Below are 261,599 nucleotides of genomic sequence, written 5' to 3' on the forward strand. Positions count from 1 at the left end.
GAAGAGAGATCTTACGGCTCTCAGGCCTCAGCCGCCTCCATGACCCGCGGGGAAGGACACAGACTGGACCCCGGGTGTCCGCGATCAGCAGTCCCCTGGAGCAGGCGACTTTGGACTTTGCCGGGTCCTGGGAGGGAGATCAGCCTGAGGAGGGGCCGGGGGTGGGGGATCCCAGTCGCTGTGGTTCCTGAGAGCCGCTCACTGCTTCCGGAGAAGGGCACACGGTGCTCCCGGAACATTCCAGAATATTCCTGCCTTGTGCTGTCCTTGTCCCTGCTCAACATTCCCGGGGCCCGGCCGTCGCCTGGAAGCCCGTCAAGCGTTTGGGGGGGGGTCTCGGGAGCACCTCGAGGTGGGAACAGACCCGTCCACGCATCCCCAAACTGCAGGGGCTTCTGCTTCTGGGGCCAGTCGCCGGGAGGTGAGCTCTCCCCCTGCCGACAGTCCTGGGTCCGGAGCTCCGGCCGCGGTGGGGGGGGACACCCCGCGGGGCAGCCGCCCCACCCGGGCACGGGCCACGTCCGGGTTGTGACCCTGGGCGCCCGTGGCAGGGACTGGGGGCCCAGGGGTGCTGCTCGGCCCCCCGCCCCGCGCCCGGGACGCCCCCAGCCTCCAATGCCAGCTGGGCCGAGGCCAGAAGCCCTGTGGGGGGGCGCGGAGCCCAAGGGAAGGGCGGGGAGCAAGGCGGGTGGGGGCCCCAGAGGCACGTAAGGCTGGGGGCGCCCCTCCGCTGTCCTACCCGGGCCAGGGGAGCCAGTGGCCACGCGGGCTGCATGCCTGGGAGTGGGAATGTCCATCACGCGGGCCCCCCTCCATCCCCCAAAGCCGGTCACTCACCCAGTCGGTGACCCGGGGACCCCGTCTCCCCGCGCTCGGCCTGACTGGGAGAAGACCTCGGCCGGAGACCGAATCCGGGTCCGCCGGGGGCCTCTGGGGATGTTCCCCCCCTTGGATGTCACTGACAGGCTTCTGGGGCGTGGGGGCCGGAAAGCTTTTCCTCTACCCTCTTAGGTTCTATGCCAGGGACCTGTCGATTAAACTAATGAAAGACATTTTCCTAGGAGCCTGTACACTTTTATTTATTTTTGATTTTATGCACTCGGGCCTCAGAGAGAAGCGAATGGGCAGAGGGAACCGCGATCTGGGAGCCCGATCAGCGCCGTGGGGGGCAGGCCACGGACGGGAGAGCAGGTGACTCAGGAGCCATCAGTGGGCCCTCAGGAGAACGGACGGGCCATATGACAGTTGGTGACAAAGTCTATTTGGCAGCGGGGCCAGCTCTTCTCCGAGAGGAGACATTGGTCCCCGGAAGGGATCTATGACCACTGAGGTCTTTGGGGCAGATGAGGGATTTCAGGACCTCAGACGCTCTCGGCTCAAAGGGATTCTCACACCAAAGTGGCATATGTTGGGGGTAGCGTGCCTCGATCCCCCTCAGCGGCTCCCCCTACATTTTTTGCTGACCTTTGTTCCCCACCCCCACCCCATGTCAGGCATCTTTGGTGTGAATGATATCCCAGCTCCCAGAGTCGGGGCGGGGGTGGGGGGGTGCGATGACACCCCAAGCTGCCCTCTGCCGGCAGGGGAGTCTCCGGAACCAAGCCGAGATCCGGGCTTGGGCTGTGTGCGCAGCGCCCTCTAGGGAGCGGTTCAAGGCCCCCCACCCCGGGCCGGATGATCCAGCGCCTTCCCGGGGACTGGCTGCGAGGGACCCCACAGGCGCTGGGGGGGAGCGGGGGGGGGGGGGGGGGGGGGGCAACCTGCAGAAAGAGCCCAAGGAGGACACAACAGGCTGTGGTCGCCCCCTGTCACCCCTGGGCCGGGTGTCCTCAACTTTCTGCTTTCACAGCTAATCTCTGCGTCTTCTAAAGGACACCAGACCCATGGAAAATGTTGCATTTTATTGTCTGCTGAACTTTTTTTCTTTTTTGAATTTTATGTATTTATTCATGAGACACACAGAGAGAGGCAGAGACCCAGGCAGAGGGAGCAGCAGGCTCCCGGCGGGGAGCCCGATGCGGGACTCGATCCCTGGACCCCGGGGTCACAACCTGACCCCGGGCAGACGCTCAACTGCTGAGCTGCCCAGTGGCCCCTAAAATTCGTTTTAAATTTAGTGGTTAAAAAAAGATTAGTATTTAAAAAAAAATGCTTCCAAATAAATAAATAAATAAATAAATAAAAATGCTTCCAGTTTATAGTACAATAGACAATATGACGTATTAAAGTGAACATTTGGGATCCCTGGGTGGCTCAGTGGTTTAGCGCCTGCCTTTGGCTCGGGGCGTCATCCTGGAGTCCCAGGATTGAGTCCCGCATCAGGCTCCCAGCATGGAGCCTGCTTCTCCCTCTGCCTGTGTCTCTGCCTCCCTCTCTCTCTCTCTCTCTCTATGTCTATCATGAATGAATAAATAAATAAAATCTTTTAAAAAAAAGTGAACATTTATTTCTTGCATTTCAGAATATTTCTTTTTGTATTGCTAACAGAAATACATCTCAGAAATACAGGTATATGTATATATTTATATATAATATATATATTTTTTTAATTTTTTACTTATGATAGTCACACAGAGAGAGAGAGAGAGAGAGAGAGAGGCAGAGACACAGGCAGAGGGAGAAGCAGGCTCCATGCACTGGGAGCCCGACGTGGGATTCGATCCCGGGTCTCCAGGATCGCGCCCTGGGCCAAAGGCAGGCTCCAAACCGCTGCGCCACCCAGGGATCCCAGGTATATATATTTTTAAACTGCAATAAGGCAGTTACAAACATGCGACTTTGTGGATCAAGCATTATCTATTTTATCTTTTTATATTATTGTTTTAAAGATTTTATTTTTAAGTCCTCTCTACCCTCAGCACGGGGCTCAAAGTCATGACCTCCAGATCAGGAGTTGCCCGCTCCACCGACTGAGCCCGCCCAGGGCCCCTTGGGTCACCTACTTTAATCCCTGCAAAGATTTGCATTTTGGCACCAAAGCTGGAATGGCTAATGCATTTGGAATTCCCTCTACTTGCTCTAATAAAAACTCTACCAGGGGCGCCGGGCTGGCTCAGACAGTGGAGCGTGTGACTCTTGATCTCAGGGTGGTGAGTTTGAGCCCCACCTTGAGCATAGAAATTGCTACAAATGGAATCTTAAAAAAAAAAAAAAAAAAAAGCCAGTGGGTGAACTATTATTCCAAAGAATGTAAAATAAAGTGTGATTGTGGCTTTATAGCCAAAATTTGTTATAATCTAACCGACTTGTCTGTTTTTTTTTTTTTTTTTTTATGCCCAATGTGGGGCTCAGCTCATGACCCCGGGACCAAGAGTCGAACGCCTGACTGATGTCTTTTGTTTTTTTTTTTTTTTTTTTTTTTTGTATTTAAAGATTTTATTTATTCATGAGAGACACAGAGAGAGAAAGAGAGAGGCAGAGACACAGGCAGAGGGAGAAGCAGGCTCCATGCAGGGAGCCCGACATGGGACTCAATCCCGGGACCCCAGGACTACTCCCCGGGCCAAAGGCAGCACCAAATCACCGAGCCACCCAGGCTGCCCATGTCTTTTGAAACATCATTTGTGAAAAGATTTTTATTGGGAAATGAAATGCATTTTCAGAAAAACATGAAAGAATGCAAATAGATCATTTAACAAGTTTTCTCCTCAGGATGCCTGGGTGGCTCAGCAGTTGAGCATCTGCCTTCAGCCCAGGCCGTGATCCTAGGGTCCCGGAGTCAAGTCCCACTACGGGCTCCCTGCATGGAGGCTGCTTCTCCCTCGGCCTGTGTCTCTGCCTCTCTTTCTCTGTCTCTCTGTCTATCATAAATAAATAAATAAATCTTTAAAGAAAAAAAAGAAAATATCTGGAGAACCATGAGAGTGCAAATATGTGATTCCACACACATATAAGTCCCTTGTGTGACTTTTCAGCTACTGCTTCCTTACACAGGTTAGGTTAGCTGAGTGTTGAGAAGGTGAACAAGATCAGAACATGAAAAATGTCTCTTGTTTTCTCATCAAAGGGATGCCCAAGGATTAGCAGGAGGAGCTTTCTGGTTCCTGTGTCCGCAGAACAGCCAAAGCCCCAGGATCGCTAACGCTGGGGAGGAGGCCAGCGCCGCCGGCAAATCTGCGACCCTCTCTGGCGCCGTCATTCCTATTACTGGAGGCCGTGGTGAGCGCCGGTGGCCGCTTTTGACAAAACTGGCCAGACAGGTGTCCTTTGGGTTAAAAACATCAAAACCCACAGCAGTTTATATTTCTCTGCATGTCATTTTGAGCACTTACTGTATTGTTCCAGACAACTTCCAGAAGCTGACCCTGTAGTTCCTGGTTCAGGGCTGAGCAAGGACACACAGAACACAGAACAATAAACAAGACTAAGAGAATAATCGTGTTTAAAAAAAAAAAATGCACTGCACTGCAGTGACCAGGCCAAGCACCCAGAGGCTGGAAATCAGCCCGGAAAACAAAGGCCCGGCCGCCAATCCAGTCAGCAGCAGCCGGAGCAACGCGTGCAGCAGGTGCAGCGCGCAGGCAGTCCTTGGAGCCCACGAGGCCCCCACGCACCATCGTGGGGCCTGTGGTTCCCGCAGACTCAGGTCAACCCGACTCCGGCGGAGGCTCGGGGACAGCCTCCTTGTCCTTGCCTTTGGGGCCTGGGGTGGGCCCCAGCCGTGCACCCTGCGCCCTGCGCGGCTCCAAACGCCCTGGGCCCTGCGGCAGCCGCTGCTGGAGCGCGAGCCCAAGCCCCAAAACATGGAAAACGATTTGATTTTTTTCCCTCGTCAGCATTTGATTTAGGAGATTTCCAAACATACAGCCAAGTTTAAGTAATTTTGCAGCGAACACCATCCCTAGAACCTGTGCGTCTGTCACTTCACACGGCAGAAGGGACCTTGCAGATGGATTAGGTCAAGGACCCTGAATGAGGGTGACCCTGGATTCCCCAGAGGGCCCAGTCACCTGACAAGGGTCCTTATAAAAGCGGCAGGAGGGTCAGAGTTGGAGGAGACGCCGCAAGAGAAGCAGAGGCCAGGATGAGGCGACCGCAAAGGGCAGGAACGGGATCGCCCGGGAGCCCGCGAGGGGCAGGCGGTACTGGGAGCACCGCGGTGTGCGCGCCGAGCCAGTCGGGGGGGGGGGGGGGGGCGTCTCTCTCTCTCTCTGTGTGTCTGTCATGAATAAATAAATAATCTTTTAAAAAAATAATTTAAAAAAAGATTTTATTCATTTATTCATGAGAGACGCAGATGCAGAGAGATACACCCAGAGAGAGGCAGAGACCCAGGCAGAGGGAGAAGCGGGCTCCATGCAGGGAGTCTGATGCAGGCCTGGATCCCGGGACTCTAAGACCATGCCCTGGGCCGAAGGCAGGCGCTAAACCACTGAGCCACCCCGGGATCCCCAGCCAGGTGTCTTTGGAGGAGGGTCTGCACGTGTTTCCGGCCCTTTGGTCTCCACAGCAATTACTCAAATCTGCCCCGGAAGCTGGGAAGCGGGCATGGACGACATGCAAACGAATGGGCCTAGCTGTGTGCCAATAAAACCTTATTTACAACAACAAGTGGGGGGCTGGGTGTAGCACACAGGCAGGCCATATTTGCTGAGGACATCCTTTTTTATTTTAAAGATTTTATTTATTTATCCATGAGAAACACAGGCAGGGGCAGAAGCCGGTTTCCTGTGGGGAGCCCGACGTGTGACTCGATCCCATGACCCTGGGGTCACGCCCTGAGCCGAAGCCAGACGCTAAACCGCTGAGCCCCCCGGGAGTCCTGGGACACCTGTTGTATTGTTAGAGACAAATCGGAAATAGCAATATGAACTCACACTCTTCAGAATCGGTCATGTCCAACTGATCACTTAAGTAGCCGTTAAGCAGTTTTGCACCAAATATCAGTGCACAGGAACTGAAGAGGTGTCCCCAGTACCCAGTATCCACAGTCACGGATGCTCCTCTCTGCCCCAGGGAACGTGGGCTCTCTGGAGAATAGTTGGTTTTGCATCTTGAGGCCAGGAGGGCGCACTGTGGGCGTGGACCGTCATTGTGAGGAGGCAGGGGTGCTTCTCCACGTCCTGGGGGATGGTGAAGGCCACACGGGAGCCCGCACAGAGGTATCCTTCATCAATAATGATTATAACTAATTAAAACTACCTGAGTCTGAATGCCATGAATCCAAAATTATCTTTAAAAGGCAAGAACAAAATAAAATAAAATAAAAGGCAAGAACAAAGTTTATACTGTATCCAGGCCTGATTCATTCCGATGAACCAGTTTTTAGCATCCCCACATAAAAAGTCTGGGATTTTCTTATCCCATGAGATAGATTCAGGGTGATCCCAACTATATAAAAAGATTCTATGGGAGTCCCCGGGTGCCTCACTGGTTTAGCACCTGCCTTCAGCCCAGGGAGTAACCCTGGGGTCCCGGGATCGAGCCCTGCATTGGGCTCCCTGCAAAGAGCCTTCTTCTCCCTCTGCCTGTGTCTCTGCCTCTCTCTGTGTCTCTCATGAATAAATAAATAAAATATTAAAAAAAAATCTACTGTTTGTAAAAAACAAATGAGGAACAAAAGGCCAATAAAGAAATACACTAAAGCATTAACACTAGTTATTTTCGGAGAGTTAGACCACAGGTGATTGTCATATTCTTTTTTGCATTTTTCTGGTATTTCCAAGATTTCCTCCTTTATTTTTCGTACATTACTTTTAAAAGATTTATTTATTTATTTATTAATGAGAGACACAGAGAGGGCAGCCTCGGGGGTGCAGTGGTTTAGCGCCGCCTGCAGCCCAGGGTGTGATCCTGGAGACCTGGGATCGGGTCCTGAGTATGGCTGCCTGCATTGAGCCTGCTTCTCCCTCTGCCTGTCTCTGCCCCCCTCTCTCTCTCTGTATCTCTCATAAATAAGTAAATTTTAAAGAATCCTTAAAAAAAAATGAGAGACACAGAGAGAGAGAGAGACTTGGGGTTGTCATGAGAAGTGAGGGACAGTGCAAAATTAAACCGTGGAGCCCTTTGTTCCAAAATTATTACCCATGTCAAGATTGTGACAGCAGAGCCTGAAGTCAAGTGCCGGGCCCTGGATGAGCCCTTGGACGGCGCCCAGTGACGCTGGCTGCAGGTGGGATCCACAACAGGGGGGCCCATTCCAGGTCTGCTTTGGGGGTGAAGAGCTGATCAGGGGGTTTGGATCGAGACTGGACACCGAGGTGGGATGCCTCGCCTGGGGCTGCCCTGGGTGTCATTGGGCCGTGCACCCCTGCCCCCAACAAAAATCCCTTCTCCGTGGGAGTGAGCAGGCCTGAGCCCGCGGGTGTGTGTGTGTGTGTGTGTGTGTGTGTGTCTCCCAGACACTTATCAGGTGCTAAGTCGTCGCAGATGTTGTGGGAGCATGTCCTGGAGTCCTGTGTGCAGGTAAGGGACCCGGAGAGCCTCAGCCCACCTGCGGGGATGACCTGTCTACACAGGGGTCGCCGGCCTGTGGCTCCAGACCCCAAGACGCTCTTCCTGACTCCGGGTCGGGTCGCAGCCCCTCCTCCAGGAACCCCTCCGCCTGGCTGCCGCCCTCCCCCCGCCCCGGGTTTCTGCTCCCCCGCCTCCCGAGGCCCCTGCTGGGGCACCCGGCACTCCGGCCCTGCGCGGGCCCGCGGGCTGCCACCGGCCGCTCCGCCCAGCGGCACCGGCCCCAGGGCTCGCTTGCTCCGCTCCTCCCCGGCCCCCGCGCCCCTGGCCCCGCCCCCGCGCACCTAGCCCCGCCCCCCGCGTAGTTGGCCCCGCCCCGTCCGCTCCCCTGGCCCCGCCCCGGCCCCGCCCATCGCCCCGCCCCGCGGCCGCCGCACCGACAAGATGGCGGCGGGTGGGAGCGGCGGGCGCGCGTCGTGCCCGCCGGGGGTCGGCCCGGGCGCGGGGGGCGGCCCGGGGCCCAGCGCCAACGCCGCCGCGGCCCCCGGCAACGCGGCCGCCGCCGCCGCCCCGGCCCCCGCCGCCCCCGGGCCGCCCCCCGCGCCTGTGCCGGGGCCGGGGCCGGGGCCGGGGCCGGGGCCGGGGTCGGGGCCGGGCGCGCAGGCCGCGGCGGGCGGGGAGCGGGCGGCCGAGGAGCCGGGGGCGGCGGCGCTGCTGCGCGAGCCCGTCTACAACTGGCAGGCCACCAAGCCCACGCTGAAGGAGCGCTTCGCCTTCCTCTTCAACAACGAGGTGCTCTGCGACGTGCACTTCCTGGTGGGCAAGGGGCTCGGCGCGCAGCGCATCCCGGCGCACAGGTGGGCCCCCGCCGCCCGGCCCCGCCCCGCCCCGCAGGCCCCCGCCCCCGCCCCCGCCCCCGCCCGCTGACCCCCGGGCCCCCCGCAGGCCCCCGACTGGCGACGCCCCGCCCGCCGCCCAGCCCATGCTCTCCGGCACCGCCACCCACCCGCTGCCCCGTGACCCGCACCGGGGGCCCATCCTCTCCTCCGCGGGGTGACGCTCAGTGCCCGAGCCCTGACCCCCAGCCCCGGGGCCTCTCCGGCTGGCCCAGGCCCCGTCCCCAGGCCGCGGGGGGGGGGGGCTGCTGTCAGACCTGGTCACTCGGTGTCCCCCACTGTCCTCCCCGCTGCCCTCCAGGGAGCTGGGGGTGGGGCCGGCTGCCGGGGCTGCACGGGGAGGGCCTGGGGCTGCCCCTGGCCTGGAGGTCCACAGCCTCCCTGCCCTCCCGACATGTGGCCTTTATTTCACCTGCGCCGTTTGAGATTTTTCTTTCTGGCTTTTTCTTGGTTATTTATGTGTAACTGGATCTAGATTCCTGTCCGCAGAAGGTTCCAGGCCTGTGGCTGGGTCCCCAGGACCTCCCGCGGCCCCTCCCTCCCCTGTGTGTGTGTCCGTGCACGCTCGCCCTCCTCGCCCTCCCGCGATGCCCACACGGGCCTCACGCGCACCCAGGCCTGCAGTAGGGGGGCTGGTCCGTGTGCCGCCTCACCCCCCACTTCCTCCCTCATGCCCGCTCGGCTCCTAAATACTGCTCAGCCCCAGTCTGGCCTTAAAGGCTGTTCCCCTTCTCCACCAGTCTTGAGGGGACACATGGAAACATGATATGCGTCCGGCGAGGCTGCATGAGCTCCGGTGCCTGTGACCCGAGCCCCTGGGGGATGGAGCCGGAAACGGTGGGCGGTGGGTGGGCAGTGGGCGCAGCCAGAAACCCCACAGGGAGCTGGAGAGGGGACCTCAGGGTTCCTTCTTCAGGGGAGCGAGCCTCCCCACCCCCCCCCACCCCCCCACCCCCCCCACCCCCCGCGCCTGTAACCTCAGGACATGTACTCGACTGTGTGCCTATTGGTGAAGTAGGATGAGGGAGGTGGATGTGGGGACCCCAGGGAAAGGGGGGGCGGGTGTGGAGTGGCTGGGAGCGAGCACTCTGCCCATGAGGTCAGCAGGCATATTTGGTGAGATTTTCTGGGAGCAGGAGGGGGATACAGGCCCCAGCAGGGGATGATGGGGATCCATACCCAGAGCAGGGTGGGGGGCAGGGGCTGGAGACCAGAGGAGCTGGGCCCACAGGAGCCAGGGGCACGAGCGCCAGAGGGACAGCATCCGCCCTGAAGGGGAGAGCGGCCGCAGGTGGAGCCCGCAGGCGCCTGGGGGGCGGTAGGAGCAGCAGCAGGGGGGGTTCAGGCTCCCCTGAGGGGGGCGGCGGCAGTGGCCCCCGACCCAGGCTCCAGCATCCTGGGGTGGCCGGCAGTGGCAAGGACACCTGGAGGGCGGAGACCCCTGGCCACGAGCAGGCCTCGGCCCTGTGTCCAGGTCTGTGGCAGGCGGGACCCAGCGGTGGGACAGGGGTGGGGCTTAGGAATGATCCAGACGAGCCTCCCCGCAGGTGGGGTCTGGGATGAGGCCCCCCTGGGCGCCGGGTGGGGGCTCCACCTGACATTCGCCTGCAGACTGGCCCACCCGCGGACCCGTGCTTCTCAGGCCCCCGCGGCTCCGTGCCCAAGCCTGGCTCCCCGGGAGTGCCTTGCGGGTCCCTGCAGCGCCGATTGTCCCCCGGGCCCTCGCTGCCCACGTGTGCGTGACGTCAGCGGGTCCAGGTCCGGTGGACGGCCCGCTCCTGTCCCGTTGCCCCGGCATGATGCCGCACTCCAGCCTCGACTGACAGAAGGTTCTAGTTCTTTTTGTTTTCAGCCTTTGGGTTGTTATTTTGTACCCAGTGGTGAAATGTTACCTGCGGGGATGAGGCAGTGACCCTGGGCTTCCCGTGCCTCAGTTTCCCTGCCTGTGAGCCAGGGCTGACCACTCAGATGCCTCCACCCCAGGACCTCGGACTTGGTGACCCAGCCAGTGGTTATCAGCTGGGCCGGGATGAGCTTGAATACAGGGGGGCACCCGCTCCAGGGCTGACGTTAGCGGCCCGGAGGCCGTGGTGGGAGCAGCAGTGGCTGCATCCGGCGGGGGGACAGGGGCTCGGAGCCCCGCTGGTGCAGGGGTGCTCTCCGCCCGGACCCCCCCTCCCCCCCGCTCCTCAGGGCTGGATCTGGGGACTTGCTGGTAGAGAAGTGAGCGGGAAGCGGCGGACGGTAACGCGATGGTGGGGAAGGCGGACGTACCCCTTAGCCGGGGCTCGAGGTCAACCTGAGTGTCATGTCAGGTGGCTTCAGGGGCCCCTGGTGGGACGGGACCTCAGGGCACCTGGCCTCCGTGTGTTCTTGCCCCAACCCATAACCCCAGGGTAGTGGGTTCAGGATTCACTGGTGGCCCCACAGACGTGTGTCCCTGTCCGCATCCCTGAAACCATGAGCATGACCTGATTTGGAGAAAGGATCTTGCAGAGGTGATTAAGGGAAGGGTCTGGAGACGAGCTCATCTGGGTTATCCGGTGGGTTCTAAACCCAGTGACACGTGTCCTCCTAAGAGGCACAGGGGAGAAGCCCCGTGGTGAGCATGGGGCAGACACTGGGGTGCCGTGGCCGCTCGCCAGGAGCCCCGGGCCCGGAGCTAGAAGGGGCAGGGAGGACCCTCGGGGGGGCCCTGCCCACGTCCATCTGGGACTTGTGCTCCGGGACTGGGAGGGGGTGAAATGCTGTTGTCTCGGGCCGCTCAGCCGTCCCGGGAAACCGAAATACCCAGACCGAAGAGCACCCGACAAACCCACATCGGGGACTTGCAGCAGGACACCTGGCCAGGTGGCTGTCAAGGTCACAAGAAGCCCGGAAAGGTGACTCACGCTAGAGGCACCTGAGGAGGTGATCGGATGTCATGTGGGACCCCAGGTGGCGTCCCGGGGTGGAGGGAGGTGACATGGGCACCCCCGCTGAGGCTGACCCCAGAAGGCAGAGCGAACTGCAGGGCAGGCCCTCCCGTGGGGGCCCAGGGCCAGGGTTGGGTGGGCGTGGCCGGGCTCACAGTGGCTCGGGCGCTGGGTGCAAGCTGGTGGGGGGACAGGGCGCTGGGCCCTCCCAGAGGCTGTGCTTGGCCTCCCCCCTGTACTTGGTCCCCCCTTTGGCTCTGAGCCCCCGTCATGGTGCGCAGGGCCGGGAGGAGGCCCCGCGTGCGGCCGGTGCCCCGGGAGGAGCTCTCGGCCTGACCCGGCTGCGGCGTGCACGTGTGGGCGGCTCCGAGGACGGCCTGAGCGCCCCCGGGGGCAGCACTCCTGGGTGAGGGGTCCCTGGGCCGGAGCCGCCCACGGCCGGTTCACTCGCGGGCCGCTCCACCCGGGTCTCGTTTCACTGATTGCTCCCGCAGGATCGGAGCCTGCTCCGATGTTGTCAGGACCGCTGAGGCCCGTCCCCAGTTGTGCTTTGTCCCGACTTCGGGCTGGTCCCGGTCGCCCACGGGCATCGTCGCCCCCGCCCCACCTGCGCCCGGACGGCGCGCACAGCCTCCGGCCGCTTACTTCGTGGTGCCCAGCGGGCCGCAGGGGCCGTGCGCACGGCAGGGACCCAGCACGGCCGCGTGTGCAAATAAACCTTTATTTGCAGAAACAGTGTCCGGCGGTCGTCCGGCCCCCAGGCAGGCGGGGCCCGTGGCCTGGGGAGTCAGCGTGTCAAGTGCTGAAGGAATTTCCTGGGGCGATGGGCCCGGGGTACCAGGCTGGGGAGAGCGGGGTGCGGGGTGGGAGTGGGAGCGCTCTCCGTTTGTTCAGGGCATTTTCTCGTGTTCCTAGGATGGTTTTGCACGTTTATAGCTGAGTTTTGCTCACTTCTTTTTTTTCCTTTTTGTGAATGACGTTCATCGTATTTCCAGGTTCTTGCGGGGAAGCTGAGTGGTTCCGACCTGTTTACGTCTGTCTCATGTGAACGATTTCTGTGTGAACCCTTGTTCGTGTTCACGGCCGTTCAGTGGGTTCTGTGGTCTGGCGCCGTCCGGTAGACTTTTCTATGATCCTAGGAAGGTTCTAGGTTTACGCCATCCTGTGCTAGCTGCACGTGGCGACTTAAGATATAGCTGTCACAACTGAGGAGTTGTACTTTTAAATTAATTAATTTTGAAAGATATTATTTATTTATTCATGAGAGACCCAGAGAGAGGCGGAGACACAGGCACAGGGAGAAGCAGGCTCCATGCAGGGAGCCTGACGCGGGACTCGATCCCGGGACCCGATCCCAGGACCTGGGGTCACGCCCTGGGCTGAAGGCAGGCTCTCCACCGCAGAGCCCCCTGGGCGTCCACTCCCCTAACCTAATTTAATCTTAAGTTGGATTTATTTTTTAATTTTTTAAAAATTTTATTTATTTATGATAGTCACAGAGAGAGAGAGAGGCAGAGACCCAGGCAGAGGGAGAAGCAGGCTCCATGCTGGGAGCCCGATGCGGGACTCGATCCCAGGACTCCAGGATCGCGCCCTGGGCCAAAGGCAGGCACCAAACCGCTGCGCCACTCAGGGATCCCTTAATTTGGATTTAAATGGCCTGTGTGTCCAGGAGCAACCACGTTGGACGGCGCAGCCCTAGAATTTCAGCATTGGGAAACCAGGTCCCGTGCAGCTGGTTCCCCTTCCTCCCTCCCGTTTCTGCCTCCTGGGCTCCCCCTCCTCCCCGGGGGGCAGGAGCCCCTGTGCTTTCCCAGACAGGTGTGGCCCGGGTGCTGGTGTGCTCCCTGCTGGCTCAGTGTCCGTGGAGCGGGGTGCAGGGAGCCACCAGGCCCTTTCTGCAGAGTGGCCTGTTGGCCTGACCGTGTCCACGCAGAAGGCGGCCAGGGCAGTGTCAGTGTGGCCGCGCCCCCAGAGCTCGCCTCCTGCGTGCTCGCCGCCGGCCCGACCCGCCGTCCGTTCTCCAGTTCTGCTGACTTTAGGAATTTCACGTAATCAGAGTGCGGTCATCTTCGGTCTGGCTTCTTTATGGCTTTGGAGATGCATCCACGCGGTGTGCGTATCCGTACGTTCGGCCCTTGAGCGACGCGGGTGGGTGGAGGCGCCTCTCCCGCAGCCAGAAGTCCGGGTGTCGCGTTCCAGGCCTCGGAGCTCACCCGCCGGCCGCCTGGGGTGGACGGGGAGCCTGGGGCAACGCGGACCGTGGATTAACACGGGTCCATCTGCGTCCCGGATCGTGTGCTGCGTCCGTGGAACGGAGGGCATCGTCAGGACGAGCGGGCCGGCGCTGCCCTCGCGGAGGAGCACCCGCGCCCTGAAGCCCGCGCGCTCAAGGGCCGGCCAAGCCCGGCTCCTTTTCCTTCATGTTTTAATTTAGCTCCGTCTCCGTGGGGGGGACGATCCCAGGCAGGCTCCCCGCCGGGCTGCTCCGCCCTCCCGTCTCCGGGGCGAGTCTGCCCAGGTCGCTGTGACTTCTGAACTGGGGGCTTCCCTTTGGGGAGAGGTTCCCGGGGCCCGCCGTCCTGTGCTGCTGTGTGTCCCCGCCTCTCCGTGTGGCGCGTTGGCGCCCGCGGCCCCGAGGATGCCATCCGGGCGTCCGAGCCGTGTGTCTTCGCCACGGAAGACCGCCTTGCAAACCCTTCACGTCCGTGGGCTCCCCGTGCCCCCGGGCCCTGGCTCGCGGCTTCCTTCTGCCCGTGGGTTGGGCCTGCCCCGCGTTGTCTGGCCCCTGGGCCGGGAGCCCCCCCTCCGTCTGCCTCGGGCGTCTGGGGACGCGGCTGCCGGGCTGTGACCGTCCCTGGTGCTGGCGCCCTCCGACCGCCTCGTCCCGCCCTCGGGCCTGTTGGGCTCGCCTGTGACCCTCCCCAGGGCTCAGCTGGGGGAGGACAGTCCCGGTCACGGTGGCTTTCGTGTCGTCACTGCCTCCGCGTCTGGTCGCCAAATTCTAGAGGGAGGCGCCGTCCCTTCTCCCTTGTCCCCACTCGCTAATGACGTGCTGGTCCATCCTCACGGCCTCCGGGCTCTGCCTCACCATCTGTCTTACCGCGCGGCGCCCCGGATGTGGGCGCCCCAGATGTGGCCGCGGGGAGCGCTCGGCCTTGGCGCCGCGTCCTACAGCGCGGTCCTGCCCTGCGGTCCTGCCCCGGGCCTCGGCCTCCCCGGCGCGTTGCTGTGGTCGAGGGCGCGGGGCTTCCCTGGCCCCCAGGCACACAGACCGGCCCGGCCGCCGCCCCTCGGGGCTCCCTCTCCCCGCCTCGTTCAGGTGGCTCGTCATTGCTCTGCTCTTATTTCAAGTTTTTAAATCCGGGTGAAATATTCGTGACATGAGATTCACCGCCGTAACCGTCTCTGAGCGCACAGCTCGGGGCACGGAGCGCGCTCACCCCACCGCGCAGAACCTTCCATCTCCCCACACGGAGCCCCCGCCCCTGGCTCCCGCCACCTCCTGTCTCTGTGGACGGGCCTCCTCTGGGGACCTTCTGGGAGTGGGGTCCTGCGGGAGGCGTCCTTCTGGTCTGGGTCCCCTCCCTGAGCCCGGTGTCCTCGGGGTCCGTCCACGTGGGGCAGGTTTCGGGGTCCCTTCCTCCCCGGGGCTGGGTCACATCCCGGGTGTGGACGGACCGCTCTGCTCCCATGGATGGACACCCGGTGCTGCCTCTTTTGGCCACGGGGACACCAGCTCCGAACACAGACGTGCCCTGGGTGTGAAACCTCTGAGTCACGCGGGGCTGGTGTGTGGCCATCAGAGGAGCCGCGGCCACACCAGGGTCCTGCTGTCTCTGCATCTGTGTCACCTTGTCATGGTCTCTGGGTGTCTTCTGGGCCGCCGTTGGCAGGCTGAGCTGGCGTCTCCCCGGGGCACCTGCATCTGGGAGGAGGGACCGTGACCCTGGGGGCTGAGGCAGGGGTGAGCAGAGGGCCGGGGGGCGGGGGGGTAGTGGTATGGGGCCGACCTGCGGCCCGTGCGGTGGCCTGTCCAGGGCCCTGGGACAGCGTCAGGCGGGGGGTGCACCCCCCCAGGTGCGGGCAGCGGCCTCTCCTGCAGGCGATCAAGGTGCTTGTTTAAATCTGGAAAGAAAGGAACAGGAAGGCACCTATTTAGGATGGATGGTGGGATGGATGGCCTGTGGGAGGGCAGAGGGGCTGGGCCGCCCCAGTGAGTGCCGGGTGGGGGGGGTAGGAGGGAGGAGGAGGCCAGGGTGGAGAGCAAGGAGGCCCCGGGTCGCAGGTGACACTGCCTCCCGGGCTCCGGGGGGGCCCTTGCTGGCCTCACTCCTGGGAGCTGCGTGTCCCCGGGCGGTGGGCTCATCCCCTGGTGTCTGCGCCTGTGTCCCGAGGCCCCTCTTACGAGGACGCGGGCATGGGGTCGGCCCCCGTAGGACGGGAACCAGTCACACGGACAGAGACTGTTTCCAGGTGAGGCCCTCCTGCGGCTTTCCGGTGGACGTGACTTTGGGGGAGGCCGTTCGCCCCGGTGTCCTTGGTTCCCATCGGGCCGTCTCGGGTCTGGTCTCGGGTCTGGTCCTTGGCCCGGTCAAGCCCTGCGCGCCCTGCGGCCCCCTCGGGGCTGGGAGATGCGCCCGGGGGGAGGAGATGGTGGGGGCTGGGGCAGGGCGGAGGCCTCCAGCCGGGGTCGCGGGAGCCTCGGGCAGGCTGCTCCGAGCCCTGCGTGTGTCGGGGTGGGGACCCCGGGCGGGTGTGATGCGGGGCCCGTGGACCTGGGTCCGGCCCTCGTGGGCGTCCGAGGTGGGGGGGCAGCGCCAGCCTGGGCTGGGTCAGGAGGCCCCCGACCCCCCAGCCCCAGGCAGGGGTCCAGCGGGGTGCCTCACGGCTTGTCCTCACCCACGGGGCACCCGTCCTCGAGTGGAGAGGACATGGCCGGTGGGGCCCACGTGGTCACCTCGCGGCCACCACCTCGTAACGCTGCCCTGGGCTCCTGCCCTTCCCTGGGCCCCCGCCCGCCCGGGGCCCTGCCAAGCCTTCCCCGACCCCCCCCAGGCCGTGCCCTTGACCGGGTCTGCCCCCTGGGCGAAGGCGGGATGGGCGCTGCGGGGGCACGGGGGGGGGCGTGGGGTGGGGATTGCACGTGTCCGCCCGCCCCTCGCCACCTTCCTTCTGGAAGCATCTGCCAGCAGTGCTCGCGGCCGGTGTGTGCTCTGTGCTGGGCCCGGCGCCCCAGACTCGGGGCCGGGAACCGGCGGGCGCGCGGAGGGTCACCAGGCTCCTCTCTGACGCCAGGTTCGTGCTGGCCGTGGGCAGTGCCGTGTTCGACGCCATGTTCAACGGGGGAATGGCCACCACGTCCACGGAGATCGAGCTGCCCGACGTGGAGCCGGCCGCCTTCCTGGCGCTGCTCAAGTAAGACTTTCTAGATCTTTCACCGTGGGGTGGGCGGGGCAGCCTGTCGCTGTCAGAAAGTAGCCGGAGGTAAGGAGACCCCCAGGGACAGGCCCGAGCCCCGGCCCCGCGGGATCTCCAGAGCCGCCTGTGCAGCGGTGGGGGGGTGCCCTGGAGGCCCCGCCCCACCGTCACGTGTGTGTATCTCGACGTGTGCTGCACACGCGTACGGTTCGCCCTTTGGCGGTGTGCTCCGCGCTGGTCTGCACTGCGTCCCCAGGGTTGGCGTCTCTCTGCGCCTGCTACCGCCACCTCCCGTCACCCCCCAGCCCCCGGCCCCCCGGCGCCCCTCCCCATCCTGGACGGGTCACACCCGTGGACTCACACCCCGTGGGGCCTCCTGTGTCTGGTCCCTCCAAGAGCGTTGGGAGCGCAGGCGAGTCCCCGTTCTCACCCTGTCGTCAGCAGGGGCTTTGGAAGAAGTGAGGTCACCTCCACCTCCAGGTTTTCCTTCTTGAGCCTCAGCAGCATTCCCTCCCGGGGTTAGTGGAAGAGCAGCGGGCGGGGGCCTGGCTGTCCCCAGGGGCTGTCCCCACTCCGCGGGGCGCGGGCTCCAGCTTCCAGAAATGCCGAGTGTAAAGGGCGTGGGGACTGACAGTCTGCCCCACGCAGGTAAAACATCTTTTGAAACGCAGAGTTTTTTTCTCTCATGATTATAAAGATGACGTAGGCTCGCAGAGGGAGAGGAAGGAAGGAAGGAAGGAAAAAATAAAGGAGAGAGGGGAGCTGGCCCCATCCGCCGTGCCCACGCGGGAGGCCTGCCTGTGCGTCTGGGGCGGCCGCCCTCTGCCCTGTGCCCTCCTCCCTCCCGCCGTCACGGCTCACTGATGGGCAGCATTGTATTCTGGTTGGTTCCATCTGTGGATGCCCCTTAATCCTTGACGCTGTCTGGTGTGGTCAGTCCTGTGTGCCACTCCCATCTCCCTGATGACAGCAGTTTGGGGAACAGTCTCATGGGTTTGTCGTCCCGTAGCTCCTCAGGTTGCCTACACCTGGGGCACGTGACTCCGTCTCCACCACTCACCCTGCCGCTGCCATCGTGAAAGCAGCCACGAGGATTTGTAAACGGTGGGGGAGGCCATGTGCCAATAAAACTTTATTTACAAAACAGGTGACAAAACCATGATGAGCTATCACTTCGTACCCACCAGGGCATCTGTGATGAAAAACAAAAGGAAGAGAACAAGGATCAGTGAGGGGTGGGGGTTGGGGCCCTTGTGCACGCGGCCGGGGGGACGTGAGACGGGCCGCCTCTGCGGAAGAGTCGAGGGCCCTCAGGAGGCTTGCACGTAGGTCACGTGGGACCCAGCAATTCCACTCCTGGATATCTTTTTTTTTTTTTTTTAAGATTTTATTGGGACACCTGGGGGGCTCAGCAGTTGAGCATCTGCCTTCGGCCCAGGGTGTGACCCCGGGGTCCCGGGATCGAGTCCCACATCCGGCTCCTCGCAGGGACCTGCTTCTCCCTCTGCCTGTGTCTCTGCCTCTCTCTGTGTCTCTCAGGAATAAATACATGAAATCTCCGAGGCGGGACTCAATCCCAGGACCCCGGGGTCACATCCTGAGGCCAAGGCAGATGCTTAACCACTGAGCCACCCAGGTGTCCCCACTCCTGCAGCTCTAGGAGAGTCCTAAAAGCAGGGGCTTGCACACCTGTGTGCACAGTAGCATGATCCACACAGGGGGACACAATTCAAGTGTCCATGCACAGATGAAGGCTAAGCACCACGTGTCCGTCCACACGTTAGAATGTTAACACGGACGGACCTCAAGGACACCTGGGCTCAGGGAGGGGACCCAGACCCAGAAGGACACCTCCCGCAGGACCCCACTCCCAGGAGGTCCCCAGGAGGAGGCCCGTCCACAGAGACAGGAGGTGGTGGTGGGAGCCGGGGAGTCAGTGCTTCCTGGGGACGGGGTCTCCGTGTGGGGAGATGGAAGGTTCTGGAGACGGTGGTGGGGGTGTGCAGGGTGGGGTGAGTGTGCTTCGTGCCCTGAGCTGTGCCCCTACAGGGGGCTACGGTAGTATAATTCACGCTGTGTACATTTTTTTAAGGTTTTATTTAAGTGATTTGTGTCCCCGATGTGGGGCTTGCACTCGTGACCCCGAGATGACACGCTGCATGCTCTTCTGACTGAGCCAGCCAGACGCCCCCATATTGTGTGTATTTTATTGCCATTTTAAAAATAAATAAAAGAGATGTTCATTAAAAAACACAGACAGGTGACAGGTTACAATTTGCCGAAACCCTGGCTTCCACTGAACTGCGGCGGGCTGCCGGTCTCCGGCCACAGCCTCCCTCTGGCTCCCCGGGGTTCGGGTCCCTACTGCTGAGCTGCCCCCCCAGGGTCGATGCTGTCCCAGCTGGTGTGTGAGGGGCTCCGTCCTGGCGCCCGTGCTGGCCGTCCTGGTCACAGGTGTCCCTGCTGCACTGCTGACCTCGGGGTTGGGGCCTGGGCGCTGTGGGGTTTTGAGCAGCCTCCCCGGTCACCTCGGGTCTGGGGTCTCCCTGACCCTACAGGATTATAGCTGCTGACGTGTGGGGCTGTGTTTGGCTTCTGGCACATTCTCCGGGGGACGGGGGACCCCGGACATGGGCACACCCTTCCAGGCTTTGCTCCTGCGGCTCCTTCATTCTGCATTCCCGCTGGCTTCGTACGAGGGATCTGATTCCTCCACCACCTTGTTTTTAAAAAATTTACCCCACTGTCCTGCTTCAAGTCCGGAGGTGGCGCTGGTCATGTGTCCAGGACCTGACTCAGGCTGGCGTTTCTGGTCCTGTGACGTCCAGGCCCAGGGGTGCGGAGAGCTCCGGGGATCCCAGGGCAGAGGCCTCCAGAGGGGCCGGTGGCCTTGGGCACTGGGGTCCTGGCCTGGGGGCGTCCCGCCGGGAAGGAAGCGGGCCTGCTGGATAGACCCGTGTCCTGGTGGCCGGTGGGTGGGGTCGCCGCCGGCTGGTCTGGCAGATAAGGGTCTTTGCCAGGTCCTATCTGCGGGGCACAGCGACAGGTGCCGGTTCTGGAAGGCTCCGGCTGGGCCGGGGGGCGGGGGCTGGAGCGGCGCCTGCCAGCTGCGTCCGCTGGTCCTAGTGTCCTGTCCCCTTAGGTTTCTCTACTCGGATGAGGTTCAGATCGGACCCGAGACCGTCATGACCACGCTGTACACCGCCAAGAAGTACGCGGTGCCCGCGCTCGAGGCCCACTGCGTGGAGTTCCTGAAGAAGAACCTCCGGGCTGACAACGCGTTCATGCTGCTCACGCAGGTGCGGGCAGGGGGGGGGGTCCGGGGGGGATTAGGGGTGCGCGGGGCGGGGGGAGGCAGGAGTTCGGGAGGTTGTGGGGCGCGGGTGCACGGGGGTGGGGGACACGAGGCCGGCTGAGGATGCGCGTGTGCAGGGCAAGGACACAGGTGCGTGGGCTCCGGCGAGGGGGGGGATGAGGGGGCGCAGGGCGGGGGCGGAGGGGGCAGGTAGGGACGCGGTGCGCAGGGCTACGTGAGGAAGCAGAGGAAGCAGAGGAAGCGGGTGTGCGGGCGCTTCAGGGCGCGATGCTGTGAGAACGCAGGTGCGGGGGGGGGGGGGGGGGCGAGGAGGGACCCAGAGACCAGAGGCAAGCGGGGCAGGTGAGGATGCTGGGACCGTGCAAAATGTGGGGGGCGGGGACGGGAGCCAGCGAGGCCCCCGAGGGGGGTGGGGGGTTTGGGGAGTGGGTCTCCGTTTAACATCCCTTAGATTCTGCAGCGGAGCGCCTGCCCCCGCGGCGCGCTGACCCGGGCCTTCCAGCAGGCGCCTGGTTTCCCGCAGGCGTTTGGAGGCCCCTCTTCAGGGTCCCGGGTGGGAGAAAGGGTTTTCTCATTTCATCATTCGGTTCCTTTGAGGTCGCTTTCAGGCCCCGTGGCGCCGGGGGTTGGGGTGGGGTTGGCGAGGCCTCGGGGGCACAGGCGGGCAGGGGACAGGCCCGCCGGGGCAGGGGGGCTGTCCCGGGGCGGCCCCCGCACTGTCTCCAGACGCGTGGGTCGTCCGGTCGTCCAGGTTGCTCTGCGGCGCTGAGCCAGGCCTGTCGGGAGGCCCGGAGCTGCCCCGGCAGCCAGGCCGGGGGTGGACGTGAGCGGCCGTAGGGTTGTGCTGGGCAGGAGCTGGAATCTTCCCCGCCGCCCCGCCCGCCCCCCATCCTGTGCGCAGGTTCCCGATGGAGCCGTCTCCGGCGGTCAGGGCTGCACTGCGTCCTGTCCCCGGGCTTCCTGCCCCCTGGGGCCTGTCCTGTCGGCCTCGGCCGGTCCCGGGGCTGCTCAGTCTGGGCACCGTGGCCCCCGCGGGACTTGAACTCCATGGCAGGTTTGAGCCAGAGGGCGTCTGGGGCCCCCGCCCGGGCAGCGTGTTGACGTGCTCCCCCTCGCCAGGCACGACTCTTCGACGAACCGCAGCTGGCCAGCCTGTGCCTGGAAAACATCGACAAGAACACCGCCGACGCCATCACTGCCGAGGGCTTCACGGACATCGACCTGGGTGAGGCCCCGGGGCAGGTCTGGGCGGGGGGTGGCGCCCGCCGAGGGCGCGCGGGGCGCTGAGGTGTCCCCTCCCGCAGACACGCTGGTGGCCGTGCTGGAGCGGGACACCCTGGGCATTCGCGAGGTGCGCCTGTTCAGCGCCGTCGTGCGCTGGTCTGAGGCCGAGTGCCAGCGGCAGCAGCTGCCCGTGACGCCCGAGAACAAGCGCAAGGTGCTGGGCAAGGCGCTCGCCCTCATCCGCTTCCCGCTCATGACCATCGAGGAGTTTGCCGCAGGTAACGGTCAGGGGGCGGGGGCCGCTCGGCAGGAGCACGGCCCCCGGGGGCCCCAGGTGTGACTCGGTCACGGCGCTCCGGCGGCCGCCCGAGCCAGCTGCGGGACACAGGTGTGCCCGTTTGCCGAGGACGCGCCCGCCGCGCTCACGTGGACGGCTGGCAGCCCGTCGGTGTGAACACAGAACAGCCCACCGCCGCCCCCGATGGGCGTCTGGGTTTCCTCCCCTCCACGTCTCGAGTGTCCCTGTGTGTGCGCCCACTGAGGGCCCCATCTCGGGTTTGCGTCCTGGGGACGGGCCTGCAAGGGGTGGGAGGGGGCTGGCGAGGGGGTGCCCGGCCGGGCTTCCTGCCCCGTGTGGACGCAGTGCTGGCAGCGGTGCCTGACTTGGAGCCGTCCCCCACCCGGGGCTGGAGGGTCCGGGACGAGGCCCCGTGTCAGCCTGGTGGCCGGTGCAGACCTAGGGTCTCGTGTCTCCGTGCGCCCCGCTTCCCTGCTCGGCGTTGCCAGATTTAGCAACGACGGTAACTAGCTGTTTAGCGCGAGGATCTGCCGTGTGGGACGCACTGACCCTGCAGACGAGTCCTCTGACCTGAAGCTCAGGCTTCCAGGTCCCGCGTCGTAGCTGGCCTCCGCACATCACGTCAGCGTGGGGGCAGAGCTGCGTCCGTTCCGGGATCTCCCGTGCACCTAACACTTAGCGAGGCCGTGTGTGGGCCAGGCCCCGGCTGTACGCGGTGACCTCGGTGGCCTCGGTGGCCTGGTTGTTGGGGGCGGGGCGCTGTCCTGGGCCGGGAGCAGCGTTGTGAAGAGGTGGCCCCAGATACGGCTCAGAGGGCCCGAGGGCACCAGGGTGCCGGAGACAGAGCTGCCCTGTCCCATCCCAACACCCCTGGGAGCCCTGCGGGGCCCCCGTCTCCAGCCTGGCTTGCACCCCAAAACCGCTCTCGGGGGTCCGCCTGCCCACCTGGCTGCCGAGCCCCCGGGGCCCCAAGCGCTACAGGTGCCGTCCGCTCGCCCTTGGCGTGGGGCCTGTCCTGTAAGGCCCCCAGGCCGCAGCGTCCCCCTGCTCTGCCCAGGTCCCCGGGAATGGCACTGCGTGTGTCCTCGGGGCCGGGCTGGGCCTTCTGGGCCTGTGCTCCGCGGAGGGCGCCCACGGGGCCTTGGCCCTCGTCACTCGGCCCGTCTTAGAGGCGCCCCTGCTGCTGTGTCCCGCTGGAAACACGACACTAGAGAAGCTCGCAGACTCCGCCGAGGCCGCGCTCCCGTGTACTTTCCTCCTGCATTTCCGATGCAGAGATTAAAAAGAACCATGGTTACCGCGCTGCGTTCCACGTTGTATCTTCCTTGCTCTCCGTGGGGCTGGCCCCTGGCCCGGCCGCCGTGTCCGCGCGCGGTGCTGTCACCAGCCTGCAGACCCGCTCCCCGGACCCCCTCGGCCCCGGCCCGTCTCGGGGAGCCCGGACGGGGCGGCCGGTGCTGAGCCGGGCTGGCGCTTGCTGGGGGCCCCGCGTCTCCGCGTGCGCGGCCGCCCCGCCGGCGCCGACCTCCGCCCCCTGTGCCCGCAGGGCCCGCGCAGTCGGGCATCCTCGTGGACCGCGAGGTGGTCAGCCTCTTCCTGCACTTCACCGTCAACCCCAAGCCGCGCGTCGACTTCATCGACCGGCCGCGCTGCTGCCTCCGCGGGAAGGAGTGCAGCATCAACCGCTTCCAGCAGGTGGAGAGCCGCTGGGGCTACAGCGGCACCAGCGACCGCATCAGGTGGGCCGGCGCGCCGGTGGGGGCCGTGGGGCCGCGGGGCCGGCCGCGGCTCAGCGCCCCCTCTGTCCGCCGCCCAGGTTCTCGGTCAACAAGCGCATCTTCGTGGTTGGCTTTGGGCTCTACGGCTCCATCCACGGGCCCACGGACTACCAAGTGAACATCCAGGTGCGCGCCCCCCCGCCCCCCCCGCGGGCCTCCGTGGGGTCGGGGGCTGGTGAGCAGCGCCTGCTCCCCCCACAGATCATCCACACGGACAGCAACACCGTCCTGGGCCAGAACGACACGGGCTTCAGCTGTGACGGCTCCGCCAGCACCTTCCGCGTCATGTTCAAGGAGCCGGTGGAGGTGCTGCCCAACGTCAACTACACGGCCTGCGCCACGCTCAAGGTGCCCACCCCGACCCCAGAGCCTAGCGGGCCGCCGACGCCAGCTCTGCTGCCTCCTGGGGCCACGGGGGGCGGGGGGCCCTGGGAGGGGCTGTGCGGCTCGCCGCCGCTGGGGCCCTGGTGCCTGACCGCAGGACCCCCCACCAGGGCCCAGACTCCCACTACGGCACCAAGGGCCTGCGCAAGGTGACGCACGAGTCCCCCACGACGGGGGCCAAGACGTGCTTCACGTTCTGCTACGCGGCCGGAAACAACAACGGCACGTCCGTGGAGGACGGCCAGATCCCCGAGGTCATCTTCTACACCTAGGCCACCCGGCCCGAAGCCACCTGATGCAAGTAGGCCGCCCCCACCCACGCCGCGCCCCCGCGGTCCCCATGCTGTGTGCGCTCCCCGCCGCGGTCCCGGGCGTCAGGAGAGGGTCTCTGCTCCGTGCGGCGAGCCTGGCCGCCTGCTGAGGAGCCGGCAGGGGCTGCGAGGCGGTCCCTCAGGACTCGGGGGGCAGGGCTGGCCTGGACCCGGCCCGAGCTGAGGGTCCGCGGGGCCCCTGGGGAGGCAGTGCTGCCCGCCGCCCGCCTGGCCACAGGATTGATCGATTCCGCGTCACGTTCTCTCACCGCACACGGCAATGCACCCTGGATTCCCATTCCCTGGTAGGCGGGCTGTGGGGGCGCCCCTAGTGCGTTTGCTTGGGGTCTCGTGTTCTGGTCCATTCAGTGGGGACGCTGAGGCCACGCTGACCCTGGCCCCCGGCACACTGGCCGAAGCCCCCCAACCCCGAGGTCCCGCAGGCTGGCTTTGTGCCAGGCCCAGGCCCACCCGGTGGGCCCCGTGAGCCGCGGGCGTGGACCTCAGGCCCTGTCTGCCCGGCTGGGCAGTGCCGGGGGTCAGCCACGGTGGCCAGGTCCCCGCCTGCCCCCTGTACATACTGCAGCCCTGCCCCACCCGGCCTCTGAGTGAGCACTGTGGCCAGAGGTGCTGGAGGGCGCAGCCCCTCCCCCGTCCCCCCACCCGTGTTTCCACCCCAGTGATCCTCCTGGAAACTCCTCCCCAAAGCCATGGAAGGTGTGCCCTCCTCACACCATACCCTCAAAGGATTTTTTTAAATAAAGGAAAGAAACATAACCACCCTGAGTGCTTTTTCCTGTCGGAGGCAATAGGGCAGGACCGTGGCAGCTGAGACCTGGCTCTTCGCTCTGCAGCCGTTTCTCCCACCTTAAGATTGGGGGGCCCAGGAAGGGCCTGTGACTTCCGCCTGGGTCTAGAATCCGGCTCCTGACAGACGTCCCAGCCTCGGGGCACCCAGAGCCCTTGGGGGCTCTCCCCATGCCCTGTCCTCTGCACAAACTTCTGGTCTGCCCATCACACCCCTGCTGTCCAGCAAGGGGGGCCCCCAGGGAAGGCTCTGCTGCAGCGCGCCGCACCCACACCTTGCTGGCTCTGCCCTCTGGCCCTGGGACCGCGCCTGGCACACAGGAGCTCCCTAGGCTGTGCCTGTGCAACGAGGGTAACCTGACCCAGGCCCCCCACCTGGCTCCGCCCTGCGCGTCAGGGAGTTCCTGACAACAGGCATAGAACAGGGCCTGACAGCTAAAAATCTACCCAAATGAATAAAGACATCAATCAGCACATTTAAAAATCTCAATGACCCAAAGTGAGATAAATTTAAAAATATTTTTAGAAATTAGGGCAGCCCGGGTGGCTCAGGGTTTAGCGCCTGCCTTCAGCCCAGGCCATGATCCTGGAGACCCAGGATCGAGTCCCGCATCGGGCTCCCTGCATGGAGCCTGCTTCCCCCTCTGCCTGTGTCTCTGCTCCTCTCTCTCTGTCTCTTATGAATAAATAAAACCTTTAAAACAGTATTTTTAGAAATTAAAAAATAAAAATTCACATATGCTCAAACTGCTAAGAAATGGGAAAAAATCTGAAAAACAGGAGAGGAGCACCTGGATGGCTCAGTTGGTTAAGCATCCTGGTTTCAGCTCTGGCCATGATCTTGGGGTCATGAGATCGAGTCCTGCGTTGGGGTCTCCACTCAGTGTGGAGCCTGCTGGAGACTCTCCCCCTCTGCCCCTCCCCTAACTGGTTAGTGTACACGCTCTTTCTCGCTCGAAATAAATAAATTTCTTAAAAAAAAAAAAAACTACACCACACTACAATTCTGTGCCCTTCAAAAATGAAAATAAATGCAATGGAAGTTAAAAAACACCAAGACAGGACCAAAACACCACGTCAGCTGTTACACACAGATCTAAACACCCCAATTAAAAGACTGTCATACTGGATACAAAACCAAAACAAAACTACTTCCTAATTATAAGAGTCTCATTTTAATTACAAAGAAACAGAAAAACTGAAGATAAAAGATGGTAAGTTTCACTACACAAACACTACCCTTATGAGAAAGTCGGTGGGCCGGCGTCTGTATCCGGCAAAGGCGACTTTATTTTTTTAATATTTTATTTATTCATTTATGATGGACATGGGGGGGGGGGGGAGACAGAGGCGGAAGGAGAAGCAGGCTCCATGCTGGTAGCCCGAGGTGGGACTTGATCCCGGGGCTCCAGGATCACGCCCCAGGCCAAAGGCAGGCGCTAAACCGCTGAGCCACCCGGGGATCCCCCAAAGGCGACTTTAAAGCAGTGAGTGCCACTGGAGGTTAAGGACGACATCTCACAGCCATGAGCGGTTCTATTTGACAGGAAGAAGAACAGCCCTAAGCGTGTGCACCGTAGCATGGGTTTGAAATACCTAAATCCAGGGATGCTGGGGTGGCTCAGTGGTTGAGCATCTGCCTAGGGCTCAGGGCGTGACCCTTGGGGTCCTGGGATCGAGTCCCGCATCGGGCTCCCTGCATCAAGCCTGCTTCTCCCTCTGCCTGTGTTTCTGTCTCTCTCTGTGTCTCATGAACAAATAAAATCTTAAAAAACTAAAAAATATCTAAATCCAGAGTGAGCAGAACAGAACAGAGAAAGCTCTACTCCTAGTTGGGAATGAACAGCATCACAGCTCTCTCAACGAAAAAGATTTTGCCTGATCAGCATCTATAGAATGCTACGCGCCGGTGGCAGTGGAGTCAAGCTGGAAATAAACCAGGAAGATAAAAAGAAGCAAGTTTACATGAACGTAGGCTAAAAAAACCTCTGATTATATTGTACCCAAATTGTAGGAAACTGTTAAAGCAGAACTGGGGAGCGCAGCCCAGGGGGCTCAGCGGTTTAGCACTGCCTTCAGCCCAGGGCATGATCCTGGGGTTCTGCGATCGAGTCCCACATCGGGCTCCCTGCATGGAGCCTGCTTCTCCCTCTGCCTGTGTCTCTGCCTCTCTCTCTCTCATGAATGAATAAATTAAAAAAAAATTTTTAAAAAGCAGAACTGGGGAAATTTATATTTTATGCATAGATTAGAAAAGAAGAAAGCTTTAAAATCAAAGGCCCTAAGTTTACATCTTAAGAAACTAGAACAGAAACAGCAAATTCAATTCCCAAAATGGGGAAAAAAAATGAAACCGAAAATGAAGGAGAAAACAAACGAAATTCAAAACAAACCATTAACTGCTTCCCTGATGGAATCCCAGCAAATGAACAAAGAGCAAAAACCGGTGACGTCAAGACTGAAAAGTGGACAGCACTACAGACCCTGCAGATACCGAGGACACAGAGGGGTTCTGGTTGGAGTATAGACAATCACGGCGGACCCTAACTTTAGCTGGTTAAAAAAAGACAGATCCACTGCAGAAATCACGCGTAGGTAGAGCCACTACTGCGAGCAGTCAGTCCTGGAGGTTCCCCAAAGAATTTAAAGTAGAAATACGTAATGAAGCAAATCCAGCTCTCGATGTACAACCAAAGGAAATGGAGTTGGGATCCCAAACATCTGCACTCCGATGTTCAGTGTGTCATTACTAACAAGACGCGGAAATGAAGTGTCATGGATGGATGGATGAAGAAAATGTGGTATGTAGTGTGATTAGTCACCTTTTATTTTTAATTTTTTAAAAAATATTTTATTTATTCATTCATGAGAGACACACAGAGAGAAGCACAGACACAGGCAGAGGGAGAAGCAGGCTCCCTGCAGGGAGCCCGACGTAGCACTCGATCCCAGAATCCTGGGATCATGCCCTGGGCCGAAGGCAGACGCTCAACCACTGAGCCACCCAGGCATCCCAGTCACCGTTTTTTTGTTTTTTTTTTTAAAGAAAAGCCCTGAAAAAAAAAAAAGAGAAAAGAAAAGCCCTGCCATTTGCAACAACATGCGTGACATTACACACAGAGACAAATGCTGTGTCATCTCTTAGATGTAGAATCTAAAACTAAAAGTGAATTCACAGAACCAGGGAGCACACTGGTGGCCAGGGGTGGGGGAGGAAATGGGCAGGGTGTACAGGTTCTGGGGGTGCACTGCACAGCCTGGCACCTATAATTAGCACAGCCCACGAACCTGAGAGCTGCTAAGGGGTGACCTGTGTTTTCACCGTATGCACACACGGTCAACTCTGAGTTGATGGGTGTGTTCATCACCCTAGCAGTGGGGGGTCTATGTCCTTCGTGTGCATGACCACAACTGAACATCCCAAATGGAAACAAAAAAAAAAAATTAAATATATAATTGTAAACATATCAAAGGGATGTGAATGTTGAGAAATCGAGAGAGGCTGGGCTTTAGGTGAGGAGCCCCTGACAGGTGAGCAGAGGCCAGCAAGTGCTCCGCAGGAGCGGATGGGGCTGGGCCAAAAGAAAGCCGGCTGGGGCTGATGCCCGTGTGGGTTGGCGGAATGAACCACAATCTGGAGCAGCTCAAAAAAAATGACAGGTTTTCTCCTATAGGATTGTGCTTCACGCTTGGCTGGTGATGCAGGGTGGGTGGGGGTGGAAAGGCAGAGTGAAATCTGTGGTCTCTCCGTGCGTGGAAGTCCGACTCCTGCTAGAACTCGGGGCTGGCAATGAAAACAAGGCAGCTTAAGACATGAATAAAGTTGAAGACGTGAAGGAGAGGCGAACTAAAGCTCACGTGGAGACCCAGCCTGGCCAGTGGGCCCACGTCCCTCATCCAGGCCGGCAGAACAGGAAGGAGTGTCCTCTCGCTGGGGCAAGTGTGCCTGGTTTTCGATGTTCAGACACAACGTCTGTGATGCAAAAACAATTCTGAAAAGGGAAGTCGGAAAATGTAACCTACAATCAAGAAGAAAAGAGCCAACAGGAGCAGACCTACGGGGGCCGCAGATGTCGAAATCAGAAGTCAAGGGCAAGTCACTGCTATACATGTGTCAACCAGCACAGAAGTCATGGGGCAGAGGGGCGAAGAGATGGAGGGTTTCAACAGAGAAATCAAATCTGCAAACACAAGTGTGAACTCTAGAACAGAAAAATATCCGAAAAGAATAGACTGGATAGTTTAAGAGCACAGAAAGCACAACAAAAAAGACGAGTAAATCCAAAGGCAGCAAAAATACCCGAATTAAAAGGAGAGGGGGGAAAAGACAAAGAAAAAATATTAAATAAAACCCCCAGAGTATCAGAGACCTTCGGGTCAGGTAACATGGTCCTACAGATCGGTAACTGGAGCCCTGGGGGGCGGGCGGGAGAGCAGCTCGGGAAACCCTCTTGCCGAGCTAACAGAGGAAATCGTCCAAAGCTGATGGAAGACACCAACCCACAGATCTACGGAGCTCCGCGAATGCCCTAGAGGCTAAGTACAAAGAAAACCACATGTCATAGCCCAAGAACTTACAGAGCCTTACAAGCCGCCAGACAAAAAGGTACGGGACTTCGAAGGGAACAAGGGTGACAACTCACCTCACATCAGAATCAACTGAATGACGTCTTTAAAACGCTGGAGGGGAAAAAAACAAAAAGCCCACCCCACAGAAAATGAATCCACCTGCGAAACTAGAATTCCATTCCCGACAAAACACCCGTTAATGCAGGCAAATTATTCTCAGGCAGCCCCAAGTTGTGAGACTTCGTGGCGCGAAACGCCAGGCTACAAAAAAGACATCCCAGGGGGTCCCTTCAGGCTGAAAGGAGAGGGGCCGAGACGGAATCCCCAGTAGCAAGAAGCCTCGAGGGCGCTGTGGAGTAGGACACGATCACGTGTGTATATAGAACACGCACGCATCCAAGTGTATCCAACCATTATATGAAACAAATATAACAGGGAACTGTGGGCTTATAACATTTGTCAGAAATAAAACAAATGGCAAAAATAGCACAAAAGTGGGGTCAGTGGAGAACAGGAAATATCTGTGTGCACGCCAACACGCATCCGCACGTCTCTATTTTTGCATTTGTCCATCTGCTTCTATATTGGGAGCCACCGTCCGAGCTGACCCCTCTGGCTCTAAGCCCACCCCCAGGGCTCACGCTGGTCTCCTCTCAGGCTTGGGCTTCCGGTGGGTTATCTGTGCTGCTTCCTTTCCACCTTGGGCGCAGGTGCTCACCTGCAATCACGGCCCGTCCATTCCCCAGGCGAGCCTGCGCGGGGCTGCCGCTGGACGCCGGCTCTCTGAGGCCCGGACAGGAAGGCCCGGCGGCACGTGGACCCGCGGCTCACGCCCACTCTATACGGAGCTTTTCCAAAGGCTGCTCGGTCGGCACCTGGCGCCGTGTGTGGGTTTGGGAAGTCTCGGGGCTGAATCCCGTCGCCCTGGCAAATTACCTTCTTTCTGCCGCAGTCCCCAAGAGCTGCTGTCGTCTTCAGAACTGAATCGTGTTACTAGGAGATGCCTTGTAGGTGGCGGTCCTCAACATTTCCAAGGTGGCCATTCAGTGTGGAGGTTAGGATTTTTCCTCTATCTGGAAAGTTCTCTCCAACAGTGGCTTTAAACATTGGCTCCTTCAAAGGCTCTGCTAGCGTGCTGCTCCTCCATGGCCTGCCGTCTGCGCCTCTGCCTTCCTCCCACCCACTCTCTCTTCTTGTCCTGCTCCCGTGTCCTTTCATAACCTTCCTTGGAGTCCTGGGCACCCTGCAGGTTCTCCCCCCATGTAGGGGGTGGAAATCGTTTTCCCCCTACACTGCCTTCCTGAATTCAAGCTGTTACCACTTCCGGTTTTTGCCCATTTCTGTGTTTAGTTTTTGAATTTCTGATCAAGATGCGTTTCACAAATTTCTCGGATTGCTGCTGGGAGCAAGTCTTACCGTCTTCTTCAGCTACCAAGCTACCTACCCGGGGAGGCTAGGTTTCCACTGGTCAAGCTCCTTTCTCTGTCGCGTGCAGGGCCACGTTCTGGTTTTGCTAGGCATTCACATCCCTTTGCTTCTGGCCACATCACGCCAAGACCCCTTACAAGGGCACTGATCCACCACGGGACCCCCGCCCCACCAACATGACCTCACAGAAGCCTCAGTCTCACAAAGACCCTGTCCCTCACACTGTCCCTCACACTAATCCCACTGGGGTTAGGGTCAACGTGGGAGCGTTGGGGGAACACATGCAGTCCGAGGCAGCTACCAAGGAGATCACTTTTCCTCTGTGCTGCATTCAAGGCAACTCGTGAGGCTGTGCCGGGGCTCCCCACTGTCAGGTGCACTGGAGACCCAAGCATCCAGCTGCAGCTGCCCCCCGTTTCTCCTGGAAGAACAAACCATTTCGTTACAGTTTCAAATGTGCTTGTGTACAGCCAGGCCCAAGGGGACCTGTCTCTTACCTGTCTGTCCTCTCTCACCTGGACTAGGTCAACAGCCGTGCCCCAGCCCCCAAACACAACCAAACCCAGCTCCGACACCAGAGTCCTCGCTTCTCTTGTTCTGACCACTTCTCCTGAGCGTCACCCCCCGAGCCTGCCCCTCCCAGGGACGTAAGCATCTGCGCTGCTGCTGCTTCAGCCAAGCCTCTCGGAAATACCGGACACCACACTCAGGAGTGCTTTCATTTTCCTTTATTTTTTTTAAAAAAGCCCCTAAACTCTATGGCTTCCAGGAAGCGTCAGAGAAACCGAAGTGCCATTTCTGTACACCGTGTAAAGCAAGACCTAGACACACACACCGCTGCCAGGCCGTCCCCAGCTGCTCCACCCCGAGTGGCAGCACAGGCCCTCCGGAGGGCCCGAGAGGACCGCACTCCCACCAGGGCTGCCCAGCCCCGGACACACCTGCGGGGCTGGGACAGGGCTTTAAGGCGCTTGTCTCCTGCTGCTCAGCCGGCAGCGTGGAGCACGGACACGACAAGCCCACGAACACCCGGGCACAGACCATGGCTCGAGTGGCCAAGAGGTGGCCGCCCCCGGGGCCCCGGGCCCTGGACACGGCTCCACGAGCAGGTGTGGCAGGAAACCCTGCGGGCTGTGCCCGCTGGCCCAGGCTTTGGTGCAGCATTTTGGTTGGGGGGCCGCCCCCACCCCCGCCTTCCCCTGTGGTGCGGGGAGGCCCAGGGCAGGCTCGCCCCCGGCAGCAACGCCCATAGCGTCCCCTCGAGAAAACGGCCTTTGGATCGAGGGAGACAAGCTGGACTTTATGAGACTAACGGGACGGGCTGGCCGGCACGGGCAGCCCACTACTCACTTCAGCAGGCGGGCGGGAGGGGCGCAGGGCAGGGTGGCCACTGTGTTTCTCTTCTCCTTGTTTCAAATAGTTAATGCTCTTGGAGGGGAGGACTAGACACAGGTGTAGAAATTTCGGCCAAAGTCTCATGTGAAGGACGTGACCCCAAGTGGGGGGCGGGCGGCTGAGGCCGGCCCTGCAGTCTGCGTCCTGGCTGTAGGCCACGCGGCAGGGGCCAGGCTCGCCCCGGGGGCTGCGGCAGAAGGGTTCAGGGCGCCACCGCCCCAGGGTCACTTGTGGCGCTGCACTGCTTTTCTCTTCCTCCTCTTGAAGAAACAGCAGCATCTGCACGGGGGGAGTGAGGGGACAGACATGAGAGCGCTGGGTGCAGAGGGGGCCCGAGGGGTCCCCGCGCCCAGCAGCCGCCCGGGCCCTTACTTGGTGTCATCGGCCACCTCCACCTCTGCGGGCGCTGTGATGGGGGCGTTGGAGTGGCCGGCAGTGGGGTCGTCCGCATTCAGCTCCCCGTTGGTGGAGTTCAGCGCCTGGGTTTGTGGGGAGGGCAGCAGGGGAGTCAGAGGGGCCCTGCCCCACCCCCCACACTGTCGGGGTCCTTGGACCGGCCCCTCACCTGGTTTTTGCTGTGTAGCTGGGCTTTGTCCCGAGGCTGAGGCTGCGAGGGCAGGTCGGTGTGGACCGTGCCGATGGGTGTCGGCTGCGGGAGGGGGGGCAGGACGCAGCGCTGAGGCCGGGCAGCCTACTCCCACCCCCCGCATCCTGGGGCCCCACCCCTTCAGGAAGCAGGGCTCTGGGGGCACGGGGACCCCCACGTACCAGGGGCTTTCCCGCCCAGTCGTACTCATAGTCGAACACGAAGCCGCTGCGGTCAAAGAGGTCGGTAAAGAGCTTGCGCAGGTAGTCGTAGTCCGGCTTCTCGAAGAAGTCCAGGCGCCGCACGTAGCGTAGGTACGTAGCCATCTCCTCTGTGGGGAGCAGGCGGGCGTGCAGGGGTCAGTGGGGCCCGGGGGTGGTGGGGGCCGGGTGGGGCGGGGGGGCCGCGGGGGCAGGGGGCGCCCCTCACGCCTCACCTGGGAAGCTCTCGCAGAGCACCTCAATGGGCGTGGCCCGCTTGGTGTCCCCGATCTTCTGGTAGCGCTCCTTGAGCGTGTCGGCCTGTGGGGAGGGTGGTCAGCAGATCGCGACCCGAGGGCTCTCCCCCCGCCCCCCCGGCCCTGCGCCCACCTTGAGCCCCTGCCAGGGCAGGCTGCCACGCAGGAAGTACATGAACATGTGGCCCAGCGCCTCCAGGTCGTCGCGGCGGCTCTGCTCTGCGGGGGGAGAGCAGGTCAGCGCGGCCCCCGCGCCCCCCCGCCCGGCCCGCGCGCGGCTCACCCTTGCCCAGGTGCGTGTTGATGCTCATGTAGCGCGCCGTGCCCGTCAGGCTCTTGTGCTCCCGGTACGGGATGTGCTTCTTGGTCTCGGGGTCGATGTACTCCTTGGCCAGGCCGAAGTCGATGATGTGGATGGCGTGCTGCCGCTTGGTGCCCGGGCGCCCCACCAGGAAGTTCTCGGGCTTCACGTCGCGGTAGATGAGGCTCTTGGTGTGCACGTACTCCATGCGCGTGATCTGCGGGGGTGGGGTGCTCAGGGCTGCCCGCCCGCCCCCGGCCGTACCCCTCCTCAGCGCAGCCCCCTCCCCCGCCCGGCGCCCCAGCCCGCACCAGCTGGATGGCGATCATGAGCACCGTCTTGAGCGTGAACGTGCGGTCACACAGGTCAAACAGGTCCTCCAGGCTCGGCCCGAGCAGCTCCAGCACCATGGCGTTGTACTTCCCGCACGGGCCGAAGTAGTAGACCTGAGGGACGCCCTCTGTGGGGGCAACACACAGACTCGTGTGGGGCCTGCGTGGTGCCCCCTGCCCGCCCCCGCCGCTCCCCCGCCGCGCGGGGCCCGGTACCTGCGGCGCTGAGCTGCTTGTAGAAGCGGTACTCCAGGTGCAGCTGGGGCGCCCGGGACTTGATGGGCTCCTGGTAGGGCGGGGGGACACGCGGTCAGGTGCCCAGGTGCACACACCCCTCCTCCCGCGAGCCACCCCCGCCCCGCCCGCACTCACCAGTTTAATAGCTACGTATTCATTTGTATAGAGATTCTTCCCTGTGGGAGAGAGGAGGAGAGGAGGAGAGGGGGAGAGGGGGAGAGGGGGAGAGAGGGGGAAGGGGGGGGAGAGAGGCGTCACAGGGCAGGGCCCCCGCAGGGCGGACCCCGCACGGCCCACCCCTCCGGGCCCACGGCCTGGGAGGACAGAGAATGCTCCGAGGGCCCCTGCCCCGCTGCGGGTGACCCGATGTGCCCGCCCGCCAGCCCTCTCCTCCCCCCACCAACCCAGGCCCGCCCACTCAAGGGGGCTGCTCCCAACTGCTCTCTAGGGGATCCTTCCCGCCAGCACACCAACTTGCTCCAATTTCTAAAAAAACAAAGAGAACAGAGATCCATGGTGACCCTGAGGCCCCTCTTGGGCTCCCAGGGCAGAGAACCCAGGTGGGCCGTGTTCCCGCCCCTAGGCCACCTGACCTGCAGCAGACCCTCCTGGCTCCCCGATATCCCCCACTTCTCTCCTTTCCTCACTACTCTTCACTGGGCCTGCCAGGAACTCTGCACTCCAGCAGCTGCTCTGCCATCTAGGCAGGACCTGTAGGTGACGCGGCAGCGGCCCCAGAGCCGTCCACGCCCCCACTCCCACGGGCTCATCTCCTCCGCCAGCCCACCAGCGGACCCGGGCCCTGTGGAGCAAGGCCCCTGCCAAGAAGCCGCAAGGAGAGGTGGTCCAGGTCACGCCTTGCGGAGGACTCCCCCAGGGTGCTCTGCTCCTGGCCATCAGCTCAGAAGAGGGAACAGGCCCCAGGTCCCTGCCCCCTGCTGGAAACCGCGGTCAGTGAGACCCTGCCCAGTGGCAGCTGGTAGGCTTCCCGGGCAACAGAGCTCGCCTGGGCCAGGAGTGTTTGCCTCCCAGGTTAGAAACAGCCTGGGCCAGGTCCAGCCAAGCCCCTCACTGACCACCAGGACCTCCAGGAGCCTACACGGAGCCAACAGGCCCAACCTCACAGAACTGCAACAGCAGGAGTTCCAGAACCTGCCGAAGTCCAGATTTCACGTGCTAGAGCCCCTAAGGCTGGCAGTGTCACAGACGGGACTTCCGGCCAGACGGCCCAGCCCCGCGGCTTAGGGCTTCCGTGAGGCACCCACCTGGCTTTGAGTGGAGTGACCTGCTGCATAACGGAGGGGCTGCCCTAGCCCCTCAGGCCTAAAGGCCCGCCCCCGGCCCCAGCCCCCTTGGGAATTACTGTGCACAGCACCCTGGTTCCCCACACCACCATCTAGTAGTGCGGCTCCGTCCAGCGCCCTCCTGTCCTAGCCCTTGGACTGCCCTCCTGGGACCCTAAGGGCCACGGACACGGCCCCACGCGATATACCTGGTCCTCAAGGACGCCACACTGTCATGGACCTGCTGCGCCGTCTGTCCCCTTGTCCTTGAGTAGGATCTTTGCAGGAAGAGGCCTCGGCTTACCCTCCCCGACACGGTGCAGCTCCACAGTCTGAGGGACCTTCACACTTGGGTCGTTCCTGCCCCCATGTGGCGGTGGAGACCCCCCGCGTACCACCTCACAGGCCAAGGCCACGGCTCCGCACACCTGACAGCCCATCCCGGCCACTGCCCCGTCCCGGGAGTGCTCCGAGGCATCTGTGCCGCTGGGGCCCCCGCCCGCAGAGAGGTCCCCGCAAGCCTGCAGGAGAGCCTGGGGCGGGGGCACTGAGCACTAAGCACCCCTAGCTGTGAGGCACAAGCTAATTACCCTCACGGATGTTTTTAGTTTTCGATGGAGAGAACTTGCACATCCTTTGTTAGATTTACTGTACAGGCCCTGGCAGGTTTGGGCATGCTTACAACTGATATTGTTTTTACATTTTTCTTTTCCAACCATTTGTTGCTCAAATTGAAAAATTCATTTCTGACTGTGTCTTGCGAGGTGGCTGCAGCTGCTGTGTGCACCGGTCATGCCCTCCGGGATGAGCCCTGCTCAATTCTCTCCAGGTGTGCTTTGTCTTTCCCCCACTTCCCTGCACAGTCTGGAAGGGGCGGGCAGAGGCCCCCCCCCCCTTCCCACAGACTCACTCGGTTAGACAACTGAGAGGCTTTTCATGAACACTCATTAGCAGGGAAAGAAAACTTGAAGCCCTGCTTCCTTGATTTTGATTTTATTTTATTTTGTTTTTTTTTTTCTTGATTTTTATTTAAAAAAAAAAGGTTTTGCCTCTTATGTTTTTCCTTCCCCATCTTATTATGAAAGTTTCAAATGCAAAAAAAAGTAGAAAACCCATGCAGGGAAGACCCACATCCTCACCACCTCGATGACATCATTAACGATCTGCTCTTTGTCCCGCAACGTATCTGTGCACCCGTCACCCACTCATCTCCCTTATTTTCAATAAAATAAGTGCATTTCAAAGATGCAAACACCAGCACCCCATCCCCTCAATATTCCACCCAATTAAGACCAAGGATTAAGGTCAGTATGGACTCACAGCTCTTGTTTTCTCTGGGGGGAGGGGGGACATTTACCTGTGAAACACACACACACACACCTCAGCTGTCACATCTGATGAGCTCTGGCAAATGGGCGATGCTGTACATTGCAGCTCTGTACCCAGACAGAAAACGTGGCCACCACACGCCCCTTCCCGGCCTGCCTCCACCTTCACCTCCTGAGAGGCAGCCACCAAGATGGAATCATCCAGCATGTCTGCTCCTTCCCGGCTCCTTTCACATGACGCGGTGCATCTGAGATTTCTCCATGTTGCAGTTTGCCCACCACGGGGACGCGGTCCGGCTGGCTGACCCGGTCACCCTGGGGGACACTGGGTTGTTCCCAGTGTTTTTTTACAAGCACAGCTGAAGGGAACGTGAGCATACGGGACTTCCTATGGGCACTCGGGGTCACTCTGCCAGCAAGGTTGCTGGCTGTGCTGCAAATGTGGCGTGTAACTCATGTGGCTGCCTCCACTCGTGGCTGAGGAGGTGGAGGGCCTTCTGTGCTCCCTGGCTGTTCATCTGTCTGCTTTTGTAAAGTCTCTCTTCGTATCTCTTGCCTATTTTTACTTTGTTTTTTTTTAAGTACTTTCTACAGCCAACATGGGGCTCGAACTCACGACCCCAGGACCAAGAGTCTCACGCTCCTCTGATGGAGCCCGCCGGGTGCCCGTCTCGTGCCTATTTTTAATCGGAGTGTCTATCTTATTATTGAGTGTGTGTCCACTTGTCCCAGATACCAGAGCTGTGTCAAGTGCTGCTCTGTAAGCACCGGCTCGCCTATCCGTGCTCTTAACAATGTGTTCTCATAAAAGAATTTTTTTTTTTAAGATTTGTTTTATTTATTTCAAAAAAAGAGAGGAAACAAGGAGAGGAAGGAGGAGAGAAGCCTCTCTGCAGACTCCCCGCCAAGAGCAGAACCCAATGTGGGGCTCGATCCCACGACCTATGAGATCACAACCTGAGTTGAAACCGAGGGTCAGATGCTCAATCAACTGAGCCACCCAGGAGCCCCTCATAAAAAGAGGTCTTAAACTCTGATGATGCCTAATGGCTCCCTAATGGTAACTGATAATTGTACTGTGTCTTGAAGAAACTTTTGTGTTTGACTGCTCATGGGAGTTCTGGGAGAGCCAGAGTCCTTGAAGCCCAGAGAGAGTCTAAGGTGAGCGTGTCTAAGTGCCCACACATGCCTCAAGTCTGGTGGAGTTCAGGGGCTCGGGGCTCGGAGGGCCTCCCAATGTTAGCAGTTTTACCTCTGCCTGTACAAGAAGAGCTCCCAAGGGACTACGAACAGAAGATTCTAGGGCCACAGCCATCCAGGTTGGAGATCTCCCTGAACTCCCGACACCTGGCTGAGAACGCGGGACAGGGGTGACTCCAGCCCTCAAGTCAGGTCTGTTCTCTGCTGCCCTGATGGAGCTGACAACCAGCCCCTGACGATGTCAAGATGAGTCTCCAGAACAGAGCATAATGCAAACGTTCCACATGAGGCCCCCAGAGTTTCCAACATTTTACAGAATGGTACCAGATGTGTGCAAAAGGAGGCAAATGAGACAGTAACAAGGAAAAACAAAGTCAAAAAAGGTGTCAAAGACTGAGCCTGTAAAATAGTCACAAGGACGTGTGAGGATGTCAAGGACAAGATGGGCACAATGGACGAGCAGACGGGAAACCTCAGGAAACAGGGGAGTCAAGTGAAATGAGAAACACCATGTATAAAAAATGAAAAATTCACCCGGACGGCTCCAACAATAGACTGACACACCAGAAAACAAGAAGAGCAAACTTACAAAAGATCATAAACTAACCAGACTGAGGCAAAGGAACAACAAAAAAGGCTAAAAGGAAACTCAGAAGAAGCTTGAGGAACCTGCAGAAGAGCATCAAACACGTCACGTGTGTAATCGAGCAGGAGTATGCAATGGAGACAGAGATTAAGGCAGGAAAAAATGTGAAGAAATAATGATTAAAGTTTTTCCAATTTAGTGAAAAAGTATCATACAGATCTGTGAAGCTCAACTGGTCCCAAGCAGGACAAACAGAGACAAATCCACCTTAAACACCACAGAATCAAAATCTGAAACCAAAGATAAAAAGAGAAACTTTGAAAGGCCAGACACGGGGATCCCTGGGTGGCGCAGGGGTTTGGCGCCTGCCTTTGGCCGAGGGCGCGATCCTGGAGACCCGGGATCGAATCCCACATTGGGCTCCCGGTGCATGGAGCCTGCTTCTCCCTCTGCCTGTGTCTCTGCCTCTCTCTCTCTCTCTCTCTCTCTCTCTCTCTATCATAAATAAATAAATAAATAAAATTAAAAAAAAAAAAAAAAAAAAAAGGCCAGACACAGACACACGATACACAGGATGCTCGACATGAGCCACCACCAGGGAAACGCAAATGAAAATCCCTTGACACCTGTGAGCACGCTCCACCCGGAAAAGCCCAGCAGCCCCAGATGTTGACGGGACATGGGCTGTCCAGGACTCTTGTCTGCCGCCTGCAGGGGCTTAGAAATCAGTCTGGCAGTTTCTCAGCAACACACACCTCCTCTGTGACCCGCTGCCTTAACAGAGACATTTGTACGCAAGATGTGGAGAGGGACGTGCAGGGCAGCGCATTCACAATACGGTGAAAACCTACAGTCAAATGTCCCTGGGCAGAACAGATGAAGCAAACGGGGGGCAGCCCTAGGGATGGACAGACCAACAAACAGCAAGCCACCACCTACACACGCAACAACAGGGACACTCACAAATGTGCTGCGCAAAAGCCAGGCAGGAGGGAACACGTAGCTCAACTTTTAAAAATGTTTTAAGCCAAAAGCTGCTGCACCCCACGGCCCCAACACACCCTCTCATTTGTCCATGCAGACCTGCTGCGTGCAGGCTGCTGATCCTGACACCCCCAGGCTGCCAGTCAGGACCGGGCCTGTGTGTGTGCGGCCGCGCACATCCTAACGGGGCAACAGGGTGGGTCAGCTGCAGAACTGCCACTAGGTGGCCGGCAGCGCTGGACCCGTCTGCCCCGTGCTCTGGGGAGGGCGCCGATCCCTCCTGTGAATTCGGCAGTCTCGGTGACTGACCAGACGCATCTGCTGCTCGAGCCCAGCACCTGCCCTCATGGCCCCCTCCAGGCAGCACAGAGCTTGGAATCCCAGCTCTTAACGGTTTGTTAGCTCAGAAACCCCAATCCCAGGACTTCCTGAAGGAAGCCGAGACAGACCGTGAGATCCCACGGGCCAAGCCCAATCCTGGCAGCCTCTGCAGTGGCTGAGGTGTGGCTCAGGCTCAGGACGGGGACCTCAACCCAGCCACAGGACCACTAGCTGAGGCACACACCAGTGGGGCCGGCCACTGGACAGGGCGCAGGCTTTGCTGCATTTCCTGACAGCTAAGTGCTTGGCAGGAGCTAAGCTTGCATTTCACCCTCCAAATGCACCCTGGAGCCATCAGACAGAAACTTCCATGTGGGTCTCCCCTGCATGGGCAGGGGGCAAAGGGCATGCAGATCCTCCACAAAACTGTTCCTCAGAAACACAGGGTGAGGCAGGGGGTGCACCTCTGGTACAATCTCCCCCGTGGGGAACAGAGACGCACACTTACCTGAATTCCCAGTCCCACAATCTGGAAGCCATCTGGGAGTGGTGGCCACAGCCCCACTGGGCGGCCTCCCCCTCCCCATGTCCCGGAATATAAGCAAGGGGGCTCACCTAGCCGGAGCTCCCCGAAGTTGCCACAGCCTATCTTCTTCCCGACCCGGAAGTTGGGTCCCACCATCAGGACCCCTGAGCTGGTCCCCGAGCTCCGGACGCCATGGCTGGTCCGGCCGCCGGCCTTGGACATCCTCCGACCCTCCTCCGACTCCCCTTTCCCTCCTTTCTTGTCAAAATCCATAAGTTTGTGGTACCCTGGCCTCTCCACGGTGACTCTGCTGCCGTGCAAATCCCGGGTCTGTGCAGACCTGAGGTTGCGGGCGGCTCTTCAGGGCTAGTACACCATGGCGGCCCAGCGGGCTTCCTGCTAGTGAGACGTGGGCGCTTGCCAGGGCCCGGCCGTAGCGCTCATCTCGGTGGCCTTGGGGTCGCATGCAGGGGGAGGACACATTCTGTTGACAGGTCCCGCCGCCTCAAATCTCGTGGCTCCCAGCTGGCGGAGAAACAAAGGCACAGGTTAGAAGGCCACACCTGCCCACAACGCAGCCCCAGATCAGCAGGGGGACCCACGGGCGACACGTTGGGCAGCCAGGTGGCATTCTGAAAAGATCTTTGAAGGCACAAGTGCGACCCATGACATTCTGGGGAACTGGGGGGAGGGGGACCCAGGCCCTTGTGAATCCCCATGTTAAGGTGGTGTGGGAGGTGCTTGGTTGAGGGCCCCCACCCCATGACCCAAGGACCGCTCCACTGGCAGAGGGGACGGCTAGTCCAGTGATGGAGGCCCCAGAACCCTGAGGCCAGCTGTGTAGCCCCGAGTCTGGCTGCAGAGACACAGGAGCCAAGGCAGCTTCTCAGCAGAACAGAAAGCGCCTGAGCTGGGAGACGGGCCCTCACCACCGACTTCCAGGCCTCTGGGCTGCCCCGGCTGCCCCCATGGTCCACCACCCCCATGCTGCCCAGGGGATGCCAGGTCCCTGGGTCTAATTCCTGGAATCTGTGACCTGCGGTCAGGCGAGGCTGGAGAGGCCCTTGACCCCGACAAGGCTTCACTTGGTCAGCAGCTGCCAAGGGAAGTCAGGTGAGCTCCAAGGTTGACAGAGCCGCCAAGCTGGGCACAGGCTGTGCCTGCCACTGGGGTGGGACCAGCCTGGGCCCCCCTGGGTATCAAGCTAGGGCCGTGGAGGGCTTGTAGAAGGACGGGCAGGCACTGAGCAGCCCCCAGGGTGCAGGGAAGAAGGGGCCAGCCACCCAAGCTGGGCGGGGAGAGGGTCAGGTGCCACAGAAACCATCCCGGGTCTGCCCTTGGCCCCGGCCTCCAGCCCCCCGTGTCCCCACTCCATCCCTGTGGCTTCTGGTTGCCAGCCAGCCAGACCAGGCCTCTCCGCCACGCTTCCTCCTCCAACCCCCACCAACTGCTCCATCAAAGCCAAAGGATCTCCTCAAAGAGAAACCACCGACATGCCCCTGTATGCGCGCCTCACCAAACCCGTCCTTTATGTGTGAGGGCCCCCGGGTGGCTCAGTGGGCTGAGCACGGACTCCTGGGCTCAGCTCAGGTCATGATCCTAGGGTCGGGAGACGGAGCCTGCTTGAGATTCTCTCTCCCTCTCTCCCTCCATCTTTTCCCTCTTTTCGAAAAACTTTTAAAGATTTTATTTATTTATTTATTCCTGAGAGACACAGAGTGAGGCGGAGACACAGGCAGAGGAAGAAACAGCCTCCATGCGCGGAGCCCGACGTGGGACTCGATCCCGGGACCCAGGGTCACGTCCTGGCCAAAGGCAGACGTTCAACCACTGAGCCTCCCTGGGGTCCACCACTTCGTTAAAATTAACTGACTGAGTGACTAAATCTGAGCGCGGAGCCAGAGGCCTGGAGGAGGGGTTCTGTCTAGAAGCTGCCCAGCTCCCGCCTGTCCCCATCCCTGCCCAGTGCTCAATGCCTGCCGACACCCTGCAAAGGCCACGCACGCCCTCAGTGTCTGCAAATGATCAACAGGACACGGGTGACAGAAAACAGCACCGTGGGCACCCAGAGGCTCACCCGGGGGCGGGCGAATTCCTTCTCTCGGCATCACGACACTCACTGAGGTGGTGAGCAGGGCTGGCAGCCCAGGGAAGCCCCCGAGGGCAGCGGCTCCCCGGCCCCCAGCCCCGCTGCCAGATGTCCCAGGGAGGCAGGGACAGGGTCACTACCCCCCCTGAGGCCCCCACTGACCAGGTCAGGACCACGAGTCCTGGGAGTAGCTGGCTCTGAACCTCCTGCCCAGGCCGGTGCCCACGGAGAGGCCGTGGCCAGAGGCACACACGCACACACACGCGCACACACGCACTCACACACGGGTGCGCAGCCCCAGCCCCCAGCAAGCTGTGCCTGCCCGGGAGGCCCGGTGGGGCCCTCGCCCAACCCCACCCCCCACCACAGAAGGACCCCAGGCTTGTAGTCAGGAAGGAGCAAGGCCCTGGGGGGTGAGGACGGCGGTGGGCCTGTGGTCAGGATGGGGCAAACACAAAGAAGGGGGTTTGCAGGGACTCCAACCTCCCCGGTCCCAGTGGTGCCCAGCCCCCACCCCGGGCACACCTAGAACATGCGAAGGGATGGGGTCTTGGGGACTGGCTGGGCCCCCCAGGAGGGAACAGGTGCGTCTGGGACCCACGAGCCTGCCCTCTTCGCGCTGCGCAGGCCTGGAAACCCTGCAGAGCCCCCCGGAGAGCCCCTGCGGCTCCACCTGAGGGTGCCCACCCGGGGCGCTCACAGCCTCGAGCTCACCGTCGAGCCCTGCACCCGGGCGCACCGTGCGGGCGGCGGAGCCACGCTCCAAGAAAGGCCGGGGGCGCGCTCTCCTGGGAGGGTGGGCACCGCGAGCCGCTTCCCGGGCCTCACCGCTACTCGTGTCACGAGCCACGACTCCCGCATCACAGGGCTCCGCGCTCTTCAGCCCGAGTTACCCAGCCAGCGCCGACACTCCCCGGCGTCCCACCACCGCAGAGGGAATCCCGGCCCCACAGGCCCCCTCCCGTCCGCGTCACACCCGGGAACTCACACCCCGTGGGGCCTCCCGTGTCTGGCTCCCCCTGAGCGTGTAGGCTCGGGGTCTGTCCCGGGGCAGGGTGGGGCGCCTCATTCCTGCGAGGCTGGGGGACGCTCGCGTGCTTGGTGGACCGTGTGTCCATCTGTGGTGTGGAGAGGGGAGCGTCTGTGCACACCGGTGCCCACGCTCCCGTGTGGACGCGTGCGGTTTCTCTTCGCACACCGGGAGACCAGCTACTGGCTCCCGGGAAAATTCTTCCGTGACCATCCGAGGAGCTGCAAGCCGCTCTCACGAGCGGTTGCACGATTTTCTGGAGGCCCCCACGCCACGTAGGAGGGCGCGAGTGCTCCTCGTGCTCCGGCCCGGGGGTTGTGCTCCCGGTCTGCATTTCCCCGGTCACCTTTTCTTTCTAGGCCCGCGTCTCCTTCCCCAGTGGAGACAAAGGGGTCCACGCCTGCTGACTTGAGAGGGGCTGTGGCTGAAGTGCAATGGCAGGAACAAGGAACCGCGGAGGGCACGGCGGGAAGCTGCCCGTGGAAGGCTCCCCCGCCACGGGGCCGGGGCCCAGGGCCACAGGCTGGCACGCACACACCCGGGACGGTCATTGGCTGGGACAGGATCTCTGCAAAATCCACCGGTGTTCGCGCCGCAAAGGCGGAACCCTGACACCGGGCCTCAGCTGCCGGGAAGCCAGTCCCCACGCCCAAGCCGCACGCCCTCGCACACGCGGCACGGACCCCTGTTCCCCGGGAAGTCCTCCAGGTTCCAGGAAGGGTCGCCAGAACCCACCTACTATCCCGCTGACGATGCCGAGACGTGGTTTCAATCAGCCTCTCTTTCGGGTCAGGAGCACGAGCACGCGCGAGCACACGCACACGGCACATGGACACCCGCGACCGGGCGCCCCCACATGCCCAGAACACCGAGGCCCGTCACTGTCCTCCAGGCAGAAAACCCACAGGAATTTCTTTTTTTTTTTTTTAATTTATTTATGATAGTCACACGGGGGGGGGGGGGGGGGGGCAGAGACACAGGCAGAGGGAGAAGCAGGCTCCATGAACCCGGAGCCCGACGTGGGATTCGATCCCGGGTCTCCAGGATCGCGCCCTAGGCCAAAAGCAGGCGCTTAACCGCTGCGCCACCCAGGGATCCCCCCACAGGAATTTCAAAGATGTAAAGACACGCTGCGGGGCACGGAATATTCTGGCATCTCGTCACCTCCACCGTCCTGACGAGGGGTGCTCCCCGCAGAGGCGCGTGGCGAAGCCAGCAGCAGGACGCCCTCGGAGCCATCACCCAGGGGACGCGCACACAGCGGGCCGGCCGGGCACGGTGTCCACGCACACCCAGCGCGGGGCTCCTGCTGGGGCCAGGCCCTGGGAAGACCCACCTGGAGCGGAGCCGGGGAGGCCGGGCTGCGGAACCGGTCCCGCTCGGCCCCGAGGCTCACGGAGGAGGCCCTCTGGGGGCCTGCACACCCCTGCACCCCCACCCCACCCCTCCGGGGAGGCCCCTCCTCGTCCTCGGGCCCCACAGATGCGCGGGGGCACCGTCTCCACGTCCACAGGCCTCAGGACACAAACCCCTCCCGGGCCTGCGGAGCTGACGTCCGAGGCCCAGGAAGCCAGGAGACCCGTGCGTCTGTGGGCGGTTCTCAGGGTCCCCCCGAGAGGTGCGTCTTCTCCCCACAGCCGGCTCCCAGGGTCTGACAGTACTCTCCTCCCCAGACACCTTCTTGCTCCCGCCTTCGAGAACCCCAACCATGGTGACGCCACGCTGGGGGCCTAGGGCCACTCTCCACGCACCCTGCACCAACCCTCCACCGGCGCTTACAGAGGACGACTCCATGTCCCGCTGCTCGCAGGCTGCCCCTGCGTGAGCCTCGCCGTCCAGAGGGGGCCCCCAGCAGCCCAGGCAAGCAACCAGGCACGACGCCGAAGGGATGCTCGTGCACACACTGCCCCACCTCAGGCCCCTGGACCCACAGTGACCCCCCCACTGCAGCTCACCCAAGCCTCATGCTGGCCCGGGGCTGGCTGACATCTGCCCCCATCGGTGCCCTTACAACAGGGCAGGTGTACGGTCACCGCCTGCAGGGACAGCAGGCACCATGGTGGCAGGTGAGAAGCCCTTCCCGGGAAATCCCCGAGGACACCACCCTATTCAGCCCCACAAAAATCAGCTGCCACCCCCCAACCAGGAGGCAGCACAGACTTGCAAATGTGGAAGGTGGGCAAACCCGACATGCCCTGGGGGGCACCCCACCCAGCATGGGCCACACAGGGGCATTGTGGGTCCTGTCCTGGGACATTCTGAAAGCCGGGGGGGACCCACAGGGAACCGAGGACAGGGCAGCAGAGGGTGAGACAGAACCCGGACCAGAGCCTAATAATAATAATGCTCATGTGGGACCCAGGAGCGGGCAGGTGCCCAGCCGGGCATACCTGGGTTGAGGCCGGGTAACCTGAGACCTCAGGGCAGCGGAAGTGTCTGCCGTTAGCCCTGGCCTAGGCCCAGGTGCCAGAGCTAAAAATAATTATCCTGGGGAAAGGGGCCTCTTGTCCCTCATTCAAGTCTAAAATAAACCCCGTCTCAACCCAACACGGCCCCCATTCCTGGCACGGGGCAGGCCCCTCGGGTGAGGGCTCCACTCAGGCCCCCGTGGCCAACCGAAATTCCACAGGGATGGTCCCCAGCCCGCCGCCTGCCCCCCGTGAGGACCACTGGCCAGCGCCCGGGCAGCCCCCGTGTCCACACGGAACAGGTCTTGCAGAGACTGCTCTAGGTCGGGGCCGTGCTCCTCTGCGAGCACCCACCTCAGGTGAGTTACCTGCCGTGGTTTTTCGGGGGTCCTCCATCTTGTCAGGGCCAGGGGCCAGCTCCCCTGGTGGAGGCCCCAAGAACCCCCTTCTCTGACCTGTCCATTCAGTGATGTCACAGTCCCTGGCTGACATCACCAGCACAGCCCCAGCCCAGAGCCGGGGCGAGTCTGGGAGCAGAGGCAGGCAGGCAGCCTCCCTCCAGGAGGGTGGGCCTCCGAAGCTGCCCGGCCCCGGGCGCCGACTCAGAGGACCCACCTCACAGCAGATCCAGGCTGTGCCCCGTCGGGCACCTCCCGGCCATGCACATCCCTGGTCTGCGCCCGAGCCCTCCTCCGTCCCACGGGGACTTGATGTGTAGGCAAGGCCTCCTCCCCAGGATTCACCTGGCCCACGGCCACAAGTACCCCTGGCGCCCTGTCCTGGTGTCTACACAGCACTCCCCAAAGGCGACTGGACCCCGGAGGCACGGCCGGCCTTGTCACAGCCAAGAAGTCGGAAGTCACCTGCAAGGTCATGTTGGGACGGAGGCGGAAGCGGCCCCCGAATGGCAGGCCCCCCGTGATGAGGCCAGCGTTGACGTGCAACAAGCAGAAGTGGGTCATAAGTCACGGAGTTACAGATGAAGGACCCCAGCCCCAAAGACACTGGGGGGAGAGCACACCCCCACCGGCAGGGGCTGCCAGGTAACCAGCGGGGATGACACCGGGGAGGAGAGTCACTGGTGGGTGCCAAGCACAGGCCACTTCTCAGTGACCTGGAGGGAAAGGCCGCTGTCCAGGGTGAGTGTACGCCCAGTGGCCCTGAGGCCACACTGAGGGTGGGGACATCCCGGCCAAGGCCACAGCGTGGGAAGACGGGGCCCTCCTGCCACGGCGGGTGCAGGATGGTGGACTGGGGGCATCACGGCTCTGTGAGGGGCACAGGCACGGCTGACAGCCCACCAGATGCTGACGGAGCCGTGCCCACGCGGCCCAGGGCCCTGAGAGCCTGGGAATGCTCGCCTTGCAACCCTTGGACAGACCTGGATTTTCTCAGAACAAATCACGTCATAAAAGAAAGGCAAGGTCCCAATAACAAGCCCGCGCCAAGGCCACGCACCCGGCACGCAGCGGGAGAGGACACCTGGGACTGGCTTTGAGATGTTGCCTCCTAGAGCAGGGCCGCACCCTGAGGCCCCGGGAAGCTGCTCTCGGCCAGGTGGGCTTGGGGATCTCCGTGGGAGCGCTGAGCGGGATCGGGGCAGACAAGCAGGGGGCCCGCAGGTCCTGCCGGGGGGCTGGGAGGGACCCGAGGGCCTTCCCTGCTGGGACGGGGGGTCCAAGCGTGGGCCGTGGGCCGACGGCTTACACGAGACCCTGGACCACTGGAGGCAGGAGCGTGGCTCAGGCTCACAGAGCCCCAGCACACCGGGCACACAGCCCATGCGGGGTGTCTGGCCCGAGAGTCACCACTCACGTCCACGGAAGGGGGGAACTGGGTGTGTGCCGGGGGCTCGGCAGCTGCCCTGCCCGGGACAGATTGGGCCAGGCCATCCTCCCAGGGTGCTGGCCTCTGCCCCGACCCCCCACGGCCACCCAGAAAAGCCCTCCACACCTTACCACAGAACTAACTGCCTGTCAAGGGGGCAGGGGTGTCCCAGCCCCATGTGACAGGCCCCGGGGACCCCTCTCCTGGCCTGTCCAGGCCCATCCTACAGGCAGGCTGGCCCAATGTAACCACCACGATGATGCACCGCAGCAGGCCTGTGTGGACAGCTGTGTCCCCTAAAAGGCACGTCCTATGTCCTGGAAATGTGACCCTACATGACCCAGACAAGGGTCCTCATGAGGAGAGGGCCCAGGTGCACGGAAGTGCAGGCCACGGAGGCAGCCGCAGCCAAGGGGCAGGATGGACCCTTCTCGCAGCCTGCAGAGGGAGTGCGGCCCGGCCACATCCTAATCCTGGACTTCTAGGTGCCCGACCAGCACCCCCAGCCAGGAGACCGGGGCCAGCATCCACAGGGAGGAGCCGCGAGGCAGCAGGGACCCCGACGGGGCAGCACGAGCAGGACTCTTCCCTCAGAGCTGTCATGGGATGAGCCCAGCCTGGGAATGTCCCGCAGGACCCAGAGGACAGAGGTGCCGTAAGGGGTCCTGGGCAGAGGGGGATGTGGGCACTGCGGGGACCTCTGGTCAATAATGACATATTACCTGCCTGGCGCAGGTAACACTGCTCCAAAATAAAGGGTACTTAAAAAAACCCAAACGTCCAGCTCTCCTCTAGTAGCCTCCTCCCTGCTCCCCTCAATCGAGCCCATGCCGTCCCGCCACTCTGCTCCACACAGTGGAATGCCAGGCATTCTCCCACCTCTGGACCTTTGCACATGCTCTCCGCCTGCCGGGATGCCCCTCCCTCGAGTACAGACACGCGCGGCTTACTCAATGTGGCTCCAGGTCCTTACTCAACACCACACAGCTCGGCTGCCCTCCTGGCCCCCCGTGCACCTCGGCCACCACGCTGGCCACAGCACCTGCACACAAACAGGAGGTCCTCAAAGATACCACGGCCTTTTTGTACAGGGCACCTGCTTGCTGATTGGTGAACAAATGAAATAAAGCAACGGATCAAAGAGAAATGGGTAAAGCCACGGAGGAAATACAAATGGCCTAACAGGTGGTCACTGCTCAACCTCCCCCCTCGTCCCCCAGGGCAGGCCGCATGCAGCTGCCTCCGGAAGGCACGGGCCCACTTAAGCGGGACTCTCCCAGCAGCACAGTCCAGCGGGCACGTTCTGTCCCCCTCGTGACTCTCAGGGACACCATCCCCCGACGGCCAACCTCCCACCCAGCTCCCCATCTGAGCCTCTCCTGGGCCTTCCCATGGGGTCCCTTCCAGATTTCCCCACACGGAGCGCTCTGGCCACCGCGGTCCAGGGCAGAGGAAGGAGCTTCGATTTTTAGGGGCACAGCCTGGCGGAGTGTACTCTCCCTGCCGCGGAGACCACGGCCACTCCTGAGGGGAAAGTGGGTCCCAAGCACGTGGCCAGGTCCCACTGACCAGCATGCTCGTGTTTCAGGGATCGGAGAGGGTCTCACCGAGGTGTGAACCGTGCCTACCTGTTGGCTTCTAGTGACTTCTCAAAAACGTTCTTTAGTGCTTTGCCGTAATGTTTGTTCGTTTTATTCCATGTGTGGCTTTTTGGCCAACTAAAAACACCACTAACAGGGCCGCTGAGTGGCCCAGTGGGTTAAGCATCTACCTTCAGCTCAGGTCACGATCTCAGGGCCCGGGACCGCACTGGGCTCCCTGCTCAGCGGGGAGTCTGCTTCTCCCCCTCTCCGCCCCTCCCGCTGGTGTGCGCACAGACGCTCTCACTAAATAAGTAAATAAACAGAAATAAGAAGGCACAGCGAGGGGATCCCTGGGTGGCGCAGCGGTTTAGCGCCTGCCTTTGGCCCAGGGCACGATCCTGGAGACCCGGGATCGAATCCCACGTCGGGCTCCCGGTGCATGGAGCCTGTTTCTCCCTCTGCCTGTGTCTCTGCCTCTCTCTCTCTCACTGTGTGCCTATCATAAATAAATAAAATTTAAAAAAAAAAAAAAAAAAAGAAGGCACAGCGAGTGGCGCTGGGAGCGACGGCTACAGATCGAAGTCAGACCCGCAAGCCAGCCCACTGCCCAGGCCACACGTCCTGCCCCTGGGCCTGCGCTGGCCTAGCTTCCGGGAGACGCGGCCTGTGAGGGCTTCAGAGGAAGCCCCCCAGGCGCCCCGAAATGCTAACGGCGATGTGGGACCTCAGGAAGTAAGAGGTGCGGGAGCCGTCAGGCCAGCCGCGAGAGGGGGGAGCTGCCCCGCCGCTGCCAGGGAGCCCGGCGACCCCAACCCGCGAGCCCCAGCCCCTCTCAGAGGCCCCGGGGAGGATGCCCTGGCCCCGAGCTCGCACAGCACGCCCGGGCACTCGCTGTCCACGTCCCACACGGGGCTCGGGCTTCGGGAGGCTCACGGGAGCCGCCCTCCCCACGCCAGGGCCCAGTGGGGTCAGTTAGGGACCTGGAGAAACCCCAGAGCTGCCCAGCCCTTGCCTCCAGCCACCCATGTGGCAGAGCAGCCCCCAACTTTGGTCCCCGAGCTCAGCCCAGGATGGAGGAGCCCCTGGTGCCCCGAAGGCTACCTCAGAGTTCATAGGCAGCACTGCTGAAAATCCAGATTCCCAGAGCACCCCGAGTCGCTGATGCAGGGGGCTGGAGTGGGGCCCGGGAGCCGTCCCTTAATCCTGGAGGTTCCACTCCACAGGCCTGCCAGCCACCCCCCCAGCCCAAAACAGCCCTGGCACCAGCACCCAGACACAGCAGATAAAGATGCCACACGACCGACAACGAGCTTCCGACAAGCCACGGGGACCTCTGAGCATGAGGACGGCCCCGCGCCACACGGGACTTACTCGTTCGAAGCCACTGCTGGCTGGCTGCCGGAGACTAAGGTCCTTGGGCGAAGCAGAAATGACAAGCCTCCCAGAAGACCCACTGGCCACAAGGGTGCTGTGTTCTACTCAAGTCTGTGTACTTCTTAAAACAAGCATTTCAGGGCATCTGGGGGGCTTGGCGGTTAGGCATCTGCCTTCGGCTCAGGGCGTGACCCCGGGGTCCCGGGATAGAGTCCTGCATCGGGCTCCCTGCAGGGAGCCTGCTGCTCCCTCTACCTGTGTCTCTGCTTCTGTCTCTCTCAAGAGTAAGTAAATAAAATCTTAAAAAAAAAAAAAAATCAAGCATTTCCAATGAAAACTTAGCTTTCAAATGGAAGTGAACCACGAGTGTCAAATATACGCCCAAGAATGAAATAACGAAGCTTCTCACCAGCAATCTCTTAAACCCATTACGTGTTTAGGGCAGCCCGGGTGGCTCAGCGGTTTAGCGCCTGCCTTCAGCACAGGGCGTGATCCTGGAGACCCGGGATCGAGTCCCACATCGGGCTCCCTGCATGGAGCCTGCTTCTCCTTCTGCCTGTGTGTCTGCCTCTCGTTCTGTATCTCATGAATAAATAAGATAAAATAAAAAAACCCATTACACGTTTAAATGATCCGAGATACACGGACTGAAAATTAATTTCGCCTGTTGCTCTCTGGCCCAGGCCACGGGTGCCTGTGCCTCAGAAACCCTCATCACCCACAAGCCGAGGACCACAGAGAACACCTCCGAAGGGGAAGCCAAGGCCCGAGGGTGGGAGGCACCCAGCAGAGCCTGGCCGAGGGCCGCGAGCTGCACTGGGGCCGGCTGAGCTGAGCCCCCACATCTGCAGGAAAACCGTGGAGTGCCCGCTGTGGCTCTCTGCTCTCCCCAAACCAGGGAAGATGATCTCCTAAAGTGGCTCCCCCTCCCACCTGGCAGCAGAGGAGCTCCACCTGGAGCAAAAGCCAGAAAGCCCTGGGCAGCAGGTGTTAACCACCCACCCCCCCCGCCCCCCGCCCCGCCGCCTGCCGGCCGGGACAAAACTAAAAAAGAGCAAGACACAGCGGAGCAGCAGGGAGGCCCGGCCATCCTCCACTCCGTGCGTGTGGGGGCCGTGGCCGTGGAGCCACAGTGCAGCACAGGCCACCTCACTGACGGCTGCTGGGAGGACTGGCCCCAGAGCCCTCTCCCGCTGGCTTCCTCCAACTTCCAGCTCCAGGATGCAAGCGAGGGCTGCACTGCACAGGCCCCAGGCCCCATGAGCCATGGACGCGCAGCCACATGCTCAGGGAGGCCCCTCTCAGCTCCAGCTCCCTGCGGCAGCTGCAGGTTGGCAGCAAATCTCCAGGGCGGGGCTCCCACCCAGGGCCATCCTGCCCCCAGGAACAGTGGGCGACACCTGGGGACATCTGCGGCTGTCACGACTGGAGTGCTCCTGGCACTGAGTGGGTGGGGCCAGGAAAGCTGCTCAGCGCCCAGGAGCCCCCCCAGAGTGATTCAACCCCGATGTCAGCAGTGCCAGAAGAAAGAGAGCGGGGACAGAAAGTGTCCTCAGCATAAATTTCCAACAGGCCCATCAGGACAGCTTACGGAAAAAGGCAGCCCACGCATGGGGGCCAGCAGACTCAGAGGGGGAGCAGTGCGCAGGTCGTGCTCACAGCTCCCACCACCCCCTACTGGTGTGAAAGTAGAGGCAGAAGGGAAGGCGCTAGCAGGACAGACAGGTGCACACAGGTGTGCCAGAGGGTCCCGGGAGCTGTCAGCACCACCCTGCCCTCCCCGCACCCCCCCCCCCCCCCCCGCCCGTTAGGATCAGCTCCTGGCCCCACTTTCACATGCTGGACTACTAGGGAGGTTGACAGTGTGTGTTGTGAGACCCAGCACAGCCTCAGGCATGGGTGGTAAAGGTTCTGTAAAGACGTCCGTATCCAGGCACAGCCCCGGAATTACACCCAAGACCATTTCTAAAAGCAGTGACGGGATCCCTGGGGGGCTCAGCGGTTGGCGCCTGCCTTGGGCCCAGGGCGTGATCCTGGAGTCCCGCGTTCAAGTTCTGCATCGAGCTCCCTGCATGGAGCCTGCTTCTCCCTCTGCCTGTGTCTCTGCTTCTTGCTCTCTCTGTCTCATGAATAAATAAATAAAATCTTTTTTTTTTTTTTAAAGAGGGGCGCCTGGGGCGCTCAGTCAGTGAAGCATCTGCCTTGGCTCAGCTCATGAGCTCAAGGTCCTGGGATCGAGCCCTGCATCAGGTTCCCTACTCAGTGGAGAGTCTGCTTCTCTCTCAGTCCCTCATAGGGATCCCTGGGTGGCTCAGCGGTTTAGTGTCTCCCTTCGGCCCAGGGCGTGATCCTGGGATCGAGTCCCACGTCGGGCTCCCTGCATGGAGCCTGCTTCTCCCTCTGCCTGGGTCTCTGCCTCTCTCTCTTTTTATGTCTCTCATGAATAAATAAAATCTTAAAAAATAATAAAAATAAAAAAATAAAACCACTGAGAGAGCCCTCGGGTGTCTGGGTCCTGATGAGCCACACCTATCTCTCCCAGAAGCCCGTAGCCTTTCTGGAAGTCTCTGATTTTTCTAATCCCTGAGCAAACAGGTGAACCTGGGGAGCTAAAATGCCCCCAGGCCCAGTGCTGGGAAGCCTGTGGAGGCACCGCCCCACCGAGGGGTGCTGCCTGGAGCTCCCACAGCCACAGGCCGGCCGAAGGGCTCCGCCGGGCCCAATCCCTGCCTGTGCGGCCAAGGCTTGCTCCTCGGGGTGGCCACCCTGCTTACTCAGAGCCCACTGGCCCTGTCCCGGGACCACAGCATGCAGAGACCACAATGACAGGCACAGCCACGTGTAGAGGGGAACTGCAACCCTTGCTTGGGGAGGCTGTGTGCTGGACAGAAACACTGCCCTCAACCCCATGTCCACAGAGGGGAGTCACCTGGTCTCTAAGATGGGGGACTCAGTCCAGACCCCAAACCAGATGAGGTACCGCCTCACTTTGGAAGGTGGAGATTTCCCGGTAACTGAAGTTTATTTTTTTTTAAAGATTTATTTATTGGGCAGCCCCAGTGGCGCAGCGGTTTAGCGCCGCCTTCAGCCCAGGGCGTGATCCTGGAGACCCTGGATCGAGTCCCACGTCAGGCTCTCTGCGTGGTGCCTGCTTCTCCCTCTGCCTGTGTTTCTGCGTCTCTCTATATATATATATAAATAAATAAATAATCTTTAAAAAAAAAAAAGATTTATTTATTTATTTATCATGGACACAGAGAGACAAAGAGAGACAGAGACACAGGCAGAGAGAGAAGCAGGCTCCATGCCGGGAGCCCAATGCGGGACTTGATCCCGGGTCTCCAGGATCGCGCCCTGGGCCAAAGGCAGGCGCTAAACCTCTGAGCCACCCAGGGATCCCCCTGAAGTTTACCTTTTTTTTTTTTTTTTTTTTTTTTTTTTTGAAGTTTACCTTTAAATACAATTTTCTCAAAACTCTAAGATGAAAGCAAGTAACAACCTATTAAGTCCAGTTCTACCTCTGAAACAGAGAATGCCTACCCCAGGGCCACCTTGGATCCTGCCGTGGCCTAGGATGGCCCAGGACCCACCAGGAGCTACCCGGTTCTGGAAGGACACTTTGACCAGTGTGAAAAACGCCGGCACCTTGTCCATCCGCCAAGAACGCTCTGCAGGACTCGCGCTTCTCAGGGAAGCTGCTGATGCGTGAGAAGCCCTGTCCTGCAAGGGACTGATGTCCCCTGGGTTGGCTCCTCTGTGCCCACCAGCTGTAGCAAGGAGTCCCTGCCCCCACCCGCACACGCCCTGCCCATGCTGTGCCCATGCTGGTGCTCACAGCCACCCTCCACGGCAACACGGCTCTCTGGAACCTCAGTAGAGACAACCCAAGAGCCGGCTTTGCATCCCAGGTCTGGAGTGTTAGTCTGACTTCCGACACACGCCAAAGGGAACTTACAGGAATAAAGCTGTTTTGTAGCCTGACGTTTAACGTTGCTGAGCTCCCAGAAGTGAGGCCTCCAGCTGCCCTGTGAGGGTGAGCAGAGCCTGCCGGAGGCCCGCTAGGGCAGGGGACCCCAGACAGGGTCTGGACAGGGGCGGTGGGACAGCAGCGCCCACAACCATGGCTGGTTCTTGTGTGCAGAAGACTCGTGGCTTCCGAGCAAGGCAAAGATGTGCTATCACTTACCACCCTGCGACAGCGCCTCCCACCCGGTGGTGGACCCCCACGCCACAGGGGCCCTGCGTGAGCATGGCCTGGACCAGAAGCTTCTGGGGAAGACCAGGCAAGAGGGAGATGGGGAGGACAGATGAAAGCTCGCAACCAGCAGGAGACCCAGAAACTCCCGCCACACCTACTTCTGCTTGAGCCAGTCCCGGCTGCCCTGTCAGGGCCAGGCCTCTGTGATCAGCAGGTCATTCAGCAGGTCACTTGGGACCCTGCCTCCTTACCCACATAATGGGGACTTGGGAGGCCACCCAGCAGGGCCCCCCATAGGGGAAAGGGGCAGACTTAAAGCCACCCAAGGTGGGGGCCGTCCAAACCAAGCAGGCCTTGGCTCGGTGGTCTGCCTCTCCAAAAGCCCACTGAGTGCACGCGGAGACACCACCTGTGGGAACACGACCAGCGAGTGCCAGAGCTCTTCCCAGCATGCCCTGCTGCCTAGCTTGACACAGCAGGGCATCCATCAGGAGTAAGAGGGACCACTGGACACGGACGTGGACCACAACCCCAACTAGTGTGCCCACGATCCTCCGCACGGCCTGTCTCACCATCAAAGGTGGCCGGTACACCCACACTGACCTGCCCAAGGCCACCAGAGGCCTAACACTGGTGGCCCCCAGCACCCAGTGCCCCACGGTCCCACCTCTCCTGCTCCTTCCCCAGCCCTCTGCCCACCTGACCTTTGGCCCTGATGGACCTCGAGCTCCTCCTAGGAGGACACAGGGCCCCAGCAGCTCACCCCTGGGTTTTCAGGGCCCACCTGGGAAGAACCTACCAAGACAGAGACCTAACCCCACCACAACGAGGACGAGGGACCCTGCTGCCTGTGAGGCGGCCTGGGAAGGAGGAAACACCACAGAGTCAACTATAGGGCAAGGGGTTACTGGCATCTCGGGGTTAAAATGCCATTGTCCTATAGTACACCTTCTCAGGAACCAAGCCAGAGGGGCCCCAGGCCTGTCCCAGTAAATCGCCATGGACACAAGTGACCCCGCGGGTGTCTGCAATGCTTACAGGCTGGCATGCTGGCTTCCCCAGACCTGAGATGAGCAGATACCAAGGCGTTCAACTTCAAAAACAAAACAAAACAAAAAAACCCTCATCTACTTCCTCTTGCAACCCAGAAGTAATTACCATGTAATTAGAAGGAGAAGAAGGAAAATCAACTGGAACCAGAACCAGCAGTTCAAAGAGGTCTGCCTTCACAGGGGCTGTCACCAGAGCAGACACGCCCAAAGCCAGGTAACGAGACACTCATCCCCAACCCACTTGATAGAAACGAGAAGTAACCAAGATCAGACACGAAGGTCCGAGCACCAACTTGAGGCAGAAAAGCAAGACCTGTGCCTTGAGCCCTGCAGAGCCCCTGGGGTTTTGCCCACCCTGGGGGGGGGGGGGACAGGCGTTTGCCGTGGGCTCCTCCCAGACCTCCCTCCCCACCCGAGCACGCAGCACACTCAGCAGCACACTCAGCGGGCCCAGGGGGCCTGCCCCCCCGCCCCCCAGCACAAGCACTCCCCCACTTTCAGCTTCTCTGAGGCAGGGCCCCAAACACCACAGGGTGGGGGGAGCCCGTGTGCACTCCCGCCAGTCCCCACCCATGGGCCTGCCCTCTGCCTGCAGAGCCCGGTGGTCCCTTTCTTGGGGCACAATTTGATGGAGGCTCAAGCGAAAAACAAACCACCAGCGAGACCGCAAACTTCCCCCTTTGAAACCCGTGGGCCTGGCTTCCAATCTGTTCTCACACAGCCCGTCTTGCTGGGGGACCAGATCAAGGCCCCGCGGACACTGCCCCACCGTACTGGAGCCTTTGTGCTCCCACTCATCCCTCGCACCCACCAGCCAAAGGGGCCTGCGGGGCCGGGGACGCCCACTGAGCGTGGCCATGTCCTGCGGGGCGAGGACCCACGGGGCTGCAGACGCATGGGATGGAGCCCCAGCGAGTGGGCGGCGGCGGACACCCACCAGGTCCGAAGCACCGGCCAGGCAGGGTCCTCCGTGCAGGGGCGAGGACAAGGTGCTGCGGCCTCCCAAGGCCAAGGGCCCCAAGCCTACCTGGGACGACGGCCCACGGGCCTGGAGGAGCTTCCCAGAGGGAGCTGGGGCGCCGGGGGGCACGGAGGTCAGCGTGGCCGCCGCCCGGGGCGCCCAGACATCGCACCCCCTCCCCGATCCAAAGTGTTTCCGGAAAACAAAACCGGTGGCGCGGGCGGAAGGGGGCGGGCACAGGCGCACCGAGGCCGCCGCTCCGCGCAGGGCCTGCAACAGGTCACCCCGCCGGGCCTCCCGCCGGCCCCGAGCGCCCGGAGCCCGGCACGGCAGGCTGGGGCAGGGTCCGGGCACGCGGGGGGGCCCTGGGCTGAGCGCGGGCGGCAGGCGCGGGACGAGCGGCGCGGGCAGCTCGCGGGGGCCTCGGGCCGGGGGCGGGGGCGGGGGCGGGGGCGTCGGCGGGGCTGGGAGCCGCGGGCCCGAGGCTGCGGGAGGGGACCCGGGGCGGAGGACGAGGCTGAGGCGGCGGCGCCCGGGACGTGGGCGTCGGGGTCCGGGGCCCGGGGCGCGGCGCGGCGGGCGCGTGGCCGGGGCGGGCGCGTGGCCGGGGCGGGGGCGGCGGCGGCGGCGGCGGGGGCGGCGCGCGTCCTTACCTCGGGGCCTCCGCCGTGGCCGTGGCCGTGGCTCCGCGGCCGGCCGGGCAGCGCGGCCCGGGCTCCCTCAGCAGCGCGGCGCGGGCCCCCGCTCCGGGCCCCGCTCGCGCCGCGGCTCCGGCTCCAGCGCCCGCTCGGGCCCCCGCTCCCGCTGCCGCTCCCGCGCCGCCGCCGCCGCCGGCCTCCGCATGTTGGCGCGGGCCGTCCCCGCCGCGCGGGCGCCCGGCTCGCCCCGGTCTCGCAGCGTCGCTCGCGGCCCGCGCTCACGCCCCGGCGTCGGGGGAGGGCGCGCGCCCACTGCGCAGCCGCGGTCGGCCCGGGGCGCACGGCGCCTCGGCGCGGGGCGGGGCTTGGCGGCCGCGGACGCCGCCGCACGACGGTCGCCGCGCTTTGCGGCCGCTCCGGGACGGCCGGGCCGCGGCCCGCGGGGGGTGTCCGGAGGCGCGCGACCCGCGCGGGGGAGGGCGGGGGGCGGGGGCCGGAGGGGGGTGGGACCCGCGAGTGCGGGGACCGAGCCGGGCCGCGTCCGCCCTCCCGGGGGCGGGGCTCCCGCCGCTCGCCCGGGCCCGCCCGCCGTTGCCATGGCGACGCGTGGCCGGCCGCCCCGCCGCGCTTCTGTGACGTCACGGTCTCGCCACCTGACGTCACGGCCGGGCGGTGGCGCGGCGCGGGGCGGGGCCGCGGGGAGGGGCGGGGCCGCGGGGAGGGGCGGGGCGGGGCGGGGAGCCCGCGGGGGCGCTGCTGCCTCCGAGGGCGGACGCGGGTACCCGGGTCGGGCCTCCCGGGAGCCGAGCCCTGCGGGGGCAGGAGGCCGGGTCCGGATGCTGGGGCCCCGGCTCTGACGGCCGCCCTGCTGCTGGTCCAGCCCGGCCTCTCCGAGCTGAGAAGGCCCCGCGGGCCAAGCATCCCCCGTGGGGGCCGAGGGCGCGCCCCAGTGAGGACTGCCCGAGCCGGCCGCCCGCACCGCTGACCCCGGGCCAGCGGCCTTGACCTCACTGCCCACTGCGCGACCCACTGGCCCTCCTCCCACCCGGCTGCCTTCTCCCCACTCGGGGGCCACTCTTGACACTAGTCCCCTCGTCCCGCGCCGACCTCCCTGAAATACAGTCGTTTCACCACCGCCCTTTGCCTGCGGGTGCCGCCCGCAGCCAGTGCCCGAGCCTGGCCTGTGGGACTCGGGGGCGCCAGGTGCTCTGCGGCCCTGTGCCCCTGCGACCTTAGGGCTCGTCCTGCCCCATCGTGCCCCGGTCCCTGCAAAGGCACCACCTCCAAAGCCCAAGGCACATCCCCAGGTGTCCTCTCTCACGGCACCCTGGCCCTCTCCAACCTGAGCCTCCCATGGAGTCAGCCTCCTCCAAAGTACAAGCTCTTGACAGCTGCTCTGGGAGCTGACTGGGGATGACTGGGAAAGAGGAGGGGGGAGAGGGCTGGGAGGGAGGGGAGGAGAGGGGAGGGGAGGGGGGAGAGGGCTGGGAGGGAGGGGAGGGGAGGGGAGGGGTGGGGGGAGGGGAGGGGAGGGGGGAGGGGAGGGGCAATCCACTTGTTCACCAGCTATGCCAGGCCAGGGACTGCATCTGCTCAGCTCCCCCGTGTGTCTGCCCCCGAGGCACTCAGTCTCTGTGTGATCACTGTGTGGTGAATGAATGAATGAATGAATGAATGAATGAATGAATGAACGAATGAACAAACGAACAAATTTCACAGTCCTCCCAGATCCTGGAGAAGTCGGGGTTTTATTTCGTCCTACCTCCTGGGCCAAGTGTCCTCTTGTCTCGCTCCTTAGGGAAATCCGCTGAGGCGCCCGACGCCCAGGGGCCAGGGGCCTGCCGGCCTCTCCTCTGGGGGGCCTCGAGGTGTACACGCGAGCTGCAGCCTCGCCCCCACAGAAAGCAGCAGGGCCAGGCCGCGGAAAGAACATGGAACGTGAGGCCAGGGCTGGGGGGCCGTGGAAGGCCGTGGGACCGCGGGCGGGTGGCTGGCCCTCTCTGGTCTCTGTCTCATGAACTCACGGTTAGTGGCTGGGCCCGCGTGGCGCAGGTGAACGCGCTCTCTCTGACATCACCCGCGAGTCTGAAACAGCAGACGGGCTTCTGTGCTTCCTCCTTTCGGGCCCACTTTGAACGTAGCCCGCATGCGCCTGCCTCCTGTCAGCGTTGGTCGTGGGGACCCCGTCTGGAAAGCGGCTGTGGTAAAGGGCCCCGCGGGGGCTCTGGGTGCAGCAAGATCATCATTAAGGGGCTGGGGGGGCAGCCCAGGTGGCTCGGCGGTTTGGCACCACCTTCAGCCAGGGCGTGATTCTGGGGACTCGGGATCGAGTCCCATGTCGGGCTCCCTGCCTGGGGCCTGCTTCTCCCTCTGCCTGGGTCTCTGCCTCTCTCTGTCTCTCTCTCTCTCTGTCTCTCATGAATAAATAAATAAAATATTTTTTAAAAAGGGGGCCGAGCGGGGACTCCACTGCTCTCCCCACCCCGACCTAGGAAAGGCCAACAAAATCCCAGCCAACCCATAAACCCCAAACAGCTGTGGGTTTCAGGGAGGAGATGGGCGGGAAGCGCCCCCGAGTCCCCTTACCCCTAGGGGAGGCAGGCCCATCTCCCGGGAGAGACCCCAGGTCAGAGCAGGGCTGCCCCCTGGTGCCCCACGCCAGCCCACCGGCACACGCAGGCACCCCGGTTCACTTTGTGCAACTGGGGTCCTGGTCCGCGCAGCCAGGCCTCCCCTCGGGGGAGCGGGGACGCAGACACTCCCATCTTTGAAGTGGAGGCTGAGGTTTAGGACGCAGCGACTTGCCCGGGGTCCCCTGGCTTCTAAATCTGCAATGCTGCATCTCCCACTGCTGAGGGGGGGCATCCCTGCGTCAGGGGCTGCAATGGGAGATGTCGCCTGGTGCCACAGACAAGTCAGAGTTGTGTCCCTCTCTGGGTGGTGTGAGCTCTGGAGGGGAAACAGAAGACGCGGGGTGGGGGGTGGGGGGTTGTAGCCCGGAGCGGAAACCAGCAGTTTCATCCTCTGGGAACAGGGCTGTACCTTGTGACCAGGTGACACCCCCCCCAGCCACCTCTGATTGGCCCAGAGCAAGGTCCTCCTCGCGGTTGCTGAGCAGGTGTCTGCTTGTGTCAGTGTGACCCAGATAGGGGTCTTTCGCTCTCGCATGGCTCCTCGGGCCCCGAGACACACAGGAGGCGAACAAGGGCCCGGTGCACGCAGGCCACCTGGGCCCCTCTGTGGCTAAAAGCCTGGAAGTCTCAGCAAGCCTGAGCAGGGGACATGCAGTGAGCCACCTGTCACCAGAGATGCCAGGTGAGGAGCTCCTTCACCCCACACCCAGGGGCCCAAGGCTGGGGTGAGGTAGAGAGCTGAGTAGTGTCGCCCCCAAAACTCACATATACCCGGAACCTCAACACCGGAGCTTATTTGGAAATAGGGTCTTTGCAGACGTGTTTTTTATTCTTTTTTTTCTTAATATTTTATTTATTCAGGAGAGACACACAGAGAGAGGCAGAGACACAGGCAGAGGGAGAAGCAGGCTCCGTGCGGGGAGCCCAACGTGGACTCGAACCCAGGACCCCGGGGTCACGCCCTGGGCCCAAGGCAGACGCTCAACCGCTGAGCCCCCGGGCGTCCCTGCAGCCGTGTTAGACCTCAGACGAGGTCGCGCGGGGTCAGGGTGGGCCATGACTCCACGGCTGGTGTCGTTGGAAGACGACGGCACACAGGGGCGCCTGGGCGGCTCAGTCAGTGAAGCGTCCGACCCGGTTTCAGCTCAGGTTGTGATCTCGGAGTCCTGCGTCCGAGCCCCGCGTGGGGCTCTGCCCTCAGCATGGGGTCAGCTGGAGATTGTCACCCTCTGCGTCCCTCTGCTCGTGCCCCTCGCTCCTGTGAGCTCTCCCCTAAGTAAACAAACAACACGCCCGCACAGGCACCCACGCGGAGGGCAGAGCTCGGCCACAGGCCCCGGGATGCCCGGAGGCCCCGGGAGCCGGGAGCAGCAGGACAGACCCTCCCCTGGGGCCTGCCGAGGGAGCACGGCCCCGCCACAGCCAGATGTCAGGCTGCGGGCTCCAGAATGTAGGAGGATGAGTGGCCTCGGGGCACCCCGCTCGCGGTTCTTGCACACGGCGTCCGAGGACTCCCGGAGATGCGCACCCGTCACGGGTTGAACTGTGATCCCCGAAGAGACCTGTGGAAATTGCAGCCCCTGGTGCGTGTCGGAGAACGAGGTGTTGCCGGCCCTATTCCTGCAGGGGGGAGAACCCGTCCCAGGCCTCCCAGCCTCACAGGGGGATGTGGGGGTCACCGGCGCCCCCGGCATTCTGGGGCCTGCAAGAGCATCGCCCCCGTCTCGGCCCCATCTTCACGGGGCTTCCCCCGGCCTGACCCGGTCCACGTGTTCCAGTCTGTCACGTTGGATGAGGCCTCACTTGACCTTGAAAAATGTCTCCTTTGGTGACCCTATTTCCAGAGAAGGTGCCCTCGTGGGGCCCTGGGGGCTAGGACCCGAAAGGATCAACGGAGGTGAACGCAGTTCACTGGTCACACAGCACGCACGCAGGTGTGCGCCCACCCGGGGCACAGTCACGGCCCTCCAGCCCCCCATGGGGCCGGCAGCCTGACACCCAGTCCCCGCGCGTTCCACAGGGTCCCAGGGGGCTGCGGCCACCTGCAGGGGGGACCCGCTCGCTCTCGCCTCCCTAGACTCCTGCCCTCTTGCCCCCAATCTTCCCGTGGGGCCAAGACGGGTCATGACAGCGAAGTCCACGCAGCCGCCACGGGAGAACCCGGCCGCCCTCTCTGCAAAAATGAAAACAATGCCACTCATCTCTTTTCTTAAAAAAGTTATTTTTTTAATGTTGAAGTGTAGCGAACACATCCTTAGATGACGTTAACACGTTTGTGGATGTCGTCTTACGTTCTACGCCACTGTTAGCATTGTTAGGCGCGCAGGGAGGCCCCGCCCGGGCCTTGCAGGGCGGTCAGGCCCCGCGGACTGACGCCCGCCCCAGCCCCACCATCCCGCGGTGGCCGTTCCCACCCGGATCCCAGGCTCTGCCCTCCAGAAGGTGGGAGGGGAGACCCCTGCGGCTTACGACCCCGTGGTTCCTGGACGCGGCCGCCCACGCACACTTCTCACTTGGGCCTCAGTCTCTCAACTCCAGCCACATCCTGCGTCCTGACAGGTCACCCGGAGGCCGAGGCAGCCCACAGCCCTTCCTCCCTCCAGGCCTGGGTGCTGCTCCTCTTCCTGCTGTCACCAACGCCGCCTCCCCGCCCATCCCAGGGACAGGCCTGCCAGGTGTGGTGCAGCCCCCGGGCACAGCAGGCCCCTGCCCCTCGTTCCACTCCCCTCGCCTCTGCTGGGTGCCTTCCTGGGGCGGCCTCGACCCTGACCCCCGGGGGGGGCATCACCCCTGTCTCTGCAGGGCTTCCTCCGGCCTGTCTGCATCCACGTGTCCCTTTATAAGGATGCCCGTCATCACTCTGGGACCCCTCTGCTCCAGTGGGACCTCACCCCAACTAAGTACCCCTGCAGCGACCCCGACCCAAACACAGTCCTGGCCTGAGGTCTGGTGTCAGGACGTCCACACGTGCACCTGTGGGGAGGGGAACACACCACCAGCCACGCCACGCGCTCGGGCTGGGCCTGGTCCTCTTCGTTTCCGAACTGTGGACTAAGACTCACGCCCTCCCTCCCGTGTCCATGTGGAGTGTCTGCTCCGCCACCAACAGGGCCCCTCCAGCTGGGCTGCTGAGACCTTCCTGTTTCTACTCCGGCCACCTCTACTGTTACTTTTCCTTCATGGCAAGGGATGCTGGTTTCTCGTTTTCTGCACTTCCTTTTTCAAATTAAAACAGTGAAACGTTGAAAAAAAACAAGACAAAAACTAGTTGTTTTAAAAGAAAAGCACAAAAGAAACGCACCGTGGTGGATTGTGGACACGGCTGAGAGCAAGGCAGTGTGAGGGCAGGGGCGGCTGGGGGGCCAGGCCCACTGCAGGGCGCGTGGGCAGGGGTCGGGCCACGGGGGCGACATGCATGCAGGCGCCACTCACAGCCCCGCAGAGGCTCCGAGATGCAAAAGGACTGGAGTGTTTATTTCCAGGATCGGGTCCGCCCCACCACGGAGTAACCAAGGTGCCCGGGGCCGCGGGGGCTCAGGGTGAGTGTGGGTGAACGTGCGGGCGAATGTGCGGGCGGGGGGCCTCCCACACCTGCTCCATGGCCCTGCAGCCGGGTGGCGTCAGTGCTGGGGCCGCACACCAGGGGACTGGGGATGTGAAGGGACACCCGGGAGACCCAGGGCTCGGGGCTCCCATCCAGGAGGCTGCGACCTGCGGGGGCCGTGGCCACCCTTGGACGCCACACGGTGTTCAGTGCAAGTAGCCAAAGCAAGCGTGGCCGCAGTCGTGCCCGGGCTTCTGGCGAGGCCGGCGTTAGGCGTGGCAGTGTGACGGGGACGGCCAGCCAGGAGCCGGGGGCAGCGTTCAGGGCCCTGGGAAGCCCGGCCAGCAAGGGCTCGGGCCACCAGGTGTCCCCCGCCCGTCCACTCACAGGGCGCTGCCGAGGTGGCCGGGGACACTCCGGTCCTTCTGGCGTCTTGCTTAGGTTCCTCGTTAAGGCACAGATTTGTCACATCTTCGTTCCTTCTACAAAGCCATTCTCTGGAGAAACTCAGGCTCCTGCTTCGTGCAGCTCGAGCAACAGTGGGGTCAGAGGCTCCGAGGCGCGGCTGGGCCGTGGAGGCGCAGTCACACCCACTCTGCAGGTGCCACTGGTGTCCCCCGGTTTGCACCCCGCGGTCTGCACAGCAGGGAGAGCCCAGCGGCCCCGTCCTCCCCATGGGACCCGCCCCAGTGCTGGGATCTCCACAGAGGTCCACTCGAAGTTCCCAGGAGGAGAGCCGCTGCAGGTGGGCAGGCTGGAGGCAGGCTGGCCAACGGCCCTGCACAGTGGCCACGGAACCCAGAGCACGTGGGGCGGACAGACAGATGGACAGGGGCTCAGATCATGGTGCCCCGGCAGCTAAATGCCTCTGGCTGACCCCGTAGGCTGTTCACAAGGGCCCTCTAGCCCCAGGTGGGCAGACACACAGGAGGAGGAGGTCATGAGGGACCCAGCCAAGACCCCATCGCCCACAGGGACAGGAACAGGGGGAGAAGGCCCGAGGGCCACACCCCGGGACAGAACACGCGGGTGGACACGAGGCCAGTCGTCCTCAGAGCCATCAGCTCTGGAAGGCAGGCAGCTGGCCTGCTGCCACCTTCTCCCTGGGGAGGCCTTTGTCGGCCCTCAGATGGCCCGGGCAGGAGAGGGTGTGGATAGCATGACGACCGAACGTGACGTGTGGCAGGGGCATCCTCCTGCCAGGCAGCAGAGGCTGGACGGTTTCTGGGCGGCGCTTGCGAGGACCTCCCTCCCGAAGGTGAGATGAACACAAACACGGGTCCCCAAGTGCTCCTGGGCTCTGCTGCCCTGGCTGGGGGAGGAGAGGATGGCGACGGGGGCAGGTGGGCAGGCCGTGGGGCCACGCAGCCCCCCCTACGGCCACTGGCTGCCAGAAGCCGGGTAGCTGGGCACGGTGGGGTACTCGGGCAGGCTATTCCCTGAGAAGTTGTTGTACTGAGCCTCTCTGGACGGTGGGTTCCGCCAAACGCCCGTGTTCCACTCGGTCTGTGCCTTCTGGAAGCTTCCGCCCGCCCCCCGGTAGATCCTGTGTACCTGGAGGGGCAGAGGATGGGGAGGCAGAGAAAGAGGAAGACAAATTGAGCCAGAGTGCGTGTTGGGGAGGCCTCCTCAGGTTTGAGGCAGGGCCTCAGATGATTTACAGAAGCAAGAGAAACACCTCAGAGGACACGTTGGAAAACGCCCAGACGCTGCCAACAGGGCGGACGCGGGAGGCCCCACCCTCATCTATGGCCACGGTCCCCACTGCTGACCTGTGTGGCCACCGCCCGCCTGACGCTCCCGCCCTGCACCCCGCGCGTGGTCGTCTCCTGGGCAGAGAGCGCCGGGGGAACCGACTGCCCCCTGCACCTGGGGGCCACAGGCCAGTGCCGGAGATTCTAGAAAACTCAGCAAGTGAAAAACGGCCTTTAACTCAACACTCCTGATGACCAGCGAGGCTGCACACGGTCCCCGTGGCTCCACAGAGTCTTTCTTCTCCCGCGCGACTACTTAGGAAGTCTCCGTGTCTGCCCTTCCTCGGGGGGGGGGGGGGGGGGGGGGCGGTGGTGGGCACGAGCGCTGGCACAGCTCGTGTTGGGGGAACTGAGCGTGTCCTGTGGGTCACCCGGGGGAGGACCCTGGGAGCTCGAGCCTGGTGTCCCCGCCCCACCCCCAGGCCTCCGCCCTGAGCTCGTGGGCTTCACGTCCTCTCCGTGTAAGGCAGGGCCGCGGGGCTGACCGTGTGCTGAGCCCGCGGGGCTGACGTCCCGCACCTGGGGCCGGTCCCGGGGTCCACTCTCTGTTTTCAAAGCACACACCCTACTTGAATCCGCAAACCTTCCTACCACCCTAGGGTTTCAGGGCGCGTCTGTTCTCTAACTTAGAATGCTTGCCGCTCAACGGAAGTCCCTGTTGCAAAGAGCCGGCCCCTGCGCGGACTTCACCCCGGAGCTGTGTTTAGACTCACTCCCCCATGTCTCCGCGCACACGCGTGGTTAATGCCGGCCCCCGCCCCGCCCTCCGGCTGTCTACACAGCTGAAAGCATCACGGACGCACATGCAGGGGGAGTGGACGCTTCCATCTTCCCAGACCGCCAGGTGCAGTGGGGAGAAAGCCCATGTGAGCCAGGAAACGTGCTCTAACAGCCAGACTGTTGTGGCAAAAAGGCTAGAGACACTCGAGTCACGGCCGACCACACAGCCCGTGTGGGGGCACAGCGCTGGATCGATGCCCGCGTCCCCTCCCTTGCCCGTGGGGACCCCAGGCACGTCCACGGTGTCCACCTCCAGGGGGGCTCATGGCCACGCACCAGCTTCTCACGACGGCTGGACGAGCATTCCTGCTGCTGCCGTCTCCAAGCACCCAGAGCGGTGCCACCCACGGGAACTTTCTATGACAGGGGAGCCGGCCTACCAGCCCCACGCAGCCGGCAAGGATGTGAGTGGAGGCGGGTGCCCAGTGTAACTGCCCATGGTAGCAGGTGTCCAGCGGCGGGCCCAGCCGGGCAGCACAGAGCACACCCTGGGACACGCACGTCCTCGGGGCCGGGGCCGGGGTGCCCTCTAAGGCAGGTGTGCTCAGCAGCGGCCCACGCTACACGCTTCCCCGAGCCCGCCTTGTACAGATGAGCTCGTTCCCATTCGGTCTCTTGCTCCTGAAACGCGGATGAGACCAGCCCCCAGAACTTGGGAGGATCAGGTGACAGGCTGCCTGCGAACAGGCTAGAAGTCGCAGGATGCAGAGGACTCACCTTCACGATCACAATGGCCATCATGGCAGCGGACACGGAGAACAGGATGGCTGGAAAGATCATGACCACGGCGGCCCCGACGCTGGTCTGGAAGAACCCGATTGCTGACAGCCAACCACTGCAAGGGCCGAGAAAGAGCGTGGGTGCCAGCCCGGGTGCCAGCCGAGGGCCAGCACGTTCATATGCAAAGTGCTCCGACAAACGGACAAGAAAAAAATAAACCAGCAGCAGAAAACCAGCATTTCGTACGAAGACTTGCAGGGGCCAGTGAATACACAAAGCTCAAACCCAGCAATGAGGAAGAACGGGGGCCTAGGGGGCTCGGGGCTCCCCAGGAGCATCTGCCTTCCGCCCAGGGCGTGACCCCGGGGTCCCGGGATCGAGTCCCGCCTCGGGCTCCCTGCATTGAGCCTGCTTCTCCCTCTGCCTGTGTGTCTCTCATGAATACATAAAACCTTTAAAAGATGAAAGAACAGGGATCCCTGGGTGGCGCAGCGGTTTGGCGCCTGCCTTTGGCCCAGGGCGCGATCCTGGAGACCCGGGATCGAATCCCACATCGGGCTCCCGGTGCATGGAGCCTGCTTCTCCCTCTGTCTGTGTCTCTGCCTCTCTCTCTCTCTCTGTGTGTGACTATCATAAATAAATAAAAAAAAAATTAAAAAAAAAAAAAGATGAAAGAACAGGGTCTCCACGTTCCACTGTCACACAGGCGAGCACAGCACGTGTGAGGGGCCGAGAGCAGCCCTGCGCTGGCGGGCGTGTGCCCCTCCCGGTCAGGAGCAGTGGCCGTTACCTACAAAACCGCCAGGTGCTCATTTCTTGCTCCCAGGCCGCCTCCTCCTGAGAACGAACGCCGCAGGATCACACGTAACCACGAGCACGTTCACCGGCTGGAGACCACACGGACATGCAGCGTGCCGCGGCCCCTCAGGGGACCGCTGACGTGGTGTCGGGGAAGCGACCGGGGGGGGGGGGGGGGTCGGCACGGCAAGGCCCTGCGACACCACACTCGGGCCAACACCCACACTTGCCTCTTACAGCGAGAGATGGGGAGCAACCCTGCTGGAGATTTTTTTTTTTAATTTTTATTTATTTATGATAGTTACACACAGAGAGAGAGAGGCAGAGACACAGGCCGAGGGAGAAGCAGGCTCCATGCACCGGGAGCCCGACATGGGATTCGATCCCGGGTCTCCGGGATCGCGCCCTGGGCCAAAGGCAGGCGCTAAACCGCTGCACCACCCAGGGTTCCCTATTTATTCATTTATTTTTAAGATTTTATTTATTTATTAGAGACACAGGGAGAGGGAGAAGCAGGCTCCATGCAGGGAGCCGACGTGGGACTCGATCCCGGGTCTCCAGGATCACGCCCTGGGCTGAGGGCGGCGCTAAACTGCTGAGCCACCCGGGCTGCCCTGGAGATTTTATTTTTCTGGACGGATAACCCCCCCCCCCCCACACACACACACACGGCTGGAGCCTCAGGGACGGAGAAGCACGTAAAGCGACCAGGAAACGGACGCTGGCTCGCTACCTTTAACTTAACCATGCGCCGTGTTCGGGCTTCACCGCAGTCCCCTGGAGTCCCCGTGTCCCACTGGTCACACGCGCACTTGCCCCTGCAGCCCCCGCTCCCAGGAGCGTCACCCCCGAGGAGCCGAAGGCTGCATCCAGCCACCCCCAGCACCCACGAGGCAGGGCCCCGCCCCTCTGGAGGCTGCCCGTGCTGGTCTGCGAGCTGCTCGAGCCTCCGGGACCAGCGCGACTGGCGTGCAGTCAGCACACGTGGGTTCCCCGCAGGCACGTTCAGGAGACCACGCACCACGCTCTGAACGAGGCAGGCTGCGTGGCCCCGTCATCCACGTGCACAACATAGGGGCAACCAGAGGAGCCCCTGGGCCCCAGGCTCACACTGTGCTGGCCGCTGGGGACACACCTGCTGCCCGTCCCCACTCAGCCCGGGGCAGCTGGAAGAGCTGCTGGGAGGGAGCCTTAGCCGGGCCAGGAGAGTGTGTGCGAGCCCGGTGGGGAAGCAGGTGCAAGCAACGGGAGCACCTGCAGGCAGGGCCGGGCTGGGGGAACAGGTGCGGGCAGAGGTGGGCGGCTGGAGGGCTCAGGCGGGGGCTGGGTGGTCAGAGGCTCCTGGGAGGGGAGGAAGCGCTGGCTCTGCTGGGGAGCGTCACTCTCGGGACTACTATCCTCCCAAAAGGTCTGGGGCACTGAGAAGAGGGGCCGAGCGGGCAGGGGCCCTGGCCTGAGGTTTGAGGTCTCTGGGGAGAGTGCATGCACCCACAGGCAGGGGTGGGGGCTGGGGAGCCTGCTCCATAGCACCAGCCTCCCAGCAGGACCAGGACCGAGAAGAGTGTCCTTCACCACCCAGCATGACCACACTCAGGCTCTAGGGATGACCAACCGGCCTCCGTCAGCTACAGCTGCCTGAGTGACCGGGCTTGCTGCGTACCAGCCGTGTCACCAAGAGGCCAAGGCATCAGCAGTGGGGAGCAAGGAGGATGGAGAGAGACCTGGAGATGGAGGGCAGGGGTGAGGAGGGGGTGGGTTTGCCAGGTGCTCCCCTGAGCTGCTCAGGCAGGAGCCTGCGGGCTGGAACCACACAGAGGACAACGGGGTATGTGAAAGGGCAGCGCAGACACGGGATGTGGGGAGTCCAGCAACCCCCAGGTCAGCACAGCTGTTGCATCACCAAGCAATCCCACAGCCGGGCGCACACTCAAGATGCGGACATACGTGTCACAGCTGCCCTGCTGATGGGAGCAACACCTATAGATACCCCAAAGCCTACTGGCAAGTGGACAGAAGCACACAGTGTGTCCCCTGCACACGGGCACGTCCCTGGGCCACATGAGCAGGAGCGAGGCACCCACATGCCACCCCTGGGACAGACACCCAGCCCCCAACATTCGAGGAGGGCCCACAGGGTGTGAGTCCATGTGTGTGACACGTCCAGGATGGGCTCGTCCATGCACGGGGAGGGGGCTCAGGGGCGGGGGGGACTGGGCAGGGGTGTGTATGACGGCTGATGGGGGTAGATCGTTCTGGTGGGGACAGAACATTCCTGAATTAAACAAAAGTAATGTCTGCACGACCTTCGGGATGTACTAAGACCACTGAACTGTTCACTTCAGAAGAGGGACTATCTGGGGCACCTGGGGGACTCTGTTAGTGAGGCATCTGCCTTCTGCTCAGGCCATCGTGATCCCGGGGTCCTGGGATCGAGTCCTGCACTGGGCTCCCTGCTCAGGGGAGGGCCTGCTTCTCCCTCAGACTGTCCCTTTCGCTCGTGCTTGCACGCGCTCCCTCTCTCAAATAAGTAAACCAATGAATCTTTAAGAGAAATAAAACCAAGGAGTGAACTTCTGGTCTGTGGTACACATCTCACTAAAACCATTATCCTAAAAACTGACCTGCGGGAAAGCACAGGACCATGAAACCTCCTCCTTCAGTAAACCCACTGGAAAGGAGGGCGGAGCGCAAAGACTGGCGAGAGCTTCAGAGAGAATCCAACGCACAGAGGCACGCACGCCCACCTGGGGTCGCATCTGGACAAACTACTAAAGCAAGCACCTGTCCTGTGTGCACCTTCCTGAAAACCGGGGCACCCCACCCCAGGCTCACCCCAGGCCCCAGAGCCTCCTGTTCTCTGCCCCTCCCTCCAGGGTCCTGCCCTCGAGGCTCAAGGAGCAATCAGAGCATTTGCTGGAGGGTCAGGAGGAGGGGTGGAGGCAGCTCAGTGGTCCATCCTGCTGGAAGAACTGGACACGCTCCAAGTAAGCAGGTCTTGGTGGGCACAGATGCCTGGCGCGCAGACCCAAGAGCCCCAAAGAAAGGGGGTGCCAGAGCGTACCTTAGCCTCTACCAAGAAACCCTCTTTCAGCTTCCCCTGCTCCTTCGGGGAGATGGTTCCACCTCTCTCAACCTCTGGCAGGTAATGAAGAAGAAAATGCACCTGCTGCTCCCGGAGGGATTGTCCGCAGGCTGCACAACTGAGTATCATCGTAAACCACTCAAAAAAGATCACTTCAAAGCAAATTATAATTTTATAACTTTTTAAAAAGCTCTTTAAAACTTGAAGTAGGCCCCATGCCCAACGTGGGGCTGGAACTCATGGCCTCAGTGAGATGAAGAGTTGCATGCTCCCCCCGCTGACCAGCCAGGTGCCCCTGAAGAACCCACTTAAAAAGCCAGAATTTAAGCAAGCGGAGAGTACCAAGGGATGGAGCTCGGGTTCTCGGGTGTGATGCAGCATCACAGACTCATAGATACACATACAAACGTAGGATTCTTTCCTGTGTCTGGAAGGTTCTCTCCCTTTACGGGCTCACAGGGAAGCATTTACGGAGTGGATGCACATCTGGAGTGTGTGGGGAGTGACAGGGCCTCAGGACTCGGGGCTGGCTGGGTGCCAGGGATGGCACACGGGCCCCCGAGAGCATCCCCTCAGAGGATGAGCCTGTGCCCCAGGAAGAAGGCCGAGGACAGGGACCAGGCACAGCAGCTGCCGTCTATGCAGCCCCGGGAAGGGGGCCTGGAGCCCAGCAGCCCCCAGGATCCGGGAGGGCGGGAGACTCGGGCCTGGGCTTCCAAAAAGATGTGGTCTGGCAGAGCAGCACCCTGGGGGCCACCCCCTGCACCGGCTCCCTGCGCTGGACCCCCTGCGCCGGACCCCCTGCACCGGCCTGGGCGGCCCTGGGGCGGGGAGGAATCTCATCCAACCACGGGAACAAGCCAGAGCCGGAAGGGGCCGCCCCCACGCTGCCCCACCCCGCCCCCAGCGACAGACTGGGAGCACGGGGAGCCTGTGCGCGACCAGATGGGCCTGGAGCCGCCACCGCAGGGTCTCTGTCCTTGGGTCCTCCTCCTTTCTCAGAACCGGAAGACACTTTGGAGCAGCTCTCTGCCCAAGCTCACCAGCCGGGTGGTCATCTGTCCCCTGCCCCATGTGGCCCGCACTCAGGCAGGGAAGGGAAACTCTGGAAGTCCCCTTTCTACGGGCCTTCGTGCCTGCCCAGGGTGGAAACCAGGGTGGGGGGGCACTGAGCACGAGCGCTGGCACGGAGGGCCCGAGACCCCTCCCCAGACGCCCTCTGCCACGTCTGGAACTGGACGCCCAGCTCCCGCCACCTCGCAGGCTGAGCCGTCTGTGCAGACACGGGGTTCGTGCTGAGCACCTGCTGCCCTCCTGAGCCTGGGGTCCCGGCCGAGCCGGGCAGAGGGCCCCCCGAGACCGACCCCCGCAGAGAAGCTGGGCGCGGGTCTCTGCCAGCCCCGAGACCACACCTCACACACATACTCATGGCTCGTGTTGGGGGAACTGAGCGTGTCCTGCGGGTCACCCGGGGGAGGACCCTGGGAGCTCGAACCTGGCGGCCCCACCCCGCCCCCCAGGCCTCCGCCCTGAACTCGTGTGCTTCACGTCCTCTCCGCGTAAGGCCGAGCCATGGGGCTGAGTGTGTGCTGAGCCCCGGGCCCCCGGCACGTCCCGCACCTGGGATCCCAAAACAGCCCCTCCCTGGCTCTCCAGACCCAGATGTGGGAGGGCATCAACCGAGAAGAACCCCAACACCGAGGGTCCACACAGAGCTCATCTGCTCACCAGGAAGACTTGGGGGAGGCTCTTCTGGAAACAATCCCAGATTAGAGCAGAAGGTGACTCCTAGATCTTTAAGGGATCAAAAGACACAGGAGCAGGTGGACGACAGGAAGGAGCTGAGGAGCAGGCTCGGGAAGCCATCAAAACCCCACAAGATGCCAACTGAGAGGCCACACAGGGCCCACCTGAGCACACACAGAGGACTCCGCACCAAAGCAGGGCACCCTCAGACAGCCTCAGGTGTCACCCATGGGACACGACGCCAACGACGACCTGCAGCCAGCCAGGAGCCCTGCAAGCACCCACATCCTCATCCTGGGACCTGGGAGGTATCTCCTCCCGCAGCAGAGGGAACCTCGTTCAAGACCCCAGGGTGGGGATGACTCTGGGTTCCCAGGGGGTCCCCTCGAGAGGAAGGCAGGGGAGGGCAGCCTCAGACGGGCAGACCCCATGCTGGTGGCGAGGGTGGAGGAGGGGCCGCAGGCCGGGGCGGGGGCATCTCTGGAAGGTGAGGGACAGGAGGAGCTCTCCCTGGGTCCCCAGGGGGACCAGCCCTGCCCACACCCAAGTTTTAGCTTCATGAAGGTCACATCAGATTCCTGAGCCCGGAAGCAGGAAATAAGTCTGCTTGTTGTAACTTGTGACGACAGCCACGCCACTGGGTACAACACCTTCAACACAGATAAGACTGGCTCGCTGTCCACAGGGGGGTCACTGTCCTGGGGAGGCCTCCCGCTGTCCGCTGACCGCTCCTCCCGGACACACCGCAGGGGCACACCTCCCAGCCTCCTGGGGGCCCGTGAGCACGTCCCAGGCAGGACCCAGCCCCAGCCCTGCCCGCGCCGCCCTGAGTGCTCAGAGGCCAGGGCAGCACACGCCCCGCGTCTCACGCCCCGCGTCTCACGCCCCAGGCGGCTCGGGCTCTTCCCGCCCCACAGCGAACACGCGGCACGCCCGGGCTCCGCGGCCTGGCTCACCATGCGCCCCATCCCGAGAAGCCGATCGCCTGGATGACGGTCAGGACAAACTGCGCTCCGAAGATGAAGAAGAACGCCATGAAGTTGAAGGAGCTGTCGGCTCTGGAGAGGAGAGGGGACGGCCGTCACCGCCGCCCTCGCACACGGCAGGGCCCGCGGGGGTCTGCGCCCTCCCCAGCAGCACCCCATGTGCGCTCGGACGGGGCCTGGGCTCTGCGGGGCCGAGATGCTGGAAACCCGCTGCACCCTGACACGCTCCCGGTTGCAGAGGGACCAGAGCGATCTCAGTACGAGCGGCTGACGCTCCCGTGGTTGCGGGGGGTTAACCGGGGAGAAGGTGCGTCGGCAGACCGAGGACGCTCTGCACACTCCCGGAGGACGGGGACCGCTCCTCTGCCCCGGCGGCCTCCAGCTCACTGAAGGACGACAGGGCCCTGGAGGTGGAGGCGGGAAGGGGCAGGGCAGCTCCCAGGCAGTCCGCACACCCCTGTGTTCCTGCTGAGGCGGCCTGAGCCGGCCCGGGGCCCGGAGAACAGCCCCTCCCGGCCTCCGCACACACGCGCGTTTCCAGCTCTCGTCAAGGAAGGCCCCTCAGGGACGCTTCCCACGGACTCAGAGCCTGGGACTCGGACCACGTAGGGGCAAGCACGGCAGCTCCGGAGCAATGGGCTCAGGGCGGCCAGTGTCCACAGAAGCCACGGGCTGCCAACAACCCAGGGTGGGTACACGCAGCGTGTCCACCACACACGGGAGCATCGCTTGACCGGGAATAGGAGTGAGGAGCCCAGGACGCTCAGGGAGGGAACCAGACACAGGAAGCCCCACGGGGTGCGAGTCCACGTGTGCGACATGTCCAGGACGGGCTCATCCACGAATGGGGAGGGGGATCGGGGGGGCCGGGAGAGGGGGAGTGACAGCTGATGGGGACGGGGTTGCCTCAGCGGGGAGAGAAATGTTCTGGAACTACACGGAAGTGATAGCTCCACGACGCCGTGAAAGCACCGAACACTGAAACGGGAAGTCAGCTAACACGTGAAGCGTCCCTCAGTTTAGTCACCAGAAGGCAACACAGGCCACAGCTGGCTGCAGTCTGCGGACCCGGGGTAGAAGCCGTCCCGCAAGCAGGACGGGAGAAAGGTTCCTGTACCCGCGCCAGGCGACAGGCTCGTGTCCTGAGCACAAGGTCAGGCGTCCTGGCTCGCCCCGGAGCACCAGCCGCTCCCCGAGGCCCCGCAGACGCACAGCCCCGCGCCGACTCACCGGAAGGCCTTGTACGCGGGCCGGAACCAGCACACGTAGCCACAGGGAGAGAAGAGCAGCAGCCAGACCAAGGCCAGGCCAAAGTTGGCTCCCGAGCCGCCGCCGATCCACCAGGCCAGGCAGGCAATGAGGTTGACCCCCAGGGTGGCACAGTAGACTGGGGAGGGGGGCGAGGAGGGTGAGGGGGCGCCGGGCAGCGGGCCAGGACCCCCCACCCACGGAGAGCTGGGCCGCGGCTCTGGTCAGCACGAACGTCTCGGGGCCGGGGGGCTCAGGGGACATCACTTGGTTAGAAAGGCAAGGTTGGGCCCAAAATTTGGGTTCACGGGGGCCGGGGCCGCTCCGCGGTCTGGGCTGTCCCGGGCTGGGGTCAGAGACGGGAGGCCCCGCCCGCCCCGCCCGCGGGCTCACACAGCCACAGCCGGTAGATCCTCTTCACCAGGAGCTGGTGCTCGATGGGTATCTCGTCGGAGAAGTTCTGGTAGAAGCAGGGCTTCAGGGGGATGAACTTGGGCAGCGGCGGGAAGTTGTTCTCCTTTTCTGCAGGGACAGAAAACACCAGGAACGAGACCAGGCGGGGGGCCTCAGCGACAGCCCCAAACGCGTCCCTCCCCAGAACCTGTGGACGCGTCACCTCCCGCAGCACATGGGACCTCGTCCAAGGCCCCGCGGTGGGGGTGACCCTGGGTTCCCGGCATCCTCACCAGCTCCTCCCGAGAGGGGGGGAGCCCCAGAGACGGACAGGCCCCGTGCTGCTGGCAGTGAGGACGGAGGAGGGGCCGCGGGCCGGGAGGGGGCGCCTCTGGACGGGACAAGGCTGGAGGGGTCTCCCTGGGGCCCCGGGGGGGCGGAACCAGCCGTGCCCGCACCTGGGTTTGAGGACCCCTGACTTCACAACATGGAATGATAAACGTGGTTTAAATTTTTTTTTGTAATTTATTTATGATAGTCACAGAGAGAGAGAGAGAGGGGCAGAGACACAGGCCGAGGGAGAAGCAGGCTCCATGCACCGGGAGCCCGATGTGGGATTCGATCCCGGGACTCCAGGATCGCGCCCTGGGCCAAAGGCAGGCGCCAAACCGCTGCGCCACCCAGGGATCCCATAAACGTGGTTTAAATCATGACACTGTGCTGACTCCTAAGAACAGGCAGGGAGGCCACGTAGACTCGCGGCAGCGCCCAGACACCGTTAAGTCCGCCTCCAGGGAAGGTTCCGCACTCTGGGCGCACGACCTTCCTGGGGCAGCTCTAAGGCACGGCCACCAACCACAGAGATTTATTCTCTCCCCGTCCCGGAGCCCAGAAGTCTGAGGTCGAGGTGTGGCGGGGCCGCGCGTCCTCTGGGGCTCCAGCGGAGGGTCCTTCCTGCCTCTCCCAGCTCCTGGGGCCTGGGGGACCCTCGGCCTGTGGCCGCCTCGCTCTGGTGCCTGCCTCGGTGACACGAGGCCACCTCCCCTGTGCGTCTAAGAATACCTATCACTGGGTCCTAGGCTCCACTGTGGCCTCCAGTCTACTAGTCACACACGCGACTCTGCTTCCAACTAAGACCCCGTTTCACAGGCCCAGGGGTCGGGACTGGAGACCTGCTTCGGCCTGTAACACAGTCACTGGTCAGCGCCGCCCCTCAGCCTTTCAACATCACCCTGTGGCTGGGCACGTCTCAGGAGCACCTCGGGGGCTCATTCATGAACAAAAGCAGCCAGCCATTGGGATCCCTGGGTGGCGCAGCGGTTTGGCGCCCGCCTTTGGCCCAGGGCGCGATCCTGGAGACCCGGGATCGAATCCCACGTCGGGCTCCCGGTGCATGGAGCCTGCTTCTCTCTCTGCCTCTCTCTCTCCATGTCTATCATAAATAAATAAATCTTTAAAAAAAATAAATAAATAAAAAAGCAGCCAGCCATGGCCTTGAGGGGCTGCCCTTCTGGCCGGGGGAGAGCGACAATCCCAGTGAATGAGTGTGTGTGCAGACGCTGCGGCGGGCGGGGGCTGACAGGGATGTGTGTGCTGGGGTGCTGGCTGGCTGCCCTCTAAGAGGAGAGGCAGGGTGCCCGGGTGGCTCGGGTGGGTAAGCACCGGACTTTCCATCTCAGCTCAGGTCTCGATCTCACAGTCGTGAGGTTGTGAGACTGAGCCCTGCACTGGGGCTCCGTGCCGGGTGTGCCGCCTACTTAAAAGATTAAGGCAGGGACGCTCGGGTGGCTCAGCAGTTGAGCGTCTGCCTTCAGCCCAGTGGGTGATCCTGGGGTCCTGGGATGGAGTCCGCACTGGGCTCCCTGCAGGGAGCCTGCTCCTCCTCCTCTGCCTGTGACTCTGCCTCTCATAAGTAAATAAATGAAATACTTAAAAAAGCACATACATACAAGACAGTAGCCAAATTAGGCCTCGCTGAAAAAGATGGTCTTTGAATAAAGACTCCAGAAAGTGAAGGAGAGCCCAGTGGGTTCTGGGGGAGGGCGGCGGTGAGAATGCCAGCTGACCGAGAGTGGGCCGGAGGGGTGGCCAGATGGACACAGACCTCCCCTTACTGACCCCGGAGAGGCCTCAGGCATTTACCAAGTGACACAGGAAGCCACGGCCTGTCCCGAGCGTGAGCAAAGAGGGGCTTCGATCCCACCTGAGCCTCTGCAGTCAGACGTGGGAGCAGGGCCTCCCCACACGGAATCACAGTCCACGCCCCGGTCACTGGCTCCCGTCCAAGGTCCCGACAGGGATCCCACCTGGCCACCAGCACCCCCTCCAGGGCCCACGTCATTTTACCTGCAGCCTCCACCCCATTCTGAGCAGTACGAGGCGGGCAAACCTGAGAGTGAGTGGTGCCTGACGCGTGTAGGTGTGAACCCAGATGCCCAAACCTCACACCCTACGGAAGTCCACGACCAGATGGGCCTGAGGCAGAAGGCCTGGCCGTGGAACCTGGCACTGCCCCGTCATCTGGCTCAGAACTAGGAAGCGACCCGACACCCCTCGTGGGGAGAGTGGTGTGCGCCCCCGGGGAGGAGCAGGGCATTAGGGCCCGACCACCAGGGGACACTCCCAGGGGAACCGAGAAGCCGGGTCCCCTGCTGCAAGGCCTCTGGGCGAGACTCACCAGACATTTCCGCTTGACAGCTGGGCGGGGCAGAAGGCTGCAGCCACCTGGAGGGGAGACAGCCACAGTCAGGAGGTCCCCAAGGCCGCTGCGGGGCCCCGATACCACAGCCACAGTCCTCACCTCCAGGCCACCCCCGGAGGTGTGTGTGCTCTGCTCCCAAGCCATCGCCACCTGCCCCCAGCCCCGGGCAGCTCCTGTGCCAGCAGGAGAGCCTCAGGCTGTTGCCCCCTCACACGCTGGGCCACAACCAAAATCCTCCGGGGACCCCCCCACCTCCTCGTCCCACTCCTTGGCCTCCCCCACGGCCCCAGGCTTCCTGTCTATCCCTGAGCGGCTCTGAGCACGTCCTCAGGGCCACAGAGAGCTGGACCCCGCGCGCCGCTGCTGCGAGACGTTACCCGAGTCCGCGGTCTGCGGCGCTGCCCTGCCAGCCTCACGGAGCTCAGGACCTCGCCACAGCCCAAGCGAAGCCCCTGGGGACGCGCCTGGCTCCCAGTGGCCCTTCCCACACGGAACCAGGTGAGCGGCTGTCACCGAGCGGCCCCGGACAGCCGGCTGCCACCAACGCGCGCGGCTGCGGGGAATTTGCTGGTTCCCTGTGGGTGGACGTTGCCATCTCCAGGACGGAAGCCAGAGTCACGAGGCAACGCCCAGCACCCACCGGGCCCCACGGCACCCCAGCACGGGCACTGGTGGGGGCCGGGGCCGGGTCCCTGGAGGTGGGCACCCGACAAGAACTGCAGGCCTCTTTCCCGCACTTGTCTACGTGACGAGGTTCCAATGGCAGAGTTCCCAGGGTCCACACCACCCTCAGGAGACCCTCGGCGGCTGCACGCCCGGTGGGCTCACGGCCCCGCCCCGCACCCATGGCTGGAGCAGACCCCAGGGCTTCTAGGGGAGGCTCAGAGCAGAGATGAGCTGGGCCACGGACAGACAGACATACCTGGGTTCTGGCGCTGAGGCCTAGCAGACCCTGGCCCGCCCCGTGGGGTCCCCCTGCCAGCCGTGAAGGGCGGGAGGTAGGACGACCGGAAGGAGGCTTTCAGTGAGTGGAGGCCAGGCTGGCAGGCTACACACTAGTGTAAACAGCCTTGGCCGGCCACACCCTTGAGGCCTAGGACACGGCAGGGAGGTGCCGCGGGGGGCTGCGCTCCTCCCCCCGTGCTCAGAGCTCCACTTCCCTATATGAGACCCAAATCTTGAAGTAGCAGTCACCCCGACCCACGTACCCTCGGCCACCATGGCCCCCTGCCTCTGCCAACAGACACCAACCTGGTTTGGGGTTGTTTATTTTCACAAGCAGGGCCGTTTTCCGACACCTGGGACAAAGGGGACACCGTCCCAGGGGACCCTTGGGCTCGGGCCTGAAGGTGGTTGGAGCAAGGAAGAGCACGTGCCCAGGTTCCGGGCCAGGCTGGACCCGCGCTAAGCTCAGGCCCAGGGACGAGCTCAGTCTGGGCACAAATGCATCCCCACACACCAGTGGGAACGGCATGGGGTCTGGCTTCAGGGAGGGAGACGCAAGTTGTCCCTAAAACTGCCCAACAGGACCACAGCCGCTGGGCGGCAACGAGACAGGCAAAGGCCTGCGGGTGCAGTCTGACAGGAGGCCGAGCCGTCGGAGCAGAGCAAGGTCCGGAAGCCCGCGGGCCCCGCTGTCTACGCGCCAGGGTCCAGGCGGCGGCACTGGGCCTCCAGGACACCACGGAACACCTGGAAGCGGTGGTTGAGGTCAGGCCGCGCGTGGATGCGGAAGCGGGTCCCCAGGGCACCGTCGGGCGAGGGTGCCCCGTAGAAAACGCGCTGCACCCGGGAGTGTACCAGGGCCATGGCGCACATGGCACAGGGCTCGCGGGTGATGTAGAGGTCGTAGCCCGTGCACACATAAGGGACGCTGTCGTCATGCATGTCCCCATCCTCGTCCAGCTTGCGCACGGAGCCCACCCGGACGCTCTGGGGAGTAACGGCTGGGACGAAGGAGCAGGCGGGGTAGGGGCCGAGGTCATAGGCGCCGCGGCCCTGGCCCTGGGCCACCAGGTCAATGCACACCATGGTGGCGTGCAGCAGGGGGCTGGCCGCGTTGCTGCAGTCGTGACCCGTGGCCAGCACTCGGCCTGAGGACGGGTCCACCACCACGGCCCCCACCGCCCTCAGGCCCCTGGCAGCCGCCTGCCGAGCGGCCCACACGGCCTGCTCCATGTGGCCCTGCATCGCTGTCCGCTCCTGCGCCGAGAAGAGCCGCCCGGCCAAGGCACGTGTCACCTGCCGATCCTCGTGGAAGGATGTGGGCCAGTGGGCCCGCGCCTCCTCAAACTGGCCTCTGGTCAGGGGCGGCCGGGCAGGCACAGGCACCAGGAAGGGCTGGCCCAGGCCCCGAGGGTCCACGGCCGGCTGCGGGAGCAGCTCGGCGAGCGACCTGGTGCCCGCGGCCGGCCCCGCCAGGCACAGCAGCATCTCTAGCGCATGCGGGCGGCTGGCATCGCGGCTCGGCCGCACCCTCTTGAGGTGAGGCTGGGCGGGCAGCGGGTGGACGGCCGACACCTCCTTGAGGAGGCGCGAGGTCTGGCGCTTGTCGAGGACGGGTGCGGCGTAGGCCAGCACCAGCTCCACGTCCTGGGACTGCTGCTCGGACAGGACCGGGAGGGCTTGCCAGCGCTCGGGCTCCTGCTCGGGGCTCCCGGTCTTCTCGTCCCCACGCTGCTCCACGGGGCCCGGGGCGGGGTCCATCCTTGGCACGGCTCCGACTGTGGGAGATAGAGATCGGAGCAGAGCATCATCCGTCAGCGCAGGAGGCGGGGAAGCCGCAGGAGTCCGTCCCAGGTCCGGCCCAGGTCCCGGAGCACGGCGGCTGAAGGCTCCTCCGAGAGCTCCGCCCACACACAATGCAGCCCTGGCCACGCTCGGGCTCACATCCTCCCAACTCCGGGTCGGCACAGCTTAAACCGTCATCGACAGTCCCGTGTCCCTTTGACACGAACCACCAGTGAACACGCGCCCTGGGTGGCGGAGACTTAGCGAGAAAAAGAACGGGAATCGTCTCCGTAATCGTCTTCACGTTGGCCTCGGGCTCAGGTGATCACGCTCCGTGTTTTAGCTTAAACAGACGCGTTAGTAACTTCACCTGTTCCTTTGAGCAGTTTTTGGAACCGGGGCTGCCAGGACACTTAATGTTACGCACGACCCTCGCATCTTGACCCTGTGGGTCGGGACCGGCTCAGATAACGTCAGGCCTCAATGACCCGCCATCTCGACCTGATGCTGGAGGACCCAAGGTGCCACCGTGCACCCAGAGCACGCGGCCCGCCGGCATCCTGGAGTGGACGGGCCCCCATCTGACAACCGTGGGCTTCTACCTCTTGCGACACGTCTCCCAGCACACGCATCAGCTGCACAGAACCCCCCGTATTTGTCAGCCAGACTTGCTGGAGGATGACCTGCCCGTGACATCCTGGCCCACCACGCTACGTCCCGAGCTCACGACGCAAGTCTGGCAAATGTGCAGAACCAGGGGTGCTGGTGGCAGCTCCGAGGAGTGGAACGTGTACAGGGCCCCCCAGCACTTGCAGCACTTCCCACGGAGGGAAGGTCCGCGGCGCCGACTCCGCACCGACCCCCAGCACACACCACGCCCAGCACCCCGCAGCCCACACAGGCCACGACAGCTCCTCATCTGTACGGCAAGACACAGAGTCTTGCTTGTTCCTCTCAAAGTACGGCTGTCTCGTTAGAACAGGTGGCAAGCAAAGGAGCCTGCCACTGGGACGCTGTGGGCTCTGGTGCCAGCTCCCGGGCAGGATGGGTGGAAACCACAGCAGTCACCGTCTGACCAGTGGCTGCTCCAGTCCATGCCCAGGTATGTGCCCGGGAGCACCGGGAACACGCGTCCAAGGCAACCTGCGCACGCGTGTTCATAGCACAGGATTCACAGCGCCGGAAGGTGGGCATGGCCCGTGTCCTTCAGTGGAGAGGCGGATACACGCAACGTGTCCATCCACACACCGGCACAGTACTCAGCCACAAACGGGGGTAAGCCCCCCTCCATGCCGCCCCATGGATGGACCCCAGCTCATGACGCTCAGGAACCAGACACCGGAGGCCCCACAGGATGGGAGCCCACAGGTGTGACACGTCCAGGACGGGCTCGCCCATGCATGGGCAGGGGGCTCGGGGGTGATGGGGAATGACTACTTTGGAGCGGGTGGAATGTTCTGGAATAATACCACGATGACAACTTGTGATGACCCCACAAATATCCTAAAAACCACAGATACGTCTGTTTTAAATGGTCGAACTTCCCCTTGGCGAGGCTGCTGAAGAAAGCGGGCGGGGTGGGACATGGGCAGCTGCCCGGTCAGCAGACGCGCACACGAGGCCTGGCCGACAGCTGCCCGGGCTGCAGCGGCCACGCGTCCTCCCAGCGACCCAGGAGGGAGCTCGGGGAACGAACCCTTCCTACACGCCCCGGCGAGGCTCTGAGGGCTGGAAGGGCTTCGGGGGCCGCGAGGCAGGAAGGCAGAGTCGGGACTGACCAGGCACAGGCCCTGCGCCCCGGGGAGGGGGGGAGGCGGGCGAAGAAAGCAGCAGCGTCCAGAGTCGGTGACCTGCTGAGCCCCGGCCCCGCTGCACACGTCGGCGCACACGTGCTCACGCCCAGGAGCGGGCTCCAGGCACCCGGCTGCCCCCTCGGCCGCCCTCCAAGCCTCTGCTGCTCCTGCCCAGTGCGGCCCGGCCCGGGCATCTCCGCGGCTGCTCACAAGCACTTAGTTCACGGTCGGTGCCCGGCCTCCAGCGGCAGGCCCCAGGCGGGGGTCCGGTGCACGGGCAGCCCCACGGACACCGGTCGCTACAGCCCCCCACGGCACCCCACCGCCATCGGGGGTGCCCTGGAACTGCCCACGACCCCCGGCAGGCCTGGCGGGCGGACTCGGGCTCTGCAGGCAGCCCCCGTGGGGCTCCGGCCTGCGGCTGCTCCAGCCCTGCAGGAGGCAGGCAGGCCAGAAGCTGGGCCCCGGGGTCACCCACCCCAGGGACGGCGGCGCGAGGGACCCCACAGTCTCGGGGGCGGGCAGTCCCGGAGGGCTCCTCGGAGGCGGTGTGCCCCGTCGCTTACACGGACCACGCGGCCTCCTGCGCTTGGAAGTTCCAGAACGTGGGGGCACGCGGGGTGCGGGGGACCCCTCTGCCGGGGGGCGGGGGGGAGGCCCCGACCACTCACGCCTTCAGCAATCTCTACGACGCCTGCAGGGCGGGGACACCAGTAAACCGGCGGCGCGGCGGCGGGGGCGGCGGGGGGCGGGCCGGGATGACCCCGGGCGCGCGCGCGGGGGGAGGGGCCGAGGGCGCCGCGGGCGCACGGGGTCTCCACCGCCGGCCGCAGGGGCGCGCGCACGCGCACACGGGCGCGGGGAGCGGCGGCCCTCGGTCCGGCCGCCCCGCGCGCACGCGCACACGCGCCGATGCCCCCGGCTGCCTCCTCGCCCCCGGCGCGGCCGGCGTCCCCGCCGGCCGAGAATCCACCCCCACCCCCGCCCAAGCCGCCACCCCGACTTGCCGTCCGTGGAGCCCGGGCCGCGAGAACCGAGCCCCCGGGAGCCCCGCGCTTACCTGAAGCGCCACACGCGAGCGCTGCGCCTGCCAAGTCCTAGCAACCGACCGCCTGCCCCGCCTCCGCCCGCGCCGCGGGGCACGACGGGAGCGTAGTTCCAGGGGCGGGGTCGGCGCGGGACCAGGGGCGGGGCTGGGACTACAATCCCCACAAGGCTGCGCGCCGGGCCGCGAAGCGCCGCCCCTCCCCCGAGCGCCGCTCCCGAGACCCGCTGGAGCGCGGGGGAGCGCGGAGTTGAGGGTTCGAGACCCCGCTCGGCGGCGGCGGGGAAAAGAGGACCCTGGGCGCCGTTCGGGAAATCAGACTAGGGAGACTGAAGCAGAGGCGCACACGGCACCCACTGCAGCGCGCCCCGAGCCCAGCTAGCTGCTGCCACGTGGCTCCACCGAGGCCGTCCGCAGAGAGCCGGGGGCTCAGGTTCTCCTAAGGGTCTCGGACTGGGCGATTCTTGGCTTCAGTTTTCCTGACTGTACAGTAGCCGGAGAGGACCTCCTGACACTGCCGGGCAATGCATGGTAATTTGATGAGCAGCTCCAGTTATTCATTGGAGTCCAACAGGTTTGACCCAGCGGTTCTCAGCCAGGGTCAGGGGGACGGTGCGGGAGGTCAGGCACATTTGTGGTGGTTGTGATGGGGGGCGGTGCACTTGGCATCAAATGGCATCAAAACCTGCAGGCCGGGGATGTCACTCGACACCCTGCGGTGCACAGGACGCCCCCAGCCCAACCAGCCCCCAGTGTCCGCACGTGCACAGGTTGGAAGACCCCGATCTAACCCCATTGCTGAGTGTGGAGGAGAATTCAGATCCACAGGAGCCCTGATAGGGTAATTTTAATTTTTCCATTTCCTCCCTGTTTCCTTCCTGCAAGAACCAAGGAATTTCCCCCGAGAAGATGGGTTAAATGTCTATCCCGGGAGGGGGCGGCGGGAGGGAGCCGCTGGCGGGGTGAAGGGATCCTCCTGGTGATCCTGCTGCCACCAGGCTCCTCACCCCTGCAGGGCCCTAAGAATCCATCCCTGTGTGTTTCTCGTAGTTTGCAAAGCATCGCCTCATGCCACCATTTATGCCCTAAAACAACACTCCAGGAAACAAATTTGTTCGCAGCTGGTCACTTTCCTTTTTCTCTTCCAAACAAAAAGTCAGATCAATGTGTGCTTTCATTTTCTATTTCACACATCTCTCCAATCCTGGATGTGCCACTCAAGTTAGCCTAGAGCCCCTATTTGGTTGCCTTTTTTTTTTTTTTTTTAATTTTCATGATGTTTGGCATGTTGTCAAAAGCAAAGACTAGATTTTCTGCAAATGAAAAATGAATCTCCTCAATGTATTTTTATGCCTGTTTTTTTTTTTTTTAAGTTAGCTTTATGCCCAACATGGGCTCAGACTCACGACCCCAAGATCAAGGAGTCACATGCTCCACCAACCGAACCAGCCAGGTGCCCCTTTTTCTGCGTGTTTTTATTTTTATTTATTTTTTTAAAGATTTTATTTATTTATTCATAGACACAGAAACAGAGGCAGAGACATAGGCAGAGGGAGAAGCAGGCTCCACTCCACGCAGGGAGCCTGATGTGGGACTCGATCCCAGGTCTCTAGGATCACACCCCAGGCTGCAGGCAGCACCAAACCGCTGCGCCACCGGGGCTGCCCTTCTGCCTGTTTTTAAACTCTCGATATACAAAAAGACATAGAAGTAGGAATATAAAGTGGTGCAGCCACCATGGGAAACAGTATGGCAGTTCTTCGAAAATAATTACTCTAGGACCCAAAGACTGCCCTCCTAGGTATGTACACAAGAGAGTTGAAAGCAGGGACCCAAACAGATTCTGGCCCAGCCATGTTCACAGCAGCATTACCCACAATAGACAAAGGGTGGGAGTTAAAGTATCAACGGGTGAATGGGCCCTCCATATACTGGAATGCGACCCAGCCTCAAGAAGGAAGGGACCAGACCCCAACACCTGCCCCCACGTGGACAGACCCCGAGGACACCGGGCTCAGGGAGGGAACCCAGACCCAGAAGGACACGTCCTGCAGGACCCCACTCCCAGGAGGTCCCTAGAGGAGGCCCGTCCACAGAGACAGAGAGGAGGTGGTGGGAGCCAGGGGGGGCGAGGAAGAGGAGGAGTAACTGGGAACAGGTACGGGATTTCCTTCTGGTGACAAACATGTCCCACAATTAGATGGGGTTGATGGTTATGCAACATTGTGCATTCATTCACACCAATGAAGGGTGTTCTCTAAAACAGTTAATTTTATGTTATATGAAATTTGCCTCAAAAAAATGTAAAAAGGAAAATAATGTAAAAAGGGGATCCCTGGGGGGGCTCAGCGGTTTAGCACCTGCCTTCGGCCCAGCGCATGACCCTGGAGTTCCGGTGGAGTCCCACATCGGGCTCCCTGCATGGAGCCTGCTTCTCCCTCTGCCCTTGTCTCTGCCTCTCTCTGTGTGTGTCTCTCATGAATAAATAAGTAAAATAATAAATAAATAAATTTTAAAATTAAAAAATAGTAAAAACACACAGGAAGAAAAGATCTTTGCCTTCCGGTGTCCTGTCTGCGTGCCACCTTCATCTCCTTGTAGGACAGGAATGGACCAGTTCTCTGAAAATACTCTCTCTGCAACCAGACAGAGGTTGGCTGGCCCCCAACCCACCTGTCTGCCCTGTGAGGCCCCCTCCTCCAGGGACGCTGCTGTCAGGCTGTCCAAGCAGACACATGACCTATAAAATGCATCCCTGGGCAGCCAGGGTGGCTCAGCGGTTGAGCATCTGCCTTCGGCCCCGGGCATCGTCCTGGGGTCCTGGGATCGAGTCCCGCATTGGGTTCCCTGCAGGGAGCCTGCTTCTCCCTCTGCCTCTCTCTGTGTCTCTCATGAATACATAAATAAAATTTAAAAAATAATAAAAATAAATAAAATGCACCCCTGCATTAGTGCAAAGAACTCCACTCTAGCGAAGAAAACCAAAGGAGACCTCCCCCACCCCAAATCTTTCTAACAAAAGTCAGCACGGAGTCCAGGAGGGGAAGGCAGTGTGGTCGAGTGAGCAGGGCCAGGCAGTGACAGTAGCCCAGAGCTGGAACCACCCCAAGTGAACGGGTAAGCACATTCAACACTGGTGCTGGATCAGTTAGAGGGGAGGAAACCACCTGTGCCTTTGTTTCCAGGACGTGGAGTGGGGTAGGAACGGAAGTGGATGGGCATCTCCTCTGTGGGAGCCCCACACGTGCTGGGGCCCTGTGAGAGTGGTGCTTTGCCTGCTGGGCACCGAGCTCCTCTTCTGGACATGGCAACCCAGTTCTTGTGTCCATATAGTTCCCAGGACTGCACTGCCACCTTAGCCCACCTTAGCCCATGAATCAGAGCATTTACCTCCCCTACCCCTGCCCCCAGCCTCACTGATTGGTTCAGAAATGGACTTGTGACTCAGTGGGACCCATGAGAGTCAGCCTTGGGATTTTGTTTGGAATGTAAGTGGAGTCCTTCTCATCGTGCTCTAGGGTTAACCCCTGGAGCTTCCAAGAGTGATTTTTACTACCCAATAGTGGAGCTTGTCTGAAAATTAAGTCCAAACAGAAGAGAGCAGATCCCAAAGAGAGAGAGGGGTCCCGGGCCTTAATAACATTGTTTAAAGCACCTGGATCTAGCCCTGCCTGAATCAGGAAGTCCTTGGGCTGTCCTGTGATTCATTCTGTTTGCTGTGTTTTTTTATGACTTAAGCTAACGGGAGTTATGATTTCGCCCTTTATGAACCAAGAGCTTCAATCAATAGGGTCGCTTCTGTTTTGACATTGCTCATCATTTCACACCTTTCACAAGTCACATGATCCTCACGACAGTGTTGGGTTAGTAGGTTAGTAGTGTCCAGAACCAACAGGTAGGAAAAAGCTTGGCATTCATTCCCCAACTGTAAGTTGAGTAGCAGCAGAAAGCGCCCCGGAGTGTCCCGTGCCCCGGGGTCAGCTGCTCCAGGCCACAAGCTCTTCCATTTCCACGGGGCCGTCACCAAGTGACTCCCCCTGGGGAGGAGGAGGACGTCCCTGCAAGCCTGCCCCCACCTCCACGGGGCTGGGGGGACAAGCTGCGCTCCTCCCAACCACTTTGTTTATCTGCTCGCCATCCTGTTGACGTCTGAGGTTGCTCCGCCAGGTGTTTCCCACGCTGTGGGGATCCTCAGGCCCCTCTTCCTGGAAATGTGGGGGTGGGGGCGGGGTGGGGCGGGGGCACTTCCTCCAAGGCCCCGGGAAGGCCGCCCAAAGCCAGCAGAGCGGCGACGCCGGCTCCCTGGAGGTTGTCGCCGCCTTACTGCCCCGGCAGGTGTCTCAGGTGTCTCGGGAGCCAGCCTGGCCGGCTTAGGCAGGCGGCGAGCGCGCCTCGGCCCTGGGACCCTGGGACCAGGGCGCACACACCACTGGTCACGTGCCAACCATCTGTCACTTCCCCGGGCCAGAAAACGGTAGTTTCTGAAAAACAAACTGAGCTGTCCTCGGGTTCTAGAACCCAGCCTCTTCGCTCACATCTCTTCAACCCTCACTTTGCACAGAATTCATAACCGAGCCGGCTCTCTCCCTTCCCAGGCCTCCGCGCCGAGACTCCCAACCATTAGTAATGTTGCCTGCGTGCTCGTTTGCACCCCGGCAGGGTTCAAAGCATTGACATGATCTTATTTGTCCTCAGGACAATCGTAAGTAGCAGAGCAGCAAGTATCCTCATTTTATTTTATCTTATTTTTTTAATGATTTATTTATTTATTCATGACAGACACACACGCAGGGAGGCAGAGGGAGAAGCAGGCTCCACGCAGGGAGCCCGACGTGGGACTCGATCCCGGGTCCCCAGGATCACGCCCTGGCCGGAAGCCAGGTGCTAAACCCTTGAGCCACCCAGGGATCCCCCAAGTATCCTCATTTTAAAGATAAGGAAACATTGTATCCACCATCCTTTCCATCATTTTACCCTTAGGGGTAGGTTTATGCTGTGCTTTCCCCCACTCACCCCCCAAGTCAGGGTTTGCTTGTGTCCAGGTGCCCTGTCCAAACAGGGCCTGAGGGCCACAGCCTCGAAATGACCTCTCCACGTCCCAGGGGGCACACAGTCCCAACGGACCTGGCCATGTGGGACTGGGGTGTGGGGAGGAGCCCCGTTTCTTTCTTTTTTTTTTTTTTAAGATTTTATTTATTTATTCATGAGAGACACACAGAGAGAGAGAGGCAGAGACACAGGCAGAGGGAGAAGCAGGCTCCATGCAGGGAACCGGACGTGGGACTCGATCCCAGGTCTCCAGGATCACGCCCTGAGCTGAAGGCGGCGCTAAACTGCTGCGCCACCCGGGCTGCCCAGGAGCCCCATTTCGAATAGTCCTTATCCTGCCCTGCCCTACCCTTTTATTTTAGTCTTCCCAGCACTTATTATTTATGTATCCAGAATGTCTGCTCCACCAGAGATGGCAGTTCCGTTCCCTGTGGTGTCCACATTAGCCAGCCCAGTGCAAGTGCTCAGTATAGGCGACCAGCTAATGTTAAATAATAATAACAATAATAATATAGCTAATGTTAAAATAATAACAATATTATTATTGTTATTATTTTAACAAGACAGATGGGATCGCCCACACATCCCTTGAGGCGCCCTGTGCACCCTACCCAACCGCTAAGGATCAAGCAGGCACTGTCGTCACTTACTTACCAAAGGCAGCAGGTCCCAATCCCTGGCTTCAGGCCTGATCAGCAGGTGCAGTGATTTGGGTGCTTCCCAAAACATCTACATCCACAGCCTTGCTGTGCCCTCCCCCACCATCTGAGGGACCCAGCACCTGCTCCAGGACACTCAGTGAAGCAGGGGTGGCTTGTGGGTAGTGGGCCTCAGAGCGGGACCCCCCCTATTCAGCAGCACCACTACAATATACACTCCTTTCAAAATGCAGATTCTTGGGCCCCACCCCAGACCTGCTGAATCAGAAACTCTGGGCTGGTCCCCAGCCATCTGTGTTTCAACAGGCCTCCCCTGGGGCCTCCAGTACCCCTCTCAACTCGGAGAGCCAGGCCCCTTGCTCTCTCACATTTGCAATGTCTCGAGATGTCTCTGGTCTGATGTCATGACCCGGGGCGCTCCTGGCACAGAGTGAGTGGGGGCCAGGGATGCTGCTGACCCCCTACAGAGCCTGGGATGCCCCCAGAGAGTCACCTGCCCTTAGTGTCAGCAGGGCCAAGGACGACACACCCTGCATTCATTATTTGAAAAAAATATTGAGTCTGACCCCTGCTCATACTGGACCTCAGAGTAAACCTCCAGGGGTCAGAGGATTCAAACCCGGGCAACCCCAGCATCTGTGAGTCACCCCCATTCAGGGTGTGTCATTAAGTGTGTGCAGCATCCCAGGACCTCAGGGGTCAGATGGTCACAGAGGGCAGTCTCCTGGGGGTCAGGGGAACCTCCTGACACAGGTGGTCCCACCTGGGGGACATTCTGCTCCCCGGGGGGCATTGGTGATGTCTGGGGACATTTTTGGTTGTTTCAAGCCCAGCGGGTGCTCCTGGCGTGGAGTGGGTGGGGGCCAGGGATGCTGCCCAATACCCCAGAGCGCTCAGGACACCCCACAACCGAGAATCATCCACCCCAAGTGTCAGTGGTGCCTGAGACATCCTGCCCAGGAGCCAAGCGGGTACACTAGCCGTGGTCAGGAGCCCTGGACAAACGCCTTGGGGCCTGAGCCTCAGTTTCCCCACCTGTAAGTTGAGATGACAGGACCTATTCGCCTTCAGTTGTTGCAAAGACAGGGACGAGCGCGGCCCAGGAGACACCCAACCCCTGGGCCTGGGGTGGGGAGATCGATCTGGCGGCAGACCCCGCCCCGAAAACGGAGGCCCTTCTCCGACGCGGCGATGTCTACCTGGGGAAATAAGGGCCCTTCTGCAGGACAAGAGGCCCTGCGTCAGGGGCCGGAGGAACCCCGGCGTCCTCCGGGCCCCCCGCTCCGTCCTCTAGGTGCCGCCGCCGCCGCCGGGGGCCCCCGGAGCCGCGGGGAGGCACCTGCGGCACGTCCCGCCCCAGGTCGGGAAGAGCAATTTCTATTGGCTACGGCGCAGCGACGGCGAGCTCCGATTGGCCGAGAGGAGCGTAGCTGCGAGAGATGGGCGGGCGGGGGCGGAGCCTCCGGGGCGGGGCGGGGCGGGGCCGGGGGCAGTGCCCCGCCCCCACCGGGGGGCCCGCAGGTTGGCGCGTCGGCTCGTCCTCCTCCGCCCCCTTTCCCTTTTTCAGATGGAGACACTGAGTCTCTGCTAATTGCCTTTATTCAAATTGTTATTTCCAATACCGTGGGGGTGGGGGTGGGGGTGGTTTTCTTGCACTACTTTTGATTTTTAAATATATTTCAATGAAATAGTATTTATCCCTACACTGAAGTGTTTGTTGTTTCTTGGGGTATTTAGATGTTTTTTTTTTGTTTGTTTGTTTTTGTTTTTTGCCTGTCGTGAATTTTGGGTCCAACGTGAGCACCTCGCTCTCTTGATGCAAGTCCCAGCTCTACACGAAAGAACCTGGGCAAGTGAGCTGGGGCGGTCCATGGTGTTGGGCCTCCGATCTAACCATCAAGGAATGGAGAGGGCCATGATCTGCCTCCCTTGACCTTACATTCATTCATTCATTCATGCCTTACATTAAAAAATCAAGCCACCTGGGTGGCACTGACAATGAAGCATCTGCCTTTGGCTCAGGTCATGATCCCAGGGTCCTGAGATCAAGCTCTACCTAGGGCTCTCCCCTTGGGGTGGGGGTTCTGCTTCTCCCTGTTCCTTTGCCCCTACTTGTGCTCTCTCTGTCTCTCTCTGTCTCTCTGTCTCGAAAATCAAGTCCTCTAAAAAAAAATAGAAATTGAGGACTTGGGGATCCGTGGGTGGCTCAGAGGTTTAGTGCCTGCCTTTGGTCCAGGGCATGATCCCAAAGTCCTGGGATGGAGTCCCGCGTCGGGCTCCCAGCATGGAGCCTGCTTCTCCCTCTGCCTGTGTCTCTGCCTCTCTCTCCTCTTTCTGTGACTATCATGAATAAATAAATAAAAAATCTTAAAAAAAAAAAAAGAAATTGAGGACTCAATCAGCCAAAATTGTCAATTTTTGTAACATCTATATAGGGCTAGAATTCACATATGAGGCAATTCACTCACTTAGAGCATACGGTTCAATGTTTTTTTGTATATTCATAGAGCCGTGCATCCATGACCACAAACTATTTTAGAACATCTTAATCATCCCCGAAGGAAACCTCATAGGCCTTAGCAGTCACTCCCCCACAAGCCCCTGGCACCCACTATGGATTTGCTTACTCTATTTCGTGTGAGTGGGTCACACAGCGTTTGTCCCTTGGCGTCTCCTTCCTCTTTCACTGAGGGTGATGATTTCAAGCTTCACCCACACAGCGTGGGTGCCAGCACTTCACTCCTGTTTACAGCCGAATAATATTCCAAGCAATGGGCCGCATTTGCTTTCCCTTCGTCACACACTGGATGTTTGGGTTATTTCCACATTTGGCGATTATAAGTGATGCTGCTTTGAACACGTGTGCACAGGTGTGCATGGGGACAAATGCTTTCATTCGCCAGATCCCATGGTAAATCAACGTGTCACCTTAGGTGGAGCTGCAGCCTGTTTCCCAGGGCGGCTGCACCCCCCCCCAGGGGTGCAGGCTCTGACTTTTCCCTGCGCTCCCCACATTGGTTATCGCCTGTCTTTTTAAGGTAGCTGCCTGAGCAGGTGTGAAGTACCATCTCACGGTGGTGTGGTTTCCCTGATGGCTCAAGATGTTGAGGTGACCATAATTGTTGGATTATGTTCTACTATGTCAGAGCCTTTCCTGGGAACACAGACTCGATCTTTACCCCGCAGATCGGGGCACCGGAAGGAGGCAGATGACAGCCAAATAAAGCAGACCAAGGGGGAGATTCCGCTCATGGAGTGAGTGCTCTTCAGAGGCTTGGAGCCAAGTGTGGCCTTCACAGGGACTGAACGGCTAAGGTGAATGAAGTAGCCAGGGAGGGGTTCTCCAGGGGGTGACACCTGCCCCCAGCCCCGAGCAGTGACATGATCTCTGTGGGGACAGCATTCCAAGCAGAGGGAGCGGCCAGCGCCGGGGGTCCTGGGGCAGCCTCTGGCCAGTGTGTTCAAGACAGGCACGAGATCCCGCGGGTTGAAGTGTGGTGAACACGGGGGCTCACGGAGGAGAAGCCAAGGGAGCCAGAGAGGGCTGCCACTTTGTATAGCCATTGGGCAGTTTATTTTCTTTTTTAAAAAGATTTGTTTATTTGCGGGACACCTGGGTGGCTCAGTGGTTTAGCCTTCAGCCCAGGGCATGATCCTGGAGTCCCAGGATCGAGTCCCGCATCGGGCTCCCTGCGTGGAGCCTGCTTCTCCCTCTGCCTATAGGTCTTTACCTCTGTGTGTGTGTGTGTGTGTCTCTCATGAGTGAATAAATAAAACGTTAAAAAAAAAAGGTGATTAAGTTAAAATGAGATCACGAAGATGTCCTTGATCCAGTGTGACTGCTGTCCTCACAAGAAGAGGAGATCATCTGGAGGGTATTATGCTGAGTGAAGTAAGTCAATCAGAGAAGGACAAACATTATATGTTCTCATTCATTTGGGGAATATAAATAATAGTGAAAGGGAATATAAGGGAAGGGAGAAGAAATGTGTGGGAAATATCAGAAAGGGAGACAGAACGTAAAGACTGCTAACTCTGGGAAACGAACTAGGGGTGTTGGAAGGGGAGGAGGGCGGGGGGTGGGAGTGAATGGGTGACGGGCACTGGGGGTTATTCTGTATGTTAGTAAATTGAACACCAATAAAAAATAAATTAAAAAAAAAAAAGAAGAGGAGATCAGGACAGAGACACGTACTCCTGCGAGGACACAGGGAGATGACAGTGTTGACAAACCCTGGAAGAACCGGCTAACACCCTGATCTCAGACCTCCTGCCTTTAGCGGGGAGTAGGGGGGGGGCTTGTCATTTAGGCCGAACCCCTGTTCCGTGTCACCGTGCTATGGCAGCCCCAGCAAACTCATACAGCGCCCAATAAAATGAGCACGTATGGCCAGGAAAAGACTTGTATGAACATGCATAGCAGCTTTATTCATAATAACCCCAAACTGGAAACAACCCAAGGGTCCACCTGCCGGGGAATGGGTCGAGAAATTGTGCTGCGTCTGCACAACGGAATACTATGCAGCAGTGGAAAGGTGCACACCTGCTACGGACTCGGGCCCGGCGAGCAGTGGAGGAGCACGCCCTGGGGTTCCGTCCACGGGAAGAGCAAAACCAAGTGAAACAAATTAATGGTGAGGGAAGTCAAGCTGTGGTACTGCTGGGAGGGGAGAGCCAGGCCCAGGGAGGGAGGGATGCTCTGACTCCATCCCAGGACCCCGGGATCACGCCCTGAGCCGAAGGCAGCCGCTCCACCGCTGAGCCCCCCAGGTCCCCCTATAAGCAACTTTTTTTTTTTAAGATTTTATTTATTCATGAGAAACACAGAGAGAGGCAGAGACACAGGTTCCATGCGGGGAACCCAATGTGGGACTCGATCCCTGATCTCCAGGATCACACCCTGGACCGAAGGCGGCGCTAAACCGCTGAGCCACCTGGGCTGCCCTATAAGCAACTTTTTAACAAGGTTTTCTTTTTGAAAACCCTTATACCTACCCCTGGCCCCACCCATGCATGGCCTTCCCCATTATCAACGTCCCTCACCAGAGTGGGACATGTGACAAGGACAAACCTACACTGCCCATCATCATCACCCGAAGCCCACAGTTGACACTAGGGTCACTCTTTGTGTTGTAGCTTCTGTGGTTTTGGCCATGCGTGTGAGGACGTGGACCCACCATCACGGTATCACACAGACCTGTTCCCTGCCAGAAAATTCTGCTCCCCGTTCCCCCTGCCCCCCACACCCCACAAGCACGGATCTTCATTGGCCTCCGCAGCTTCACTCCCCCTGAGCGGGGGTGGGGGGTGGGGGTGTCAGATGTTCACACCCTGCAGTGAATGAGTGGGATTTGCATTTTTAACTATTATTTTTGGGTACGTCTGGATGCCATTAGGATACGACTTGGTTAGCCTGGGAAGAGCAGGTGCCCCCTCCGCCTGAGCCCTGGAGCTGGGCCCGCCCGGACCCTGTCAGCTGCAGGTGGCAGATAGGAACGCTCAGCCTCCGCAGCTGCAGGGGCCAATTCCTCATAAGAAATCCGTCTGTCCCTCCGTCTGTTTACCCGTCCTCCTGTCTTAGGTGTCCTGTGGTCCTGTTGCTCCAAGAGCCCGAGGGACACCAGCCCCAGGTGCGCCTCCCAGCACTTGTCTTTCTGCTTCTAAGCCCCACTGCTGCGGTGGGGCAGGAGGGAGGAGGGCGGGGGGGGGGGGGGGGGTGGCGGAGGGGCAGGAGGGGCAGGAGGGGCGGGTGGGCTAGGGGCAAGCAGAGGGCTGGGGCTCCAGGCTCCCTCCCCAGGTCCTCCCTGCCCCCCTACCCCATCAGCTGGGCCAGTGGTGCTATTTTCATGTCAAGTGCCCCCCACTTCCTTCCTCAGGCTCTCAGGAGCCCACTTCCTGACTGCGTCTCACTCTCTCCGCTCAGGGTGGGGTCCAGACAGACTGGCAAGTTCTCAGCAACCCCAGTGCCCTGGACCCTGAACTTGGCGTTTCCCTGTCCATTCCGTGAACCGCGAGTGGCCATGCAATTTACAGATCCCAGTTTAAATGGAAAATACGCAAATACGGCGCCCCTTGTTCAAAAATTATTAGGAATTCAGGACGACTGCCCCCCACCCCCAGCAATAAACCATGGGAGGGGCTCTTTGGAGCCTGAGGCTCTGGGTGACTGCACAGGTCTCATCCCCGAAGCCCGTGCTATCCCCAACCCTTATGGCTTCATAAACTTGCATTTATCTATTTTATTGTGGTAAAGTACACATCACATAAAATTTACCACTTAGTTGTTTCTAAGCACACAGCTCAGAGCACGAAGCACACTCACCCCGCCGTGCATCCCCCCCACCGTCTCCAGAACCTTCCATCTCTCCACAGGGACCACCCCCCTCCCCCCTCCCCGGCTCCCACCACCTCCTCTCTGTCTCTGTGGACGGGCCTCCTCTGGGGACGTCCTGGGAGTGGGGTCCTGCAGGAGGTGTCCTTCTGGGTCTGGGTCCCCTCCCTGAGCCCGGCGTTCTCAGGGTCTGTCCACGTGGGGGCAGGTGTCGGGCCCCTTTTGTAGCAGGTGCACCTGTTAATTAAACATTAATTTTAGGTCTTCCTGAAGCCACTTGGTTTTATTTCAGCCTCTGCATGATCCTGACAGAAGCACATCCTCTGCCAAACAAGCCCCAGACGAACTCAGAAGACACATCAAAGGGTAAAGGAAGAAAACAGTCGCCGACAATCTCACCCGCCCTGCGCTGCTGCCCATTCTCACCGTGGCGTGTTTTGCTCACAGGGGGACCCCCGGGTCCTTCATTTCCTGGACGCAGCAGTGTAGACCCTTTCATTAGAATCCTCTGCTTCGGGATCCCTGGGTGGCTCAGCGGTTTAGCGCCGCCTTCCACCCAGGGTGTGATCCTGGAGTCCCGGGATGGAGTCCCACATCGGGCTCCCTGCACGGAGCCTGCTTCTCCCTCTGCCTGGGTCTCTGCCTCTCTCTCTCTGTGTGTCTCTAATGAATAAATAAATAAAATCTTAAAAAAAGAAAAAAAGAATCCTCTGCTTCCAGGAACCTTCCCTGCAGGTCCCTGCCCATGAGCATGAAATGCCCCAGATGCTGGCTGTAGCCAGAACCAACCGAAGTGTCCATCAAGAGGGAATGGAGTCTGTAAGTGATGGGCCAGCCTGGGGGTTCCGTGAGAGGATTACCACTGGGCCCATGCAGAAGTGAGCACCTGTGCAGTGTTTGTTAAAAGCTGCTGTGTGTTTAAACATCTTTAAAAGGTGGGGGGACTTCTTTGCACCTGTTCACAGGTGCACACAGATGCATGGATTTCTCAGCATAGAAACAGGAGCAACTGGGAATCATGGCTGCCTTGGGATGGGCTCTTCCATTTCCTGGGGAACAGGACTGGAAGCAGGTTATGCACTCTTTCAGACCCTTTGAATTTTGAGCCACGCAAGTATATTTCCTATAAAAACAGAAATAAAAGTAACAAACAAACAGGGGCGCCTGGCCAGCTCAGTCTGTAGAATGTGTGACTCTTGATCTTGGGGTCATGAGTTCGAGCCCCACATTGAGTATAGAGATAACTTAAAACAAAAGAAAACAAAACCCAAGGTCTTTAAAAAAAAAAAAAAAAGATAAGCAAACAAACAGGAACCAAAACCCAAAGGGCCTTGTACTGGTCTCCTACCACCGGGCTGTGTTTTGTTTTTTGTCAAGAGTCTCTTTATTTGGTCTCCTGTTGAGGATCATGCACCGAATCGAAGGCAGACATTCAACCGCTGAGCCACCCAGGCGTCCCTAAAGAAGTGAATTAAAAAAAAAATATATATATATATATATTTATCTGAGAGAGAGGGCAGAGTGAGGGAGAACACAAAGGGGGGAGGGGCAGAGGGAGAAAGCTCCCCGCTGAGCAGGGAGCCTGAGGATCCTAAGGCTCCATCCCAGGATCCCAGGATCATGACCTAAGTTGAAGGCAGACACTTAACCAACTGAGCCACCCAGGTGCCCCTAAAAAACTGAATTTTAAATTTTATTTGCTCTTAATCAATTCATTTAAATTTAAGTAGCCATGCGGGCCTTATGGTTTCCATAATGGACAACACATGGCTAAAATTCACTGCTCCAAGGTGGGAGCATCTTTAAGACTGTTGACTCCCCAGGCATGTTATCTTGCACTGAGGCTGAGTGTCTCAAGTCAGGGGAGGGAGAAGAATAGGGTCAGGACCACCTGGGATCATGGAGCCACCATCCACCATCACAAAAGCTGTCCTGTGGTTTGGGGAATCATCCTCATCCCATGTGTCATGCATACAGCCATTTGTCAGACGTCATGGGGGCTGTTTGTGAACATGGTGGATGAAAGCCTGGGTCCCAGCCCTAAGGAGCTCATGGGACATGGGGAAGACAGATGATAAACAAGGAAACAACCCCATACAATGATTAGAGATGGAGAGTCCTATGATGGCAATAAATAGGGTGATGGGATGGGGGTGCATGTGGCAGGGACTCTGGCTGGGGATGGTCGTGAGGTGGGGCTCTCTGAGGAGGTGATGTTTGAGCAGGGGCCTGACAAGAGAAGGCGCTGGCCGTTGGGGCTATCTGGAGACAGGGCACTGCAAACTGGAGGTGTGGCGGGTGCAAAGGCCCTAGTTGGGAGGCCACCATGGATGGGGCGGAGAAAGCAAGGGGAGAAGGAGTAGGAAACATGGGCCAGTGGCTGGACCCCCCCAGGACCTTTGGAAAGGGAGGAAAATGCAAGTGATTGTCCTGAAACATTGGGAGTTTCACAGTAGTGCTTTTATCTTGGTAGAGTTCGCTCTGGTCAGTGCGGGGAGCTCAGTGTGGGCAGGGCGGACGGCACCTGGGTGGGGAGCGAGCCTCATCCCCAACCTCCTGGGCCTTGGGCCTACCCCCCCCCCCCCCCCCGTTTCACTGGTATCTGCCAGTGTTCCCCTGGGGGCAGAGCGGGTACCGCCCCAAGGGTGACAGCTGGAGGGGAAGGAGGGCTGGGAAAGGAGCTTGTGGACAGGCCTCTTCCTGCTCAAAATCAAAAAAGTCACCAGGAAATCAAGGACACTGGCAGGAGGCTGTCATGGTTGTGACCTTTGGAGCTCAGAAGCACTTCAGCTAACACTGGGAGCTTTGAGGGACTCAGCTGGGCAGAGGGGCTCTGGAGCACCCCCCTGGGCAGCCCCTGGGGAAGGAAGCTGGGGGAGGGAGTAGGAGGAAACCACCGGGAAACCACCCCTGGGCAGCCTCCACTCCGGAGCCCAGGACCTCTCCTGGCCCCTGCCATTGGAGGGACTGGGGCCCTGGGGCAGGGCTGTCTGGGAAACCCAGAGCTTCAGGCTTATCTCTGTAAATAAAACTGAAGATCAGAGTCCCCAGGGCAGGAGAGGGGGCAGGGGCCGCTGGCAAGGGGTGGGAGCAGTTCTGAACTGGAAAAGCCTTGCTGGGTGGAGGCCTGGAAGGACAAGGCTGTCCAACTATTTCCAGGCTGGGCCCTGTGTCCTCTGCAGACTCTCTGCCCGTCACCTCTTCTGAAGGCCTGTCCTGACCACCGTCCCAACAGAGGATCATCGGCAAATTTCTGCTCAAGTCCCATTGGGCTGCCAACCCTCATCCTTATCTGTCTCCTGTTCCTTCCTTCTGTGATCAGCTCCCTCCCTGCAGTGGGAGCTGAGAGAGAGAGAGAGAGACAGAGGAGAAGGGTGAGCAGTGTGGGGCACTCCCCAAAGGCACAAAACGTAAGTAAGGGACACCGAAAAGCTCAGCTGCAAAGATTCATAGAATTTTAATGCAACATTTAAAAAGCTGAGATGGGGATCCCTGGGTGGCGCAGCGGTTTGGCGCCTGCCTTTGGCCCAGGGCGTGATCCTGGAGACCCGGGATCGAATCCCACATCGGGCTTCCGGTGCATGGAGCCTGCTTCTTCCTCTGCCTGTGTCTCTGCCTCTCTCTCTCTGTGACTATCATTAAAAATAAATAAATAAATAAATAAAATAAAAAATAAAAAAAAATAAATAAAAAAAAATAAAAAGCTGAGATGAATGCAAAATCATCCACGATGAACAGCATAACAAGATTTTGAAAAAGGTAGGATCCGACCCTGCTCTGCTATGACCTTGCCTCACTCTCATCACCCTGTCAGCACCCCCCCTCCCCGTTCCAGTAAAATTTTGTTTTTTTGATGGTGCATTAACATTTTTATCCGGATGACTGAGTTTTGCGGCGCCTCTGTAAATTCCGCTTCCGAAGCGAGTGCCCCACTCGCCTCCCCCAAGCTCTGGCCCCGGAATGAGCGGAAGAACGAATGAATGGCCGTGTCTCTGCGGAAAACCAGGGCTGAGACCCGGAGCTCGGGCCCGCTCACCTCGCCACGCCCACCACGGCAACAGGCCCCGCCCACCCCCGCTACGCCCCGCCCCGCCAGAGATTCGGCTCCTCCCCCAAGCCCGGCTCCGCCAACCACAGCCAGGCCCCGCCCACCGTGCCCCAGGCCCCGCCCACAACCCCGCCCCGGGGCCCCGGACGCACGCCGCGCCAGCGCCTGTCCGCAGCCCTCGGCCCCCGCGCGCGTCTCGCGTCACTTCCGGGGCGGCGGCGGGATCGAGGCTCGTTTCCGCCCGTGGGGGTGCGGCGGCGGCGGCGGCGGCGCAGGAGGCCGGGCCGGGGCGCCGAGGGACCGACGGACGCACGGGCGGGCGGCCGGGAGCCATGGAGCGCGGCCCCGGGGCCGGGGGGCGCGGGCCGCGGCGGTGAGTGCCGAGCAGGGGCGAGCGCGGCGGCGCGGGGCGCCCTCGCTGCCGCCCGCGGCCGTTTGGGGAGCTGGGCCCGCCCCCGAGGCCGGGACGCCCCCGAGACCCCGCACCCCCGGGAGGCCGCGTCCGGGCTGTAGGGCCCCGCGGGGCAGCGTGCCGACCCCGCAGAGCCCCGTCCCCGCTCCTCTGGGCTCCCCGGCGTGGGGCGGGCGCCCACCCTGCTGGGGACGCGGCCCCCGGACTCTGCCCACCCCCGGAGCACCCGCCTCCCCGCCCCAGCGCGACACCCGGACCCGCCGCAGCGTCCCCTGGCCGAGCCCTGCTTCCTGAACGTCTCCCGGACGCCTCTGCCCCTTCGCGGGCGCCCTGCGGCCGCCTGGGACCCAGGGACGCCCGGGCGGGGGGGTCCCCCATGTCCGCGCCCGCTGCATCTCCAGGTTACAGCGGGGGACGTGCCGCAGCCCCTGACCCGTGGTGTGCATGCTCGGCCCAGGACTCCTCCAGCATGGAGTCCAGACTCCGCAGCAGGGCGCTGGGGCGCCGCCTGACCCACCCCTGGCGCCCTCTGGGACCCCTGTGTCCGCCCAAACGGGAGACCTGTAGTTCCTGGAACCCGCCGTCACCCCTGCGGTTTTGCTCTGCCCTGACCCCTGACCTCTGTCCCCCGGACACTTTGCACGTTTCAGACTGCAACTTCTTCAGGCGGCTTTCCCACCTGGACTGGCTGGGTGAGGTGCTGTCACAGTCCTTCGTATTTAGGTCATCCTAGAGTATTGCAGTTGCTTGCTTTCTCCTTGGTCCTGAGAACACCAGCAGCCTTCATGGGGCCTGACCGGGGTGGGGGTGGTGGTGGCGGCGGGAGTGTCCAGGGTGCGGGTGTGGACGCCACCACGGGGGCTCCGGGTGCCAGGGGTTTGTGTCCAGCGAGTGAAGCAGTGGGGTGTGCACGGCCCCGTCCGAGGCCCCGCTCTCAAGGCTCCCTCAGTGACGCTCCCAGATGACACGCAGGAGGTCCCAGGTGTGTGTGGCCCGAGGAAAGGCTGTCCTCCTTCCCTGTCAACGTGGCGAACTCTAGCTTCCCTCTTTTCTCTTTACTTCCTGTCATTTGCTCCGTTGTTCCGCCCGCGTTTATTGAGCAAGAGCAGACAGAGCTGTCCTGCCCTCATGGAGTTTCTCTTTGGTTGCCGTGGGGGTAGGAGGTGGTTAAACAGGTAAAGGCAAGCTGTGGTGAGTGCTGTGGAGACGGACGTGGAAGTGTCAGCATGGGGTGTTTCGACCTGGTTTGGGAGGCCTTTCCGGGGCGCTGGAAGGGAGATCCAAAGGGTGGACAGGACGGGGCAAGGGCCATCTGGTGAGATTGGGGGAGGGGGTCCCTGGCAGGGCTCTGGCTTGTCCGGGGAGAGCAAGGGGGTGGGGTACGTGGTGAGTGAGGCTGCAGGGGTTGACCTTTGGCAGGCTGTGGCAAGGGTCCAGTTTCTAGCCTGACAGTAGTGGGAGGCCAGGGGCATCCAGAAGAAAGGTAGTCTGCTAGGGTTTGTGCTGAGACGAGTGTGGCTGCAGGGGAGAGTGGGGGTGGGGGTGGGCAGCACAGAGCTAGGCGAGAAGTGGTATGGATCAGGTGCTGGTGGGGGAAGACGCATCAGACCCCCATGGAGGGAGGAGTCCTGGATGACATCTGTGTTTCCGGCTTGGGCAGTAGGGCTTGTCCACCTGGGTGTGCCCCTTCACTTCCCTGGGGCTGGGGGGCTCCTACCTGCCCCCTTGGCTCTCAGCCTGGCCTTCGTCCGGAAACCAGTCTTCACCGAGCTGTGCAAACTCCAGCCCCTCTAAGCCTCCCTGGCACCAGCGCAGGGTTCCTGTTTGGGTCTGGGTCTCGGAGAGTATGTTGAAGCAGCCTGGGCTTGGTTGACTGACGCTTGGGGTCCGATAATTATGTTTTGGGCAAAGGGAGGGCATCCTGTGCCCTGTAGAGTGTCCCATCAGCACCGCCCATTCAGTGCCAGGAGCATCCCTCCCCATTTGTCACAACTGAAAATGTCCCCGCATGTCGGCAAGTGTCCTGGGGGACAAACTCTCCTGCCTCTGAGAACGGGGCCGATAGACCCCGTCCTCTGGAAACTACCTGCGGGTACGGTGCGCAGCCCGCCTGGGGTTCAGGGATGCCTTGGCTTTCACACTCCCTCCTACTCCCCCCGGATGCCCTGAATCTGGGCAGATGCTGGCTGTGGCCCCTCTCCAGCCCTCAGTGGCACACGGCGGGTCCACCGGAGCAGGTGTGTCCCCGGGCCTCAGCCTGCTGTGTGCGCGGACTGTGTGGCCGTGGCCCAGAGCTGCCTGCGCCAAGGTGCTCCGCGGCTGAAACGGAGCTGTGAGTGTGTCTCCCCCGTCCCAGCCTGTAAGGAAGAGCCTCCTAAGTTAAGTGCTTAGGTCTTTCCCAAACCTGGGGTTTCGTTCAGAGCCTGCGTTGGCAGCTCCGTGGGGGATGGTAGCTGCCCTAGCGCTTTAGCTGTAGCCTGACTTCCTGGGCGCGTCTCGGAGCCACGCCCCCGTCCACTACCTGGCCCGGCTTACTCCCAGGTCGGTGAGGAGCCGGGTAGGTGAGGAGCCGGAGGGCACAGAGCCCGAGTCGGGGGAGCGGGCGCAGGAGCTCCTCAGGCGCCAGGCCCCCTCCCCCAGCCTGGCCCCAAGCACAGGGGAGAGCCATTGTCCCGCGCAGCACAGCCTGCCTTCCAAGCCTCTAGATGTATCCTGCTTTTGTTACCAGAGCCTTTGTTTGTTGTATGTCCCCTGCCTCTGGACGCTGCAGCGCTGGCCCCCGGGAGCGCGCGCTCAGGTCCCTCCAGGCAGCAGTCTGTCCTGGCCTTGGCTGCTCTGTGGCCCCTGGGGGTGGCAGATGAATCCTAGACAGATGGCATGGAGATGGGCTGGGGGGAGAGTCTGGGCCAGCCGTGTGGACAGGGGCCTGGGGAGGGTGACAGGGTATGTGTGGGCACAGAGCAGGGGGCTGTGTGGGGGATTGCTGGGGTGAGCCAGGGGTCTCATCGCCCAGCACAGCCTGCAGGCCGAGGCTGGGCTGACAGGTGGCAGACGTGGCAAGAGTTGGTGACCGCACGCCGAGGGAGGGTGCAGCAGGTGCTGGTCTGGTAGCTTTGGGTCCACCCACAGAGGGACCCATCCTGTGGATGACGAACTGGGCCCACAGGTCCATGGGGTGGAGGGGGAGCAGTTCGGGCAAGAGTGGACTGGGCCGTGAGGAGGGCCAAGAGACCTCCCCGTGGAACCCGAGGGAACCCCACCTCTCGCTCTTCCCCTGCAGGGTTTCCCTCTGCACGACGTGGAGATGCAAGGCTGCGAGGCTCCCGAGGGCTCGGCTTGGACCACGATGGGGCTGGGCTGCGGCCTCCTAAGGGGGCTCCTGTCTGGGGCGGTGGCTGGGGGTTGCCCTCCCCCCTGCCCGCGTCTCAGAGCACCCCCACCCCTCCCCTGCCAAGCGAGGCCCACCCTGGGGCCTGGCGCCCGCCATGAACGGCCTGTCAGTGAGCGAGCTCTGCTGCCTTTTCTGCTGCCCACCCTGCCCCGGCCGCATTGCTGCCAAGCTCGCCTTCCTGCCGCCGGAGCCTACCTACTCGCTGGTGCCGGAGCCCGAGCCGGGGCCTGGTGGAGCTGGGGCTGCCCCTTCGGGGACCCTGCGGGCCTCTGCTGGCACCCCCGGGCGCTGGAAGCTGCACCTGATGGAGCGTGCTGATTTCCAGTACAGCCAGCGTGAGCTGGACACCATCGAGGTCTTCCTGACCAAGAGCAGCCGGGGCAACCGCATCTCCTGCATGTACGTGCGCTGTGTGCCCGGCGCCAGGTGAGCCCACGGAACCGGGGCAGGACCCAGACGCGCGTGGAGGGGTAGATGGACCTAGTCAGGGTGGGGGGTGCCCGGTACGGGACATGCTCCATGCTCGGGCCTTTCGTTTCCTGCCAGAGGCAGCTCCCAGATGGCCAGGGCCCGGGTGAAGGCCCATCTGGCGGCGCAGGCACCCTGGGGGTTCTTGCCAAAGAGGGTGGCTGATGAGATTCTCCAAGAGCAGGCCCCACTCCACCCATGGCCCCGTGGGACCGCCCCAGGCCCCTCATGCCGGTGCCCTTCCAGACGCAGCCCCGTCACACGGATGAGTGCCAAGGCTCAGGGAGGCCGATCGCAGTGGCCGTCACCCCTGCCTGCTGAGGTGCGGCCCGCTTCAGGGTCTCCGCACTCACCTGCCCTGGGAAGGGCTTCTGGGTGCTGGGTGCTCAGTGAGGCCTCGCCATTCGCTTTGGGACCAGGGCACCCGAGGCCTGGCAGGTGGCTCGGGCCAAGTCTGACTCCTCATTAACAGGGTGTCCTTGGGGCTCTCCCTTAAGCACCAGAGCAGGAAAGAGGTGGGGCCTTCTAGGTGTTTCTGCCTTTAGACCAGACAGGGTTCTGACTCCACATCTGAGTACAAAGGGCAAGTTTTTGCCTTTTAGCGAGGCTGGGGCCCAGGGGTGCTGGAGGAAGAAGCCACTTGGAGTCCATTGGCCAGGATCCAGCCTGTCGGTGTGACCTGGGGCGGGTCCTGATCTGCCAGCAGCCTTGCAGGGCAGAAACGAGTGCCAGGGTTGGGGTCTGTAGGAGTGGGAAGAGACGCTGCGAACAGGGATTGGTCTTATTGTGGGGTAAGGGTGGGTGCTGGCTATCAAGAGGAGAAGCCGCTGTCTCATTCTCTGGAAGGTTCCAAGCAGCAGGCATACGTGTGTGCCATCCTTGAGCTCTCAGAGTCCCTCTAAAAGGAGTGATTCCAGAGGACAGCCATGGCCCAGAGGGAACGAACGTGGCGGTCACTGAGCTTGCTGAGCTCACACTGTGGGTCCACCCTGCGCTGAGACCCTGCCCAGTGGTCCCAGGGTTCCCTTCCTCTCACAGAGGGGACATCTAAGGTTCTGCTGCTGTCCCCTGCCCAAGACCTCACAGCCAGGAGGGAGTCTCCCTCATTAATATTCTTGTCTGTGGTGGTTGGGGGCCCAGGGGGTGTCCTATCCCCATGCTTTCTGACCTGTCCTCCCTCCGTCCCTGCCCCAGGTACACGGTTCTCTTCTCCCACGGCAACGCGGTGGACCTGGGCCAGATGAGCAGCTTCTACATTGGCCTGGGCACGCGCATCAACTGCAACATCTTCTCCTACGACTACTCTGGCTACGGCGTCAGCTCTGGCAAGCCCTCTGAGAAGAACCTCTATGCTGACATCGATGCTGCCTGGCAGGCGCTGCGTACCAGGTGGGCTTTATGTTGGGGTGGGGGTGAAGGCAAGGGGGCAAGGGGGAAGCCTAGGCTACGTCTGGGTGGGGCAGGCACCTCTCCCCTCCTGGGAACCCCTTGCCTGGCAGGGCTGTGGATGGGCCGGGGCTGTCCCTAGGGGAGTAAAGGTTCTGTCTGGAGGTGGGTGGTTGGAGGATGCGGACTGTGTAAAAAGACTCTGAGAGTCTCGGCAGCGAGGGAGCATTTGGTGTGCACGGTAGAGTGGGGCTGCTTTGTCATAGTCTCAGAGCTGGCCTGCGAGGCATGAGTAGCCACTCACTGTGGTCTCCTCTTGAGGTAGGGCTCCTTTGGGCCCTGGAGGATTCTGGAAGGTTCTAGAGGGCTCTGTCAGGAAGCTTGGTGTCTAGCACAGCCTTGGGGCCAGTGGGAGGCTAGGAGCAGAGGCTAGGTCCTCTTTGGGTTAGGGTCCCCAGGACATACCTGTGTGCTTGCCTTAGGGCCACCAGGGTCTGGGCCCACCTCCCTCCCTGGAGCCCCCATCATGCTCCTCATCCAGTTCCTGGGCAGCCCCCTCCCCACCTTATTGCTTATTCACTGAAGCGTACTAACTTGGCGTCTGAGCCCAGAGAATCCTTTGGAAGGAGGCCACCCTGACTCTGACCCTCCTGGAAGTAGTGGGGCCCTGCCCACTGCCTCCTTGGGGCTGCCCCATCTCAGCCCTGCCTGGCTGACCTGCCCCACCCGTGCCTATAGGGACCAAAGTCAGCTTCCCCTGGGGATGTGGGGACCCTGGTTGCCCAAGTGATGCACCAGGCAGTCCCTGCTGCAGGCCCCAGGAGTGGGGTCCCCTGGCACCACCCTGGCACTGGGGACCCATCCTGGGCGGCACGGTGCAGGTACGTGCTGCTCTTGGCTTCCTCAGCCCTTCCTTTTTTTTTTTTAAAGATTTTATTTATTTATTCATGAGAAGCAGAGAGACAGAAAGGCAGAGACACAAGCAGAGGGAGAAGCAGGCTCCATGCAGGGAGCCCAATGGGGGACTCGATCCCTATCCCGGGACTCCAGGATCCCGCCCTGGGCTGAAGGCAGCGCTAAACTGCTGAGCCTGAGCCCCCCACCCCCCCCCCGGGGCATCCCTAGCCCTTCCTGCTGTTCCTGCTGGCTGGGGGTGGCTGGCAGACTGGCACCCCACTCTAGGGTAAGGGGTCTGAGCTCTGTCCATCCAACCATCTGTCCTGCTGCCCACGCTGTGTTCCAGAGACCTGATCCCTTAGGGAAGATCAGTGGGAGGGCAGGAGGCAGGAGGCTTGGGCCCAAGTGGTGACCAGGGGCTGGGGAGGTCTGGGGAAGGATTGCCATGTGGTACCTATTGTGTTTTTCCAGTCGGAGATGTCCAGGTGTTAGGGCTGGACTGGTGCTCGGTGCCATGGTGGCTGCCCTGGTCCAGGGAGCAGGCTGAGGAGTGGCCAGGGTGGTAGACCAAGGCCAGGTGGTGTCCCTGAAGCCCCAGGCCAGGCAGTTGTTAATCTGGAGTGCTGCCAGGACAGAGACAGGTGTGGGTGGCCCCTCGGTAGACAGGGAGGTGGAATCTTGCCGCCTGGGTAGGCTGTACAGGTGAGATGCAGGAGGGTGTCCTCTTGGTGTATCAGGGTCCAGGTTTGTGGGAGGAGAATCATGGAGGCCTCTTCCGTGGGGAAGGTGGCTAGAGGGTCCCCATGCAGATGGGATTGGGCGGTTGGAGGCTGTGAAGCTGGCTTGGGGCTGGATCAACTGTGCTGGGGGTAGGGTGGGGTGCTAGGGGAGGTGTGGGGGGACGTAGATGGTGAGGGAAAGGGCTAGGGCCTGGATGTGGGAGTTGGTGTCGAGGAGGCAGTTCAGGACATGGCCACCATGTAGAGAAGGTGCCCAAGGAGGAGGTGGCGTCCACCCTGCAGGAGCCCGCATTCCTGCTCACCTGTGTTGTACTAAGCGCTTACCTGGGCATGCCAGACACCGAGGGGCTGCAAACTGGCTGATCAGATCGGGGACACAGCTACCGTGGTTTCCCATGGCCAAGGGGATGGGTGAGGGACAACTGGAGGAAGACAAGCCCCCTGTGTGTGGTACCAGGAGCTGGGTGTGTCCCTGGTCAAGTGTGTGTAGGGGACCGGGGGGGGGGGGGGGGCCTCAGGGCCTGCCCTGCCCCCCAGAAGCCTGACCATGGTCTTGGGGCCCTCAGCAGGGCCATTGCATGTGTGATCCACGTTGGTACTGTTGGTGAAACAGGGTTAGGGCCAGGTGGGGCTGCAGCTGGTGCAGCTGTCTGCACATCTGCCCAGGCCCTGCCTCCCTACTGAGCCGACTTGTGAGTTGTTGGGGGACAGGGGTGGGGAGTAGGGAGGATTGTCTCTGGACTCCACCCTGCTGCCTGGAGGCAGTGCAGGGATGGTGGGGGACTGCCCTAGGAGGGCAGGGGGTAGGAGGGGTGTGTGCGCAGCTTGCCATGGCTGCTGCTGGCTGTGGCTGATCCTGCTTCACTGCCAGGTACGGCATCAGCCCGGACAGCATCGTCCTGTATGGGCAGAGCATCGGCACGGTGCCCACCGTGGACCTGGCCTCTCGCTATGAGTGCGCTGCCGTGGTGCTGCACTCTCCGCTCACCTCAGGCATGCGCGTTGCCTTCCCTGACACCAAGAAGACCTACTGCTTCGATGCGTTCCCCAAGTGAGAGAGGGGTGTATGGGGGCGGGGGCGGGAGGTCAGGGGCGGGGCTTCAGCAGGGCGGGGCGCTGCTCTGAGCCTTGCCGTGCCCTGCCCTACAGCATCGAGAAGGTGTCCAAGATCACGTCACCGGTGCTCATCATCCACGGCACGGAGGACGAAGTCATCGACTTCTCCCACGGGCTGGCGCTCTATGAGCGCTGCCCCAAGGCCGTGGAGCCGCTGTGGGTGGAGGGCGCCGGGCACAACGACATCGAGCTCTACAGCCAGTACTTGGAGCGCCTGCGCCGCTTCATCTCCCAGGAGCTGCCCAGCCAGCGCGCCTAGCCTAGCCCTGAGCCGTGCCGGGACTTCAGCAATAAGGCGGCGCCTGGACCTCGCCCCCGCCCCGCCCCGGGGCTGCATGTGAACCCCCCGGGCACCCCAGTCCTCCGAGGCAGCTGGAGGGTAGGGGGTCGGGACCTGCCCCAGCCCAGGGGCCGTGGACGATGTACAGGCGCGGAGCTATGCTCTCCTTTCCTTTTGGAAGCAAAAAGAAGGAAAAACGTGAAAACGAATTAAAGATTTAAAATTTTAGGGTTCCTCTCCCTTTTGTGGCTCATGCACACTCTCCCAGGGCACAGCGAGTTGGATGAAGAGGCTGGGCTTCACTCTCAAACTCCCAGGACCCTTTGGCAGAAATGAAGAGGTCAAGTCACTGTCCCTGTGGCAGAGGAGATGGGGTCAGGGCCCCATTCGGAGTACACCTGGAGACTACTGGTAGTGTGGGTGGTGATGGAGCGGTAGGCAGCATTCAGACCCAGGACCCTCGCCTGCCTGGTGCCATGTGCGTCCTGGCGGGGGGATGGGGGTGGGGTGGGGGGTGGGCTCCCTCTGCTCTGGGGTGGCCAGGGCCCCTTCCCCTCCCGCGTGGTAGGCAAGGATGCTGAGGTCTGGGTGGCGCAGTGCGTGCCGTGTGGTTGCCAGGCTGCCCTAGCTGCCCCTCCTGACCCCCCGCCTCCCGGCACAGGAGCCAAGAGAGCCCACCCTGGACCAGACAGGTTCAGGGGCCCAGCGGGGCCTCCCCAGGAAAGGGGGCTGGGGCTGGGATTCGGGGAGCGCCGAGGGAGTCACCCGACAGCGTGTCCTCCGGGGATGCCGTTGAAGACAGGGCTGAGCCGGGGTCTCCCTGGACTTCCCCCAGCCCCCGGGGAGCCCTCTGCGCCGCTCCAGGGTGAGAAGTGGCCTGTCCTCCGAGGCGACTCTGCGTGTGTTGCGGCAGCAGGCGGTGGCCAGGCGGACACCCAGAGGGGCCGCTTCCACCCGCCCCGCCCCAGGCTTCCTGGGGGCCGCGGCCCCCTTAAGAGGGGGCGGGGCTTCGCCCTGGGGGCGGGGTCGCCGCCGAGGGGGCGCGGCCAGGGCGGAAGCGGAAGTGGCGGGCTCCGCGCGCCGCGGCGGCTGAGGCGACCGACCCGACCCGGGAGGAGGTGGCGGCCGCGGCGGTAAGTGGCGGCGGCTCGGACCCCGCAGCCCGGCCCGCGTGCCCCTGCGCGCCTCGGCCTCCCGTGGGGCGGCGTGGCCGGGGCGTGCGGCCGCTCTCGGGCCCGGGGCGCCGCCTGCTCGACGGGGCCTCGCCCGCCCCCTCCGAGCCCCACGGGCCGGTCCCGGCAATGGGCGGCGCCGCGGGCCCGAGTGGGGCCGGGAAGTGAACTCGCCGGAGAGGGGGCCGTGGGCCCCGCGCTCCTCTGCCCTCCGCCACAGGGCCTTTGCACAGCTTGGCTTGGCGGCCGACGCGCCGACGGGGCCCTGTGCTGGTGTTTCTCGGCTGCTCTGCCTCCAGCCCCGCCCCTTGCCGCAGAGCGTGTCGTCTTGGCCCCACCAGACCCCAAGCCCCCGAGATCAAGCGCTCCGCAGGCGCACGACGTTGAAAACACCTGGTTTAGAATCGGAACAAACATGTTTTCAGACGCACAGAGCAAGACCTGGCGCGTCGGGTGAACACCTGGCATCCCCGCCAGCCCGACCCCAGGGCGCCCGGCCCGGGCAGTCCTCACCTGTCCCGTGTGCGCGGGGACCTCCGGAGTGTGCACGCGGCGTGGCAGTGGCGCCTTCTCGCCGCGCAGGTGCGGGCCCGGGTCCTGATTGCCGGGCCGTCTCCTGTCGGTGGGAAGTCAGGTTCTTTCCAGCGTTTTTGTAGCACGCGATGCCCCGCGGACGATCCTCGCACAGGGACAGCCTTGTCCCCTCGACGCCCAAGGACACACAAGGAGGAATATTCCCGGACACCGAATTCTTCAGTGCAGGGCTGCTAGGTCAAAGGGCCCTTTCCCCAGGTCCCTAGCACAGGTCCTAGCCTCGAGCCCGCCCGACGAGGAGGGGCCCATGTCCCCCAGCCCCGACGCTTGATTTTGCAGACCCGGCAGGCGTGAAATAATATTTCATTGTAGCTTTGCTCGAGTTTCCTACAAGTGAAATCGAACACATCAGTAGTTTTGTCGGATTTATCTCTACATCGGTTATTTTTGCCACTCATATAACCCTTTCGAGACGGGGCAAGTCTGTATTTGCTGTAAACACGCACAGGTTTAAAAGCCATTTGCCATTCGTATTCTTCAGCCGTTTTTCCATTGAGTTGTTGGGAGTTATTGTTTTCTAGGAGCGCTTGACATATTAAGGAAATTAGCCCAATTCCCGTTAAAGGCGTTTTCCCTCCTACCCCTGGATCTATAATTTGGTTTTTGACTTGGACTGTGTTTTTTTCCCTTTGGTCTCTAAGAAAGTCATATTATTTCTGCTAAGCGTTTAAGATCATTATTAGTCACTATTAGTTTTTTCTTTTTTTTTTTTTTTTTCACTTACGGCTTTCTGCATTTTGTGTCACGCTCAGAAATATTTTCTCTATTTCAAGACTATAAAAACATTTGATGTATTTTTCTGGGAACGTAATGGTTTCTTTTTAAAATATATATTTAAAGGTTTGGTCTAAATCTGGAAAGTGCTTCTGGGAAGCAGTGCGGAGGGAACCCAAGCTGCTTTTCTTCCCAAATCGGTTGCCCCCCGACGACCCCATTTCCCTTTCCCTTTGCTGACGCACTGTCTTTAGCACCTGCTGGGCTCCCGAGTGCGAGTGCGTGTGACTCCGTGTTGTCCCGGCCCGCCGGAAGTCCACTGCCTTCTTTCCTGACCCTGCTCAGACCCCACCTCCCCTCGTTAAAGTCGGGAATGTTGTCCCCTCAGAACCCACAGCTGACGGGTCGCATGTCATCCTAGTTTCACACGACACTGCGTGACAGAGGATTCTGAAAGCTCCAGTACTTGTCCCTCCCCTGCCCCTGGGGGGTCACCCGGGCTGGGGCTGCCGTGTCCATAGTGCCCACCCATTGCACGTAAGGGATAAACTAAGGCCAGCAGCTGCGGCCTGTGGGGCCCGGGTCTGGGGCTCACCCTCAGCCTCTGGGGTGGGGGTCGGGCCACACGGGAGCCGTGACGGGGGAAGCCAGTGGTACGTTCCAGGATGCGCCCCCCTTCCTCTCTGCTTGGTATGGCCCATGGGCCAGGCTGCCTGGGAGAAGGGCCAACTTTCGGTTCTCCATTTTGTGGATTTTCCACAACACATGTGTTCACACCCGGCAGCAGCATTGTCCTGCTGCCCAGCAGGCGCCTGAGCACACGCACCGGGCAGGGCGCCCCCGGCTCCCGGACGCCTGATCCGGCTCAGCGGAGACCAGGCCCCCAAGGCCCCGAAGCACCCGGAGACCTGGGGGGGACACAGCCTGCGTGGGGGAGACACGTGCACCTGCCTCAGCCCCGCCTGGCCCCTCCGAGGGTCAGGTCTGGACCATGTGGACGCTACCCCCCCGGGGCCCGGGAGCCCACACTGGACGTCCCCAGGCTCCCCAGCCCCCCAGAGCCAGGCCGTCCACGCGCCTCTCCCTGCCCCTGACGACCCCGCTTCCCCCATCGCCCCGGCCCCCTGGGCTGGTGGGACCCACTCCACGGTCTGTGCCCGTGTCCACCTGAACTACAGGGCCCCGATGTTCCGGAGGGGCCAGACGTGAGACGGGGCCTCTGGTGGGAGCCTCCCCTGAGAGGCCCTGGGCACCCTGATCCAAGGCCCGGGTGCTCCCCCAGGGCCGGGTAACGGGGTGCGGAACCGACCTGGGGGCTGTGGGGCTTGGCAGGTGGGGGTGCCAGCCCAGCATCAGGATCCCCTCCCCTTACATCTCCGAGCTCCCGTCTCAAGCACAATCTCCATGATGACATGGGGCCCCAGGGCTTGCTGTCCCCATGGTCCCCACTTAACAAGAGGGGTCCTGGGCTCCCATGGTGCTCACACCACCTCTGGACACGGCTGTGCCCTGCGGGACCGCGAGCTCTGTGCTGCCAGACCCCCGTGCCTGGCACCAGGCCGAACGCAGACCGAGCCACGTGAGTGCGCGCAGCAGTGCTGGTGAGGCCTGGGGGCTCGGGGCCTGGCTGCCGTCACTCGGCTCAGAGGGGCTGTGCCTGGGGCCACCCCCGGCCCGCACCTCCCCACCCCGTGAGAGGAGATGGGTGGAAGGAAGGTCTTGCTCTCCCTCCGCAGGTCAGGTGGCCACCAGGGGAGCAGGCCTGCCAGACGCTCTGCACCCCGGTTCTCCCACAGCCCCGACCTCCCACCCTAGTAACTGTCCTCGGGTGTCTTCCTTCTTCCCATTAGAAACAGTTGCCACAAGGGGCGCCCGAGTGGGTGGGTCCATGAGGCGCTGGCCTTCAGCCAGGTCGTGACCCCACAGGGTCCTCAGATGGAACCCCAAGTGTCGGGCTCCCTGCTCCGCAGGCAATCAGCTGCTGCCTCTGCCTGGCTTTCCCCCTGCTTGTGTGCACACCCCACCCCCCCGGGCTTTCCTTGTCAAATAAATAAAATAAAAAAACAAAACCCTGCAACAATATACAGACACGCTTGATCCTCTTGGAGTATTTTTGGGGTTCCTTCTTAGGAGTGGAATCAGTGGGTCACAAGGCACAACACTGACAGTTTGACAGGACAGGGGGGTTAAAAAAAAAACCTCCGAGGTGCCTCCAAAGCGAGCTAACACCTCAGCGCAGCTCTTACCACTAAATAGGACCAACCCCTGTGGTCCTCAGAGAGACAAACCACTCTTCAGGTTTGTTTTAAACATTTATTTATTTATTTTTTAAGTAGGCTCCACACCCAGCACGGAGCCCGACGTGGGGCTCGATCTCACGACCCCGGGATCAGATCAAGTCCTGAGCTGAGATCAAGGATCAGACACTCCTCCCACTGAGCCACCCAGGCAGCCGCCTTCATGTTTGCTTTAAAATTTTTATCTTGCGGGTGCCCAGTCGGCTCAGTCCAGGGAGCGTGTGACTCTTGATCTCAGGGTTGTGAGTGCAAGTCCCGCATTGGGCACAGGGATTATTTAAAATTAACATTTTCATCTTGCAGTACTTTGGGGTTTACAGGAAAGAGTCCAGAGTCCAGCCACGTTCACTCACTGCCCTTCTGGTCAACTTCGTGTCAGAAGCAAGAAACGCCAGGTTCCTCATGTGCATCCAGGTTAAGTGCACCCCAGCCCCTCATCCAATCACCTGGGCTCTTCCACGAATGTCCTTCTCTGTCCCAACAGCCCGCGCACATGTCACCATTTTATCTCCTTAGTCTCTCAAAATCTAGGTCACTTGTTCAGTTATTCCGTGTTTTTCATGACCTTGACAGTTTTGGGGAGTGGTCAGATATCCTGTAAGATGTCCCCTACCCCGGCGGAGCTAGACAGGGGTTATGGGTGTTGGGGAAGAATGTGGAGTTGAGCTGAGTCTCGTTGTCACCTGCCATCAAGGGTCCCTGATGCTCCCCCGTGTCACCCTAAGGTTGACCTTGGTCTTGACCACTGGGCTAAGGTGGGGTCAGCTGGGCCTCCCCCTGGCTGCTCTGTTGTTTGTTTTTGTTTAATATTTTATTTGTTTATTCCCAAAAGACACAGAAAGGCAGAGACACAGGCAGAGGGAGAAGCAGGCTCCCTGCAGGGAGCCCGATGCGGGACCCAATCTCCTTGACCCGGGATCACACCCTGAGCCAAAGGCAGATGCCCAACCCCTGAGCTCCCCAGGTGCCCCTACTGCTCTGTTCTTTGGAAGCGAGTCCCTGAGTCCAACTTACATTTAAGGCGGGGGGAGATTTATTTAGAAAATAATTTTTCATATAGAAAAGCCTAGAAATGGACACATGGCCTGTAATTACACTGCTTTGAATCTGCTGGTATTTAAAGAGAACAAAAGGTGTGGAGGGCGTTGCCTGGGTGGCTTAGTCCATTAAGCCTCCTACTGCATCTCCACTCAGCTCTCGATCTCAGGGTCCTGAGTTCAAACCCTGCGTTGGGCTTCGTGCTGGGTATGGAGCCTACTTTTAAAAATTAAAAAAAAAAGGGCAGCCCGGGTGGCTCAGTGGTTTAGCGCCTGCTGTTGGCTCAGGGCGTGATCCTGGGGTCCTGGGATTGAGTCCCACATCGGGCTCCCTGCATGGAGCCTGCTTCTCCCTCTGCCTGTGTCTCTGCCTCTCTCTCTCTCTCTGTGTTTCTCATAAATAAATAAAATCTTTTATTTTTTTTATTTTTTTTAAAGATTTTATTTATTTACTCATTAGAGACACACACACAGAGTGTCCTGGCCAGAAGTAGGACTTGATCCCGGGACCCCAGGATCACGCCCTGGGCCAAAGGCAGGTGCTAAACCGCTGAGCCACCCAGGGATCCCCCAATAAATAAAATCTTTTAAAAAAAATTAAAAAAAGGAATAAAATACGCATGGATTCAAAAAAGAGTTGAACGGCAAAGAAAATATTATTAAAAGTACTAAAACAAAAAGTAAAAGTCTTTACTGTCTTAAGACAGGGCTAGCCCGGCGAGTTTACAGGCACACGCATGTTCACATACGTTCACATACATATACACACGCTGCAGCCTGGCTTCTGACCCTGCCCCGTGTGGGGCACCTTCCCTGTGGGCACAGAGGCTGGGGCATCCCTGGGCCACCGGTACCTCCACTCACCTGTGCGTTCCCTCCGTAGCCAGCCACTGCCCCTGCTCTGCCCTGACCTTGCAGCTGGGTGAGTGCCCCCTGACCTCGCCGGTGCCACCAGGGCAGGTTAGGGGCGGGAAGAAGGGATTGGCTTCGGTGGGGGGGCCCCCTGCGTACTTTCCTCAGACCCTCTGCTGCCTCAGCTCTGGCTTCTACCAGCCCTGGTCCCTTGAAGCGTCTTGGCGGGAACAGAGTAACACAGCAGGGCAGAGCGTGGAGTCCGAGTGGGTGGGGATCTTGGGGCACCAGGGCTGTTACACACGCTGGCTGCCCGGGGTGCTGCCCAGGGTGCGAGCGCACGGGCCCTGGCTGGAGCATGGGCCCCCGACGGGGACTGCTGCCTGCAGAGGGGCCGGCATGGCCCACACGTCTGAGATCCTGGTTATCGCCGGAGTGAAGCCTTGTCCCAGGCCACACAGCCTGCCGGGGACGCCCAGGCCCGCAGCCCTGACCTGTCTCCACACCCACGGGTGGGAAGGCACCGCCTCAGCCATCACCTCACTTCCCGCAGCCCTCTGCCCGCTTGCTGGAGGTTCCTTGCGCTTCAGCTCCCAGTGGGGCTGCCCCCAGCCCCTTCCTGCGCCCACCGGGGCCCTGTCCTGACTCCCCGCTGCCCTGCCCTACGCCTTGGCCCCTGCGTGCACAGTAAACATCCCTGGAAGGGAACGAATGGGTCCTGGCCTCCTTCCTGTCTCGCTGCTTGCCCCGCGCCTGGTGCCTGGTGCGGGCTGTGGGCAGGGGGAGCCTTTGCTGCGTGGACTGGGCAGGGGTGCTGGGGTGCTGGGGACTGGCCCCGGCGGCTCACCTAGGCCTTCAAAGGCACAGGGGGTGCCCCCCACCCCAGGCCGGCAGGAAGGACGACTACCAGCGCCCACCTAGGAAGCCCACCGCCTGGAAAAAGGGACCGGCCTGCCAAAGAGGCTGTTCCTGCTCTGGGCAGCCTCTAGACACTGCGGGTCTCCTCCGCTCAGCCACGTGCGGGGCGGGGGGGGGGGGCACGCGGGGGAAAGCCGGGGATGGGGGCGGGGGGGGGGGCGCGCGGGGCAGAGCCGGCCGGGAGTCCGGGATGGGGCCAGGGTCCCGGCGCCGTCCGCAGGCACGCAGAGGCAGCTCCGCTCCCGCTCCCCTCCCGGGAGGCCGCCCGCCACCGCCCGGCCCCCACCGGCGGCCTAGGAAGGGGCGGGGCCGCGGTCGCCGCGGAGAGGGCCACTCTGTCGTCCCACTTCCGCGTGACCCCCGCCCCCCACGGCGGGCTTGGCCGCCCCGGCCGTCGGCGCCCTCGCCACTGAACCACCCGGCCCGGACGTCCCCAGGGCCTCCCGAGTCCAGGCGGCGGGGCGCGATGTCCCCAGCGCCGGGTCCTGGGCAGGGCCGGAAGGCTCCGCCTCGCCGAGGCGCCCCGACCCCACCCGCTCCTCGCCCCGACCCCCGGGCCCCGCTCCGCCTCCGGCCGACACCGGCCCCCCCTACTCCTCGGGGGGTGCGCACAAATGACCCCCAAGGGGGCGCAGGAAGAGGAACGAGCGCAGGTTCTCCGGCGCCGGCTGGGCGGGGCGCCCCAGTCCTCTCGGGCCCAGCCGCGGGCTCCGGGGAGGCGCACGGGGCTCCCGCAGACGGGGGCGAGGGGGCGAGGGGGCAAGGGGCGCGCGGCCAGGCAGGGCCCGGGGCCGGGGAGAGGAGAGGGGGAAGGGTCGCGCACGTGGCCGGGGGGCGGGGCTGGCCGCTTCCGCACCCCCACCCGGCCACGTGGGGCGCGGAGCCCTCCCCCATCCAGAGCGGGGGCGCGCCCCGGGCCAGGGTGGAAGCGTCCGGGGAAGGGGCGGGCTCCCGCCGGCCGCGCGCCCTGGCGTGGGGTGGGCGCGCCCGCGAGGGGGCGGGGCGGCGCCGAGAAGGGAGGGCCGCGCCGGGAGGGCGGGAGGGGCGTGCCGGGAGGGGCGGGGCGCGCCCGGGAGGGAGGGGCGCACCGGGCACGGGCGGAGCTTGCCGGCGTGGGGAGGGGGTGCTCCGAGGAGCCCACGGGGGCGCGCGCCGCAGGCCCCAAAGGCGGGGTCTCGGGCTGGGGGCCCCGCGTGGGGAGGGCGCGCTCCGGGAAGCAGGCGGGGACGCGCTCCGGGCGGAGTGGGCGCGACGGGGGCGGCTCCTGCGGCCCAGATCCCGCCCCCGGCGGCCGCGCGCGGCGGGCAGGGCGGCGGAGGGCGCGCCGGGCGGGGGGCGTGGCCGTGCGCCCCGAGGGGGCGTCCTCCGGGCGGGGCGGGCCGCGGCCGCCCCCGCGGGCTCCGGTGCGTCAGGGCGCGTCAGGCGGGGCGGGGCGGGCCGAGCGCGGGCGGCGGCGGCGGCGGCGCGCGCCGGCCTCCTCCTCCTCCTCCTCCTCCTCCTCCTCCGCCTCCCGCACTCGAGCAGCCGCCGCCGGCCGGACGGGCACCGCTCCCGCCGCCTCCTCTCTGCCCGCTCGCCCGCGCCGCGCGCCCTTGCCCGGCATGTCGGCGGCCGTGGCGTGCGTGGATTACTTCGCTGCCGACGTGCTCATGGCCATCTCCTCGGGCGCCGTGGTGCACCGCGGGCGGCCGGGCCCCGAGGGCGCGGGCCCCGCCGCCGGCTTGGAGGTGCGCGCGCCGCGCCGCGAGGCCGCCCCGCCCGGGCCCCCGGGCCCGCCGCCGCCGCCCCCCGCCGCCTCCGGCCCGGGCCCCGCCGCCGCCGCCGCCGCCGCCGCCGCGCCCCACCTGCTGGCCGCCAGCATCCTGGCCGACCTGCGCAGCGGGCCCGGCGCCGCCCCGGGGGGCGCCTCGCCCGCCTCCTCGTCCTCGGCCGCCTCGTCCCCGTCCTCTGGCCGCGCCCCCGGCGCCGCGCCCGCCGCCGCCAAGAGCCACCGCTGCCCCTTCCCGGGCTGCGCCAAGGCGTACTACAAGTCCTCGCACCTCAAGTCGCACCTGCGGACGCACACAGGTGAGCCCCGGCGCCCCGGCCCGCGCGCGCGGCCCCCCGCGCCCCGCCCCCTCCGGGACCCCCAAACTGCGTGGCGCGTGGGGGGCGGGGAGGGGGGCGCGCCCGGGCCGCCGCCGCGCCGCCGGGAGGGCGGGGCCTCGGTGGGTGGGGCGCGCGCAGGGGGCGTGGCGGCCACGCGGTCGGGCGGCGCGCGGTTGGCGGGCGGAACGGTGGGGCCGCGGGGCGCGCGGCGCGGCGAGGTCGGTGGGCGGCCCCGGGGCGCCGGGCCGTCCCCTCCCCCGCGGCCCCGTTTCTCTCTTCTGTCCTGGCGCGTTCGTGTCTGCGGAGGGGACACCGCGGCGGGGGCGCGCAGCTCGCGGGTTGCGCCGTCTCCCGGCCCCTGCCTCGGTTTCCCCGTCTGTGGAGCGGGGGAGGAGCCGCGAGGCCGCCTCCGGGGTGGCAGCGAGGATCCGCCCCGGCAGGCAGCAGAGCGCCTGGAGCGGGGGCCGGGCTGGGGGCGCTCCCCGCGGTTCTTGTTTTTAATAAGGCGGGGGGCGGGGCTGGGAGTGCGCGCCGGGGCGGGGTGGGGGGCGGCCTCCAGGGAGTCAGGTCCTCGCGGTAGGTGGCAGGGAGGATTCAGCGACCCTTGTCATCCTCCTTGTCCTCCTGCGGGTGCCCCATCGTGCACCCTGAGGGTTTGGGTGGGGGCTCGGGGAAGGTGGGCCTCGGTGCCTGGCCAGGGCGCGAGGATTGAGGGGGGTCCTGCCCTCCGGGAAGGGCAGGGGAGCAGGGGTGGGCGTCTGGGCACGGGCTGGGAGGATGCACTCGGGTTCCAGCTCTGCCGCTTCCAGGCCCGTGACCAACTGCGGGCCTCAGTGTTTTCATCTGTGTAAAGGGTGCGTGGGCTCTGCCTTCCGAGGGTGGCTGCGGGGGTCGTGAGCAGCCCTGGTGCTGTGGATGCTCCAGCTGTATAGAGGGTTCAAGAAAGCAGGCTGGCCCTAGGGTGTGGTGGGGACGCAGCCTGGGCAGCCCCAGGCCCCTTGCACGGCCTCCCATGCCAGGCAGGCAACCTCGGGCTGCGCGCCTGTCTCCTGGGCTACCCTCATCCCTGTCCACGGGGCCTAGATGCTCTGCCCCACTTGTGGACACACGAGAGGGCAGCACAGCCAGGGCCGACGTGGGGTGGCATCACCGTGTCCTCCTGGAGCCCCCGTCTTCCCTGAGCCGCAGTGAGGTGTGTGTGTCTGTGGGAAGGATGTCTGGAGTCCCTGAGATGGGGGGGGCTCTCTCTGGGGCTCGGGGGAGATATTCCTTCCTGGGAGGGGGGGCACTGGGGTCTGAGCAGGGCCCCGCTGGCCCGTCTGAGTGCAGGGGTGCCGCGGTGGGAGGCTGGCCGGAGAGGGACCGCAACCCTCCTGTCGTCCCGCATCTGTCCTGTCACCAGTCCTCGCTAGTTGTCGGATGGTGAGCCACCCACCCGACCCCCCCCCCCCCCCCCCCGGTGTCATGATTTGTTTTTCCCTCTTCTGGGTCCTGTCCAAGTTTCTGGTGGGCAGAAGGGGGCGGCCAGGCCACCTCCCAGCTCGAATCCCGGGAGGCGTTTCTGCAGGGTGTCCCTGAATCCTGCGGACCCTTGTGGGTCCAGCAGTGGGGGCGCCTCTCTCCACGTTGCCGCTCATGTTTGTTTTTTTTTTTTTTTTTTTTTAAAGATTTATTTATTTATCATAGACAGAGAGAGAGAGAGGCAGAGACACAGGAGGAGGGAGAAGCAGGCTCCATGCCGGGAGCCTGACGTGGGACTCGATCCCGGGACTCCAGGATCGCGCCCCGGGCCAAAGGCAGGCGCTAAACCGCTGGGCCACCCAGGGATCCCCAGCCGCTCATGTTTTAAATGAGGAATTGAGGTTCTTCAGCCGGGCCGGGGGTGTCCGGGGGGGCGCCATCCCTGCTGGGTCCCTAGTCCCCGGGGAGCCGTGGCTCTGGGGTCCTGTGTGTGAGCCCCCTTTGTGCTGTGGCGGGGGAACCCAGAGGGCGCAGCTCCCGGCCGGCTGCTGCCAGGGAGGTTGGAAGTCCTGACGTGGGCGCCCTGGGCGCTCTTTCCCGAGGGTTCCAGGCACCCGTGTTCTTGAGACCGTGCGCTCAGCGTCTCCGCCACCCCCAGGGCTATGAGGCCTAAAGGCCCTTTTCGGCGTTTTTGGTCCTGGTAGAGGGGACGGTGCCCTTCTGCCCGGCTGGGCGCCACGTCCCAAGGCCAGCGTGGTGCAGCCCACTGCCAGGGACGGGCCTGGCGACAGATTGATGAGGAACGGTGACCTGAGGTCAGCTGGGTCACCCGCAGAGGGCCCTGGGGAGAGCGCCCTGCCTTCCCTTCTTGCCTGAGGACCCCTCTTTGTGAAGGGAACCTGTCCAGCCTCGCCCCGTTCTACAGAGGAGCAGACCGAGGCGTGGAGCAGAGCCTGGCCAGAGCCGAGTGTGGCACCCCGTGTCCCCGCTCCGTGTGGCACCGGGGGGGTGGTGAGGCCGGGTGGGCCATGGGCCCTTCGGCGGGGCCACCAGCTGCAGGGGCAGGGCTGCCGTGTGGTCCCCCAGGTCTGGCCTGCAGCCCCAGTGTGGAGCTCTCCTATGCGGGGTGGGGCGGGACTTTAGAAGCTTCAGGAAAAGTTGACGCTGTAGCTATGGAGACGGAGAGAGGAGAGATGGGGCGGGGGCGGAGGAGAGGCTGCCTGTCTACTCCCTGCTCTCCCAACCTCCACATCCCTGTCCTGCCCTGGAGCCCCCGCCGGTGCCAGTGCTGGTGCCGAGCAGGCGGCAAGCCGTGTGCCTCCCGGGGTCTCAGGCTCCTTCCAGGCCCGAGGGAGCTCGGATGTGGACGTGGAGCTTCTAGGCCAAGGTCTGATCCCCAGGGCCCAGCCTTCTCTGCGGGCGTCCAGGCACGTGGGGGCTTCAGCAGCATCGCTGGCCACACCCACTCGGTGCAGAAACCTCCCCAGTTGTGACAGTGACAAGTGCCCCCTGAGGGAGTTGCAGGCTCACTGCCAGGCGAGACCCCCGGTTTTCCTCTAAAACCTTGTCTTCTGAAGTTTGAGGACCATTAGGTGAGCACGTAGTGTGTGCAGGGTACTGTGGGGACAAGGCAGCCCTTGGGCCCCAGGGCTGGGCCTACGGAAGGAGGTGACAACAGCAGGGATGGAGAAGAGGCCTCTCCTGGTGATGCCGAGGGGTCCTGTGGGGCGGGAAGGGGTGTGTCCCGGGACAGGGGACTGTATGTACCCTGGCTGCAGGGGCTGGTGGTAAGGGCCCTGGGGCCTGAGTTTTGAGGATGAGGTGTGAGGTGGGGAGGGTCAGAGCAGGTGAAGGGTTCCATTTAATCCCAGGGCAGGGTGGAGGGTGGGCAGGAAGGCAGGCCCGGCTTTGCAGAGGAAAATCCGTTTATGGAGCAGGGATTAGGGTCCCTGGAGAGGAGTTGAGGAGGGCAGGCTGTCGGCCTGGGAGGGAGAGGGTGGGCCAGCCCACAGACTTGGGTGCAAGGAAGAAGCCCCAGGGCACGGAGGGTGGGAGGCGGCCTGGGCAAACCCTAGTGTTTCTGAGCAGCCTGAGAGGGGCAAGGCGGCAGCGGCAGTGTTCTTGGCTGAAGAGAGCCCCAGGGGAGAGGCAGATGGGGAAACTGAGGCCCAATGGGGCGATAGCCACAGCCCTCCGAGGGCTGAGTGGGCAGCAGACCCTCCCCTCCTGCCCCCGGCAGCGCAGGGAGCTCCTTTAGGGACAGGTGGGCCCAGGGCACTGGTGGCCTGGAGGGGGGGCAGGGAAGGGCAGTGCCAGGCCTGGGGGGTGGGAGTGGCCTGTGAGCTCCACCTAACCTCCAGCAGGCAGAGTGCAGCTGGAACTGGGGAGTGGGGGAGGGCCCCCAACATTGTGGGGGGCGATAACCACCCCCCACCCAGGCTCCCTGATAAAGCTGGCCCAGATGGCCTGGAAGCTGGCGGATGATACCAGTGCGAGGAGCTGGCTTCCCTGGGCGTGAGGGGGGTGGGGGGTGGGGGGCGGCCTTTAACCGCGGCCCCGGGCTGTTCCAGGGCAGCAGGTCTCCTGTCACACGTGCTGGGGGGCGGGGAGGGGGCTGTGGCAGTCGTCACCCCTCACCGCAGGCTCGGCGAGCCCCTGTGCCAGACGCCAGTCTGGGTGGGCGGCGGGCCGAGGCAGTGTGGGCCTTGGAGGGGACGGGCTGCAGGGGCCGGGCTTCTGAAGAATCGGAGGGGACAGCAGCTCATGGGGTGGGGGGAGCAAGATGATGGACGACCGTTAGCTGCTGCTGCGGCCGGACTCTGCCCGGAGACCCCGGGGGTGCCCATGGCATGTGCGGCCTGTGCCGCCAGGTGAGGGGGCGGGTACCTAGGAGAGGCCACGCACAAGGTCAGAGAAGCTGAGAAAGGAGACAGTGGGGTGCAGCACCTGGGGTGGGAGAGGAGGTGCTGGGGAGAGGGATGGTGGTGGGGCTGCCGAGAAGCCCAGGGACGGTGAGGGGACCCAGGTAATCCTTTTGGCTTTGATCTCGGCTCAGGGAGTCGCCCTGGGAGGTTTTGGGGCACAGCACACGCTGGGTGGCTCAGCCACAGCTGACGGCCACTGCGTGAGTCCGGGCGAGAGGGCCGGAGTCCCAAGCTGCCGTGGGGGCTGGCGGTGGCGGGAAGGGGCTACTGGTGGGGTTCGCTGCCAGGGACCATGCAGGCCAAGACCAGGGCTTCAGGTGGGCCAGGAGGTGCCCGCCTCAGGTTGCCATGGCAACAGCACAGGGATTGAAAGGAGAAGGTGGGGGAGGTGGAAAGCCCTGGGTGTGCGGGGGAGGGGGCAGGCCGGGGCCAGGGGCTGGCTCCGGGCTGCAGCATCAGACTCCTGGTCTCAGAGTGACGAGTTCCGGCCCGCGGTGGGCGTGGGGAGGACTTCGGGCACCTGAGCACCTGCGGGTGGACCGTGCCCTGCTCTTCGGATCTCCGCAGCTTTCCAGCCTGTCCGCTGCACCCCTCAACTGCTCCTTGGGCGTTCTCGGGACTCCTCGGGCCTCTTCCTGGAGCCCCTGGCGCTCCCTGCCCTCCGCAGCAGCCTCCCCGTGCTCCTCGGGCCACCTGGTAGGGGGCATTCGTGGAGGTCAGCTGCGGTCACATGTTCCTCTGTCCCCGTCAGGATGACCTCAGGAGGTCGCGGGGAAGGCTGGCTGTCCAGCCAGGCTGGAGGGCCCGCACCCCGGGGCGGCCAAGCGGTCCTGGCCCAGGTGGCTCCCTCGTGTTACCCGCATCAGGTCCCCAGGACCTCTTGGCCTGTATGTCTCGGAGCCTGCTTGGCACCGCGGTGACGCCAGCTGCCCCCCGGGTCACCCCAGCCCAGCCCGAGTCAAAAGGTCACGTCCTCGGCTGTGGCCTCTGAGCCTACTGGGCGCCCCCCACCGTGGGAGGGGAGGCGGGTGTCCGCGGGCTGGGCCTGCACCGGGGCCACCCACGTGCGCACGTGAGCTCCCGGGAGGGCGTGGGGCGGGGCCGGGAGTCGCCCCCCCAGCGGAGGGGCCACGTGAGCCAGCCGGCCGCTGTCCCCGGGCTACGTGCGGCAGCTGTGTTCCGGCGCCGCGTGCGCCCGCTCCTGCAGCTCCTGCAACCTGCTGGCGGCGGAGGGGAGGAGGGGCGGCGGGGGAGGGAGCCCGCGGCCCTGCCGGTCCCCTGCGCCCTGCAAGATGGCGACAGCGCCCGCCACCGCCGCGACCCGGGCCGCCAGCCGGGCCCTTCCCTGGACCTGTCCCCCGCCCCCAGGATTGTTCCAGGGAAGGCGCGCGCTCCCGAGGTCTGGCGCACAGTCGTGTGAGCGCCCCTGCCCCCTCCCCCCGCAGGTGACACTGGCACACGGGTCACAGCCTCCTGGCAGGGCGCCCGCAGGGGGGCACTGGCGGCCGGGAGCCCCGCTCCTGCCGTGGTGCTGGGGGTGCTGGGGGTGGCGGCAGCAGGGAGGGGCAGGGAGCGCTCGGTGCAGCTCTTCCCTGGGCCCTGGGGGGCAGGAGCGCCCTGCCTCTCCCGCCCGTCACCGCGGGGCAGCCCCTTAGCTTTCGAGCAGGGGTGTCACTGCGTCACCCTGGGGGTCCAGGCCCCGCCCCCGCGGCGCTGTCCTGCCTGCCAGGCCTGGTTACCTCTAGGCCCCCCTGGGGCCTGTGTGTGTGGGGGGGGCCTTGCTCAGGTCCCAGGCGGAGCACCCCTCTGGGAACGCTCCCAGGGTCGCCCTGAGTCCCCACAGCGCCCAGCGCGGCCCAGTGTGTAACCCGCGGGTGCCCAGCCTGAGCGCGTGGCTGCCCCGGAGTCCGCCCGCTGCCTTTGTCCTGCCCCGTCCAGTGTCACCAAGGGTGTTGCACGGGGCGGTGGGCGCCGCGACTCTCGGGGCCACGTTCTGCCCACCCCCCCACCACACCCCCTCCCAACTCCTGGGTGAAGGGCGGCTGGGGAGTCCAGGGTCCCAGGGGTGCAAGCTGCGGGATCCTCGCGGCCTCTGGTCCTGGGCCCTGGGGGGGGCCCTCGGTGCACCCAGCCTGAAGGTGGGCCCTGGGCGCCCCCGGGTCCGCCGGGAAGGTGCTGACAGCGCTCGCTGGGTCGGGCTGAACCCTTTGGGGCCCAGACGGGGGGGGGGGCGGAGGGGGGGAAGCAGTGGGGGGACAGACACTCGGGGCTGGCGGAGGCAGCTCGGGGCAGGATGGGCGAGGCCGGCCTGGGAGGTGGGAGGGGTCTGCGGAGGAAGTCGCTGGGTGAAGGCCCGCCCCGCCCGCCCGCCCCTCCCCGCTGTCTGTTCCGTGGGGGCGGGGTGAGGCCGGTGGCGCCGTGCAGGCCCTCCCCTTCCTGGCCCCGCTGTGACATGCCGGGGACAGCCTCTGCCGGGGTCTTGTGTCCTTTTCCCCCACCCCCGCGCCGGTCTGTGGGGCTGCAGGTGGCCCCGGGGCCCTTCACGTGTCCCTGCAGCTGTAGAGGGGCCCAAGGGTCCGTGGGCGGATCCGGCGTGGGAATCTGCCCAGACACCCCCCTCCACCCGCCCTTGCACCGAGGTGGTCATTTTCACAAAGAGAGGGTTGCTGGGGTGGCGAACCCCCAGAGTCTCCTGCATGCCCCGCGGGACAGCGGGGGTGGGGACAGCAGGACCCATTTGCATGGGGAGAAGCCCCGCTGAGCGGCACCTGTGCCCTGGGAGGGGGGCGCCCGCTCGCCGTGGGCTTCCTGCAGGTTCCGAGGCGGCAGGGGGCAGGGCCGCTCGTAGGGGCTTTTCTTTGCACAGTGACACGTTTTCAGTTCTCGCCCAGAGCGCAGCCCCCAGCACGGGGGTGGGGGGGGGGGACAATGCCCAGGACCCCAGGGATCTGCCGAGACCGCCGTGCGCTGACGGCTCCTGTCTGTCTGTCTGTCTCCCCTCTCTCTGCCCAGGCGAACGGCCCTTTGCCTGCGACTGGCCGGGCTGCGACAAGAAGTTCGCGCGCTCCGACGAGCTGGCGCGCCACCACCGGACCCACACCGGCGAGAAGCGCTTCCCCTGCCCGCTCTGCTCCAAGCGCTTCACCCGCAGCGACCACCTGACCAAGCACGCGCGCCGCCACCCCGGCTTCCGGCCCGACCTGCTCCGCCGCCCCGGCGCCCGCAGCACCTCGCCCAGCGACTCGCTGCCCTGCAGCCTGGCCGGCAGCCCCGCACCCAGCCCCGCGCCCAGCCCCGCGCCCTCCGGCCTGTAGGGCCCTGGCCCAGCCCTCCCTGCCGCACCCCTGCTGGGCCTGGGCCCCGAGCACCAGCAAAACGCCCGCTGGCCACAGCCAGGGGCCGGCCACGGCGCACTGGACCGCAGGTGGCCCGGGAGGGGGGCGCCGGTCTGTAAATAGCCGTGTTGGATAACTCTTCCTCTGTGTTAACCAGGAACCCCGGGGCGGCCAGCAGGCGCTCCCCTCCCCCCGCCGCCACCGCCCAGCCTCGGAGAGGGTGGGTGTGGGGGGGTGCGGCCCAGGAGGGGTGCACCTAAGCAGTGCTCAGACTTGGCCCCCTAGCCCCCCTCTCCAGGTAGGGACGACGTGTTCAAAGAGCCATAGGTGAACCAGGGGTCACCGCGGCCCCCCACCCCCACCCCACTGAAAGCCATTGGAGATGTTCAGGGATCCGGGGTGTGGCTCCGGCCGCCCCCATCCGGGTACTCAATCTCAGGTGTCCACAGGTTCTCCCCTGCCACCCAGCTCCCCGGCAGGGGGCGGGAGGGCAGCTGGGAGGCAGGGAGGGGGGGAGGCAGGAGGGTCCAGGTTTTGCTCCTAAGACAGGGGTAGGGAGGGGGAGAGACGGGTTCTTCCAAAGAGCATGTGACTCACACGGAGGGGAGGTGGATACCGGGCTGCGCTGCAGCAAATGCCTACTTATTTATTTTCCTCTGTCTCTGCTGGTAGGAGGGGGCGTCAGCGAGCGGCCCCCGTGGGTGGGTGGATGTGAGTGTGAGTGAGGCCCGCTCCTGGCAGGGCACAGTCCCCAACTTTGGCCTTCCACAGCATCGCGTGACAATCAGTCCCTCCGTTGGGACCAGGACAGCCATCGAGCATCAGGCGCCCCTTCCCGGCAGGTGGAGGCCCGGGGCCGGCTCCATCCTGCCACCAGCCCTTCTTCCTGGCGGGTGCCCCTGGACGGAGGTCGAGGGCCTGCCTGCAGGGCAGGAAGCGCGAGGGCTGACCCCTGAACCCCGTGGGATAGCTCGTTTTTTTGGACCGGGTAAAATATTTTTTCAGGCCCCAATCCCTTTCTTGATCTGGGCCCCGTGGGTGGTCCGTTGTCCTCAGGGGGTGTGGGTGTTGGGGGAAGGTCTGCGGGACCTGAACGGGGTGTGCAGGGGTGAGCCCCGTGGCCTCTCCTGGGGTCTTCCCGCTGTGGCTCTGGTTGTATTTCACTCTGGACAGGGACTGAGGACCCCCCGCCCTAGAAGGGGGAGGACCCCTCCCCGTCCCTGGGCTGTGTCCTGCTCTTGGCTGCTGGAGCTTTGTGGTCCCGACGCGGGTTCCAGGACCTTTCTGTCTCCCCTTTGAGGGCTGGTGGCGTTGGTGTAGACTGGACCCGGCCTGGCAGGATCCAGGGATGGGTGCCTGGGGTCCTGGGGAGGGGGCCAGGGAAGGCCCCCGTTTTGCAGCAGCGCTGGGAAGGGTCTCGTTGGCCAGTCTTGGGGGGGGGATCCTTGCCCGGCGGGCCCGTCTGTGCCCACACCTTCCTTCCCAGCGCCCGGCGAGATGCCTTAGTCTGCGGGGGCAGGCTGGGGTCCCCTTTCCCCCTGTGTCTTATGGACGTCCTCTGGATCGTCCCATCCCTGGCTGGTGCCTCTCACAGAAGGGGGACCGTGGGTCCGGGGGCCCAGGAGGCTGAGGACGCGTCCAGGGGCCTGGAGAGACCCGTGCCCCTCCTCCCCCAAGGAGCTCGGGGCCACTGGGACCTGGTTGCAGCCTCTGAGCTGTGGCATCGAGAGGGGGGAGGGGGAGGGGCTCCCAGGGACTCGTGCTTTCAGGTGACCCCCCCCCCCCTGCCTGGCCTCTTCCTTGTATTTAATTAAACCCTTTTTTAAACCCGACTCTGGTGTCTGCTGGTGTCTGCGTCGTTTTTGCCTCCTCTGCCTGGAGTCCCTGTGGCCCGGGTCACCGGCCCCCTCCTGGGGACGCGCGTAGCCCCCGCGGCCCTAAGGCCCCGCGGGAGGGGGCTGCCGCCCCGCGCCACCCACGCCCTCGCAGCTGCGCCCCCTCCCGCTCGTTACCCGGCAACCGCGGTGACACTGCGCCCGCCCCCTCCCGCACCCCGCCCCCGCCCGAGCTGGGGAGCCGCGCCTCCCCAGGGCCTGGGACCCCGCCCTCCGCCTGTCCCTGGAGGGGGCTGCACGGGGGGGGGGGGGGGGGCGGTGACCGCAGGGGGCCCACAGGCCGGCAGGGCCCTCGCCCCTGCTCCGGAGGCCGCCCAGTCGCACCCCCTAACCCGTGCTTCACTTCTCCCCCTTTGCGCCCCGCAGGCCCGCGGACATTGCTCCTCGGGCCCCTGTCCTACTGGCCCCCTCCCTCTCCAGCTGCCTTTTCCGCCCCTTGGGGAGAGTCCCTGGAATTCGGGGCGCACGCACGCAGCCCCCCCTCCCGCCTCTCGGACACGGTCCCACGGGCTCCGAACAGCCCGAGGGGGTCCCCTCCTACCGTCTGGGCGCTCCCCGGTCACGCGGCCTCGGGACCCCTGACTCTCCCGGGTCCCCCCAACCGCGGGCTCCGGCCCCCCTAGCAGGCGCACACCTCCGGTGGTGCCCACGACACCCGCGAGGCCTCACCGTCGGCTCCAGGCTGCCACTGGCACCTCCGCCCTACCAGGCGCGCAGGCCCAAATCCTTGGGGTCACCCGACCTTGACCCCGGCTGGCCCCCCACAGCCATTCCTCCTGTACGTCTCCCCAATCGGCCCACTTGCACCCCGTCCTGCACCGCCGCTCTGCCCACCCGGGCCGGGCAGTGTCCTCCCCCTGGTCCCTCTGGGCGCGCGTCCCCGCCGTCCCCGCCCAGTCCGCTCTTCCCGCGGCGGCCACCGGGGGGCGCCCTTCAGGTCCCGCCCCCCTCCCCTACCGCCTGCCTGGGGGAAAGCCCGGGGCCCACCAGGGTCCCCGAGGCCCTGTGCGGCCTGCCCCCATCCCCCGCCCTGCACTCCTCCTCTCCCACGTGCTCTCTCTGCTCCAGCCACGCGGATCTCCTCTCTGTTCCTCCACCACGCAGCCCCGGTGCTGCCCCAGGGCCTTTGCACAGGCTGTGCCGCTGCCTGGGCTGCCCTCCCCCTCTTGACCTTCTTCAGAACTGCTCATATCGCACCCTCCCTGCCCAGACTGCTAGGTGGGCCGCCTCTTCTCAGTCTATGCCCTGTACCGGACACTCTCCTCCCCAGCACTGGGGTCACGCTACCTCAGGCATTTCCAGCTGTCTGCCTCCGCGGCCTAGAGCCACCTCCACCAGGGTGGGGATCTTTCCCTGGTTCGCCCACGTTTCCAGCAGCGGGTCTGGCACGTGTGGGTACTCGGTGAGTATTTGCCCCGTGGATGGCCACGGCCAGGGAGCATGGATGGAGACTAGGTGGGCTCGCAGGGGCACCTGGCTTCGCCCCACACGCCCCGGGGCCTGCCTCCCTGCCGCCGGTGTTGATGGGTGTTGGGGGACCCCTGTGTGGGGGCCCAAGGCAATCAACCGCCGGTGGCCCCAGGGGCCAACTGTTCACAGAACGGCTGGGACTTGCCTTGTTTATGCGACATCTCCCCGGGTCTTAAACCTGGGCGACCAACAAATCTGCGTCGTTTGAAAAACTCGTTCTCAAAAAAAAAAAACTCCTGGTGCCCAGACACACACTGAAAACACACGCACGCACGTCCGCAGCTGCACAATGCCTGGAGGTGTGACAGCTCAGGTGCCCTTCGACAGATGAACGGACACGCAGGACGTGGGCCATGTTCCCATGGGCACGTCCCCGGCCTCCAAGCAGGAGCGAGGCCCCCACACGCCCCAGGGACGGACCCCAAGTTCCCGATGCTCAGGGAGGGCACCAGACACAGGAGGCCCCATGGGGTGGGAGTCCACGTGTGTGACACGTCCAGGACGGGCTCGTCCACGCACGGGGAAGGGGCTGGGGGGTGATGGAGCAGTGACCACTGATGGGGACGGGGTTTCTTTTTGGTTTCAAAATATTCTGGAATGACATAGAGGTGACAGTTGCGCAGAATAGCGAATGTACCAAATGCCGCTGAATTTTCACTTCTAGAATGGTTACCTTTGGAGGCGCAAGGCTGGCTCGGAGCACGTGACGCCTGATCTCAGGGCCGTGAGTTCATGCCGCACAGGGGCTGTAGAGATTACTTAAAAATAAAATCTTTTAGGGGATCCCCGGGTGGCGCAGTGGTTTGGTGCCTGCCTTTGGTCCAGGGCGTGATCCTGGAGTCCCAGGATCGAATCCCGCATTGGGCTCCCAGCATGGAGCCTGCTTCTCCCTCTGCCTGTGTCTCTGCCTCTCTCTCTCTCTCTCTCTCTCTCTCTCTCTCTCTCTCCCTCTCTAGGTCTATCATGAATAAATAAATAAAATATTTAAAAAAATAATAAAGTAATTAATTTTGTTAATGTGAACTTCCTCTAAATAAAACAAAGGAACAATCCACTGAGTGGAATAAAGCCCGGGGGGACCCTGCCTTCCATCCGCCTCTGCCTGCGGTTCTTGTTGTCCCCACCAGAGTCTAAGCCCAGGGGGCATGTGTCACATGCAGTCCTCTGCATCCCCCTTAGAGTAGAGGCCATGCTCATTGCATCACAGTCATTGACCCATTTTACAGAGACGCGTCGTAGCCCCCGTGTCCGGCTGGGTGCCGACCCTGAGGTCCCGGGTCGGTGAGTGCACCGCTGGCAGGTGAGAATGAAATCCCCACGTGGTCGAAAGCGGGGCCTGCGGGGCTGTGGGGTGCCGGTGCGCGTCCCGGGGAGCCAGGGGAGTGTCGCGGGAAGAAATCCACCTGCGTCCTTCACTGCGACCCGTGTGGCTCCCCACGCCCTCCTGCCTCGGACAAGGACCTTCACGCAGTCACAGCCCCAAGCTCTCCTGCCTGGGTGCCTGTGCAAGAGAGTCCTAGGCAGGGGGGCCTGGGGGACTCATTTGGTTGAGCCTTAGTCCCAGGTCATAATCCCGGGGTCCTGGGTCGAGCCCCACGTCGGGCACCCTGCTCAGGGGGGAGCCTGCTTCTCCGTCTGCCTCTGCTGCTCCCCCTCAGCTCAGGCTCTGTCTTGCGCTTTCTCTCTACTAACTAAATAAAATCTTTAAACAAAAGAAAGTCTCATGCCTAGAACCCCCCCACAACCCCCCCACACCCCCCGCAATACTGCACGCAGCCTTCCACTGTCAACACTCACTGCATTGCAAACCAGGGACTCTTGCTGATAGGCCCGTCGAGGCAAGAGGTCTCTGCCCCAGGGCTCACTGGCTAGCCAGAAGACATTTTTGTTTTTTGTTTTTGTTTTGTTTTGTTTTGTTTTTGTTAAAGATTTCATTTATTTATTCATGAGAGACACATGGAGAGGCAGAGACACAGGCAGAGGGAGAAGCAGGCTCCATGCAGGGAGCCCGACGTGGGACTCGGTCCAGGGTCTCCAGGATCACGCCCTGGGCTGAAGGCAGCGCTAAACCGCTGAGCCTCCCAGGGGTCCCCAGAAGACAGATTTTGGACAAAAAATTAGATTGTGTCCTCTGGAGCAGTCATCTCTGACCCTCTCCATCCCACCTGCCCTCCATCACTGTACCGCTTAGTTATTTTGTAATTGTGGTAAAAATACGTCACATAAAATGTTCATTGTAACCGTCTCTGAGGGCAGTTCAGGGCACGGAGCACTCACCCCGCCGTGCACCCCCCACCCACCCCCATCTCCAGAACCTTCCATCTCCCCACACGGAGGCCCCTTCCCAGGAAGCACTGACACCCCGCCCCCAGCTCCCACCACCTCCTCTCTGTCTCTGTGGACGGGCCTCTTCTGGGGACCTCCTGGGAGTGGGGTCCTGCAGGAGGCGTCCTTCTGGTTCTGGGTCCCCTCCCTGAGCCCGATGTCCTTGGGGTCCGTCCACGTGGGGACAGGTGTCCGGGCCCCTTCCTTTCTTCTTCGGTGAATAGTAACAGTCCATTAGCTGGATCTACATTCTGTGCATCCAGTCACCCGTTGATAGATACGGCTGTTCCCCCTCCTTGGCTACTGTGAATCCTGCTGCTGTGAACAGGGGTGTGCACATAACTCTTCGGGACCCTGCTTTCCATGCTCTCCAATATGCACCCAGAAGTGGGATTGCTGTGTCATATGGTAGTTCTAGCTTTGGACTTTTTGAGGACCCTCCATCCTGTGTTGCAGACTGGCTGCAGCATTTTGTAATCCCACCATCAAGCAATGGGTCAGTCTCAAAAAATTTTTAAGTAAATGCTATGGCCAACCCGGGGCTCGAACTCACCATCCTGAGATCAAGAGTCACAGGGCCCGTGGACTGAGCCCACCTGACACCCCATTTTCAATATTTCGTTAGGATGTTGGCCTTCCCCACCAGGCTGTGAGCCTGCCCTCGGCCCACCTTGTCCCTGGTTTGTCTGTTTCAAGGGAGCATCTAGGGCAGAGGCTCACATACAGCAAGCACTCGGTTTCTTGTGAGCAAATGAGTGAGAGCAGGATTCCTGTGGGCGTGCCGGTGGGCGTGAATGTAGGTGTGCACGTGGGAGCCCAGGGGGGCGTGAATGTAGGCGTGCACGTGGGAGCCCAGGTGGGTGTGAATGGAGGTGTGCACGTGGGAGCCCAGTTGGACGTGAATGTAGGCGTGCACGTGGGAGCCCAGGTGGGCATGCAGGTGGGCATGAATGTAGGCGTGCACGTGGGAGCCCAGGTGGGCGTGAATGGAGGTGTGCACGTGGGAGCCCAGGTGGGCGTGAATGTAGGCGTGCACGTGGGAGCCCAGGTGGGCGTGAATGGAGGCGTGCACGTGGGAGCTCAGGTGGATGTGAATGTAGGCGTGCATGTGGGAGCCCAGGTGGGCGTGAATGGAGGCGTACACGTGGGAGCTCAGGTGGATGTAAATGTAGGCGTGCACGTGGGAGCCCAGGTGGATGTGAATGTTTGCGTGCACGTGGGAGCCCAGGTGGGCGTGCAGGTGGGCGTGAATGGAGGCGTGCACGTGGGAGCCCAGGTGGGCGTGAATGGAGGCGTGCACGTGGGAGCCCAGGTGGGCGTGCAGGTGGGCATGAATGTAGGCGTGCACGTGGGAGCCCAGGTGGGCGTGAATGTAGGCGTGCACGTGAGAGCCCAGGTGGGCGTGAATGGAGGCATGCATGTGGGAGCTCAGGTGGATGTGAATGTAGGCGTGCATGTGGGAGCCCAGGTGGGCGTGAATGGAGGCGTACACGTGGGAGCCCAGGTGGGCGTGCAGGTGGGCGTGAATGTAGGCGTGCAGGTGGGAACCCAGGTGGACATGAATGTAGGCGTGCACGTGGGAGCCCAGGTGGGCGTGAATGTAGGCGTGCACGTGAGAGCCCAGGTGGGCGTGAATGGAGGCATGCATGTGGGAGCTCAGGTGGATGTAAATGTAGGCGTGCACGTGGGAGCCCAGGTGGGCGTGAATGTAGGCGTGCACGTGGGAGCCCAGGTGGGCGTGAATGGAGGCGTGCACGTGGGAGCCCAGGTGGGCGTGCAGGTGGGCGTGCACGTGGGAGCCCAGGTGGGCGTGCAGGTGGGCGTGAATGTAGGCGTGCAGGTGGGAACCCAGGTGGACATGAATGTAGGCGTGCACGTGGGAGCCCAGGTGGGCGTGAATGTAGGCGTGCACGTGGGAGCCCAGGTGGGCGTGAATGGAGGCGTGCACGTGGGAGCCCAGGTGGGCGTGCAGGTGGGCGTGCACGTAGGAGCCCAGGTGGGCGTGCAGGTGGGCGTGAATGTAGGCGTGCAGGTGGGAACCCAGGTGGACATGAATGTAGGCGTGCACGTGGGAGCCCAGGTGGGCGTGAATGGAGGCGTGCACGTGGGAGCCCAGGTGGGCGTGAATGGAGGCGTGCACGTGGGAGCCCAGGTGGGCGTGCAGGTGGGCGTGCACGTAGGAGCCCAGGTGGGCGTGCAGGTGGGCGTGAATGTAGGCGTGCAGGTGGGAACCCAGGTGGACATGAATGTAGGCGTGCACGTGGGAGCCCAGGTGGGCGTGAATGTAGGCGTGCACGTGGGAGCCCAGGTGGGCGTGCAGGGGGCGTGCAGGTGGGAGGCACGACGCCCTCCCTGACAGCCAACTGTACAGCAGGGCCGGGGTGGGATTTGGGGGGAACTCAGGGAGATGCGTCCGCAGGACTCGCCTCCTCCAGCAGGGGGCACTTCAGGGCAGCACTAATAAAACGCAAATTAGAAGCAAGTGAATGACAGCTGGGTCCTGAGGGAGTTTTTTTTTTTTTTCTTTCTGGTCAGGCGCGCGGTGGACAGCCCCGGCGCCGTCGGGGCCTCGGGCCGAAGATGGCTGTGCGGCCGCCTCGGAGGGCCGGGCGGCGGCGCCGGCGAAGCTCCCGGAGGCCGCGCGCGGCCCCCATCCCCGCTCCCGCGGCCGCCTGTCCCGGCCCAGGGGTGCGCGACGCGCCTCGGTCCCTCGCGGGCCCGCGTTCCCGGGCAGGCGCGCCGCGGGCAGCCGCTCCCGAGGTCCCTTGCGGCGGCGTCCCGGGGGCCTGCGGGGGCCTCGGAGCAAGATGGCGGCGGCGGGGTCCGTGAGGCGCGGGCGGCGGCGACCGCGGCGCCAGTGAGCGGCCCGGGGGCCCGGGCGGCTCCGGGCCGGGGTCCGGCTTCGGGACGGACCATGCTACGCTCCACCGGCTTCTTCCGGGCCATCGACTGCCCCTACTGGGCTGGGGCGCCCGGGGGGCCCTGCCGGCGGCCCTACTGCCACTTCCGGCACCGCGGGGCCCGGGGCCCCGGCGCGCTGGTCGGCGGCGGAGCGGCGCCCCCCGCAGCAGGTAACGCCCGAGCCGGCTCGGCTCCCCGGCCCCGGCCTGGACTCCACGGCCGCGGCCTTCCCGGCGCCGCCGCCTCGGCCCAGCCGCCTCCCCACGCGCTGGCGGGCGTCGTCTCCGCGGCCGGGACCGCCCCCCCCCCCCGGGAGCCGAGCCCGGGGCCGGCGCGGGGTGTCGGGAGCCTCGGTGCCCCTGGGCGCACGGCGTGAACGGCGGGCGGGGAGCCGTCCTGGGCCGTCGCGAGGGCGCAGGCACTAACGCAGGCCGAACGGCGAGCGCGGCCGGACTCCGGCGCCCCCCGCCCCCCGCCCCCCGCGGCGGCCGCTGCCGTGTCCGGCGGGCGTAGGAGCACCTGCTGCGAGTCGACGCGGCTGGACCGGGAGGCGGCCGCAGCCGAGCGGCTGGGCGGGCGGGGCGCGGGCTTCCAGGCCTCCCTGGGTTTGCGCAGAGGACGTTGGTGGACTGCGCGTCGTCCCTTCGCGCCGGCTGTCACCGTCATGGCACTTTGCGGAAGGCCGGGGGTGCGGTGGGCTCCTTGGAGGAGGTGTGACGGGGAGGATTAAGTGCTGCCATGCCCCTCCCTTCTGGGGGAGGCTCGTGCTCCCTCGGGTGACCTCTGCCCTCCAGGACCACTTCCCCTTTCCCTCGGACCCAGACCTCCTCATCCTGTCTCAGCTTCGAATTTTCTCCCCAAAAAAGCGATCATCGTCTCAGGACCTTCTTCCTTAGGGGAGTGCGACGGCTAGCCTCAACCCAGAGGCCTGTTGCCCCGTGTGGTCAGGAAAAGAAAAGTAGGATTTTCTAATCTCACGGGAATATGCTCGGCCCCCTGGCACCTGCAGCTGTCTGCAGCCAGCCCGATGGGAGCAGTCCCTCCCTGTCTGCCTCTGCAGCTGTGCGGGGGGCCGGGGCCTTGAGAGCTGCGTGAGCGACGGGTGTGGCCCCTGGGGAACCTGGTGTCGGGGAGAAAGGACACGTGTGCCCGCTGGTGCCTGGACGCCGGATCATGGTACTCCCGGCTCCGGTGCGGGCCAGGGAGGGCGGGGAGTCGGCGCCCAGCTCTCCCGCTGAAGCGCAGTTTATTTACCGCCTGGTGGTGTATGTAGCGCTTTGCAGAGAGCCCCCTGATTTCTGGGGTCCTCTCGGTGAGTCCAAAGAGGGCAGGACCACACCCTTAGGCCTCTGACACGGTGACTCGGCCCCAAGTTCACATGTTGCCTTCCAGCCTCCCAAACTCTGGGGTGTTGATTTCTCGCCTCATGCGTTCTTCCCACGGTAAGTCACATTTTACATTTCTTCCGGCCTCACAGATGGCCAGTTTGTTTCCCGAAGGATCATTTTGGGGAACCTGTTTAGTGATGTGGTCCTGTCTGCCCCGCTTGCCGTGGGGGAAAAATGCAGCCGCCTACCCATCTGCGTGTTCCTTTTGCAGGAAAGGAAAGGAAGGGGGTCTGCTTTCTGGTAGAACCCTGCGTCCCCCTGCAGAGGGGCAGGGTCAGTTCCCAGCTCAGCCTGTTTCTTGCTGGGGAGCCTCTCTGTTTCCTTCTCTGTGGCATGCTCACAGGGTCGCTGCCCTCTTGGGAGGCCAGGGGAGCGGGTGTGCCTCGTCCTTTCCCTCCCTTTCTGATTCCCCTGCTCCAGATTTTGACAGGCCCCGTTTCCTCTCAGCTGGAAGAGGCTGCAGCAGTCCAGATGTGCAGGCCCAAGCAGAGGTGCTCTGGCAAGGGTGGGCTGGGCCCGGTTTGCTTGAACTCATTTTTAAGCAACAAAGTTGCTAAAGTGCTGGGTGGGAGCTGCCTGCAGGTGGGCTGTGGGGGTCCCTGTGAGGCCCAGCACCTCCAGTCTTGGGCCAGTGGGCACCTGAGCCTTGCAGTGGAGTCTGAGGCCAGTGAGGGGGCTGGGCCGGGATCCTGTCCCTTCCAGCCCTGCCCCCAGCCCACTCCATGTGGGCTTCAGGCTATCCAGTCTCGTGCGTGGTATTGTCCAGTTGGCAGCACACCCTTGGGTAGGCTCTAGGACTCTCAATGGTAGGGATGATTGTCCCCATTTTACAGATGAGCACACTGAGGCCCAGAGATGGGGAGCCACTCTCCTGTGTGTGCATGGCTGGTAAGTGGGGGATGGGATTGAGTCTGGGCAGTCAGGCCCTTGCCCCACTCACCTCTTCCTTCCAGTGCCAGCTGCTGAGCACCTATGAGTCCCACACACACCCCAGCACCCCGTGTGTGTCAGCCCATGCTCTGCCCTGGGGCTGGCTGGGAACAGTGAGACCTGGGAAAGAGAGCAGTAGGACGTGAGCGCTGAAACTTGAGGACAGGGGTGGTCATGACTACGTGGTGGGGGCAGCCCCCCCTCCCTGGGCCTCTTATTAGGCAATGGTTGGGGGGAGCTTATGGTCTGGAGAGCAAGCCTTGTTTCTCAGGGAAGCTCCGAGCCCGGAAGGTCAGGCAGAGAGGGGGATGGAGCCAGAGAACTAAGGCTTCGAGCAGAGGGTGGAATTTCTTTCCTCTGTGAGCTGGCTTGGAGCAGGAGGGGTACAGCCACAGTAACAGGCAGTCCCCGGGGCATGGCTGCGCCTGAGCAGATCCGCAGGCCACGCTGCCCCTCAGCTGCTCCCTCCTCTGGCAGGGTGCCAGCGGGTTTCATGTGGGGGCGACTTCTCACTGTCACGTGATGATTTCTTCAGAGATGCAGTGGAAGTGTGCTCTCCTGCATCCGGCACTTTCTCAGCGCCAGTGAATGCTGGGGAGATTTCTCTCCCCTGATACCAAGAGAGAACGGATCCTGAGAGGACCTCAGCAGCCAGCAGCGTTGCCTGTTGTGCCTGGAGGCCCGGCGGGGGGTTGCAAGGAACCTGGAGTGTCTTTGCTAGCCGGTGGGCAGCGTGGCCTTGAGTTCGGCCCACTGGGGCCTCCTGCTTAGTCTGGGGTGGGAACTCTGAAGCTGCTCGGAGGAGCAGTGGGAACTGGACATTGGGGCCAGGCCTGCTCTGGGTGGGCAGCATCCCTGGCCCTCGCCTGCTCAATGCCAGGAGCACCCCCAGTTGTGGCGCCCCCTACCCTGGTTGCGATGATGACAGATGTCCCTAGGCATCGCCTGGCGTCTCTTGGTCACAGGCTGTTTCTTGCTGAGGCCCCTTTACTTTCTTTTCAAGCGTTACCCCCCCCCCCCCCCCCCGCCCTGCTTCCCCAGGAAGCCACAGTCCCCAGGGACCCAGCTGTGCAGGCTCCCAGAGGAGAAGCCTGCAGCACCGTCGGTGCTTCCATTGTCTTGTAGCTCTTGGCTTTCGTAAGGATGGGATTAGAGGCGAGGTGCTGGGGTGTTCAAAGCGCTGAATTCACCGCTTACCGCGGGCTGCGTCACAGTTGTGGTTTTGGGCAGAGTCCCAGCCGGTGAGGCCCACCCGTTGCTTCTGTTCATAGCGCTTTTCTTCAGGGCTTAGAGTAACGTTCATTTTTTTTTTTTTTTTTTTATTTATGATAGTCACAGAGAGAGAGAGAGAGAGAGAGAGGCAGAGACACAGGCAGAGGGAGAAGCAGGCTCCATGCCGGGAGCCCGATGTGGGATTCGATCCCGGGTCTCCAGGATCGCGCCCTGGGCCAAAGGCAAGCGCCAAACCGCTGCGCCACCCAGGGATCCCTTAAAACGTTGGACGATACTGAAAAGTCAGAAGAAACGTGTTTTGTAAATCGCCCCGAGTCCTGCCCCTGCCAGCTTGCTGTGCTCCCTCCCCGCCTTCGATAGAAGAGGCTTTGTGCCCTTTGTAGTCGTGATCCTGTGCACTGATTAAGTTGGATTCTGTTTTCTGAGGCCAGAGGCCATCCTGGGACTGTACCTCCCGGGTTCCCACACCTGGCCGCCTCTCTGGATGGCCTGGGAGCCTTAAAAAAAAAAAAAAAAAAAAAAAAAGCCTTCTTGCCCTGATCTAGGCTTGAGCCACACACGTGTTGCTGTGTCTGCCCAGAAAGCTGCTTTTGTTATTTTAATTATTATTTTAAGATTTTTATTTATTTATCCGTGTGAGATAGAGAGGCAGAGCCACAGGCAGAGGGAGAAGCAGGCTCCCTGTGGGGAGCCCGACGTGGGACTCGATCCTGGGTCTCCCGGATCTTACTCTGTGCTGAAGGCGGCGCTAAACCGCTGAGCCACCCGGGCTGCCCTGCTTTTGTCATTTGAAAGTGTATCTGCTTAGTGTTAGCAGAGCCTTGGGTCTCTCCCTGCAAACCTGCCCCCAGGAGTGGCGCCTGGGGAAGTGTGTGGTTGTCAGTTCAGTGGTGCCCCTGGGGTTGGGCGGAGGCAGGGATGCTGCTCAGCCCCCTGCAGTGCCCAGAGTGCCCCTTTCCCAACACACGCAGGTTTGTCCAGCCCTGAACTGAGATGGAGGAACCTGATGAGCACCCAGCTCCTGGGGCAGCTGAGAGGAGCTTGGGAGACCTGTGCCCCCCAAGTTCTCCAGAGGAGAGGTGCGAGCACCATGGCTGCCTTTCAGCCCTCGCAGGTGGAGGGCAGCCCCAAATGCAGGCATCCGGCTCCGGCTCCCTCTCCGTTGTGCAAAGAGCCTGTCTTGGGGGAGGGGTTGGCCTGGCCTCCAGCTGCGGGTGGTGGCTCCTGTGCCTCACTTAGCCTTCTGTAAAACGGGTGATGACCTGGGCTCTCAGGGACAGTGTCGTGGGAATGCTCTCCTGCGTCGTCGTCCCCACCCACCCCTTGTGCACTCAGGGCCCCCTTTCAGGGTCACACTGGGTGCCACTGAGGTGGGCGCGTGGGATTGTCTCAGCTCTCTGCCTGCGTGTGCAGCGGGGCGGCCGGCTGGTGTGGTCTCATTCACACCCGAGAGTCGGATGCTAAGAGGGAAGCGAAGACGGGGAAGGAGGTGCTCGGGTCCCTGGGGCCCCAGTGACCCGGGAGCCATCTGGGGCCTGCAGGGCGTGGGGGGGGGTGGTGTCTGCCTGCTTGCTCTCCCCCTCCCCGATCGCAGCCTTCCTCAGACTTTCTGCCGTGGTTGGCCAGTGTCTTTTTAGGAAGCAGGTGTGTGCTTGCCATTTGAGGGCCTTTGGTCTGGCGGCTTCCCCAGGTACTGAAGTTTTCTGGAAACAGCCGCGTGAGCACCTGGCCACAGCAGGCTGGGTGGGGGGCAGGCAGGAGGGAAAGCCCGGAGCACTTCCGGGGGAAACTGCACGCCCGCTTGTGCTTTAGTTTACTGGACAAAAACAGGGTGGGAGGCTGCTGGGGGGCCCAGAACCTGGGTGCTCTGTGGTGGGGCTTGGGCCCGACACGTGCTTACACACAGGGGTACCTGGGCTTCGGGGTCTTCTGCAAAATTGGGAGCTAGCCCTGGGACCCTCCTAGGGCTCTTCTGGATGCGTCTGAATTCAGTACCTACCTGTGGGCTGGGGTCCAGGGCAGAGCAGTTGGCATAGGGGTTGCGGGGACATCAGGTAGGTTTCCCCAAATAAATGGTTACTGAGCTGGGCTTTGAAGGATGAGTAGAAGTTTGCCTCATGGCTGGAAGCAGAGGTGGTAGTGGGGGGATGGTAATCCAGGATTGGGGCAGGGATGCAGCTCAGTGGAAGGCCCGAATGTTCTCTTGCGTGGTTTGGAGGGATGGAGTGGAAGGGCACTTGCTCCCCAGCATTGCTGCCGCCCCCAGTGGGTCCAGCAGGGGTCACTGTTGTCACACTGACTCCCAGTCGTCCTGGAGCTTGTTGCTGCTGCTGCTGCTGCTGTCTGGCCACTCAGCCCCGGAAGACGGAAATAGGGGGCTGTGCGCGGAGCCGCTGGATCTCCTGTGTGGCTGCTGGGGGCCAACTGTCCTGTGGGACCGTGTCCTCCAGTCACCACAGGGGCCTGTGTCGCGGGAGTGCATGCACTCAAGGCATGGAGGGCCCGTGACCCTCGGCCAGTATTTCTTTTACTCCCTCCCTCCGTCCACAAAGCTTTGCAGACATTTGTGCCGGCCAGCTCACCGGAGGCGGAGGTGTAGACAGGAGCCAGGTGGTCAGCATGTCGAGCTCCGGGACAGCAGGGGACACGGAGGGCACATCTGGGCAGCACTGGGACTGCATTCACTCCAGGCACATCCTGGTCATGCTTGTCCCTCGGGGCCAGATCCGTCCCTACCCAGTTGGTCACACATCACAGTTGTTTGTCCTGAGAGACGTGTGTCCGATTCTCTATAGCCGAGTGGCCCAGAGAGCCCTCAAAGAGCAGGAATGTGGGTACTATTCCAGGAGGCAGGACCCGAAAGCCCTGGGGCCTCCTCCCCAGGCGCCACTGTTACAGCATTGTGCTGGGTACCTAGGGAAGAGCACAGGCCTGCCTGAGCCGCTTAGTCCTCCCAGTTCTGCAGGGAGGATCTTGGAGGGCTGCCTGGAGGAGTCGCTGAGGTAGAGGCCATCAGGCTCTGGGCAGGAAGCTGGTTCCAAGTATGAAGGAGAGGAGGGGGCTGGCCCACCTGGAAAGCCTACCCTCACCACTCTTCCCCGTCACCTACCTGTGTGGTCAAATAATAAAAGGCACTGATGCTCATGTGTTACTTTGGTGTGTGGGCTCTTTCCTGGGGGACACAGCTAGCTGCCCCCATGTCTTGACTCCATGTTCCAGGAAGAGGATGCTGCAGTGTTATTGGGCCTCCCGCTGGCCGGGGCACCTCCCAGGAGCCTGTGGTGTGGAGGAAGGTGACCCCCAGGATAGCCACTGGCCACCCGTGTTTGGGGAGTTGGAAGCGTCCCAGGACCGGAGTGAGAGAATCCGTAAAATGTTCTGTTTGGGGACCGTGAAAGCAATTTTGTGCCCCCCACAGCCCATGGGGCATAACCAGCCCAGTTATGAGGGCAGCAGAGAGCAGGCCCCCCCCGGGAGGCCCATGTGGCCGCCGCAGCCGGTCCCTCTGGCATTCTTCTGCGTTTTCTTTTTTTTTTTTTTTCTTCTTTGTTTCATGCTCTTCTGTGTCTTCCTGGGTTTCCTTTGGTTTTTATCCTGCCCCGCATGCTTCCCTGCATGTTTGCAGCATAGCTGAGCCCCCGGTGTGTTTACGATGGCAAGCAGGCTGTGTGCCGGGCGGTAGCTGCTTCCAGGGCACTCTTGTCCTGGTCCTCCCGGGATCAAGCCTCGGGAGGGGCAGCCCCATAGCGGGGTGGCCAGTGATGCCCAGAGGGAGCCGAGCTGGGGGATGGTCTCAGGCCTGGCAGGGGCCCTCTTTCTTTCCCTGGGAACCCTGGCCTTGTCCTTGCTTGGGGGGTGGGCTTTAGAGCTGAGGGCAGCGAGGGGAGGTTGTCCGGTGTCCTCAGACTGTCCTGGAGGTGAAGGTGGACCTCAGGCTCTGCTCCCCGAGGCACAGCCCAGCCCCATTGTCAGGCACGTAGCATGTGTCTCCCCGTGTGCACCTACATCCATTGGCTGTCGCCGTTCTCTTCCTATGGGTCCTGCGTGCCCCAGGACTCTCCCCTCTGCTCCAGAATGGGTGAATGGCCAGGTACTTTCATCCTGGGCTTCAGGCTCCTGCCCTGTCGAGTGGGGCACTTGGATGTCCAGGTGTAAGGGCGTCCTACCCAGGGGAGACTTTGGGCCTGGACAGAAGGAAGGTCCTCAGGAATAGAGCCTTTGGGCCTGGAGGGAAGTAGTGACGCTCCTAGTGCCTCTGAGGACTTGGGGAGTGGCCAGAAGAGCCCAAAGTGAGGGGTGGGTGCTTGGGTGCTTGGACCCTCTGAGCCCCAGTTGGCCACCTACCCTGCATTCCAGCCAAGCCAGGGCTGGCTGTGAGCCAGTGCCCTACCTACCAGTGTGGTCTTATGGGTACGTCCTCCCACCACCACCACCTTGTAAGGCCTCTGCCTCCTACGCAGCTCCCGGAGCCTGGGTGGGTTTAGTCTCTCCACTGATGAGCCCTTGTGTCCTGCTTATCTCGAGTGCTGGAGGGACTGACTCCTCCCTGTGTCCCTGACACCCCCATGCAGGGTCAGCAGGCTACGGCCGCCGCCACCGGGGTTGGAAGACCGTCCCACTAATGTTTTATCAGCACGAAGCCGGGGTGGGACCACTGTGCAGTGTGTGCTTATCGGCTTTGGACCTTGGGCAGAGTGGTGGGAGGGCTGGGGCGACAGCCAGCCCTTAGGAAGGCAGAGATGGTCGTTGGCAGCACCAGGTCTCCCTTCCAGGTGGGAGAGGACCTAGGCTCTGGGGTCAGCCCTCTCACCAGCTGGGTGAAACTTAGGGAGCGGCCTGGCTGGCCAAGACTTGGCCTTCTTATCCGTGGAATGGGCTGAGGGGCTGACGATGTGAGGGGAAGCCTGAGTGGCTCCTGAGGTTCACGGTGGGGCTCACAGACCCGCCCCAGTGGGGCCTCTGTGCTTGGCCGTCGTTAGTTCCACGTGCCTTTACGGGAGGGTGTGTAGTGTTGTCTGGAGGTGGGGTGCGGTGGGAGCAGGGGCACAGAGCCACGGATGAGGCCCAGGCCCGGGGGTTTCCCGGCAGAGGTAAGGTTGGGAGGGATTTGAGGCGGCTACACCACTGCCCCGTCTGTTGCTCACTCAGCCCCGTGTGGTCTCCACTGTGACCCTTGCCCCAGCCTTGTGTGAGTTTTTGCACTCAGGGATCTGCAGCCTTGGAAAGCGGGGGTTGGCCTTTCCTTGTGGGGTCGGGGTGCTGGCGTCCCCCTTTGCTGGAAGCCTGTCCCGGGAGCGAATGGTCAGAGAGTCGGGACACAGGAACCAGGGAAGGGCAGCTCTCTCCTTGGGCAGGGCCTGGGGGGTGTGGGGCCTCTGTGGGCACGGAAGCAAGGCTGGGCCTAGGTGTGCTGGGGGTGGGCAGTGGGTGTGGGAAGAGGGGTTCGTGATTTCTTTCTCAGCCTAATTAATCTTGTTTACCAAACGCATGCTTACCAGGTGCAAACCCCCAAAGGAACCGCCCCTTGGCTTCCATCCAGATTAATTCTGCGATAATTAGGAGATGCCTTCCAAGGTGCCCCATGGCCCTTCCCAACCTCTGTGGCTGCCACCCGCCCAGAGCCCTCCAGTGGGCTCTGTCAGGTGGGTGGGCACGGCCCGTGGGCACCTGCAGCTCGTAAACCAACTGAGTCCTGACAGGCTCCCCACGGTCCCGGCCCTTGGAAGCAGGGTGGGGCAGGGGGCTAGAGGCCACGAGGGTCCCCCTCCCAGAAGCCTCAGGTAACCTAGCTCTGGGCTCCGTGTGCTCACTTTAAGCCACAGGTTTGTAGCAGCTCCTGGCAGCTATGCTCGAAGCTTCTTGACCTGTCTGGAGCCCCTTAGGCTGCTGATGAAGTCTTACAGGACCTGAGGCCCCAGTGGGGCAGGGTTTTGACCTTCTTAGGCACACCGAGGGCAGTTTCTTTTGCCTTATGGTGGGGGAGGCAGCCTCCAGCTGGGGCTGAAAATGCCCCATGTTGGCAGGCTCGGGAATGCTCTTATCAGGGGCTGGGTGCTTGGACTGGGCTCAGCCAAGAGCTGCACCCCCTTCAGGGTCTGAGCCACTGGGACCCCGAGTGCAGTTGCCCCTTCCCATCTGAGAGGCCAGGCTGCCAGGAGGCTAGAGGAGGTGGAGCAGGTGTGATTGCCTTTATAATGTCAGTACAGGCTCCAGGGTAGGAAGACAGGCCTACCTCAGGTCCCCTCCCCTGAGGGCCCCTCTTTTGTAGGCCCTCCTCCTTCCCTCCCTTGGGGTCCCCCCTAAGCACAGATGCACTTGGGGGAGAACCCTTCTTTTCAAAGTGTGAAGTGGCCTGAGGTCTGAACTTGGACCTCATCACTCTGAAACGGCTGAGGGGCTCCTGGTGATGTGCATACTGTTTGTGGCCCTTCTGCCCAGTGATGGACCCTCCGTTCATCCCAAACAGCCCCTGGGGGAGGGGGATCCCCGCTAGGCAGGCTGCACTCTCGTCCCCACAGCAGGGGCAGGAATCTTAGCCACAGGAGGGAGGATGGGGAATGAGCTGGGCTGGATTGGAGGCCCCCTGAGAACTGCCAACCCAGCCCCTCGCTGGGTGTGGGCCCCTCCTCCTTGCTGGCAGCCCAGACTTCCGAGGGGAAGGCATTGGCTCCTCTCTGTTCACTCCGGCGGACTTGGCCCAGAGTGGGCCTCCCATCCGTGCATTTGGACTGGTGATGGGTCAGCGTGGGCTGGGACGATGGCCTTCCATCTGGCTGGTCCCTCCACCTCTGAGCAGCGGTGGCCACGCATCCTGCCCCAAGTGAGGGGAAATGACCACTCCCCAGTGCCCCACTCGGTGGTGGTGGGTGATGGACCGGCCTCCCTCTCTCTGACCCATGGTCCTGGCTCGTCCTCGGTGGTCAGAAGTGAAGCTACGTGCTTCTTTCTTCTAAGTATAATCTAAACCTGGGTTCCAGGGTAAAAGCCAAACAACATGCCCACAATGATCCCCTTCCCTCCCTGGGGCCCCAGGCCCAGCCACTGTGCCCTACAAAGCTCCCTGTGGTGAAGGCTGGCGCCCAGCCGTGCCGGTTTCTTTCCACGGCTTTCCCGCTCCGTGGTGCTGGAGTTTCCTGGGGCTGCCGTAGCTCGTCACGTTGGACGGGGGGCCTTAAATCAAGACTCCTTCTCGGACAGTTCTGCAGGGTGGAGGTCCAGGATAGGTCCCCCTGGGCTCCCTGCAGGTGCGGGCAGGGCGTGAGATCTAGGGAGGTTTTCTCTTGAGACGCTTCAGAGTGACCTCTGGTGAGACCTAAAAAGTTATTTGAGTATATAGTTGATACACGAAGTTATGTTACTTTCAGGTGTACAACTTAGTGCTTCAAAAATGTCATTATGTCACTTTATAAAATGTGTTGTTAAATTTTTTTTTTTTTTTTGGATGCAAACACACGAGGGTTTATTTACAAGCTCGAAACTGGGTCCAAGTATACCCGACGCAGCGGAGCAGGGACTTGGACTCCTGTGTTGTTAAATTTTAGATAGGATTTTTTTTTTAATGTATTTTTTTATTTTTTTTTTAAATTTTTTTTATTTATTTATGATAGTCACAGAGAGAGAGAGAGAGGCAGAGACATAGGCAGAGGGAGAAGCAGGCTCCATGCACCGGGAGCCCGATGTGGGATTCGATCCCGGGTCTCCAGGATCGCGCCCTGGGCCAAAGGCAGGCGCCAAACCGCTGTGCCACCCAGGGATCCCTAGATAGGATTTCTAATGATGAACTCGTTCAATTCTGGAATGTTTGAACATGGTGTTTTGAGTATGGCATGTTATCCTTTTCTTGGAATGTTGGGCTTCTTTTGCTTATGTTTTATTTAAAGTGTCCATAGGTCTGTCCATAAGTGAGAGTCTTCTGGGAGTTTTGTGCAGACATTGGTGACATGGGTGCTGGGCTCATGGCATAAGCCCTGGAAGATGGTACATAACCGGAGTCATCTATCCCACCGTCGCTGCTAGGGGTGGGGACCCTTCAGGTTGATATGAACATTAAAAGGACGGGGTCCTGGGACGCCTGGGTGGCTCAGTGGTTGGGCACCTGCCTTTGGCCCAGGTCGTGATCCTGGGATCCAGGATCGAGTCCTGCATCGGGCTCCCTGTGAGGAGCCTGCTTCTCCTTCTGCCTGTGTTTCTGTCTCTCTCTCTGTGTCTCTGTGTCTCCGTGTCTCTCGTGAATAAATAAATCTTTAAAAACAAAAAAATAAAAGGACAAGATCCTGAGCTTGAGCTCCACGGTGGGAGTAAAGATTACTTAAAAAAAAAAAAAATTAAGAAGTTATGAGGACATCAGCTTTGCTCTCCACCCCACTTGGTGTTTTCAGAGTGGAATTTGAACGTACAATGTTTTCTTCTTCTTTACACCGTGAGACCCTTAGCAGATAACATCCTGCCTCACCTTTTTCCTTAAAAGTGTTGTCGGGCTCCCTAGCGGTGGTGGGCTTCCACTTTCTCCTGGCATATGCACAGCCCCATGGACTTCACTGCAGGGAGGCAGGGAGCGTGTTTGTGGGACAGAGCCCTACAGGTGACACCTCTGCGGCGGCCCTCTGCTCCCCTCCCACCCAAGCCTTGACCCAGGGAAAGCTTTGGATGTACCCCCCCCCCCCCCCCCGCCAGCCCCACTGTGTCTGTGCCCTGCCAGGCTGGCAGGCCCTCTCTGCACACCCGCCCAGCTCCTGTCTGCAGGAAGTAGCGTGCTACGGCTTCCCTGAGGGCTGGGCCCACGGGGAATCCCATTCTGGCCCCAGCTCCTGGATTTCACTTGTCCAGCCGGTGAAATGTCCCTCCTCCATCGTGCCAGTGCCACGACCTGCACCGCGAGCTGTGCTGTGCCAGGAGGTGTGCAGGCCAAACGGCCATGGCTCTGGGGCCCAGTTGTGCTTCCTCAGCCTGCCTGGCAGCCTGCGTGGGCTGGGGCCTGTGCGGGCAGAGAGGGGGAGCCCACTGTGGAAAACTTCACCTTCTGGCATAGCCTCCCTGGGGCTTTGCTGGAGGCCCAGCCCCCCATTGATTCTGGTTCTCTGTGGGTTCTGAGCTTCGGGCCTCGGGGCTGACGCCCAGGTCGGGGGTGGCCAACTTGTCGCTGTTTAGGGGCCCGCTCACCACTCTTCTCTCCTGCTTCCCGTTTCAGGGCTCGGTTATGATCCGTACAACCCCGAGCTGCCCAAGCCCCCCGTGCAGAGGGAGAATGGAGCCCTGGGCAGAGGGGACGAGCCCCGCTCGGACATCCTGGAGCTGGAGCTGGTCAATCAGGCCATCGAGGCCGTGCGCTCTGAGGTGGAGCTTGAGCAGCGGCGGTACCAGGAGCTCCTGGAGACGACCCGTGAGCACAGCTCAGCCGAAGCCCCCGCCGTGGCACCCCGAGACCCCACCGCTTGTTCCGCCACTGGCCTGGATGAGGACGCCTTCCCGCTGTCCTTCGATTACAACCCTGGCGGCCGCCCCGGCCTGTCGAGCCCTGATGCCAGCTACCAGCCCACCCCTCTGGCCACTGCTGCCGAGGCAGGCAGCAAGTACTCGCTGGCCTCCCTGGATCGGGCACAGGGCCATGGTGGGGGGGGTGGCAGTGCCCTGGAGTACGTCCCCAAGGCTGTGAGCCAGCCCCAGCGATATGGCCGCCCCATCCCCAGCAGCAAGTACGTGTTGGATGACTCCAAGCCGTCCACAGACCTGGAGTATGACCCTCTGTCCAACTTCTCTGCCCGGCTGCTCAGCAGAGCCAGTTCTAAGGATGACAGGGCCCCCAAGAGGCCCAGGGGCTCCCGAGGCAGCGAACCCTACACGCCTGCCCTCAAGAAGCCCTGCGACCCCTTCGCCGGCTGCGACGCCAGGTTCTCAGACTCAGATGATGATGCCGCCACGGCTCCAGTGGACGGGCCCATCACCACCAGCCCCCCCAGGGCCCAGTTGGGCACCGAGACCAAGGCCCCTGGGCAGCCCGGCTCCAGGGAGGGCCAGGACACTGAGGAAGGTGGCCTGCGGGAGACCAAGGAGATGGCAGTGCAGTACGACGTGGAGGACCTCGGGCAGCCCCCCAAGGCTCCTGCTGGGGCGCCTGTGGCCAAGCCCAGCTCGCCCGCCAAGGCCACCCGGGAGCCTGGTGGCCCCAAGCAGGGAAGACCCAAGAAGAAGAAAAGTGGGGCACTGCCTGTCACCACCCATAAGGACAGCGCCCGGAAGAAGGACAAGGGCAGAGACGGAGAGCACGGGAGGCCGGCCGGGAAGCCCGGGGCAGACCGGAGGGGCCCGCAGGCCGGCAGCCCCCGGCATAGGGCTGAGCAGCCCGAAGGGACCAAGAAAAAGCCATCTTCGGCCACCCCAGTGGCCAGCTCAGGGAAAAGCCGGCCTGACCGCGGGGGTGCCCACCAGCTGCCAGTCAGGACGGGTGGGAAGACCCCATCTGGGAAGCTGGCCGAGCGGAAGGCCCGCTCGCTGGACGAGGGTGCCTCCCGGGATGCCCCTAAGCTGCAGAAGCGGGCCCTGAGCCACGCAGACCTCTTCGGGGACGAGAGCGAAGACGAGGGCCCCGGGCCCACAGCACCCCCCGCCCCGCCCCGCCTCAGCTCCGACTCGGACTCTGACTCTGACTCCGACTCCGACAGCAGCCTGGGCAGCTCAGTGGCTCAGGGGCCCCGGAAGCGCCTCAAGGCCCCTCCGCCTGCCCAGCCCGCCCCCACCCCCGCCCCCGCCTCACCCTCCTCCTCCTCCTCCTCCTCTGAGGCCAGTGAGAGTGTGGACTACTCGGCTCTGGAAAAGGAGGTTGACTTCGACTCCGACCCCATGGAGGAGTGTCTGCGCATCTTCAATGAGTCCACCAGCGTCAAGACAGAGGACAGGGGCCGGCTAGCCCGGCAGGTGAGCCCCCTGCCCAGGGCCTGTGGCTTCTGTGGGGGTGCTCCCCTCCTGCGGTCAGGAGCCCTTGGGGGCTGCATGCTGTGTGCCATCCCCCCTCCCACCCTTGTCCACTGCCAGGACCCTGAGGCCCACCCAGCAGGGTCCCGCAGTGGTGTTCTGAGCTCTGCAGAGATCAGGCAAAGTCGTGCGGCGCGTCTCCCACCTCTCCCCCTTCTCTCTCTCCTCCCTCCTCCACCCCCCCACACCCACTGTCCAGTGCCCCCATGTCGGCCACCAGAGGGAGCTTGTGTTCGACAGAGCCTGCCGTGCTGGTCCCTGCTCTGAAACCCACATCTCATGTGAGGGTCGCAAGGTCCTGCCTGGGGTGCTCTGTCCTTTACTGCCCTGCTCCATTCACAGACCTTTGAGGTGTGGCCGGTCAGATCTCTGCACCCTGTTCTCCCATTCTGCGTTTCTGAGCTGCCCCATGTGAGCGGGTGAGGGAGAGGAGCCCGAGGCAGTGGTCTGGGCATGAGACCATGTTGCCCTCGGGGCTGGGGTGTGTCTGCAGGAGATGCAGGGGGTCCTGTCTCCTCACCTGCGAGCGTGCGGGGTGCGCCCCCTGGCTGGAGTTGAGGGTCCCACATCATCTCTTTCAAGACCTGGGAGCCCCTTCCTTGAGTGCATTCCTGCCTTTCCACCTCACCGCATCTAGGCTCTCGGTGGTTGGTGGTTGGAGCAGCCCAGAGGAGCCCGAGACGGGTGTGGGAGGAGAGGCCAGAGGGAGGGAGCCTCGTTGAGGGTTGGATGTTTTTCAGCCCCCTAAGGAAGACAAGAACGAAGACAAGGGGCATTCTGCTCTGACCACTCTGTTCCCTGGGCAGAAGAGGAGAATTTCTCATCTCTCCAAGCAAGGCAAGGAGGTCAGTCTGCCTTTGGGTCCCCAGGGGAGGCTGGCAGGGCAGGGAAGGCCCCCGTCTGCAGAATCAGATCCCTGTGTCCCTCTGCCCATGAGCACACGTACACCCAGCACTCCTGTGTCCTGGCACTGAAGTGTGTGGAGCCCACCTCCGGTCTTCGGGCTGTGCTCCCTGCTGGGGGAAAGCGGGGCACAGAGCAGGGAGGGCCCCCTAAGGGACGGGCCCAGCACTGGCTGTGAGGTGTGCTGTGTGGTTGCAGGCACAGTCCCAACCTTTCTGAGCCCTGGTTTCCACCCTGAAGACAGGAGCAGATGTTGGTGGCTGAGGCGAGCGAGCATAGGGGAAGGCATAGGGAAGACGGGCAGAGGGCGGGCTCCTGGCCAAGCACCTGGGAGCTCTGCTTGATCCAATCGCCAGACCCCTCCCCTGGTGAGGCTGGAGGCTGGATGTGATTGAATCAAGCGTGATTGGATTGACGTGCCAATCCAATCAGGGGGCCCAAGGATTCCCACCCACGTAGTGGCTGTGCCTATATCAGGGCCAAGGGCACGGCCTGAGCATTCTGAAGGCAGCAGCCAAGAGAGCAGGACCACGGAGGTGCCCTGGGACAGCCAGGCAACATGAGTTTGAGGTCTAACCTGCCGAGCTCGGTTCCTGCCAGGGTATCCAGGAACTCAGAGGAGGGCGCCAGGGCAGCCCACTCCACCGCGGCTCCGGCGCCCCTGCCCTCCTGCCTGCTCTGTCAGCCTTCGGGCCTACGTGGTCTGCTCTGGGTGCCCCCCACATACGACCCCAGCCTGGAATTTGTCATCACTCAGGCAGACCCGGTGAGGAAAGGCCCAGCACCCCCTGCCCGGCCTCCCACTGCCCAGGAGGTGTGCTATCGGCGGGCCCAGCAGGCCCAGAGGGACTCAGCCACCTGGCTCCAGGCTGCCCAGCAGCCAACAGAGAAGCCATCCTCCATCCACATCTCAGCTCCTGGTGAGAAGAGGAGGATCGCCCATGTCCCCAACCCCCGCTTGGCTGCAGGTGAGTCCCAGGGCACAGGGGCTCGGGAGTGACAGGAGGGACCCCAGGCCGGGCTCCGCTTCTGCCAGCAATGGTGGCCTGGCCGGGCCCTTAGTGTGCTTGTCTGTGACATGGGGATAAAGGTCTCTCCGACAGTTAGCAGGAGGCCAAGTCGGGCCTGGTGCAGTGCCCAGCGGCTCTGGGCCTTTCCTGGCTTTGGTGCTGGGAGTGGGCGGCTGGCTGAGAGTCTGGGGATGTCTTCCTGTCTTCCTCCCATCCCTTGTCTGTCTGGCAGACCCAGAGCCTCCCTCAGAGGCCCTGACCCAGAAGCCTCCCTGTGACTCTCTCTGTCCCTGGTCTTTGTGTCCTTGCCTCCCCCGGGCTCCTGGGGTATTGGAGGCGGGTGGCCTGGTGGGGGCCGGTCTGAGTGTGGGCACCGGGCTCTAGACAGTGATGCCAGGAACAGGGAGCTGGCCTCCGGGTGGTGTGTGGGGACAGGCACCAGGCTCCTGCCCAAAGCTGGTGTCAGGGAGGCTTTCAGCTCATCGGGAGGGGCTTGGGCTAGATCATGATGCCCTACTGCTCTGAGGGGCACCTTCCCCCACTAGGGAAGCCGGGTCATGCCTCTGCTGTCTGACAGGTGAGTCTCTAAGGCAGCCGCCTCTGGAAGCGAGGAGATGTTGGCCGGGGGGGGGGGGGGGGGGGGGGGGGGGGGAGCTTGTTCACATGTAGAGTCAGCCTCACTTGGAGAGGTCCCTGCCTCCTTATCGGCTCCCAGGGGCCTCCCTTGCTGTTGGTTTAAACACTCCCTTGAGTAACCGGGGCCTGCGTGTGGCCCGACAAGGCTGTCCCACAAATGCAGGCATCCGCAGCCACTCCCCCACCCCCCTTTTCCCTGGTGCCAAGAACCTTCTTCAGGATAAGCTGTCTGCGATCTGACCTTCCCCTCCCTGGAGCTCCTGCCTTAGAACTCAATGGCGAGAGGTGTTGGCTGAGGGGCTTTAGCAGCGGCCAAGGGAAAAGGGCCCTGAACCGTGTGGATCCTTGGACACGGCTCTCACAAACCCACAGCTTCTGCCTGCAATCGGGTCTCGCGGGTCGTCGATGGCCTGGGGCAACCCTGGCACACTGCTCGCTGTGCCCAAGGCGGGTGGCGTCAGCCGCAGGTGGTCCAGTATCCATAGGCACTGTGGCGGCCTCCCCAAGCGAGGGGGACTCACCTGAGGTCTGGGCAGTCCCGTCCGAAGCTCATACTGGCTTTCCTTTCCACGTGTGCCCCGAGTGCTGTGTGGAAAGTGTCTGAATGAATCTAAAAGGTGTCTCTCCTTACTGAAAAGCTCACGTGTCTGCCCCATCAGCAGAGGCTGCCCCGGTGTGGGCTAAGCCGCGCCAGCCTGCGTGCCGTCGTCCTCCCGGGAGGCCGGGGTCGGGGCCCTCTGCTCTCCATCTGTTCGCCTTCTTTGGGCAGGGTGGGGCCCAGGCGCGGGGCCGGCCAGAAGCCCCAAGCTCAAGCAGGCGTGCGCCCCCCCACCGCCTCCCCTAGTCCCCTTCGCCTGCCCCGGAGCCCTCGGAAACGGCCCCACAGGCGGGCACCCTCCTCCCTGGGGGGCGGGAGACTGTTTGGTTTGTGACCTCATCAAAGGGAACACAGGCAGCAGCAGGCAGGCCGGCTGGTCACAATGACCGGGCCGGGGGGCATCCTATACCCTCTGGTCCTCAGCCCAGGAGCCAGGGCCTTTTCCTCCCTCCTGCGTCAATGCCTCGGAGTTGGGGGCCGGAACATGTGGCAAAGGCTCCACATGTGCCCTGCCACTCGCCGGACCACCCCGGCGGCAACGTTGCCTGAGCCGGCCTCCGGAGCCCCATTTGTGTTTTCCCCTTCTCGATGGACTTGCCCGAAAGCAGATAGAGCCTAATGTCATTCCATAGCCCGTGCCCCCCAGCCCAGCCCTTCCCCCTGTGCTCCGAGATGCACGTCCTGCTGACGCTCAATGACCGCGGCTGCTTGGTGCTCTGCAGCTCAGTGATGGGCGTGCTCTCCTCCTGCACTCACGTGCCCTGTGCCCCACCAGCCCCCACAGGTGCCAAGAGGACCCTCGCCGCCAGCAGCAGCCAGCCTCCCAATGGCCCCGAGCCAGGCAGCCAGCCCCTGAAGGCCCGCACGTTGTCAGGCATGGCGTCCAAGACCACCACCACCGTCACCCCCAAGCGCGTTGCCCACAGCCCATCTTTACAGGTGAGCATCCCCCTCCCTGCGGCTCGCTGGCACCCTCCCCGCTCCCTCCACTCTTCTGTTCATTAAGGAATACATCCCTGGGGCAGTGTCTGTTCGGAGAGAGCAGAGGGCACAGGTGCCACGTACGCCACCCTGCCTGCCCTCGGTTCCCCGCTGGTCGACACCGCTGTGCTGGTCTGTTGGCCCCGATGCGCCAGTAGCAGCCCTCACGGGCACCGAAGCCCAGAGTTTCCAGCGGGGTCCGCCCTGTGTGTGCCGTAGCCTGTGTGTTCTGAGAAATGCATCAGAAGACCGGGCAGGGCTGTGCCACCTCCGATGGCTCTGTGTCATCCCTAGAGTTTAAAGAAGCCCATTATTCCGAAAGAGTTTGGGGGCAAAGTCCCCACGGTCATCCGCCAGCGGTATCTGAACTTGTTCATTGAGGAATGCCTCAAGTTCAGCTCTTCAAACCAGGAAGCCATAGAGAAGGTGCGTGACCCTGGCGGGTGGCTGCTGGTCAGCTGAGGGGGCCACGGCTGGCCCAAGTTCGGGGGTGGCCAGGCCCGGGGCCCCCAGGCTGAGCAGTGTGCCGTCCTCAGGCGCTGAACGAGGAGAAGGTGGCCTATGACCGCAGTCCCAGCAAGAACATCTACTTGAACGTCGCTGTGAACACCCTCAAGAAGCTGCGGGGCCTGGTCCCCAGCTCCGTGCCTGGTCTCAACAGTAAGTCAGGCTAGGAGGGGTGGCCGGGGCGTTAATGTCTGGAAGAGTCGGGTTTGTGCCTCTAGCAGGGGGGGCCCAGGGCTGCGCTGGTGGCTGGGGACCACTCTCCCCCAGGCCGTGGGGCCCTGGCCAGCCGGCTTTCTGCCGCTCGGAGCGCGGGGAGGCTCTCAGACAAAAAGGTGGGTGCTGGCTCCTGGTCGGCGGGCTTCCATGGAAGGTGGCGTCCGCCCCACACCCTCACTCCTGCATCTTCTCGCTCTTCACTGCCCTCCTTAGCGAGCTTGCTCTCCCGAGCCGGGGGCCGCCTGCTAATGGGGAGGCCTCTTCAAAGGCGAAGCTCACCCGGCCTGCTGCGTGCATTCAGCTCCGGGAGGACGCGTCATTACTGCCTCTTGAAGGCACATTAAGCCGCCAGTGCGCACACTTCCCTGCTCTCCTGCTCCCGCCTCGGCCCCCACAGCTCCTCCTGGGAGGCTTCCACAGTGCCCCTGGAAGGCCCCTTGATCTACGTGCCCTGGGGCTTCTGGCAACCAGCAGCCAGTCCCTAAAGAGTTTAGGCGGGGGCAGTCTCGCCTGTCTGACAGGGTGGTGAGGAGCTGGCCGGGGGACAGGTCACCACGGAGGGTGGGAGTGCACTCGGGAGGGACGAAGGAGTCTGAGCATGGCTTACCGTCCCCCCACTTCCAGAAACCAGCGGCCGGAGGGTCGTGTCCCATGAGATGGTGCTGGGGGGCAAGTTGGCCACCAAAACCAGCTTCTCGCTCAGCCGCCCGAGCAGCCCCCGGGTGGAAGATCTGAAAGGTGAGCCTGGTCCCTGCAGCCGTCCAGCCAGGCCCTCCCCCTGCTTAGCCGTCCGTGGCCTTGCTGCGGGCTTACTACGTGCCCGGTTGTCCCCAGGGGCCGCCCTGTACGGCCGCCTCAAGGAGTACCTGCTCACGGAGGACCAGCTCAAGGAGAACGGGTACCCCTTCCCACACCCCGAGCGGCCAGGAGGCGCCGTCATCTTCACGGCTGAGGAGAAGAAGCCCAAGGACTGTGAGTGGACTGTGCCCCCCTGCTTGCGGAGGGCCGTCTGGGCAGGGGGAGTGTGCCGTGAGCCGGGGCGCACCCCAGGGTGGGGGTTCAGGGCCTGATGCTCCCGCGCCGCCCCACAGCCTCCTGCAGAATCTGCTGCCGGTGTGGCAGTGAGTACCTCGTGTCCGCGTCGGGCCGCTGTGTGCGCGAGGAGGAGTGCTACTACCACTGGGGGCGGCTCCGCCGGAACCGAGGTGAGCCCTCTCTGCAGACACCACACCCCACAACCTCCCCGCCGACTCCTGGTCAGGCTGAGGCTGTCCCTTTGCACCAACACTGGTCAGTTTTCTTTCTGCGTGTCCTCTCCCTTCCTGAGCCGTGTCCCAGTGTGGATGGTGGCGAGGCCCCCCACAACCCCCAGCCCCCACGCACCCTGGCTCCCACCCTCAGCACCCCACGTGGTGTGCTCCCTCTTGCAGGCCGCCTGCTGCCCACTGGTGGGTGTGCCAGGGTCCCCCCCCATCCCCAAGACACATGTGTCCTTGCTGCCACACCGGGGGAGGGCCCCTCCTCCGGGGTCCCGAATCCTCATTCCCTCAGGGGCCCTGGTGCCCCCCAGGAGAGGAGGAGAGGAGGCTGTAGATGCCCGCCTCACAGGGGCCACCCCTCCTCTGCTGAGAAGCCCCTGCCCCAGCACATCAGGTGCCACGATTGTGCGCGGGAGGCGTGGGACTGGGCTGCTGGGGGCCGGGCCCTGACCTCCTCCTCCCTTTCAGTGGCTGGCGGCTGGGAGACTCAGTACACGTGCTGCTCGGCTGCCATCGGCTCCACTGGCTGTCAGGTCGCCAAGGTAGGTCTCTGGGGCCCTGCTCCCCCACCTGGGGAGCACCCCCGGCCTGGCTGGAAACGAGGTGCAGCCTGGGCCAGAGCCCACATCCCCCTTTCCTGTCCTTTGATCCGTGTGCCTCTGACGGTGGCCTTAGGAACAGTGGGGCGTCCCCCAGAAACCACCCGCCCCCCGCCCGCCAGCCTCACGGGCCTTCACCGCTCTGCTCGCAGCAACACGTGCAGGACGGCCGGAAGGAAAACCTCGAAGGCTTTGTGAAGACTTTCGATAAAGAACTTTCAGAAGACGCCCACCCGGGGATTTACGCCCTTGACTGTGAAATGGTGAGTTGAGCACCGTGTGCACTCAATGGCGGCCAGGCACCTGCACCTGCAGCTTGGAGCCGGCGTGGGTCTCAGGATAGAGCAGGTGAGGGGAAGAGCCGCGGACCACGGCGGGGTGCTGGCCTCCCTCGTGCCTCAGGTTGTGTCTGGCTGCCATGCCGGCGTCTTCTGAAAGCGAGCTTTTCTCCCACCGCCGAGTAGAAGCTCTCGTCTCACCCCTTGGCACACCAGGCGCACCGTGCGACACAGCCAAGGTCCTCGGGACTGGCTTGTAAACCAGGGGGCTGTTGGGGCTTTGTGAGGGCACTGCAGGTTCGTCCCCACCCCCGCTCCCACAGAAGGCCTGGAGCTCCCTGGGGCTCGGGGTGCAGAGTGTCTGGCCCGTGGTCCTGGGGGCCGGTGGGGGGCGGGGGGGCATGTGGTCACGTGACCCCTCCTGGCCTGCAGTCCTACACCACGTATGGCCTGGAGCTGACGCGTGTCACGGTGGTGGACACGGACATGCAGGTGGTTTACGACACCTTCGTCAAGCCGGACAATGAAATTGTTGACTACAACACCAGGTATGGCCCCGACCCCCCACTCCCTGCCCCAGCTCCCAGGGTGGGAACCCGAGATTTGCCTCCTTAGCTACCCTCAGGGCCCCTGCTCTACCCGCCCCAGGTTTTCAGGGGTGACTGAGGCTGACCTCGCCGACACGAGCATCTCGCTCCGGGACGTCCAGGCTGTCCTGCTGAGCATGTTCAGCGCCGACACCGTCCTCATCGGACACAGCCTGGAGAGTGACCTGCTGGCCTTGAAGGTACTGCCGTCCCCAGGCTCTGCTTGCCCGGGGTCCTCGGAGGGAGGATGCTGGGAGCTGGGCGGGCTGAGCCCCGGGCACCTTCCTACCCCCGCCCCCTGGGGCCCTGGCTCCCGCGGTCTCTGCCCAGCCTCTCGCCCACAGGTCATCCACAGCACCGTGGTGGACACGTCCGTGCTCTTCCCGCACCGCCTGGGCCTCCCCTACAAGCGCTCCCTGCGGAACCTCATGGCTGACTACCTCAGACAGATCATCCAGGACAACGGTGAGCAGGGGGCGGTGGTGAGCAGGGGCAGCGGGGCCCGGGGGCGGGGCGCACCCACGCCAACGCATCCCCCACCCGCTCTGCCCCACAGTGGACGGGCACAGCTCCAGCGAGGACGCCAGCGCCTGCATGCACCTGGTGATCTGGAAGATCCGAGAAGACGCCAAGACCAAGCGGTGACCGCTGCCGCCTGCCCGCCTTCCCCGCAGCCCCGGCCCGGCCTCTACCCCAGGCCTCTTCCAAAACAGTGCAATAAATCTCGAGAGCTAACCCTGTCCACGTCGCCGAGACATGGAAACAGAGCGGGAGGAGCCGGCGGCCGAGTGCCCACGCCGAGACCACCTGGAGCCCTGACCCCACCCGGCCCCCTGCGCCGCCCCGCCTCTCTGCCCCCGACTTCTGTCCTCCGAGACTGCTGCTGACGCCCCATGAGGCTGGGCCAGACCCCACCCGGCACCCAGTGGGCCCTGCTGAGTCCCCGGCAGCCAGGCCTCCCGCTCCGGCCCCTCTGCCGGGCAGGCTTTTCGTGGGTGTGTTTGAGACAGGGGTTTCTTTTTTTTTATTTTGTATTGTTATTTTTATTATTTGTAATTTAAATCTGACGACTACTCGCACAGTTGTCTTTCCCCAGCTGGAGAAGCCCTGGTGCTGCCTTCCCTGTGGGGGGCGGGGCAGGGGGAGGAGTTGGGGGGCCGGGAGCCGACAGCTGGCACCTTGGCAGCCACCAGGACCGAGAGTCCAGCCCGGCCTGGGCCGGACGGGTGGGAACTGGCCTCCCCAAACCCACCTGGACTCCGTGACCTCTGGGAACCAAGCCAGTCCCCCTGCCCCCCCACCCCCAGGGCCTCGCCTTCCGGACCCCTCCAGGGCCCATCAGCCTCTGGACCCTGTCTTCCTGCCAGAGCCCCGCCCTCCCCCAGGGGCTGTCTGTAAAGGCCTGCAGCCCCCCTAGGGCCCTGAGCCCCGAGCCCCAACCCGAGGCAGGGACGGAATAAATGTTTGTATGGATTTTAGCTCCCTGGCGTCCGGTGGTGTTCTTGTGCCAGACGAGGCCCCATGCAGGCTGTCCCTGTGGTCAGGACGTGCCCTGACCTCCGTCGGTGCCTGAGCAGTGCCAGGACCTGCCACCCTGGCCCGGGGGTGCTCTGGGCCCTAGAACTCTGGGCGGTCTGGGTGTGGGGCGTGTCACGCTCTGGCCCCCGTGGGGTGCAGTGATGGTGGGGGCAGTAGCCAAGTCCTGTGAGGCAGGGGGTTTGCGCCCGGCGGGGTGGGGGTGAGGAGGCCCGGAGAGCCACACCTGTGCCATGCACGTCTGAGAAGCTACCACAGAAAGGGAAGGGTGGCCCCCGCCCACCGTGCCCCGGCCTGCAGCTCCCAGGAGGTGCTGCTGTGCATCGCGCCCAGCCTGGGCGCCTCGGAATCGGCTGCCTTGTGAATGTGCCTCTCGGGGGTGGAGGGGCCAGGGCTGTTCATCTGTCCACCTTGGGTTCATTTAAAATGCAAAGTGAAGCCAGAAATAACCTCGCGGAGGGAGGGGCTGGCGCTGGAGTCCCTGGGTCTGGAGGCAGGAACGCAAAGGTGCTGGCAGGAGGGCTGCCCGGAGGAGGCCCCTGTAGGCTTCTGCCGAAGGCCTGGAGAGCAGGGTCCCAAGCTGAGGACACAGCAGCCTCTACCCCCGAGGTGTCCTGGGCCAGCACTGCAGAGGACTGGTTGCCCTCTGGATCCTGGGGGTCCCGGGGGGCAAGTGTCGACCAACCACTGTTGTGCTCTTGTGACCATTGGAGTTTCTCCCACCTCTTCTGAAAACAAGTAGTAGTTTCCTAAATAAATGGTGCAGGCCTGTTTCTGTGGGGTTTCTGTTTCTTTTTAGAGAGAGGGACCAGAGCGAGAGGGAGAGAATCTCAAGCAGGCTCCATGACCCGCGTGGAGCGCGACACAGGACTGATCCCACGCCCCTGAGATCCTGTCCCGAGCTGAAATCAAGAGTCGGGTGCTTCACTGACCCAGGCGCCCCCGGTTTCCGTGACCCTGGTGGTGTCTCCTTCCTCCCCAGAGCTTAACGAGCCCCCAGGGAGGCCCCGAGGATGGGTGCCAGCTTCTAGCTGGCCAGAGATGCTGACTCTTGGAGGCTGCAGGGCCTTTGCACATCCTGGGGACGGGATGGGGTCTGCAGGCCCCTCCTCAGGGCCAGTCCCGGCAAAATTAGAACAATTTGTGCAAGCCCTCCTCTGTCATCCGGGACACCCCTGGATAGGCGCTGGATGTGTGCTCGGTGATTGAATAAGAGGCCTACCTGCCCCCCTCTTCCCCAGGCCCAGGAGGGTGTGTGGAGTGGGAGGTGGCTGCCCTGATGGGGGGGGTCACATCCTGTGTGCCGCCCTCACCACACCAGCACTCACTGATTCGTTCATTCACCCAGCATTTGCTCACAGGTGTCGCCAGGCAGCCGGGCGTCTGGGGCTTGGCATCAGGCGCAGGTACCAGGTCTGCTGGCTTAGAAACAGGCTAGAGGGAGGGGTCCCAGGGCCCAGAGGGAAGGGTGGTGAGGGTGGGGAAGCCCAGAACCAACCACCTTCCTGATTTCCACACTTCAGACCGTGTCTAAAAGTGAAAATATGAAAGGCAGCGCTCAATCACCACTTCTCTCCGCCAAGTTTGCCCCTCCCCTTGAACCCCACTCCGGGGGCCCTAGCTTCAGCAGCCGCTCCCACATACCCCCGCCCCGGCTCCCTCCTCGGCCATGGCCCCGCTGCACGGCTGTCTCCCACCCCTGTCACCTTCAGGGAGACTCCCAGAGCCCTGGCCGCCCGCTGGGTGGACACACACCCGGCCGGCACCCCCTGGGCTTCCACGCTGCGCCCAACACTACACCTGCGCATAGAAGGTGCTCCCTAAGCAGGTACAGGACGGCACGCAGCTTGCACTTGTGATGCCTGTGCGTCCTTCCCGCGTTCCCAGCCCCACTCTGGCCCTCCGCAACCCTGGCTAGATCCAACCCGCCCTACCGAGGCCCTGCTCCTAAATCATGGTCCCCTTAGTCCTCTGGCCCGGACAGAGGCCCTCTCATCCGGCCCGCCCACTGACCGTCCCCAGCCCCAGCCTGCCCCCACCTCGACACCCCTCCGCTCCGTGCGAAGCGCCCACCCTAGATCCGGGCCCACCCTCGGCTGGGCACACCTCTGCAGAGACCTCCTCCCCAGGCTCCACCTCTGCCTCGCCCCCACCCCGGCCTTCTCCGGAAGGCCCCGCCCCTTGGGTACTATTTACAGAACCTGCCCCTAGCGCAGCCCCGGCCTGCCCACCCTGGGGGTCCCGCCCCCCCGACCACTCCGGACCCGCCTGTTTCAATTCACAAGACCCCACCCCCGGAGCTGCCCTGGCCCCACCCACATCCCGCCTTCTGGCCCCGGCCCCGCCCCTCGGGCGCGTCACGGCACAGGCCCCGCCCACAGGCAGCCCCGCCCCACGCAGGCCCCGCCCGTCTCGAAGAGGCCCCGCCCCCACCCTCCTGGCCCCGCCCCCGGCCCCGCCCCGCGCCGCCCGTTTCAGGCCGGTTGGCTCGGGGCCAACAGCTGCGCCTCGCGCACAGCCCCGCCGCCCGCGGACCCCCGCCCCGGCCCGCGCAGGTGAGCGGCGGCGCTCCCGCTGCTGTGCGTCCCCCGGCGCCCGCGCACCCTCTCTGGACTCCGCCCAGCCTGAGGGCGTGAGGTCGCGGCGGCCTCGGTGGGGCGTCGCCGGAGGTTTGCGCGGGGCGCAGTCCGCGGAGCGCCGCCGCCCCGGGGTCCCGGGGTCCCGGGGGAACCGTCTGGGCCGCCGCCGCCGCGGGATGCTCGAGACTTGTGGTGAGCCGAGAGCGGGAGGAAGGGGACGTCCTCCTGCCCCACCTGAACTTGCGGTGGACCCTGGCCACTGGGCGTTCCCCGACCATCTGCCCCGCGGGGCTCACCCGAGCCTCGCCTGTCCTCGTCTGGCGAATGGGCGCTGAGCCAGGCCCGCCCCCTCGGGGCCTGGGGACTCGGTGCCCTGAGACGCCTGCCATCTCCGCGCCGCGCGCTCCGGACTCCAGCTCGCAGCTCAGACAGGGAGAGAAGCAGAGCGGAGAGGGGGGATCCGAGCTGGGATGGGGGACGCCGCAGGGGGAGGGGGAGCCCGGAGGAGGCACGGGGACCCGCGTGCCCGGTCTGAGAAGTATGAGCTGAGAGCAGAAGGGTGAGGAGGCGCCCACCCGCTGCGGCGAGGCTGCTCCGGGTGGAGGGCACCGCGGGTCAGGGGCTCGGGGTGGGGGCCGCGGCCCCGGGGGAGCTGCTGCGGGAGGCTCAGGTTCCTGCGCCCACCGCCAGAGTCCGGCCTGAGCTGGATGGTGGGAGGTTCCAGGCTCCAGAGAAGGTGTGGTGTCTGCCCCCTGGCCCCCCAGCTGTGGTTGGCTGCCCCAAGACCATGCTCAGCCCTCCCACACACCCTCCAGATCCCACATAGAACCTGGGGGCCCCCCTTAGTCAGCAAACACGCATCAAGCCCCTAAGTGGGTCTGGCATTGGGGATTGGGGCGGGAGATGGTGGCAGGACCACCCCGGAGGACCACCCGGAGGAGGTGGGTGTGGGCATCCCAGGGGAGGGGGCGGGGTGGGAGTAGTGGCCTGAGAAGAGCCTTCATCCAGGGGTTGGGCTTTAATGGGGAAGACAAGGCAACCTTCAGTTGCTACCTCCGGGGCTGCTGATGTGAGCCCCTTGTGGGCTCGGGGGTCAGCCTGGGCCCCCCTGGGCCTGAGGACACCCAGAGGACCCAGCCAGTGGTGGGAACTTGAGCCCTGGGATGGGGCCGCTGACAGACACGGGAGGTGACATTTTAGAGGGTCTACTCTCAGGTGTGAGTTCCCGGAGGGCAGAGAATTGGACGATGGGGACCAGCAAGGGCTGGGCCCCCATGTGACCTTGCCCCCCCACCCCAGCCCCACCAGCATGGGCAGTCTCCGCTACCAAGAGGACTTCGAGGAGGAGAAGAACTCAGGTGTGTGTCCTGGGTCCGGGCAGGGGGGCGAAGGGGACCCCATGCAACGGGCCCAGTGTGGGCTCCTGTCGGGTTACACGTGTCCCCGGAGCTGATGGCTGGACGCTAGGTCAGGATTCGGGGCCTGGAGCCCATCCCCTTGGAGCCCATCGCTGGGCCTCAGTTTATGCCTCTGTGGAGGGCACAGGTGAGAGTGGATCTCCTAGAGCCTGTTCTCTTAGCCCAGGGATGGGCCCGGGGTGGCGGGCGAGGGGCCACCCCACAGATTCCGGCGGGCTCCCTGCGGGGAGGCCGGGGGGGGGCCGTGCCTCTTGTTTACCGGCTGCCTGGCCGCGAGCCGAGCGTCTCCAGCGCTGGGTCCCCTGGGCCGCCTGCCGTCCTCTGGGGCGTCGTTAGCCCGAGTGTGCCCGCGGCCGTGCGCGATGCCCGCTGTGTCCGCCGCAGCGTTCACCTGGGAGGTGCAGGCCAACAGCAGGTCCTACAACAGCCAGTTCAAGAAGAAGAGCTTCCTGTGCTGGCAGAAGAAGAAGCATCAGGTGGGCGCCCCGGGCCCGCGGCCGTGCTCCCCGCCTTCACCCCAGGACCGCGGCCTCGGGCTCAGCTCCCCCCACCCCACCCCGCACCCGTTTCCGTTAGGATGAGTTAGTACCGGCCCTGGAGAGCGCGGGGCGGCCTCGGGGCTCTACCTCCAACCCCTTGCGTGTGTCATCCTGGGGGGTCCGAGTCACGGCTCCGCCCCCTGAGTCTTCACACCCCGAGGGGGCTCAGAAATGATGGCTACGGCTCGGCCTTCAGCGGGCACTCGGTGGACTCTGGCTCCAGACCTTGCACTCAGTGGGCGCTCAGTCAGTGCAGGTGGCAGCCGGAGGGCGGGGCCGGGTGGCGGTGGGCCCGGGCCCGCGGGCGATCTCGTGCTGGCTTCCGTTCCAGAGCAACGTCATCTGCACGGCCAAGTACAACGTCTTTTCCTTCCTGCCCTTGAACCTGTACGAGCAGTTCCACCGCACGTCCAATCTCTACTTCCTCTTCATCATCGTTCTCCAGGTGTGGCGGGCTGGGGGCAGCGCCTCCTCCAGGGAGCCCGCCCTGACCATCCCTGCCCCAGCGCCGTGTAGACCCAGGGCAGTTTCCCTGGGCTGCGGTGCGCACGGTCAGTGGGTCCGTGGCTGGGGCCCGACGGCTCGGCCCAGGGCCTGGCACACAGGAGGGGCTCAGTGTTTGTTGAATGACGAAGGTGCAAGGGTGGCTCCGTTATGCGCCAGCAGGGCACGGTCCCCCCACCCCCGGGGGAGACAGTTTGGGACACAGGACCCGTGGCCCCAGCCCTCGCGGTGCTGACCCCAGGGCGAGGAGGGAGCGGGGGTCAAGGGTGGTCTCCGAACTGCCTGGGTGGCCTGGGTGGGGTGGGCGGGGCAGCGGTGCCGAGGTCCAGCCCTGGGCGGTTTCCAGAGCACCCCGACCCTCACCCAGCGTCGCCCTCTGTTCTGAGTAAAGATCCACTGAATGCTTACTGAGCACCTACTGTGTGCAGGTCCCGTGCTAGGTGGTGGTGCTCAGACCTGAGGGATGACTGGAAGGAGTGGGGCTGGGGGGGGTGCTCTGTGAGAGGGACAAGGGACAGCCCGAGGAGGGAATGGACTTGGGCTGGGAGGGCTTCCTGGAGGAGGTGACATGGAGCTGGGCGGGGAAGGGAAGAGTGTGCTGGGGAGAAGTTTTGGGCAGTGAGGGGAACCAGAGGGACAGAAGGACAGAGGGACCAGAGGGATAGAGGGACAAAGGGACTAGAGGGGACAGGGATAGAGGGGACCAGAGGGACCAGAGGGACAGGGGTGGTTGTCCCCAGGTCTGGCGGAGAGGGGGCTGGGCCCGCGTCGAGGTGGGCAGCACGTGGACCTTTCAGCCTGGGCGCGGGGCCGGGGCCGGGGCGGGGCGAGGTCAGGGGCGGGGCGAGGGGCGGGGCCAGGTGAGGGCGGGGGCGGGGCCGTCCGGCGGCCCCTGAGCCCCGCGGCCCCCCAGGGCTTCCCCGAGATCTCCACGCTGCCCTGGTTCACTCTGTTTGCGCCGCTGCTGTGCCTCCTCATCATCCGGGCGGCCCGGGACCTGGTGGATGACATCGTAAGTGGGGGGCGGGCGCGGACGGGGCCTGGCCCTTACCTGGGGGCCCGGGCAGGGCGGGGCGGGGCCGTCCCTCTGACCCGCCCCCTGTCGGCCCAGGGGCGACACAGGAGCGACAGGATCGTCAACAACAGGCCCTGCCAGATCCTGGTGGGGAAGAGGTGAGGCGCCGGCGGGGCGGGGGCGCAGGGGCTCGGCGAGGGGCGGGGGGCTGGAGGGGGGGGTCAGCGAGGGCCGGCCCCCTGCACAAAGGACCCTCTCGGCCCGTCCCCCCCAGCTTCCTGTGGAAGAAATGGGCGAACCTGCGCGCGGGAGACCTGGTGTGCCTGCACAGAGACAGCGTGGTCCCGGTGAGCTGGCGGCTGGCTGGGGGGCGGCCCCCCGCTCCCCGCCCCCAACGCCGTTTCCCCCCCCAGGCCGACCTGCTCCTGCTCGCCAGCACCGAGCCCAGCAGCCTGTGCTACGTGGAGACCGCGGACATCGACGGGTGAGCGCGTCCTGGAGCGTCCCCCTGCCCCTGCCAGCGGGCGGGCGGGAGGTTGGGCCAGAGCCCGGAGGCCCCCCCACCCCCCACCCCCGGCCGCTCACAGGCTCCCGCGCTCCCCCTCCGCCACCAGGGAGACCAACCTGAAGTTCAGGCAGGCGCCACCCATCACGCACCACGAGCTGACCAGCCCCCGGAAGATGGCATCGTTCCAAGGTGCCAGCTCCCACCTGCTGGGGGAGGCGGCTGGCCCCGGCCTGTTCCACGGCCCTCCGTCGCCCGCGGTCACCCTCCCAGGGCTGCGTATTATCAGGCACACGTTCCACGTATAAGATGCTGGAAGTTTGATTGAAAAGGCGCCTGCGCCGCGGGCGGGAGAGCCGTGTGGGGCACCCGTGGGCGCCCTAGTGTCCCTCTGTCCGCAGGGGGAGGCCCGACGTTCTCCTGGCCCACTGCGAGGGGCAGTCAGTCTAGAGGGTTCCAGAGCAGTTTGCCCTGAGCCACAGCCCCCCTCCCGACACCCACGGACGGGTGCCCGTCTGTCACGCTACCCCGGGGGAAAGCCTCCCTGGTGTGGGGGGCGGCCGCCTCCCTCTGGGCCCGACCTGCCCCGGCCGCCCCAGGTCCCACAGGGCAAGGCCCCGGGTTCCAGAGGGGGGAGCGGGTCACAGAGGCGACAGGAGACGCAGGCCGGCCCCTGGCTCTCCGGCCGGTCCAGCCGTGGGCAGCCCCCGTGTCCACTTCCAGGAGGAACGCTGGCTCTCGGTCCCCCCGGGCCCCAGCCCCCACCTCGTCGTCATCCTCACCCTGCCCCGGGCCAGCCCGTGACCCCCGATTTTCTCAGACAGAGGCGGGCTGGACATGCCTGCCACGCGGTGGGGGAAGGGCCTCTCCCGCCACCTGCTGGAACAGCCCGCAGTGCCCCCCGCATTTGTCCCCGTGGTCTCAGGGTGCCCGATGCCGGTGTGCTTCCCTTCCTCTCCTCCTCAAACATTTGTTGAGCACCTGCTGGATGCCAGGTGCTGGCGAGGCCAAGGCGGACGTCAGGGACGCCAGCACCCGAACAATGCCTAGGGACACCCCAGGGCCGAATCCACGAGCAAGGGGGCTGGGGGAGGGCTTCTGCGCGGAGGGGCCGGCCTGGGCGTGCCCGGGGGAGGCGGCCGGCCCTCAGCGCCCCGACCTCACTTGCCCCCAGGCAAGGTGGTGTGTGAAGAGCCCAACAGCCGGCTGCACCACTTCGTGGGGTGCTTGGAGTGGAAGGGCAGGAAGCACCCCCTGGACAGCGGCAACCTGCTGCTGCGCGGCTGCAAGGTCCGCAACACGGACACGTGCTACGGGATGGTCATCTACGCGGGTAGGGCCGCCCGGTGCCCGGGGCGGGGGTCTGCGGGGAGCCGGTGCCTGTCCCGCGGCGGGCGGGGGCCTGAGCAGGTGCAAACCCCTCAGGTTTCGACACCAAGATCATGAAGAACTGCGGCAAGGTCCACCTGAAGAGAACCAAGATAGATCGTCTGATGAACCGGCTGGTGGTGCTGGTGAGGGCCTGGCCTGGCGCCCGCGGCGGGAGGGGTCCCCCAGGTCCCCGCGGCCGCCTCCAGGCCTCAGTGTCCCTGCGTGCGGATGGCGCGGCCGCCTCCTGGGACGGATCCCGGAGGACAGCCGTCTGGCAGTCACGTCTCCTCCTTCCACGGTGAACTCTGACGCTGCTGGTTCCCAGGCCCCAGAGGGGGCAGGGGCAGGGGGCAGGGGGCAGGGGCAGGGGCAGGGGCAGCGGCAGGGTGTGAGCCGCCGGCCTCCCCTGACTGGCAGTTAATTTTTTGCCCCGTTAGTTTTATCTCTTTTGAAATCTTGTTGCTGAAGGAGTGTCCCCATGCCTGCCCCCCTGCCTGCCCCCCTACCTGCCCCACTGCCTGCCCCCTGCCTGCCCCCCTACCTGTCTCCCTGCCTGTCCCCTGCCTGCCCCACTGCCTGGCCCCTGCCTGCTCCCTTGCCTGCCCCTTGCCTGCCCCACTGCCTGGCCCCTGCCCGCCCCCCTGCGGCACCCCCACAGCCCCCCCAGGTCCCCACTGCAGGGCCCCTCTCCCTGAAGCCCCCCTGCCTGGCCCCAGGAGCCCCCGCAGCCCCCCGTGCAGCCCCCTCCCCCCACAGCCCCCCCCCCGTGCTCCCCCCCACCCCCCCGCCGCCGCGGGTGCATCCCCGGGTGTCCTCACTCCAGGACTCCCCACGCTCCAGCGGCCCCTCTGTCCCTGCAGATCTTCCTGTCGCTGGTGCTAATCTCCATGGGGCTGAGCTTCGGCTTCTGGTTCAAGGTGAGCGAGTTCAAGGCCAAGCACCACTACGTGTCGTCCAGTTACATGCACAGTGTGGCCTCCGAGACTTTCGTCATCTTCTGGGGCTTCCTCATCCTGCTCAGCGTCATGGTGCCCATGGCCATGTTCATCATGTGAGTCCCCGCCCCCCGCCCTCCCCCACTCCTGGGCCCGGGCCTGACCCCGTGGCTGCCTTTCAGGGTGGAATTCATCTACCTGGGGAACAGCATCTTCATCAACTGGGACGTGCAGATGTACTACGAGCCGCAGGACAAGCCCGCCAAGGCCCGCAGCACCAGCCTCAACGACCAGCTGGGCCAGGTGGAGTACGTGTTCTCCGACAAGACGGGCACGCTCACCCAGAACATCATGACCTTCAAGAAGTGCTGCATCGGGGGCGTCATCTATGGTGGGGACCCCCGGCAGCCCCCCCACAGCCTCCCTCAGCCTGACCTGCCCGAGCTGCCGGCGTGGTCTCGGGTCCCGTCGAGGGCCGCGGAGCCGGGCTGTGCACCTCTGGGGCGCCGGGTGTCGGCCTCCGGGGCTCTAGGTGTCGGCCTCCGGGGTGCTGGGTGTCGGCCTCCCCGGGCCACTGGGTGTCCACCGTGAAGGCATCTGCCCACACGTGGGGGGGGTTCTGAGTTTTTACACGGAAACCTTTCCCTGTGTCACGAGACCGCGTTCTCCTTTCGGCTTTCCCCCTGGTTGGCCTCCTTGGCTCTCGGCGCAGGGCTGTGGTGGGCGGGCCCCGGGCCTTGTAGACTGGCGCGGGTCGAGAGAGGGCCCGCTGGGTGGGACCCGGTGGCTCGTGCCCTCCTGTGAACTCCACCCACCCTCAGCCAGGGTCGGGGGGCGATACGGGGCGGCGGGGCCTGTGGCGAGCGGCGTGGACCCCAGGCCAGGTCTTCGGATGTGTCTAGAAGGGCTGGGGACCCAGGTTTTTATGCGGAGTCGCCCAGTTTCTCAAAGTAGGCAGCCAAGTCCAGTTGTGAGCCGATCCCAGGAGGGCCCCACAGGCGGTGGGGACCCCGGGAGCTGTGGCTGCACCTGGCCCTCCTCAGCGCAGAGCCCCGGGCCCAGCTGGTCGGCCGCACCCGACGGGGGTCCCGGGTTGCCGAGGCCTGACGCGGGGTCTTTCCCCAGGCCCGGATGAGGACGAGGACACCCCAGCTAAGGTGAGCCCCGGCCGCCCTGCCCCGGGGTGCTGGGGGCCCGGGCGGCAGAGGCCCGAGCCCCCGCCTGCCTCACCGCGCCCGCAGGAGGACCCCTACCTCTGGAACGAGTTTGCCGACGGGAAGTTGCTCTACCGGAACTCGAGGCTGCTGCGCACCGTCCGGGCGGGAGAGGACAGGCTGGTGCGGGAGTTCTGGCGCCTGCTGGCCATCTGCCACACCGTGATGGCGCAGGAGAGGGACAGTGCGTGCGCCGACCCCTCCCCGCCCGGGGGCGCGGGCCCTCAGACGTTCCCTGGCCCTGGGGGCGACCAGGCCGGAGGCCCAGCGCCCGCCCCCTCCGCTGGGCTCGGAGGCCCCAGCAGCCCGACACCGGCACCCCATGTCCCCCCCGGGTCTGCCCGCCCCCCAGCTGTGACGGGACCGCTAGGGATTGGGAGGGCGCCCGCCCCACCCTGTGCCTCCCTCCCCCAGACCGGCTGGTGTACCAGGCAGCGTCCCCCGACGAGGAGGCGCTGGTCACCGCGGCCCGGAATTTTGGCTACGTGTTCGTGGCCCGCACGCAGGACAGCATCACGGTGATGGAGCTGGGGGAGGAACGGGTGTACCAGGTGCTGGCCATGATGGACTTCAACAGCATACGCAAGCGCATGTCGGTGCTGGGTGAGCGCCCGGGCCCCGGAGGGGGGAGGCGGGGGCAGGGGACAGTGTGGGCAGCCAGGCCTCCTCCGCTCTGCAGTCCGCAACCCCGAGGGCTCCATCTACCTCTACACCAAAGGCGCTGACACGGTCATCTTTCAGCGCTTGCGCAACAAAGGCACGCAAGAGTGGACTACCGAGGAGGCCTTGGCTGTGAGTCCTTGTGGGAGGAGAGGCTGTGGGGGGCAGGGGGCAGGGGGTGAGGGCACAGGGACCGGGAGAGGAGGCCGAGGAGGAGAGTGTGCCAAGGAATGGCAGGCACCCGGCTGGCCATGTCCAGGTGTCCAGGTTGTGCACTGCACAAGCCCCGCCCCAGGCTGGGAAGGAGCTGAACTCTAAGCTGTGTGTGTCCAGAGGGCACCTCTTCTAAGTCTCACAAGGACACCCTGTGGTTGGACGTTGGCCCTGGACACCGTCCGCCTCTTCCCAGCCTGGAACACAGGCTCGGCCTCCTGGCCTCCAGTCTTCTGGTCCGTGGGTGACGCCCGAAGTCCTCTGCCCGGCTGTTGAGACTCCGTCTGCCTGTCTCCTGCTGGCCTCTCTAGCTTTGTGGCTTCTTGTCCCCAGAGGGTTTCCTGGGACCCCAGTTTCCAGGTGGCAGTTTGCCTCCACCTCAGGTGGTGCCTCAGGGCCTTCGCACACACTGGTCCCTCCGCTTGGCGTGCCCCTTCCTGTCTGTCACTCAGGATCTCCTGGTCCTCAAGCCTCAGATGCGAGGCCCCCACCTCCAGGGAGGTTTTCCTGCCTCAGCCCTGACACAGGCTGTCGGGTCCTGCCGGGTGTCCTCCCTGGCCCAGCCCGGACCTTGTGAGGCCCCCAGGGCTTTGCTGGGTGTCCAGCATCACTTAGCGCAGGGGCCGTGGGCGTGTTTGGGGAGAGCTTGTCCTGTGTCCGTCCCCCGGGGGTCCCCCCGTGCCCTGCTCTGTGGGGGGTTGGGGGCGGCCTCTGGTCTCCGACTCTGAGCTGGGGACACGCACACAGAGTAATGACACAGAGCCCAGGAGCTCGGCAACATGGCTCGGCTCAACTGCCTTGGGGAACAAAGAGGTAAACTGAGGCACGAGAGCAGCAAAGGCCTATCTGTTTCTTCTGATGTGCAAGGATGTCCCCGAGGCAGGATCCCTCTCTCCTGCCCCCCCACCCCGAGAGGGCCCTTGAAGAGGGAGGCTGAGTGGGGCAGAGACATCCCTAACCCCACAGCCCCGGCAGGAGGGAGGGTCTTAGGGTCTGTTACGAATGGCCTCATTCCTGGCTGGGGAGGCAGGGGTCTGGGGGGCCGGGGAGCGGGGGTCCACGGGGCAGGGGGCCGGGGGGCAGCGAGAGGGTGGTGCCAGGCCCACCGGCCCGGCCCGCAGTCCTTCGCAGAGCAGACCCTGCGGACCCTGTGCCTGGCCTACAAGGAGGTGGACGAGGCCGTGTTCGAGGGCTGGCGCCAGCGGCACCAGGAGGCCAGCATCCTGCTGCAGAACCGGGCGCAGGCCCTCCACCAGGTGTATGAGGAGATGGAGCAGAACCTGCAGGTGGGCCGCGTGTGCAGGGGGTGCCCGCAGCCCCCACGCCTGCCCCGGAGCTGAGTCCCCGCCCCCCGCCCCCAGCTGCTGGGAGCCACAGCCATTGAGGACAGACTGCAGGACGGCGTGTGCGACACCATCAAGTGTCTCAAGCAGGGGAACATTAAGGTGTGGGTCCTCACAGGTGATAAGCAAGGTGGGTCCCAGGGCGGCGACGCCCAGCGCAGGGGGGCATCTCCTTCGGGTGGGCTGGCACAGAGTGTGGGCCCGTCACCCCTGTGTGACGCGGGCCAGCCCAGGGACTCGGGGCCACAGCAGCAAGGAGCCTCAGGCCCCGGGCGCCCCGACTCTCCCCGCCGCGGGCTCTTCGGGGGCCAGCAGGGCCGCATCAGGACCTAGGCCGCGGGCGCCGACCCGCAAGGTACCTGCACTGACGTCCTGCGGCTGCGATAGTATAAACACAGATACCCAAGTGGGTTATGTTCTTTTTTTTCTTCTGATTTTAAAAGAAATTAAGTCATTTTCGTGGGTGCCAAGAAGCGCCCATGGGTGGCCGTGCTACGTCTAATGAGCCCTTCCTTGGCCACGGCCCCCAGACCCCCCTCCTCGGGGGCCTAGCCTGGGCCAGCGGACCGCGGTGGGGACCCGCGCCGACCTCTCAGGGCCGCCCGTCATTGGCGGGGAGGGGGGCCGGGGTGGGCGTGGCCCCAAGCCAGGGGCTGCAGGCGCTGAGCCGGCTCCTTTGCAGAGACGGCGGTGAACATCGGCTTTGCCTGCCAGCTGCTGTCGGAGAGCATGCTCATCCTGGAGGAGAGGGAGATACTGTAAGAGGTGGGGGGGCGGCGGGGGGGCCTGGGCCCCGGCGAGCCTGGTGACCCCCCGTCCGTCCGTCCGTCCGTCCGCAGGCAGATCCTGGAGGCCTACTGGGAGAGCAACAACAACGAGCCGCACGGCAAGGGCAAGGGCCATTGGAAGAACCAGTTCCTGCCACACGTCAAGGTGGCCATGGTCATTACCGGGGAGTTCCTGGTCAGTGTCCCCTCAGGGCCGCGGCAGGGCCCGGGTACCGGGGCGCGGCCTCTAATCGCCTGGCCCGGGAGGAGGGGCCGGTGGGGGCGCCCCGGAGCCGAGGCTGCAGCCAGTGACGCCCCCGCCCCCCCGCCCCCCCCCAGGACCAGGTGCTGTTGTCTCTGCGCAGGGAGCCGCGGGCGCTGGTCCACAGCGGGAACGTGGAGGTGGACGAGCCCTGGCAGGAGCTGGACGAGCAGAAGACGGACTTCCTGCGGGCCCGGCGCATGTCCCTGATGTGGCGCGCCCTGGGGATCCCCCTGCGGGGCACCGGCCTGGCGCCGCAGGCCGCGGACTCCAGCAGCAGCGACATGCTGTGCGTGCAGCGGGAGCGCGCCTTCGTGGAGCTGGCCTCGCAGTGCCAAGCGGTCATCTGCTGCCGGGTGACGCCCAAGCAGAAGGCTTTGATCGTGGGGCTGGTCAAGAAATACCAGCGCGTGGTGACCCTGGCCATCGGGGACGGCGCCAACGACGTCAACATGATCAAGAGTGGGTAGCGGGCGGCGGGCGCGGCGGGCGCGGCGGGCGCGGCGGGGCTGACGGCCGTGTCCCCGCAGCTGCGGACATCGGCGTGGGGCTGGCGGGGCAGGAGGGCATGCAGGCGGTGCAGAGCAGCGACTACGCGCTGGCGCAGTTCAGCTTCCTGAGGCGCCTGCTGCTGGTGCACGGGCGCTGGTCCTACATGCGCGTCTGCAAGTTCCTGCGCTACTTCGTCTACAAGTCGCTGGCCAGCATGATGGTGCAGATCTGGTTCGCCTTCTACAGCGGCTTCACCGCGCAGGTGCGCTGGCCCCGGGGGCCGGGGCCTGCGTCCCTGACCGCTGGGCTCTGGGCCGCGGCGCGGCAGAGGGGACACGCGCCCTCGCGAGCTTGGGAAGGGGTGGCAGCGGCGGAGCCACCGAGCCCGCGCCAGCGGGAATGAGCTCCCGTCACCGAAACCGTGGCCCAGAGGGCCCTGACACGAGCGTGTGGTGTGGGTTTGTTTTCCTTCCTTGTTTATAGGTATTCCTCAGGTGTTCCTTTTTTGAAAAAATATTTATTTATTCATGAGACACACCCACACACACGTGCACACATGCGCACACACGCACAGAGGCAGAGACGTCGGCAGAGGGAGCAGCAGGCTCCCTGCAGGGAGCCCGATGTGGGACTCGATCCGGGGACCCCGAGGTCACACCCTGGGCCGAAGGCGGATGCTCGACCGCTGGGCCACCCAGCTGCCCCGTTTTTCAGATGTTTCTATAAATGGAATTGTTTGCTTGATTTGCTTTGATTTGGGACTGTTCGCTGCCGGTGTATAGAAGCATGAGTGGTTTTTTGAGTTTTGGTCTGTGCCCCACAACTTTGCTGAGTCTGTTAATCGGCTCTAGCAGCTTCCTGGTGGATCCTTTGGGAGTTTCCGCGTATAGGATGATGCCCTCTGCAAACAGGGATCTCTTTGCTTCTTCCTTTTCTACCTGAATAGCACTTATTTCCTTTCCTTATCTGATGGCTCAGGCGAGGACTCGCAGCGCGACGTAGCGCAGCGTTGAAGGCAGGCGTCGCGCGTGCTCGGGCCCGGGCGGGACAGCGGCGGTTCCTGTGCGCGCGTGTCAGCTGCAAGAGCCGCGGCTTCTCCTCTACTTGTCCATTCAGCGTGCGTTCCTAGCAGGGTGCACTCGGGGGTATTACTCACTGTGTATTTTGTGCTCAGATTGTCCCTGATTTGTCCTTCGGACACGTGCCCGCCGTTCTCCCCACTTCCCGGGGCTGCAGGACTCCCCGTGTTCATTTTGTACGTTCCTGCCCCAGCGCTGCTGTCAGCCCTGCCCACGGGGAGCCCTGGCCCTCGGTGCTGAGACACCGGGATCTCAGCGCTGTGCGCTCGCCGGCCCTGCCGTGTAACCGCGTCCTATTAACCCCGTGGAGGTGAACGTCTACACCTGTGTCCCCTCGGTGTCTGTCTATCCATCCATCCATCCATCCATCCGTCCGTCCATCTTTATTGAATATTAAGAACTATGAGCTCACAGCGATCCGCGTGATTCCAGTCCCGCAGGACGAGGCTCCGCGTAGCCTTTGCCACGTTCTCATTTGTGATTCTCTTCTCTCAACAGTGAGAAACCTGATTCTTGTAAGATTTTTTATTGTCCCTTGTTTGCTCGATACCAGAGCCACGTACGGGGTTTTTAGAGCCGAAGCCCATATTCCGCTAGCGGGGTTGCATTCGTCCTCAGGAGCGCTACTCGCCCCAAGGGCTCCTCCGCATGGTCATCTCCCGCAACCTAAAAGGACAAAATACCCCATATCCTCAGGTCATTTTTCCTCCTGTGGTTCTGCGTTGAAGCCACCAGCCTTAAAAATTAAAAGGACGGAGGGACGCCTGGGGGGCTCCGCGGTTGAGCGTCTGCCTTCGGCTCAGGGTGTGACCCCGAGGTCCCGGATCGAGTCCCACATCGGGCTCCCCACAGGGAGCCTGCTTTCCCTCAGCCTGTGTCTCTGCCTCTCTCTGTGTCTCTCATGAATAAATAAATAAAATCTTAAAAAAAAAACAGGACAGAAAGGGGGCAGTTGGGCAGTAATTAGACGCCCGCCTCTCCTCCCTGCCTTTCCTCTCCCAGCCTTCATCAAGCCTCCTGTAGGCCGCCCCTGGTCTCAGCAGGTCTGTAACTTGACTTTTCAGCCTCTGTATGAAGGCTGGTTCCTGGCGCTCTTCAACCTGCTCTACAGCACACTCCCCATCCTCTACATCGGCCTGTTCGAGCAGGTGAGCAGCCCCCGGCCCCGCCGCCGCCTCCCCCTCCCCTGGAGACGCTCCGGTGTCCACCCTCCCTGGCGAGGGCGAGGGCGTGGGGCCGACCCCACTCCCCACCGGTCCCAAGAGCCTGCCACTCGCCCCCGCCCCACCCCCAGGACGTGAGTGCCGAGCGGAGCCTGGAGCTGCCCGAGCTGTACGTCGCTGGCCAGAAGGACGAGCTCTTTAACTACTGGGTCTTTGTCCAGGCCCTTGCCCACGGCATGGTCACCTCCCTGGTCAACTTCTTCATGACCCTGTGGGTCACCCACGACTCGGCTGGGCCCATCAGCTTCAGCGACTACCAGTCTTTCGCGGTGGTCGTGGCCCTGTCGGGCCTGCTATCCATCACCATGGAGGTAGGCGGGCCACCAGCTGGTCCCACCCGGGGCCCTGGGACATGAGGCACCGCCGTCTCCTGGTGCAGTGACCCTGCCAGGGGCCCTAGCAGGTGCCACTCATGGGCCCCGGGGATCTGGCCCCCACTGGAGCCCTTGGTGCCACCCTGGCTTCGTCCTGTCTCCCCACTCAGGTCATACTCATCATCAAGTACTGGACGGTCCTGTCCGTGCTGGCCATCGTCCTCAGCCTCTTCTTCTATGTGGTTGTAACTTGGGTCACCCAGAGTTTCTGGCTCTTCCAAATCTCACCCAAGACCTTCCCGTTTCTGTGTGAGCCCCCAGCAGGGGGTGGGGTGGTGGGCCCTGGAGAGGGGGACCCGCTTTGCCCCTCTCGGAGCCTCTGTCTTCTCAGCTGCCCCAGGGATACATGCAGGGGGATGGGAGGAGGGGAAGGCATGGGGTGTCAGGAGGCTCTGTGGAGGCTCCAGCCGGGGTTGCCCTGTGACCCTGCCCTGTCACTAGATGCTGACCAAAACGTGCTGTCCCACCCCTCCATCCTGCTGGTCATCCTGCTGAATGTGTCACTAAACACCTTGCCCACACTGGCCCTGCGTGTCATTTACCAAGCCCTCAAGAAGCCTCGCCCCAAGGTGAGAGCCTGGGGTCCCTGTTGCACCCTCTTGGGACCCCTCAGCCACAGCCTGTGCGGGAAGACAGAAGCTCCAAGACACAGGGGGCGGTGGGAGGAGTGGAGAGCCGGGCACACATCTGGTGCCCTTGGAGCGGGGGACACCAAGTAACAGGCCCTGGGGTCACCCCCAGATGGTCAGGCTTGGGGATCCACAGGACAGAGCAACTTGGGGTCTGTTGACACCCTATGGGAACGGGTACCCACTGTGTGGCCCATCCATACCTGGGATACGACCCGGCCCCGGGAAGGAAGGGACCCCAACACCTGCCCCCACGTGGAGGGACCCCGAGGACACCGGGCTCAGGGAGGGGACCCAGACCCAGAAGGACGCCTCCTGCAGGACCCCACTCCCAGGAGGTCCCCAGAGGAGGCCCGTCCACAGAGACAGAGAGGAGGTGGTGGGAGCCAGGGGTGGGTGGGGCGGGGCCAGTGCTTCCTGGGGACGGGGTCTCCATGCGGGGAGATGGAAGGTTCTGGAGACGGTGGTGGGGGTGGGGGTGCGGGGGGTGAGCGTGCTCCGAGCCCCGAGCTGTGCACCTACAGGGGGTTACGGTGGTAGGTTCTGTGTTACACGTATTCTGCTAAAAAGAAAAGAAGTGTGTGTGGGAGCTTAGGGGCTCCCATGACCGACGCCTAGAGGGGCCCCAGGGCTGAGCGGAATAGGGGACCCCGAACCTGCCCCCTTCTGCCCTCAGGCTGCACACTCGGCCTCCCGCGCCCACCTGTCCGGGCATCGCCACCAGGGGGCACCCACGGCACCCGGGGGTCGGTCCAGGGTCGGGTCCCCCAGGGCGGGGGCGGCCCGGGGGCGGGGCCCGGGAGGAGGTCGGTGACCGGGCTGTGCCGCGCAGGAGGCGGAGGCGGAGGCGGAGGCGGCCCCGAGCGAGGCGGCGGCGGCGGGGGCGGCGGCGGAGGGGCCCCAGCTCCGCCGGGAGTCGCGCGGCCGGCGCTCCAGCTACGCCTTCTCCCACCGCGAGGGCTACGCGGACCTGATCACGCGGGGCACGATGCTGCGGAGGGCGCCGGGCCCCGACAGCGACCTGCTGGCGCACGAGGCCCCCCCGCCGCGGGAGCCGCCGCCCGGCGTCTCGGAGGCCCCCCGGCTGCCGCGGACGCTGTCGGTCCTGGGGAGGCGGCGGCAGGGCAGGGTGTCCTCGGAGGACGAGCCGCGCACGGCGAGCTCCTGCGCCACCGTGGACCAGCGGCCCGCCCGGCAGCCCGGCGCGGCCCAGGACGCGGGGAGCTCGCCGCAGCCCCTGCCCGAGGCCCCGGGGAAGGCGTCGCGGTGGGGGGTCCCGCCGCCGCCCCGGGGGACCTGGCCCTCCAGCTGGCGGAGCCTGCCGCAGCCGGCCCGGCGGGGGCCGCCCGACCCCGAGCGCCCGGCCCGCGGGGAGCAGTGACGGCGCGCTCGCTCCGCGCGCGTTTCCTTTGCTAATAAACCAATAATGCACCTTTCCCGGCTCCTCCGGCTCGCTCCGTCCCGCGCGGGCGCCCCCAACACCGCCCTCTGCTGGCCCGAGGGGCGATTTGCAGGAAGAGGCCTGGGGGTGCACCGCGGAGGAGGGCGGGAGGGGAGCGGGGAGGGGAGGGGAGCGCGGAAGGGAGGGGAGCGGAGAGGGGAGCCGGGAGGGGAGCCGGGAGAGGAGCGGGGAGGGGAGGGGAGAGGAGCGGGGAGGGGAGCGGGGAGGGGAGCCGGGAGGGGAGCCGGGAGGGGAGCGGGGAGGGGAGCGGGGAGGGGAGCAGCTTCCCCACCAGCGCGGCTCCGCCCTGCAGACTCTCCTGGGACTAGGTCGTCCCCAACCAGGCTGCCCCAAGGCGCCCCCTCAGAGCAACCGCGTTGGGCCCCAAGCGGGAGGCAGACACCCCCGGGGAGACACAGGCTCCCGCGCCCCCCACCACTCCCCGTCCCCCAACACGCAAATCAGCGGAGTGAGTAGAAAATAATTTATTGGAGAAAAACAACAAATCCAGCACAGCAATGGTTAACAATGACGATGATTTTAACTTTTCAGCCTGTCACCTGAGGGAGGGAGGGGGAGGGCTTCTGATCCCTCCAGCCCAGGGGGGGGACTCGGGTGACCCAGCCGGTGCCCCCTGGGAGCAGCCCTAGTGTCCAGTGTTGATTAAACACTCAGGGCCACATGGGCTCCTGGCGCTCCCTCCCTCCTGCCGGAGAGAACCCCCCAAAGACCAGCCCTTGGGGTGCCAGGGCCCCAGCGGGGAAGCCCAGGAGGGGGTGCTGGGGGGGCTCACGCTGCTCTGGTTCCAGAGTGGAATGGCCCAAATCCCAGGCGGTGCTGGGCTGGACGGGAGGGGCCCTGCAGCCTGCCCCCCACCCCAGCCTCCAGGGGGGCCTCCTGACCTTCAGAGTGAGATCCCGCCTTCCCCAGCCCCCTTCCTGGGGCCTGGCCGAGGGGGCCTCCCCGTGGGAGCTCAGCAGAGGCGGGGCCACTGCCCCAGAGCCCCCTCTCGGGAATCTTTCTGGGAGGAGCCGGGAGGGGGGCTCCGGGGCTGGGCCTCCCCCCATCCCAGGCCAGACAGAGAGGTGAACTCAGGTCCAGCCCAGGGCCTGGAGCCTGGGTGCCTGCCCGGGGCGGGGGTGGGGGTGGGGGGCTGTCTCAGGAGGGCCCTCGGCATCTCGGGAAGTCGGGGTGCGCCCCGGCCCCCACCACCCTGGGCAACAAGACTCGAATTGGCTGATTGTCTCTCTCCTCTGAACAAGACACTTGGGAATTCATGCTCACGTGAAACCAGCTGGGTTGGGGTAGGGGGTCCGGGGTGGCGGCCACACCCACTGGCCCCCCAAGAACCAGGAACAGGAGACCCAGGAACTCCCGCCTGGTTGGCACAGGCAGGTGGCACGTGGGTACCGGGAGGTGGAGACGGGGCTCGGGGCCGAGGCCCTGCGACTCCCCGGCCTCCCAACCCGAGGCCTCGCCCCCCTCCCGCCGCTGGACACAGACCCTCAGACAGGGGGACACGAACACAGAGCAGCGCAAAGGAGCACGACCCAACTGGAGCGTGAAACACAACCATGCGACACGGACCCCGGGGCCCCGCCCCGCCCCCCGCCCCCCCAGCACATCAGCGTCAAGAAAGAGTACATTAGTCATGCAGCAAATCAAATTCCATTGTCTTTTTTTGGGGTTTTTCTTACTTTTTTTTTTCTTAAATTACATTTGAACACAGAACACATAGAATAATAAATACTCTTATCAGACACGACTCCAAAAAACGAGAAACAGAACACGCCGGAGAACAGAAAGGTACACTCTCTCTCTCTTCCTGTCTTTCCTAAAAGGACTCGTTTTGAGTAAGAAATCTGTAAACGCCGGTCCCCGCGCCCGCGGCCTCTGCTGTCGCCGCCTCGCCCGCGGCCTCTCACCACCCGGCTCGCTGCCCTGACATTCAATGTGTCTCCCACGGAACTCTTCAAAGAAATGATATACCATCGTCTGCAAAATTATAATTTAACGGTATAAAGCTTCAAGTCACGTATTCCAAAAACTAGCTAAGGATTTTTTTTTTATCACATAAACTATACATTAAATATTTTGAGGTATTTCAGAGAAAATTGTCAAAGGCTCTAAGGAGCTGTGCTGGAGGTGTCATTCCCTGCGTGGAGAATGGTCTTTGGTATTGTGACAACCAGCTGGGTGTTGGGGACAGCGGGGTGGGGCCCAAGGGGGCTCGGGAGTGGGTGGGGGAAGGCGTGTGTGTGTGTGTGTGTGTGTGTGTGTGTATGCGTGTGAGCGTTTGGGGGGTTGATGGGGACCCGGGAGTCCACGGATGCCTCTGTGCCCGGAGCTGGTGGGGCGTGACCGCCCTGACCACAGGTCACCAGAGCTCAAGAGTTCCACCAGCAGCAGGGCCCCCCCAATTCCTAACTTTCCAACAGAGGCCACAACAGACACCTGTGGCGTGTGAGCCTCGGATCTTAAATGCTGGGGGAGCAGCGCCTTACCCAGCCCTGTCCCCCGCCAGCAGGTGCGCCGACCCGGAGCCCCGGGGACAGCGGAGGTGCAAGGAGGGGTCCCGGCGGCCAGACTGCAGGGCAGCGGCGCGTGTGCGTGTGTGCGTGTGCGTGTGTGGTTGCTGAGCGGGGACAGGGACGCTTAGGATTCTTCCCCAACACCCAGAGGTTCTAGAAGCATCACTCAGATCGGTTGCTTAAAAAGCTGGGAGAATAGCGAGTCGATAAGGACAAGAGAACATGTCACACACATCTTTGGTTCCAGAAAAAGGCACTCATCGACCTCAGTATCCTCTCTCCCTCTCTCTCTCCCCTCCCCTCCTCCTCTCCGTCCTCTCTCTCTCTCTCTCTCTCTCTCTCTCTGTCTCTCTCTCCCCCCGTCGAGGCGGGGGAGCGGGGCGCACCTGCGGGGCGCCCCTGGTCCCAGGCGCGGGAATTCCAGCATCCAGCACAGGTCCTTGGGGGGAATCTTTGGTATCAGGCGTGATTTATCCAATCACAGACAAGAACGTTAGAGTGAGGTAGCCTTTACCTGGGGGAGGGGGAGGGCATTTCTCTAGAAATGTCTTTTGCATTCTCGGGGGGGAGGGGCTGACTACCTCCCTGGGAGGCAGCGGGCGCGCGGGGGCTCGGGGGTGAAGTTCCTTCTCGCCTCCAGATGTTGAACGGTGGGGGGCGGGGCTCTCGGGATCCGGCTGCCGGCCAGCCCTGGGGGTCACCCGGAGGGGAGGCGCCGGGCTCGGGGTGCCGCCCGGCGTCCCTTCTCACCCTTGCTTCCCCCTCCTCAATTTTTTTGGCAAAAAAAAGAAAAAAGAAAAAACAAAAAAAGAAAAGGGCAAGCGGATTCCACCGTCTCCAGCGTCTTCCGTCCTGTCCCCTGGGAGAGAGAGTCTCAGCGCGGCTCGCCCCTGCCCCCTCTTCGGGCCCAGCGCGGTACCCGCCCCCCCCCAGCGCCGGGCTTCTGCAAGGTTCCACGCGGGGCGCGCGCGCGGATTCCGGGTGGGCCCCCGCGCTCCGTCCGTGCGCCTCGTCCCCCGTGGAGTCTGGCTGGGGCGGCGCGGGCGGGCGGGTGGGTTTTCTGTTTCTGTTTCCCGATCCGTGTCTCCCTGTGTCATCAAGGTGCCTGAAGGTAAAGTGACCTGACGGGTCCGGGGGCGCGGGGGAGGCGTCTGGACTGTACCCGCATGTGTGCGCTGGCCGTCCGCTCCGGGGGGGGGCCCGCCGTGCGCCCTCGGCTCCGCGGCGCCCCCTCCCCAGACGTTAAGGCAGGCGATTCTTGGCACGAGGAACCCTGGCCGCCGGGGCGGGGGTGGGGGCGGGTGGGGTGGGGTCTCGGCTGTGGGCGGTGCTGCCGGCGGAGGGGCTGGTCTTGGGGCGGGGGGCGGGGCGCTGGAGGGACCCAGCCCCCGGGGTTTGGCGACTTTGGCAGGGGAGGGCCGCTGGGGAGGAGGGCTCCTCCGGCCTGGGGGGGGGGGGCCCGGCCGAGGAGGGGGGTGATTCTCAAAATTCCTTCTGTTAAATACCCGGTTTATATTTCTAGTATGTGCTTCTTGACCCGCTTTCGGGGACACGGGGGAGCCCTGGCTTTCGCAGGCCCTCTGCGTCCTGAAGGAGGGGGCTGGGGAGCCCCTCCTGCCGCCCCTCCCCTCCGGGGGGCGCAGGGCTCCCTTTGGCCTGGAGGGGAGGGGGCCCTTCTTGTGCACTGGGCGGCGCGGCGGGGCTCAGGCCTTGGAGAAGGCGGCGCTGCCGGCGGGGCCCGGGGGCGCGGCGCCCGGCTCCTCGGCCCAGCGGTTCATGCAGCGGCGCCGCGCGTTCATGAAGAAGTTGCTGACGGTGTTGAGCTCCAGGCCGAGCTGCTGCGAGATGGTGACCTGCATCTCCTTGGACGGCCGCTTGTTCTCCTTGAAGATGGCGATGAGCGTGCGCCGCTGCAGGTCGGTGAACACCAGGCGCTGCTTCTTGGGCTGCAGCGCGCGCTCCTTCTGCTGCTCCTGCTCCTTGCGCTTGCAGGCTGCGGGGGGGGGGGGGGGGGGGGGCGGGAGACACAGAGACGGGACAGCGTCAGCGCAGCCCCACCGCCGCCGGCGCTCAGGCCCCGCTTCCCCTGCTTCCTCCCTGCGGGGAGGCTCGGTGTAGACCCCGCCGGAGAAGCGCGCCTTACTGGGTCCTGGGGGCGCGCCCGCCCGGTGACCCGGGGACCAGTCTGTGCCTCCTTCCCCGGCTGTGTTCCCCGGCATGATGCGCGCAGGGGCCGGTCATCAGGCCCACAGTGCCGCAGCCCTGCTTGGCACAGCTGAGCCCCCACCCCTGCCCCCACCCCTGGAGGCTGAGGCCCGGGCTTGGCCTCCCTCAAGTGCCCAAGGGATCCCCTGGAGGTGGGGGATCTAAGGAGGGGTGGGGGGCACGTAGGACCCAGCTCCCCCTCTGTGGCACAGAGAATTCTGCCGGCTGATGGGTGTTTGCCTATAGGAGGTGGCAACCCCCTCAGGGCCCCAAGCAGGATCCCAGGCTCCTCTGGGCCCCAGCTCCACAGTGGAGCCCTCCCCTCAATGCGGCGGGGCCAGCCAGCGCTGGGGTGGCCACCTCCCTCCAGGGCAGGGGTGGGGGGGAGGCTCAGGCACCAAACTGTCAGAGGCTCTGGTTCCCTGCCGTGCATGACCAGGGGCTGCACAAGGCACAGAGCCTGCCCCGTTAAGCCTCCCCACAACTCTCACCCAGCCGCTGTCACCCCCACACATGCTGGTGGTGCAGGCCACCCTAGGAGATGCCCGCCACCAGCCCCCATGACCACAGGGACCACACACCACACTGGCTTATTTTGGTTCTGGAAGAGTCAGAACCAGATGGCGGGCCAGATCAATGTCCACACACGTCTGCAAAAGTAGATAAATCGTCCCTGTAGTGGTGGCTCATTTCTCAGAGACAACGGGTTCTCCCCTGAGATCTGACACCCCCTTCACTCCGCCTCCCTCTGACCTGAAACACAAGCTCCCAACAGCTCCTTCAGGTTTTATGGTTGAATAAAGGTTGTGTTTGGAGATTACTGGGCAGTTTAGAAAAGCCTCTAAGGGGGAGAGGGAGGAGGAGAGAGAAGAGAGATAGGAGGGGAAGAGGAGAGGGGACAGGAAGCGGGAGGGGAGGGGGAGGAGGGAGAGGAGGGAGGGAGAGAGAAAGGGGAGGGAAGAGGGAGGAGAAACAGAGTAGACAAATGAGAAAAAAATGGTAGGAGGAGAGGGGGAGGACGCTGTCAGAAGAGGCAAAGCTCAGAGGGTAAAAGTACTGTATCCACGAAACAAGAACAGGCTGCTATTCAACACAAAGGGCAACGAAGAGGGAAGACTGTGCTCTTAGGAAGAAACCTGTAAGAGCTGGAAGGAATCAACATCAGGACTGGAAGCCAGTGCCAGGAAACCCCCCCACCCCCCACCAGAAATAGTACAGGGCCTACATGGAGATGGGAAATGGGAGAAAGGGCATAATACAGGGTGGATGGAGCAGGCCGGCCGTCTGATTCAGAGGCAACCGAAAACTGGATGAAAAGACTGCCAAGTAAAAAAAAAAAAAAAAATGAAAGAAAGAAAGAAAGAAAGAAAGAAAGAAAGAAAGAAAGAAAGAAAAAGAAAGAAAGAAAAAAAAGAAAAGACTGCCAAGTAAATAATGAAAAAGATCCATGTTTGGAGGACACAAGAGTCCCTCTGTAAGAGAGCCCACGAACACCTGGGTGGCTTGATTGGTTAAGCATCTACCTTTGGCTGGGGTCCTGGTCCCGGGGTCTTGGGATGGAGTCCCCTAGGCTCCCTACTCAGAGGGGGGGTCTGCTTCTCCCTCTGCCTCTGCCCCTCCCCCACTCATGCACTCTCCCTCTCTCTCTCTTGCTCAAACAAGTGCACAATAAAATACTTAAAAATAAATAAATAGATAAATAAGTGAGCCCAGGAAGTGCTCAACTCAATGGGTGAATAAAGATATGACCTGAGGCTCATCCCTGTGACTTCTCTGAGACCCAGAGAGAGGAGAAGGCGTAAAAGCTCCTGGGAGAGGAAAGCCGGATGTTCTGGGAGGGATGAGAGTCAAGTGGCTTTGGGCTTCTCAAAAACTAGGAGATGGCGGGATCCCTGGGTGGCGCAGCGGTTTGGCGCCTGCCTTTGGCCCAGGGCGCGATCCTGGAGACCCGGGATCGAATCCCACGTCAGGCTCCCGGTGCATGGAGCCTGCTTCTCCCTCTGCCTGTGTCTCTGCCTCTCTCTCTCTCACTGTGTGCCTATCATAAATAAATAAAAAAAAAAAAAAAAAAAAAAAAAAAAAAAAAAACTAGGAGATGGTGAGGCAATGCCTTCAAAATTCTGACAGAAATTCTAGAATTGGATACGCAGCCAAACATCAAGCAGAAGGGTAGAGTGAAGACCTATTCAGCCAAATCAAGGCCTCCAAAAATCGACTTCTGTGTACCCTTTCTCAGGAAGCTCCTGGAGGATGTGTTTCACCAAAATGAGGAGGGAAATTAAAAAACAAAAGTGTGCAGGGGCACCTGGGTGGCTCAGTGGTTGAGCATCTGCCTTCAGCTCAGGATGTGATCCTGGGATCCTGGCATGGAGCCTGCTTCTCCCTCTGCCTGTACCTCTGCGTCTCTCATGAATAAATAAATAAAATCTTTATTTTAAAAAAGTGGAATCCAAAAAAAAAAAATTGGGATCCAGGAGGTGAGACTCAACCTTCAGGAAAAGGGAAGAGTCCTCTAGATGACAAGGAGGGCAGAGCCTAGAAGACTGTGGAACAGAGGCACCCAGGTCATGGGGTGCAGCCCCATCTAGCACCAAGGCAAGTGGAAAGGGGACATGACCTAAGATGTATGGAAAAATCCTGAGTTGGTTTGCATTTTGTGTGGGGACTGTGGGAAGAACTTGTGATCGGCAACTACTAACTCCTGGAAAAACAAACAGTCAGATAAGAATTGAAAAATGCAATCCTAGTGCTCTGTGTGGCTCAGCTGTGGACAATATTCACCGAAAGCATAACGATGCAATTCTGAATATCGATTTAGGCAAAAGACTGTATGTGTAGTGCGAAGCTGGCAGAGGGAAGGAGTGTGGTACGGATGTGCAAAGACGGAGGCGAACCGTGGCAGGTGAAGAGTGCACCAGGCAGCCCTTGGGGAGCAGGAACATATGCTCCTATTTTGTCTGCATAAAGAAACCCCAGGGGGCACCTGGGGGGCTCATTGGTTGAGCATCTGCCTTTGGCTCAGGGCGCGATCCAGGGGTCGGATCGAGTCCCACATTGGTTAGTGAGGAGCCTGCCTCTCCCTCTGCCTGTGTGTCTGCCTCTCTCCGTGTGTGTCTCTCATGAATAAATAAATAACGTCTTTTAAAAAAAGAGCTTTACACGTCAAGAACCCTGCACGTCTCTTATCTTTTACTCTTATGATAATTCCAGGAGGCAGGGATCCTTCTCCTGATTTACTCAGAGAAGGGGAGCCACGTGCTCAAGGTCCCAGCAGGGGCAGGACCGGAGCCCAGAAGGGGAGGGAGGTAAGACTCGGGTTCGGGGTTCCCCTCTTCCCCACCCAGCGCTCTCCCCTTCTCCAATCAAGTCCTAATGGGGGCCCCAGAGGCCAGGGCAGGGGGAGGGGCTGGGCCAAGCAGAGTCATGAAAAAAACTTCGTGTTTTGTCGATCGCAGCAAAAAGAGGCTCCCCTCTCCCCCTTCCCAGTGTTCAATCTAATTACAGCTCCTCACAGCCCGATCGATCTGGGCTCCAGTCAGAGCTGTTTACCGGGAGCCGCTTTTGTCCTGCGTCCATCCCCCACAGGCCCGGAGCCCAGCCCGAGGCCAGCCCGGAGGTGGGGGGGCACTGTCGCCATCACCACCCTCCCCTGGGCGGCACCCGCCCGGCACCCAGATGCCCCCACCGGCGCCCCAAGCGGAGGACAGGCTGTGGCGGGAGCCCCTTGGCGGACGCGTGCCCACGGTGGGGCGGGGAGGGCGCCTGGGGGACCCGGACTTACCCACAGCGCCAACCACCGGCTTCCTACAGCGATGCCACCGCTATGGCCACCTCTTCCGTGATGGGCTCCACCGGGCACCGCCACTGTGGCTTCCACCTCCATCACCTCCGCCACCATCACCTTCCCCATCACCTCCTCCACCACCTGCAGCCCTTCTGCCATCACCACCTTCGCCACCGTCACCACCTCCACCTGCGTCCCTTCCACCTCCATCACCTCCTCCTGCATCACCTCCGCCGCTGCCACATGCACCAATCCTACCATCATCCCCTCCTCCACCATTGTCTCCACCTGCATCCCTTTCACCAACATTGCTTCCCCCATCCTCCCCATCGCCTCCCCCATCACCTGCTCCCCATCGCCTCCCCCATAACCTCCCGTCACCTCCCCCATCACCTCCTCCTCCGCATCACCTTTACCACCATCACCTCCACCTGCATTGCTTCCTCTACTGTCACTTCCACTTCCATGGCCTCCTCCACCACCTGTGCCAATCCTATCATCATCGCCTCCTCCACCATCAGTGCCACCTCCACCTGCACCCCTGTCACCTCCACCTCCACCATCACCAGCACCACCACATCTTCCAACACCATCACCTCTGTCACCTGGACTTCCATCACCACACCTATGGCACCTCTGACCTCTCACCTCCTCTACTTGCCCCACCCTCATGGCCTCCCCTGCAGTCGCTCCCACACCACCTTTCTCTTTAGAGTTCTCCCTCCATCCCACCTCCTGTTACCCCACCTGCACCAGCACCTCCTCCGACGCCCTTCTCCTCAAGGCAGAGCCCATCACAGGAGGACTCAACCCCGGGGCCTGTGCTTAGGGGACAGGGAGTGGCCCCAGGCACAGACCCTCACCACCAACCACGGTTGCCATGGCAGCTGGGGGAGGAACCAGCTGGCCACCAGACCTGCTCAGGGACCCTGGGCCAGCCGGTCCCCCAACAGGGCCTCAGGCTCCTCATTTGCAAAACCAGGACCCTCCGCCTAAGTCACACCCGTCACACGTCCCTCAGCGCACCCTCAGCGCACCGTCACCGCTCCTCCTCCTCCCACCACCCCCACCCCGCCGCCTCTCTGCTCTCATCTCCACAGCCCCCTTTTCCTTTCCTTTATTTTCTTCATAGCATTACAGTGATGCCTCCACTCTATCCAGGGCCCCCCTCAAATGTGGGTTTGGGGCCCCTCTCCATGCCTCCAGGGACTCAGAAACTGATAATAAGAACACCAATTCGGAGATGCTCTGATCTTAGAGAGACTGGTGTCTCCCCCATCCCACCTCCCTCTGTCTTTTTGGAGTCCAGGGATGATCCAGGGATGATGCTGGGCTGCGGCTGGGTCCTGGGGGGTCCCCAAGGCCCTGGGAAGAGACTACAGGTGGCTCAGGAGGGACCACGGGCCTACTCCCAAGTCTGAGCTGCTCACGGGGTACCCAGCCCCCGAGCCAAGGAGGGCCTGGCCTGGCCCAGGGCGAGGCTCCAGGGAGGAGGGGTGGGCTCCCTGGTCCTCATCCAGGTGGGAGCCAGGGTGGGTGAATGGGGGGACCCTCAAGTGCCACCTCAGACCCCCTGGACCATTCCCCCATAGCCTCTCTGTTTTGCCTTCCTGGAAAGTGCTGGGGCTTGCAGACCATCTGGTCCCTCAGGTCCCCCCAAGGCCAGGAGGGCGGTCAGGCCCTGCCCCCCTGCAGTACCGCGCTGCGTCCGCCCTCTGTGCCTCCGTTTCCTCAACTGAACGCTCTTAATCCTGGTCCCTGCCTCACCCAGCGCCCAGCGAGGGGAAGGGATTTAGCCAGAAACGTCCTGGACCCTGGACGGGGTCCATCTAGGGGGTCTTGGGAGGAGAATGGCCATAAGGTCCCCCCCACCTCAGGCTCAGCCTCAGACTTCTGTGTCTCCCAAATCTTCTGGGAGAGAGCTCAGATGGAGAAACTGAGGTAGGGAGTAGGGATTCGGCCACCCGGAGGAGGCCCTGCAGTGGTGACCTTCCCCCAGGAAACCCTTCTCTGGATCCCAGAAGAGCCCGGGTCCCCAGTCCTGAGCTTGAGTTCCCTCCCCGATGGGAGACGACTTATACCCCTCATGGCCCCCTGTGGGACCCCCCGGGGCGACCCCTGGGCACCCTCCGCAGTGGGCACCCATCCGCAGTCAGGGAGGGAGCAGCTTGGGCGGCTGAGGCGGAGCCTCCCCCGCCCCTGCCCGTGGCCGGCGGGTGGGGGACAATTGGCAATGGGGTCTGCAGTGCAGGGAGCGGGAGCGGGGTCGCTGGTTGGTCACCCCCATCTTCTTCTCGCAGATGCGCTATTCCTTCTCTCCCTGCTCCCCCTCCTCTCCTCCCCCTCTCCCTCCTCCCATCCAATCCTCCTCCCCTTCCTCCCTCTCCCTCCTCCTCTCACTGCTCCTCTCCTCCCCCTCCTCCCATCCCCTCTCCCAGAGGTGCTCGGTGGGGTGGTCGGTGCCTGGGGGCAGGGTAGTGCTGCTGCTGTGCCTGTCCTGGGCCATCCCTGGGCTAACCATTCGGGCATCTGTCTGTCGCCCCATCGTGTTGGGGTGTCCACGTGGAGCAGCCACGAGTGCCTGGCCGGGTGAGGGGCTACGTGTCATTGAGGTGTGTGCAGTGCACTTCACTACCATTGCGGGTGTCCACAGGTAAACAAACCACAGGGGCGTGAGCCCCGGGACCTCCTGTGACCCAGCAAGTCTGCACGTGACAGGCAGGGGTGTGGGATCTGGAGGGTGCTGGGTGGGGAGAGGCCCCAGGGCGTGGCTGGGTCGCTGGGCAGTGAGGGAGGCCCGGGACCAGCGGACAGCAGCCTGACGCTTGCCTGCAGCTGGCCACGGGGGTGTAGGGGACATGGTGTGGTGAGGTGACGCGGCGGGTGACAGCCAAGGCGGATGGTGCCCCAGGGGAAGCGCCTAGGCCCTCAGGACGCTCCGTCCACCTGCCCGGCCCCGCCCACCCCCTTCACCAGCCCGGTAGGTGGGGACACCCGGGCTTGCACACACGTTCTGCGGACGTGGGTCTCCTGGTTCACCAGGCCAATGAAGGCAGCGACCCCGTGATCCTGCCGTCCTTGCGGGTCAGTCCCACCCTGCGGCCGTCGTGAGGCTCAGGCACACTCTCAATGTGCCCCCGAGCTGGACCGGCCCATTCCTTCCCTCCTTGCCTGCTTCATGCATTTATCAAGCGCCTACTGTGTGCCAGGTGCTGCTGGGGACAGCTGGGGCAGGACGCCCCCTCCCCTCACGCACCCACGGTCTCATGGGTAAGAGGGGTCACGCTAGTAATCCCACAGACACGGAGACGTGGAAAGCCAGGGCTGACTTTGTTCCCAGACAGGGTGCAGGCTCCCCCTCGGAGCGGTGAGGGTGGGGTGGCACCAGGGCTCGGGGGAGGGGGAAGGTTTGAGCCCGGGGTTCTAGGAGGCCTCCAGGTGGGGTGGAGCTGGGGATGCAGCACTGCGGGCCTGGGGACCCAGCCCGGGTCTCGGGTTGGGGGGAGGGCGTCTCGTGAAGCCCCACGACGACAGGGACGACAGGGAAGAGCCAGAGGGCCACCGGGAGGGCTGGGCTTGCCAGGGAAGGACAGCAGCTAGACCAGGGCACCAGAATTCAGCTGGGACACCGTGTGCAGCGGGCGCTCCCGTGTGCCCCCGCCTGCACCGAGGGCCTGTCCCTCCCCCACCGCAGTCCACCTGGGCACAGGCTCGGGTGTGCAGGGGTGTGGAGCAGGAGCCGAGGGCTGTCCCCTCCCCTCTGGCCACCTCCTGTGCTCAGCTTAGGCTTCGCAGAGCAGACAATTCAATACGGAGCCTGGTCTCCGGCTGGGATGATGACCGGTTTCCTTGGCGACGCGTCCCGCCCCAGCCGCCAGCTGCCCCGGCCCCAGATGTGGGGAGCACGGATGCCCCCACCCTGACGGCTTGTCCCCACTGGGCTGAGCTGCCCTGGGCATCCGCCAAGGCCTCCCCAGCCCAGAGACGGTGGATGACTTGCCCAAGGTCACACAGTGAGTCCCAGGAGAGGCCTGGAGTAGGGACACTGACCCTGATTATCTACACTGTACCCCGGAGGGAGCCAGAAAGGGGCGCCTGCTGGGGGCGGAGTCATCTCCAAGGAGACAGGTGCACAGCGGGCCCTGCCCTCAGGCCAGGACCCTCAGAGACCTCGGCAGCCCGTCCTCATCTGCCTTCCCCGGCGCCCACTCTGCCCCTCCCTCCCTCCCCCTCCCTCCCCCTCCCAGGCCTCCTGAGCGCACCTGGGCCAGCGCCCAGCCTAGGGGAGGCCTCCCCACTGCTCCGCCAGACGGGGCTTTAACGGCCACCTTTGCAGGGGAGTTCTGAGCCTTTCAAAGACTAATCAGGCAAATGAAGGACTTTGGGCCGCCCCCCCCCACCGGGGTGGGGGCCTGGGGTGTCTAGGGGCAGCTCACACTTAGACGGTCGGCCACGGAGAGTCCCCCCCCCCATTCAGACACCCTCGCTCAGGGGCAGACCCGCTGGTGCACGGACACACCCGTACCCAGCTTGCACACGGCTTGGATTTTTAAAAACCTATTAAGAAGTCACCGAGGCCAGCGGTTGAAAATAGATTTGAAAAAGATGACCGGAAAGGAAGCAGTGATAAGAAAGAAAAGAACAGAGAGGCCAACCCAGAAAGGGGGGCGTGACCCGGCACGTCAGTGATTAGGACACTAGTCAACAGATCAACTCCCAGAACCGGGTTCCGTGCGCCCTTGCGTTCACCTGCGCGGGTGGGGAGAACCCTCTGGACCGGCCTGACTGTCCTCCGGAAAGGGGGTGGCCGGGGTGGTCGGGGGGACAGGGGGATGGCCCACGAGAAGAGTAGCCAGCACAAATGACCCTGGAGGCTCTCTCTCCTGCTGTGGAAAGTTCTGGGTGTCGAGGAGACGGAAGCAAAACAGAACCGGGCTTTCTGTCCAAAAAGAGGAAAAGGAAAACCGGAGGAAGGCGCCCTGGGAGCGGCGGGAGTAAGGGCAGCCTCCGGGAGAAGCGGACACTGGCTCGCAGGAAGGAGGGTGACGGAGGAGCCGTCCTGCTCTATAAATTTGGAGCCAGACGAATGTGTCCAGGGTTGGAAATAATAAAACAGGGGAGGCGGGGGGGGGGGGTGGCGGCAGGCTTTGTGGAGGTGCCACTGCTGGGCCTGGGGACTCCAGTCTTCATTTGGGAAGTGCACAGGGGGAAGCGACTGTCCACGGCCACTGGCGTCACCAGCGTCGCAGGCCGCCACCGGCCGGGTCCCGTGCCCTGCGCTCCCTGCCGCCCTGGCGTGTGTGCCTTGCAGGGCTCTGGGCCTCTGTGGGGCTGCGCGCACCCCGCCAGGCTGTGGAAGGCAAGGGCCCTCCAGGCTCCTCTCCGCTTTAGGGGACCCCCCCACCCAGCAGAGGACAGTCGTGCAGAAGGCGGCACAGCTCCCGGTGGCGGTCGCCTCGCGGGGGACATTGAGACACTGACATCTCCCCCAACACGGAGCCGGGGCCCCTGCTGCCCCGTTTTCACCCTCCCTGTCACTGTAGGTGGACGCGTCCCCCTCTCAACCCCCACGCACTGCGGAGTGAGTCCAACGACTGCATAGATGCAGGAGAGACAGGTGCTCCAGCGAGCCCAGCTGGCGCGCATGGACGGCTCCCGGTGGCGACACAGGTCCCAGGAGAGACGGGGACCCTTCCCGCAGTCCAGCGCCGCAGGCCTCCTCGAACAGGCCAGATCCGGATCCGAGCACGGAGAGGGTCGGGTTCCTGAGCCTGAGTCTGCGCCCGGTTGTCCCGCTGTGAACGTGGGCAGGTCTACACCAGCCTCCGCCGCACCTCCATCTGCGGCCCGCACCTCCCTTCCGCAGTCTGTGCTGGTCACCAGCGCCTCTCCTTGGCCCTGTGTCCATGTGCTGGGAATCTGTGACTTGTTGGGTCTAAGGGGACCCCTCTCCACGTCTGCGCACAAGGCAAGAGTCCACAGGCAGGAGGGTTTCGCTTCTCAAGCGCACCCACACCTACACCCGCTGGGCAGAGGGGAAACTGAGGCCGCAGGTGCCCTGCGCCGCCCGAGGTCCCGGGGGGCCTCCAGGCAGCCCCTGGCTCCCGGCTCGCCTGTCCCCTCCCCCACAGCACTGCCGTCCTTATTGATCAGGGGCCGCATTTAATTAAAAACTTGATTCAGACCAGCCTGAGCTGCCCGGGTAGCTGGGCTTGCTGCTCCATACAAAGGCGCAGGCAGGGCAGCCGCAGGGCCAGCAGCCCAGGCCGCGCAGCTGCCCGGCCTCCCCGCCGCGTCCTTTGTCCTCAAGGGTCCAGCAGCCGGAGTTAGGGCGCCCCGGGGCCGGGGCCGCGGGCAGGGAGCTTCCCCTACATCCCGGCGGCCGCAAGGGGCCGCGTGGCAGGACGCTGAGCAGGCATGTGATGAGCCCCAAAGTGACCCTAAGGAGCCCCCTCCGGCTTTGAAGGAGCGGCACCGTGGGCCGCCCGGAGCTGGGTGGGTCGCTCAGACTAGAGTGGTGATGGCTGATGGGGAAGCAGCATAGGAAAGGGAGAGAAGTTAGGGAGGAGAGTGCCCGTTCGGGGATTTTAGGCGAAGGGGATTTCAGAGTAAAGGAGTAAGAAACCAGCTTCACCCCCTGCACGCTGCAGGCTTGTCAATGTGCTTAAGTGTGGTGTGGGGGGGTGTTGATGTGGGGGTGACCACCCCTGTCCTGCAGGCGGGGAGGGGCATCGGGCTCCAGCAGGGCTGTAAAGCCAAGGGTGGGCCCAGGCTTCAGGGAGAAGCAGAGGCAGGGATCCAGGGGTGGCTGTGGGCGGATGCGAGGGAGCTGGGGCCTGGGCCCCACACCTGGTCCGTGGGGGCCCACGTGGGTCCCGTCACCGGCGGCGGAGGGGCCCCGAGGTGAAGCCTCAGGCTGGAGCAGCCACCCCACCGCCCACCTGCGGTCCTCGGAGCCGCTTACAGACCAGAACTTGCCGTGACCTTGGCAGATGCCCACTGTCCTTGGCGTCAGGGCACTGAGGCCTCTGCTAGCCTTTGTCCCCGCTGGACCACCCACCTGGAGCGTCCCCCCATATGCAGGAGGTGGGAGCCCGGGCCTCTCAAGCCCTGAGGTAGCCCCTCCGGACTCAGCCCCCACGGGAAACGGACTCCCTCTCACAGGGTGTGCGGGGAGGGGTGGGGGTTGGGCAACTGCCTTCCTTTCTCGCCGCCTCCGCCTCGGCCTGCTGGTCTGCAGAGTGGGCACGACAATCACATCCAGCTTAAGTGGTCATTCCAGATGATTCCATCTCTCATCCCTGGTGGCTGAGCCAAGGAGAGGGGGAGGGCCTCAGGCCCCCCAGCCAGCCCCCTCCCCATCTGAGAGCCTGCCCTCCCCTCTGCCCCCCTGTCTGTGTGGCAGGGACACAGAAGCACTGAATGGGGGCAGGGTCCTACCGAGTCCCAGACGGGGTCCTGTGGTTTGCAGGAGGGCCTGGTGTGTGTGGTGGGGACCCAGGGTCACCCTGGGCATGTTGCAGAGCTCACACAATCCGAGACGCAGTCCCCATAACCCCATGCACCCCTGTGGGGGCTCGAGGGGTCCCCTGCAGACCCGTCTCCCTGTCCACTCTCTGCATCTCCAGATCCCGGGCTGCCCTGGGCCCCCCTGAAGATGAGGAGACCTGTGCGTGTGGGGAGCAGTTAAGCAAGGTGACCTCAGGGTGCAGAGCCTGTGGGGGCACCCCCAGGGCCGTCACAGGGAGAAAAACCTCAACAAGCGCCCACGAGGTGGCATCTTATTCCATCCACTTCTCAGATGAGGAAACTGAGACTCGGACCCTCACCCCACCTGTCAGTGAGGGAGCCCAGGGGTCCCAGGTTTTCAAGGCCCCCGCTGGGAGGTCTGGCGGGATGTGTAAGAGGCGTGGGCCCCGTGCTGCTCACGCGGAGGTTTTTACAGAGGTACAGGGTCCTGGGGGTGCTCACGGAGGCTGCACAGCCAGCCCCCCCAGGGGGACGCTGTTGGACTTTGTGGGCTGGGTCCCTTCTTGTTCAAGACACCCCCGCCCCTCAGTCTGGGTAGAGCTGCAGAGTGGAAGCTGGGTGGGTGCAGGGGGAGGCTGGGGGGCACTGCGGCCTTACCCTGGTGGAGGAGGCCCTTTGCCTTTTCCTGTCCATTACCCTCCCCCCCAGACCCGCAGCCCGGCCCCACGCCGCCACCCCCCCTCAGGAACTTGGTTCCAGACATGGTCCCCTCCCTGCCTCAGTTTCCCCTTGCTGGTCTCCACCACCCCTCAGGGCTGTGGGCACCTGACTCACCAGCGAGGCAAGAAGGAGGCCAATCGCCTCCATCCGATATTTATTTTATATATATTTTTTCTGATCAGTTACAAAACATACTTTTCCTCCAGAGTTGCAATTTAAACAATATTTGAAGACGGCCAAAGCTATCGACCCGCGGCGGTGATGAATTAGAGACGGTAATTCGAATTCATCGACCACCCCGCCCCGAGAGCCGAGAGCCCCCTCCCCCAGGCCCCCCCAGAATCACTGCTTGAGCTGGAGCCAGGGAGGCTTCTGTGAGGACCCTGGGGTGGGGTGGGCAGATGAGGCCCCCAGCGGTTAGGGGGCTGCAGGATGGGCCTTCCGGACTCGCGGTCCCGTCCCAGAATCTCGGACCCAGAACCTGGCTCCCCCGCCCCCGCCCCCGCCCCCGCACACACATTTTACAGATGGGTAGACTGAGGCGCACAGAGCAGGGGGGCCCTGAGGCCCCCTGGCCGGATTCCTCAGGTGCCTTACAGAAGCAAAGCCACCAGCCCTTTGCCCGGGGCCCAGATCTGGGAAGGAGGGAGGTGGGAAGCTGGGGGGCGGTGGGGACCCACGGGGCTGGGGGGGCCCGCGCGACCGCCCTTGCGGGCCCCCCCTCCTCGGAGCTTTCCCGTCTCTGCCTCTGTCTCTCTCCCTTTCTCTTTGTCTTTCTCTTTCTGCGTCGGTTTCTCTTCCGTCCCCATCTTTGTTTCTGCTTCTCCGTCTCTCCGTCTCTCCAGTTTTATCTTCTCTCTCTCTCTGTTTTGTCTCTGTCTCTCCCGACCCGTCTCTGCCTCCGCGAGTCCATCTCTCCGCAGGTGTCCTCCTCCCTCGTGGGCCCTGTCTGTCTCGTGGCCCCTGTGCCTGTGCCCACGGCCACCGAGTGGCCTCGCCGGAGGCAGGAGAGCTGAGCACCGGGCTGGGCCGTGGGGCTGCGAGTCCTGGGGGTGGGGGGCGGGAGTGTGCAGGGGGGTAGGGGGGAGGAGTGTGCAGGGGGGTGGGGGGGCCGGGAGTGTTGGAGGGGCGGAGTGTGCAGGGGGGTGAGGGGGGCCCGGGAGTGTTCAGGGTGGTGGGGGGGCCTGGGAGTGTGCAGGGTGGTGGTGGGGGCAGGGAGTGTGCAGGGGGGTGAGGGGGGCCCAGGAGTGTGCAGGGGGTGAGGGGGGCCCGGGAGTGTGCAGGGGGCGGGGGCGGGGAGTGTGCAGGGGGAGGCGCGGGCAAGAGCCCTCCAGGCCGGGAGCCGGGCGTGGGCCGGGGAGGGGACGCCCCGCTGCCTCCCCCTAACCGGGGCGATTTGCCGCCACTTAACCGCTTTTCATTTGCGCAGCGACCGGAACTAAAGGCCTCTGAGCCGCCGGCGCCTAATTACCCCTCGCCCTGGGCCGCCGCCACCTCTAACTCGCAGGCAGGCCGAGCCCCGCAGTGTAGACGGGTCGGAGCGTGCGGGTTGCGAGCCCGCGGGTGGGTGCGGTCACCGCGTGGGCAGCGGCAGGAGGAGCAGAGTCCCAGGCCGAGCACCCCGCCCCGGGCGCGACCCCTGCGCTCCCCCTCACCCCTCAGGCGCTCCTGACCCCACCACGGATTCGATTTTCCTTCTTTAGAAGGGGAAACTGAGGCGCGGAGGTGAGCCTGCTGCCACAGCCACAAGAGCCCAGGAGACCTGGCCAGGACGCCAACAAGGACTCAGTTTCCCCTCTTGCAGTGCTAGCAGCAGCCGGAAAGGATGCCCCAAGTGCACATGGGCCTCTGCGGGGTCGCCCGACCCGCGATCTGTGGGTCTGTGGCTTGGGGGACCCTGGCGCACCTTCCGGGGAGCCCTGAATTGTGTGGCCCCATACGTGTCTGTGAGAAAAATGGAAAGTGACCTCCATTCTTTGGGGGTGCACCCAAGCCAGACACCATGTCCCCCAAAATACATGCGCTGGGAGGGGGGGAGGTAGAAGGTGGCTGCCATGGCCACACATCCAATGCCCCTGTCGGCCAGGTCTGGAGGATGTCACTTAGTGTCTAACACCTTAGAGCCCTGTGGGGCATGCGGGTGTCCTTTAGGCTACCACTGTCACCTCCGTGGCACAGCAGGCTGTGGGTGTGTGTTGGTGTGACTAGTGTGCTCCGTGAGCACACCCACGTCCTTGCACGGGTGACGGGGAGCAGGCTTTGCCCTTCCACAAAACCCGCCTAGGTTCCTAACGCCATTTCTAACATGTCACAGCGACCTCCCTGCACGCTGGGTCACCTGCCACAGAGGAAGGAGAATTTATTTTCCCGTTCCCTCAAGTGGAGAATCTAAGAAGCCTATGGGAGGCTCAGCTTGTCACCTCACTCCGCAGAAGGGGAAACTGAGGCCGGGTGTGAGTGCAGGCTCCCCGGGGTTGCCCAGTATGCCGGGGGAGGGGGGGAACGAACACAGACCCCTCTCCATCCCTCAACCTACGCCCCCCTCCAAGCCCCCTCCCTCGCCGGGTGGACTCGCGACACAAATCCTTCCCCCCTCCCTGCTACAGGGGCGCCTAGTTTGAGAGGCAGCCACTCCAGCGCCACTTGCCCCTGTGTGCAGAGAAGCGATCGATCCAGAGCCCGAGCCGGCTATTGTCCCCAAGGCAGGGGCGGCCGCAGCCCCCTCCCCCTGCCGCCAAGGATAGACACCCCCTCCGGGGCAGGCCCATCCTGGTGACAGTGGCAGGGGCTCTCCTGCACCCCACAGGCACCCAGGAGAAGGGAGCCCGGCCAGGCCGCCTCGCCAGGGGCAGGTGTGGACACAGCTGTTGCCAGCTGGGAGGGGGGAGGGAGCTTGGTCCCCAAGGGCCGGGGGCTGAGAGTCAGCCAGAGAGAGGGACCGAGAGGGGACGGAGAGTGGGAGACGGACGAGGAGCGGGAGCACAGCCAGAGCAAGTGAAAAATAAATAGACGCCGGTTTGCCCCGACAGAGGTGGAGATGAGGGAAACAAGGGGAAAGCCGGCCGCGGGGGCGCGCACCCCAGCCCTGGCACCCGCGCTCGGGGGGCAGGCGGCCGGGGTGTGAAGGCCTCCGGGCCGCGGGGCGAGGGTCCCCGGGGCCGCCCCTCCCCCGCCGCTCCGGTGACCTTTGCCAGCGGCCGGAGAGGGGGAGGGGGCTATCGATCGCCCAGGCCGAGCTACAAAGAAGCGCGCTCTGGGCCGAGGGCTGAGCGCGGGCGGGCCTGGCCTCCTGGCGCCGCGGCCGGTGGGGTCCGGCTCTCCCCGAGCGGGAAGCGCAGCCGGGCCTTGCGGGAGGAGGGGAGTGGCCGCGGGGCTGCGGCGGCGCCTCCAGCCGCCCCCTGCACACAGCACACACACAATGGGCCACCCTGCAGGCGGCCTCGGGGACCCTCCCCACAGCGTGGAGGGAGCCGGGGACCCCTCCCCAGCCGGGAGGGCCGCCGGGCTGCCGCGGGGCGAGGCGGCGCAAGCCCTTTCTCCCTTTCGGCGGCGACAGTACGGACGGGCAGGGGACAGATCGCACTCCGGCCTCCTGCCGGGGAGTCCTGGGCCCGCGGGAGAAGGGGCTGGGGTGCCCCGGGCCACCCTGCTCGGTGCTGGGGAGGCCGAGCCAGCCCCGCCGGGGCGCGCCGCGCTCCTACCTGCCAGGCGCAGCGCCGACATGCGCTGGAACTCGGGCTCCTGCAGCCACTTCCACATCCTGCGGAAGGTCTCCCGGCCCGACTTGAGCTTGCTCCAGGGCTTGGGGTTGCGCAGCAGGTCGGAGAGCGTGCCCTGCGAGCGGCACAGGATGCGCTGCGCGAAGATGGCCTGCGGGATGCTGTAGCGCTTCAGCTCCGCGGTGATGCGCTGCGCCACCTCCTTGGTGTTGATCTCCTCGGCCGCCGCGCCCGCCCCGGGGCCGCCGCCGCCCGCGCCCGGGCCGCCGCCGCCCGCGTGGGACCCGTGCGCCCCGGCGGCCGCCAGCCCGCCCAGCGGCGCCAGCAGCCCCGCGGTGCCCCCGCCGCCCGCGCCGCCGCCGCCGCCGCCGCCGCCTCCGGGCAGCCCGCGAGCCAGCGCGTCCTCGGCGCGCCCCAGCAGCGCGGCGTGCGGCTCGAAGGCGGCGGGCGGCAGCAGCTTGTCCCCGGCCAGGTGGCCCGGCGCGCCGTAGGCGGCCAGGGGCGGCGGCGGCGGCGGCGGCGGGGGCTGCGGGGCGCCGTGCAGCGCGGGCGGCAGCGCGTTGGGCAGGGGCGACAGCGGCGACCCCATGGCGGGCAGCTCCTTGCCGTAGGGCCCGTAGAGGTGGCCCACGGAGGCCAGCGCCGCGCGCTCGTCGCGCATGAGGGTGAAGCTGCCGCTCACGCTGGCCGCCAGGCGCTGCGGCGGGGGCGGCGGGGGCGGCGCGGCCGCGGGGTGCGGGTGTGCGTGCGGGTGGCCGCCGTGCGCCCCGGCCACCGCCGCGGCCGCCGCGTGCTGGTGGAACTTGTCGGCCACGGCCGCGAGCGGCGGCAGGTGCTGCAGGGGCGTGAGCGTCGTGTAGGTGCCGCCCAGGCCGGGCGCCTCGCAGGCCATGCCCATGGCGGGGTGCAGCGGGCCCGCCAGCTCCCCGCGGAAGTCGGCGCCGCCGCTCGCGCCGCCCGCGCCGCCCGCGCCCCCGGCGCCCCCGCCGCCGCCCCCGCCGTCCAGCAGGCTCGCCATGCCGGCCACCAGGCCCGGGCGCCCGGGCGCCACCAGGCCGCGGTGCTGCGCCGCCGCCGAGCGCGCGTGGCCCGGGCTCAGCAGCTCGCCCGCCTGCGCGTGGGCCACGCCGTGCAGGCCCCCCAGGCTCTCCAGGCTCAGCTCCATGCTCGGCCGCCGCCCGCCGCGCGCTCCTCGGCGCCGGCCGGCGCGCTCAAGGCCGCCGCATGGCCCCCGCCCGCTCCCCGGTGGCTGCGCGAGGCTGCCCGGCTGCGCGGCGCACCGCCCGGCCCGGCTGCGAGCGCGGCCACCAGGATGTGGCGGGGGAGCGGCCGCCGGCGCCCGGGCCCGGGTCTGACGTCAGCACCCCCGCCCACCGCTCCCCGGCCGCCGCCTCCCGCCTCGCTCTCCGCCCGCCCCGGCCCCCTCGAGCGCCGGGCGCGCCGACCGGGCCAGGCTCGGGCTCCGGGGTCCCCGGCCTGCGCCCGCCGCGCCCCGGGGGCGGCCGGACCGCGCACCTGGGGAGGGGTTCCCAGGGCGCACTGTGCCCCAGGTGCGGCTGCGGCGCTCTTGTCTGCGCCTCTTCGCAGAGGGTCAGGGGGCTACCGTCCCGCCCGACGCCCCCCAGGTCCGCCTCCAGGGAGTGCGCAGCAATGTGGCTGGGTGGGGGCCGCCATCCAGCCGTCCCCCGCTTCCAGGGGCGCACACAGGCCGGGGAGGCAGGGTCCTCCTAACCGGCACTCGACAGGGAGTCCCTGCCCCTCCCACCTCTCCAGGGGGTGCTGCTGAAAAGCCGGGTCCTCAGGGGCTCTCTGCCCCAAGTGTCTGGAGCTGCTCCTGGGCCTCAGTCTCCCTAGCTGTACACTGCAGCACCGGACCTCCAGGGTGCCGAAGGCACCTCCCACGTACAAGCTCTCCTAGTTTCCTCCATCTCCAGCGTGGGAGCAGCTCGGGGTGACCCTTAAAGGCCCCTGTCCTTTTCCAGCGCAGTGGGGCAGAGAACATGTCTTCTCTCCTTCCTAAGAAGCCTCCGTGTCCAAGGCCAAGGTTGCTCTTTTGGGTGGGGGAGTGAAGGTGCTCCTTTCCCCACCTGGAGACAGTTGAGGCCCAGGGACACCTGAGAACTGGGAGACACAGGGAGGCTCCTGCCCTCAGAAAGACGACCCCTTCCGGGATCCCTCCAGTGGGGTAAGAGGCGGATCACAGAGGGGAAACCCCCGTGACCAGGCCTGCCACCAAAGACTGCCTCTGTCTCAAGGCCAGAGTGGGGAGGGCATCCCCAAATCAACCCCACCCTTTAACCTTTGGGGGGAAAGCCAGTGAGGCCTCTGCTGGAGCCCCCCCCCCCCCCCCAGGCAGGCCCATCTCAGCAGGGACGACCTGGGCTGTAAGCTGCTGCTGGGGGGGGGGGAATGTGGGGGGATGGAAGACCCTGGCAGGGAGCCAGCCCCCACTCCATGCAAACCCCTCACCCCCCTCCACCCCCCTTCACCACCTCTCCCCTCCCCTGTGGATGTGGAACAGGGCTGAGCTTGGCCCCTGTGCCAGGGCCCGTTCTGAGTCTGCCTTCCCCTCCATGATGGGGGGGCTGCTTTCCTGCCCGCTACCTTTGAGCCAGCTGGGGGAGGGGTGCTGTCTCTAAGCACAAGGGAGTTGGGGGGCCTGGATGAGCAGGACTCCTGCTTGGAGGGATCACACAGGAGAACAGCCTGGTCCAAGTCCTGGGGAGGATAGGGCTAAAGCAGACCGGTCAGTGGGTCGGTGCCTCGTGCTCACGACTCAGCTTTTAGTAGCTGCCTCCTGTTTTCCAGCCACGCACCCTCTCCTCACGTAGTCCCAAGAAGGGGTCAAGCCACCATTCGCCGCCTCAGTCCTGGTGGTGCCAGGGCTGGCCTTCCCCTTGGTCCCTGGGTTCTGTCCAAGTGTTCACACTGCCCAGGTCCGGCCCCCGGGCTTTTCCATTCTGGGGATTGTATGTGATTCCACATTTTCCATTCTTACACCCATTTTCCAGGTGGGAAGACAGAGATGGAGAGCGGGAGTCCAGATCACTGACTATCCCCCTCCCCATGCAGACTGGGTCTGGGAGGCGGGTTCGATAGTGCTGAGCCCCAGCCTGAGCCCCCCATTTCTACCCTCCAACAATCACAGATAATTAAAAATAATCGTGGGATCTAAAAATCAATCAGGCTCCATAAAATGATCACATCCCAGGCCCAGGAAGTGCAGCTCAGGCAGGGTGGAGGAGCCGGGGCGGGAAAACCAAGGCGGAAGAAAGTACCCCCAAGTGCGGACTCAGGGTGCCCCACGGGGGCCCACATCATGCAGGCTTTTGCTTCCTTCTTTATGTATTTCCCCCAGCTCCATTATCACTTCATTTATATCACAAGCGTGTAGGGCTCTTCTCAAGAAGAAAGCGTCCATTTTGAGAAAAAAAAGATGCCAGCCAGTGGCTTGGAGGCGGAGCCCCCGGCCTCAGGCCCCCCCCACCTGGGCCGAGACCCGCAGCGCAGGGCGGCTGGCCCCCCGCCAGCAGGCCCCCACCCCGCCGCCGGCCTGGCCTGGGACTCCCTCGGGGAACAGGGATCTTGCTCCCCAGAGGGGCTGCGCTCCCACTGGGAGGTTGAACAAAAATTTGCCAGCATCCAGCGAGGAAGGAGGCCCCTGGAACCCCTGAACCGGCTTCCCCCACCAGCGGCCTTTTAGTAATTAGTAAAATAGAATTGAGCCGGCTCCGGGGCAGGCGGGAGGCTCGGGCCCTGATCGATCTTAGGTCATTAGGCAAATTGCGGTGGGGGGTGGGCTGGATGGGGGCAGGGAAACCCCCATCCTCCCTCCTAGGGGGACCTTGGCCACCTCGCTGAAGCTCTCCAGCCTCAGTATCCCCCACAGGAAAACGAGTTTAACTCCGGGCCGTGTCAGTGCGCGCTGGGCTGCCTCGGGCTGCCGCCCACCCTCTCTGTGCCCGGCTCCGGCCTCCTCCCCACCCCGGGAGCCCAGCCGCCTCCGGGGCTTCAAGCTGGTCTCCCTCCCAAGCTGGAAACTCTCCGTAACCAACTGCGGTCCAGCCCCTCCCGTCTGGTTCTGGCCCCTGCGGTGGCGCAGCTGAGCAGAGTAGGGGGACAGACCCCAGGTTTTCCCTTTGGGGCCTCCCCCAGGTCCCTCCGCCCCCGTGGCTGATTTTGTGATTCGATTCTTCCCCACCGAAATGAAAGTCACCGGCCTCTGTGCACCCGGGTCTTTATTAGAGGAAGGTTTTAATAAATAGTGCGGGTGGGTGTCCCCTTCCAGCTGCCCCGCAGCCTGGCCTCGCACCGGCCCACTTCCAGTCCCCGGAACCTGCCCACGCCCCCAAATCCTGGCCGGGGCTCGGTAGGCCCTCAGCCTCCCGCCAGACTTCTGCGCCTTCGTTCAGGCGGGGTCGGAGGACTTGATTCAGATTTGGGGGGAGGGTGCGAGGCTTTTCAGGCCCCGTGGGGATCCTGGTCGGGCCGGGCTGGGCTGGGCGCGCAGAGGTTCCACCTCGGAGGCTGGGCGGGGTACCGCCCGAGGGCCGGACCTGGGGCGCCACGACATTGGGGCTTCGCCCCTGGCGGGCTGGAGACCGAAGCTGCCCGCCCGCTGTCCGCCGTGCCCGGGGGCGCTGGGCCTGGGGCGGATGCTCCCGCGGGCGGGTCGGCGACAGCTGCGCCCGATCGATCCCCGCGCCCGCCCGGGCTCCGTTGCCCCCGCCGCGTGGCTCCATCGAATCCTCATCGCTCCCGGGCCGCGCCGCCCGTCGCGCTCTCGGCAAACACGGCTCTTGTTTGCGCGGGGGCACCGGGGCCGGGCGTCTGCGGGGCGCGGGGTTGTGTGTGACCCTGGGGCCCCGGGTGCTGTCCCCTTCCTGGCGACGCGGCCCCGCAGGCCGGGAGTGGCAGGGACGCAGTTAGAGGGGATCCCTCCCCCGCCGCGCCCCTCTGTCCTCCGGGGAGGGCGGTGGAGGCCGGAGGAAGGGGAGGGCGCCCGGACACCCCCCCCCCGTCCCTGCCTCAGTCTCCCCATCTGGAGAGTGACCCCCCGGGGCGCCCGAGGTCGGCTCCCTCTCCTCCCTCCTCCTCCACCTGCTTCCCCTTCCTCTGCGCCAGGCCAGCGCGGCGCGGTCCGGAGCCGGGCGGGGCGAGCCTGCGACGCCCAGGTAGTGAAAGGTGAGGCCCGGTGGGGTGGGGGAGGCGCAGCCAGCGGCCCGGGGGCACGATCGTCCCCCCCTCGCCAGGCCCCGACCGTCTCGTCTGGGCTTGGTCGAGAGCACCCCTCCTCCTTCGCGAGCTGGAGAGGACACTACGAGTCTGCCCAGCGGCGAGCAGTCGGGGAAACTGAGGCCAGGTCGGCCGGACGCGGGTCGCGGGCTCCTGGGGTTGAGGGAGGGGGCGGGAGCCGCTGGAGCCACCCCACTGCCCAGCTCCGCTCGCCGCTGGGGGCCGGGCGCGGAGGGCGGAGGTTCCCGGGCGCAGCGAAACCCGCGTCAGGCGCGCGGCTCCGGAGGGGCCCCCGCCGCCCCCGCGCCCCCGCCGCCCCCAGCGGAGCTGCGGCCCCCGCGGCCCAGCGAGACCCCCGCCCCCGCGCAGCCCGAGCGCCCCCGCCCTTCCCGGAAGGCAGGTTCCTGCAACAATTAAACACGTAAACGTCTCCATCTAATCCGGGGAGCTCCGCGCCGGGCGGAAAGGGGCGCGCACCCCCGGAGCGGGCGCGGGGGCACGGCGGGGCCTTGCGGAGGCCGGCGGCCCTGGGCGCTGTCGGGGCGCCTCTCCCGGGGCGCGGCGCTGGCCTGCGGAGCCCGGCCCCCCGGCTGGGACACCCCGAGCGCAGGGCCAAGGACCCCGGGGCGCCGCGCCGAGGCGGGGGGCACAGGCCCGGGAGCCCGAGGCCCCAGCCGGGCGGAGGACGCCGCGCTCCTGCTCGGGGAGGGTCGGGCGCCCCGCGCCAGGTAACCGGGCGCATCCGGCTGCGCAGCCTCGCCCCGACCTGGCGCCCCATTAACGCGCCATTTATCTGAACACATGGCACCCTTTCCGCCCGGCCAGGAAGTAGGGGGAGGCAGAGACTCCGCGTCCATCCCGCAGGGCAGACGGCCCCCACCCCCTCGCTGCCTCCCTGGGTGTGGGGGGCCCTCTCGGAGGGGCGCTGGGGTCCGGGTGCAGGCCCTACAGGTGGGGGGGCGAGACTGGGCCGCTCCCTGGATTTGAGCAAAGCTCCCCGTGCAGCCCCTCCCCAGAGCTGAGGCCTCTCTGCCCCTCCCGGGGCTCCTGGGCTGGGGGAGGAGGGATGAGGGGGAGGAGGGATGGACACCGTCCTTCTGGTCCTTCTTCCTCCTGGTAAGGACCAGGGGCAGGGCAGGGGCCTTCCCTGCAGAGGACCTTGAGGCTGAGTCCTGTGGGATGTGTAGGAGTTGCATGGGGTGGGTGCAAGGGATGAAAGACCCCTTAGGATCGGGGAGGGGGGCGGGGGCAGGGGCAGGGGAGGGCCAGGGCCCCAGAGATTGTCGTTCGGGTCCCTGGGCTCCTCACAGGCCTTCATTAAGGAAATACATGTTGAATGAGTCAATGAGATAAAGCGGACCGAGTGGGGGCGGTGTCAGGGCCAAGCCTTGAGTGCCAGTCCCGATGCCAAGAGGGAGAAGGCCAGGCAGCCTCTAGAACAACTGTTCCCAGACTCGGTGTGCAGGAGTGGGGCTCAGGACGGATGTGGTGGGGACGGACCGAGCCCATGGCACATGTGTGTGGGGGGCAGAGATTTTAGCTGAGCCTGGCAGGTGAGTCCCTGCTGGGGGGTGGGCGCTGTTCCCCTGCGTCACTCCGCCCTGCCCAGGGGTGAGGGGTCCCAGATTCCCCCGGGGAGTCAGACGCCCAGCAGAGCCCCCCTTCTACTGCCTGCCCCTCCCCCGCGTGCCTCCTGTGAGCTGCTGGAGGTGGGACCGCGGGGCAGCCGCTCTGGTTATACCCCCTTCTAGATGAGGAAACAGGCACCGGGAGGTAGGTTGGCGGCCTGCGACCGCCGGGCCTGCAGGGCTGGGTGGCCTGGCTCCGCGCCCTCAGGGACTTGCAGTCTGCACGTGTTGCGTGGACACGTGGGTGTGTCCAGCTGGCAGCGCTGTGTCCCGGTGACCTTGGGAGGCAGGGGTTTCAGGTGCACAGAACGTTCCTCTGACCAGTCATGTGACAATCCCAGGGACCCATGCCCCCTCCCCACTGCAGGTTTGTGGGAGGGACGGGGAGAGACAGCCCGCCCACCGCCCACATCTGGGGCCTGGGAACCAGCAGCCGGGTGCTGGGCTGCTCACAGCCTGGACGAGGGTGGGGGTGCTCCTGGACCCTCCCACGCAGCCCAGCAGCCGGTTAAACATGAGAGGGACCCAGAGGGGAAGGGTCAACGGGCTCCCCCCAGAAGGACACGGCCGCCACACCTGGACCGCAGGAGCTGACCCTTGGGGAAGCCTAGGCGGCGGAGAAGCAGAGCCCTGGGACCTGGGGCGCTGAGGGCCACCTCGGTTTCCCCGCCGCGTAAGGAAGGGGAGTCCTGCGGCTCCTCTCACCCCGCTCTTGCCCCTCCCCTCCCCCACTCTCTTCCTCTCAGGCCTCCTCCCTCCTCTGTCCTCCCCCCTTCCCCCCACCCGCCGCTAACGCTGTAACTGCGGGTTAGCCCACCTCCCTCCCGAGCACCCCACCCAGCCCCTCGGAGCAGCCCCCACATCCCCACGTTCCCTCTGTCATTGCCTCCGTAATAAATCCCTGCACTTCTGCGACTGCGAGAGGAATCGCTGGGCTTCCCTCTCTTCCTCCCTCATTTTTTAAAAAACAAACAACACATTTCTATTATTGAAGTCCCTGCGCCTGGGAGGCTGGGGCCGGCCCCTCTCGGGGCCTCTCCTGGGACTTGGCTGGGCGACTTGGTGGAGGACAGAGCTTCCTCGAGCCCCTGCCTCCCCTCACCCCTGCCTGGAGCTGGGGAGACACAGACAGTGGGGGCGTCCATAGGGCACAGGCTGGTGGGGAGGGCCCCCTGTCGGGAGGGGTCAGAAGGATGGAGGGTCACCTGGTCCACCCCTGCTTGTGTCCCAGGTGAGACCACCTCCCAGAGCAGGTACCTCTCAGCTGCCTGGGAAGATCAAAGACCTGAGGACCCCAGATGCAGAAAGGAAGATGGGGTGCAGGCAGGTGTGTGTAGGCCCAGCCCCTAGCCCCCCACCTCGCTACGTGGGGCTGTGGCTGATTCAGCCCCCCAGGGGCGGCTTCCTGCACTCACCCATTTCCTTCGTGGAGAGACTGAGTCCCACCCTGGCTGCTTTGTGGGGCAACTGAGCCCTAGCGTGTGGGGTGCCATCGTCCCGTGGGTGCCGTGGTGCCCAGCGATGATGGGGAACATGACTGAGGGCCTTCTGGTGCCCACGCACGATCCGGGGCCAGCCCAGCACCCCCTCACCCCCATCGCTGGCTTAGCCGTGGAATGGACACAAACCACACACGCAGGGCAAACTCGAGTGCACCTGGCAGAGGCTCAGAAACCGCGCGTGGCAGGTGCGGCCACCCAGCTGTGTCCTTGCCCCAGGCTCAGGGAGCGAAAACAGGTGGGCGGTGAGGCCAGAGGGACCCAGAGGACCAGGGCCCGAGCCTGGGCTTCCAGCTGGGCCTGGGAGGAGGGAGGAGAAGAGGGTGGGGGGTGGGGAGGGGCTGGGCAGGCAGGGGGGCTGCTCCTTGTCCCTCCAGTCTGTGCGGCCGAGCCACAGCCCGTGGGGACCCCCACGGGACAGCAGGGGACCCCCCTGGGCAGCAGCAGGGCCGCAGCAAGTGGGGCAGGCGGCCTCAGGCTGACCCGCCTTCGCCTCACGGGTGTGTTCTGTGCACAAACCCCCCTCGTCGTCCGACTCCTCTTGCTGGGGCGCAGATGAGGGGGCTGAGAGTGGGGCAAGCAGGCCAGAGGCCAGAGTCGGGTGTCCTGGGGGTCGCTCAGAGTGGGGCGGCGGTCCTGGATTCAGCATCCCTGGGCACCATTGGAGAGTCCGTCAGCCTCAGTTTAGGTGCCCCCCCGCCCCCGGCAGGTGGGCAAGGCCAGGGCAATGGGTCCCGTTTCACGCCTCGGCTCTCTGGCTACCTGACAGTTCCAGAACTGCGGTGCGGACTCAGGGCCCTGCTCACGAACTCTGAGTGAGGCGCCCAATGTGTTGTGCCTCGGTTTCCGCATCTGGAAAACGGGATCACATTGAATTGTAGTGAGTTGATACAAGTTAGGTGCGCGTCGGAGCAGGCCCTGGTGCGTGGGAAGCGCTCACCCGCATTAGCCGTGGTCCTCATGCAGACTTGGCCCTGGGTTCGGGTGGGGGGGGGCGGGCCAGGCCAGGCAGAAAAGAGGCAGGTGGCTCAAGGAAGAGGATGGCTGGGGAGGGGAAGGATTTCCGAAGACAGCACCTCACAGGGGCCCTAAGCTGATCCCACCCTGTCCTGTGGGATCTCCTCTGCTCCCCGCACCGCCGGGCCCCCTGCCCGTTGCCTGTTGTCTCTTTCCCCAGCCTGGGAGTCCTGGGAAGGCACGCAGAGAGCCCTGGTGTCCCGGGCCCTGCTCAGGCCATGTGGCACACACTAGGAGCATGTGCATGGGGTGGGGGGTCGGCCCTACTGCACCCGGAGTGTGGGGTCAGGGCTTGTCCAGTTCACGAGGGCAGCTGAACACTCAGCGTGAGGAAGCACACACCACGGTGCTGGGCCCTCCCCCCCCATCTGGGGGGCTCGGTGGCTAGAGGGGTCCTGGGCAGGCCTGGTGTGGGTCCCCAGCCGCCATGTGTCCCTGAGGCGGCCTGACTCTCCTGCCGGCAGATGCATGACGTGTGGGTGCAGGCACGCGGGTACGTGATTATGCCGAGGGCAGCCCCCGCCCCCCATCCCAGGCCTGGGTGCAGGACCCGGGCAGGAGGTCGCTGCCGAGCCGTCACCCTCCTGGTTGTTCCAACCTGCCGGAGGTCCCTTCGTCTCTGTGCACGTTCTGACTGAAGGCGTGTGGTGCCCGAAGCCCCAGCTCTCAGACCTGACGCCCCAGAACCGACCCCGCTTCTGTCCCGATTCCCTAACCCACTTCCTTGCTGGGCTCTCGGGCCGCTTCTCACACTGCCCTGCGCAGCATTGCACCAGGGAGGGGGGCTGCATGACTGAGCTGAGACATCAGGGCCCAAATGCCGTCCTTAGGGGTCCGCTCGGGGTCCAGAAAGTTGAGGTGGAGGGGTGGCAGTCGGCCAAGGCAGCCGGGGGTAGGGGGATCAGACATGTCATTGAGAGAAGCTGTAGCTGGAAGACAAATTCATTCACTAAACCCGCGTCAGGGGGTTCTCTTGCCCCTGGCGGGCCTCAGGGTTGGCTCTGAGCTCCCCAGCAGGCGACGCAAAAAGAGAAGCACTTGCACAGAGGCCCGTATCTATGGCCATTCATAGTTTTGTGGCCACCGGGAGGCATGGCCGGGGCCCTGGGCGGTGAGCAGCAAGCTGGCTCGGTCCCTGTCACCTCCACCGACTGGTGTGGCCTCCTGCAGAGCCCCCACCCCTTACCTTGACGTGCTTAGAGCCAGTGAAATAGGGCAGAGGTGATGGATCTCTCTCCCGTGACCGTGTCATGTGATACAGGACCCCGTGCTAGCAGACACTCTCCTGCTGGCCTCGAAGAAACGAGCTGCCATGTTATTTGGGGTCCGCAGAGGGAGCCACGTGTCGGGAGACGGACTCTGGTCACTCAGAGCAGCCCAGCTCCCAGACAACAGCCCGGAAGCAACCACGGACGCCAGTCCTACAGCCACAAGGACTTGAATTCTGAGTGTTGCCTGTGGGCCCAGTTAAGCCACGCACAGCCTGGTGATGCCTGCAACCCGAGACGTAATAGATGCGCCTCGCTTGGCGCTGGGGGTCCTGCGTCTTTATTACGCAGCAATGGCTACCGAGTACGTGGGTGACATGCTCTTGCTTCCTGCATCCTGAGCGGGCACCTGGCTCAGCAAAGGCCTCCTGCTCCGTCGTCAATCACAGACAGGGAAGCCTCAGTGGCTCAGCGGTTTGGTGCCGCCTTCGGCCCGGGGCGTGACCCTGGGGTCCCGGGATCAAGTCCCGCATCGGGCCCCCCGCAGGGAGCCTGCTTCTCCCTCTGCCTGTATCTCTCTCTCTCTGTGTCTCTCATGAATAAATAAATAAAATCTTAAAAAAAAAATCACACAGACATTCGTTGCTGGCACTTACGTTAATTGAGCACGTGCTGTGTGCCGGGCTCTGCACCAAGCTTCTTGGTCCGTCCTTCCTCCGGTTGCAGGGAACTGGGGTGCTCATGGTGTTCATTTTGGGGATGGAGAGGTGGAGGCCGGGAGGCTTCCGTGAGCACCCCCCAGAGCACACACACACACAGAGGTCGTTTGGCTCCAGGGCCCCCTTGGCCCACCCCGGGGTTTGGCTGAGGCCTGCGTCTCATAAGCTACTGGTGCTCTTCCACTGGTGCAGCGGCTGAGGATCCCACCTGCTGAATTACTTGTAGGGTATCCCCAGGTGTGGGGGGCTGGCTGGCTGGGCTTCGGGGGGCCTCCCGGGGGATCCTGGTGCATGCTTACGCTTGAGAACCACTGAGGGAGCAGATTCTGCTATCTCACGCCTCAGGACCTTGGCACAGGCTGCTCCCTGCAGAGGAAGGCTGAGCTCCTCACCGTCCTGCTTAGCAGGGGCCACTCTTCCTGCTCTTCAAGGTCCCACTTAGTGTCACCCCCCCTTAGGAAAGGCCTCCGGGCCCCAAACTCAAATCAGCCCCTTGCCGTTTCATGATCTCACACTTCATGTCTCTCTTACAAGGGTCTTGTTATGATTTAGTGTTTTTTTTTCTTTTTTTTTCCTGGAATGTTTTGCTTAGCGCCCTCCTGTCCCTCCCAGACTCCACCTCCAGGGAGCCAGGGGCTGGGGTCTGCCCAAGTGCTGGCTGTGGCCCCACACCCGGCCGGTACACAGTAGGTGCAAGGTGAGGGGTGATGGCCGAGGGGGTGCGTGGATGAATGGACCTCCCCACCTTCCTGCTTCCCCGTGGCCACGAGAGAAAGGAAGGCCGATTTCAAACAACCTGAAATGTATCTCAGCCTGGAGCCGCCAGAAACACCAGCTCCCCTGGCGGGGCGCATCGACCCACCGTGGGGCGGCGAGTGTCTGGCTTTGTGGAGGCGGAGGTGGGGGGCTCGGGGCGGGAGGCGGCTGCGCCAGCCTTCAGCAGCGATCGACACCCCCTCCCCGACACGGGCGGCCAAGTGAGGGGCTGCGGATGGGGGCTGGGGCGGGGCGGGGGGGCGCGGTGTGCAGCCTCTGTAGCAACCAGGACGGAAAAGCCCTCTCAACACACAAAAGCAGGAAAGGCACATTAAGCCCATTATCAATATTTTGCCTCGAAAAAAATATAAAAAGCATTTTCTTCTCTGAAAAATTAATATCCTGGAAGGGGGAGACGCTGGGTTTGATGTCTGGTGAATGGCGGGAGAGTGAGGCTTTGGTCCCGTCTCCCCCCACCCCCAGCCCCCGTGGGTGCCTGGGTCCCTCCGTGCAGCTCGACCCCAGCCCCCCGCCCCCCGCCACCCCCCAGCTCCTCCTCCTCTAGGCTGAGCCCCTGCAGGCTTCAGCTGCAAGCCCGGCCCTCAGTCCACCTCCGTCCTCCCCAGGAGCGGGAAGCTCCCCCCGACTCCTCCCCAGTGGGCCGTGTCCTCCCACCTTCCTGCCCAGCCTCGTGCTCTTCCCTTGTCCCTCTGCTTGCCCTAGGAAACTCCTACTCTACCTGCAGAGCCCAGCTCCAATGTCTCCTCCTCTCTCCACCTTCCGCTCCCTTCCCAGGTAGAACCCCAGCCCCAGCGGGGTTCATGCCCCCCCCGAGCCCCCCCACCCTGGAGCTTTCCCTCTGGCTCCCCCCAGGCCTGCGTGCTTCCTGAGAGCAAGGCTGGAGCTGGCCCTCGGGGACCTTGGTATCGCCCCACATGTTGGATCAGTACTTGGGTGACGGTGCTCCCACCCACCCCCCAGAGGCCTCTGTCCCTCCCCATCTCCCCCTGCGCAGTAGGTCTGTAGGCCTGGAGAGAAGATTCTGGAATCTGGCCGGGAAGGAGGGGCTGAGCCCCATCCTTCAGCACTCTCAGTTTCCCCTTTTATAAACAAGGGGTCGGGATCCGATTTGAAATCCTGGAGACCGGCAGCCCGGGTGGCTCAGCGGTTTAGCGCCGCCTTCGGCCCAGGGCGTGATCCTGGAGACCCAGGATCGAGTCCCGCGTTGGGCTCCCTGCATGGAGCCTGGTTCTCCCTCTGCCTGGGTCTCTGCCCCTCTCTGTGTGTCTCATGAATAAATAAATAAAATCTTAAAAAAAGAAAAGAAATCCTGGAGACATTCATGTGCGCTGAGTCCCTTCCCTGTGAAGACTTTTGGGTGCTCTAGGTGCTGAGGAAAACCACGGCCCGCAACCAGGAACCCTAGTTTGCGAACAATGCTGACCCCTGCTGCCCCCATCCTCCCTGCTTCCTGAGGACGAGGCACTGTTTTGACTTTAATGAGGACACTGAGGCCCAAGGGGGTCCCTGGAGGCCCCGCAGACCGGCCAGGAGGCAGTGGGGTCCATCTAGGGGTCGTGCGGTGAGGGGCCCTCCGGGCAGGGGGTGGGGCGGGGTATAGGAGCTGTTCTTGGTGCTGAAGCTGAACGGGTGGCTCGGGCCTGGGGAGGGGGACCTGGGAGGGGCTGCCGTCTGAGTCCCCCACTGCCCCGGGGCTCAGGCCCCACGGTCCCCTCCCCATCCCTGGCAGGTGGATGGCTCACCCCTATTACTGGGCCTGTCTGCCCCCCCAGGTCATCACTGCTGCCCCCTGCATGCAGTCTCGGCCGCCAGCCCCCCCCCCCCCCCCCGCCCTCACCCTCTCCTGCCTGGCTCTGCCTGGGCTCAGCCCTGGCCCCCCAGGGCTGGGAATCCCCGGAGCCCACCTCTGCCTCTCCCTCTTGGGCCAATGGACAGGGGAGGATCTCAGCACCTGGACCCTCTGTGCGACCCGACGTGGACCCCAGTCACTCTGTGTACCCGCCGCCCCCGCAACCTCACAGCCTGAGATCATCAGGGCTGCGGGCATTGGAGCCTGGGCTGCAGCGATCCCGGAGGACTTCCTGGGGAAAGTGGTCCCACCAGGACCTGGACAGGTAGGAAGTGGGAATGATTCTCCTTCCACCGCACCGCCACCCCCCAAGCGTGGAGCTGAGCTTGGAGGGCTGAGGAGGGGCCGGGGAGGGAGAGAGGGGAGAGCTGAGCTCATTAGAGGAGGGGATGAGGCACGCGGCGTCGCGGGGGTGGGGGAGCCACTGACAAGAGAGAATATTTTATCGAGGCGGCTGCGATCTCTCTTCCAAGGCCAGCGGCCCCTCAGATATTGAGTATCCCTGTCGATGCCGGTAGCTGTAAGTGGAGGAAAAAAATCGCTTAATGGGCTGCTTGAGGCTCGCTCAGGTGGGTGGGTGCCTGGGGCTGAGAAAAGAAGGTGGCGCTGGGCCCTTAAAGGGGCCTCTGCTCCCCCTCCCCTGGGCTTGGGGGCTCAGGGAGGGGGCTCCAGACGGCTGTGAAGGGCCCTGCCTGCAGCCACGGGTTCTCTGCTTCGCTTCATCTGGCCTGTGATTGCTGGAAGCATCTTTCCTGCACCTACTGTGCGCGCAGGGAGCTGGGGAGCTCCTGGGGGGGGGCGTGCAGATCTTACAGCACAACAGGGGCTGAGGGCAGGGGCTGGGGGCCGGACAGGGGGCCGGGCAGGGGCCCCGGAGGCTTCTTGAGAAGGGAACTGTTTGCCCTGAGAGCCGTAGGCCGAGCGGGCATTAATTCAGAAGACAAACGGGAACAGCCTTCCCGGCGGTGGGAACAGCGTATGCTAAGGCCCAGCAGTCGGAGGAGCTTGGGGTTATGAGGGGTGCATCCCTGCCCTGAGAATGAGGGGCTGCCGGGACAGGGGCTGAAGACGGGGTGGGATGGGGTTCAGTTACTATTATTTTCTTAGTGACAATAAGCGCTGTTTTCAGTTAGGCTGGCGACGTTATCTTCGTGTATAGAAGAGGAACGGAGTCATAGATACGCGCTGCGCCCCCTTCCCACTCAAAGCTCTTGAGCTAGGAGGACAGAGGGGCGGTCTCGGGGGTCTCAGGGGTCTCAGGGCACAAGACAGCCTCCCATAGAGTCGCCTGAAGAGCAGAGGGGCCTGAGGGATCTTCATGTTTTTTTGCTACATTTTCTTTCTTTCTTTCTTTCTTTCTTTCTTTCTTTCTTTCTTTCTTTCTTTCTTTCTTTCTTAAAAAATGTTTTTATTTTATTTTAAAATTTTATTTATTATTTATTCATGAGCGACACAGAGAGAGGGAGAAGCAGAGACCCAGGCAGAGGGAGAAGCAGGCTCCTTGCGGGGAGCCCGACGTGGGACTCGATCCCGGGTCTCCAGGATGGCGCCCTGGGCTGAAGGCGGCGCTAAACCGCTGTGCCACCCGGGCCGCCCCTTAAAAAATGTTTTTAAAGAAAGATTTTATTTATTCATTTGAGGAGGGGGGCGGATGGAGAAGCAGAGCTCCCGCTGAGCGGGGAGCCCCACGCAGGACCCCGGGATCGTGACCTGAGCCCGAGGCGCTTCACCGACCGAGCGGCCCAGGCGCCCCCAGAATAGCTTTAGATTTGCAGAAGAGAAAAAAAAAAAAAAAGATTTGCAGAAGAGCTGAGCAGCGCGTGTGGGGCCTCACACCCCACCCCCTTTCCTCCGCTGTCAACCGCGGGCCGCGCGTGTCATAATTAACGAAGCGATATTCCACATCATTAGGAATGGCCGTGGCTTGAATCGTGGCCCCCGCAGAAGGTGGGGACGTCCTAACCGCCAGGGCCTGTGCACGTGGCCTCACTGAGGCGCGGGGGCTCGCTTGGGGGGCAGGTGGAGAGGGGGCCCGCGGTGGGTCCTCATCGGCAGGACGGGTGTCCGTGTCAGAAGGGGACGTTTGGACACAGACACACACGGGGAGAAGCCAGGTGGACGTGAGGGCGGAGGTGGGGCGAGGCTTCCACAGGCCGAGGGACTCCAAGCACCAGATCCCCCCCAACCGCCAGAGCCCCCCTTGCGCTATGGCCTCCGGGGCTCAGGGACAATACCTTCCTGTTGCTTAGGGGCGCCCGGGGCTGCGGCGGTGGGAGGGTCGTGATCCCGGGGTCCTGGGATCGAGCCCCGCGCCGGGCTCCCTGCTCAGTGGAGAGTCTGCTTCGCCCCTTCTCCTTCTCTCTGTCAAATAAATAAATAAAATCTTTTAAAAAAATGTCTGGGGATCCCTGGCTGGCGCAGCGGTTTAGCGCCTGCCTTTGGCCCAGGGCGCGATCCTGGAGACCCGGGATCGAGTCCCACATCGGGCTCCCGGTGCATGGAGCCTGCTTCTCCCTCTGCCTGTGTCTCTGCCTCTCGCTCTCTCTGTGTGACTATCATAAATAAATAAAAATTTTTAAAAAATTTAAAAAAAATGTCTGTTGCCTAAGTCACGGCTGTGTTAGGGCCGCCACAGGAAGCTCGCACGTGAACTAACGTGGAACATTAGGGTCCCCACCCCTCCTCGTACTTTCCACGGTTTTCTTTTATTTTTTCCCACGGTTTTCATTGCACGTGACGCCGCGCCCGCCGTTAGGGCCTCGCAGGGAGGGTTTCACCGCCCTCGGGACCCGGGCTGCGTTCATCCCCCTGCGCCCCCACCCCGGCCGCCGCGGATCCCGTCGCTGTTTCCAGAAGGTCGTAGACCTGGAGCCACGCGTGTGGGGCTTCTGGTCTGCGCTCCGCCTGGCTCCACGGCTCGCTTCTTTCGGGGCTGAACGATGTTCCCACATCTGCGTGGAGCACGGTCTGCGTGTCCACCCTCGTGGCAGCGTCCTGTCCGCCCGAGCCTGGGCGACTACCAAGCCGCTGTGAGCGTCCGCGTGCAGGTTTTTGCGTGGACGTGAGCTGCCAACCCCTCCGGGGCGGGGCGGCCTTTCGCCAAGTCAGCACCGTCCTTTGGGTGCAGCCGAGGAGCGCCCTGTGCTGCTCCCCACCAGCCACCTGCTGCCGGCTCCACACTGGCGCTGGCACGGGGAGGGCCGCGGGGGGCATACCCTTCCGTCAATCCTGGCACACGTCTGTGCCTGTACCATGGGACGAATTTCTAGTGGAACACGCGGGCCGGGGAAATTCAGTTACCTGTTAGGGAGCACCTACAGGACCCAGCAGGGAACATGATGGATAAACGTTCTTGTCCTCACCACCCTTGCACCTTGAATTTGCCCCTTTAATTTTGTTAGATGTTGGCGCATTGCCTTCCAGAAAGATCACATACATTGACCCAATCACCAGACGTGTATCATCGTAATTGTGAGTGTGTGTGTGACACAGGGCTGGGAGGGGGTCCTGGTTCCCTCCCCTTTCCTCCTGGACTCGTGGAGATGGAGGTAGGGGGCACCTGGCCCAGGTCCCTGGAGGGGCGGGAGAAGCCAATCAGCAAACATGTCAATCATTCGATCAGTCGAATTGGGTTAATAAAGCAGCCAGATGGGGAGATGACTTCGGAAATCCATGCGCCCGGGCATGTCCAACGGGGACAGCATTCTAGGAGCCGACACCCGTCAGGCCTGGCATGTGGGTGGGCCAGGAGGCACCCCCTGGGGTGGGAGACCTGCTGTCTGGGCCTCAGCTTCTCCACTATCAAGGGGGCCCCCACCCTGGCGGTGGTGCCGGGTGCTGGGCGCGCACAGCCGGGGCCGGCAGTGTCGTGGCCCAGCGATGACTGTCCAGCCGGCCCGTCCTGGGCTCCAGTGCAGGCCCCCGCCCTCAGAGAGCGCCAGCATTTACCAAATGAGCCCGTAAGTAGAACCGTGGAAGGTTCCCCGGGCAAGGCACCTGGGGCTGGCGGACCCAGGAGGGAGGATGAGCAGGTGAGCAGAGGGCCGGGACAGACCAGAGACCCTGAGGTGGGGACAGCAGGAGAGAAGGCAGAGCCAGGCAGGGGCGAGCAGCTGCAGAAAGCGGGGGGGAGGGCCAAGGCACACTCACACACGCCTACACACACACACCAACGTGCACACCACCTACGTGCTCCCACACGCCCCCGACACATGCAGACACACACACAGGTTCTCCCATATTGCACACACCCTCACATGCACATGCATGTACACAGGCACGTGCGTATGCACACTCACAAGTAACCTACAATCAACCCCCCACACCTCACATGCATACACGCTCACACAGTTATACACTGGCATGCACTCATATGTAGGCACCCATACACTCAAATGCACTCAGGCACCCACACCACACACACGCACCCACTCACCTCTTACACTTATGAATGTGCACACTTACACACACACAGGCACACACGTTTGCATACAGCTTCCACTTCCCTTCCTTCCTGCCCTCCCTCATGCAGTGCACACACACCCACTCGTGCCCCTTGACACAGGCATGCACAGGCACCTGCTCACACTCATGCATGCACACACACACAACCCCACTCTTGCACATCTGCTTGCACGATCCTACACTAAAAGGCACATGGAGTCACACTCGCACTCCCACTCGGACACACTCACACACACTCGTTCAGAGCTGCTGTTGAGCCATTCACGTGTTATAGACCCAAGCAGCCATTTTCAAAACAGCTCATCCTTTGATAAAATCCAGCTTTTTCATCTTGCACACGAATTGGCTAACCGCCGCCTCCCTCCCCCTCCCCACTCAATAACCAGGTTAAAATAAAAATTGAATTCCAGCATCTGCTTTCAAAAATAACCCCCACACAATCCACCGGTCAATGCAGCCTTCCTCAGCTGTTAAGAATTAGAAATGCAAAGGCCGCGGAAGGGGCTGGACACTCCTCAGGTGCAGCATTATGTGAAAAATAAAATAACATAAATGCAAACTGTAGGTGGGGGCAACATCAAGCCAGCAGCCCTGTACGGTATGTCTGTGAGCGGCACCAGCCAGGCCCCCCACCCCGCAAAGTGACCGCAGCTGATTTTAGGTGGGCGAGGTAGTGGCCAACAGATCTGTCCTCTTCCACTTCCTCCAAAGCGGTACTAGCAATGCATTCAGAGTTTCCCCGTTGGTAAAACCACACTGATACAGCCGGTGTGGGGGTGGGAGTTAACTGGGATCATTTAAACAAACCTCTCAGCACCGGACCTGGCACGCCATGCATATCAAAACCGTTGTGTACACTAAATTAAGAAAAAACCCACCCATTCCCAGCTAGCGATCCAGTCTTGTTTTTCACCCCCTGAAGAAGGAAGAAATGTTTTTTTTTTTTTTTTTGCCCCCATCCAGGGAACCCTAGCATGTTATAAACAGCATCTTTATCTTTACAATAAAGTTTCCTTTGACCAAATCCACTTGTTCATTTTTTTAAACTTTTATATTTTTTTAAATTTTATTTATTTATTCACGAAGAGACCCAGAGAGAGAGAGAGAGAGGCACAGACACAGGCAGAGGGAGAGGCAGGCTCCATGCTGGGAGCCCAACGCGGGACTCCATCCTGGGTCTCCAGGATCCCACCCTGGGCGGAAGGCGGTGCTTAAACCGCTGAGCCACCCGGGCTGCCCTTTTATTTATTTATTTATTTATTTTTAATTTTATTTATTTCCACTTGTTCATTTGAACAAACACAGTTAGTTGTCGGCGACTTTGGGATTTTGTTTTCTCACTGCGCTGGAAGGTTTAGGGCACACACACCCCCACCCCCACCCCCACCCCCAATAACCAGTGTCTGTTGTGAGGTCTGCAGCCTTGAGCCAGGGCCTGGCCCTCCCTGGCCCTCCGTGAGAGAGAGGGGCTGCTGCTCAGGCCCCAGGTCACACAGCATCCCGGCCCTGTGCAACATCACATTTCACTTTAGGTCCGCGGTGCCTCCTTGCAGGGCGGTGGGCGAGGGGCGGTGAGGGTGTGGGGGCCAGAGCCCCGAGCAGTGGGAGCAGTGGATGCAGTGTTGGCCTCCTTGCTGGGGGAGGGGGAGGAGCGGGGGGGCCCCCCCAAGCCCCTGGGCCACCTCCGGCCCCTCGTCCCCGTGACCCGGGGTGACCCGGGGCGAGCCCCTGGGTCGTCTGGCTCTTCGCAGCTCCGGGCAGCGGGCGGGGACCGGGCCCCGGGCGGGCTGGGGGCGCGGGGAGGGCCGGGCCGGGGTCCTCGCCGCCGCCCCCACCGCGGGAAGCCGTGCGGCCCCGAGATAAGAAACGGGTCAATAAACTTTTTTCCGAGGCGGCCCGGGCCGCTGCATCCTCCCGGCCCCTTCCCGCCCGCAGCCCCCTCCGCGCGCCGGGAAAGGTCAGACGGGAGGCGGCATCGACCCGCGCCCGCAGCCCGGCCCCCGGCCACGCGCCCGCCGCGCTGACCGACTGACCACGCGGCCCCGAGCCCCGCGCGCCGCCGGCCAATGGGAGCGCGCCGAGCCGCGGTTGCCGGGCAACGCGGCGGGAGGAGGGGCGGGGCCGGCGCGGCCGGGGAGCCGAGGCGGCCGCGATCAATCGGGCGCCCGCGCGCATGCGCCGCCCGCGGCCGGGAGGGATGCTGCAGCCGGCGCCCAGTGGCCATCGATCGCCGCGGCCCGAGGCGCTTAATAAGCTCGGAGAAGGGCTTCAGGGAGGGGCCCGGGAGCCCCCCCCGCCCCCGCCGCCGCCTGCCCTCCCGCTCCCGTCGGTAATAATAACAACAACAGCAAGGGCGGCCCGCCCTCCTCCAGCGCCTCCCGCCTGCTGGACCACCGCGCCCGGCGTCCCCCCGCATCCCGTCAAGGGGTCGCTCGGCGCCCGGCTTCGTCCCGGAGGTGGGAGGTGTGCGTTGGGCCGGACCGCCCGAGCTCGCATCCTGTTCCCCGCCCCCGCTCCCCACCCCTCCAGCGGGTCACACCTGTAACCTGGGGGTAAAGACGGTGCCTGCGGAGGAGGGGGCGTGGGGACTCAGGGAGCTGTGACTTGCAGCGCTTTCTTTTGTTTCTCGGTGGGCATCAGGTGGGAGGCCGAGGCCCGGGGGGGGGAAGACCCCGGCTCAGGCACGGCGAGGCCACAGCACAGCCTCTCCCCAGCCTCCTGCCTCCCCTCGGCCTGGGGGCCTGGGATTCGTCTCCTGCATAATAGTCACTGAGCGTCGCAGGGAGCCGGGCACTGTGCTAAGTGCTTCGCGGGTGGAAGGCATCGGTTCCGGCAGATCCCGGGCGCTGGACAAGGTGTCTCCGCTTAGCAGATGAGGAAACAGGAAAAGCAAAGCCAGAGCGTCCCTACACGAGGCCCCTGTGGTCCCCTTCCTTTCACGTCCTCCTCCACTGTCTCCTCTTCTCCGCCTTTCCCTCCTCACTGCACCCCTCCCCCCCACCCCTTCACCTCCTCATCCTCTGAGGTCTTTGGTTTTAAAGCCCAGAGGTTCTCTGGGTGCTGACGTGAGAAAGGTCTTTGAGTCCCGGGCCAGCCTCTGCTTAGCCCCACATGGGTGAGGGCCGCGGCCGGGGAGGAGCACAGGGTCAGCTGGGGCGCCTGGAGCCACCCCTCGCCGTCCCCTCCCATGACAGGGGCCCTCCAACCTGGCCCACAGCCCTGCTGTGTGGCTTCCAGCTGCTGGCCTGTCCCTTCCAAACCACCGTTTGTCCTCCCTCTTTATAAGCAGAGCCAGTGGGTGTGTGGGAACGAAGAGTCGCGGGAGGCACGAACGTGGGGAACAGAGCCCCGCGCACCCAGCAGCCAGCAGGCCACGGTGTCCGCCTGCACCTCCCTGCCCTCCTCTGCCCTGCCCAAGGCTGGTGGTGTTTTCTGGGGGGCAGCTGCGATGCGGTATCGCAAACGGAGTGGCTTAACCAACAGATTTACAGTCTCTTGTTCTGGAGCCTGAACTCCGAGACCAAGGGGTCCCGGGGCTGTGCTCCCCCCAGAGGCTCCAGGAAAGGGTCCTTCCAGCCTCTTCCGGCTTCTGGGGGCCCTTAGCAGCTCTTAGCATCCCTTGGCTTGTAGATGCATCGCCCAGATCCCTTTATCATCCCGTGACTGTCTCTGTGTCTTTGTAGGTCTCTCCTCTTCTTATAATGACACCAGTCATGGGACTTAGGGGTCACCGTGATGCAGGGTGACCTCATCCTAACTGGATTACACGTGCAGACTATGTTTCCAAAGAAATCCATATTCCGAGGTTCTGGGTGGATGTGATTCGGGGGGGTGGGGACACTATTCAATTCGCTACAGGTGGGCACAGAGGTCTTCTCCAGGGTCCCAGGAATTGTCGGGTACAACTGGCTCTGGGCTTGGACCCTGAGAAGATGTGGACAGAGGCCTGAGGCTTTGACAAGATGGTTCGTGTGACCTCCAGCTGTCACGTGGTCTGGGTCTTTCACTTTATCGTGTGAGCATATTCTCATGTCTTTGAATTTTCTCCTCCCCCATCACCTTTAATAGGCACCCAGCGGGATCCCTGGATGGCGCAGCGGTTTAGTGCCTGCCTTTGGCCCAGGGCGCGATCCTGGAGACCCGGGATCGAGTCCCACGTCGGGCTCCCGGTGCATGGAGCCTGCTTCTCCCTCTGCCTATGTCTCTGCCTCTCTCTCTCTCTCTCTCTCTGTGTGACTATCATAAATAAATTAAAAAAAAAATAGGCACCCAGCATCCCACCCACGGAAGAGGCGTGGCTGCCTGTCACCCCCCACCCCCCACTGGGGCAGCAGGGCTGGTCCCAGCGCGCTTCATTCTGGGAAATGGCAAAATGGTGTCTGGGGAGTGGAGCAGGATGGCATCACTTAGGGATGAGCTTGTGGGGACTAGAGAGCCCGCATCTGTGCACCTCGAACTGGAGCCAAAGTAATTGAAGCGTGTTGCCCCATCGGGAGCCAGCACCCCCAAACCAGGCAGGCTCCCCGTGAGGAGGATGTGCTGCTTCAGCCTTGTCTATTTTTTTTAGTTCAGGCAAAAACATAGCACATAAAATTTGACATTTTAAAAGGTACCATTCAGAGGGGCTTAGGATGTTCACAGGGCGCCACTGTCCCTCATTACCCACTTCCCAACGTTTCCATCTCCCCAGAACGGAACACTGTCCCCGCACGAGCCGCTCCCCACCACTGGGCCCCGGCCTCTGGCATCACTGCCCCACTTTCTGCCAGGAGGAGCCGGTTCTGGACATTTCACACACAGGGAATCACACGCTACGTGGCCTCGTGTGCCTGGTTCCTTCCCCGAACGTCCGTGTTTTCATGGTTCGTCCACGTCGTGGCACGTGTCAGAAATGCATCCCTTTGGGAGCACCTGGCTGGCTCAGTCGATGGATCTCAGGGTTGCGGGTTCGAGCCCCACACTGAATGTGGAGATTACTTAAAAATAAAATCTTTTAAAAAAGAATTTATTTTTTAATTGTGGTAAGATATATATAAAATTCACCATTGTGACCGTCTCTAGGTACACAGCTCAGCGGCATGAAGCACACCCACCCCCACCACCGTTTCCAGAACCTTCCATATCCCCACACCCCGCTCCCTGCCCCACCCCCGGCTCCCACCACCTCCTCTCTGTCTCTGTGGACGGGCCTCCTCTGGGGACCTCCTGGGAGTGGGGACCTATAGGAGGTGTCCTTCTGGGTCTGGGTCCCCTCCCTGAGCCCGGTGTCCTTGGGGTCCGTCCACGTGGGGACAGGTGCCAGGGTCCCTTCCTTCCTGGGGCTGGGTCATATCTGGGTGTGGACGGACCACCCTGTGTGTATCCTTCAAGCACTGATGGACGCTTGGGGTGTTTTCACCACTTAGCCATGTGGAGCCTGCCGCTGTGAACATGGATGTGCCTCAGTGACTTGTGATCTTATCAGGACCTGGGGCAGTGAACAGGTCCCATGCGGGGCCACCACCCCACCCCACACAAGACTGAGCCTGGAGGTCCCAACTACAGGGAAGATGCCAAGAGGGGTCCTGGGCAGAGTCCTAGGTGTGGGGCGGGACCCCCCGAGTCTGAATCCCAGCCCCATGGCCTTGGGCAGATCAGTTCCCTTGATCTGGGCCTCAGTTTCCTCATCCGTAAAATGGAAGCAGTGAGATCCTTTACCACAAAAGCCTCAGCACAGTGCCTCGGCCACTCAGAGCAAGTCCTCAGCGAATGATTCTTGCTGCGGCTATTATGATGGTTTTGAAATGATTCTCCTGTGGTATTCCGACCGCCAGCCCCTCAGAAGCCGCCAGCCCCTCTCCCAGCTCTCCCCCCTCCCGGGCATCCCCAGCCCGCCAGCGGCATACGAATGCTGTAGTTATTTCTGATTTATCCCGGGCCCCCGAAGAAATACATTTTCTTCAATTATTAATCATCGAGGTGTGAGAGATACAGAGGAATGAAATTAGCTCCCTGACCTTTGGGGAGAAGGACACGGGGGTGGGGAGGGGGCGGCCCCTGCGCCAGCAGAGGCCCCGTGGGGGTTCTGGGGCGAGGGCTGAGACACCAGGGCGGGTGAGGGAGGAGTCCCAGGAGTTGGGAGTCTGGAGAGGGGGCCTGACGAAGCCGGTTGGAGAGGGAAGCCACTGGCCTATTTCCCTTTTCTCCCTCCCTCTCGGGGGCCGCTGGGGGTGCAGGGTCAGGCTGGATGAGGGCTGGGCACCAAGGTATGAGGGGCTGGGGGCCAGGACCCCCAAGTTGGGCTTTAATCTCCCACCCGTGGGAGGCAGGCTCTGGCTCTGTGTCCCCTAGAATGTGCCCCCCCCAAGTCTCTGCCACAATGTCTCACTCTTCCACCTCCTACCTTCTCCTTCACCAGCCGCAGCTGACGTGCCCAGGCCCCTGGGAGCCCCCAGTCCTGGCCTGGGGGACACACACCCACACAGCCTGAAGGAGCCCCAGCGCTGGAGTCTCCGGGAGACTGTGCCCTGGAGGGCCCTGGGGGGCAGAAGCTTGGGGGCTGGGAGGGGTTCCGGTGTGTTGGGTGGGGACAGAAATCAGGCAGGAGGACAAAGTCCAGCTGGGGTGACTGCACCAGTGAGAACAGCTGGGCTGTGCTAGAGCATGGGCAGAGCTCAGCCGGGCGGCTGGCAGTGGCTAGATGTGCAGCTCGATGGGCTGTGGGACATGGGGAGATATGGGAGGACTCAGCAGCGGAGAGGTGGTCCAGATTGGACTCGAAAGGTCCCGGGGGGGGAAAGAGAAAGAAAGGTCCCTGGGGAGCCAGGGTGGCATCAGCCGGGGAGGGAGTCCTGAGGAGGAAGGGCCAGTGGGCGCTGTCGCTGGGGCAGAGGAGGCCAGGTCGGGCCTGGACCGGGCAGAGCTGGGAGGGAAAGATGCTGACCTGCTCCTGTCCCTCAGAATCCCGAGGCTCGCTGTCCCCCCACCCCCACCCCCACCCCCACCTGGGGACCGAAAACCGGAGCTGCACCCAACACTGCACCAACCTTGCTCCCACTCACCCTCCTTCCCAGGACAGGTCAGGCCCCGCGGCCTCTGGGTCTCCCGAGGGCCCCAGATCGTGTCCAGCCTGCCAGCCTCTGCCCTTTGCCTCTGCCTGAAAACCTTTCCCGCGGCTCAGAGGGACGGGAGGGAAAGGGGACGCTCGCCCCGGAAAGATGAGGGAGATGCAGAACCGTCAACCCTGGGGAAGCCCGAATTCCCCACGGGGCATGTGCCGCAATACCCATTTTACAGAGAACGCCACTGAGGCCCAGAGAGGTCGAGAAACGCCCTGGAAGTCACACAGCCAGGCAGTGGAGGAGTCAGGCTTTCTGTGTCACTTCCATGTCACCCAAAACCCCTAGAGAAGCGTTTGGTGACGAGGCCACACAGCTCCCTGGGCCGGCCAGGGCGCGGGTGGGAGCGGTCTGAGGGCAGCGGGAGGGGGCGCTGGGCCTGGTCCGCACACCTGCAGCCACCCCGGGAGCTGGAGCCAGCCGGGTTCTGCGGGCGCACAGTGGGGCCGGAGCCCAGGCTGTGCGGGGCAGGTGCATGGCCGCGGTCCCGCGTGGGGCTGCCAGGGGCCGCCCGCCCTCCCTCCCAGCTCGCTGCGGCGCCGATCAGCAGAGAGCGATCGATGGCGTATTGAGCACTTTTCAAGCTTCGGTGATTTTCGTGGATTCAGTGTAAACCGCAGCCTGGGCCCCCGCTCCCATCGACCTCGGGCGGAGGCGCCCCTCCCCACGATCCGGCGCTGACAGCTCCTGCTGCCTGGCTCTGCGCCCCAGCACCCTGCCCGGATGAAGGACTGGGGGTGGGGGGCACAGACAGGCCACGGGGAGGAGGTGTCCGCCTGCAGGGGGAGAGGCCACCGGAGCCCTGGAAGGCGGGGGCGGGGGGAGTGGCCGCGGGGTGTTAGAAGCTCCCCCGGGAAGGAGGCCGGGCAGGGGGAGGGCAGAGGCTGGGGCTCTAGGCTCCTGCGCTCCAGCCATCTCCTGCTGCCTGTCCCCGGGCCTAGGCCGGATCCCAGCTCCTAACTCAGTGGCTGTGTCTGCTTCTTGGGCTGCTCCCTACAGATCCCCCCTTCCCCCGGGGCCCGGGTGTCGTGCTCCACAGACCACGCTGGTCGCTCCTGAGCCAGCATGAGATTTGCTCCCACGGCACCTAATACTTAGCAAGGGATTCCCACAAAGCACAGAGGCTGCACAGGTAACCTGCGCAAAACAATCCCACTAAAGCGGCTTTGTTCATCCATCTATATGCCCACTCGTCCACCCCCTTCCCAGCATGCCCACGCATGTGTTCAAGCATCCACCTGCCCACTGATTCACTCACCAGCCCACCTGTGCACCTGCCTTTTCACCAAGGTGCATCTATTTAACCAGCCACCATCCGCCCACGCAAGCCAACAAAGCGCACACTCACCACTGTACCGGCGGCTCGCCCTTCCGTCCATCACTCACCCACTCACCGATTCGCCCATCCATCCTCCTGCCCATCATCCATTCATTTATCTATCCTTTTAGCCATCCATCCGTCCACCCACCCACACGCTCACCAATTTGTACGTCCAGTCTTCCACACTTCACGCACCTGTTCATTCATCCGCCGATCCACTCAGCCGTCTAGCCAACCATCCACCCACCCACCACCAAACCACTCATCTAGCTACCCTTGCGTTCACCAACTCATCCGTCCATTCATGCATCCGTATAGTGATCCTTCTAGCCGTCTACCCACACAGTCAACAAGCCATATGTTCACCAACACACCCAATGGCTCATCCCTGCATCCATCCATCCACCAAACCACTCACCCACTGAGCCATGCATTCGCCAATTCATCCACCATTCACTCATTCGTCCACCATCCTTTCTCCCATCCATCCACCCTTCTACACATTCACGTACCTACCTATGTACCCACTCACCTACACACGCACTTACTTATCATCCCTTCCACTCAACCACCCATTCAACCACCGTCTTATACATCCAATGATTCATGCACCCTCTTGTCCACCTGTCCATCCACTTGCCTATCCACTCGCCCATCTACCCACCTACCCACTCATTGATTTACCAATCGACTTGTCCCCTCATGTCTACCACATGCATTTTCTGTGGTCATTTCTGGGCCATCCTGATGCTGCAGTCTGGGGATAAGGGTGAGTCCGCCCGGGTTCTATGCCATGAGTCCAAGACCAAGGACATGGCACCCACGCACGAAGAACTAGGTCCAGCCCAGACAAGGGCTGACGTGAGGTATCCCCTCATGTGAAGGAGGTGCTGTTGTACAGAAGAGCAAATTGAAACCTGCACAGTTGGGGAGAGGGGCGGCCAGCTGTCGCCTTTGTGGCGGTCAGAGCGGGACTTCTGTGGCCACCCCACAAGAATTGACCATGGCTGAAGCTCGCTCTCTGACTCTGCTCCTCCTGGCTGCCCTCACCCGGGGCTGCTGTCCCTCTTCTCTCTCCGCCTGCACCCCCCGCCCCGAAATCTTTACTGAAACACAACAGGAGGTGGGGGAAGCAGGTGAGGCCCCACATGGAGCTTATGTTTTACTTGGGGAGACAGAGTAAAAAAAAAAAAAAACAAAACGGAACAAAAACCAGCAAAGAAGCAGAATCATTTGCTGCGAGGCTGATTCCAAAGCCCTCCGCTCGTGGCTGGCCGGGCCCTGGGGACGGGTGCCTGCCTGCCTCTCCGGGCCCTGGGGAGGCTGAACCCCCAGCACCGCGGCCCGGAGCCGGGGAGGCAGCCGCAGGGAGCAGGGATGGGGAAAGCTGCCATGTCACAGCGAAAGAAGGAGGCAGCGGCTCTGAAACCCCCTTCATAATTAATAAATGAAGAATATGGTTGTTAATCGATGGAGCTGTGAAGAGAATATTGATTCCAACCTCGCGCTATTTTTTTTGTGCCGCTTAGATTTTTACACCTCATTTAGAACAAGGCTTCCCCGGGGAACTCTTAAAACCAAAAGATATTTGCAGGACTCCAGTGGGGCGGGGGGCAACATTGGGGCCAGACTTCGGGGTGGGGGCTGGGGGAGCGAGTGGCGGGGGCGGGGCGGGGAGCAAGGCAGGGAAATAGTATTATCATCAAAGTTGCCGAATCACTGTGTCTTTCCCCGAAGCACCCATTTGAATATTTGATTAAGGATCAATTATTGCGGGTATCGGGAAAGGTCATTGGGCAAATTCCCACGAGGCCATGGGGGAAGTTTCAGGGGTAGAAAAAAAATAAATCTCGTTATTAGTTTTTATTACATAAACACCGCCTGTGTACGGTGGCACAATTGTAGTAAAATGACGAGAAGCATCCACCACCGTGAAAAAAGAGCTGTGCTGCCATTCCGGGGAGAAACCTTGAGACTTCTCAGACACAACCCTATACGTGTTTGTGTAAAAATAATCGTACTTGAATATTAAAGTAGTTTACAAATATGGCTTCAAACGTCGCGACCAAGAGGTTAGCCGTTCTTCCTGATAAAAAAAAAAAAAAAACATGTCACCAGGGTCACAAACGATTGGCAAATGCTATAAATTTCATGGAGGAAACGTGATCATTGATAATTTCATTTCTGAGAACTGCTGTTTCTGTTTTTTAAAATTTATGTTATTTTTTCCCTTTTTTCTTTCTTTAGTTTTACATTTTAAAAATTTAAATTCAGTTTGTTCTGTTTTTTTATTTTTTTATTTTTTTCTGATTTTTTTTCTGTTTTTTTAATGAACTTTATTTATATTTTGCAATAATTTTAGATGCACAGAGAAGTTGCAAAGATAAGACAGCCCCCGCGGCCCCAGCTTCCCCCCGCGGGAGCATCTTACACTCCCACCGTGTGTGTGTTACGAGTGAGAAGTGAGCTCCGTGTTACAGCTTTCGGACTTGACTCGGATTTTGCCACGTTTTTCAGAATCCCGTGTAGGATTCCACATCGCGTTTTGATCCATGTTCATTAGGGCTTTTCTCACGCAGATATACTCAGGGATGTGAATACACCTGTCTTATAAATAGGCAATCGAAACGCTGCTTTGCGACTTCTTTTTTTTTTTTTTTTTTCCCAATTAGTGTAATATTGTGAACATTTTTCGGCCAGTAGATAAACATCTTTTTCACAGCTTTCGGTAGCTGTATCGTGTCTGCCAATATAACCGAGTTTATTTATCTCCCTTTTCCTTCTTCTAAAGATTGAGGTGAAATTCACATATCATAAAATTAAACATCTTAAAGTGTACGATTAAATGGTTTCTATCATAGTGACAGTCATGCAATCACGTCTGCTATCAAACTCCAGAAAGAAGCCCCATCCCCATCAATAATCACCTCCCACCCTTCCCTTCCCCCAGGCCCCCAGCCCCCTCCTTACGTGTGGACGAGCCCGTCCTGGACGTGTCACACACGTGGACTCACACCCCGCGGGGCCTCCTGTGTCTGGTTCCCTCCCCGACCATCGTGGGCTTGGGGTCCATCCCCAGGGGTGGCACGTGGGGGCCTTACTCCGGTTGGTGGCCCAGGGACACCCCTGTGGGCACATGGACCACATCGTGTGTATCCATCCAGGTGTGCATGGGAACTTGGCTCATTTCCACTTTTCGACTTGTGAGTCCTGCTCCTGTGGGCCCGTGTGTACGCATACATGCTTGGGCACCTGTTTTCAATTTCTTGGGGTCTACACCTCTGCGTGGGCTTGGAGGGTCAGACGGTGACCCTATGGTTCACTTCCTCAGCCACCTATCATTTGAGCCTCTACAGTTTTCTCTCATTAAGAGCAGCGCTGTGATACCGTGATGAGCATCCTTGTGCTGCATCTTCTCTGATGGCCTCGCAAACTGAAGTGCCGCCGAGTGAGAGGAGGTCTTCTGAGCACGATCGCTACATGGGCCTGTGAAGGGCTGTGCGCCCCACGCTCTCACCAGAACGCCGGTGACACCCACCTCCACCGGGACAGTAGGGATTGTCACTCTGTTCAGTTCTGCTGATCTTATCTTCATCGTCTCGTCCGGTTCTGGCCATTGTCACTGCCTTTGTGAGTTGCTTGTTCTGATGTTTTGCCCATTTTTCATTCGGGGAGCCTATATTTTTTTCTTAACAATGTAGAGAATCTCTTTGTAAATTGAGGACATTAACTTTGCCATTCAGTTTTAAGATTTTTTAAAATTAATTTGACAGAGAGAGCACAAGCAGGGGGGGCAGGACAGGAAGGAGCAGACTCGCTGCCAAGTGGGGATCCTGACACGGGACTCAATCCCAGGACCCCGAGATCATGACTTGACCCGCAGGCAGATGCCTCACCGACGGAGCCTGCCAGGCGCCCCTGACGTTCACTCTTAAACACTTTCGTAGGTTTATCATTTGCTGCCATTTTTGCCTAAATGTTCTGTCACAGGACTTACCATTTTCTGCCTTATACCATCTGCCTTGGGGTCTCTCGCTGTAAAAGTCTCCCTCCACCCCCGAGGTATGGACATTCAATTATCCCCAGATCACCACGCCTCCTTCAGTGTGGCTGGACGTACTGTCCTTAGTTATGGGGATCTATCCCCTTTCATGGTCTTGCATGCTCCTCACAAAGGAGCCCAAACAGCGCAGAAGTGCCCTCAGTAGGAGGGAGACCCGTGCTCCCGCAGTGCTCGCTTCGGTGCCGCAGCTGCCCTGAGTGCTCACTCAGAGGGACGCGCAATCCTCACAGGAACCCGTGGCCTGGGCTCACTAGCCAGCATTCCGGTCGGGAAGCCGAGGCACAGAGAGCTCAAGCCACCTGCTGAAGGTCACACAGCTGGCCCGCGGTGGGCCCGGCTTTGACCCCAGGCCGGCTGTCCGTCCGTCCACGTTCACTCCTACCCCCCAGATAAGGAGAGGATGTGGGTGTGTGTGACTTCACACAAGCAGGAGCCTCACACACAAACCGCCCACCTCACGTCCCCGGCTTCGTCCATTCGCGGGAGATGCTGGGCAGGTGCGTCCGTCCTGTGTAGGTAGGGAGGCAGCGCCATCTGGCTCCGCGGCCCCATACCGTCCCGCGTGCCTGCGTGTGCGTGTGCAGGCCTTGTCGGGGACGCAGCCACTGCTGTATGACGGACGTCACACTGGACAAACCTGTCTCCCCGCTCGGGGACCCCTCGCCAGCCTGCTCGGTGCCCTGGGAGGCCGGCCCCCGGGGCTTTGTGCTGCCTGGTTCCCATCTGGGCTCGGCCACCAAGGAGCTCTCGCGGGCGATGGGAGGGGCGAGGAGACGCGCAGGGAGGCACCGTCCCCGTGGCTTCCCAAGTCGTCCAGCCTCCGTAAAAGCAGACATGAAAACTGAACCACGGTGGTGGGTAGCGACGTGCCTCAGTTTCCTCGTGTGCATGCGCCGTCTCTCCCCGGCACAGGCTCCTCGGCGGGTCTGTCAGTCCCCAGGCGTCTCAGAGATGCTGCACGACACCTGCACTTACACCGACACACGGGCCGGCGCGCCGCTGACTCGGTCAGGACGGTGGGTTTGCCGGTCTTGTCTGCGCTGCCGAGGCTGACGGGATGGCCGGGGTGACTCGGGGCGTGCAGCGCCCTCCGGAGACCAGCGGTGACCCCCCCAGGAGTCACAGCCTCGTCTAGACCCCTCCCATTGAACACCCACCTGGCCCGTTACCTGTGACCAGGAGGTGACCCGGGGTGGGCCTCACCTAATCCGGGGCCCTCATGCAAAGGGGGCCAGGTGTTCCTTATGGCCAGTCCTGCGGCTGGGACTGTCCCTGTCCCGGTTGCTGGTTTGAGGAAGCCCACGGCCCCCGCAGCCCCCGCCGTGAGGATCTGGCGCCTGCCAACAAGCAGGGGCCTGGAGGAAGCCTCTGGGCTGCAGAAGGAGCGCGGCCAGGTCACTGCAGCTCTGGCGGGGCCCAGAATCCCACCCAGGAAACTGCGAGGTCCCCGGTGGGGGTCGTCCAGGGCCCTCATGCCGCTGTCCTCCGTTGCGTGGGGGTGGCCTCCTCGCACACCCAAGCACAGTGACGACACCGTCCCCCCGCGACGCTAAGGCTGATGCAGCCGCTGGGCTCACGACCTCCCTCCCGGCGCAGCTGGCATGGGGGGAGGGGGGGGGGCTGGCCCTCCCCGCCGAGGCAGAGCTCTAGAAAGAAAGTCTGAAGATTGAGCCTGTTTTGCGATCAATCTGCTGTGGTGGAGACCCTGATTGATGCAGACATTTATATTCTTTCCAATAAAAGAAAAAAAAATGAGTCAAAGAATATGCTGCAAAGATCATCCTACAACGATCTCTGCGGTTGGGAGAGATTCCAGGCCCTCGGGAGCGGGTTTTCTTCCGAGTCACGAGTCACGAAGGAAGCAGCCCCCTCACTCTACCTGCTGGGCCAACAGCAGCCCCCGACTGCAAGTGAAGACACCTCGATCCTCGCGACACTAGCGAGACATGTGCTTCTCAGGCCACTGACAGGGGAGCTTCGTGATTATTGTAACTCCTTGATTATTCTAATTTCACAATCCTTTCCCCCTTGCTTTTTCTTTTCCGCGGAAACAAGTCCCCCCGACACTACACGGCTCCTAAAATCCTGGCAACTCCCAAGTGTGTTTTCCGCCACGTGAACTCTAGAATCATTTTGTTCAGTTCTCCTTCACCCCGTGGCAGGGGGCGAGGGAGAAAACTGATTGGGATTTTGATTGGTATCGAAATAAAAATGTATGGATTAATCTAGAGGAAATCGACATTTTTGCATTATTGGGTCTTTCCGCTCAGCGACTGGGGCATCTCTGTTTATTCCGTGCTGTTTTTGTGTGTGTCCTTCAGGAGCTGATATTTTTTCAACAGCCTGCATGTGCCTTAAGTGGGGTTTTTTTCTTTAACGATTTTATTTATTTAATCACAGAGACAGAGAGAGAGAGAGAGAGGCAGAGACACAGGCAGAGGGAGAAGCAGGCTCCATGCAGGAAGCCCGATGTGGGACTCGATCCCAGGACCCCAGGATCACACCCCAGGCTGAAGGTGGCGCTAAACCGCTGCGCCACTGGGGGTGCCCATTTTTCTTTTTTTTCTGAAGAGTTTTTTGAGTTTTTGTTCTCATCCTTGTTGTCATGGATGAATTGTTTTTATTATTTTTTGCAACATATGTTCTCACTGGAGGCTGCCAGACTGGGGGAGGCTGTATATTTACGTTGTAACCGCCTCGAATAAGCTGCCTGCTGGTTCTTCTTCGTGAGCCCTCTTGGTGTTTCCGTGATAGGATGACGGAAACAATGAGGGGAAACAATGATGATTGGAAACAATGAGGGGTGGGGGACTGGTGCCCTCCACGGACTTCACAGCCCCCACAGGAGATCCGCTCACCTGCTCCATCATTAACCCAGACTATTTCATTATCCTCTCTTATCACGTGGGCTGGCACCTCCAGTGGGCGTGAAAACACGCTGGTGAAGTTGCCAACTCCCTTCCGGTAACAGGCATTGACCAGAAGGCTTCCTGGAAAACACATAGAAGGGGGCTGACCCCACCAGAGGGCCCCCATTCGACACTCACCGTCCACAGGCCTGCACTTCAGAGAGTTGGGACAGTCACTTGGGGCAGGGTCCCATGTGGACCTCATGTCCCACTCTCAGCTCCCACATGGCCACTGCGTCCCTGTTCAGGGCGCTTACAAGTCACCAGTGGGAAAGCAGAAGAGATTATCAAGAACCCCCTTTTTATAAAGATTTTATTTATTTATTCCTGAGAGACAGCGAGAGAGGCAGAGACCCAGGCAGAGGGAGAAGCAGGCTCCATGCAGGGACCCCAATGCAGGACTCGATCCCGGGACCCTGGGGTCACGCCCTGAGTCGATGGCCGATGCTCAACCGCTGAGCCACCCAGGCGTCCCCTCAAGAACCTCTTTCTGCAAGATTTTGTGACGATTTCCTGTGATTAATAACGAGGCTGGCTGATTTTTTTTTTTTTTTTTATCACATTAAGGGCAGAGCCTTCTATTCCCGTCTCACCTAGAATTTCTGTGGAAGGCTTTTGGCACCTGCCGACGAAGCCTTTACTTCATCTCCTCCTACCCGCTGGGATATTGAAGTGTGGGAACGGATGTCCTAACGCCGACCACAACTTCTGCCTTATTTGATGACGGTGGTTTTTTTTGTTTTGTTTTTTTTTTCTTCAAATATCTCTGGATTCGGGGATCCCCGGGTGGTGCAGCGGTTTAGCGCCTGCCTTTGGCCCAGGGCGCGATCCTGGAGACCCGGGATCGAATCCCACATCAGGCTCCCGGTGCATGGAGCCTGCTTCTCCCTCTGCCTGTGTCTCTGCCTCTCCCTCTGCCTGTGTCTCTGCCTCTCTCTCTGCCTGTGTCTCTGCCTCTCTCTCTCTCTCTCTCTCTGTGACTATCATAAATAAATAAAAAAATTTAAAAAAAAAATTTAAATACCTCTGGATTCGTCCGGACAAGAACTTGACTCTGTGCTCCTTTATCTTTTAATGGATGGGAGCGGCCTGCAGATTTCTTCGTCGTCTTATTTCCGGCAGGGTTTGGGTATTGGGGTCTGCTGGTATTGTAAGATACTGTAACGGGGGACGGGGCTGGTTTAATTTCGCGGGGTGACCGTAAGAGAGTCACCGAGTGGCTTCAAACAACAGAAACGTCTACCCCTGGTGGTTCCGGGGGGCTGGTTCCTCCTAGAAGCTCCGAGGGAGAGTCTGTCCCGCGTCCTTCCGGCTCCCGGAGGCGCTGGCAGTCTCGGGGCGCCGTGGGGGGTCTCGGACCTGCACCTCTGTCCTGCTATGGCTGTCTCCCCAGCGAGGCTCTCTGGGTTCCCCCGCGGCCTTCTTAGGGGACCCCCGTCGTTGGATTCGGGGCCACCCTGCTCCAGCATGACCTCGTAGCCGCGTTACAGCTGCAAAGACCTTTCTTCCAAACCAGGTCACCTGCTGAGGTTCCGAGGGGACACGAGCTGGGGAGACAGGACACGGACCCAGAACGGGGCTGTTTCCCCTTTTCTAGGCTTCAGGATGGTGAGTGGAATCAAAGGTGTTTCTCTTTTCTTTTTTATTTTTTTTTATTTTTTTTTTTGTTTCTCTTTTCTTTAACCGCAAGGGAACTCCCGGCCCCATCAGCCGTCACCCCCTCCCGGCCCCCCGAGACCCCTCCCCGTCTGTGGATGAGCCCGTCCTGCACGTGTGACACGCGTGGACTCACAGCCCATGGGGCTCCCGTGTCTGGTCCCCTCCCCGAGCGCCGTGGGCTCAGGGTCCTCTGTGTGCAGGTTTTTGTCACTACCCGTCTTCCCAGTTGTTTTGGGCAGAGACCTGCAGCCTCAAGAAAAGGAAGCACCTCCCATGTTTCTCCTTCTGCGTCCTGCCGCTTTCAGGGTCCATTCTGGCGATTTGTGTTTTTGCAAGAAAATCGTGCATTTCATTCATTCCCGCCTTCAAGTTCATTAGCACAGAGGCCTTTATCCTGGTGCATCTGAACGTCCCTGGTATTTATGGTTGCGTAGGCTCTTTCATCCCTAATTTTCATTTGTGTTTCTTTCTCCGTTTTTCTTGATTACACAGCCTGTTTATCTATTTTAGACTGCTTTATTTTTTTTTCTTTTTCTTCAGAAAACCAGCCGTGGGATTTATTTATTAATTCTGCTGTTTTCCCCTTTTCTAAGCCATTAATTTTGGCTTTTATCTTTATTAATTTGCTCCTCTGCTTTCATTAGTTCTGTTTTGGGCTTGCTGCTCTCCTCCTGAGTTGCCGACTTTATTTATATTCACTTTTTTTTTTCTTTTTCTGTAACGATGAAAGCATTTAAGGCAATGGATTTGTGCTCGGCCACCACCTGTATATTTTGGTGGAGAGAATTCCCATTATTGTTATTCCTAAATACTCTAGAATTATGTTGACCCAAAAATTAATTCTTTTTAATACTTTTTGAGGAACGCCCAGCCAGGCTCAGTCGAGGGGGGCCGGTGGGAGCCTGCAGCTCTGGATCTCAGGGTTGTGAGTTCAGGCCCCACGTTGGGTGTGGAGATGACTTAAAAATAAAATATTTTTAGGGGATCCCTGGGTGGCTCAGCGGTTTGGCGCCTGCCTTTGGCCCAGGGCCCGGGATCAAGTCCCACGTCGGGCTCCTGGCATGGAGCCTGCTTCTCCCTCCTCCTGTGTCTCTGCCTCTCTCTCTCTCTCTCTCATGAATAAATAAATAAATATTTTTTAAAAATAAATAAAATAAAATAAAATATTTTTTAAAAGACTTTGTTTTGGGTCGCCCAGGTGGCCCAGTGGTTGAGTGTCTGCCTTTGGCTCAGGTCATGACCCCGGGGTCCTGGGGTCGAGTCTCACGTCGGGCTCCCTACAGGGGGCCTGCTTCTCCCTCTGCCTGTGTCTCTGCCTTTTCCTGTGTCTCTCACGAATAAATAAATAAAATCTAAAAGAACAGTCTTTGTTTTTATTTCTGGTGCTGCTCCTGGCAGCCTGCACACCTGGCCAGGGCTGTGGGGCACCGCCCGGGACCCAGGAGGCCGCCCGCCTTCCCGACGACGCGGCCCCTGGGTCTCGGGGAGGAAGTCTGTCCGCTGTCCTAGCAGAGCCTGACGTGCTTATTAGCTCGATCTCGTTACTTAGACTACGCTGATCCATGTCGCTCTAACCTTGAGGAGCGCGGGGACGGCCGCGAGGCCTCCGGCCACCGCCTCCTGCATTTCTGAAGCTCTGTCCTTTCGGTGACAGCCGCAAGCCACGTTTCGTGGGGATTATATTTGTAACAACAACGAATGGCCTTCCTTTGGTGTTGGGCTCTTTTTATTCTGAGCCTGCTTTTGTCCGATGTCAGAATTGTGGCCCTTTCTGGGCTTTATCCAGTCTTTTGCCTTTTTTTCTTTTTTAATATATACTTAATTTTTTTAGAGCAGTTGTAGGTTCACAGAAAAACTGAGCCGAAGCTATGAGCGGCCCCCACACCCCCATGGCCTCCCCGTCACCCGTGTCCCCCATCAGGGGCACATCTGTGACCCTCGGTGAGCCTGCGTGGTCCACGCGCACTCGCCCTTGCTGATGCACGCGCCACGGCTTTCGCTGCCTAATGTCGCGTGTGGTCTTGCACAGAGGCGGCCCCGGCCCTACAGACCCCCTGCTCCGTGGAATCACCCTCCCCCACCCCGGCCACCGCGGACCCTGTCACGCCTCCTCCGTGGCTCTGCTTCCAGAAGGTCCTAGACCTGGAGCCACGCGTGTGTGGCTTCTGTGCGTCTCTGCTTGGCTCCACGGCTCACTTCTTTCCGGGGCTGAATGATGTTCCCGCGTCTGGGTGGAGCGCAGTCCGCGTGTCCGCTCACCTCTTGGTTGTGCCAAGCACGACGACCCGTGAAGCAGGGCACCTGGTCACCTGCTCATTTGTCATCTGAACATCTTCGCTGGCGGGCGTCTGCTCAGGTCTTTGTCCCATGTTTCAATCAGGTTGTTTTCTTGTTGTTGAGTTTTCCGTGCTCTTTGTGTGTTGCGGATTGCGGTCCTTTATCAGAGGCGTCGTGTGCAAATATTTTCTTCTGGTCTGCGGAGTGTCTTCTTGTCCTTCTAGTGGCATTTCTCAGTGTGAGTTTTCAAGCTTTAGTACAGTCCAGGTGACTAGCAACGCCTTTCCTGGGTTACACCTTCAGAGTAACATCAGAAAAGTCATCTCCAAACTCCAGGGCATCTAGATTTTCTCTCAGGTTTTTTTTTTTTTTTTTAACTTTTTTTTTAAAGATTTATTTATTTGTTTGTTTGTTTATTTATTTATTTATTTACTTATGAGAGACAGAGAGAGAGAGGCAGAGACACAGGCAGAGGGAGAGGCAGGCTCCATGCAGGGAGCCTGATGTGGGACTTGATCCCGGGTCCCCAGGATCAAACCCTGAGCCGAAAGCAGGTGCTAAACCGCTGAGCCACCCAGGGATCCCCTCTCTCAGGTTTTATTTTTTTTAATATTTTTTTTTAAATTTTTTTTAAATTTTTTTTTAAATTTATTTATGATAGGCACACAGTGAAAGAGAGAGAGGCAGAGACACAGGCAGAGGGAGAAGCAGGCTCCATGCACCGGGAGCCCGATGTGGGACTCGATCCCGGGTCTCCAGGATCGCGCCCTGGGCCAAAGGCAGGCGCCAAACCGCTGCGCCACCCAGGGATCCCTCTCTCTCAGGTTTTAAAATAATATTTTTATGTTGGAATCATTTAATGTTTACAGAAGACTTGTAATGATTGATAGCTCCTGATGCAAATATCTGACTTTTCCAAGCCATGTTTGTCGCAACTAAGAAACCAATATTGTTCAATTCTTTCATTTTCTAAGCAATCTCCATGCCTGGGGCTCGAACTCACAACCCTGAAATCCGCACCGAGCGATCGCATGCTTTGAATCTTTCCAAGTCCCCGGGGTCGTTTCTGTGCAAGTGAAAGTGGATTTTGTTTTGTGACCTACTCACCTCTGCCTCAAATTGGGAATCTTAAAAAAATAAATAAATAAATGAGTGTATCTCGTTTATGTTAATTTGCATATCAGAGATTGCTCGCTTTACTCTGCTAATGTGATCGTATTTTATTTTTTCTTCCATTAACGCCTCTTGCAGATTGCTTTCTTTCTTTGGATCCAATGTCTTCCTGGATGTTTTTCCAATAATTTGGAAGGAAACAGCATTTTGTGTTCTACCAGGAGTCACTTTTAGAGGAGCACCACGGCGACCATGTGTTTTTCGAATGAGCAATTTTATTAATGGAACAGTGTGTACTGGCTCTGCACCCATCATTAACCTTTTGCTGTGTCCCTAAAACTCTCAATGTGGGTTGGCACAATCAGGGATTTCGTCCCACTCTTCTTTGCTATTAAATTATTATGTTTGTCGGTGAAGCGTCCGCCTTCAGCTCAGGGCGTGATCCCGGGGTCCTGGGATCGAGTCCTGCGTCGGGCTCCCTGCCCCTCAGGGAGTCTGCTTCTCCTTCTGCCTGTCCCCCTGCCCGTCCGTGCTCTCACTCTCTCTCTAATAAAGAAATAAAATCTTCAAAAAATTATTTGTTTGTATATTATATGTCATCTCTCAAAAATTATATTTACCGTTTCATTGCCCTATTTGCAGCCATTATTACCTTTCCAAATTCATGTTTAAGAGCAGCAGGTACCCGCCCCGGCTTCTTTAGGGGATTTCTTTATTTTGCATCTGTTTGCAGCCTCTCATTCTTTCATTTTTTTTCAGGAAGGGCAAATGGGTGGGGCTTGTCCTGAGTTCCACCCAAGGCCTGTGGCCGCTGTGTCCTACGTTAGGATGGGATCCAGGACGCGCTGCTTTCCCATCTAAACTGTCATTTTTATTTTTTTTAATTAAAAAAAAAGATTTTATTTACTTATTCATGAGAGACACAGAGAGAGGCAGAGACCCAGGCAGAGGGAGAAGCAGGCTCCTTGCGGGGAGCCCGACCCCGGGGTGGGTCATGCCCTGGGCTGAAGGCAGAGCTTAACCACTGAGCCCCCCGGGTGTCCCTAATCATCACTCTGTTATCAAATGGTGGTCGTGGGTTCTTCGGGGGTGTCTTGGCTGCTGGGTGTCATCCCTCCCGGACTGGAGGGCCGGGAGCCCTCATCCACGCCAGCGCAGGTGTGAGCTGGTTCAACCACCTGAGGACTGGCCGCATCAATTCGCCCTACGCCCCGGCAGTTCCACCCCGAGGGAGGAGGGCTATGTCCACCACAGAAGCCTGTTCAGGGTCCCTCACGGCGTATTTCCTCACCACGGCCCCACCACGGCCCCAAGCTGGACGGAGCCTGGACGTCCGTCCGTCCGCCCCGATGCCCACGGCGGGGCTGACGCATGAATGGGCGAGCCACGGTTGCACGAGGGCATCCTGCGGAGCGATAGGAAAGCCAAGTCGCCGACGCGTCCAGCATCACGACTGCGTCTCTCAGACGTGTTCGCGAAAAGAAACCACCCACGGGCGCCCGGGTGGCTCAGCGGGTGAGCGTCTGCCGGGGCTCAGGGCGTGACCCCGGGTCCCGGGATCGAGTCCCACATCGTCTCCCCGCGGGGAGCCTGGTTCTCCCTCCGCCTGTGTCTCTGCCTCTCTCTCTCTCTCTCTGTCTCTAGTGAATAAATAAATAAAATCTTAAAAAAAAGAAAAAATAGAACACACGTAAGCTTCAATTGATAAGAATTTCAAGAACAAGTGGAGCTAACTTTTGGTGATGGCGGTCGGGGCAGTGATCACCTCCAGGGGGCATAGGCTGGGGGCCCAAGGGGACCCTCTGGGGTGAAGGGAACGTCGTAGGTCTTCCTGGGGGTGGAGGTCACCGGGCGTGCCTGTGTGTACCCTTTTAGCCGTAAATCACACGGAGCCCTCTGGTGACGCGAACCTGACCCCGGGGTGCTGTGGGGACGGGGCCGGTCCCATGTTTTCCCTGGACATGTGGCTGTTTACCCCACGTCCGAAGGTCCATTCAGGCACGGCTGCGTCCAGCTTCTGCCCACGGAGCTGGGGGCCTGGCCCGCCTCAGTGAGTGTGCCCGGGTGCTCAGCCGAGGAACGGCCCCAGCAATGTCCCCATCGCAGCCCTGGGAGCCACGGTATGAAACCTAGTGGTAGAGGGGACTTGGCAGGTGACATTAAGGCCTGGAGGTGGGGGGTAACCCTGGGTTCCCGGGGGGCCCGGCGTCTTCACCAGGTCCCCCCGAGAGGGAGGCAGGCCCCAGAGACGGGCAAGCCCCGGGCTGCTGGCGGTGAGGACGGGGCCGGGGGGGAGCTGCAGGCCGGGGAGGGGGCGCCTCTGGACACGGGATAAGGCTGGAGGGGGTCTCCCCAGGGTCCTCAGGGGGAAGAGGTGGACCAGCCCTGCCTGCCCCTGGGTTTAGCCCCGGGAGGCCCATGTCAGGCTCCTGATCTCCAGAATCGTCAGAAAATATATCCGTGGGGTATTCTTACGCCACCAAGTTTGTGTTGATTTGTTGTGGAAGAAGGACACCCCCCCCCCACCCCCGACGCAGGGGAAGCTCCCTGGGCTCAGGGAAGGTGCGTCTGGCTGTGGCCGGAAGCCACAGGAGAGGAGATTTATCAGCTACCAGCATCTGACTCGTGGGGCGCCCCCTCCTGAACCCCGTCCCGTGGGGCAGCCGCCGGAGGCCGTGGGTGTGTCTAGGCCAGCTGAGGGGTCACTTGCCCACCCCTCCTCGGGAGACGCCTCCTGTCCACCACTGCGACAAGGAGCCTGGGCCGCAGGGGTCCAGTGAAGCCGATCTGGGTGTCCCCAGCACCTCGAAGGCCAGGTGAGGACGCGCGCGACCTTGGGGACCGGGCGGTGAGGGAAGCCCGAGCGGCTCGGTGCAGGGGAGGCTGGCGGGGGGGCTGCAGGCGGGCGGGCCGCATCCGTCTCCCGGGCCAGTCAGTGCTCTCCCGGCAGATCCATGAGGTCGATGCAAAATTAATTAGAGTAATCAACTCAGCCGCGCCACAGAAAGCACCCACACAGGTTAGGCCACTAATTGGTAGGAGCTGACAGTGTGTCTCCCGTGTCTTCAAGGTATTAACACTCCTCCCCCTGCGTAGATTAATTACCTTTCTGCGTCTTCACCCCGTTTATTCCTCCCGGACCTACCCTTCTTGGGGGGAAGGAAGGCAGGGTGGTGTGGCAGGGGGTCGTGGAGCCACCTCCGGGGCCCTGTGTTCCCTCCCCGAGGGGAGCCTGTGAGGAGACACCGCGACCCAGAGGGCGGCCGCGGCTGCGTCCAGTCTTGGAGGAGCAGCACCTGCCAGCCAGCAAGGCCTTGGAAGGGATGGCCTGTAGCCTGGTTGGATGTGGGACTCTCGGGGACAATTGTTCACCTCGCCACCTCCCCATCTGTCCAGCCACCATCCGTGCAGGCTTTCATCTTCCATCCTTCCATCCAACCATAGACCCCGCCGTCACTCCGTCTATGCATTTAGCCTACATCCTGCGTCCATCCCCCTACACTCCGTCCATCTGTGGTCCACCCATCCGGCCATCCGGCCATCCATAGCTCCATCCGTCCATCATCCATAATACGTCCTTCCATCCATCTCCCCATATGTTCATTCACACCTTCCTATGTCACCCATCACCCACCCATAGACCCATCCAACCATCCATCCATCCATCCTGATGCAGCCAAGCAGGCAGCCGTCCACCATCCACCCTTCTGCCCATTCACCCGGCCCCCCCAAAGCATTTACTTACATATTGAAGCAGACACATATTTCCTCGTCTGGTCCACCTGTGCGTGCGCCTGTCCATCACAGCTTCAGTCATTCATTCATCAGTCCTGGCACCACCCAGAGGCTCACCTGTTCCGCTGTCTAGCTCCTTCCAGCCCCACCAAAAGCTAACGCTCTGCTGGCCCTGTTGGAAGCTCTTCCCACGTTGCTCCCACGCACCTCCACCCACCAGCCCATCCTTTGGGCGGCCTGTTTATCACGTCTGTCCCTGTCCGCGCGGCTGTCTCTCCATCCCCCCCCCTCCCCGTCAACTACCACAATTCCTCCTGGAGGCTCTGCAGGAAAAGCCACCTCAGGCCCTTCGTTCCCAGCTCCTGGTGGCCCCACAGCCCCGGCCTCCGCCACCGCATCACCGTCTCTGTGTCTCTGCGTCCCTTCTCGTCTCCTACCTACGAGGACGGCTCTTTGGATTTAGGATTCACCCTAACTCCAGGACAATTTCATCTCAAGATCTGCACAGAGCCTATTTCCAAATGAGGTCACGTTCTGAGGGTCCCAGGGGCACGTGGATTTTAGGGGACACTATATTCAACCCACAACAGAAAGATTGCGTTGATTTTTTCTTTCATTTTCTCTAATTTTACAGGCATTCTCCAAAATGTCTGCTATGTTAAGATACTACCTTTGTAATGAGAATAAAGGCCAAATTATTTTAATATATAAAACTAAATCAGAAACAGAGACAGAGATTTGATCAGATTTGACCTATGAAAACAGAGGCTGAGAGGGGGAGCTGCTTGGCTCAGACAGTGGAGCACGCGACTCCTTTTTTTTTTTTTTTTTTTAATTTATTTATTTACGATAGTCACACTCAGAGAGAGAGAGAAGCAGAGACACAGGCAGAGAGAGAAGCAGGCTCCATGCACCGGGAGCCCGACGTGGGACTCGATCCCGGGTCTCCAGGATCGCGCCCTGAGCCAAAGGCAGGCGCCAAGCCGCTGCGCCACCCAGGGATCCCGAGCACGCGACTCCTAATTGTGAGTTCGAGCCCCACGTTGGGCACAGAGATCACTGAAAAATAAAATCTTTTAAAAAATGATAATAAATACATAAATAAATACATAAACAAAGGCTTAGGAATGGACTGTGACTTTTCTGGATAAACTGGGGCTCGGATGAGGGTCAGTTTGCTGGAATGCAGCGACACCTGGGCCCTGTGCTCCTTTTGGTCTCCACGCCAAGTGGCCCAAATGGGATATCGTTTGTCCACGTTGTGTCCACACTGTTCGCCCTCCTTCGCTGTCACGGCCGCGTCTCGCTGCCCCCAGTTCCTCAGCACGTATGGCCCCCGCTGCCCTGGAACTTGCGCCCTGGAACTAAGAGCTTCAACTCCGGCGCAGGCCTATCCGTGTGCCGCCGAGTCACCAGGCCAGGAGCAGGGCTCTCCCGGGAATAAGCGCCCTGTGCTTCCCTGTCCTTGGCGGGGGGGGGTCCTGGACCAGGAGGAGCTCCTCTCCCGCCCATCGCCCATCGGAGCTGAGGAGCTGAGCCTGACTCGGAGGTGGGGCTGAGGCCGTCTGCAGGGGGGGTGTCCCTGTTTGATCTTGGGGGCGATGGGGAGCCTGTGAGGCTCTCAGGAGAGCGGCACACTCTGGGCATGAGGTTGGAAACCGCTGGGGGGCAAACACGGGGCTCCGTCCATGGGCTGTGGGGTCTCCCCGCCCTGACCCCCGCCCTGGCCCCCGCCCCGTGACCCCCACCGTGACCCTGCCCTGCCCCCTCCACCCTGCCTCCCCCCACTCTGACCCCACTGTGGACCCCGCCCTGGCCCCGCCCTGGCCCTCACCTTGACCCCCACCCTGACCCCCACCCTGACCCCGCACTGGCTGGCCAGAAGGCAGGCCCGGGCTCCCAAAGCAAGGAGAAAAGTCTGCCCTTGGCAGAGGAGGACCTGGGGGTTCTGCGCGACCCCTCCTGCGGCTGCGGGTGGAGCGGAGGCTCACGCCGGCAGGGGTGGTGGCCCGGTGCCCCCCAGAGGCCCTGGTGGCCTTGCCCCTTCCTGTCCCGGCGGGACCAGCAGACTGGTGTCCACGGGGGGCAGTGCCGTCCGGTGTCCTGCTGCCACCGCCAACAGCCAGGGGTGACCTTTCCCCCTCGGACCGGAGCCCGAGCCAGTCAAGCCACGGCCCCGAGCTTGGACGGCGGGCACGCACCGGGGGCGCACACCCCCCCACACGAGCACGGACAGTCACACACACCTGCGCACACCACATGGACGTCCACGTCGGGCAACGGGCGTGCAGACAGGTTCCGACGCAGGCACGTGCAGGTGCCCCACGCAACCTCGCTGTTTGCCCCGGCACACGCACGTGCACACACGCACACACTGGCACGCCTGTGCTCCGCGTCCACACACTGCCCCCTGTTCCCACCTGCTTCCATTCGGGCTGCAAACACCCCGGAGCCATCCACCTGGCGGGCTGCGGGAGGGACAGGGAGACCGGGGTGCCAGCGTGGGGCCGCCCGGAGGCCCCCTTCACACCTGTCTCCGGGAGGCCCCCTCCGCGGACCTCTGTGGCCAGACTGCTCGACCTGCTGTGTGACCCCAGGACCCCTCCTGGCCTCTCTGAGCCTCCTTGCCCCCACAGGAGTCAGGAAGGCTGCCTGCAGGAGGGGCACATTCACTGGGGGTGCAAAGAGGTGGGGGCTACACCGCGGTGGGCGCGCCGGTGCCCCAACAGCCCCAGGGGTGCAGGCATTGCTGCCCCTCCGTCCACCCCCTCCAAGAAGGAACCCCGGGACACAGGTACTGGCTGCAGACCCTCCCAACTCCCTCATCCTCCCCCCAGGGGCCTCCACCCGGGAATTCACAGGCCCCAGGCCGGGCCAGTCAGAGCTGCCCATCCTGGGGCTGCGGGAGGGGCCCGGGTGGCCATGTGACCCGGGCTGACGCAGTCAGAGTGTCCCAGGCCTTGCCTTGCCTAGACGGACACAGGGATGTGTCTCTGTCTCTCCTTCTCTCTATCTCTGGGCAGGAGGGAGGCAAGGCTACTGGCCACCATCTCGGGGTCCCCGTGACCAGGCTGTGCTACTGGCCCAAGCCTCACCTGCAGCCGCTGTCTATTCCGGGGTTCCGTTGTAGGGGCCCCTGGAATCCAGCTCCTGCTTCTCACACCACAGGACAGAGCCCTGCTCGTGTCAGGGAACCGCGCTCGTTTCCTGGAACTCGCCCCCTCGTTGCAGATGAGAGGCCTAAAGCTCCACAGGGTTGAGGACAGGGCCAGGGTCCCCCTGGGAGGGGCTGGAGCGGGGGTGGGGGTGGAGGGGAAGGCGGGGGAGCCCTGGGTCTGCTGGTCCGTCCGCAGCACAGACCCACCTCACACATGACCACGGTCCAAACAGGCTGTGCCCAGGGAGCCAGGCGGTGCCGGGGGACTGGGACCCCTTCTGGGCAGACAGACCAGAGTGGCCGCGGTGGCCCCGTGGCCAGTGGGATTTCCCACGGCGATGTCACGGCCTCTCCGTGTGGGGAGTTTGCTCAGACTTGAACACTTCAGACAAAGGAGACCCAAGCAGGGCCGGGGTGGGTGCCCGAAGACCACGGGAGGGGATGCTCCTGGGGTGGGCTTGCCTGCGGGGTGGGCACGCAGGCCCCGGGGTTGCTGTCTCAGCGACATCTCAGGGTCTCTTTCAGATTCCAAGAGAGAGAGAGAGAGAGAGGCAGACGGGAGAGACACAGGGAGGGACAGGGACCGAGGGAGACCCACAGAGGGCGGCCCGGGGAGGCTGACCCTGGCTGCTGGCCCAAGGTCGTGCTGGGCACCCAGCGCCCCCGGCCCCGGCGATCGCCTCCCAATCGGGGGAGAGAGAGCCCCCCTCCAGCTGTCTCACCAGCTATTGATCTGCCTGGGTCGCCGCTGAGAGCAGGCGGGGCTCCAGGCAGAGGCCTCAGTGCTGGCCGCCAGCCTCCCCCTGCATTGTAATCGTTAGGATTCTTTGGGATTGGGAGCGGCGACTGCCTTGGGGGGCCAGCTGCCGACACTAGCGGGCAGGTGGGCCAAGGGGGACCCACCTCATCTCAGTTTCTTAGGAAGAGAAGTGGGGGCAGAGGAAGGCCAAGGTCCTGGGCCCCTATCCTGACCCACTGTGATGGCTCGAGAGGTGTCCCCCGAGCCCCTTCCTCCCAGATTCCAGGGATTTGCTCTGGAAACAGAGGGTCTCTTCCTGGGGCCTGGACCCTGGACCCTCTCCAGTGGTCTCCAGGGCGCCCGGGGGTCCAAGCTCAGGCCCTGGAGCCACCATAGGTGGATCCGACACCTGGGATGCAGCCAGAGCGGCACCAGCCTCCCTCAGCGCTTGGTGTGCAGGGGCCTCAGGCAGGCGGCTCCTGGCGTCTCCATCCTCAGGAGCAGGGCTGGGCACACCCGAGGAGGGTCCTGGGGGGCGGAGGTGAAGAACACCACCAAGCCGTCTCCATCCGCCAGGCCCCAGGCTGGAAGTGGGACCCCAGCCGCCAGCCTCCACCTGCGCACCCGTCTACAGCGCCAGGTACTCTCGTTCTCGCAGTGGTTGGGGCGGGGGTGGGAAGAGGGGATGGGACACAGAGGACAGAGCGCGACTGGGCCCGAGCCCACGCCCCAGGCCCTGCCCGCTCGGCCCCCAGCCCCAGGACCGCGGACCCCGGCTCCGGTCCCCAGGGGGGCAGTGCCACCGGCCACTCTGCTGCCTGGAAACTTTCCGCTGCTTCTCAAGCCCTGTGCTGTTTGCAACAGCCAGACTTCCAGGTGGAGCGAGGGTTTGCACCACACCTGGGGCCTTTGTGACCTCCGGGCAATAGGTGACAGTCCCACCCACCCGTGCCTCCCCGGTGTCGGTCCCACGGATCTCCTCCGTGGCCCCAGTTCACGCAGCCCTGCAGCGCCGCCCTGGACACTGCCCCATCCCCGGTGGGAGGCGGCGCCGCCCGCACGAAGGGAGCAGTGGAAGCCCTTGAGGCCGGGGGAGGACGACAGCCGCGGCGGGGACAGGCCTGGGCGGCCGGGCGAGGACCCAGTGACTGCGGCCTGCGTCCGCGGCTGTGTGCACGGGCTTGCCCAGGACGGCGCCGCAGCGGAGGGCGCCCCGCGGGGGGCCGGACACGCGGGACCGGGGCCTCCCCGGCCAGGGTGGGGTTCTGCCACCGGCCAGCCTCGGGGACCCCGGACAGCTCCGAGCCACCCACAAAGGCTTCCCAAGCAGTCTGTGCCGGCCGCCTGTCCTCTCCAATAATGCGTAAAAATCATTAGGCTCCGGGCCGAGACCCCGATCGTAAAGCAGCAGGTCCCCGGGGCCCGCGCCGCGCGAGCGGCATCCTCCGGAAGGCCGGGCGGCTCCCCCCGCGCCCCCGCCCTGCCCGGCCGCGCGCGGAGCCTCTTGCGATCGATTTTATGAAAGCAGCTCGGGGTTCGCCAACGTTTCCGCTAGCGCTTTATGCCCCTGTTTAAAAATTCTTAATTAAGCAGGTTTTTCTGTTTACACTTGAACTAATTACACTTTTAAAACCAACAATAAAACATTAGGCCCAGGCTATTAGAGGCTCCGGTGAAGGCCTGCGGCCCGGCCGGGGGAGCAATTCAGGAACTGAGCCCTTCGGCGGCAGATAGGGGTGCCGGGTGGCAGGCGGGTGCCCGGCTTCGCTCAAGAGGGTCTCCGAGTCCCAGCCGCCTTCCTGGAGGGTGGAGTGGGGGACAGCAGGCGGCCACCCGGGTCTGGCTTCCGTCCGCCCCAGCGGCTGCCGGGACTATTGATCGCGCTGCCCTGCCCCGGCCCGTCCTCCCGGGCACCCTCGGAACACCAGGGCCCGTGCCAGGCAGGGACAAGTTGGGGGGCCCCGCGCCGGCAGCCTTCATGGGGCACAGGAGGGGCTGGCGAGCGTTTGGTGCAGGCCGAGGGTCCCCATTGTGCGTGGGCCTGGCCCGCTGGCCTCTGGTGGGTGTCCGGAGCTCTGCCGGGCTGCGCCCAAGCCCCGTGGGCACCCAGCACCCACGCCTCGGCCCTGGCGCTGGACTGTGCCTGCACAGACTCCGAAAGCACCGCGGCGGGTGGCTGGGGGGCCCGGGCAGGACCGTCCCGGCACCCCAGGCCTTCCCTGAGGCCGCAGCAGCCCCCGGAGCAGCGGGGCTGACAGAGAAGCTCCCCGACCGCGGTCTGCCTCCCACGCGGCCTCGCGGGGCCCTTCTGAACACAGCCGGCAGACCCCCGGGGCTCCCCACAGGCCGTGCCCAGCCCCGTCGGCCCCACGGGAGGTTCCAGGCCTGCGCGGCCGCCCCAGGCCTCTCCAGGACCCTCCCTCGTCCTGGGCCCGTGACTCGGCCGGCCACCTGGCCTCGGAGTCCTCCCGTGTCCCCATCGACGACCACCCTCCGTGTACCCGCCTCCCAGCCACACGCGCGGTCTCCTCACCACCCCCCACCGGCTCCCACCTTCAGTCTCCAACATCCTCCATCTAGCCCCGAGTCCCCCCGGCACAGACTCCCCCGCAGCTCCCGGTGGCCCCGCGTCCCCCCGGGCCTCCCACCTCTGCCCTCGCCTGCAGAGCAGCCTGTGAAGCGCTGGCCACTAAATACGTTTGGATTCCTGGGCCGGGCAGCCTGTGAGGAGCGCCCTGTTCCGTCCTTGTCAGCGCACCACGGATGGTGAACGAAGGACTCCGCGTGACTGTGTGTCAATAAAGCTTTATTTATAAAAACGAGACAAGGGCCTCATTTGGCCCTTGGGCCATAGTTTGCTGACTTTCGATCTAGAGAGCCTCAACACTGACTTCAGGAGGCTCTTCCTCACTTGAAAAACTTTTTAAAAACATTTTATTTATTTATTCATGAGACACAGAGAGGCAGAGACACAGGCAGAGGGAGAAGCAGGCTCCCTGCGAGGAGCCCGATGCGGGACTCCATTCCGGGGCCCCGGGGTCACACCCTGAGCCGAAGGCAGGTGCTCAACCACTGAGACCCCAGGCGTCCCTCTCACTTGAACACTTGCTACATACCCTCCCTGCTCTAAAACTTTTCTGTGCTTCTTCACGGCCTGGGGAAAAACGTCCCCCTCTCCTGGCTTGGAGTGGAAGGATTTAACTTAGCGTGTCTCCAACACCAACCCCTTTTACAGCTGTTCTCTCTCTCTCGCTCTCTCTCTGACGGTCTTCCCTTTGCCCAACACCTTCACTGGGCCAACTCCTAGTCATCCCTCAAAGCCCCAGCCCCCACACCCCCTACTCTGGGAACTGGCATCTGGGTCCCAAGCATAGCCTTTAACCACGCCCTGTCCTCTGCCCTTCCACTCCTCGACCCGGTCCTTACTGTCTGGGCCTGGAAATAGGTGTCCAGCCCTGTCTTCTCCCAATCTTGATCCTTCCCAATCATGTGTTGGCCGTGACCATGGGTACCAGCCAATCACGTGGCAGCTCCTCCTCCCGGCTGTGGTGATTGGTCCAGGAACAGACATGTGGTCCATGCTGGCCAATCAAAACCTTCCCTGGGATTTTTTTCCCTCAGCTGCAGGGAGGAACTGAGGAGCCAGAAGGCCGTGGGCTCCGCCTTGTGGGGACGCGTTCCCAACCTGCGGGGAGGCCGGCCTGAGAGAGAGAAGCAGGCCCCACTTCTACCCACACGACTCGATGTCACCAGCACATAATGGACATTCAACAGATGTCGCACACAAACACCCTGCACCTCCCCGACCGCCCCCCCGCCTGACTTCGCCCACGGCTCACACCACCTTCTTGCATAACTTACATTTGAAAATACTCGTTTATTTCTCACCCGTCTCCCCGCACTAGGAGGTCTGGTCCCTGTCTTTCATGTTGTCCCCAGGACCCCCGTGCACGGGGCGGCCACAGGATTTGCAAGGCTCCCTGGGACATGAAAACGCAGGGCTCGCTGCTTGTTCAAAAAGCAGGAAAGGGAGAGTCATCCAAGACGGTAAACTGCGGCGCTTTCCCCGTTCTCCCGGGCTCTGTCTCCCTCCACCGTCACGGCGTCCTCCACTTGCTGTTCCGCGCACGTCATGTAAATAAAGAAAAAACAGACATTAGGACGATCGGCGGGAATGTTCCCGTTTCTGCCACGCAATGCCAATTTTAAGTGTCAGCGAGTCGGAGGGCACGCCGCCCGTCCACGCGTCCCCGGAAGTGCATGGTCGCATCGCGCAGGTTGTTCACGCCTATGCATTTTGTTCTTGCCAGAAAGATTGAAACACTGCACTGGGCAAAACCGACCTGCTTTCACGTCACCATGTGTCACCGTGGACGGGCAAACATGCTGCTGACATGCGGAAGCTGGTGGGTGTAAACGGAGAAGCAAGGGCGAGCTACGTGGGCCCGCGGCCTCCCGCCGCGGCCTGCTCCCTCGTCCCATCGGACTCCACTAGTGAACATGTGTTCAAATAGCAAATTAGCAGGAGTTTCAAGGCGGTGACAGCACAGCGTTAGACCAAGGGTGGACTCCGGGCAGCTGCACAGGTCATGCGCCCGCAAAGCCACCCTGCTGGAGAGGTCTGGGACACAGCAGGCGCTGAATAAATGCTCACTCAGGAAGTGAGGGATCGGAGGAGGCTGGAGAGCATCGAGTCCCCAGGGGGCTCAGACTGCACCCACAGCCTCAGAGACTGTGAACAGTGTCCTGGCTCCACGGTAGGATTGGGGGCGAGGGAGGTGTAGTGCGGGAGGGCGTCCTCTGCGATGGGCCCAACGGTGGCCCCAAGGACGTTCACCCATGATCCCAGGACCTGGGGCGTGTCACCTCCCGCGGAGAGAGGGCCTGGTGGAGGCCCCTGGGTGAGGATGACCTTGGGTTCCCGGGGGTCCCCCCAAGAGGGAGGCAGGGGGAGCCCCAGAGACGGGCAGACCCCACTTTGCTGGTGGTGAGGAAGGAGGAGGGGCCGTGGGCTGGGGAGGGGGCACCCCTGGAAGGTGGAGGGCAGGAGGGGGTCTCCCTGGGGCCCCAAGGGGTTGACCTGGGCGTGACCGGTCCTGCCTGCACCTGGGTTTTAGGACTTCTGAGCCCATCAGAGCATCCGCGTGAGCGGTTGGTTTAAGCGGCCAAGTTGGTAGCGACCTGTTAGAGCAGCACCAGGAAACCCCCACGCCCCGAAACCCGCACGCAGCTGGAGGGGAGGACCCTGCTTCATCCTTCCGACCACTGGCCTCCTGTAGATCGGTCCCCCGAACTAAGCATTCTGCTGCTCCGGGCAAAGATCCGAAACCCACGGTCGCAACCGTGGGTCGGCGGGCGGAAGACCCAGCAGGGCTGGGCAGAGGTCTGCAGGGGTCGGGCTGGGCTGCGGGCCCCCGCCCCAAGCCTCCTGGCTCCGTCACCCTAACCCCCACACGCTCTTCCCCGGAGGGCGAGGGTGAAATGGAGGAGCCCTGGTGGGGCCGCTGCCTGGGCGACGGTCGGGCAGGTCCAACGAAAGACAAATGTAAGTTCACCGTGCGACCCAGCGACCCCACTGCCACCTACCCCCAAGGAACAGGAGCCCGCGGGGTGCCCGTTGGCAGCAGCAGGACGTCCGCCAGCCCTGGGCGGGGGAGCCACCCGTGTCCTCAGGGGGGAGCGCGCACAGCTTCCTCCCGGATGCGGCAGACGGGACCGAGTGCCCTAAAAATCACTGAACCGTGGGCTCTTGTGGAGAGCTTTACATCACGGCAGTTCCACCCGGCTTTTCATTTTTATGTTTTTTTTAAATTTTTATTTATTTATGATAGTCACACAGAGAGAGAGAGAGAGAGAGAGAGAGAGAGAGAGAGGCAGAGACACAGGCAGAGGGAGAAGCAGGCTCCATGCAGGGAGCCCGACGTGGGACTCGATCCCTGGTCTCCAGGATCGCGCCCTGGGCCGAAGACAGGCGCCAAACCGCTGCGCCACCCAGGGATCCCTCATTTTTATGTTTTAAAAGATTTTAGCTATTTATGTGTTTATTTATGTAGAGCAGGGGTGAGCTGGGGCAGAGGCCGAGGGAGAGAACCCCCAGCACATTCCGGACCCTGAGAGCAGCACCCGAGCCCATTCAAGAGTCAGATGCTCAGCCCACGGCCACGCCCGGGCGCCCGTCACCCCACTTTTCCAAAGCTCCAGGATTGCCTCTGAGGCTGCACCTGCGCCCGCCCAGGCCCGGGGCCCAGCGTCCTCGGGGCCCCCGCCCGCTCCAGCCTGTCTGCCTCCCACGCCCAGGTCCTCGCCCACGCGGGCTCCCTCCTCCTCGGGCTGTCCCCCGCCTGATGACGCTGAGATGGGTGCGTGGCCGGGTATTTACGCCGAAACTGGAGAAGTTTTAGGCTATGAAAGCTCGACAGGCCGGGAGTCCCAGGGGTGCCCATCCTGAGGGGGTCGTGGCTGCTCCGTGTGGGGGGGACGAGCACGCGAGGAGCTGGGTCAACCCTCCCCCGGAGACTCCTTGAGTGGAGCACAGGAGCAGGGCGGGGTGATGCCCCTTCTCCCCCCCCACCCCCGCTGCTGCTGCCCAGGCACCCGGAGCCCCACCGTCCCCCTGCGGCCACCAGGGTGACCCCATCAGACTTGGGTGAGTCTGCACCTGGATGGGGATAAGTGCCTCCCATCCTGGGAGGCCCCAGGGAGAGCCCCCCCCAGCACAAAGAACAGCAGGGAGCGTGGTGGGGCCCCTCCTGGCCCTGACACCCAGGCATCCCCACCGCTCCAGGGCCGCCAACCAAGGCACCTGGGGGTCCCCGGGCTGAGGCTGTTTCTTGGGGAGGGGACCAGAGATGTCCCACTCCGTAGGGCTGCTTCTGTCCAGCATCACCCTGGGGCCCCGGGCAGCTGGGTCTGGGGGGCCTCGGGGGGTGGGGAGAGTGTCCCATTCCTACTGGCTGGACGGCGGGGGCACAGGGCCAGAGAAGCCTCTGAATCTGGGGATGGCAGAGAAGCATGGACGGCAGTGAGCGTCCCCAGGGAGGGAGGACAGAGCTCAGGGCAGCGGGGGAGGGACACTGGTGAGGGGTGCGGGAGGGCGGGGTGGGGCCTTGGGACGGGCAGGGAGGCCGAGGATGCTGCCCCGGGGGCTGTGCTGTGCAGGGGGAGGCCAGGGGGTCCCCGCCTGGTGCCCTGACCACCCACAGTTCTGGAGTGGGGGGGGCACTTCTGAGAAGGGAGGGGAGTCCCTCAAAGTCTCGAGGTTTCCGAGAACTGTTCCCACCTATTCTCAGAACTGCCCCCCCCCCCCCCCCCCCCGTCTGTCCCCAGGCCCCAGCCTGAGCTCCCTGTCCCTGGGGGGGTACAAGCAGCCTGCAGGGGGCCAGGCAGGGGGAGGAGCCGCACTCAGACTGGTGAGACTGGGAGAGAGGGGTTGTCTGGGAGTCGCTCACACGGGCCTCCAGGGGAGGGGCGAGCCAGGTCTCAGCAGGGTTCTCAGGCCACCCCCCCACCCCCCACAGGGCCCAGGGACGGAAGCCCAGCTGCCCAGGGAGCGGCCGTTGTGGGGACCCACCAGCGTCACCTTCACTCTTAGTGCGTTTGCCTGGCGCGCAGCCACACCCAGATGGGGACACTGAGGCCAGAGAAGGGGACCCCCGTGCCCGCCCCAGCTGCGCCCCCCACCCCAGGCCTGGAGCTCCCAGAGCCCTGTCAGCAGCACCTCCTGCGGGGAGCAGGGAGGGGCGGCCTTGAGAGGCTGGGCCTGATGCGCATTAGTGAAAAATATTCCAAACAGCTTGGCGGGGAGGCTGGGGGGGTGTTGGGGGTCAGGGATAGGCGCCCTCCATGTCCCCTCGCCCAGCAGGGAGGTGTCCCTCACCCCCCAGCCCCTTCTCCCCACTGCTGCCCCCTTGGGCCAGGCTGCCCCCTCCCCCCCCCCAGCGATTTCTTTTCTTTTTTTAAGATTTTATGTATTTATTCATGAGAGGCACAGAGAGAGAGACCCAGGCAGAGGGAGAAGCAGGCTCCCTGTGGGGGGCCCGACGTGGGACTTGATCCCCAGGTCCCCAGGATCACGCCCTGGGCTGGAGGTGGTGCTAAACCCCTGAGCCACCCGGGCTGCCCTGCCCCCTCCCCCCCAGATTTCTGCCTGGACCCCACCCCCACCCCCGCCCCACAGTCGCCACGTGGAGCAGAGGAGACTTTCCTGAAGGAAAATCCTACTGTTCCCTCCACAGCTGCCGGAGCCCCGCAGGGTCCCTTCCCGCCGGTCCCTGCCCCAGCCACCGACCTCTCCAGCTCATCTCTGAACCCCACCCCTGCCACCGCCAGCCCCCAGCCCCACCAAGCAAGCCTCCTCTGTGCTGTGCCTGCCTCAGGGCCTTGGCACGTCACCGCACCAGCACCTTCTCCTTCTCCGAAGCCCCCTCCTTGGGGAGGTCTCCCCGCCTCCCAAGCAGAGCCTCCGTCGCCCCTTCAGGGGCCTCCCCCAGCCCTGTTTCCCTCTCTCAGGCCTCATTGGGCCCCACAACGCTGGTGGCGATCAGTCTCCATTTTGTCCAAACACTCCCTGGGGGGGAGGCCCTGCTGACCGACCCCAGGCCCCCCGCAGGGACCGCAGGGACCCTGCCGGCTGCTGCCCCGCCCTGCTTCCCCGCAGGCTCCAAGTTTCGGCCTTTCTGGAGCCCCTTCGGCGCTCCCCCGCTCTCCGTCCCTTCCCGGCGGCCTCAGTTTCTCCTTGACCACCCCTCCCTCTCCCTCCATCCTCCCCCGGGTCTCAGCCAACACCCCCGCCTCCAAGAAGCCCTCCCCGAGCCCTCCAGTTTTCTACTTAGACATTCGTCAGTTTGTCTCTACCAACAGGAAGAAGTCACTGGCGTGCGGCCACCGCCACCGTGTCCCCAGCACCGAGGTCAGGGGTCAGTGCCCAGGAGGCACCCGGTACCTGGGTGTAGACGTGCAGCATGCCAGGTCCTGGCCCTGGAGTGACCCCCGCTGACCCCCTGGGAGGGCATGTCCACGGGACAAGGCTTGTCCGGGGGGTGACCCGTGAGCGGCCTGCACATTGGCCTCCTGGGAACCCCCCTGCATCCTATTCAAGCCTAGTGACTCCTGAGGACTTGGGGCCTTCCTCCCACAGAGTCTGGGGTGCAGGGCGTCCTGGGGACTCTCAGCCCCTCCTGGCCTCCTCCCCGGATACAGCAGGTGCACAATCAGTGCCCCAGGTGACCTCGGAGCAGGAGGCCCCCCCAGGATGTGGCGAAACTAGGCTCTGGGGCCCCGGCCCTGCCATGGCCGCGGGGACATCCAGCAGAGGTGCGGCCGGGTGTCGCCGAGCGGCCGTCCTGGCGCATCCTGGCGTCTCCCCTCGGGCTCCTTGGCAGGCTCGCCCCATTTCACAGCCTTCACAGGTGGAAGCTGAGGCTCGGAGCTGGGGCGGGGCTGCGCGCCCCCAGGCCTGGGGTCATTTGCTGTGCCCAGCCGTGTTCCGGGGACTCCGCGGCCCGCGCCCACGCATCCGGCTGCAGCCTCCGCGGCCGCCGCGGCCATTCCTGCGGGACTGGACGGGCCGATTAGGTCTGTTTAAGGGGAAGTTAACTCTGACGCACCCCCCACCCCCTCCCCCGCAGCCCGCGCCACCGCAGGGGGTACCACACCGCACGGCCCCCACGGCCCCGGACCGGCCACCAACGGGCTCCGCCAGCCTCACGGCTTCCCGCTGCACAAGGCGCAGGAGGCCCTCGGGGGCGCACAGACGGAGCCCACGGGGGGCCCCCCTGCTGTGCCCAGGACAGTGACAAGGGCCGGAGCTTGGGGCCTTCAGTCAGCGTGTCTTGCTCCCGCTCGCACACAGGGTGGCCTTATAGACCCGGAGCCAAGTCAGGCACGTCCGTCCCCTGCTTGAGCCGTCCCGAGGCTCCCCAGGGCCCTCACTGAGGGGCGCGGACCCCGCAGGCCCCGGAACCCAGGCCTCGGCCTGAGGGTCACTGCGTCGCCACAGCCCGCAGCATCCCGGGGCGCCCTCCCCCCCGCCCTCTGCCGGGCACACCCTCCCCCCCTTAGATACACCCCCTTCCTTGGACAGAGCGGCGCACCGGGATGTACAAGGGAGGGAGTGACGCCCCGACATTCCTCTCGCGACAACCCCACAGGGAGGCCGAGAGGGCCACTGGCCGCCTCCCCGGGGACCCCTGCACGTGCCCAGTGAGCAGAAGCTGAGACCCCTGGTGCCAGGGGGGCCCTGAGCTCCGCCTGCAGAGGGAGGTGGAGGGAGGCGAGTGCCAAGGCCAGGAGGGGAGCACCCCGGCCACGTAGGGTCTGACCTGTGGCCAGGGGAGCCCCGGCAGGTTGTGGGCGGGAGAGGCCGCTGCCAGATGCACGTGGGAGAGACCAGGCATCCCAGCTCAAGGCAGGCGTCCGAATCCTGGCCTGGGCATTGGTGGCCACGTCACCTCCGGCGTCCACCCCCGACCACCCAGTGCCCACGGCCCGCGGATGCCCCAGGACACAGGTGCCCTCCGCCTCCAGAGTTCACAGGATCCTGAGATCCCGGACCCTAAAATGCCCAATCTCCATTGCCAGGGGTCCCAACATCCAGAAGCCAGGGCCCCCCGCTCCCCACCCTCATGTGTGTTTGCCCCTCGATGCAGGTTTCAGGAGGTGCCTGGGTTTCCACGCGGAGCTTATTTTACTTTATTTTGATTGTATTTATTTCTTCATGAGACGCACAGAGGGAGGCAGAGACACAGGCCGAGGGAGAAGCAGGTCCCTGCGGGGAGCCGATGCGGGACTCGAATTGGGACCCCCGGGCCACGCCCTGAGCCGAAGGCAGACGCCCCACCGCGGAGCCCCCCAGGCGCCCCTACACGCGGAGTTTTTTTTTTTTAATTTAATTTTTAATTTATTTATGATAGTCACAGAGAGAGAGAGAGAGAGACACAGGCAGAGGGAGAAGCAGGCTCCATGCACCGGGAGCCCGACGTGGGATTCGATCCCGGGTCTCCAGGATCGCGCCCTGGGCCAAAGGCAGGCGCCAAACTGCTGCGCCACCCAGGGATCCCACACGCGGAGTTTAAACAGCAGAGTCCCGAGGAAGGACGAGGTCCGCAGTCCCTGCTCACATGCGCGGGCCTCAGACACCCCGACTGTGGCGTCGCGGTGCGGGCTCCCCGGAAGCTGAGGCCAAGAGTGCGGCTCACTCGGTGAGGTGGGTTGTCTTCGAGGCAAGGGGTCACTGGGGACACCCCGCGGGGTGGTCACGGCCAAGGGCACTGGGCTGCTGCTCAGCCAGCAGGTCCCTGCACCTCGGGCACCTCCAGAAGCAGCCTCCGAGCAGGTGCCCGGCGTGCCAGGAGCGGGGAGCTGTGCTGAGGTTGCGGGGGCCCCACGGGGTCTGCTGCGTGGGGAGGGGGGCGGATGCCGGGTGTCACCCACACTGTGGAACAGACCCCAAGGTGAGGCTGGACCGGGGAACAGATGGCAGGGAGGTCGATCCTCAAGACAAGCAGAGCGAGGGACGTGATGGGGGCGGGCGGCACTCAGGGAGGTCGGCAGACAGGGGTGGGTCCCCTCGCGGGGCGCTGGGGAGACGGCAGCTCCGGAGCAGAGGATGGACGCGTGGGCGCTTGCTCTACGTCCCCTCTACGTCCCCGCCGCAGGTGCGGGTAAAGGAGAAGCCAGCCTCTCAGGCACCTGGGGGGCTCCGCGGTGGGTCTGCCTCGGCTCAGGGCGTGACCCCGGGGGTCCCGGGATCGAGTCCCGCGTCAGGCTCCCCGCAGGGAGCCTGCTTCTCCCTCTGCCTGGGTCTCTGCCTCTCTCTGTGTCTCTCACGAATGAATAAAATCTTTTTTTTTTTTTTTTAAAGCCAACCTTTTAGCAGTTTAGGCAGTGGGCACCCAGCCACTGTCTGCCTTTCGGGGCAGGGCGGCAGGGAGGGGTCCCGCGGAGTCCCACCCATCCTCACGGACCGCCCAGGGGCCTCGGGGCAGCTCACCGTCTGCTCTGGCCTCAGTCTCCCCACCGGCCCAGCAGGATGACCTCCCGGGACATGACCCCCTCAGTTGGCCCCTGGTGCCCTGGACACCCCCAGACCCGGGGATGAGCCCCCTCCCTGCAGCCCTGGCCCGCCACCCACCGGCCTCCCCTCTCAGGCAACATCTTCATTACGGAGCCGAGTTGTTTAAATAAATGAATTAATATTGACGAAACATCAGTGACCTAATAAATGATTAGTTAAGGCGCACATACATCATGCCGCGGGGACGCCGGGAGCCCTTAATTACTGCTTTGGAGGGGCCAGCAGGCCCACGGCCACGGCCCGGCACCCCTTCCCGGCCCCGGACCCCCTCCTGCCACCTGGCTCCCCCCACCCCGCCCCCCGCCCAGGGCTCTGGGACCCGGCCCATCTCTCCATCCCTGCCTGAGCTCAGGCTCTGCTGACTGCGGCCTCCTCCCTGCCCCCAGCACCCAGAGGGCCCGGTCAAAGCAGGTCAAAGCCTGCCGCCTTCCCCCTCCCTCCTCCCTCCTCCAGTACACCCCCGAGAAAGACCCAAGGCCTCCCCGCAGCCCAGGAGACCCCACGAGGCTGGTGCCCAGCCAGCATCAGCGCCCTCTCCTCCTTCCTCCCACACACACTGCTTCCTGCCCCAGGGCCTTTGCCCCTACTGTTCCCTCTGGGCCTGAGCAAACCCTGCTCACCTCCAGCAGCAGGCCCCTCTGGGGGTGGGGGTCCCTGGGGGCCTGGAGGAAACCTGGGGGGATATATGGGGTAGGGATGCGTCAGGTGCCCCACCTGGGGCATCTCTATCATCCCCAGGGCCTGTGGCCCTCCCCCCAACCCCCCCACCCCCCTACGCCCCCACCCCCCCACGGCTGGCTGGCCCTGCTTCTGCCTCGTGAGAACGGCCTGGAGGCTTTGGCTGAAGGGAAAGGAGACAGGAGGCTTGCCTGGCTCATTGTTTCCCCTTCCCCACCTGGTCACTGGCCCTTAGGGCCCCACAGGGACAGGGACTGGATGCAGACTCTGCAGCAGGCCGGTGGCAGCCTGTCCTGACCCAGCTCCTCCTGGCGGGCGGGCGGGCGGGGCACCTGGAGAGGCAGCTGCTAATGGCTCCTGAGAGGGACCCGAGAAGTGGGAGAGCTGTGGGGTGGAGGGGGCCAAGGATGGAGGGGAGGGGAGGGGAGGGGAGGGGAGGGGAGGGGAGGGGAGGGGAGGGGGGGAAGAAGGAAAAGAGAGCAAGCAGGGCCCCGCAGGGGGGACAGTGTCCAGGGGCCTGGCTGGACCCCTCCTCTGCCCTCCCCACCCCACGGCCTGAGAGCCCTTTGCTCTGCATCTATTAAGCTCCTGCTGTATGTAGGGCCCATCTGGCTGGCAGGTGCGGGATCCCGGTGGAAGGGCCGGGCCTGCTTCCCACACTCCCCTCTACTGAGGCCCCTCTTCCCTGCCACCCCCTGGGTGGTCAGGCCCCTGCAGAGCCATGTAGGTGACCCCTGACCAGGTGCTCAAGGTTGCACTGTGCCTTCCAGGGCCAAATGGGGCTCATCTCCACCTTCTGCCTGGAAGTAGCCCCTGGCCCCTCCCTGAAGCCCTGGGAGATCCTCTGGCGCCTCTGTGACTCTGGGCCTCAGTTTCCCCACATTCAGGGCCTCCAAAATCCTTGATCAAGCCTCTTCCCCCAGAGACAACCCAACAGCCGGTGGGACACACAGGGATCCGGCTGAGAATTTCGTCGCCCTGGGCTCTGCCAACACCGTGGTCCACCTTCCTGAGTCCCCGTCCACCTTCCTGAGTCTCCCGTCCTACTGCCCTCACCTCCTGCCTGGGGGCGCTGAGGGGGTGAAGGGCGTGGCTGCTTCAACAGCAGCCAGCCCATAGAGGCTGGGGACCAGCGTGCAGGGGTGCTCAGGGGCTGAGGCTGTCGTGGCCTCAGGGGGCGGCCCCAGCCCCCCTCCCAGGCCAGCGCCTCTGGGGCCCCTTCAGCACCTGTGCCCCGCCCAGGGCAAGCACCTCCCAGCGGCCTCTGCGGGTGCGGAGAGGGGTAGGGCTGCTGGCGGCGCTGCTCCCCCAAATCCGCTTCTCTGCCTTCGCCCTGCAGGTGACCTCACAGGGGGTTCCCCAGGGCCGGGCTCACGCTCGGCCCGCCAGCCTCGGTTTCCCCGACCGTCTCGGGGACCTCGACTCCCGCAGCGGGTCCCAGGGGTGCGCAGGGGCCAAGCAGGAGCCGCAGTTACTGTCTGGTAATAGTAATAACGTGACACCCGCTTCTATTCTCGGAGGGAGTGAGTCCCGAGTCACGCCGGCACGGGCACACCGCGTAGATGCGGCTGCACACCCCGGCCCGGGGGCACCCGTGGCCACGAGCTCGGGGCCCACCCTGCCCGCGGGGAGCCGTTTACTAGAAGCCCCCGCCGCCTGCCGTTCCCAGCCGGATAATCTAATCGCGTTTCCAAGGCTGCGATCGATAACCCCGAGGCGGCGCCAAAACGAGGCTCTTAAAGGGCCCGCAGCCCTGCCCCGCCTCCCCCAGAGCCCGCCGGGGACCGGGGGCCCCTGGGGAAAGACTGGCCCCCCAGCAGCCTGGCCCCTCCAGGCTGTGTGGCCCCAGCCGGCAGCCCGACCTCTCGGAGCGGGAGTGGGCTCCTCTGGAAAGGGGACTCCCGGGAGGCCCCCGCCACTGCAGACCTGGTCCACACTGCACACACCCCCACCGCCGGGTGGGGAAACTGAGGCTCGGAGCAAGGAGGGAGCAGATAGCACCAGCCTTCTCCCACCCGCATCTGCACTCAGCCCCCCAGGTCCCCCGAGGCCCCCTTGGCCCTGCCTCCCCCTCTCAGGCCCAGGCTACCTGTCCCAGGATCTATACAAACGCACTTAGCAATCCATGTCCCTGCAGGGCCCGGCGATCGACCGCGGAGGGCCCGAGGCCCCACACTGCCCCTGCCCGCTGCCCCGCTGCGCCCTGCCCAGCCCCGCGCTTCCTCCTGGTGCCCAGACACCTGCTCTGCGCCTAAAAGGGAACAAACGAAAGGCCCCGATGGCTTCCTGCCTGCCGGGAGTAGCCGTGAGCTGCCCGGCGCTGCTGGGCCCGTCCAGAGGCCACGGTGCAGGAATATTCCGGAAGCAGTGACGGTGGACTAGGCTAGAAGCAGTCAGGACAGAACGTTCCAGGACGGTGGTGGCAGCCGGCTCAGGCCCTGCGGCCCGGCGTGCTGGGGCCTAGGCCCGGTTCCCACCGCCAGCCGTGCCCAGCGCCGGGCCAGGGGGCCTTGCTGCGAGCGGTACGTGGGGCCGCGGTACGTGGGGCCGCGGGCGGGGGCGCCCCACACAAACCCGGGGCTCGAGGAGCGCCGCGGACGCAGGCTCTGCACGTCGGAGAGGCCGCGGCTTGGGGACACAGAGGCTGGGGGACATACCATCAGTGCAGCCAAGGCTCACTTGACCTCTGACCCTGCTGACCCTGCCCCCAGGGACCCCCTCGCCCTCTCCAAGTCTCGCCACCCCCACTCGGCTGCCTGAGTGACCCCGGTCCTAACCCCGCGGCATCCCCCCACCCGGACACCCAAGCCTGACCCCACTTCCTTGTCACCTTCCGGGTCCAGGGTTGGGGCCGCCGGGGTGAGAGGAGATTGATCGAGCGGCTGACCCTGTGGCCGCCGTTGCCAAGGAGATGGTCCATGGGGGCTGGAGGGGTGGCCAGGGCCAGGGGGTGACAGAGGGACAGGGAGAGAGGAAGGAAGGGGCGGGAGAGCATGAAGGAGGGAGACACAGAGGGAGGGGCCCGGGTAAGGGGCGCGGTACTCGCAGCAGAGCCTCCTGAGCCACATGAACACTCACCCACCCTTGGACGCCCACCTTCCAGGAGCCGGGCTGGAAGCCCCCATGCTGTGACCCCACCCGAGGCCCCCAGCAGGTCCTTGAGTGGGGGAAGCCAGCACCCTGCCTGCCCTTCATGGTGGTCCCTCCTCCCCTCACACCCAGGGCACCAGGCACCTGTCCTAGAAGAGGGGCCAAGAGCACAGGGCCCTGCAGGATGAATAGGAGTTCGCGGGGGTGGACAGGGAGTGGTAGCGGGGAGGCGGCCCCTGTCTGCCGCATGAGCAGAGACAAAGTGGGTGATGGAGCATTGGGGAGGGTCCCCTCGTGCTCAGCAGCCTCAGTAATGGTGGAAACTGCCCCGGGGTTGTTGGAGCCCACGGGGATTTCCCATGACGGGGCCCCGGGGCCTGGGGGCTGGTCACGCAGCCAGCCCAGCCTGTTTCCTGGGTGCCCAGGGGTGCAGCCGTCAGGGTGCCTGGGGCAAGCGCGGCCCCCCGGGAGGACGGCATCAGCCCACGAAGGACCGAGGCGCCGGCGGGGAGGATCAGGCGGGCCGGCGCCCACCGAGGGGACGCGGACCTGCGTGGACGCGCGTAAACCGCCAGAACATGCGGACCCACGCGCGACTACGCCCGAGCGCGGCGGGCGGACCCACGCAGGCCTCACGCGAGCGGACACGCAGATGCGCGCGCGCCCGGGCCCCCAGGGCACGCGTGGACGCGCGTGCGCACGTGTCCGAGCCCGCGGAGGCACACGGAGGTCTCGCCCCGTCCCGCGGAGCGCGGGCGCCCCCTGGTGGGCGCGGGCCCCGGTGCGCGTCGGGCGGGCTCTGCGGGGACCGCCCGAGGGGTACGGGGTCAGCCGGGGCCGCCGGGCCGGACCCCATTTTCGTCCCCCCCACCCTCGTCCCGCCCGTGGGGGCCCGCGCGCCCGGGTCCGGGGAGTCCAGCCCGTGCGGTATCCCCGACCCAGGGGTGCCCCGGGGCAGGGTGGGCTCCGCGGGCGGGGGCCCCAAGAAGACCCGCGGCCCCACCCAAGGGCGCCACTAGGGGGCAGCACGAGCCCGAGCACGCCCGTGTGACCCGGGGCGCGGCCTGTCCCGCCCGAGTCCCAGCTCCGCGATGGGGACGTGGAGGTGGCTGGCCTGGACACGTGCGTGGTGCAGGGCGCGCGAGGGCCTCCGCGGAGAGCAAGAGCACAGGGAAGGCCGGGAGGTGGGGGGAGCTGAAAGGCCTGAGAGCCCCGGGGGCCAGAGTGGGGTGCAGCACCCCCTCCCCGGGGCTCCTGGTCAGCGACAGGGTGCAGACGCTTAAGACACATCCCGATCCCACACTTTCTCCTGGTCGGGGGTGCTGAGGTTGGAGCCACCTGCAGAACATTCCAGAATCCTGTTCCCCTGGCTGATGCCGTGGTTGGTGCCTCCCATTTTGAGGGTGGAAGACCCTGGGACTCTAGAGGGTGGGGTCCCTGTGACGCCAGGGCAGAGGTGACCCCAGGCCTGCGGAGGAAGGCCCGTCCTCGCCCCCCTGCACAGTTCCAGAGTCTCTGCACCTTTAAAAGAATGCGGCAAAATTAGCAGGTCTGCTGTCATTAATATGCAAAAATGCAAATCAAGGGGTGATTAAGCAGCAGGCCCCAGGATATTTCTGCTGTGATGGATTCTATTGTCAGGGAGGTTCGGTGGGTGCCAAGCTGGCAGGGTTGGGGGAGCCTGGAGCTGGGAGCTGGGCCGCAGCGCTCCTGGGGGGCTGGCCCGACTCCCCCTCCCCCCACCGGTGCTCTCTTTGCTTGGGCTGCAAGCACAGCCCCTCCTGACCACCTTCCCCCCCCACCCCCCCCACCCCACCCCCCACCCCCCGAGGCCGGCCCAGGGGGCCCTTAATGGGAGAGCAGGGGCTCAGGGTCGGCCCCGTCAGCTCAGACACCCAGCGGCTTGGCTGAGGGTGGCCCTGGGCCTCAGGGCCTTTGCACTGGCCCGGAGCCAACCGGGATCACTCCCAGCCTCCATCCCCCCCACCCCCCACCCCCGCCCCGAGACCCTGCAGGCCCCTTGGCTCTGGCCCCCCCAGGACAGCTTCAGATGCCCATGAAGCGGCTCGTTGGTCACTGTTTGCTCCCCAGGCTGGCCGCGAGCCGGAGGGACAAGGACCTGCAGCCTGTGGTCCCACAGAGCGCCGGTGCCCAGCGTGTCCGGTCCCAGATGGGAACACTCTACAAACACTCCCCAGATGGGAAACTGAGGCTCACGACAGACTTGCTCCGGGCCACGAGCCCAGGGGAGGTGTCTCCCACGGGGGGAGGAATAGAGACAATAACGGGCAGGTGGAGGTGAAGGCCTCATTCCAACGCCATGAAGGGGGCTCAGCCTTCAGCCCTGACAGTGGGGGGGAGGGTGCAGGAAAGAGGAGACAGAGAGACAGAGACGCACAGAGACAAAGACAGGGTGAGAGTCGCAGGGAGAGGCCGCCCCAGCGCAGGGCCCCTCCCGCCCAGGACAGAGCTGGCCCCGCCGCCAGCTGCTGCCTCCCCCTCTGCACGCAGGGTGGGGGTTGG

The 261,599-nt window shown here is 62.9% G+C and overlaps 9 protein-coding genes and 9 long non-coding RNA genes across 46 annotated transcripts; 7 read left to right on the forward strand and 11 right to left on the reverse strand.

The window, feature by feature from the left end:
• The first annotated feature begins 7,809 nt into the window (after window positions 1–7,809).
• On the forward strand, window positions 7,810–24,712 carry BTBD2 (BTB domain containing 2). Its single transcript, XM_072788001.1, has 9 exons — window positions 7,810–8,249; window positions 16,502–16,621; window positions 19,767–19,923; window positions 21,060–21,165; window positions 21,245–21,442; window positions 23,009–23,201; window positions 23,279–23,366; window positions 23,442–23,588; window positions 23,735–24,712. The coding sequence occupies exons 1-9, from the start codon at window positions 7,837–7,839 to the stop codon at window positions 23,894–23,896; spliced, it is 1,584 nt and encodes a 527-aa protein (XP_072644102.1). The 5' UTR covers window positions 7,810–7,836; the 3' UTR covers window positions 23,897–24,712.
• On the forward strand, window positions 9,243–15,342 carry LOC140611161 (uncharacterized). Its single transcript, XR_012012488.1, has 2 exons — window positions 9,243–10,786; window positions 11,057–15,342. It is a non-coding gene; the product is annotated as an uncharacterized lncRNA (long non-coding RNA).
• LOC140611162 (uncharacterized) lies at window positions 12,655–16,280 on the reverse strand. 2 transcript variants are annotated; one of them, XR_012012490.1, is made up of 2 exons: window positions 15,217–16,280; window positions 12,655–15,125 (listed from the first exon to the last, which is right to left on the reverse strand). It is a non-coding gene; the product is annotated as an uncharacterized lncRNA (long non-coding RNA). The 2 variants fall into 2 exon arrangements; XR_012012489.1 differs by having other exon boundaries at window positions 12,655–15,131.
• LOC140611160 (uncharacterized) lies at window positions 16,358–18,593 on the reverse strand. The gene is made up of 3 exons (XR_012012487.1): window positions 17,486–18,593; window positions 16,986–17,217; window positions 16,358–16,670 (listed from the first exon to the last, which is right to left on the reverse strand). It is a non-coding gene; the product is annotated as an uncharacterized lncRNA (long non-coding RNA).
• A 6,740-nt stretch (window positions 24,713–31,452) lies between the features above and the next one.
• CSNK1G2 (casein kinase 1 gamma 2) lies at window positions 31,453–57,602 on the reverse strand. 7 transcript variants are annotated; one of them, XM_072787994.1, is made up of 13 exons: window positions 57,451–57,602; window positions 40,365–40,800; window positions 34,486–34,533; window positions 34,183–34,223; window positions 34,027–34,096; window positions 33,790–33,938; window positions 33,461–33,695; window positions 33,311–33,396; window positions 33,157–33,241; window positions 32,903–33,051; window positions 32,700–32,783; window positions 32,507–32,613; window positions 31,453–32,413 (listed from the first exon to the last, which is right to left on the reverse strand). In XM_072787994.1, exons 2-13 carry the CDS (start codon window positions 40,546–40,548, stop codon window positions 32,359–32,361), a joined length of 1,293 nt encoding a protein of 430 aa, XP_072644095.1. In that variant the 5' UTR covers window positions 40,549–40,800; window positions 57,451–57,602; the 3' UTR covers window positions 31,453–32,358. The 7 variants fall into 7 exon arrangements, with proteins under 7 accessions (XP_072644095.1, XP_072644097.1, XP_072644093.1 ...); XM_072787996.1 differs by lacking the exon at window positions 57,451–57,602 and adding an exon at window positions 56,864–56,979; XM_072787992.1 differs by lacking the exon at window positions 57,451–57,602 and adding an exon at window positions 46,171–46,294.
• Window positions 57,603–58,193: 591 nt separating this feature from the next.
• Window positions 58,194–63,486, forward strand: LOC140611159 (uncharacterized). Of its 3 annotated transcripts, none has more exons than XR_012012484.1 (4): window positions 58,194–58,809; window positions 59,234–59,638; window positions 60,470–60,750; window positions 60,930–63,486. It is a non-coding gene; the product is annotated as an uncharacterized lncRNA (long non-coding RNA). The 3 variants fall into 3 exon arrangements; XR_012012485.1 differs by having other exon boundaries at window positions 60,505–60,750; XR_012012486.1 differs by having other exon boundaries at window positions 58,194–58,742.
• Window positions 62,273–90,425, reverse strand: SCAMP4 (secretory carrier membrane protein 4). 9 transcript variants are annotated; one of them, XR_012012483.1, is made up of 8 exons: window positions 83,404–83,544; window positions 77,797–77,843; window positions 75,120–75,248; window positions 74,709–74,865; window positions 73,449–73,550; window positions 66,864–66,981; window positions 64,000–65,166; window positions 62,273–63,284 (listed from the first exon to the last, which is right to left on the reverse strand). XR_012012483.1 is itself a non-coding variant. In XM_072788009.1 (7 exons), the coding sequence occupies exons 2-7, from the start codon at window positions 77,801–77,803 to the stop codon at window positions 64,987–64,989; spliced, it is 693 nt and encodes a 230-aa protein (XP_072644110.1). In that variant the 5' UTR covers window positions 77,804–77,843; window positions 90,296–90,425; the 3' UTR covers window positions 62,273–64,986. The 9 variants fall into 9 exon arrangements, 8 of the variants coding, with proteins under 8 accessions (XP_072644110.1, XP_072644109.1, XP_072644103.1 ...); XM_072788009.1 differs by lacking the exon at window positions 83,404–83,544 and adding an exon at window positions 90,296–90,425 and having other exon boundaries at window positions 62,273–65,166; XM_072788008.1 differs by lacking the exon at window positions 83,404–83,544 and adding an exon at window positions 90,132–90,220 and having other exon boundaries at window positions 62,273–65,166.
• Window positions 67,924–73,442, reverse strand: LOC140611163 (uncharacterized). The gene is made up of 2 exons (XR_012012491.1): window positions 70,726–73,442; window positions 67,924–70,429 (listed from the first exon to the last, which is right to left on the reverse strand). It is a non-coding gene; the product is annotated as an uncharacterized lncRNA (long non-coding RNA).
• ADAT3 (adenosine deaminase tRNA specific 3) lies at window positions 79,072–83,490 on the reverse strand. The gene is made up of 2 exons (XM_072788000.1): window positions 83,404–83,490; window positions 79,072–80,543 (listed from the first exon to the last, which is right to left on the reverse strand). The coding sequence occupies exon 2, from the start codon at window positions 80,524–80,526 to the stop codon at window positions 79,459–79,461; it is 1,068 nt and encodes a 355-aa protein (XP_072644101.1). The 5' UTR covers window positions 80,527–80,543; window positions 83,404–83,490; the 3' UTR covers window positions 79,072–79,458.
• A 5,081-nt stretch (window positions 90,426–95,506) lies between the features above and the next one.
• Window positions 95,507–96,886, reverse strand: LOC140611391 (uncharacterized). The gene is made up of 3 exons (XR_012012625.1): window positions 96,776–96,886; window positions 95,854–96,090; window positions 95,507–95,664 (listed from the first exon to the last, which is right to left on the reverse strand). It is a non-coding gene; the product is annotated as an uncharacterized lncRNA (long non-coding RNA).
• Window positions 96,887–99,707: 2,821 nt separating this feature from the next.
• Window positions 99,708–108,393, forward strand: ABHD17A (abhydrolase domain containing 17A, depalmitoylase). Its single transcript, XM_072788012.1, has 5 exons — window positions 99,708–99,848; window positions 103,168–103,704; window positions 104,941–105,135; window positions 107,641–107,820; window positions 107,919–108,393. Exons 2-5 carry the CDS (start codon window positions 103,373–103,375, stop codon window positions 108,142–108,144), a joined length of 933 nt encoding a protein of 310 aa, XP_072644113.1. The 5' UTR covers window positions 99,708–99,848; window positions 103,168–103,372; the 3' UTR covers window positions 108,145–108,393.
• Window positions 107,980–109,212, reverse strand: LOC140611166 (uncharacterized). Its single transcript, XR_012012492.1, has 2 exons — window positions 108,931–109,212; window positions 107,980–108,520 (listed from the first exon to the last, which is right to left on the reverse strand). It is a non-coding gene; the product is annotated as an uncharacterized lncRNA (long non-coding RNA).
• Window positions 109,213–117,196: 7,984 nt separating this feature from the next.
• Window positions 117,197–127,389, forward strand: KLF16 (KLF transcription factor 16). Its single transcript, XM_072788013.1, has 2 exons — window positions 117,197–117,816; window positions 125,235–127,389. The coding sequence occupies exons 1-2, from the start codon at window positions 117,351–117,353 to the stop codon at window positions 125,534–125,536; spliced, it is 768 nt and encodes a 255-aa protein (XP_072644114.1). The 5' UTR covers window positions 117,197–117,350; the 3' UTR covers window positions 125,537–127,389.
• Window positions 127,390–134,094: 6,705 nt separating this feature from the next.
• Window positions 134,095–157,719, forward strand: REXO1 (RNA exonuclease 1 homolog). Of its 3 annotated transcripts, XM_072788015.1 has the most exons (18): window positions 134,843–135,590; window positions 135,957–136,027; window positions 136,370–136,424; window positions 146,887–148,610; window positions 149,408–149,512; window positions 150,328–150,538; window positions 152,590–152,753; window positions 153,090–153,221; window positions 153,332–153,455; window positions 154,143–154,256; window positions 154,353–154,490; window positions 154,610–154,723; window positions 155,246–155,319; window positions 155,529–155,639; window positions 156,087–156,202; window positions 156,303–156,441; window positions 156,586–156,706; window positions 156,798–157,719. In XM_072788015.1, the coding sequence occupies exons 1-18, from the start codon at window positions 135,527–135,529 to the stop codon at window positions 156,884–156,886; spliced, it is 3,666 nt and encodes a 1,221-aa protein (XP_072644116.1). In that variant the 5' UTR covers window positions 134,843–135,526; the 3' UTR covers window positions 156,887–157,719. The 3 variants fall into 3 exon arrangements, with proteins under 3 accessions (XP_072644117.1, XP_072644116.1, XP_072644118.1); XM_072788016.1 differs by lacking the exons at window positions 134,843–135,590; window positions 135,957–136,027; window positions 136,370–136,424 and adding an exon at window positions 134,095–134,318; XM_072788017.1 differs by lacking the exons at window positions 135,957–136,027; window positions 136,370–136,424 and having other exon boundaries at window positions 134,845–135,590.
• On the reverse strand, window positions 137,958–152,128 carry LOC140611169 (uncharacterized). 10 transcript variants are annotated; one of them, XR_012012495.1, is made up of 6 exons: window positions 151,738–152,128; window positions 149,188–149,411; window positions 146,152–146,673; window positions 140,282–145,011; window positions 139,699–140,128; window positions 137,958–137,973 (listed from the first exon to the last, which is right to left on the reverse strand). It is a non-coding gene; the product is annotated as an uncharacterized lncRNA (long non-coding RNA). The 10 variants fall into 10 exon arrangements; XR_012012501.1 differs by lacking the exon at window positions 137,958–137,973 and having other exon boundaries at window positions 138,238–140,128; window positions 146,152–146,236; window positions 146,518–146,673; XR_012012498.1 differs by lacking the exon at window positions 137,958–137,973 and having other exon boundaries at window positions 138,242–140,128; window positions 146,152–146,236; window positions 146,421–146,673.
• On the reverse strand, window positions 157,191–159,841 carry LOC140611170 (uncharacterized). The gene is made up of 2 exons (XR_012012503.1): window positions 159,578–159,841; window positions 157,191–159,307 (listed from the first exon to the last, which is right to left on the reverse strand). It is a non-coding gene; the product is annotated as an uncharacterized lncRNA (long non-coding RNA).
• Window positions 159,842–160,259: 418 nt separating this feature from the next.
• On the forward strand, window positions 160,260–176,295 carry ATP8B3 (ATPase phospholipid transporting 8B3). Its single transcript, XM_072788014.1, has 28 exons — window positions 160,260–160,332; window positions 161,656–161,714; window positions 162,159–162,250; window positions 162,645–162,758; window positions 163,731–163,829; window positions 163,929–163,990; window positions 164,107–164,179; window positions 164,246–164,316; window positions 164,447–164,529; window positions 165,512–165,670; window positions 165,763–165,851; window positions 166,569–166,759; window positions 166,826–167,034; window positions 167,769–167,800; window positions 167,885–168,041; window positions 168,272–168,460; window positions 168,537–168,649; window positions 169,852–170,016; window positions 170,092–170,203; window positions 170,756–170,831; window positions 170,913–171,036; window positions 171,180–171,564; window positions 171,633–171,856; window positions 173,738–173,821; window positions 173,968–174,207; window positions 174,381–174,519; window positions 174,712–174,839; window positions 175,858–176,295. Exons 2-28 carry the CDS (start codon window positions 161,666–161,668, stop codon window positions 176,278–176,280), a joined length of 3,882 nt encoding a protein of 1,293 aa, XP_072644115.1. The 5' UTR covers window positions 160,260–160,332; window positions 161,656–161,665; the 3' UTR covers window positions 176,281–176,295.
• Window positions 176,296–180,382: 4,087 nt separating this feature from the next.
• ONECUT3 (one cut homeobox 3) lies at window positions 180,383–197,934 on the reverse strand. The gene is made up of 2 exons (XM_072788165.1): window positions 196,752–197,934; window positions 180,383–180,864 (listed from the first exon to the last, which is right to left on the reverse strand). Exons 1-2 carry the CDS (start codon window positions 197,932–197,934, stop codon window positions 180,575–180,577), a joined length of 1,473 nt encoding a protein of 490 aa, XP_072644266.1. The 3' UTR covers window positions 180,383–180,574.
• Between the last annotated feature and the right edge of the window lie 63,665 nt (window positions 197,935–261,599).

The sequence above is a fragment of the Canis lupus genome, chromosome 19 (assembly GCF_048164855.1).
Source record: "Canis lupus baileyi chromosome 19, mCanLup2.hap1, whole genome shotgun sequence".
Classification (NCBI taxonomy): Eukaryota; Metazoa; Chordata; class Mammalia; order Carnivora; family Canidae; genus Canis; species Canis lupus.

Bases quoted from the DNA above. Each gene is read 5' to 3' on its own strand.
- CSNK1G2 (XM_072787994.1), bottom strand. From the start codon at position 40,548: ATGGATTTTGACAAGAAAGGAGGGAAAGGGGAGTCGGAGGAGGGTCGG. The intron at 34,534-40,364 runs GTGAGCCCCCTT...TTGTTTTTTTAG, and splicing joins CTTCGGGGAGCTCCGGCTAG to AAATTGGAGCAAGTTGGTGT. The intron at 33,242-33,310 runs GTGGGCGCAGGG...CCCTCCCCACAG, and splicing joins TGCCCTGGCAGGGGCTCAAG to GCCGACACGCTCAAGGAGCG.
- ONECUT3 (XM_072788165.1), bottom strand. From the start codon at position 197,934: ATGGAGCTGAGCCTGGAGAGCCTGGGGGGCCTGCACGGCGTGGCCCAC. The intron at 180,865-196,751 runs GTAGGAGCGCGG...CCCCCCCCGCAG, and splicing joins GTCGGCGCTGCGCCTGGCAG to CCTGCAAGCGCAAGGAGCAG.
- KLF16 (XM_072788013.1), top strand. From the start codon at position 117,351: ATGTCGGCGGCCGTGGCGTGCGTGGATTACTTCGCTGCCGACGTGCTC. The intron at 117,817-125,234 runs GTGAGCCCCGGC...CTCTCTGCCCAG, and splicing joins GCACCTGCGGACGCACACAG to GCGAACGGCCCTTTGCCTGC.
- ATP8B3 (XM_072788014.1), top strand. From the start codon at position 161,666: ATGGGCAGTCTCCGCTACCAAGAGGACTTCGAGGAGGAGAAGAACTCA. The intron at 168,042-168,271 runs GTGCGTGCGCCG...TCCCTCCCCCAG, and splicing joins GATGGCGCAGGAGAGGGACA to ACCGGCTGGTGTACCAGGCA. The intron at 174,840-175,857 runs GTGAGAGCCTGG...TCCCACCGCGAG, and splicing joins TCAAGAAGCCTCGCCCCAAG to GGCTACGCGGACCTGATCAC.
- ADAT3 (XM_072788000.1), bottom strand. From the start codon at position 80,526: ATGGACCCCGCCCCGGGCCCCGTGGAGCAGCGTGGGGACGAGAAGACC.
- ABHD17A (XM_072788012.1), top strand. From the start codon at position 103,373: ATGAACGGCCTGTCAGTGAGCGAGCTCTGCTGCCTTTTCTGCTGCCCA. The intron at 103,705-104,940 runs GTGAGCCCACGG...TCCCTGCCCCAG, and splicing joins CGCTGTGTGCCCGGCGCCAG to GTACACGGTTCTCTTCTCCC. The intron at 107,821-107,918 runs GTGAGAGAGGGG...CCTGCCCTACAG, and splicing joins TGCTTCGATGCGTTCCCCAA to CATCGAGAAGGTGTCCAAGA.
- SCAMP4 (XM_072788009.1), bottom strand. The intron at 66,982-73,448 runs GTGAGCCAGGCC...CGGCCCTTGCAG, and splicing joins TTCTCGGGATGGGGCGCATG to TGGTTGGCTGTCAGCAATCG. The intron at 65,167-66,863 runs GTGAGTCCTCTG...CTGCCCCTCCAG, and splicing joins TGGCCATTGTGATCGTGAAG to GTACACAGGATCTACCGGGG.
- REXO1 (XM_072788015.1), top strand. From the start codon at position 135,527: ATGTTGCCTTCCAGCCTCCCAAACTCTGGGGTGTTGATTTCTCGCCTC. The intron at 153,222-153,331 runs GTGCGTGACCCT...TGCCGTCCTCAG, and splicing joins ACCAGGAAGCCATAGAGAAG to GCGCTGAACGAGGAGAAGGT. The intron at 156,442-156,585 runs GTACTGCCGTCC...TCTCGCCCACAG, and splicing joins GTGACCTGCTGGCCTTGAAG to GTCATCCACAGCACCGTGGT.
- BTBD2 (XM_072788001.1), top strand. From the start codon at position 7,837: ATGGCGGCGGGTGGGAGCGGCGGGCGCGCGTCGTGCCCGCCGGGGGTC. The intron at 21,166-21,244 runs GTGAGGCCCCGG...CCCCTCCCGCAG, and splicing joins CTTCACGGACATCGACCTGG to ACACGCTGGTGGCCGTGCTG. The intron at 23,367-23,441 runs GTGCGCGCCCCC...CTCCCCCCACAG, and splicing joins ACTACCAAGTGAACATCCAG to ATCATCCACACGGACAGCAA.